This window comes from Heterocephalus glaber, unplaced genomic scaffold, assembly GCF_053883595.1.
Source record: "Heterocephalus glaber isolate CG9 unplaced genomic scaffold, H.glaber_assembly_v1.0 deba00000122, whole genome shotgun sequence".
In the NCBI taxonomy this organism is placed as follows: Eukaryota; Metazoa; Chordata; class Mammalia; order Rodentia; family Bathyergidae; genus Heterocephalus; species Heterocephalus glaber.
Window position 1 is genome coordinate 58118263 of NW_028258138.1, and position 244791 is coordinate 58363053.

At 34.9% G+C, this 244791-nt stretch overlaps 2 protein-coding genes and 3 pseudogenes across 27 annotated transcripts; 1 reads left to right on the forward strand and 4 right to left on the reverse strand.

Moving 5' to 3' along the window:
* Window positions 1–14815: 14815 nt before the first annotated feature.
* Window positions 14816–21477, reverse strand: LOC101710477 (TAF5-like RNA polymerase II p300/CBP-associated factor-associated factor 65 kDa subunit 5L pseudogene; annotated as a pseudogene).
* Window positions 21478–22041: 564 nt separating this feature from the next.
* Window positions 22042–52402, reverse strand: Cip2a (cellular inhibitor of PP2A). 2 transcript variants are annotated; one of them, XM_004835759.4, is made up of 21 exons: window positions 52156–52402; window positions 48447–48594; window positions 46564–46676; window positions 44846–44940; window positions 44228–44324; window positions 42752–42874; window positions 42454–42599; window positions 39708–39783; window positions 38979–39197; window positions 38253–38412; window positions 35858–35999; window positions 34755–34854; window positions 33038–33156; window positions 30301–30496; window positions 29768–29842; window positions 29572–29682; window positions 26545–26741; window positions 25208–25321; window positions 24904–24986; window positions 23247–23386; window positions 22042–22231 (listed from the first exon to the last, which is right to left on the reverse strand). In XM_004835759.4, the coding sequence occupies exons 1-21, from the start codon at window positions 52255–52257 to the stop codon at window positions 22061–22063; spliced, it is 2727 nt and encodes a 908-aa protein (XP_004835816.1). In that variant the 5' UTR covers window positions 52258–52402; the 3' UTR covers window positions 22042–22060. The 2 variants fall into 2 exon arrangements, 1 of the variants encoding a protein (XP_004835816.1); XR_015452696.1 differs by lacking the exon at window positions 22042–22231 and having other exon boundaries at window positions 23299–23386; window positions 25077–25321.
* A 148-nt stretch (window positions 52403–52550) lies between these two features.
* Window positions 52551–151055, forward strand: Dzip3 (DAZ interacting zinc finger protein 3). 25 transcript variants are annotated; one of them, XM_013075452.3, is made up of 33 exons: window positions 52551–52737; window positions 76213–76312; window positions 78831–78900; window positions 81486–81641; window positions 89977–90093; window positions 92901–92981; window positions 94396–94520; window positions 97430–97544; window positions 101256–101375; window positions 102633–102734; window positions 104060–104152; window positions 105086–105138; window positions 109580–109656; window positions 111180–111797; window positions 114463–114495; window positions 115729–115898; window positions 116669–116713; window positions 119429–119454; window positions 121853–122018; window positions 123352–123447; window positions 123602–123729; window positions 128542–128610; window positions 130502–130598; window positions 132097–132200; window positions 133765–133852; window positions 135011–135112; window positions 144546–144671; window positions 145484–145623; window positions 146947–147067; window positions 147954–148094; window positions 148173–148271; window positions 149774–149878; window positions 149961–151055. In XM_013075452.3, exons 2-33 carry the CDS (start codon window positions 76281–76283, stop codon window positions 149967–149969), a joined length of 3624 nt encoding a protein of 1207 aa, XP_012930906.1. In that variant the 5' UTR covers window positions 52551–52737; window positions 76213–76280; the 3' UTR covers window positions 149970–151055. The 25 variants fall into 25 exon arrangements, 24 of the variants coding, with proteins under 24 accessions (XP_012930906.1, XP_021119680.1, XP_021119662.1 ...); XM_021264021.2 differs by having other exon boundaries at window positions 111636–111797; XM_013075453.3 differs by lacking the exon at window positions 52551–52737 and adding an exon at window positions 52761–52949.
* Window positions 151056–172332: 21277 nt separating this feature from the next.
* Window positions 172333–174594, reverse strand: LOC101707259 (putative E3 ubiquitin-protein ligase UBR7 pseudogene; annotated as a pseudogene).
* Window positions 174595–185867: 11273 nt separating this feature from the next.
* On the reverse strand, window positions 185868–186356 carry LOC101706893 (protein AF-9 pseudogene; annotated as a pseudogene).
* Between the last annotated feature and the right edge of the window lie 58435 nt (window positions 186357–244791).

A 244791-nucleotide genomic window follows, 5' to 3' on the forward strand; every position in this document is an offset into this window, starting at 1 on the left:
TGTAAATGTTACTTTAGAAATCTTTATTCTATTTAGGTAGGCTACTTAGCTCTGTGGGACTTTTAAAAGAAGGGCTGTTGTGGGCAGGGGATTTGGCTCAGTGGTGCTACCACCTGCCTTACAAGTGCAAGGTCCTGAGTTCGATCCCTGATACCAAAAAAAAAACAAGGGGGGAGGGCTGTTGTAAGGATTTGTAAGGAATTTACTTGGTATTACTACTCTGCTTTAGCTTTTCAATGACTTGATTTTAAAAGAGAAATTTTATTTATTATTGAAAGTGTCACTCATTGCTAAGCAGAATTCATAATTATGGTGTGTTTAGAGTTATGTTATCCATAATCCTTTATCTTTTAACATGACTAATTAGTGAATCCTTCTATGACCTGCACTTTTTAATGCATTACATGATTGCATTTGAAAGTTCTTTGTTCTTTTCAGAAATATAGCTGCTTTGCTCAGGTCTCCTTGAGCCATATTTATAGTTGGTCCCACAATTCTAGATTTATGTTAAATTTTTAAGGGAATGAAGTATTAGTTTCCCTAGCAGATGAATCATTTTCACTTGTTTACTGTCATCTGGAAATTTTAGGGGGTTTTTTTAAACATTTTTTTTTTAAACATGGGACTTTTTTTTTCCCTATTAAATGAGTACTTTTGGTCAGTCTTTCTGGTGCCTGCAGAGTTAGATTTTTCAGCTCCCAATACTAAAAAGCAAAAGAGATTAGTTACCAGAAGTGTGGTTTCTAATATGGTTAAGCGTTTTCAAGAACCAACAAATTATCTTTTTAATTACAATAGTTATTACTGTTGCACTGCATCATTTAATGCACTGTAGAACAAAATAAGGTTACAGTTAGGATGCAGTTATGATAATTTTAGGCTTTAACTTTCTTGACAGGTTGAGGTTAAACATGTTAAAAGATGAGTTAAGGTTTAAGTGTATGATGTGACAGAATAAATGTTTAAGTGAATGTACCTGTTTTATGTACATCTGTTTTACTTATTCCTTTTTGGTGTTTAGGTTCCCTTGAGATAGGCCATGAGTAGCACAAGACTAGATTTTTTCTTTGAAATACTTTAGCATGGTTTGAGGAAATTGTATGCTAAAGAAGTATGCTGAATATGCAATAGTTCACTTCTGTTGAGTGCTGCATTTAAGAATCTCAATGAGAAGAGTAGTTACAGCTTCATTATTTTTAATGTGTTTGAGAGCTATGAGTCTTTAAATTCTTGTTTTAAATGTTCTTATGTTCCAGCCAAAGTGCAGTGCACTGTGAATCTTGTTTTTTAAAATTTTGTAGGTGCTTCTATGTATAATTTTGATTCATAGGCTGTTAAATGAATTGTTTTTGTACTTAATCATTGTAATCTAAACAATAAGGATGAAGTTTACATGCTTCTACCAAAAAAATTGAAGAAATAGCAGATGGTTTTAGGATTTGATGCCTTCCTGAGACCTGAACATTTGGAGAGGTCTTGGAAAATAGATATTTGGTAGCAAAGGTGAAATTTGATTCAACATGTTAAAAAATTAAGTTCAAGTTTCATGTTAATATATAAATAAAGGATAAAGCCTTCCAATGCTGTCAGGATTTTTGGTCACTGGTTGCTGTTTTGAGCTTTTAATATAATTATCTTTGAATTAAGTATCAGTTAGTAAACACAGATAACAAAGATATGTAACAATTTATGGGGCCGGGGATTTAGCTCAGTGGTTCCGGCACCTGCCTCACAAGCACAAGGTCCCAAGTTCAATCCCTGGTACCAAACAAAAAAAAGAAGATCTCTCCTAACAATTTATGCTACAAGATTGGCTTGCACTTTTTATTTTGAACTCTTTGGTACTTGGTATTGTCAAATAAAGAGAACTCAAATCTAAAAAAAAAAGATAATTAATGTTGTTCTACACAGCTCTACATCTATGCTATGATAAAAACTAAAAGGAATTGAAAGAAACAGAAAGACATACAAACAAAATGGAAAGATATCGCATGTTCCTGGAAGAAATCAATATTGTTAAAAGGTTTGTACTAGCCAGGCTTCATAGTGCATGCCTGTAATCCCAACACTAGAGAGGATATGGCAGGAAGATCATGACCAGCCTTTGTTACATAAAGTGTTCCAGGCTAGCCTGGACTACATAGTGAGATCCTGTCTCAAAAAATCTAGGGGAAAAAATGTCCATACTACCCAAAAGAATCTACAGATCCAGTGTAATCCCTGTGAACAAAACCAATCAAGTTATTAATAAAAATAGAAAAATTCCTAAAATGTGTGTGGAACAAAAACTCCACAAAGCCATCTTTGGAAAAAACAAGGCAGGAAGCATTTCAGCACCTAAATCCAAAGTACAGTGGAAGAACCGACAGGAGACTGTAATTGTAATCTATACATGACAAGGAGTCAATACTAAGAATACATAAGGAACTCCAAAAACTTGATAGCAAAAAAAAAAAAAAAATCCTAATTTAAAAAAACAAACAATAGATTTAAATAGTTCTCAGAAGACGACATATAAATGGCTAGCAGATATATAAAAAAATGTTCAACATTATTAATCAAGGAATGAAAGTTGAAAATGACAATGAGATATCACCACAAAGAATGGAAGAAAAGGTGGAAAACAGAAGGTTCCTTGAAAAGTTAGAAGAGCTACAATATGACTTGACAATCCCAGTGTGAGTTACATATCCAAAAGAAATGTGTAATCAATATGTAGAAAAGACATCTGTCCTTCCATGTTTATTACAGCATGATAACCAAGAAACAGAAACATCCTAAGTGTCCTTAAGTGCCTACTGATTGATGAAAGAAATAATATGCAGAATATACAATGGAATTCCAGGTATCTCTATGGGAGAACATGAATGGAATGAAAGAATATTATGCTAAATCAAATAAGTCAGGCACAGAAAGACACCACATAATCTCATTCATATGTAAAAATGTGAAAAAGTTAATCTTATAGAAGTTGAGAGTAGAATGGTGGTTACCAGAAGCAGGGGAGAGTAAAATGAAGGAAGGGATGAGGAAAGGTGGCATCAATGAACGGGTATTAAACTACAGATATAGATAGAAGTAGTCTGGTGTGCTATTTAGCAGTAGCATGATGATAATGTACTGCATATTTTGAAAGCTAGAAAGATTTTGCATGATTTTGCCATAAAAATGTTTGATAAAGATTACACAATATTGGGCTGGGGATTTAGCTCAGTGGTTCCGCATCCTGCCTCCCAAGTGCAAGGACCTGAGTTCGATCCCCAGTACCAAAAAAAAAAAAAAAGATTACACAATACTACTAGCCTGTGCACTTATTATATAGTGTTTTTGTTATTTTAAAGAGTACTATTTTAAATCTTTTGCTGCAGAACAGAAAGCTATATTTTGCCATCAGTAGGCTCATTACACTCCTTGTCTCCTGATTACATCAAGGGGCCATGTTAAGCAATTGAGGTATATCTAATGTATGTACTTTATGTTCACACAACAAAATCACCTAACAAAGCATTTCTCAATGTATTACATTTGTTAAGCAATGCCTGACTATACTATTAAGGTTCACTGTGTTACAGTTTAAAGATTTTTGACAAGTGGATGTTATATACCCACATTTATAGTATTTCACAGTTTTACTGTCCTAAAAATTCTTTGCTCAACCTTTTCACAACTTCATTGTTTCAACTATTGCTAGTTTTTTTCCCCCCAGAATGTCATATTATTGGGACCACACAGAATCTAGCTTTTTCAGACTGACTTTATTTACTAATACCTATTTATGTTTCTTTCCATGACTTTTCAAGACTCCATAGTATATTTTAGTACTGACAAAAATCCCACCAAATGGATGTAATTGCTTGTCCATTAAATCACACTTACTTTTGTATATTGTTGGATTCAATTTACTAATGTTTTGTTGAGAACTTTTACATGGTTTGAGAGGTACTGGTCTAGAACACTCCTTCCTTGTAATGTCTTTTGTAATGCTGGCCTCATAGTGACAGAAAGAACAATCTGTGTTTTGTAAGAAACTGTACAGAATTTGCAACATATCATATGTGTTTTGGAAGAATTCACCAGTGAAGCTATCTGAGCTTGCTTTATTTTCATTGAAAAAATAATTTCACTGATATATAAAGGTAAAAATTGTGTATCCAAATGGGGCAATATGATGTTCCAATACATTGTATGTTTAAATCTGGTTAAACCTATCTCTCCTCAAATGTTTTATCATTTTTTCATGATGAAAACTTTCAAAATACTTTGTCCTAGCTGTCTAAAATGCACAGTACACTACTACTATAGTCACCTTATCGTGCAAGAGTACATTAGAACTTCTCGCTCCTATGTAACTGTAAATCTAGTACTGATTAACCTCTATCCCTCCACCCCATTTTAGTTTAAAGGTTATTGGTTCAATTCATTTGACATGGGCTTGTTTTCTTTGTGGTAGTTTAGGAAATTGGTCCATTATCAAGTCTTTAGGCACAGAGTTGCTTAGTATATTCCTTTATTCTTTTAGTATTCACAAGATTAGTAAAGATAACCACTTTCATTTAATGAACCTGTGCCCCTTGACTATAATCTTTCAAATGGTTCTCACCATTTAATTTTTTAAAATCCCCTTAGGTGAGCCTTGAAGGCTAGAAGGGACTGGAATTGGATTTGTACCTACCTGCTCCCTCACATGCTGTAAGGCAGTGATTTTTTTTTCCCCTTGGGTTAGTCATTTGTTATGGAGAAAACTTTAGTCTAATTTCAAAAGGGTTACTCTGTCTCAACCCAGGCCAAATATGAGGGTTTACTCTGATGGTCTCTGTGAGAACTTGGTCAAAAAGTGTGAAGGTGGTGAGACAAATATTTTTACTGCTGATTTATTACCAGCCACCAACAATATTTTATTTTCAACATTCTGTTCTGAAGCTTCCTGGGTCCTTTTTGCTTTGATGACAAAGTATTGTGTATTGACATGGGATATGCAAACACTGGCAAATGCCTTTAAATTCTTGGTGATGAGTCTGGATTTCTCCTTATCGACATTCCATGTGGACATTATTGGTCCTCTTAGCTGGCCAGTCAATTTGAGTTCAGGAGAAACGTTTCCATTCTTGGATGACATGGATTTCCTGGGAATACTGCAGGGATCACTGTACTTTTCTACCTCTATGGATCCACAGAAATGCCAGTGGTTTGGATCACCTTCTTACGGATGTCAGTTACCTTAACTCATGATGAATCCCCTGCTAGTATTTCAGTGTGATACCTCACTGTAGGGCATTTTACTATGAGCTGGATGGGTCCAGAAGCAGGACACTAAGCAAAGCAATATTTTCTTGCTGTCACTCTTCCAAACTAACTGGTTGAATCACCTGGTCACTACTATTGCAAGCTGTTGTGGAAGTGAGGCACTGAGACCATGACCCTGGCTGGTTGCCATGGTTGTATATGGTTCTTCCAAAAATGGCTGATTGGAAAGGCCTTCCAGGAGCTTTAAGCTTTCTAGTTAATTTACAAAGCTTGTAGTGATTTGTCCATGTTATTATTAAGTGTTCGTTCCAATGAGTGCTTCTTCAAGTAAGTTGATTTACTCCATACCTGTCTCTACAGTTTTTAGAATGCTAGTTTATCTTGTGACCTTCGGTTAGCCGATAGATCTAAGAAAATCCACTGATGTTTAAGTTTTCCTCTTATAAGAATGAGAGACAAGTCCTTCATGTCAGGTGGGTATCCTTCCTTAATTTTTAAATTTTTATCATAAATTTATATTCTAGTCACTTCTCTTCCCATAACCACAAATAGAAAACCTCACTCAGTTTGTAAAGTGAAGGTGATATACTGCCCAGGGAATGAGACAGATCTTAAAGGACAAAGAGAACTCAATTTGACTAATATTGTATGTAATGATCCCCAAACAAATCTTAGTAATAAAGCCCCAGGAAATATTAGCAGAATAATCAGTTAAATATTCACTTGAACAACCTAGAAAAGAGAAATTAGCTTATAATATCAATAATCCACGTCTCTTAGTTCAAGGATAGCAGCATTTCAAGTGATGATTTTAGTTAATCTAATAATCTGAAGGGTATTTGCATGAAATGATATTCAGACTAAATTGTTCAGAGCAATCTTACTGTTCTCTGAAAGAATTTTTACACAGCCAGCTCCAAGTATGTATTACCAAGTTCTCTCCCTGTTGATCCTATACAATTTTCTAATATTCTTTACTATTATTCAATCTTTCTTTTATATTAAAAGCAGACGTATTTTTCATTATCTCTGTAAACACAAAACATGTAACTCTACTTTGGGATATATGGCAATAAACATTTTTGGACTTTTAAGAGGTTAAAATGACATTTCCAAATTAGAAATACTAACACAGAATAGGAATATGGAAAATTCATATTAAGTTGAAAATAAATGAGACTATTACAAATATGTGGCTTAAGTACTCAAGTTTGTTTTTTTTTTGGTACTGGGGTCAAGTATTTTTTTTAAACTAGTTTTGCTCTTAATGTCTGTAGAACTGCCAAAAAAAAAAAAAAAAAGGTGTTTGTGGGAGGGGGAATATAATGTGATCCAGGTCCTAGACATTGTTATTAAAATTTTGCAAACTTTTCTCAACTATGCTTTTTCTTCATAATCTCTTCCAGGAAATAAAGAAATAACAATATACAACTTCACAGTGAATTTTGTAGGTAATGTACTCATTAGAACAGACAGACATCCAAGGAAAAGCTGACATAAAGTATAAAAAATGCTTCTTTCAAAAACAATAATGCTTTCTTAACACTTCTTAAAGCAGCTACTTAATACAACAACCCAGGCTAGTAGTCAAACAAACTGGTACTCAAGGTGTAGACAAACCATATACAGATTTAACTCCTAACATTAACTTCTCCACCCTCCACAACTCTTGAAAATACCCAGAATCTTTACTGTTTTACTAAGATTGGCCACAGGTGTGATGAAAAGAAACCAAAGTCAATGGATATAACTCTATTTTCTCTTATAAAAGGGAGATTAAGCATTTAAGAAATGACTAAAAGCCACGTAGTTTTCTCTATTTCCTTCTAAAATTTTTATTCCTAATAAGTATATATTACTCTCACTTTATAGAATAATAAATGAGGTTATTTTTCCTAGGTAGAGCCACAAGTCAAATCTAGAGGTGGTTACAAAACCTGTTTTAAAAAGTTATAGCAACATTTATAATAAAAAGTTTAGAATAAGCAAAAAAAAATAATCAAAAGCTACCACTGTTCATTGTTTATTATGTAGGTATGCATACATATATCTTAAAGACATGCAGATATACAAATCATTTGCCTGGTTTATTGCTTTTCCCATTTACCTCACCAGGTATCTCTTTCCATGTATTTAAATATATTTTAAAATATTGATGGCTATATTTTAAACTAATTAACCAACCTTCTTTTATTAAATATATGGATTTTCAAATTTCATGCCACAATGAACAATGTTGTAATGACTATTACTGTACCTAAATCTTAGTGCATATCCTTAAGAAAAATTCCTAGAAGCAAAGCTGCATAACACCACATTTAATATTTAACCATATATCAGTTTTTGAATCGTGGGACATCTGTTCTGTGAACACAATATGAATTTTAAGTATCTGTGTAACACAGGGACCTGGGCTTACTCCTCTCTCAGAATCCTTTCAGCTCTAACATGCTGGTTAAATGTGAGTACTAGACAAACTACTATGTAGTAGATTCATACTAGAGTTTGTGGTAAATTAAAACCCTGTTTAATTAAACATGAAAAGTGTTTTTTTTCCCAAGGGCCAATCATAAGCCTTTTAATTTGAGGTTTGATGAAATGACAAGGCTATTGGATACATTGTGTCATTCTATTTGTTTAGATAAAGCAAAATGAACTATAACTCTTAAAATAGATCATGTAATGGAGTAGACTCATGATCACAACTGAATTGCTGCCAAACGCTCAGGTACTTACTGGAAAATTAGTTTTTAATAGCATAATGAAACTGAAACCCAATCTACTGTATTAACTTTATGTCACTTTTCAAATTTATATAAAAAGCCTTTGTTATGTATCCTAGAATTAAACAATGTTTTTTTGAGAGACCAAGAGAATATAAGTATTGTGTCCTTGGGGATTAGAGAGCTAAAAAAAAGTGTATTTACTTGAGAGGAAAGACACTTCTCTGTACTTAATGACCTCTGCTAAGGGATATTTACAGCTCAATGGGCAAAGAAGCTTGGTATTGAGAACTAGGGAACAACTACTTTACAATGTATAATTAAAGAATCATTTAGATGAACATAAGTATAAATAAAATAGGCTTCACAGACTTTAATGATAGTCAATTAGACACAAAATGCTGAACAGAATAAGAATTATGTAAGATTTCAGTGGCTTGCACATTCAAGAACCTGTGATTTTTGAATTTCACGTTTCCTCTTAACTGATGGACTTCAGAAGCATACACTTCATGTACACCTCAGTCATTTTCTTGTCACTGAGACAAAATACTGGACACTCACAACTTAAAGGAGAGGTTTATTTTGGCTCATACTTCAGTCCATAGTCAGCTGGCTCCAAGGCAGAACTGCATGGCAGAAGAAAAGCTGCTCACATTGTGGAAGCCAGGAAGCAGAGTTGAGGGAGGATCCAAGAAGGAAGATATCTCTTTCCAAGTCACACCTGCAGTGACCCACCTCTTCTGACCAAACCCCACCTAACAGCAAGTCAGCTGTAATGACCCCATAATCTGTGTTCCAAACAGTCAAGGCTTTGAGGGACAATTTAGATCTAAATCATAAAGTATTTATCAGACTCCTAAAAAAAAATCAAATAAAACATCTATTTTATTTTTGAAAAATACAAACTCAAGGCTGAAAATGCATAGTTATTTTAATATTTAGATCTTTAATCCATTTTGATTTTAGTTTAGTGCATGGTGAGAGATACAGGTCTAGTTTTAATCTTTGGCAAGTTGAAGCCCAAGTTTTCCAGCACCATTTATTAAAGAGGCTATCTTTCCTCCAGTGAGGGTGTTTGGCCCCTTTGTTGAAGATGAGATGGCTGAGTGTGTCTGGCGTTGTTTCTGCATCTTCTAATCTGTTCCACTGGTCCTCAGGTCTCTTTCTTTGCCAGTACCATGCTGTTTTTATCACAGTAGCTTTGCAGTATAGTTGCAGGTTGGGGATTGTGATACCCTCTACCATGTCTCTCTTACCTAGAATTGCTTTTGCTATTCTGGGTTTCTTCTTGTTCCAAACGAATTTTTGGATTGTTTTCTCAAGGTCTATGAAGAATGCTGCTGGGATCTCAATTGGAATTGCATTAAATCTATATAGCAGTTTTGGGAGTAAGGCCATTTTCACTATATTAATCCTTCCTACCCAGGAGCAGGGGATGTCTGTCCGTTTTCTGATATCATCTTCAATCTCTCTTTTCAGAGTGCCATAGTTTTCAGAGAAGAGGTCTTTGATTTCTTTCGTTAGGATGATTCCTAGGTATTTCAGTTTTTTGGATGGTATTGAGAAAGGAATTATTTGCCCTATTTCTCTCTCAGTGAGTCTGTTATTGGTGTAGAGGAAAGCTATTGATTTTTGTGTGTTGACCTTGTAACCAGCTACTTGACTGAATTTGGTTATTAAGTCTAGAAGACTTTTGGTGGAGTTCTTGGGGTCTTCTATATACAGTATCATGTCATCTGCAAATAATGACAATTTGACTTCTTCATTTCCTATCTTTATTCCTTTTATTTCTTCCTCTTGTCTAATTGCTGTGGCTAATGTTTCCAGAACTATATTGAACAAGAGTGGTGATAATGGACATCCTTGTCTTGTTCCTGACTTGAGTGTGAAGGATTTCAGTTTTTGACCATTTAGTATGATATTGGTTGTTTGTTTTTCATAGATGGCTTCTATCAGTTTGAGGAAGAGACCATCTATTCCAATTTTTTGTAGGGTTTTTATCATAAATGCATGTTGGATTATGTCAAATGCTTTTTCTGCATCCATGGAGATAATCATATGGTTTTTGTCCTTGGCTCTATTGATATAGTGTATTACATTGATTGATTTGCATATATTGAACCATCCCTACATCCCTGGGATGAATCCCACTTGATCAGGGTGTATGATCTTCTTGATGATCTTCTGCATTCTGTTTGCCATTATCTTATTAAGGATTTTTCCATCTATGTTCATTAGTGAGATTGGCCTATAGTTCTCCTTTTCAGTTGGGTCTTTCTTTGCTTTGGGGATCAAGGTGATGGTTGCTTCCAGGAATGAATTTGGGAGTGTTGCTTCCCTTTCAATTTCATTGAAGAGTTTAAACAATAGTGGCAGTAGTTCCTCTCTAAATGTCTTGTAGAATTCAGCAGTGAAGCCATCAGGGCCTAGGCTTTTCTTAGTTGATAAGTTTTTAATTACATCTTTAATTTCATTGGTTGATATTAGGTTGTTCAGAATTTTTAGGTCTTCTTCATCCAACTTTGGTAATTTATATGTATCTAGGAATCTGTCCATTTCTTCTGTGTTGTTCATCTTATTGGCGTATAGGTTCTGGAAATAGGTATTGATGATCCTCTGGATTTCTGCTGGGTCTATTGTAATTTTACCCTTTTCATTCCTAATTGCATGGATTTGGGCCTTTTCTTTCCTTTTTTGGACAAGGTTGGCTAAAGGTTTGTCAATTTTGTTGATTCTTTCGAAGAACCAACTCTTGGCTTCATTGATTTTTTATATCGTTCTTAGTCTCCATTGCATTGATTTCTCCTCTGATCTTTATAATTTCCTCCCTTGTATGAGCGTTGGAGTTGTCCTGCTCTTCTTTTTCTAGAAGCTTGAGGTTCAGCATCAGGTTGTTTATTTGGGCTCATTCTGTTTTCCTAATATGCGTATTCACTGCTATGAATTTCCCTCGTAAGACTGCATTCATTGTGTCCCATAGATTCTGATATGTTGTATTGTCATTGTCATTTAATTGAAGGAACTGTCTGATTTCTTCTTTAATTTCCTCTCTGACCCATTGGTTATTCAGAAGTGTGTTGTTCAATTTCCACATGTTTATGAAATTTTTTGAGTTTCTTTTGCTATGGATCTCCAATTTCATCACACTAAGGCCTGATAATATACAGGGGATAACTTCAATTCCTTTGCACTTACTTAAACATGTTCTATGTGTGAGTATGTGGTCTATTTCGGAGAATGACCCATGTGCAGCTGAGAAGAATGTGTATTCTGATTTTGTGGGGTGGAACAGTCTGTAAACACCTGTTAAGTTCATTTGTTCAAGAGTTCGATTGAGTTCTAGTATTTCATTACTTATTTTTAGTCTAGTTGATCTATCTATTTGTGATAGTGTGGTGTTGAGGTCCCCTACTACAATTGTATTAGTGCATATATGACTTTTCATGTCCGTTAGTATTTGTTTTATATCATTGGGTGCACTAGTGTTTGGTGCATAGATATTTATCATTGTCATCTCTTCCTCTTGGATTCTTCCCTTTACAAGGATGTAGTGTCCTTTTTCATCTCTCTTAATCAGTGTTGGTTTGAAATGTACTTCATGTGCCAAGAGGATAGCTACTCCTGCTTTGTTTCGGGTTCCTGTCACATGGAGTATTGTTTTCCACCCTTTCACTTTCAGTCTATGAGTTTCCTTTTGAATGAAATGTGTTTCTTGTATGCAGCATATTGTTGGATTTTGCTTCTTGACCCATTCTGCCAGTCTATTTCTTTTGATTGGTGAACTGAGACCATTAACGTTGATGGTTATAACTGAAACGTATTGACTTGTCATTGCCATGACATTTTCTTTTTGTTGGGTTCTCCCCCTTTACATTTAATTTCTTGTCATGCCAGATGGGTTCATTCTGCTTTGCTTCCTGGTGTTGTGATCCTCAATATCTGTTCCTAGGCTATTGTGTAAAATTCTTTGCAGTGCTGGTTTGGTATTCACAAAGTTCCTAAGGTGCTCTTTGTCATGAAAGTATCTTATTTCTCCATCCATTTTGAAAGATAGTTTTGCAGGGTACATCAATCTGGGCTGGAGGCTGTTTTCTTTTAGGGCTTGGAATATGTCACTCCAAGCTCTTCTTGCCTTGATGCTTTGTGTTGAGAAGTCTGCTGTGATTCTGATGGGCTTTCCTTTGTATGTGATTTGTTTCTTTTCTCTAACTGCTTGTAGAACTTTGTTCTTCTGTTGTGTTTCTGGAATCTTATCAATTATATGCCTATGTGTAGATTTTTTTGATCAAGGCTATTTGGAGTCCTATATGCCTCACTTATCTGTATGTCAAGCTCTTTTCCCCTGCTTGGGAAGTTCTCTGCCATTATTTCTGTGAAGAGATTTTTTTATGTCATCTCTACTCTCTCCTGTTTCTTCATTGACTCCAATCAGTCTTATGTTATTCTTTGCATCATCTAGCAGCTGCTGGATTGATTTCTCGTGTTCCCTTATAATTTTGAAGCAATTTTTCTTTTCCTGTTCACTAATTGCAATCTTATCTTCTGTATCTGAAATTCTGTCCTCACATTGGCTCATTCTGCTGTGTAGACTTTCAATGGAGTTTTTCCTGTCCTGGAAATCTATTTGCATCTGTTTCATGGATTCCATTTGTTTCCTATGTTGGGATTCCATCATGTTCCTGAGCTCCTCTCTAGATTTATTAATCATGTCTTGCACTAGGGGCACGATTTCTCCTGTTATCTGAGAAATTACTCCTGTTACCTGAGAAATTATTTCTGATTTCATTATTTTTTTGAGATCCCCTTTTGTTGCCGGTTCAGTGGGTCCAGGTGGTTGAGTATCAGAGTGTTCCATCTCATTTCCCTTTGGGGTTGCTGTAGGTGATCTGGAAGTCTGGTTTTGAGACTTATTTACATGTTTTCTCATTTTGACTGGGGCAGGGGCTGTTAGCGCCTGCATGGATTACCTCCTCTGAGCTGGGTGAGGTGGGACAGGGGCCGGGAGGAGTGGTAGGGATGGTGACCCAAAAGCCCTTTCCTGTGGGCTGGGAGCAGTGGGAGGGATGGTGGCCGGGAAGCCCCTTCCTGTGGACCAGGAGCAGCGGGATGGTGGCTCAGAAGTCCCTACCTCTGGGCTGGGAGCAGCGGGAGGGATGGTGACCGGGAATCCCCTTCCTCCGGGCCAGGAGCAGTGGGACGACGGCTCAGAAGCCCCTACCTCTGGGCCGGGAACAGCAGGACTCAGTACCTTGGTCTGGTGGTCTGGTGTTCTCTGCGTCTTTGTAGTGTGGAACCAGGTGGCTGCCTGTCTGCAGCGGGTGATTCGGTGTATTCCGCATGACTGGGGACCTCGGTAGGGAGTGGGCAGACCTGCCTGTCTGCATAGGGGTGATTCGGCATCTTCCGTGCAACTCAGGACCTCAGTAGGGCGTGCACAGACCTGCCTGTCTGCAGTGGGCTGATTCGGCATGTTGTGTGCAACTCAGGACCTCGGTAGGGCATGCATAGTTATTTTCTTAATATAAGACTTACTGGCAATAACACATTATTTATTTATTTATTTAGCTAGTGGTACTGGGGATGGAAGTTAGGACCTTGGGCTTTCGAGGCAGGCATGGCACCACTGAGCTAAATCCCTGGCTCTAATATTTATTGGTTATTGAGAGAGCCAAGGCAAGTAATGACTCTCAGAAACACATCATTTAAATGAATAATTCTTGAATTAGGGAGTTTGGGAAGGAAAATAACATCCAAAAGATTCAGTGGTTTAAGGGTGTGTGTATATATATGTGTGTGTGTGTGAAAATATATATATATGTATATATGTATTTATATTTAGCACTGTTAAGATAGCTTTTCTTTTTTTTTTTTTTTTGGTTCCCGGAATTGAACTCGGGTCCTTGAGCTTGTACATTATTTTTTTAAACTGTAGAAAGTAAATGTCAAATTCATGGCTTGTAAGAGTGCACCTCCCCCAAGAAACTACACATTATATTAACTGTAAAACTTGTGTTTTAATTTTCCCAATGATATGATAAATGATATAGACTGTTAGTCATAGTATATTAGAACAGTACCAAAATGTTCAATTTTATATCATCAGAAATTAAAAGAAAATAACTGTTTGATAACCATCAGAGTTAATAACAGATAACTGATTCAGGCAAGAATTATGAACAGATGCTTAAACAGCTAAAAGTTGGAAAAGAAACAGGTATTTGCAGTATCTGTTGATGAGTTATTACTTTCAAACAGAAAGTTATGTTACAATGAATACATTATTTTGTATTACTGTATGCAAATAGGTAAATATATTGATGATTTTGAGAGCCAGAGTTTTTACATGTACCTGTTTAAAGAAAAAAATATGATGTTGCTTCATGGTTTAGCTAAGTATATAGATGTGATATATATGTCAACTATAAAATTAATAATGAAGAGAAATGGTCCCATATACTTGTAAGGTTTCTACACCATTCATTCATTTATTTATTTATTTATTTATTTAATTTATTTATACTGGGGATCGTACTCAGGACCTTGTGCTTGTAAGGCAGGTGGAGGCTCCACTGAGCTAAATCCTGAGCCTTCTACACATCATATTAATTATAATATGGTATTATATTAACTCTGATGGTTAAAGAACTTATTTTGTCAAAACACATTAAAAAAAAGGAAGACTTATAAACATCTGCAACTCCCGCATTTTATGTATAAACATAAAAGTAAAAGAACAGGTGAAGAGAAAACATAAAAAAGCAGCTATGCTATAATCAATTGAAATATTTTGAGACAAAGATTACTAAACATGTATAAATATATTTCTTAGTAAGCAGATTTAATAGTTTCAATTTTAATAGATTTAATTTGTTTTTGTTAATAAGGTTTTATTGGAACACAGCCACGAATATTTTCTTAAGCATCTGCAGTGGCTGCTTTTGTGCTATACTTGCAGGACTGAATAGTTATGACAGAGACTTTATGCATCATGAGGCCTAATATAACAGTCCTAACACAAGACATTCTTACATTCTTAAGAGAATTAATCTTTATGGCATAAAGGTAAATAGTTCCCAAAGAACACTAATCTGATAATAGCACCTTAAAACACAGCATTACATCTTTATTATTTTTTGTCTTGGTGTTATTATTTTTGCAGTACTGGAGAATAAACCTGGAGCCTTGTGCATGTCATGAAAGTGCTCTACCACTGAGTTACACCGTCAGTCCCTTTAATTTTTTTTTGGGGGAAAATAGAAATATTTAATCCTTTCCCCATACATTAGAACTTGCTTTATCCTCAGGGCACAGTTCGACATGTGCATGTGCAATCAGGATTCACCTCATGATGCACTCAACGCAGGATAAGAGAGCAGAAATTCTAACCTCTGATTAACAGTCACTCTAAAATCTAACACTAATTCTATATAGTGACTTACTCCAAATTCTTCTTTTTGGGTACTAGGAAACAAATTCAGAGACTTGCGCTTGCCAGGCAGATGCTGTACCGCTGAGCTACATTCTCAGCCCTCCAACAAATTATTCTTTACCATATTTTTTTTTTTTTTTTTTTGGTGGTACTGAGGTTTGAACCAGGGCCTCTCACATGCTAGGCAAATGCACTACCACTAAAGTGCACCCGCTCCTACCATCATCTTTCTTTTCAGAGGAGAGAATTACTGATAGAAGTGCAGCCAAGAAAGAATCTTTCCCACCATAATTGCAAGAGCCCAATCTTCCCAGTCAACCCACCCACTGACTTCCGTAAATATGCCATTTGGTGTGCTCAATGTGCACTCAAGATTTCCCTTTCTCCTGATACACTGTGCTACGAAAATCTGAATTCCCTGAAGCTCAAAATTCCAAGTATCACATGCATACTGAGGCCATACTCTTAAGTGAAATAGGACACACATATGTAAATACCAAATAGTTTCTGTAGTGTGAAAAACTGAAAGTGTAACGAAGGATTAAAATGATTAAAATGAATAACTGATAATTTGAAATAGGAAGAAAAGGTGCAAAGGGGTAGGGGAAGTAGGAGGGGAAGGGGAAAGGAAAGGGAAAGGAAAAATTATGCAAAAAGAAAAAAAATGGAAACAAAGTCTATGTAAATTGGGAAGGGTAGAGGGGGTGAAGGGTGCACAGGTAATGGGGAAAAAATAAGAACCAAGATACACCATGTACAGGTACAAGCACCCAATGATAAATGTAAACGTATTGTATACCTAAAATGTACCAACAAAAGAATTTAAGCAAAAAAATAAAATAAAATTTCCAAGTATCACAGCCAGTGGCAGGAGTCAAACTTGAAGATAAAAGCAGAGATGTTCCCCTCTGCCAGTGCCGCTTTGTAATAATCATCATCATCATAATAACAATAACAAAAAATTCTGGTTCTACCACTCAGGAAAAGATTCCTCCCTTTCCCAGTTCTGTCCCTCCTTCCTTCCTCAAGGGTGGCTGAGGGTGTCTAGGGGTACTGTGGAGGGCATTTGGCAACTCCCCTCAGTAAGCACACTGGGAGGACAAGACACAAATGGGAAGGTGCTTGCACACAGGGTCCCAAGGGTCCTCTGGGAACATGCCACTGACCTCAGAGCATCCTAGTGCTCATCTAGAGTCTAGGCATTACTGAGCCATGCCCCATCCCTGACTGAGTCCCATGACAATGAGGCTGCAATGGGGGGAGGGCTCTTTCACAGTCTGTCAGTAATTTGCTCACCATGTCCATGTCCATGTCCATGCTGCAGCCAGAGGCCTCTCACCACAGCCTAGTCCATTCCAGCCAAGATAAGAATCAATGTTTCAGATTCTTCTGTGTGATCCTGGTCACAGGAAGCAGGTTGCAGGCCATGAACTGCCCGCTTAGTACACTGCTCATCTGCCCAGTGTAGACACCACGAGCTCACCGGAGGAGCCATCTGCAGGTGTGCTACAGCATGTGTTCCAGAAGTCCCAGACGCCCACTGAGTTGTCCATGGAGGCGGAGGCCACTAGGCCACTGTCAGGGCTGAAGTCAAGGCTGGTAAAGCTGTCTGTGTGGCCTCTTAGCTCAGGGTCCTGGAGGCCAGGTCCCACAGTTTTAACTTCTGGCCTTCGCCAGTGGATGCCAAGTACTTCCCGTTGGGAGAGAAAGCCAGAGAAAGCGCAGGGCCACAGTGGCCTATGAAGAGCCTCACTGAGTTTCCCTGCTGGGTGCTCCACAGCCAGACAGTCTTGTGGTCCAGCCCATGGCTAAGTAGAGTTAGGGTGGAATCTGACACAGTCCACATCTGCTGATGTCCTGCATATATCCTCAGTGGGTATGTCTGATCAAAGATCCCAGTACCGGCTGAACATGTCCTCAGAACAAGAGAGTAACCCTGAGCTGTCTGTGAGGAAACTTGTGCTGTACACTGGCCCAGTGTCCCCATAGGATCTTCATTTCCATGCCTGTGCTGTCCTCCACATCCTCCTCTTCCTCCAGAGTATCACAAGCCAAGTGGATATGTGATGTGTCTACAAGGTGGGGCTCTGATTTCAACTTCTTGGACTGCAGACTCCAGAGTTTTATGCAGGAGTTGTCAAACCCAGCAGCAAGCAACTTGCTATGGGGGCAATTTCTGGAGTGTTTAACAGCTGCTTTGTGTTGTAGAAGGCGTAGACGCAGATGATGGTGAGGGAGGGGGGGCACCCTTGATGCGTTTGATGCTTTCGTGGAAGACCTTCAGTGCGGCCTTCTGCTGCAGAACGGGGCTGGGCATATCCGCTGCTCTCACTGCAGGAGCCACCATTGGCATAGAGCTGGTAGTCTTTTCTCTTGGTAGGCTGCGCATCCAGGTGGATATGTAAGGTGAGGACCTTGCACAGGGCAGGACTGGTGTCACTTTGGAGGTAGCGGATCAGGTAGTTGTAGCTGTCTTCCTGGAGATGGACCACGTACTTGTTATCTAGGAATGCATGAAGCTTGAAATTGGACAGGATGTCCTGGATGGTCAGAGTGGTCTGCAGCTGCTCAATAACATCCTTCTGGCTTGCATTCTGCAGGAACATTCCATGAAGTGGCTATAGAAACTTTCCACTGTGCTCTTTGGGCTGCTTTGGTCCAGGGTGAGACGGAGGTAGACAAACTGGGTAGAGGAGAGTATAACTTCATGGCTATACTGGGAAGCAGAATCAGTGAGAAAATTCCGCAGTTGCCCAAACTGTACTTTGTATTGCTGGGGTTCTGCTTGGCAAGGGGCTGCAGACACTATGTTGGCACAACCGGTTTCTGACTGGACTGTGAGATTGGCTGCCATCTCCTCAGCAGTATGAGACAGACACAGGCCTTGCCTCGGGGGGCCATCTGAATCCATGTACTGCTGGCGCTTGAGGTAGCAGGACACTACCATCTGGATGTGCTCGGTGCACACCCGTTTCATGACTGAAGATCCTGGTGGCTCCCGGCTGGGCTGCCACCCTTGGCAGGGCCTCGCTCCACTGCCACTAGCCAGGCCTCTGCACCCCATGCCCTGTCGCGTCCACCAACTGGTCTCCCCATGACTGCCTGATGGAGGGGTGCACCGGCTGGGCCGCAGACGCTGTTGTAGCCAGCTCTTTTAATTTGTGAGACATGGTTTTAGTAAGATGCCCAAGCAGACCTTGAACTTGCAGTCCTCCTGCCTCAGTAACTTAAGTAGCTGCAATTATAGATGTATGCCACTGCTCTCAGTTATTAAAAATTTTAATCAGTCAAATTTTAAAAGAAGTCTCTATTTGTTCAAGTGGTAAGTATAAAAAGCAAAAGGAACTGTGTGAGTATATGCTCTGGAAGATGTTTTTCCATTTAAGTATCTTAATAATGCATTTCCCAAGTTTTGTTTTCTCCATTAAGAAACCATATATGCATAATTTGTATATTAGTATAAGAGTAGCTCAAAGTTGATTTAAATTTTTTTTTACAATGAAAACATATCCATTTTTGTTATTTCAAATCTGAGGAAGTAGAACCAAAAACAAAATAAAAACCTTAAAACAAAAACAACCAATAAACTGTCCAATATACTAAGGTCATTAAGAAAAATAATAGGAACAATAAGAATGGTGCGCAAAAGACAGAAAAGGATGATGACTAAATAATACCACCAAAACTGAAGTATGGTTTTTCTTCTTCAGAGAGAAAAGATTAGAATAAAAATATAAAAATTATTGTATTAAAAAATACTAAAAATATTTTGAGATACAGTATCCCATTTTATTTGCAAAGGATATGTTCCAAGATATTCAGGAATTGCCTGAAACCAAGCGCAGTACCAATTCCTATATATACTATTTTGTTTCCTAGTTATTCATCTATATAATAAGGATTAATTTATAAATGAGGTACAGCAAGAAATTATAATATAAGAAAACAATTATACTGTAATAAGTTTTTAAAATGCAGTCCCTCTCAAAATCTTACAGTACCAAACTCACCCATCTTGTGATGATGGAGATGAAACCTAAAGGAAACACTCTATGGCTTCTCTGTGGACCACCCAATTGCCAGCATTACTACTCTTATACTTTGGGAGCATTAGTAAGTACTATAAAATAAAGAACACTTGAACATAAGCACTATGATCCCTGAGAGTTGATCTGATAACCGGCTACTAAGTGACTAATGAGAAGGTAGCATATATAACACAGACACACTGGATAAAAGAGATGATTCATGTTCCAAGATTGAATGGGATGATGCTACTGAGAACAGTGTGCAATTTAAAACTTATGAATCACTATTTCTGGAATTTTCCACTTAACATTTTCAGGCACTGGTTGACTATGGTAACTGAAATGGTAAAAAGAGGGACTACTACATCACTTATATAGGACTTTAAGAATATGCAAATTGTGCCAAGTGTGTGGCACAAGCCTGTAACTCCAGCTCTCCAATTGTGAATTCAAGGCCATCTTGGACTACATGGTGACACCTTGCCTCAGAAAACCAAAAAGAAGAAAGAAAAAAACCAAAACCAAAGCAAAAAACACAAATAAATAAGTAAATAAATTCTTACAAGAATGGGTTAGATCTGCATTGTACAGTAGGATAAGTACTAAATTAAAATTAATATCAAATGCTCAATAGTTACATATGGTTAATGCCTATGGCAGTGATGACGAACCTATGGCACACATGTTCTTTGTTTTTAAGGCAAAAGATGTTAATGTATGAGTTGTTTTTTCTAAACTAAATCCTCAGTATTCAGGTTTAATTGCAGCGTTGGGACTTTGTGATAAATAAGTGGGGTCTGGGTTGCAGTTTGGGCACTTGTCTCTAAGAGATCTGCCATCTGGTATGATCTGTCTTATGGTATAGGGCAGCTTGGATATAGAACACTGCCATTATCACAGAAAGTTCTATAGGGCCACATTAGACTAGGTTCAATGTCTAGAGATGCTCAAATTGTTAAAATATTCTGATTTTCCCTGGAGTTTTTGGTTCATTCACTCATTTAATGTTGTGTCCTTTTCACTTTATAAAACATTTTGTTCAAAAACCAAAAAAGAAAAAAAAGCCGTGAGTGGTGGTGCATGCCTGTAATCCCACACTTGGGAGGCTGAGGCAGGAGGATAGCCATGAGTTTGGGGCCAGCCCGGACTCAAAAAATAAAATAACAAAAAAGCAAAATTAAAAAAAGAGAGAGAACACGTTTTGTACTTTAATTATAGCTATCCATTTAAAGACTTTTAAAAATATTAAATTTAAAATGCATGAAATTTCAAGAGAAATAGAATGTACTTCTAAAGAAGTAGTAATTTAAAATGTTTTACTTTGTGTAAGACTTTTTAAAAATTCCAGAACTGAAAAAATGTACATAAATATGTAAAACTATTATGGTTTTATATTTCTTAATGGAATTAGCAAAATATATTTAGTTTTAATTTCTAAACATAAGTTCAGATAGACTATGGTTTAAAAACAGAAGTGAAGCTAAATTGACTTAAATCAAACAGAGTAAAGAAAGCAGCAAATAAAATAATGGCTGTAAAAGTATACCAATAAAAATAATTGACATAAAACCTTTTTGGAAGTACATTTAGAATAAATAATTAATTCAAATGTACTTTTGTACCAAATAACTTCCTTGTAGGAAAGAACTATATGAATACTTAATCTATGCTTTAAAATCAAATGGCCCAATTAAAAACTATAAATTAAATGTGTATCATGTTATAATTAACAACAAATACAGTTCTAACTGTATAGTAAGGGTAGAATCCAAATTACCCCTATGTAACAATCCTAAGAAATTTATAATGGGAAGTGATACAGGTAGGACAACAAGCAATGTTTCAAAACCAGAAAGTACAAACTGAAGATACCTTACAAATAATTCTACAACTAGTTTTTTAAAGAGACAATGTAATCTTTTGACAAAATAGCTACCTCCTAATTTTAATACATTCCAATAACTATTCATTTTTTTCAAATGTAGAATCTTTCTTTTAAATTCACTGATATTTTCTTTTATGCTACTTTACAGATAAACTTCTCTAGTAGTATATCATGTCATCTCTACTAACAGTTATCTTTTTAATTTACTGATCTTTAAGATTGTTGTATCAAGAAGGTTTAATATTAAAACTAAATAGTCATGTGCTTTACGCAATGACACTGTGGTCACTGACAGACTACATTTACCTTGGTGGTTCCATAAGATGACAGTACCCAGTAACTAAATTCTTAGTTTCTGTAAATATATTCATTTAATGATGAATTTATAAAAATGTATCCTTGTTGTTTAGCAACTCATGATTGTAATTACAAATGAGAATAAATTATTAGATAAGCAAAAGACACTAGAAGTTTAAACATACAGGTTTCTTAGGAGGGATATTCTAATGCAAGAACCAAAGAACACTTCAAGCAATAGAAGCTAAAAATAGAAAGTAAAACTAAAAAGAATTTCTATTCAAACGACCGAATAAAATATGCATCAAATTAGGATCTTTACTAAATTAATAATTAGATAATCATTTCCACTTGTTTTGGAGTCACAAATTACCTCCCTTAACCACGCCTCTCAAACACATAAATACATAAAAAATATCACTAGATCACAAATTCCAAAATGTCATAATGTTTATATACTAAGATTCACAGTTTCTGGACTTATTTTTCCACCACTTAAACTGTGGATCATTGCTATCATGTGAGAGTGTTTATTCAACTCCTCTTGCTGAAGTTTCACCAAAGACTCTTTTTCTTCCAAACGACCTTCTAATTGGGCCTTCTGAACCTCTAAGGAGGAAGCCTAGGGAATTGGGAATGGGGGATAAAAAATTGAGAAGAAAAATAACTTAGCATGCTTTTTTCTTCATAGATATTTTAGATCCTTTATTTGTGAGACAATCATTTCAAGACCTAAATATGTATCATATTTAAGTTAATTAAATTATATGTTAAGTTTGAGCTAAGTGGTAATTAGGTAATATAATACATTTTGAACCAAACATGTAGTTGAGAATTACTAAAAAGATAACCACGTTGAAGTAGATGCTCTAAAACTATAAATGTAGTAGCACTAAATTTTATACTTTTTCTGATACTCATGCTCTTTAATAACTCAATCTTTTAAGCCCAATCTGTTCTCATCTTTCTGGTACTAAATAGGCCAGCAAGCACAATTCATAGCTATCATCCAACTTATGCAATCATCATAATATAGAAACAAGACTGGACTTAGATTCAGAATATTTATCTACTATTATGCTCAATAGCTGTAATCTCAGACTCCATTTCCTCATTTGTAAGTTATAAGTATTAGAATTCAGGTATTAATATATAACTACATATCTATATTTAGCTACATAAATGCAATATCAAGTACTAGAAAACCCTTTCTGTATTCTTTGAACACTTGAAAGCTCTAAGTACTGGCACACAGTATGTATTTAATAAATGTTTGATGATTTTAAGAAATACATGGTTTTCACATTGTAAGAGAACTCTCAGAAAATAACAGTTGAAATGTGTTGAGATTCTAATATCTTTTAAACAAAATTACTGAAGACACAGAACATTAATTTACCCAAATTCACCTTTTTCACAAAATAATTTTTTTTGGTGGTGGTGGTGGTAGTGAGGACTGAACTAGGGCCTTTGACTGAGGTACATCCCTTCCCATTAAGTTGCTAAACTGCCTAGGTTGGGTTTGAGCTTGCACTCCTCCTGCCTCAGCCTCCCAGAGTGCTAGGATTACAGGTAAGTGCCACTACGCTTGGCTAAAAAATAACATTTCCATTCTAATGAAAAGTGAACAGTCTTACCTTAATGCTCAAATCCTTTCTCATTTGTTCTGTTCTGCTTAATTCTTTTCTAAGGATATGGATGGTTTCTTCCTTATCTTCCCTTTCCTTTTGTAAGACTTTAATCTTTTCTTCTTGTACTTTTGCTTTTTGATGCAAATCTTCAAACAAAAAAACAATCAGCTTAACTCTTAAACTGACATTATCCTGTAAATGTAGTTTATAGCAACTGTATAGTAGAAGAAAGTGAATAAGATTGAAGAAATATCTTCCTAGAAATATAAACTTTATAGAATTTGCTAAATAAAATACAACATGAAACCTCCCTTATGCCAGTATAGTAAAAGCTTGGATTGCAAGTAATTTGATTCTTGAGTGTTCTGCAAGACAAGCAAACACTTCTAATAAATTTTAACTTAAAAAGTAGAGATGTCTTCAATATGAGTAGTAGATGATGCCAAATGTCACATGATCACAATGAACCAATGGTTCTTCCTCCCTCTCTCCCTCTGCAGTACTGTGGGTGATTTCTCCCAGCAGCAAGAGGTTATGGAGATCTTATCAGCAGAGGAGGTAAAAAAGGAGGAGGAATCTTTCACTTCAAAGGAGATTAGGGAGATGTCTAAAATGTGGGAAACAGTGTCAAATTTTGCAGAAAAGCACCACCCAAATGAGACTGCAGCCTTGCAAGCAATGAATCTGTTTAACAACAACGCAATGTCACATTTCTGTGAAATCCTCAAAAAGAGGCAAAAGTGAGTATCATTGGATAGGTTCCTCGTTAAAGTTGCACACAGCAAAAAAATGCCACTGAGCCAACAGATAGCAGTGATTCTACTAGTGATAACGAGAGTCATCCTGTATAATACAATAATGCTCCTCTCTTGTCTCATACCAGCCACAAAGGATTTCAAAGATAAGTGCTGGTTAATTTATTTTTCTTTATATTTTGTATTTCTCATTTATTATTTTGTATTACATTACAGTATTGTTATCCTTTTTAAATGAATTATCTTTGGGTTGTGGAACAAATCATCTGAGTTTCTATTACTTCTTATGGGGAAATTTGCTTTGATATACAAGTGCTTTGGATTACAAGCATATTTCTGGAACAAATTATGTTCTCACACCAAAGCTTTACTGTATTCTACAGGAAATGCCAATTCTCCATGTCTTTCCCCCCATCCCTTCTAAATACAATACATATTAAAGAAGAAAAGGACAACCCTCAGGACATAAGGGGTAGAAGGGAAAAGGAGAGGGAACACTGAAAAAATATACAGGTAGACTTCTCTGTGCTCAAAGGCAAGTGAATTGGACAAAAATGTTTTTGTGGATCATTGTACAGATATGGCATTAAGAAGCTAGTGACTAAATGTTACCTAGCAGTGCCACCTGCTGTTATATTCCTTAAAAGCACTTTATTATAAAAAGGGCATTTCTTATAACCAGGTTTCAAAAAATTATATTGCTTTTCCTACTTGATGAATTAAAGAAAATTGCTTTGTAAAATGTTACAGGAAAAAAGGAAAGTTGTTTAATGTGTGACTTAAGGTTCAAAAAATAACAAGGAAAGTAAAATATAATGGGAAAGTGAAATAAATCATTCAAATTTTGATTTTATTCCAACACAGAATATGTTAAAAATAGATACTGCATTTAGTAAGAAACTACTTACTTGCTAATTTACATTCTCTGTCAGCTAACTGGTTTTGGACTTCTTTTCTCTGTTCTTCTTTCTCTATTAATTGGGCAATAGTTCTGAAAATATAAAAGAAAAATCAATGAACCATATTATTTGTGATTTTTTGTCCCCAATAACTAAGAGAAAAATCATAAAACTGTAATTACCTCTAAAATCTGCCAATATTTTGTACTTAAGTGAGAATTCTAATTCTACCAATAAAAATAATGTTGTGTATAGAAATAGAATCATTTTGTTTTTTAAAAAAATCCAATAATTATAGAACCAGAGATTTTACTTTTCATTTTGTTGCTTGAGTGATTCATTTAACTTTTTCACTGTTTCAATCTGTTTATTCAGAGAATCACATGTGATCTGTAGGTCTTTATTCTTCTTTTCAGTAGCTTCATTTCTGAAAAGACAAGGAAACAAGTTGATTTTTTTTTTTTTGGTACCAGTGATCGAACTCAGGACTTAAATTGCAAGTCAGATGCGGCACCAATGAGCTAAATCCCTGGCCCTAAAGTTGATATCTTGATGGTAGAAAATGTATGACATAAAAAAGTAACAGTATTCTTTTCTTTGGAGCTAGAGTGTTACTATATAGCCCAGGCTGGGCTAGAAGTCAAAATCTTCCTGTCTCAGCCTCCAATATGCTGGAATTATAGGTGAAACAATGCTCTTTAAGAGGGGGGAATGTTATAAACAAGCAAGACATAAGCAGAATTCAATCAATTAAAAGTCAGTAAAGATATGTTTTGGGTGATGTGGTTAAAGTTAATGTGAAATAGAAATATGCAGGACATTAGCTTCATATGTTTCAATAGTTTTAATTTACGAGATGATACTGCATTACATAATCTGCTCTAACTATATACAGCTGTCTTTAAAAAAGTTTAAGATTCTAAATTTCTCCACTTCTTTTACTATTTTAATTTTTATTGTACATGGCCTTTCTTATAATTAGGAGTTTTAAAACTGACCCAAAGATAAAAGCATCTGATAAAGGAGGAAAAAATTACCAAATTTCATTAATAGGCCTAGGAATTGGTATAACTTTTTTGGATGGAAATCTGGAAATATCTATCAAAATTTTAACCCAGCAATTCACTTACAAGAACTTATTCTACAGATGTAATTCATATAAACTACATTTAATGACATTAAGATGAGTTAAACACAAGTTTCTCTATTAGCCTGAATGAAATGAAACTGCCAGTATGCAACTATGTTTGCCCTACAGAAATGAACAATTATATGTTTAACCTAATACTATTTGTGACCACTAAGTTCACCCAACAATTATTATTAGAGTGCCTAAGTATGTATGTATCAAGAACTGTTCTGGGCCACAAAAATTTGTCAGTGATCAAAATAGAGAAACTTTTCCTTGTAGAGATTAAATCTCATAATATGGTATTTCTAAGTCAACTGGAAAGAGTCTCATATTCTGTTTGTAACTTTGGTAAGGAGTTGAAGGAAGCAATACTTTAGTTCACTGTCTAAGTTTTTTGCTAACTTCTTTTATAGTATTATTAGAATGTATGACATATTTATAAAAGAAGTTTAGAGTCACAGGAAAGAAATAGTGTGCTCATTCCTGGTTCTAACCTTACAAAGAAACTTTCAATTTACCTCTGAAGAAGTTCCATGTAGGATTTTGTCAGTATTTCATGCTCTTCAGCCACAGACTCTAATTTCCTATTATGTTGAAAGAGATGCTCAATATCACTCTGGGCTCTCTCTGACTCAAGCTGTTGTGACTTCAGCAACACACCAAGCTCTTCATTTTTTCTTTCAACTTCTCTCAACATACCAGCAAGTGTCCGTGACTTAAAAGAAAACAGCACATAGACTTTTTCATTATCGTTTATATATAGTTATGCATAATATAATAGTTTATTCAACAACAAATCACATATACAATGGTGGTTCCATAAAATTACATTGCCTTTCTATACTGTAACCAGCTTAGCTTATGTAAGTGCTGTTTGCCCAAGAATGTACTTGCTTAACAATACATTTCTCAAAATATGGTCCCAGTGTTAGTAATGCATAAATGTAATATGAACTTATCTAATATCTACTAGGTAAGCATCTACTGGGTTATGGAAAATTCTTTTAGTTATATATTTTCACCTAACTACTACTCATAAATCTAATACAGATACAGTATCTCTTATCCCAAACAGATGGGAGTACAAGTATTTTAGATTTCAGATTCTTCAGGCATTTGGAATATTTGCATATACATAATAAGGTCTCTTGCTGGTGAGACCTTAGTCTAAAGACAAAATTCATTTATGTTTTATATATACCTTATATACATATCATAATATATAATATTTTTAGTTTTTTAGTGTTTTGCGAACAAAAGTTTCATAGTATGGAATTTTCCCCTTTTGGGATCATGTCAATGCTCAAAAAACTTTGGACTTGGTAGTATTTTGGATTTCAAGATTTTGGATTTCAAGATTTTGGATTAGAGATGTTCAACTTGTATTATCACAGATTTTTATTTAATATATTGCTTTGACAATACAGAGACAGACTAATAAAGTGAACAAAATTGTAACATAAAAGTAAATTGACATACTGTAAAAAGGTATAGTCTTTGGGGCTAGCCATTAACATTAAACCACTAAGTATACACACATCAGTTTTCTCATTTCAGGTAAGAATCAAAAATAAGACCTTAACTACGTCACAGCTGCTCAACCTAACACTTATGCCAGAATAACCAGGGAATACCACTGTCATTTAGTAAGTGACATGCAGCATTAGAGAAGCAGAAAAGTAATTATAAAAAGTGGGTTCTTCTATCTCTTTAGTCTTGAAAATATTATTTTTAAATGCCAGATGAAAATCTAAGTCCTACTCTGTTTTTAGCACAGGCTATAAGAGTAATACCAATTACTTAGTGTATTTCATGAGAAACATTTCCAGTATTGTATGTAAAACATTAAATTCTCTAATAAAATACAAGACATATCCAAAACACATAGAATATAAGAATGCTCTATGATAAGTGACAAGAATAAATTATTTTAACAACATTTATTTTCTTTCTTGGAATTTATGCTAGGTTCAGCATACTAGACAAGACAAATTATACCATGTTAAAATAAAAAAGGTTATATTTGTTTATATATATATATATATATATATATACATACACATATACACATACAATTTCTTTATATTTTTAGAATACTTCTATTCTGAAAGATTTTAAAGTTATTTTACTTGCCAATGATTTAATGGTTCTTTCAAAACCCAGACTTTAATATATAATTCATTACAAATAAAATCAAGTTTAGACTTCCATTTATACATGCTATAAATTTCATGTTACTGAAGCGAACTCTCACCCATACGGTAATACATCATGTGTATATTATGTACATAGCACAAACTTACCAAGCACCTACCATAATAAAGGGGATTCAAGGGCCTGGAGGTAAAGAAACAGTCTCTCATATCATAAGTGGAGGTGGAGGTAATATGATTTGCATGTGGTATACGAAATATTATAAAGAGATAGGCACAGGGTAGACACATAGAGGAAAATTAGCCAAATACACAAGTGGCTTCTGGAAAATGGAGGTATTTAAAATTAAATCAGGAGACTGAAAAGTCAGGCAAAGAAAAAGAGGAAAAGATGTCTCAGACATGGAATAGAAAGTGCAAAGACAAGGAAACACAAAGAGTATAGCAAGTTCCAAAAAATACAAAGTAGTCTAATATGGTTGGCTGCAATGAATGTGCACAAATGGTAGATGTGGGTTGAGAAGTAGTTAGAATCTGTGTGCATCACATGGGAATTTTAACTATATTCTGAAAGCAACGGTGGCTATTATGAAGGATATGAAGGACAAGAGGGACGGAAAGAATTAGATTATCACCTCAGTGATCCCTGGGGGAAGGAGGGAGAGTAGAACCAAATACAGAAAACAGTTTGGCAGAAGTGTCAGGGTGGCTGAGAAGAGGGCACTAAAGATAGAAAGACTAATTAGAGGCTCTGCTGATTCATATGAAAACTGAAAAGAACTTGACCTACACCAAACAGTGGTAGGAACAGAGACAGGATAGAAAAGAATAATATCTAGAGGTAGAATCAAGTGGACTTGTTGAGTAATACCAGAGGTGAGCTGTATGATTTCCACATTTCTTATATGGAAAACTTGGAATTACAGTAGAGGGAATACTTAGTAAGTTTTTTAAAAGGTAAGAGTGATTCATCACTATAGGTTATGCTGAGTTTGAAGGACTTGTGTACTAAAACATCGAAAGAGGAGAAATTCAGTGCTTGGTTTTTCTTTTTCAATCTGTGCTTGACATAAAATTGGGAACATTAAAATTTTAGTAATGGTCAAAACCATAAAACATACAAATAAAGGAAAAGGCTTTAAGAGCATAATCCTAGTGACCTCCAACACTGAAGCGTCGACCATTAGTGATACAGAAAAAGAATACCAATTAAGTAGAAAAATGATGTACCAAAATTAAAGACAGGAGTTTCAAAATGGATTGAGTAGATGTGTCAAATGTTCAGGACAATTTAGTTCAATTAGAACAATAAGTCTGTAACTAATATTTTCCTTACTTTTTATTTTATCTATTAAATTTTCTACTCATTAGATGTCTTTCTATTGTACCCACCTCTGTCTCAGCTTGAGTTCTCTGACAGCGATATTGAGCAATCAGTCTATCAGCCTGTGCAAGAGCTAGAGCTTTTGCTTCCAGGAGATCTTGTAACCTGCTTTCTTTGGACTACAAGAAAATATACAATTAATTTTCATAACTCTCAAAACAATCAAAAGCTTATTACATGTACTTAAAATAAAAATGTACTTACAGCTAATGTGGATAGTTTCATCTCATATACATCCATTATGTCAGATATTCTCCCTTCATTAATCTGATCCTTTAGCTAGGTTTTAATGGAGAAAAAAGTCAGTAAATTGTAGCATTTAAATAATGATGAAATTTGCAACTAAATTATTAAAACATAATGATGAGTAACAGAGGAAAAAAACCTGCTACATCAAGTGAGTCACAATATTTTCTTAATCTAGCCAATGCAGCAGAAAACATCTGAGTAAGATTTGGTATACTTAAGATGGAAACTTAAAAAAGTACTTCTGTAACTGAGTGGCTGGGAAGGGGATTAGTAAAAGAAATAACTGTGTTAATATTTCAATCTTATGACTACATTTTTTCCCTTTCTTTCCAAATTTTTCAGAATACTGTTACTTTTTCTACCAAAAGATAAAAGCTCAGTGATGACATCTGCATTTAAGTTCTTTAAATAAATGATATAATCAGTGCCAACATTTGGTTGGTAGGTACTAGACACAATTCTATTTCTAATTGCTATTTATCACTTACCATCACCCCAGACTGAAGTTTCTCTATTAACTCCTCAATGTTCAATCCAGGAACATTATCTTTTGATAGGGGAGGAGTTAAACACTTTACTGTTGTTGAAGAACTGTGATTTAATGATTGCAAAGGCAGTCTACTGGGCATATGTTCTGTTTCCTGTTGTCTATATGCATTGTTTGCTGCTATACTTTCTCCAAGTCTGAATGAAAATCAAAAAAACAAAACAAAACAATAACATAAAAAGAGCAAAATGCAAAGTTAGGAACCCTTATAACGTGTCTTTCTGGGTTTTTTTTGTAATAGAAATCTTCAAATAGTCTTGAAATAATCTTGGAGATCATGATGAAACAGGTTTTCAGGCAGTATCCTGAACTTTTCGGAGGATTACTTTTTCTACTTACAAGTCTTTGTAACAGCAATTTCACTTTTGCTTTGGAGGCACCATGGAACTAGTTTGAGAGTGGCTTATACATAATAAGGACAAAGTTATTGGAAATGATCAGAGCAACCTTCTCAGCATGGGTGAAATCATCTGTCTTTATGTCCTTCAAACTCATCTTCTCATTATGTTCTCAACTCTCTGACTCCCATTCTGCTCTTTCAAAAGCTCAGCTTATTCTTGCCTCAGGACCTTTTGAGCTGTTTGTTTGTTTGTTTTTTCCTGGAATCAGATCTATAGAGAACTAGTTTCTTATCATTGGGTCTTAGTTCAAATCCATCTCTTCAAGAGGTGTTCACTAATGCCATATATGATGCTAATATTAATCATTTCTCCTCTTAGTGAAGAGCACAATATGAAGCTTTAACTTATCTCTTGACTACAGTGAAAATCTAATGACAACATGCATTCAGTCTAATTTTCTGCTACAGACAAAATGCCTAGTAGAGGGCTTACATATAGTCATAGTTGGTTCTTAATAAATTTTTATTAAATGTGCAAATAAAAAACTAGCAAAAAACATACCTATCCACTCATCCAATAAATTCACCTTATTAGACTGCCTAAGATAATGTCAAATAAGAATATTATAATAAGTAAAAATGGATCCTTGTGAAAATTATCTACAACACAGACAGGGAAGGCCAAGATGCAATGAAAATGGTGGGATGGCCTCACATACAGAGGCAGAGGATGAAATGCTCAAGTACAGTCTAGTTGAAGCTTTCCTGCTGAAACTTCTGAGTTCAGAAGAACACAACTGAAATAAACAAGGCACCAAAAAAGGAACACCTTCACTCACAGATGACCACTGCTAACTTGTAATATAAGCCACTTCCTATATGTCTATTTTTTGTTGTTGTTGTTAAAAAAATATTCATTATAAAATAAAGGGAATTTTGATGTGTTCTTTTACGGCTTATATTCCATAGCTCTTTAATTCACAATTTATAACACCTAAATTATTAGTTCTGAAAAATGAGATTAAGACAGTTAATGTATTTTATAAAAATTTTTAAAATATATTTTAGATATATATTTATAGCACAGGATAGCAAACGTCTCTGCTACAACAACGCAATCCTGCTGTTATAGAGTAAAAGCAGCCATAGAGAACACAAATGATGAAAACAACTGGTGTGGTCTTGTTCTAATAAAACTATTTACCAAAACATGTATTTGTCCACTCCCCACTTTTGGACCTCTGGCATACAGGGAATGTTACACCTATTTTACCGATTGTTTCAAATTATCCAAACCATTTTAAATAGAAACTCATCTATGTAATAAGCCATTTAAAATTTTAAAATGTACTAAAGTAGAACCCTACTAGACATTTTAGTAACTGTTTACATAGTGCTCCCCCCAAATTTGAATTTTTTTCAAAATTCGAATTTTGAAACTTTTTCAATTTTTTTTCAAGTGTTTATTGTATTTATCCGGCCACCATTTATGGTATTTCATTTTCTGAAGTAAAGCACAGAAGTTTATTTTAAGATCCTTAGTTACTTTTTCCTCACTGGGACAAAATACTCAACACTCACAACTTAAAGGAGAGGTTTATTTTGATTCAGTTTTTAGTAGTTTCAGTCCATCTTCAGCTGGCTTTAAGGCAGAAACGGCATGGTGGAAGGGCCTGGGCTGGTGAAAGCTGTCTATCCCATGAGAGCCAGGAAAGAGACAGAGAAGGGAGGAGCTAAGGAGGAAGGTGTACTGTTTCAAGTCACATCCCCAGTGAACCACCTCTTCTGAATGGAACTACTTCCTAACAGCACATTTAACTATGGATGAGTATACTACACACCATGATCCTTCTACACACATGAGAATTTGGGGTGACATTTTAGATCTAAATCATAACAGAACTCTTCCCCATCCTAGCTAATTTTTAGTCACGCAGTTTTCATAGCTGTCTCTTTGGCAAATGATCTAGAACAGTGAACAGTTGTGCTTAGACTTTTCACTTAAAACAATCAGGAAAGAAAAGCCCTTTCTATGAAGGAAATAAACTGGTAGGATGTAAACTTATTAAGGGTATCCACAGCACACTACATCAAAAGTGGTAAGAGACAAAAGATAGTGCCTGAGTATCACACTTAATCACTCAGACCTAACTTTTCCGCGAGTAAATATCTACCTTTTTCACCTACAGAAATAAAATTTTATTTTAATCATTTGCAAGATCACTAATACAATGAGATTTCCAACTGACTTATTTACTAATCTATCTATATTGAGGATTACTGAAGAAATATATATAGCAGGGCAGTCACAGATACATTACAACTGACTACTACTCACACCAAAGCAGGAAAATCTGGCAGTGGAGTGGCTTCCAATAATATTCCCAATCCAGACTGTACTTGTTTTCTATTATCTGATGTTAAAGCAAAAGCCAAAGGAGTAACCAAACGTGGATCCTAAACAAATCAGAAACCAGAAAATAAGAGACAGAAAGAAAAATAATATCAGTTCTTTAGAATAAGGGTAGCAAATTCTAAAATGTTCATATCATCTAATGTCTAAATATATCTCTTAAGAGTTTTTCTTGTTAGAGCTACTTACACTGTCATGCAATCAATATGAACATTAGCTTAAAAATTTGGCAAAAGTTTTAAATGTTTTGTGTTTAGGAAAATTATACCTTAAATATTTTGATAAATTGAAAGTATCATTCGCCAATGACTGATGTTTACAATGGCTTTATTTTTCTAATTACTATTAAAAAAAAGGGTTATAATTTCTAAATTAAAGCCACAAAATATAAAATAAAATACAAATTAATTCAAATCAGAAAATTTAATGATTAAAGTTGTATACTTAAAGCCCTTCATGTCAGTAAATATTTTACATTAATACTATAAAACTCAAATATCTATTATGAAAGTCTAAAAATTGACAAAACATTTTGACTCATCTTTAAAATAGTCAATAAAAAATATTATTAACCATTTATAAATAAAATATTAATCACCTTGTAGGTATTCAAGAATAATTCAAGGCCACAGAAGTATAAGAGCAGGTCTTTATCTCTGTAACCCTCTATGGAAACCCTTCCTAACTCCTAAAATCATTATTTCTAGTTTGCCATGAAGAAAACTGAAGTACAGAGAGATGTAATAACTGCTCAAGCCTGTACTGACAAATGGTACAATCATTAAATTCAGTTTCTTTTTGCTATAGATATTAAAATAATATTAAAATAGACATTGTTAAATCCTGCACTAAGCCTCAGAATATGAGATCAAACCAGAATGGAGTCATTTGGCTAAGTGTCCTGTAATCCCTCTGAACTTTGAATTGGTGGCATTTTCCACAAACAAGCAAACAAAAACAGACAGTAGCAACATAAAAAGAAAGTCTGGTCTATTTTAACTTTGTAAGAGAAATAACTGAAACAACTATTCTCCTTTCGCTCCCTGTTTCTGCTTTTCAGTTCTTCTTTTGATAGAGTCAACCTCCTGCTCAAAGAACGCTCATTCTATTTGACAAGAATGAGATGGTGCGCAATATAAATAAAAATCAATTAGATCTTCAAACTAAAACTGTGGTAATTTTGGCTTTTAATAATACCCAGAGCTTTTAACCAGTGTTATCACTGAAATTTTCGAATTACCAATTTTCTGAATACAGTACCTCCTCTAATGCATTATCACTCACAATCAAGTCCGTTCTTCCAAATGTTTCCTATTCCTATTTGATACTACCTATCAACAACAGAAATTAAAATACCACTCTCCTCTGTAGGCCCACAAAAACAAAAGAAACCTATAAGTATGACACAGAAAGGCTGAGAACACATTATTATTAAACACTATGTGCATAAGAATGAGGACTTAGCATTCAGCTTCTATGAAACTATGAAATAATGGTATAATGAGACTATTAAAACTACTGAAGACAATTATAACTTTAAACTGTTTTCTAATGACCAATTCTAAGAGAATGATTTAGATTAAACGTTATTAGAAATCACTTACATGTGAATAAATCCAATATTTAAAAAGCTTAGACTCACCTGAAGGATTTTGTAGAAACTTACTTCCATACCAGGAACCAACTGTTTAAGTTTGTTCATTAAATCAAGAGTTTTCAAAATTACATCAGCAGCAAGTTTGCTTTAAAAATGAGTAACATTTAAATTAGATAACTCAAAAATTTCTTAGAGCTTATTTCTATCCATAATTCTAAAGAAAATAAAAAATATTTTTGCTTTTAAATCTCAAGAAGATAAAGTACTATTTCTGCCGAGAAGTAAAAATATAAGTGATCAACACCACAGAGAACAAAGTGACATTAATAGTATAGGTTTACTCAGTGATTCTTTATCTACTCTCAAATATTAACACGCTTCAACTTTCTGCTTCAAATAATAATGGAATTGACCCATTTAATTCTCAGCTTTAACACTGACATTAACACTAAGGGTAGCCTTTCAGCTTTGTACTTGAAAGGAGCATAAAAAGAAAAGAGATAATACTTATTCTTGAAAAACAATTACTGGAAATTATATCACTTATGGAAATAGGAACAAATCATAGTGTCTAGCACTTAGCAGGTCTTCAATGAATATTCATTAGATGCACTGAGTTCATGAGGGGGAAGGGAATAAATGTCTCATTACCATCCATTTTAAAACTATAAGTCCTCACATAAGAGCTGTCTGTCATTAAGAAACCTCAGCAATCTTAAAAAAAAAACAAAAAAACCCCACCTCAGCAATGGTTCATTTCCTTGAAATAAAACCATCCTCGCTTTTTCATTTAAAAAACTTAAAATTCAGTGAAGATAAATTTTTTTAAAATGTCAATAAAAAAGTCCAAAAAAGAAATGAGGACCCTTAGCTAAATCTCGCATACATATACAGAATACCGAACACACATACCCACAAAACCCTAAGCAATGGACACAAATCATAGATGCCAATAGGTTTTCTAGAAGTATGCAATGTATAATTTGAAGGAACTTTTAAATTTTTAAAAAAATTTCACTATGAAAGTATTTTAATTCTCTGCTATAGCTTGAGTTAAAACCACACATCAAAGGATTCTTAAAGAATCACCACATATTCTGATATTTTCTGCCTTCAACCATTTTGTAGTTTGCATTTGATATACTCACCATAATTCAGAATCTGCTACCTTAGTTCCAAACCCCAGATCAATCTTGCCATACGTAAACTGTTGCTCTATCAAAGTGGTACACTTGGTAGTAGTCAGAATTTTGGCAATGTGCATTTTCAGAGTATCATCTCCGCACAGAGATAAGTTTTGTTAAGAAACAAAGAATTCTCAAAATATTTTATATTTGTATATTTTTTAACATCCAGGATAATATCACATAAATCATCACTGTAATCTGGTATAATTGCTGTTGTATTTGCTCAATGATAGGTAAGACAGTTGGAACTCAGATTGCTAAAGTAACTGAGATGGACACACAATGTTTTTGACTCAAAGGTAAAACAGAAAAAGGATGCTTCTCCATAGAACGTTCATTTTTTTGTTGATAGACATCACAACATTTCAGTAATATTTGTGGAACTAGGAAAGTTATTTTCTCATATTGTGTGCATTGTGTGCCTTGTGAATTATTGTGAATATCTATCACTTACTAAGGTCCAAGTTATGATACCATTCAACTATAGAAGGTTTGACTATACTAATTATAAATATCATTTAAGTCAAGGAGAGTAATCATAAGTCTCTATAGCAGTGATTCTCAACTTTGGCTACACATTAGATTCGCCTGAGTAGATAAATCACAACGAAAAGGATAACACACAAACACCCTCCACTAATCCCAAGTTTTCAAATTACTCCATTTGCATTGGAATCTATAGAAAATTCCTATTTCTATGTTTTTTTAGTTGTTCCCCAGGTGATTTGAATACTAAGCCAAGATTGAGAGTTAATGCTGTAATTTAAAGGAGGAAGAAAATTAAGGAGTGGCAGCTCAGAAAAGAGGTAGAATTTGCTCTAGAGCAGAACAAAGTTGGACATATTCTTGTTTCTGAGATACAGTGAAATCTATCTGGCAAATTTAAGAGATCTAGTTGAGAGGGGACAAGGACTCAGATGACAAATAATAAAATACTTAAAAAATTAGAACTTTAGACTTCCTTTCCTTTCTCTTTCTTCCTTCCTTCCTTTATTTTGACCCAGGGTCTCAACAGGTAGTTCAGGCTGGCCTTGAATTCCTTATATAGCCCAGGCTGGCCTCAAACTTGCAGTGATCCTCTTGCCTCAGCCTCCTGAGTGCTGGGATTACAGGTGTGCACCACCACAACTGCTTTTTTTAGACATTTTAAAAAGTCAGAATTAGTGGTTATCTCAGTACTTGTTGGGAGGCACTAAGAGTACCAACCATAAACAAGTACCAAAGAAATTTTTTTGGCTGGAAAGAATAGCAGGTCACCAGGAAACCACAGTAACAAGTTCTAGCTTATATGTTAAGCAACAAACGACGAGTACTGTGACAAAATTTTTAAATCAAAATGCATCAAGTATCAAATTTGACAAGCTTCAAAGCAGTCACATACCAAGGTATAACTATATTTAGCAAAAGCAAACCCATGGAAATAACTAAGAGACTCAGGATACAAAAGTTAAGTAGAGAATATAATTGAACTTAAAGGGTTTTTTTTTGTAACAAATAAATATGCATTGATACATTGTTCTATTTTACAAGCAACTGTGAAGTTATTTTTATGAAAACATTTATGGAAGCTTTTGTTTTTAAAACAAAAAGTACCACTCTGCTGTAAAGATAAATTTGAATTATTTGTAGGAAAATGAATGTATCTTAAGACCATGTTAAGTGAAATAAATCAGACAGATAAGCTTAAATATCTCATGGTTTCTTTTATATGGGAAAGTCAAAGGATAAATAATTAAAGAGTAAAATAAAAGATAACAAAACAGAGAGAAAGATCTTTCACAAAGGGAAGAGAATGAAGAGATGGAGAGAGGGGGAAGAGAGGGAAAGGGACATAAAAATAATTAAGACGCATTATGTACATGTACTAATTCTCCACGAAAAATATAATTCTTATGTTTGCAAACAAGTACTAAGAAAAATAAAGATTTGGAAGAAAAAAAAAACAGAACCTAAAATTTAAAACTAGGCTACAATCATGACAACTTTATCAGTATTTCCCTACCCGTGGACACACTCCACTGAAAACTGGCAAGATTAATCATCCAAGGGCAGCAATTAGCATCAAAAGCAGAAGTCATAAGTAGTAGGAATCATTATAGAATATACTTCCAAATCTCAAAATGTGATAAAAATGTTCAAATCAAGTTTAAAAAGTATTTCTTAAAATGTACCTAGTTTAAAAGTTTCACACAGGGCAAAAAGTCTGGATAATTTTTTAGAGACTCTTCTTTAAATTCATTTAAATTCTGACTAGATATGGGCATGAGAAGTAGCAAAAATACAAATAGAGACAAAATACAGTAAATCTAATACCTAGAAAAAGTTTAGTTTCCATTTTTATGACAGTAAAGGATATTTAACAAAACTTCAATGGCTTTGACCATCCTTTCACATTTTTTTCTTATTAAGGCCTCATCCAGATTCTGTTCTGTAAACTGAAGCTGATCAAGGATTGTAGGCAGCAGAAGGGTCACAAATTGGTCAGCTGAGGAACAGTTAGAAGTATCTATGGCATCCTGGATTAATTATTAGAAGAGAAATACTTTAAGACAATGAGTGAATATAAAAATAGGCAGAATGTTAAATTGTCCAGACAGCAAAATTTACAAACTAACATTGATTTTCTCTATTTTAAGTGCCTCACACATTGTCTGGCACACTCCACTTCTTTCACTATGGAAGCAATATTATATCTTACCCCACTCAATCACTAATAAACACAGTGAACAACATCTACTGACATGGAGAGACAGAATATTATTATTCCAAGTATGGTCATACAACAGCAAAGCACATAAATCTTGTCAATGTCTTTTCTTATCACACAGAAACAAGTATGTATAAGCCATTCAATGGAAAAAAAAAAAAAAAGCAGGTGTACACATGCACACAAACACACACACACAACTTTGCCAGGAAAAAAATTCAGTAGCTGAACGCCAGGGAATCTAGTGAGACCATTAAGAATACAGGAGTTTTTCTAAAGCATATGAAAAATTACAAGTTTACTATAAATATTTGGAAAAAAATTGTTAATCAACAATCATGAAAGTATAAGTCAATTTGTATATAATTCTCTTACCTCGAATATTTCCTTGAACAACTCTAATGCTAAAACAGAACAGTTTTCTGATCCATCCAAAGGCAGGCTTAACCAACGAAGCAGAGCCACAGTAGGCTCCAGGTACTTAGAACGGCTTCCCAGAACAGTGTTGCCTGATGAGGACTGTTCAAACATCATCTGACTGATCACATGGCGCAGCTGAGTCACTGAACAGAAGGCAAGAAGTAATTCTAAAACCTGTGTGATATAAAGTCTTCATTAAATGTCAGTTTCACTAAACTTTAACATATAAGCATATGAAGCTAAAAATGACATAATTTGTTAAAAAAAATTCTAAAACAAAAATTAAAAATAATTTCTTCACTTTTTTCAAAAGTGAGTTTTCAAGTAATAAAAAATTTATTTATGGTGCTTGCTTCTAATAAGTAGGACGCAAGAACCAAACAGGAAAGGCAACTTCAACTAATGTTATAAATTTATAGTATGTACTTAGACTTTTCTTAAAGACAAACATGGTTTTGTTTTAAAAAATGACAAAAAAGCTTAAAACTGTACAGTTTGTAAATATTCAGAGATTAGTGTACTTAGATTTTTCTGAACACTGTAGTTTTAAAAAGTTTAAAACAAGGGGCCAGGGATTTAGCTCAGTGGTTCCGCCACCTGCCTCGCAAGCGCAAGGTCCTGAGTTCGATCCCTGGTACCAAAAAAAAAAAAAAGTTTAAAACAAGATGTTAGGTTTTTACATACCTTTGAAGAAGAATCCGGATCCTTCCCATTAAGAAGACCTAATACTTGATTAAGACATGAAGAAAAGTGCTCATACCTAGGTTTAAAAGTATACATCAAATGATAATTATGAAATTGATACATTAAAAGGATCAACAAATATTGTATGTATTCATTTGAGCTTCTAATATGGAACACAGTATTTGTGAAGTTTAAAAAAATATATTTGTGAAGTTTAGATGCTCTTTTACATAGTTATGTCCCCATAAATCTGAGGTTGAAAACACTGTAAGTCAAAAAGTAAATACAAACTATACCAAATACCACAGTTTAGCAACATAGCTTACTATAAAGCATGAAGTATTTACTCATGTGATAAAGTGGCTGAGAGCTGCAGCTTATAGCCACTGGCTAGCATTACAAGAGAGTATTACACTATATATCGCTAGCCTAAAGATCTAGCCGAAGATCTAAATTCAATCTGAAGCACAGTTGCTATTGAATATATATAGCTTCTACACTACTGTAAAGTTAAAAAATCATTAAGTTATATGTTGGGGACCATCTCTGCCTAACATCTAGACTGTGTCTTAGTACTAGGATACACATAAATGGGCCCTCTCGTTTACTGAAACACAGTAACTCATGTGGAAATAAATAAATCACTGAAAGTTTCAGTAACTCAAATGCCTTATGTCTTAGAAGATTGTATTCACTTAGTAAAAACTGAAAGGACAAAGGAATATGTCAATATATCATACAGCTACTTATTTAAATAGCACCTAAATTTGCCAAACATTAAATGAGGCTCTGCAAACACGGAAATTAGAGGCAGGCACCATGTTACACAACTCTCAGAGATACTATTGAAATTATGTTGTATATAACTAGTGTATTCTAGATTTGGAGAATGATACTGTCAGAGATCTCATAGTTTAAGGATGAAAGCAGAAAAATAGAAAATGATAATAAAAGATAATGCAAAAAGATAAAAGAAAAGAAACATGGTTGAAGGAAAACTTGAAAGCTGAACGTACAAGGAGGAAAAGGCAGTTGAATGGGGAGCACTGAAGGGATAAAGAAACTGCTGAAGATAGGACAGAATGAGACACTGCATACAATGAAACAGCAAAAAGTGGTACAAAAACAAAGAAATTTCCTCAGGGACATAGACATGATGGTGGTTCAATCAGATGGGATTATATTTTTTTGTGTGTGTGTGTGTAAAACAAAGTATATAGTCTTCTTCTGCATGAAAGACAGCTAGAAGAAAGCAACAAATATTTAAGAGCCACTGTAGGAAACGGGAAAGGAAGCTGGCTAGGAAGTTGACTCAGATTAAACTGTGCTGGTTTATCAAACTTTAATTAGGAACTCAGACTTTGAGATAGATTCAGAATTTAGGTTCTGCTAAATGGTACAGGAAAAAAAAAAATCAGAAGACTTGCCAGATTCTTGGGTTCAAGTCTGGAAAGGGAAAAAATAAACAATGAAACAAAATTACAGAAGTGGTAATTAAGCAATCTCTTTTTCATGCTAAACCAGATCATTTTTCTGTCCTCCCAGAGTTTCTAGAAGAATTTCAAAATTTCAAGTTTTTCAGTTTATGACAAAGCTGTTAAACAAGCACTGTCTGAGCCAAAGTGCACCCATGGGTACTGGAAGATTCTCTGAACAGATAAAGACGGGGCAAGTAAAGTGAAGAAATCTCTGGAAGAAAAAGTACTCTCTCATCTACAGAAGTTTAAGGGAAGAAAAAGTAAATGCTACTGTCAATACTTCTTGGTTTTATAAAATATCAGTTACTCATATATGGTGGTCAATTTTGTCCTAGTCCTTCATTTTTTTTTTTTAATTTTAATTCTATGATTCTTAAAAATCAGAAAGTGTCTTAATATCCTGCTGCTAACTCCCCATTTTCCCTCAATGTCTCACTACAGCGGGAGCACACTAAATATTTTATTTGTAAATGATGAATTAACTTAACTATTTGTAGCAATTTTAATAATTACTTAATTTAGGACCATAGTGAAGTTTAGGCACTGGGAAAATTTAACTTCAGACGCTGAGCTCTTTGAAAAGTTGCTTACCTAATCTCACATGCAACACTGAGATAGTAAAGACATAAATGTTTTTTCCATTTTACTGTATGATACAAAAGAGGCATGTACCAAAGGAAATATTACTTTAAGAAAAATTAAAAAATTTATAGACATAGTGACATGAATGTTCCTATAATAAAGATACTCTTTCAAGCAATCATAATATTTAAGATTTAAAATTGGTTTTAAAACAGTTTAGTCAAGATGTCTATATTGGTTTTTTTTTTTTTTTTGGTGCCAGGGATCGAACTCGGGTCCTTGCGCTTACGCAGCAGGCGGCAAAACCACTGAGCTAAATCCCCGGCCCAAGATGTCTATACTGTTTTGAGACAGGGTTTTACTATGTTGCCCAGGATGGACTGTGTGCCCTGGTTGGCTTAAATTCAAAATCCTTCCACCTCATTCTCCTAAGTAGCCGAGATTCCATGAGTGTCTTACCATACCTACTCAAGATGTCTGTATTTCAGAGATTGACACAATGCTATTGTCAGCTATGAACACACACACATACCCTTTCATACGTCTACATTTCAGTTAAGGAAAGCAAAAGAATGAGAGTAAATAATTTCAATTCAATCTACTGTGAAACTGTAGAATCCTAAGGAAGTTTTATTTATCAAACATACTGGTTTACAAAAAAGTCCTTAAACTAAAGTGAGACATACCTGGTAAGATAATCAGCAATTTTAGGATTCTTAAGGAGATCCATCAGTAAGTCAACTGAATACTTTCGTGTTAGGGTACCATCACCATTTATGAGAATATTAAATATTAGTTGAAAAGTCTGATGAATGTTTCGTGCATGGAATAGCTTGAAAACAAATTAGAAAAGGTGTATTACACGCACAAAAAAATTAAATTGACACTAGCCTAAAATGTGCAAAATAGCCTCGATGTTTAATGATCAGAGACTATAAACTTCAAAATTAACTTTATAAATAGCTGAAATAAGTCATAACTTACCTTTTCTCCCACCTCTTCATTTAAAGTCAAACTGGACAGTATTGAAAGTGCAAACACAACCACAGTTAAGCTACTATGGGCTAGGAAGGCTATAAGAGTTCGATAAAAGCTTTTCACACTACTCTGAGGAAGAAAAAAGTTTAAAAATAAATTAGAATAAAAATTGTAAGTTATAAAACATAAATTTCAGTTTAAAAGCTATGTTACAAAGTGGGAAAACTTATTTAACATCATTACTTATTTAACATCATCACTTTTAATAAATGTGATCTTTAAAAGATAAACAGTCTAAAGAAAAAATTTAAAACAGAGATAAATGTAAAGTCAAAGATTATTTGTTATAAACAAAGAAGAGCTGGAGAAAAAAGACTTGGTAAAGGTGCCCAAATGGGGGTGAAATGAATTTTTAGCTGGTTTTGTCACTTTAGAATAAATAATTCACAGACACTAAATCTAGGTTTCAATTTTAAAGGTTCAAAAGGGAAACATGGAAAAAGGAAAAAGAGCTACCTTAAACACTGCAAGAAAAGCTGTTTAGCATTTAAAAAGGACTGTCATGAAGAACTCTTATTATGGTGAAAGTAAAGAAAATATTTAGCAAATTACAGAATTTGCCATGTGTTATACATTTTGAGGGAGCAGTTAACTTTATGACATTTGCTGATTTTAACTTGGACTATTCAAAGGGTGAGTGAGATAAGTACTTTCATACACAGCTGATAGTATAGATAGGTACCATTTCAGTAAAAAGCAGTTTCTCTATAGGAAATTATAAGCAAATGTTTATTATATTTAAATATTTTCTTAATATGGGCATTTTTTTAAATTCAGAAATTAAAAATACATGCACATACACAAACTTTTCTATAAACCTTTTTAAACACTTCCATGCTCAACATAAGCGCTCCCTCCAAAATGAGCCTCAGAAATAGTATTAAAAATCAAATATATTATTGACTATTGCACAACAGAGGAATTGTCCCAAAGCAATTTAAAAAATAAGTGAATTGTTGATTTAATATATTTCTAAAAGTAGATAAGTTCATTTAGGTGCCTTCATTTATATCAAGTACTAGTAGCTGAGAGTAGGCACTTAATGATTTTCCGGGAAGAGTTACCATTAATATGGAAACACAAGACTAAAGTGGGACTGTCAGTGATATGCCTGCTTTCTACTGACACAGAAGAAATCACCAAGTCTTGAGTTACTCAATGTCACAAATAAAGGGGTGCTATAGGAAAAAAAAAAACTCATAGGGGTCAATACTCTTTAACTTACAGTCTTCCATCTAAGATATATGAAAGTTGGAATGCTTCAAATTATTTGCAGGTCAATTTGACTCTTTACTAGTTTTCATGTATCAGCTGGACGGTTCTAAGTCAAATGCTTTTCAAAGAAAAATACAGGTAAAATTTCTCTTAAGCATAGAATATACCACAAAAAGAAGGCCTCATTGAAAATAATAAACTTCTTACCAAAGTCTTTATATGTGTTTGAACAGAAAGATTTTGCCGACAAAGATTTGCCAATAATCCTAGACAAGGCATTGTTAACTCATTTTCAGAGGACTGACTGTTGTTTTATGTCACATCAGTGTTTTGTTAAAGAAAAAGAAAAAAAGAAAAAAATGGTAAGTTCATTAGTCAAAATGATACAGTAATTTATATATCTAAATTCCTCTTCCTCCAAAAACATTCTAACATGTGAAGATAGTCAAGGTCTGAATAGTATTGATCATTATTTCATATTTTGAAACAAAATTATCCTACTCACCTGCATCATAAAAATTTAGAAATAACTAAGTGAACATGTATTATAGTCTTCAAACCAAGATTAAATATAAACATACAATGTTCACTCTCATTAGTTTTTTCCTGCCAAAACCAGTTTATTTTCTAGATATTACTTATGAAAATTAAAGTTCATTTTCAAAATTTATTCCTAGAATAAATCTCAGAAGAACAAATATGAATTGGTCCTACTCAGTTTAAAAGTCAGAAAAAAAAAATCTAAGAAAAATCTAAAATCTACATGATTTTAGTTTAAAAATAAATCAGTATAGTATTTCATTACATATTTGGTTGCATACTCACATGTGATCTATCAGGAATGTGATTAATTCATCTATATTGGCACCAGAATGGAAAATTTTGACATTATATGTTAACTTCTGCAGAAGTTGAATGCACTGAAAATGAGAATATAATTATGAATACATACAAAAACATGTAAAAATGGAGCATTACAAATATTCCTTTTTTTTATTAGTACGTTTGTAGTACATGATTACATTTACTGTGGGAAATTGGTGTATGTACAGAACACCTTTTACCTTTTCATCCCCTCCCTCTCCCCAGCCCCTCTCTCCTTCCATCTCTTGATCCTCTTCCCATTTGCAAAAGCTGTTTCAATTTTTAAAATTTTTCTTCATCCCCTCCCTTCCCTCCCTCCCCATTCATCTCTTTTCTCCTTCCCATTTGAAAAAAAAAAATCTATTTCCCATCATCTATCTTTTATTCTTTATTTATATTTTGGATTTCTCATATAAAAAAACCAATGTAATATTTAACTTGTGTGTCTGATTTATATGCTGAGCATGTCTCATTTTAGGAGGTAAAGGTTATAAGAACTTTGTCATTTCTCCCCCCTCCCCCTTCAAATACATACAAGAACCTTAGGGTTCATATCTCAATTCACACATTTTCTCAAACAGAACATCTCATTGGTGTGGTTTGTTTGTGGTTTGTCTCTCAATGTTCACTGTGATTAAAGATTTGATCCTCATAGTGGTGTTACTGAGAGATGGTGGATTCTTTTGGAGGTGTGGCTTGGTGGAAGGTCTTTGGGTCATTGGAAACATGAGTATTTCTCATGTGGTATCTTTGATAGTTCTTGTGAAGAGGGTATAAAAGAAGCAAGCCTGGGTTCTCTCTGGTCCTGGTTCAAGATGTGATCATGCTCCCACCATTGCTATCTGCCATGATATGGCTCCAGGTTTAAGGGCCTTTGCAGGAACTGAGCTGATGCAGATGCCATACCCTTAACCCCCTCAAACTGTCACCTAAATAAACCTTTTCTCTTTCTAAAGGAACTGCATCAGGTATTTAGTAAGACAAATGTAAGTTAATCGTTAACCTTATTGACTTATTTGCCTTAAAATTCAATGCAAGTTGAAATATAAACATTGTCCATCAATTAATTTTAAAATACTTTTTTTTTTTTGGTACCAGGGATCAAACTCGGGTCCTTGTGCTTGCACAGCATGCGGCGAAACCACTGAGCTAAATCCCCAGCCCTAAAATACTTTTCTTCACAAGTATCTCTAAAACTGCATGTCAGTTTAATTGGTGACATATTTCTTTCTTTCAACTGATTACATTTTAGATTCAATGAAATATAATGGCTGTAAGAGCTTTGAAACTATGCTAAATACTATAGCCATAACTTTAATTTTTGCAGAATGTTTCCTCACCAGAGACTAGATGCCAATTCTAATTATAATTTTAATATAAAGATCTTACATTTCAAAATGTAGACATCTGTGTTTAAGTCAAGGCAGTTGTAATGTAGATATGTTTTTGTTCAATAATGGTGGCAGATATGGGTAAAATTCTCTTCTCTAGAAACATTTAAATGTAGTACATTTGTGTCCAACTAATTCTCAATATCAAGGACCCTGTCTAATCATGCTGTATATTTTCACATACATTATAAATTAACAGTTTATAATAGATATTAACAATTTTGACTGGAGACTAAAGAAGAAGGAACAGTTGGTAAGTGATAGCATACTATATGGGTCTATATATACCTGCAAAAATACTGAATCACTGTGGCAAGCATTGCTGTGACAAACCACTCCTGCCAGCACACTATTCAGGTTGTATGTATTTTGAATACAGTCTCTGGTTTCATTGTCCACAGCTGTAAGTCAACATAAAATGATACAAAATATATTATTTTCATATATGGTCTTCATGGATGAAGGAAAACAATTTAGACTTTATTCTACATATTCTTGCCATTACAGAAAATAAAGTATGATAGTTATTTTATCAATGCCTTCCAATTCAGAAGTTTAAATGGTTTTACTATGGAAGAGAATATCAAAGAAAAAATTTGCTTTATGTATTTGTAGAAATTTTGCTATTAAAATATTATCACGTCAACTTTCCTTTAAGGTTTAAGTCTAAAATTAATGAACAAATATAACTTAGAAAAATGGGTTATCACTTAAAACTTTTCTAATATATTTAAATGGTGAAAGTGAAGGGCATTTTCATATAAAACACTGGCAGATATTAGAAGTAGAGCCTTTTTGGAAAGCAATTTAGTACATGTAATGGCTACCAAGCTTTAAAAAAATGACTTGGAAATTTTTCAGGGAATCTGTCCAACTGAAATACACCAATACTTGGCAAAAATTCTATAATAATGTTAATTGCTCTATGGAGTCTAACAGCAAAAATCTGAAAAAGAACAAAGTCAGCCAGGCTTGGTGCTGTGCAACTATAATCTCAGCCACTCAGGAAACTGAGGGGGGAAGAGGGCAAGTTTCAGGCCAGCTCACGCAACATAGTGAGATCCTATCAAACAAAAACAAAACAAAACAAAAAATCAAAACAAGAAAAGAGAATACCATTGTCCACCATTTGGATAATATCTGAATCAATTATAGTACTCTGTAATTATAGTACTAGGCAGCTACTAAAAAGACACCGATATAGGAAGAAGCATCTGGTGCTTCTCAACAGCATATGTATTAAAAACAACCAACTAATGATCTAAAATTATTTGATGTAACATAAAAAAAGATCTGGAAAGAAAAAATTATCAAGTATTAAATGAGATTTTATTACCAAAGGCAGAAATGATGTAAAAGGAAGGTGGTAATAAGTAAATGTTTATTCCATTTTACTCTCTATATCTATGCTATCTAATTTGGTAGCTACAATGCTACATGTGACTAAAGTTAAAGATTCAGTTCCTTTAGCTACTACCTATACTTCTAATACTTAAAGGTTCTATGTAGCAAACAGCAACTCTACTGAGCATAGATCTGGAATATTTCTATCACTGAAGAAAGTTCTACTGGACAATGTACACTGTGGATCACTGGAGTTTTTAGGCTACACATATCTTAATTTTATATTCACACACAGAAAACATACCCTAACACCCTAGCCTACAAATAAATGGGGGATGGGGGTATGTAACCATTAAATAAACATTAATTTCAAAACTAAAATAAGGGGAAATAATAGAAAAAGCAACAACAGTATTTTTATCCTTATGTAGTCTATCACAGAAAAATGATTCTTTGATTGGTAGCAATGATTGTGAGCTGTTTTAAGACTGACATGTGTACCTGGGTTTTGTTTTTCAATTCAAAGTAGCCCAGCATTTACCAAAGTGCATTCTTCTCTGTAGAACAGAAAATCTTTGATATGCTTCAGATTTCTTGGTCTAATTTAAGAAATATATATGTATATATATATATATCTGTATACACACATACATGTATTACTTTCCTTCAAGAGATTCACAACACATAGTAACTCTGAAAAGTTTTGCAATGAAGAAATCTTTTGAGTATGAATTGTTCTGCAAGAGATACTATAACTAATTTATACTTTAAAAAAATATTAAATTCATACATTTTCCAAAAACTGAAAAAGAGACTCAATACATTACCCAGTTGAGACAGCAAATTGATAACACTTAAGATCAGTGAAGCACTTATGTTTGGGTCTTCAAGCAGCTCTACAAGGCAACTCAGGCATTTACTTGGTAATATCTGATTTGATGTAAACAGTCGTGTGAGCTTTTGTTCAGAAATTACCTATAAAATGGTAATCAAATAAAAAACTCAGTATTTTCAAAATACCATTGCCATTTTCTTTCACAATTATAAAAAATTCACCCATGCTATCTTTAACCCCTCCCTCACTAGCTAAAGTAATGATTTGGACTTCAGTTTCCTCCAGGAAACTTTCCTTAAGCTATCTATACTACCTAAATTTACAACTACTTTACAGTACATTATGCTTCTGTTTCATGGGTTGACAAACTTTTGACTACCTAGCAATATTTATCGTCCATGCGATACTGAAGATTCCATGCAGTAGACTGAAAATCTGCACCTCACTACCTATATTTATACTTTGTAAATAAAATATAGTTCACTCATTCCACCCACTTTGATAGAAGTAAATGGAAAATGAACCCAAAGGCTAACTATACAACTGCTCCTTTCCAGAGATAAGAGCTGAGCCTCAATATTAAAAGATTATGGAGAAAGTTTTAAAAAAATTAAAGTAGCAAGAGTAGGCATTAAGTTTTTTAATTTTTGTTAATTATATTTTTACTCCTTTCTTATACCTGAGCGACAAAGAGAGAAAATGAGAGTATAAAATTGGGATTAAAAGTCAAAACCAGTTGGCAGAGTATAAATTTTCCACTATATAAATGTATTAAGCATCTTTTTCTATAGACGTAATTAATTTAGAATTAGACTTAAATCTGTCCTAAATAATTCAAAAGATCAGGCACAAGAAGACTTCTTTAGCACCCTTATAATCTTTCTTTTCTGAGACTTATTATCTCACCCATATCACTTTTTCCATCTAGAGCTTTGCTGAAAACTTTCACATTATGTGTTTTTAAAGAGTATGTGCTTTAACGTTACTAAAGTAAAAGCTTTTGTACATAGGGAGGGGAGGGTGCTTGGAATGGATAAAATTATTAAAAACAAACAAGCAGATAGTGGTCTCTTGGAAGGAGGGGAACTACATGGTAGAGGGTAATTATGGGAAGGACACTACTATGTACTAATAATGGCTTATAATAAAAAAAAAAAGCCTGTAAGTTACAATAGCAATAATGATTATTTTAGGGTAGAGAACCTTCTGAATGAACATTTTTCTTTCACCTATTAGTAAATGTACCTTCCAGAAGATTAAGACAGGAGACTAGACCTGAACCACAATAAACAAGTAGCTTGACATGTAATAATTATTCAATATTGTGCAAGGTAAAAATTTACAAATTTGCTCTCTACATTCTCCCTTTACTCATATACAGTGCATGTTTTACTGCAAATTAATTTAACAACTAACACTTACATAGCACTTATTCTGGCCTTGGTATTGATTTAGGTACTATTCTTCATTACCCTATACGGTAGGTGTTATTAGTTTTGTTTTGCAGATGAGTAAGGGGCACAACTGGGATTCACACCCAGCTTTGTTACTGAATCTATGCTTTTAACCACTAGTCACAAGATTAGTGGTGTAAAAAAACCATCAAAAAACAGCCCAGTCAATAAAAAATGCAAACTTCAAGTTTTGCATGAGTCTACAAGGACAAAGTATGGCAGCAGAACTTCAGAAGAATGAATAATCAATCCCCTTTCACATGACACCCATTTCTGCATCCTCACAAGTTGCTCTCACAAGGTCTGCACAAAGACATTCACCATCAAAATACAAGTATTGCTCAACAAAATAGCAAAAATTAAGAACTAAAAACAAGAATTGGTGTGGATTAGTGATGGTAAATTTCATAAGCCATAATTTTTTGGTAAAACACTAATCTTTTGGAAAGTGAATCAGTTTCAATTAAAGCTGAATATGACTTAATGACTCCTCTCCTAGGTATATAAGAGAAATGAATGCATATACACATCAAAAATTATGAAATGTTCATAAATTTGATTAATAACTCCATCCAGAATAGAAATAACCAACTTGTCTATCTATATAAAAATAGAATAATAGACTATATATAAACTGTGGCAAATTGATACGATGGAATTCTATAAAATAGAGAATGAAGTATTGGTACATGTGCAACTAGAATGAATTTCACAGATTATACTGAGTGGAAGCCAGACAAAAAAGTATATGTTAAGTCTCCTTACTCAAACTTTCTGTGAAGGGACAATGAAAAAACCTTCTGGGGCCTGGAAATGTTGTATATCAAGATTCTATACCATGTATACATCTATGTCAAAAAAGCCTTCAAACTCTTTGCTTGAGATTAATGCATTTTATGTGTTGTGCTTATATTCCCAATTACAAAAATAATGTCTTTAGGAGTAGGAACTTCAATCCAGTGTTCTTTGTATCTCAGCATTAATGGTAAAAGTCTTTTCTGAAACCCTTTGAAAGCTTTAGAAATATAGTATTCAAGGGTCAGAGATTTATTCCCAAATTTCTTTGAAGTCTCCTCACAGCAGCACTGAATTTAAAGTCCATAAGAAACTTTTTTCTGTTTCAGATTAGTATTTCTAAAATGGTCTACTCCTAATTCTTAAATAAAGCTGAAGGCCTTGCTTATTTGCAGGGTTCTGGAGTCCCAAATGTTCTATCACACTTAAGCAGCTCAAGGGTTCATTACTATGGCATGTTTGCAGGGTCTTTGTTGGGGCAATGAATGAAAAAAGAAGACAATATTTAGCAAATGGGTACCTAAAGTTTCGAGAAACAGTAATAAACTTAAGAAAACAAGGACACATTTGTTACACTCCATTTCCCCTAAAGGCTGATGCTGCTCTACCGTTCAGTCATCAGAATACTGAATACTGTACAAGTATTCTGCTAATCTTCCGTATATTTGCATTTTATCATACAGTTAATATAACAAATGGAATATATTTTAAAATTCTGTTCAATTTTATGTTAACAAAGGGAAAGGTGCGACAAGGAAAATGACTGAATGTAACTTTTTAAAGTGAGGTTAATGTTATTTTGAATTCCACGAACACATAACAAACGACAGGATATTTAGACTAAAACAGAACAGTCTAGACAAAAACATTAGGAACCAAGAGAAAAAAAGTGTAACTAATTCAGTACTTTAGGATTAAAACTACGTGAGCAATGTATTTTTGGTAAAGAAAAAAAGACTACCAGCAAGGGTGCTGCTGTTAATCCAATGAAAGTTGAACTACCATCTTCCTGTTCAACGCTAGTTCAAATAAAAACAGTAAACAGGTTGAAATTATAAACTACCTAAGTAGGAGCAAAGGTTTTAAGCATGACTCCTCACTACCTCGGTCCTGCAATCACTGTATAATGGAAGGGCTTGGTTTCGAGGGGAAAACAAACAAAAACAAAACAAGAAAGAATCAAAGAGAAAACAAGGCTCCGAGCTTTCTTTACTTATCCAAAACAAAGCCCAACTTTCCCCGCTTCTGTCCCACCCTCCCTTTTGCAGACTCTGGAAACTACCGATTGCTCTCCCTGCAGCCACCGACTAGTCGCCTTCACAAGAAGGGGACAGCTGAGGGGGCGAGGGGCCGTCCTTTCTTTCCCCGGCTGGGGCGCCACTCCTCGGCCACGTCATGAACTGATTGCTGAGGGGAAAGGCCCATTTTGTCCCGAATCCCGAAACCCCTCACCTCCAAGTGCCGCAAAAGCTGAGTGGCGTTCGCCTCTGACTTAACGGCTCTGTACTGACTGATGGTCAAGAGCAAAGATTTCAAGCAGGCAGTGGAGTCCATGGGGACAGGTGCCTACCCCGCCTAGGGACCACCCCCCCAGCCCGCTCCGACCTCCAGCTTTCGCCGCGCTTTTTTTTTGGATTTTTTCAGCCCCGCCCCTTCCACAGCTCCTACAAGTTCCGGTTCCGGCTGCGCTCCGGAAGTTTCTAGACGGCATAGGGGACCGCTCAGGATGACGCGCTGGGTGGGCCAGGGGTCGAGGTTCTCTGTTGGTCCGTGAAGGGAGCTGGGAGCGCCCCTCCTTTCCCCACTATCTGAGAGGCCGCGAGGTTTCAGTTTGAGATCGGTGAAGACGAGAATCTCGCGAGGAACGCGATTGCAGCTTAACTTTTGAAGGGCGGTGGAGGCGCAAAGGGGTCGTCGTTCCTCTGTGGGCTCTCTTTTCGTGACCTCCTTGGCCTTCACGCTGGAGGTCTGGGGTTTTCCTTTGTGCGTCATCCTTTACCAGAGAAATGGGCGCTAACCCCTAGTCTAGACACGGTGAGGACCTCTGGGAGGAGAATCTTCGGGTCCTAGATTTTGCGGCGGCCTGGGTAGGGCCTCTTTGACCTACCCCAGCCCCTTGTGCCCAGGAATGGGTGTTTCTTGACGTAAACCTGTGGTTAATGGGACTCTGCCGCAAGTTAGTCCCGCCCTTTCTGTAGCGGGTCAAACTTACTGGAGAAGGATACCCCAGGGCGACTCCTGGCCAGGTATTACTCTGGAGGGCTTTCTCATTAGTGTCAGCGTTTGTAAGCGAAGGTGTCTGTGTCCAGCATGATTGGTTATTTTATAAATTCAGATGGTACGAAAATGGCACCAGTTGTGTTTCTTGATCAGAGATCATATGCATGTGTATATAATGAAGCGAGTAACTGTGGAGCTTTTTGCTTAATGTATGGTGATGATGAATACAGGTTTAAAAACCAAGTTATAGAAAATTGTAAATAATAGGATGTAAGTCATTTACGTAAGTCATTCAGAAATCATGTTTTGTCAATTCTAGGAACGTTTTTTGCATCGATACTTTTTTAAAGAATGGGTTTATTTTTAAAATTAAAAGCTGAAAATAATTTAGCCAGTTGAAACATGTAAAAATTGGGGGTACCTAATGTATTCGTCTATCGATTGATGCTGTATTAACTATTGGAGATAAAATGAAGTAAGCATTGCAGTTAGGCAAAAAGATTCATTAGTATCCTCGGTAGCAAAGGAACTGTTAATGAGGGAAATATAAACGATAATTTTGGAGCTCACATAAATGAGAGGAACCATCAATGATAGAGAGTGGACCCGGGTTTCTTATAAATCTTGGGACGTTCTTAGTGCTTCAGTCTCATAAAGTAAGATCTAAGAGTAATATCTATCTCATAGCATATTCACTCAGTAAATTGTGAGAAAGTACTTGGCATTGTTGTAGGCACTAGATATTAAATGAAAAATCGTTGGTATAGCACACTGTAGTGGGAAAGCTATAAATTATAAACAAGTAAATAAAATGATATGGAGAAAAAGTTATGCTAAAGTAATGTTAGTGATCAAGAAGGGAAATGAGAACGTCAGGATAGGTCTTCTCATTGAGAGTAATATTTGAAGAAATACTTTCAGGAGTTGAGAAAAATAGTCATCCTCTAAAGGAAAAGGTTTTTAGCGGGAATCGGAAGGACAGAGGCACTGAAAGTGGGAGTATGATAGTATATCAGAAACAGGAATGCAGCCACATGGCTACGAGAGAGAGAGAATATAAAAGAGGCAAAGAAGAGGTGTGGTAGTCCAGGCATATGATTCCAGTGCTCTAGGAAGCTGAGGCAGGAGGATCACAAGTTCAAGCTCAGCCTGGGCGTCTTAATGAGACCCTTTTCAAAATAAAAAGGTCTGGAGAATGTAGCTCGGTATGAAGGCCATGGGCTCAATCCCCAATCCTGCAAAAGAAAAAAAACACTTTTCTAACATAATTGAGCTGTCTCTATTAATTACAGTCATTGATAAGTGAAGTGATAAGTTTGGTAATTAAACTTTTCAGCTATTTTAAATGCAGCATTATCTTTATTTTGAGCACCCAGATCAAAACTGTGAGCTGTAAGTGCCATCTTTCTTTGGAATCTTGCATTTTAATTCAAGCAGTCAGAAATTTTGCATTCCTTCTTTATTTTAATATCAATATCTTTCATAAACATTTTTCACCAAAAATTGATGTATAATATAATGTACCATTTGTAGCTGTCAGAAGCCCTGGCTTCTTTAGTCGGTGATAATGTGTATATCCCAATTTGAGAAACAAAGCCATGCTTACAGTTCCCCTAAAGGGGGAAGAGACATTGAAGAAGAGACCAAGGCCAGATCACTGATGATTTTATTAGTCGAGCTTGAGTACAGTGCTTATCTGTTTTTAAACTGGGGCCTGATTGATCTATTGTGACTAGGTTGGTTACTTTGCCAGGAGGATGAGCTGTGATTTTGAGAGGGATAACACTAGAAGTAGAGGGACTAATTTGCTTTAGTCTGTAAAGGGTAACCAGGAGAATTAAGTAGAGTTTGAAAAGGGATGAAAAATTTTGAGAAAATTTATGAGGTCAAATGAGTAGCCCTTGCTGACTGGATGTAAGGAAAAAAGAGGTAAGTGTGAGTCTAGAAGAGATTCTAAGTTTCTAGTTTGTGTAGTTAAGACAAGATACTGAGGTAATTGATTATATTTTAAGTTCATTGTATTTTATGTTCAATGGAATTTTATATGATTTGTCTTACAGTTTTATACCATTAAGTTTGTTCCTAGACATAATACACTTTTTGTTACATTAAGAAGGCTTCCTTTTTTTTCTAATCAGATTTTGTTGTTACTGTTAAAAAAGACTGACTTTTGGTACATCTGTAATGAGAGTTTTGTTTATTCTCTTAGACTTTCTACCTATGTATCGTCTGCAAATAATTATCTCTTTCAATATTTGCTGTCTTCATTGCATTAGTGTAATCTCTAAATATGGAAAATCATACTAATGTCCAACATCTTTAATAAATTAAGGAGAATGGGCTGGTGTTTTAGCTCAGTGGTGCTGCCGCCTGCCTCGCAAGCACAAGGCCCTGAGTTTGAACCCTAGTACCAAAAAAAAAAAAGAAAATGAGAATGGCAGTATTTAAAAAAAATTTTATTAGTACCTATTTGCAGTACATGATGATTTCTTTCATTATGGGGAATTAATACACATATATATCTTGATTCTTTTGTATTTTAACACTTAGTATTGGCTTCTGATAAATATTCTTTCTCGTGTTTAGAAGATTCCTCTTCAAACACTGCTAAAAAGTATCATATGTTCACATTTTATTTTCCCCTTTAAAATAATGTAATGGAATATGTTGCATTTTTGTTCTTGGGATGGTAATAATGATAGCTTACACTTAGTGAACATTTGCCATCTGCCAAGCACAGTTCTAAGGTCCCTTTGTCTTCTGTTTAATCTTCATAACAACCTTCTGATATAGACAATATTATGATCACCGTTTTATGTATGGTGAAATGAAAAAGGTGAAATGATTTGCCCAGCATCATACAGGGAGTAGTAATAAGCCTTATATTTGCTAGGCTGCAGGTTCTGATTCACCAATATTTTATTCAAGATTTTATACCTATTTTTAAGAATTTTCATTAATTTCTTTATTCTCATATGAAATGTGAGTTATATATTACTTTTGAAAAATGAATTTTGGGTGTTCATATTTTTAATTATATAAAATAATGAGGACCATATAGGAATTACCTGATGTAGTAGGCTGAATGTAACTAGCCTGTAAAATTAATAGCTTATTCAGTGGTAGATCTTTAGCAAATTTGGGGATTCCTAATATTTTTATAGTTCTGATAATTTTTTCTATCTTTAGTTAATTTTGAAAAATTATTTAACATTCCACCTGTTTCTTTAGATTTAAAATTTTATTGATATAAAGTTGCATTTAGTATTCCCTTAGTTCTCTTACTCTCATATTTTTAAGTTCCTTTTTCACTCTAAAGTTGTTTATCTCTTTTTTTCTTAGTTGGGCTGTCTGGGGACTTAGCTTTTCAGGAACCAATTTGCATTTTGTAAATTTTTGTTTTTCATTGATTTCAGAATCACTAATTTTATTTAAGCCTTTATTAATTCCATACATATATGTACATTTTTCTTCATTGTTTTCCCTCTAGTTTTGTAGAATGTGAAAGCTTATTACATTTTCATGCTATATTTTTGTAAAGAATATATATTTTATGTCAGTAATCTTTAAAAGACATTAACGAAAGTGAGAATATGCATTTTGTGTTTAAAAATATGTATAATCCTTTAACCAGTCAGGTAACTTTAAAATGCTGATATTCTTTCATCAAATATTTACTGAGTGTCAAAGAGGTGAGAGTCTTTTGGGGAACCACAGTAGGTGTTATTGAGAGATATATAAATTGGTGTAGGAACACATCTTTAGGATGAAATATTAAATATTCATTTTCTTCTTTTTTCAAGAATTGGCATAAAATCCCTCTTTGTAAATTTTTATTTTTTATTTTTATTTATATTTTTGAGACAGGGTCTTGCTATGTAGTTCAGGCTGGCCTTGAACTCACTATGTAGCCCAGGCTGGCCTTGAACTCATGGCTCTCCTGCTTCAGCCTCTCAAGTGTGGGGATTACAGGTGTGTACCACCATGTCCGGGTGTAAATTTTTATTATGTCTACATAATGGGTATAGATGTGGGTACTTATAATTTGTAGTTCAGAAAAGAGTCTTGAAATAAACAATATTTGCTTAGGATCTTACAATACAATCTTATGGCTGTCTAGCTATTTTATTTCTTGTGGAGAAAACTGAAAAACATACTGTCTTTTAATACTGAATAGTAAAATGAAAAATTTTAATCTGCTGTGATTGGTGCTTAAATCATGTTAAATGAATCAGGGTGCATGAAGACATTAACTATAATTTTACAGACCTGCAGAATTTATAGAATGCTGCATGTTGTAATATGAGAATTAGTCCAGGATTAGAGGGCTAATTGTTCATTCATTCATCCATTCATTTACCATGTGTTTAATGAATACTTGAGTGCAAGATGTATTTTTAGATCCTGAGGGTATAGCAATAAAGCAAATAGACAGAAATCTCTGCAACTACATTTTTATTGGCATACTGGCAATTAATAAGATATATAAGTAAATATGTAAATGTAGTAATCATTGTTACCAAGGGAGATAAAGGGAAGTGGAAATAGGAAATCCCAATGTATTTAGGTGTTGCAATTTTTGGAGAAGAGTGTTAATTGGCTTTTGTTATAGAACAAGATCACCTCAAAAGTCAGTAGTTGAAACCATGAACATTTATTTCTAGCCCGTGGATGTGCTGGATGACTACAGTTAGTTTTATCTAGGCCTTACTCAACTGGCTGGCTGTGTTCAGCCATTTTATGGGGAGGAGCAGATATCTGTATCTTAGTTTAGATTATTTTGAGATGTCTATTAGATGTGTGGGAAATATTGAATAAACTATTGAATTTAGCATTGATAGATAAAGGAACAGTCCAGGTTGGAGAGAAATTTAAAGTCTGAAGATAAATGATGTAAAGTCAGAATAGATTGAGAATACACATCCAAGGTTTGATAGAGTACTTAGAAGTCAGATAGATGTGCAGAAACCAGCAAAGGAGTTTGAGAAATAGCTGCCAGAGAATAAAAATACTGTCTTGACCTTATGGTTCTCTTGACTTTAAATGGAGGTGTGAGCTACCTCTTGACTTCTAAACTTTGACCCTAGCTTACCAAAGAGGGTGTTTTGTTTCATTTCCCTGATTGAACCCATGGGATTGTACATGCTATGTAAGCACTCTATCACTGAGCCACATCCCCAGTACTTTTTAATCTTATTTTGAGACAGGATCTCATTGAATTCCCCATGTTGCACTTGAATTTGCAGTTCTTCTGCTTCAGCCTCCCAAGCAGCTGGGATTACTGGCATGGGCCACTTTGTCCAATTTAGAAGGCAGCCTTAATCTGCACATGGACTTCCTCTTTACTTCTGCATTCAGACGCCTTGAGTTCTATAGAAGGATGAGTGACATCATTCTTTAATGTGTAATGCTTAAGCTATGCCAAATTAGACACTGGGGACACACACAGACACATACATGTAAATTGAAATAATTTCCTGCCTTTATAGAACTCATTTTTTTTTAACATTTTCATATTTTATTGGTACATTTTAGATATACAATATAATGCCATTCATCATTGGAAATTTGCACCTTTACATAATCTCCCTTGGGTCTTATTTTTCCCCCCTCCCCCTGCCCTCCCTTCAACCCCTCCATCCCTCCCTATTTACAAAGACTTTCTTTCCTTTTTTTCATTTTCTCATATTAATTCCATTCCCTTCTTTCCTTTCCCCTACCGTTTCCAATTCCACTTCCCCTTTGCCCCTTTACTTCCTATTTCACACTATCTATTATCCCATTTAGTCCTTATTTACACTTTCAGTTTCTCCAACTAGAGAAACTATTTAATATTTACACGTGTGTCCTATTTATTTCACTGACTATCGCCTCAATGTGCATCCATGTAGCTATGAGTGTCTAATTTTTCAGTTGTTTTTTTTTTCTTTTTTTTTTTCCCCATTAACTTTATTGGTACATTTTAGGTATAAAATACAGTTACATTCATCATTGGGATCTTGTACCATTACATGAGTCTCTTCGTTCTTATTTTTTTTCGCCTTCCCTTGCCCTCCCTTCACCCCCTCCACCCTTCCCTATTTGCAAAGACCTTGTTTGCATTTTTTCCCTCTTCTCATATTTTTTTCTTTCCCTTTTTTCCCTTCCTCTACCCCTCCCAATTCCACTGCTCTTTTAGACCTTTTCTTCCTGTTACACAATATCAGTTATACATTTTTAAAATTACAATATTAAGATCTAGGAGACATTACCACAGATTTTACAGAATTTAAAAGGATATAGAAAGCATATTACAAAAATCCTTTTTGAAATAAATCTGACAACTTCTAAGAAGTAACTTAGAAGACAAATTAATGAAACGAACTCTGGAGGAAATATAAAATTTGAATAGCACCTATTAAAGAAAGTATATTCCTAGCTTGAAAACCTACCTATATGACAACAGCAGGCTCATAAACATTTTAACTGATAAATTATATCAAACAAAGCAGAAAAAAGGAACACTTCTCCCCTCATTTTAGGAACTCAACATTGTGCTAATCCTAAAATTGGATAAAGATAATAGAAGAAAAAAGTATGAACATAGATAGAAATTTGTTTAACAAAACAAACTATTAGAAGTCAGATCTGGCAGTATGTAGAAAGTGGTTTTGTTATAGGGATGGCAGTGTTGGTTCAGCATTCGAAGATCCACCCCCAAAAGTCATCATTTTAACAGAGGAAAGGAGAAAGCCATATGATCCTGTCACTAGTTGCAGAAAAAGTATTGGACCAAATTCTACAGCTGTTCATGGTAAAAGCTATCAGGAGCCTAGAAGTAGAACAGAACCTTCTCAACAGATTAAAGACATGTACTCCATACTTCCAGCGAGAAAGCCTTGTATGAATGGAGAAGATACAATGCTTTCTCCTTAAGGTGGGGAACAAGGGCAGATACACTTACTCTTTATCTGTCCATTAAACTTTGAAACCTAGTCCCCAGCAAAATAGTCTGGCAATAAAATGACACAACTAGGATAGGATTCGTACAGCAGAAGCAAAATCTTTATATGTAGATGAAATGATCATCTACAGAGAAAATACTAAGAAATCTCTAGGAGCCCCTAGAACTTGTATTTGAATTTAGCAGGATTAGAAAACACAATGTGTGTATAAAAATTCAGGTCTGTGTATACTTGCTATAAATGAAGAACTGGATATTGAAATTTAAAAGTTATGTAGGAGTACAGAGGACCCAGAAAAGCCAAAAACAAAAGCAAAAACGGTGTTGGAAGACGTTTAGCATCCAATTTTAAGACTTCTTCTAAAGCTACAGTAATCAAGGCAGTTTTGGTGTAAGGAAAGACATACAGATCATTTGAATAAAATGGAGAATCTAGAAATAGAAGCACACATATATGGTCCACTGAGTTTTGAAAGATTATTTAACATTAGCATTTTATAGAATATAAACTTGAATCAAGAGCTAAGGAAGAGACAGTGTTTTTAGCAAACGGCACTAGAACACCTGGTATCGTATATAAAAAATTAACCTCAACCCTTTTTTTTTCCATACATGAAAATAACTTGAAGGGATCTATGAACCTAAATAAGAAAGCCTAAAAGTATAAAACTTTAAGAAGAAATTATAAGGGAAAATATTTATGAATTCAGGGTAGGCAAGAACTACCTAGGATACAACAAACATGATGTATAAAAGAAAAAAATTGGTAAATGAGATTCCATCAAAATTTAGAACTTTAAATGACATCATTAAAATGAAAAGTAGTCCTTAAACAGCCCATATTTCCAATGCATATAACCTATGAGCAGAATATATAAAGAATTCTTAGAGCTCATTAATAGACAACCCAATTAAAAAGTAGACATAAGAAGATGATAAATAGCCAGTACAGCACGAGGAATGGTGTGCAACTCTAGAATCAGAAAAATACTAATCAGTACAATAACAAGATTGAATTATACACTCATTAGGGAGATGAAGTTCAAAGTTTTAAAAGCCTTGTCATGACTTTTTCTTTTTGTTGGATTCTCCCCCTTTGCGTTTAATTTGTCACGCCCAATGGATTCATTCTGCTGGGTTTCCTGGTATTGTGATCCTCATTGTCTTTTCCTAGGGTATTGTCTAAAATTTTTTGGAGTGCCAGTTTGGTATTCATGAAGTTCCTGAGGTCCTCTTTACCATGAAAGTATCTTATTTCTCCATCCATTTTGAAAGATAGTTTTTCAGGGTTCATCAATCTGGGTTGGAGGCTGTTTTCCTTTAGGGCTTGAAATACATCACTCCAAGCTCTTCTTGTGTTGATAGTTTGTGTTGAGAAGTCTGCTGTGATTGTGATGGGCTTTCCTTTGTATGTGATTTGTTTCTTTTCTCTCACTGCTTGTAGGATTTTGTTCTTCTGTTGGATTTCTGGAATCCTAACTATTATATGCCTATGTGTAGATTGTTTTTGATTAAGGTTAGCTGGAGTCCTATATGCCTCACTTATCTGTATGTCACGTTCTTTTCCCCTCCTTGGGAAGTTTTCTGCCATCACTTCTGTGAACAGTTTTTTTATGTCATCTGCACTGTCTCCTCTTTCTTCATTGACTCCAATCAGTCTTATGTTATTCTTTGCATCATCTAGTAGTTGCTGGATTGATTTCTTGTGTTCCCTTACAATTTTAAAGCAGTTTTTCTTTTCCTCCTCACTAATTGCAATCTTATCTTCTATATGTGAAATTCTATCCTCACATTGGTTCATTCTGCTGTGCAGACTTTTGATGGAGTTTTTAATCTCTTGGAAATCTGTTTGTATCTGTTTTATGGATTCCATTTGTTTCCTATGTTGGGATTCCATCATGTTCCTCAGATCCTCTATTTTTTTTTTATCTGTGTCCTCTCTAGATTTATTAATCATGTCTTGCACCATGAGCAAAATCTTTGCAGTTATCTGAGTAATTATTTCTGATTTCGTTTTTCCCAGATCCTCTTTTCCTCTTTTGTTGCCAGTTCAGAGAGTCCAGGTGGTTGAGTATCAGAGTGTTCCATCTCGTTTCCCTTTGGGGTTGGTGTAGGTGATCTGGAAGTCTGTTTTTGAGGCTTGTTTATGTGTCTTCTCATTTCCACGGTGGGGGTGTGTGTGTGTGCTTCTGGTGTTCTGGTGCCCACGCAGCTCACCTCTGCCCTAGGAGCTTGGAATTGCAGCAGGGGAGCTTCCTTCCAGGTGCTGGGACTGGCTGAGCTTCTCTGCCCTAGGAGCCTGGGATGGTGGTGGGGAGCTTCCTGCCGGGTGCTTGGACTATCTCACCTTCTCTGCCCTAGAAGCCTGGGATGGCAGTGGGGGAACTTCCTTCTGGGTGCTGGGACCATCTCACCTTCTCTGCCCTACAAGCCTGGGATGGCAGCGGGGGAGCTTCCAGGTGCTGGGACTGGCTGAGCTTCTCTGCCCTAGGAGCCTGGGTTGGAGGCGGGGAGCTTCCTTCCAGTTTCCTAATTTCTCAGTTTTATGGCTGAGTAGTACTCCATTTTATTAAAAAACCACATTTTTTCTTTATCCATCCAGTCTCCAGTTAATGGGCATTTGGGGAGTTTCCAAGTTTTAGCTGTTAAAATTGTGCTGCTGTGAACATGGGTGCACATATATCACCGTGGTGTGATTCTTTTAATTCTTTGGGGAAGATACCCAGCTTGGGAATAGCTGGATCAAATGGGACTTCCAGTTCTATTTCTTTGAGGTATCTCCATACTGATTTCAACAGTGGTTGCATCAGTTGACACTCCCACCAGCAGTGGAGCAGTGTTCCTCTTTCCCCACAGCCTCACCAGCTTTTGTTATTGGTTGATTTCATGATAGCAGCCATTCTTTCTGGAGTGAGGTGGAATATCAGCATTGTTTTCATTTGCATCTCTCAAATGACTAGTGATGTTGAGCATTTTTTCATATGTTCACTTGCTATTTCTACTTCTTTGAGAAATGTCTGTTTATTTCAGATGCCCATTTTTGTATTGGGTCTTTAAATTTGGAAGGTCTGATCTTTTCAAGTTCTTTATAGATTCTAGATAGTACACCTTTGTCTGAGGAAAAGCATGTGAAGATTTTTTTCCCACATTGCGGGTTGTCTCTTCACACTGCTGGTGGTTTGTCTTGCAGTGCAGAAGCTTTTTACTAAGAAAAGATCCTACTTGTTGATTGTTTGTGCTAGTTCAAGAGCAACTGGGTTTTGGTGATAAAAATCTTTTCCTACACTGATATCTTTAAGAGTTCTACCTAACCTCTGTTCCAGCTGGTTCAGCATTCTGTTTTAATATTTAGATCTTTAATCCATTTCGATTTTAGTTTAGTGCATGGTGAGAGATGTAGGTCTAGTTTTAATCTTTGGCAAATTGAAACCCAATTTTTCCAACAACGTTTATCACCCAGTGGCATACTAGCCATTGTGATGTCATCACACAATGATTACTCACATGATGGTGATGGTGTAAACAAGTCTACTGGCAGCAAATAAAAGCATAGCACAATTATACACATTATGTAATACTTGATAATAAACAACTGTGTTACTGGTTTGTGTATTGACTAATCAGTTTTTAGCATATGAATACTTACAAAAAGAAAATGAACAATATGCCATGTTATGCCTGTAGCAATTACATACATCCTGTGTTAATGTAGTCACTTTGTTGTTGTCAAGAGCCTATGTCTGATGATTGACCTATGCTATCTAAGTTCATATAAGTACACATATTTTCACATAATGAAATTACCTGAGTATGCATTTGTCAGGTATCCCAGTCATTAGGTGGGGCATGTCTGGATTACTTTCCTGTTTACTTTATAAATTATGAAGTGTTAAACTTAGCTACTCTAAATGATTAGGCAAACTATAAAATTCACTTTCTCACTTTTCAAATAATTTTCCTTTCTGTGCATTTCACTGAATTCATCACTAAGAGTACAAGTTGGGGATAAGTTGTGGAAATGATTTCTTTCTCCTATTTCCACATCTAATTTCATGTCCCACAGTCAAAATACTGCTTTGCCTTTTTTTCTTTTTTGGTGCAGGGGATCTAATTTGTGACCTTGTGCTTGCAGGGCAGGAGGAGGCACCAGGAGCTAAATTCCTGGCCCAGCTTTGCCTTTGTTTTTTTTAACATAAGTAGTACCCATTGTTTCTGAATGTAGTTTTCCAGATAAGATTAAGTAGCATACATTTGAGTACTGTAAAAATCTTTTACTGTAACTACTATTTCTTGAAGACCTGCCTACTCAAGGTTCTTGAGTAATAGAACAAAATCCTTTGTAATGGCTTATTTAAAAATTTCTGGTCTTTCAAAAAATAGAATTGTGAAATGGATAGAAACCTGTTTCCTGGGGTAAATGTGAAGCTGTTTTCTATGACAAAGGTGTCCAGAGTGGATGGATATTGAGGATATGTGAAAATGTTGATTGAGGTATGGAAACAGATATTAAAATTTTACTTCTTTATTATCTCATTTTTTGTTTTAATATAGTAATACTTGCATATAATTAATGAATGATGTCCATATATTTTCAGTGTATTCTCAAATATTTTACTGTTTTAGGAATATGTGATCAGAAAACTTTAGACTCTTTTCCAAAAGTCTTTAACCTTGAGAGATCATTTGGATAGGCACAAATTATTCATTTCAGTACAATATGTGCTTCTAAAGTACTTAATGAATGGAAAAATTTTTTTTTATTAAATTCTTTTATTGGTACATTGTAGGTGTACAACACAATTGCATTTCTCATTGGGAATTGTACCTTTACATAATGCATCTTGTTTCTTATTGTTTCCCCATTCCTAGCCCTCCCTTCACTCCCTCCACCCTTCCCTATTTACAAAGACTTTATTTCCATTTTTTCCATTTATTATCATTTTACCTTTCCCTTCTTTCCTTTCCCCTGCCCCTCCCACTACCCCTACCCCTTTGGATCTTTTCTTCCTATTTTGCATTGTCAATTATTCATTCTAATCATTGGTACATTTTAGGTATAAAATATAATGACATTCATCGTTGGAAATTTGCACCTTTACATAGTCTCTCTTGGATCTTATTTTTCACCCTTGCCCAGCCCTCCCTTCAACCCCTCCATTCCTCCCTATTTACAAAGATTTTGTTCCTGTTTTTCCATTTTCTCATATTAATCCCATTCCTTCTGTCCTTTCCCCTAGCCTTCCCACTTCCTTCCCCTTTGCCCCTTTTCTTCCTATTTCACATTACGTATTATACATTTAGTCCTTATTTACACTTTCAGTTTCTCACACCAGAGAAACTGTTTGGTATTTATACATGTGTGTCCTATTTATTCAACTTAAGAGTATTGCCTCAATGTGCATCCACTTAGCTATAAATGTCTCCAATTTCTCATTTTTTATGGCTGAGTAGTACTCCATTTTATAAAAAAAAACACCACATTTTCTTTATCCAGTCTCCAGTTGATGGGCATTTGGGCTGTTTCCAAGTTTTAGCTATTACAAACTGTGCTGCTATGAACATGGGTGCACATATATCACTGTGGTATGATTCTTTTAATTCTTTGGGGAAGATCCCCAGCAGTGGAATAGCGGAGTCAAATGGGACTTCCAGTCCTAGTTCTTTGAGGTATCTCCATAGTGATTTCCACAGTGGTTGCACCAGTCTACACTCACACCAGCAGTGGAACAGGGTTCCTCTTTCCCCGTAGCCCCGCCAGCATTTGTTATTGGTTGATTTCATGATAGCAGCCATTTTTTCTGGTGTGAGGTGGAATCTCAGCTTTGTTTTCATCTGCATCTCTCAAATGACCAGTGATGTTGAACATTTTTTCCTGTATTTATTTGCTATTTCTACTTCTTTGTGTGAGAAATGTCTGTTCATTTCAGATGCCCATTTTTGGATTGGGTCTTTAAATTTGGGAGGTCTGATCTTTTTAAGTTCTTTATAGATTCGAGATAGTAGGCCTTTGTCTGAGGAAGAGGAGGTGAAGATATTTTCCCACATTGTGGGTTGTCTCTTCACACTGCTGGTGGTTTCTCTTGCTGTGCAGAAGCCTTTTAATAAGAAGAGATCCCACTTGTTGATTGTTTGCGCTAGTTCATGGGCAACTGAGGTTTTGTTCATGAAATCTTTTCCTTGTCTTCAAGGGTTCTACCTAACCTCTGTTCCAACTGGTTCAGAGTTTCTATTTTAATATTTAGATCTTTAATCCATTTTGATTTTAGTTTAGTGCATGGCGAGAGATATAGGTCTAGTTTTAATCTTTGGAAAGTTCAAGCCCAATTTTTCCAGCACCATTTATTAAACAGGCTATCTTTCCTCCAGTGAGGGTGTTTGGCTCCTTTATCGGAGATGAGATGGCTGTGTGTCTGGCATTGTTTCTGCATCTTCTAATCTGTTCCACTGGTCCTCAGGTCTGTGTCTTTGCCAGTACCTTGCTTTTTCTTTATCACAGTAGTTTTGTAGTATAGTTGCAGGTTGGGGATTGTGATACCCCCTGCCAGGTCTCTCTTACCTAGAATTGCTTTTGCTATTCTGGGTCTCTTCTTGTTCCAAATGAATTTTTGGATTGTTTTCTCAAGGTCCATGAAGTATGCTGCTGGGATCTCAATTGGAATTGCATTAAATCTATATAGCAGTTTTGGAAGTATGGCCATTTTCACTATATTAATTCTTCCTACCCAGGAGCAGGGGATGTCTGTCCATTTTCTGATATCATCTTCAATCTCTCTTTTCAGAGTGCCATAGTTTTCAGAGAAGAGGTCTTTGATTTCTTTCGTTAGGTTGACTCCTAGGTATTTCAGTTTTTTGGATGCTATTGTGAAAGGAATTGTTTGCCCTATTCCTCTCTCAGTGAATCTTTAGTTCGTGTAGAGGAAAGCTGTTGATTTTTGTGTGTTGACCTTGTAACCAGCTACTTGACTGAATTTGGTTATTAAGTCTAGAAGACTTTTGGTGGAGTTCTAGGGGTCTTCTATATAGAGTATCATGTCATATTGCAAATAATGACAGTTTGACTTCTTCATTTCCTATCTTTATTCCTTTTCTTTCTTTCTCTTGTCTAATTGCTGTGGCTAATGTTTCCAGAACTATATTGAACAAGAGTGGTGATAGTGGTTATCCTTGTCTTGTTCCTGATTTTAGTGTGATGGATTTCAGTTTTTGACCATTTAGTGTGATGTTGGCTGTTTTTTTTTTCATAGATGGCTTCTATCAGTTTGAGGTAGAGACCATCTATTCCAAGTTTTTGAGGGTTTTTATCATAAATGCATGTTGGATTTGGTAAAATGATTTTTCTGCATCTATGGAGATAATCTTATGGTTTAATGTCCTTGGCTCTATTGATATAGTGTATTACATTGATTGATTTGCATATATTGAACCATCCCTGCATCCCTGGGATGAATCCCACTTGATCAGGGTGTATGATCTTCTTGATGATCTTCTGCATTCTGTTTGCCGTTATCTTATTAAGGATTTTTGCATCTATGTTCATTAGTGAGATTGGCCTATAGTTCTCCTTTTCAGTTGGGTCTTTCTCTGCTTTGGGGATCAAGGTGATGCTTCCAGGAATGAATTTGGGAGTATTGCTTCCCTTTCAATTTCACTGAAGAGTTTAAACAGTAGTGGTAGCAGTTCCTCTCTAAATGTCTTGTAGAATTCAGCAGTGAAGGAAGCCATCAGGACCCGGGTTTTTATTAGATGATAAGTTTTTTATTACGTTTTCAGTTTCATTGGTTGATATTGGGTGGTTTAGAATTTTTAGGTCTTCTTCATTCAACTTTGATAATTCATATGTATCTAGGAATCTGTCCATTTCTTCTGTGTTTTCCATCTTATTGGCGTATAGGTTCTGGAAGTAGGTATTGATGATCCTCTGGATTTCTGCTGGGTCTGTTGTAATTTCACCCTTTTCATTCCTAATTGCATGGATTTGGGCCTTTTCTTTCCTTTTTTTGGACAAGGTTGCCTAAGGGTTTTTCAATTTTGTTGATTCTTTCGAAGAACCAACTCTTGGCTTCATTGATTTTTTGTTTCATTCTCTCAGTCTCCATTGGATTGATTTCTCCTCTGATCTTTATAATTTCCTCTCTTGTATGAGCTCTGGGGTTGTCCTGTTCTTCTTTTTCTAGAAGCTTGAAGTTCAGCATCAGGTTGTTTAATTGGGCTTGTTCTGTTTTCCTAATATGTGTATTCACTGCTCTGAATTTCCCTTGTAAGACTGCTTTCATTGTGTCCCATAGATTCCGATATGTTGTATTGTCATTGTTATTTAATTCAACGAACTATCTTATTTCTTCTTTAATTTCCTCTGTGACCCATTGCTTATTTACAAGTCTGTTGTTCAGTTTCCATGTATTTATGAAATTCTTGCAGTTTCTTTTGCTATGGATCTCCAATTTCATCGCACTATGGTCTGATAATATATAGGGGATAACTTCAATTCCTTTTCACTTACTTAAGCATGTTCTATGTGTGAGTATGTTTTCTAGTTTAGAGAATGACCCATGTGCAGCTGAGAAGAACGTGTATTCTGATTTTTTGGGGTGGAACACTCTGTAAACATCTGTTCAGTTCATTTGTTCAAGAGTTCGATTGAGTTCTAGTATTTCATAACTTATTTTTTTGTCTAGTTGATCTATCCATTTGTGACAGTGCGGTGTTTAGGTCCCCCACTACAATTGTATTAGTGCATATGTGACTTTTCATGTCCATTAATATTTGTTTTATATAATTGGGCACACTAGTGTTTGGTGCATAGATATTTATGATTGCCATCTCTTCCTCTTGGATTCTTCCCTTTAGAAGAATGTTGTGTCCTTTTTCGTCTCTCTTAGTCAGTGTTGGTTTGAAATCTACTTGATCTGCAAAGAGGATAGCTACTCCTGCTTTCTTTTGGGTTCCCGTTGCATGGAGTATTGTTTTCCACCCTTTAACTTTCAGTCTATGAGTTTCCTTTTGAATGAAGTGTGTTTCTTGTATGCACCATATTGTTGGATTTTGCTTCTTGACCCATTCTGCCAGTCTGTTTCTTTTGATTGGTGAATTGAGACCATTAACATTGATGGTTATAACTGAAACGTATTGACTTTTCATTGCCATGGCTTTTTCTTTTTGTTGGGTTCTCCCCCTTTACATTTAATTTCTTGTCATGCCAGATAGGTTCATTCTGCTTTGCTTCCTAGGGTTGTGATCCTCAATGTCTCTTCCTAGGATGTTGTGTAAAATTCTTTGTAGTGCTGGTTTGGTATTCACGAAGTTCCTAAAGTGCTCATTGTCATGAAAGTATCTTATTTCTCCATCAATTTTGAAAGATATTTTTGGAAGGTACATCAATCTGGGTTGGAGCCTGTTTTCTTTTAGGGCTTGGAATATGTCACTCCAAGCTCTTCTTGCCTTGATGGTTTGTGTTGAGAAGTCTGCTGTGATTCTGATGGGCTTTCCTTTGTGTGTGATTTGTTTCTTTTCTCTAACTGCTTGTAGAACTTTGTTCTTCTGTTGTGTTTCTGGAATCTTAACAATTATATGCCTATGTGTAGATTTTTTTTGATCAAGGCTATTTGGAGTCCTGTATGCCTCTCTTATCTGTATGTCAAGCTCTTTTCCCCTGCTTGGGAAGTTTTCTGCCATTATTTCTGTGAAGAGATGTTTTATGTCATCTCCATTCTCTCCTGTTTCTTCATTGACTCCAATCAGTGTTATGTTATTCTTCTTTGCATCATCTAGCAGCTGCTGGATTGATTTCTCATGTTCCCTTATAATTTTGAACCAATTTTTCTTTTCCTGGTCACTAATTGCAATCTTATCTTCTATATCTGAAATTCTGTCCTCACATTGGCTCATTCTGCTGTGTAGACTTTTCAATGGAGTTTTCCTGTCCTGAAAATCTATTTGCATCTGTTTTATGGATTCCATTTGTTTCCTATGTTGGGATTCCATCATGTTCCTCAGTTCCTCTCTAGATTTATTAATCATGTCTTGCACTAGGGGCATGATTTCTCCTGTTATTTGAGAAATTATTTCTGATTTCATTTTTTCCAGATTCCCTTTTGTTGCCAGTTCAGTGGGTCCAGGTGGTTGAGTATCTGTGTTCCATCACAATTCCCTTTGGGGTTGCTATAGGTGATCTGGGAGTCTGGTTTTGAGAGTTATTTATGTGTTTTCTCATTTCGACTGGGGGGAGGGGCTCTTGGCACCTGTACGGATTACCTCCTCAGAGTTGGGAGAGGTGGGACAGGGGCCAGGAGCAGCGGTAGGGATGGTGGCCCAAAAGCCCTTTCCTGTTGGTTGGGAGCAGCGGGAGGGATGGTGGCCTGGAAGCCCCTTCCTGTGGACCAGGAGCAGTGGGATGGTGGCTCAGAAGCCCCTACCTCTGGGCCGGGAGCGGTGGGAGGGATGGTAGCCTGGAAGCCCCTTCCTCTGGGCCTGGAGCGGTGGTATAGAAGGTAGCCCAAAAGCCCTTTCCTCTGTGTTGGGAGCAGCGGGAGGGATGGTGGCTGGGAAGCCCCTTCCTCTGGACCAGGAACAGTGGGACGGCAGCTCAGAAGCCCCTACCTCTGGGCCGGGAGCAGCGGCACACAGTGCCATGGTCTGGTGGTCTGGTGACCTCTGCGTCTTTGTAGTGTGGAAACAGGTGGCTGTACAGAGGAGCAGGGGCGGGGGTCCAGTGGATTGTTGCCAGTGCGCAGGCTGATTTGTTGTGTTCCGTGCGACTTGGTACCTCAATAGGACATGCGCTGACCTGCCTGTCTGCAGCAGGCTGATTTGGCCTGTTCTGCACGACTCAGGACTTCGGTAGGGCCTGGAAAAACTCTTTACCAAAACATATATTCTAATTTATTATGGAATATTGACATATGATTGACTACATTTATACTATTATTTGCTGATCAAGAACATTGTGTAGTTTTGCTTCTCAGTGTGTCTGCATATCACCTATTCCAGCTTATATTTATGCACCAAGGTTAAGTAAAGTCAAATATAGAACTAGAACTAATGAGACATAATGGAAAGAATATACAGTTTTGCAGTTGTTGAAATTTTGGGCATGAATTCCTGCTTCTACTGATTTATTAGCATGAGAAATCTTTAAGTCTCAGGTTTATAACTGTGTGTGTGTTTGGTGTTTGTGTATGTGTGTGTATGTGTGTGTGTGTGTTTGTTTGTGGTTGTAGAAACATACTCAGGGCCTCATGGTAGACCATTGCTCTGGCTAACATTCTCAGGCCCGTTTTGTTATTTTAAAATGGTTTGTAGTAATATTTATCTTTCAGAGTTATATTACAATCAGATGTTTATTCATGTATGTAGGTACTTACCCTAGCGCCTGATACATAGAACCTGGTGAAAATCTTATGTTCAATAAAATCAAAATCAATACACCCTGTTAGTTTTCTGTGAAAGGAAAACTTCATACCCAAAAGCTTAACCTGCCTTCTCACCTTCTTACAAATGTATGCCTTTCTAAGATAACAATTAGCAGCCCATTTTTTTACAAAGTGGAATAAGTTGAAGGTGGACACTGTAGGCTCTGTTGTTGGTAGTAGAAGAGCCAAGTACAAAAAGAAAACAGTTGTCTACTCTATAGCTAATTATCATTTCTGCATGTGTAGTGTTTTAACATTACCTTTTGTCACTATTTTCTAACTATAATGACAATGTAATATTTTAAAATTACTGATTATACCACACTTGGAGAATGTGCCCAAGGGTGGCATATGCTCCTTCCAGTTCTTCCTTACTCATGAATACTTGAAAAGTAATGGTTAGTTTAATATCTGAATGTGCTTCTTTTTTTTTCTTTTTTAAGAATATTCTAAGCTGTGTTAGATTTGGCTGTATAAGTTGAGACATAACAGGCTAAATAGTTCTAAATAGAATAAAAAACTTGCTTCTATACTAATTTTGCTATAGGCAGTTATATTTCCAGTATTGGCAGATTTGTAACATAACAAAGACGCAGTGGGTATACATTTTAAGGCTCTTCCTTTCTGGCTTAAGATGCCAGGTAGTACTAACAATGATATTTGCAAAATGCAAGAGTTCAGATGGACAGTAATCAAAATTTCTGATACCTTTTGGAAAGGTTTTTCGAAGTATCACCATCAATGCTGGAGTTTGCCTCAGCAAACTGTACCTTCTGGGGGCAAATAATGTTTTGTCCACTTTTGTCTAGGTAGGTTTATTTTGTGACCTTAAGTTACACAAATTCAAAAAAATGGAAAATTAGAAAACCAAGTATTTAATATACTTTATTCCTTCTTAACACTACTAATACAAAATAATTGTTCATTTTGTTTTACTTTTGTCTGACCTAAAGACTTAGATGTTTTTTGTCTCCTTGGAGCTTACATATGAGAAGTAAACACTTTCAGAATAGTGGAGCCACAGAACACTCGTGCAACGGAATACATTTGTCCCTCCCTCCCAAATTCATATGTTGAAATTTTAATCCCCAATGTGATGGAACATATCCCCTAGGTAAATTAGGTTATGAGAATGGAGTCCTCATGCATATGAATGTAAAAGAGACCCTAGAGATTTCTCTTGCCCATTTTCCAACAAGTGAGGATACAGCAAGAAGTCTAAAGTCAGCAGTTTGCAACCCAGGAAAAGACCTTTAGCAAACTGACCATGCTGTCATCTTGATGTTGGACTTCCAGCCTGCAGAACTGTGAGAAATAAATTTCTGTTGTTTATAAGACATTGAGTCACTGGTACTTTAATCTCCCCATGACAAAGCGAACTTACCATTCCAAAAACCACCAAGAGTGGCTATTACTATTTGAATAGCAGACATAATCAGATAAATGGTTAAAACTTTGGTTGTAAGGAACTCCTATATGAAAATTTCTTCAATATTCATGCAAAGTATTTTCTTCAAGCCTTGGAGTGACCATAACATCTCACTTATCTGAGAAATTTTTAAAAATTCTTTTGGTGAAATCCAACAGAAGTAATAATTAGCAGTGTCAGAATATGCTTCTTTGCAGTCTCATGCACTTCTGGAGTATGTTTAATTTAGAGTTGATGTAGTAAACCTGTCTTTTTTAAATAGCTATCAAAATCAAGTTGTATGTTCAAAATTGTTTAATGCAGCTAGGCCTGGTGGCACATGGTAGTATGCAGAAGGCAAGGGCCTTTCAAGGCCAGTCTGGGCTACACAGTGAGACCTTGTCTCAAAAAATCCAAAAATAAAAAGGAGGAATGTAGCTCAAATTATCTTCTAGAAATGGGCTTGGAAAAGTTGTACCAATTTTATTTTTGGGTGTGTTTTAAACATGCCGCTAGAGAGCTGGGCTTGGTGGCACAAGCCTGTAATCCCAACAGTCTGGAAGGCTGAGGCAAGAGACTCATATTTGAGTCTAGCCTAGGCATCTTAGCAACTTCGTAAGTCCCTGTTTCAAAATGAAAAAAATAAAAAGCCACTGAGGATATAGCTCAGTGTGAAGGCCCTGGGTTCAATACCCAGTTACCCCCCCCCCCCCAGTGATATTAGAGAAATTGAGTACATAGTTACTGAACCAAAAAAAAAAAAAGTTGTATAGGCTGCAAATGAGAAATGTTAGTCAGTCTTATGTTTGGCAGCCAGGCCATGTATATGTGTTTTATTTATGCCATTGCTTTCTTTCTTTTCTTTTCCTCATCATTTCTTCCTTTGCCTCAGAGCGTTTAGCAATAGTTTTACATATGCTTGTTCTAACAATTTCTGAATTTATAGAGAGGGATCAGAAAGGAAAGCCAGCCTAGCAGAGGACATTGAGTCTATAATCTGTAGTGCTCAATAAAGATCAAATGGGACTACTATTAGAAGAGTTATTCTTGAAATACAGATTTATAATAAATACATACTAAAGATACTCTAGTCTCTTTCATTGGTGTTGTCTCAGTATTTTTTTCTTCTTTTCAGGAAACATCCATAAGATTCATTGATACTTGAACCAAAGCATGTCCAAAAGCTCTTCACATCCCTTGTCTCCTATTTTACGGAGCCATACAATCACTGAGAAGTGGCTGCATATTATTTTTAGATTAAAGGAAATTAAATAGTTATATTAAGATTGTATTAATTTTGAACTTATAGACCTGTATAGGAAATAACTTAGTAAAAATCTTTTGGGAAGCCATTTAGCAGTATGCACCAAGAGGACTAAAATATGCCTTTTGACCTAGGAATTCTACTTCTGAGACTATTATCTTTTTAAAAAAGTTTTATTAATACATATTTACGGTACATAATAATTCTGTGTAGGGAGTTGGTACATGTACATAACACATTGTAATACTTTTTCATTTGTATATTTTCCCCACCCTCCATCTCTTGATCCTCTTCCCATTTGAGAAAGATCTAATTACCTAAAATCTGCTAGCTATATTTTGCTCTTTATGTTTATGTGAGATTTTTCATATGAGAAACCATTTGATATTTAAACCTGTATATCTGATTTATTTCAAGTAACATGATGGTCTCAAGGTAGATCCATTTTCCTATAAATACTTCAAGTTTACCCTTCGTTATGGCAGAGTCGTCCTCCATTGTGTATAAATACCACATTTTCTTCATCCATTTCTCTATTGATGGACATAGAGGTCACTTCCATGATTTATTTTTAATTGTGCTGCTATAAACATGGGTATGGGTACATCAGCCACAATAATAGCATTGGAGCACAAGTGGATATTGACATACCCTAAGAACCAATAATATACCATCCTCAACCACAGAAAAGAGATCTATAATTACAGTATAAACACTAAAACCAAATTTTAATACACATCCAATATCTACTAAATGGAATAACTACCTCTACTAACAATAGAACAGTATTCAACATAATAGTGTAGAGTTAACTATTTAAAGATTCATTAGCCTTTATAGTTATACTAGTAAGGATAGAGGCGGTGGGAAACTGGAGAATGAAAAAAGAAAATTTGAAAAATTAGTCAATGGAAGATGAGAAGGAAGAGAGAAAAGTGAGATAGATGCTGTTGAATAAAGGGAAATTAGTATTAATGGAAAACAGTCATAGAAAAGAATGAAGGTGAAAAAGAAAACAGCAAAATACAGAAAATGAAAGATAAGGGGAAAAAAGTGACAAAATAGGAACCCCCCCACCCCCTCCAAAAAAAAAAGTGAAGGAAAGAGAAAAATAGTAAAAAATAAAGATTGAGTGAAAAAAAGTTCTGGTGTTTTTCAATGAGTGATTTCTTTCCAAGATCTGCAGTCTTGTGATCCAGCAAGTCATGATTTTCTCCACCTAGCTTTATGGTCTGGGTTTGTGTGTTGCCCTCCATGGACCTGAGTCCCTCTTTGTTCACCCAGATGGTGGTAACTGTCCGATATGAGGTGTGTGCTTGCCCACATTGGTAGATGGGAAAAACAGCCCTCTGGTCTCTGCTGGATATAGGCTGCAGAATGGTTGTTCAAATAGACTGTTGGCCTTCATGTTACCACTCACTGGGCCTGATATCTCACTAAAGAGGGCAGACCTCTTGTCCTTCTCAGCCTGAGCTTAAATTTATGGGGTGTATGTCTAATCTGTACCCTTTCTGCAGAGGTCTCCCTATGGCTGTCTCTCACCCAGTCAATTTGGGAGGTTACCATTGGAATGCCTAAAGCTGTTACCCAGGTCCGTACTTTCTGGGTTCGCTGGCCCTCCTGGCTTACCTTCTCTCTAGGTATTGGCCTCGTCTAGGATTCTAGTCCTAGATGAGTCCCATCCACTAGTCCATCCACTCCTCTGGTGCCCCATGCCAAGGGGAAGCAAAATGTAGAGCCAGGTGGGGTTTGGGATGGTCTCAGCCCAGTGTTGGCTTGCTGTCTACCCTGGAGAGCAACAGCTTGCTGCATTGTCCTGTGGTCTGAGTATTTACTGTAAGGAAGTAGTTCTAATAGAGAAAAAGATTATTCATATGTGTTTATCATGGAATTAATTCTAATGGAAAAAAATCTATCTAAATATAAGAAAATGTTCCAGTAAACTCCAATGAGCCAACAGTTGTGTATCCATTAAGAATGTTCATCAGGACAGTAAAATAACATGAAAGATATTTTTGATATATAACATTCAATAATGAAAAGGTAGAGTAGAACATTTTCTATTTAATATAGATACTAGTTGACAAAATATACCTGCCCCTGGAAAAAATAACTACATTAAAATATAGGCAGTGATTATGCTTGAATGGTGAAACAACATTCTTTTATAACAGTTTCTTTTTAAAAAAGTGATTACTATTTTTATAATGAGAAGAAAGCAAGCAAAGCTCGTACCCTCCTGTTAAAAATATTACTTTCCTTACAGCTTTAATTAGCAATAGTAAAAGTTTGCAAGCACTGGAAGAAGACTTTTGTAAAGGAACTTTATACAACATGGATTCTCTACCAGAAGAATTTTTTGTGAGGTAAGGGATGGGTTGACACAAACCAATTGCACATGTTAGACTTGACATTTGACTTCCAGAATACCTTGGGAAGCTCCTGTAAATGAGAGACCTTTATGCTTCAAGATAATTTAACATCTTTAATTAGGCTTGATGTAGACTGGATAAAACCTAATTTCAGAAAAGTTTTCTAGGAATTATACCCTGGGTCAGTGATGGGGAACTTTTTAGTGCTTTCAGTGATAATGAACAGATGGCTGTGGCATGCTTGCCACCACTGTCCTGGGTAAAGAGTAAGAATTGAAAAATGTGCTACATCTTGCTGTATATGGGCCATTCTCCCTGAAATGTTTAAACAAGCACTCATGTGAACTTACTATATATGGGATATTGTTTATAATGCTTTTATAAGTATTCATACAAACTTCATAAAAATTCTGTGATGTGGATACTTTATCCCCACTTTATTGAGTTTAACTTAAGCATAATATAGAAAACCTTAGTGAGTGGTTCATTTGGGCCTAGGCCAGATGGGAGTCTGTCCCCTCCAGCCAGGACAAGTTCAGCTTGCTTGTACATTTCCCATATAATACTATTAGTATTGGAGATCTTCCACCCTTGCGTTGTCTCATAGGAACTAGTATATATGTTTCATATAATAATCAGTATGATCTATTATTTCACAAGCATTTACTGACTGTTGCTTTGGAAATAAAGACAAAATTTGTGCACTTAAGAGTTTATAATGTAATGGGAAAATACCTGTAGTTAAAGTATATAAGAATAATTAGAGATGCTGTGGCTACATATAGAAAAGAACAGTATTTACATGTTCTAGATTGAGTTTTCATAAAGTGATACTTAACCTGGTATTAATGAAAAACATTTTTATGAGTGGAAGCAAGGGGGGTTGAAGGTCATTTGGTTATGAAACCCAGAAAAAGGTAATAATTCTTGGGGAAGACTTTGACTGTCTTGCTAGAGGAGTTAGCTTTATTTTGTGAAAAGATGGAAGTTAGGGTTACACATTGAAATTTGTTATGGAGTCTGGGTACTTGATTGAGAAGCTGTGAAACAGTTTGCAAATCTGAATGTAACAAAAGTTCATAGTTGATTCTAATATACATCTGGTAATGAAAACTACTGCGTTAAGGAGTAAGTCATCATGAAGTGGAATTAGTAAGTAGAGTACACATTTGAGAACGTTTTACACTCAACTTTGAAAGGCTTCAGGAATTATTGCAATATTTTTATTCCTTGATAACACAAGCATTTCCTCAAATTTCTTTTTGAAATGAGGCTTAAATGTGGAGGGAGACAATGGATTAATGGACAATTTGTCTTTACAATGACACTTTAAAGACCACTGAGTCATATTGTAAATTACTATTTTGTTTATAAATCATCTTTCATTGAAACTTTTACTAGGATTCTGAAAATGTGGAAAACATTTAATAGTTATCTGTCCCAGTTTTCCCTGACCAAAATCAGCTAGTGTGTATATATATATATATGTGTGTGTGTGTGTGTGTGTGTATATATATGTGTGTGTGTGTGTATATATATATATATGTGTATATATATATATGTATATGATGGTTAATGATTATCTTCAAATGAATACCTGAATATAAAATGCAATAGGTAATATTTGTAAAGTACAGTTCCAAATAATCAATGTCTTAGTTTTATATGTGTTATTACACAGAATTCTTAGATCACATAAATAAAAATATAATCCTATATTATAGTTACTATATGATGGTACAAAAGAAACTTTATAAATAAAATTCTTATTTTATTATAGCACTCCCCATGTTTACATTTTGAATCAATGTGGAAAGGAAAACCTCTCAATCTATTCCTGATTACCAAAACAGTTAATAAATTCTAAAAGTTCTACTTAAATTTTAAAAACTATTTTGGAAAGCTGGACAATTTTAAGTCTAGGAACTCCAAACATAAAAGTAAAATGATCTATATAAGATAGATCTTTTCTTCACTTTTGATATAGATAAGTAGGTAGATAGATAGATAATAGATAGATCATAAAATATCAACCTTTTCAAGGACTGTCTTTCATTACCTTGATACAATAAGGTTATTTTTCCCCATTATTTTTATCTATTGTGTGTCTGTTAAAGATGCATACTTTTTGTTTGTTTTTGTTTTGTTTTGTTTTTATCAGTTTGCTGTTTTCTCTACCATCATCCAGTAAGTACTTAACATAATATTCTTTTTTTTTTTAACTAAAACAGATAAAGATAAAGCACCTACTCCCATTGATACACACAGGTTACACTTCTGAACTTTCAGGCAAAAATGTAATTGTTAGATTCTTTCTTTGTTTATGACAGAGTCTAGCTCTGCAGTCTAGGTTGGCCTGCAATTGTAGATTCTCTTGCCTTGGCCTCCAAGTGCTGGGATTACAGGTGTGGTAGACCACCACATGTAGCTTTCACTTGTAGATTCTTTCCTACTATCATTTAAAATCTTTGTGAGGAGATGCTCCTTAATAATTTTTTGTTGTTTAAAATAGGGACGCTGCAGTGGAGGAGCAGACTGAAGAGGAAACTGAGAGTGAAGTAGAAAAATCAACCATTGAACCAGTAAGGGAAATTTTTTTGGCTGATGTAATATAGTCAGTTCAGTTATGTTAAAAATGTTTTAATAAAAAAAAATAAATAAAAATGTTTTAATGAGTCCATTTTTCTGTTTTAATAAGTAAAAGCATAATTAAATCTTTCTTGAATGATTGATGCTGTATATGGTTATCATTCTAAATACCATTTCTCTCCGCTACCGTAAGTTAAAATACCATAAGTTAAAATGAAAAAAAAAATAGAATTGATTTACCTGAATCATCTCAAAAATCAATTTTGAGAAATCTTTCATTTTTTCGCCATGCTGGAGATCAATTCCGGCTGAACAAGGGCTCCACCATTGAATAATATTCCCAGTACTCTCACTTGTCTTTTGAAGGGAAGGTTCAAAATGAAACTCCAGACATACACATAGAAAAGAAAACATATACACATACAAACTTTATTTAATAAGAAATTTCACTGAGCTGTTTCTGTAGTAATTTTTAGATTTTTTATAATCTTTACTGTTAGAACAATAAAGAGAATGAAAATAAATAACTGAATTACATATTAGTATAAACTTTCATGCTGTATGCTTAATAGTAGATTAAAATATTTTTGTGAATGGCATATGTCATATTTAATGAAATGTTGATGAACAAGCATGTTTATTATGTTTTTTTTAGTAAAAGTTTTTATCTTTCACATAGTTTTTTTTTCCACAGAGTTTTATATAGTAATTGATGTCCATTTAAAGGTTACACAGGTTTTTCAATAACTTAGGAAAAATAAGGTAACCACATTATTTACCTACATGAGCTTATTGCTGTCAAAATATAACAGAGTAAATATAATATATGTACATATGGCTTTACAGTTGAAGGGAGGCAAGAATCAGGGAGATTAGATACAGAAGAGGCATTTCTAGATACAGAAATAGGAATATAAAAAGCCAGGAAAGTGGATGATCTGAGTTTGGCTGTGATGTTAAATTTATTTTGTAATAATAGATCAAGAACAAAATATTTTGTCAATTAGCGTTATTAATTTAAAATCGAAGCCAAGCACATTGGCACATGCCTGTAATCCCAGCTACTCAGGCAGAAGAATTGCAAGTTCCAGACAGCCTGGACAATTTAATGAGACTCTTGTCAAAATAAAAAAAAAGAAAGAAAAAAAAAAAGGAAGGCTGTGATGTACTTCAGTGATAGAGAACTTGACTAGCATGATTAAGTCCTGAGTTCAATCTGCAGTACTAGGAAAATAAAATTGTATAAGTATAATATGGTATAAATATTTAACAAGCATGAAATTTATGCTATTTCTTGTTGAGATATATTTATCCTGGAATTTTGCTTGTGTGTAAATTTGTTAAGTAGTATCAGATGATTTTCCACTAACTGTAGAAATGACCTTTAGTTTGAAATAAGTACACTACTGATAATACTCATTCTTTATAAAGATTTTTCTGGTTTATGAAATTTGTTAACATTTTGGGAAAATTTCAAATCTACAGAAAAGATGCACAAATAATACAACTATCTATATACTTACCTACTTATATACTTTTCACAAAGATTTAGCAAACTGTTAACATTTTTTAAAATTTTTGGATATAATTTTCATGCATGGAATAATATACAATATAAAGAATAGTTTGCTGGGGATTTAGCTCAGTGACACTGCACCGGCCTTGCAAGCGCAAGGTCCTGAGTTTGGTCCCCAGTGCCAAAAAAAGAAAAAGAAAAAAGAATAGTTGGTAGATTTGATAGAAATGGAAGAATATTAATTTAAGGCCCGAGCTCAGGAGCAGAGAGTAGGCAGTAGTCCTGAATAGGCTTTATTGATACCAAATCACTTTCCTGTGTAATTCTAGATCTGTTGGAGATCTGACAGTCATATTCACCCCACGAGTGGACATTTTTTGTAACTCAAACTATTTATGGGTTCTACAATAAGAAACTATTGTTTCTGATATTTCGAAGTCAACATCAAAGTAATGATATTCCCAAAGTATCTTGTTGGGTTACAACTTGTTGAAGAAAGACTGTCATGTATTTGTTCCAGGCTCTCTACCCATTTGTCTTTCCCACCAGTTCTTCATAATTAATGTTAATGGACAGTCCAGTAGGACTTGACTATATTTTTATCAACTAACCCTTAATGCTGTCCGTATTAAATCTATAAAAATATATGTTTGAATTTGCAAGATTATTATTACTATTGACTCAGGTCTTACTGAATTGAAATGATTCCCTCTATTTTTATTTGTGATTTAACTCATAACTTTTTCCTTTTCAAGTTGCTGTAGGTTTAGTAGCTGAAACATTCACATAATGTAAAAAGCAATCATATATATATATATGTATATATACACATATATACATATATACATATATATGGTTTTCATGTTATGTGGAATAATCAATGTAATGTGCATTTCTTGAGAACAGAGAGAATTTCTCATTCTTGTATTTTGTGGTTCTGTTATAATTACCTATGTACAGTTGGAACTTTGTTGCTTTTTAAATACTTTTTCTATTTTTGTCAGTAGAGGAAATGAGAATATGTATAACACTGTAAATTTTGAATGGATAAATGTCTTATAGGACAAACAGAAAAAGGACATACCTACTGATCTTGTCCCTGGTGACCTACTATTAGAGGTGAAGAAGTTATTAAATGCAATTAATACTCTACCAAAAGGAGTGGTTCCTCATATTAAGAAGTTCTTACAAGAAGATTTTTCTTTCCAGACAATGCAGGTAATATCATATATATATCTTTGGGTTATGCAGTGTAACTAAGGCCTTGAAATCTCCATCTTACTTTTTGTAAAGGGCTTCAGCCATAGACTTTGTTAATGAAGTAGAGTTAGCTGGGGCAAGCCTTTTAACAATTAGTAGGAATGCGGGTTTGTAACTGTAATGAGGGCTGACATTTATTTCTGTTCTATTAATAACACATGATTAGTTACCATGAGTTAAAGAGATTACCTTTTGCTTCCTAATTTGTAAAAAATTGACAAAATTTTTCAAAAATGTACAATAAAAATATCAAACTGTTGGATGTATGAATGAAATAAATATTTTAGAAAATACATAATAGATTTCTGTCTTGGAAATAGTTTTTCTAGATAATAATTTTTTCTAAATTCTAGTATAGGAATGGAGCCATTTCTTACATTATGATGTTATCCAAAGTTAAAGAAATTGATCTCTTTTTCTTGTGGCAATCAATGAAGGAGGGATTAAGATACCATAGAGGTTTTGAAAGGCCACATTTCTTTTTTCTATGAGGTAATACATAATTAATTACTTCCAATGAAATAAATGAATGTGTTACAATTAAATTCAAACCCTGAAACTATCTACAAGACTTTTTTATGTATAGTTGTTACCTTAACTGAAATAATTATCACAGTATAAATGAATCTGTCTTGAATTGATGCAATATTGCTTCCATTTCCTTCTTGTATTTTGGAAATTACCCAGGAATAACAAGAAACAGAAATCAGTAACCTTCATGTATTCAAACTTTAACCAATTAGAAGGTAAAAATAGAGGAAAAATATTTATGATAGCAAAAATGTGAAATACCTAAGAAAACACTTAAGAAATGTACAAGATGTATATACGAGTAGTTCACAGAGTTTGTGTTGAACCACTCACATGAGAATATGGAGAATATGTTAGTAGTAAAGAATCAAAATCTCTTAGGTTGTGTCTGGGAACTTGCATTTTATCAAGTATTCACACTGCTTTTATTCTTAAGTATAGGATCTATATTCCCTACTAAAGCAAATAAAAACTCTCAAAAACTCTCTTCAAGAAAAGGAGATTTAAGTGGAAAATACTCATGTAGAAAGATAAAGCTCTCAGACTTCCATAAAGTAAAATATACAAATATCACATAATTCCAATTTTTAAAAGATTTTTTCTTATTGTTACTAAAGCTAATTCTAAAATTCAAATGAGAAATAAGAAAAACAACCGAGAAAATTAAGTATGAGAAGTATAGAAATAAAAGCTTAGAACTTTCCTGCTTAGATATTAAATCTAGGTTATGTTTCTTCCTCTTGACCCTTCATACAGACAAGTATAAAAAATAGAACACAAAATGCAAATGAAATAGACTCATAAAGAACTTTTATGAATAATATAACAAAAATACGTAATTTTAAAGAGGAAATGGACAAATCAATTTAAATGGTAGACTTTAACATACTTCTCTTGATAATTGAAATAAATACAAAGTTAGTAATATTGTGGCAAACTTGGTCTAATTGAGACACCTATACCATGTACACATAAAGCACTATTTCCAATACTGGCAGAACATATGTTATTTTTATATATATTTTTTTTATTAGTACGTTTGCTATACATAATATTTCATTCATTGTGAAGAGTTACTACATATACATAACACATTTTAATTCTTTTCTTTATTTTGTTACTTTCCTATTCCTCCTCCTACCTCCTGTTGGTGTCCTTTCCTTTTATAAAAGACCTATCTCCCTATTTTCTATTATCTTTTATTTTGCTCTTTATTTATATTTACAATTACTCATACAAAAGAAACTATATAATATTTGAACTTGTGTATCAGATTTATTTCAGTTAGCATTATGAGGTACATCCATCTTTCTCCAAATGAATCAAGTTTATCTTTTATGGCAGAGTAGTACTCCAGTGTGTATAAATGCCACATTTTTGTATCCATAGATCTGTTGATGAATATATGGGTAGCATTCAAGATTTAGCTATCATGAATTGTGCTGCTATAAACATGGGTATGCATACATCATTATAATTTGATGTCTGTAAACCTTGCAGGAATATAGCAAAGAAGAAAAATACCTAACTCAAGTAGAATTTCTGGTTTTAGTTTTCTGAGAAATCTCCATAATGATTTCCAAAGTGATTGTACTAGTTTACATTCCCTGCAACAATGTAGAAGGGTTTGTTTTACTCTATAGCCTTGCCAACATTTGTCATTATTTGATTTCTTGATGATAGTCATTCTTTTTGGAGTAAGGTGGAATATTCAATGTTAATTTGCATTTCTGTAATGGCCAGAGATTTTGAACATTTTTTCATGTATTTATTGGCCATTCATACTTCTAAGAAGTGTCTATTCATTTCAGTTGTCCATTTTTTGATTGGATCTTTCATTTCAGGGATCTAATTTTTTGAGTTCCTTATATACTCCAGATATTAGCATTCTGTTTAAGGAATAGCTGACCAATTTTTTTCCCAGTCTATAGGTTGTCTCCTCACTCTATTGGTTGTTTCCTTTGCTGTACAGAAACTTTTTAATTAGATATGATACCATTTGTTGATTCTTGGTGCTATTTCTTGTGCCATTGGGTTCTTTTCAGAAAATTCTTGTCTATGCCTGTGTCATCAAGAGGTTTACCTATTTTATCTTCCAATAGATTGTTCCAGTTTTAACATATAGATCATTGATCCATTTTGATTTTATGTTAGTAAGTGGTGAGAGATATAGGTCTGTATTCAATCTTCCACATCTGTATAACCAGTTTTCCCAGCATCATTTGTTAAAGAGGCTATCTTTCTGCTAGCGTATGTTTTTGGCCCCTTTGTCAAAGATCAGATAGGTGAATGTCCCTGGAGTTGTTTATGCGTCTTCTGTTCTGTTCCATTCATCTGTGTGTGTGTGTGTGTGTGTGTGTGTGTGTGTATACCAAAACCATGCTGTTTTTATTACTAGTTTTGTAGTACAATTTAAAGTCTGGGATTATAATGGCTCCTCATTTGCTCTTGTTGCCTAGGGTTGCTTTTGGTATTCTGGGTCTCTTCTTGTGCCATATGAATTTTAGAATTTTTTTCTCTCATTCTGTGAGTAATGTTATTGGTATTTTGATTGTGATTACATTATATCTGTATGTCAGTTTTGGAAGTATGGCCATTTTGACAATATTGGTCTGCCTATCCAGGAACAGGGGATGTCTTTCCATTTTCTGATGTCTCTTTGATCTCCTTTTTCAGAGTACTATAGTTTTTGCTGTAGAGGTCTTTCACTTCTTTGCTTAGGTTAATTCCCATGTATTTAATTTTTCTAGGTGCTATTTGGAATGGTATTCTTTTACTAATTTCTTTCTCACTGAGTTAATTAGAGATAAAAAGGAAATATATAAATTGGCTTACACCTCAAAATAAGCCTGCATTCATGTTCTCTCATTGAAAAACACTACCTAGGTGCACAGGAACACTACTGATATTTGTGTGTTCATTTTGTATCCTGCTACGTTGGTAAATTTGGTTCTAAATTCTAAGAATCTTTTGGTAGAATTTTTAAATCTTCTGTTTAGAAGATCATGTGTCTGAATATATGTGTGTGTGTGTGTGTGTGTGTATATATATATATGTATATATATATATATATATATATATATATATATATATATATATATATATATGCCTTTTCTTTTTCTTGCCTGATCTCCTGATTTCTCTGGCTAATGTTTCAAGAATTATATTGAACAGAAGTGATGATAGTGGACATCCTTGTCTTGTTCTTGATATGATGATGGCAGTAGGTTTTTAATAAATGGCTTTTATCATATTGAGATAAGATCCTTCTATACCTAATTTCTTCAGGGTTTTTATTGTGGCTAGATGTTGGATTTTGTGAAAGGATTTTTCTATGTCAATTGAGATGATCATGTGAATTTTGTCCTTTGCTCTCTTTATGTAATGTATTTACATTCATTGATTTTTGTATGTTGAATCATCCTTCTATCCCTGGGATGAAGCCTACTTGATCATGATGTATGATCTTTTTGATGAATTGTTGCTTTCTGCTTGCCAGTATCTTGTTGAGGATTTTTGCAACTATAGTCATTAAAGAGATTGGTTTTTGTTTTTGGAATCATGGTAATCCTACCTCCCAGGAATAACTTTGGGATTATCTCTTTCCATGCAACTTCATTAAAGAGTTTGAGAAGTATTGGCATTAGATTTTCCCTAAAGTTCTTGTGGAATTCAACAGTGAATCCCTGGGAACCTATGTTCTTTTTAGTTGTATTTAAAAAAAATTTATTGGTGCATTTTAGGTATACAAGTATGCTGATATTCATTATTGGGAGTTTGTACCTTTACATAATAAATATTTCTTGGTTCTCATTTTTTCCCCTATTCCCCAGCCCTTCAACCTCTCCACCCCTTCCTATTTACAAAGACTTTGTTTCCACTTTTTCCTTTCTTATATTTATTCCTTTCCCTTCTTTCTGTTCCCCTGCCCCTCTCACTTCCCCTTCTCCTTTGGACCTTTTCTTCCTATTTCATATTATCTATTATATATATTGACCCTTATTTACACTTTCAGTTTCTCACACGAGAGAAACTATTCGGTGTTTACACGTGTGTCCTATTTATTTCACTTAAGAGTATGGCCTCAATGTGCATCCATTTAGCTATAAATGTCTCTAGTTTCTCATTCTTTATAGCTGAGTAGTACTTCATTTTACTTTTAAAAAACCCCACATTTTCTTTATCCAATCTCCAGTTGATGGGCATTTGGTCTGTTTCCAAGCTTTAGCTATTACAAACTGTGCCACTATGAATATGCGTGCACATATATTGCTGTGGTATGACTCTTTTTAATTCTTTTGGGAAGATACCCAGCAGGGGAATAGCTAGGACCTCTAATCCTAGTTTTTTGAGGTATGTCCATGCTGATTTTTACTGTGGTTGCACCAGTCTACACTCCCATGAACAGTGGAGAAGGGTTCTTTTTTCTCCACAGCCCCACCAAAACCATATGATCATCTCAGTAGATGCAAAAAAGTGTTCGACAAAATCCAACACCCATTCATGATAAAAACCCTACAGAAAGTTGGAATAGACCATCTCTATCTCAACCTGATAAAAACCATCTATGAAAAACCAACAGCCAAAATCATACTAAATGGTCAAACACTGAAATATTTTATGATAAAATCAGCAACAAGACAAGGATGTCCACTATCACCACTCCTGTTCAATATAGTTTTGGAAACATTAGCCATGAGAAAGAAATAAAAGGAATACAGATAAGAAATGAAGAAATCAAGTTGATATATTTTTATTACTTCTTCAGTTTTGTTGCCTGTTACTGGATTGTTTAGGGTTTTTATATTTTCTTGATTCAGTTTTGGTAATTCATATGTATGTAGGAATCTATCCATTTCCTCTGAATTCTCCAATTTATTTGATTACAGGCTCTCAAAGTAGTTACTACCATGCCTATCTCCCATGAGGTTGCTCCGCCCCTCGAGTTGGTGGTGTCTTGCATCTACTCATGTAAACTGTCCCTGGGCAGGGCTGGTTTATGCATAGAGAGGGTAACGGCCATGATGCAGCTGAGGCCACAGGTGGCAGCCGTCATACTGACTTCCAGATGGTCTCCTCAAGTGTCTGGTTTGGCCAATGCCCTCCTTGTCCAGAAGCAGGCAGCCTTGTGGCCCCTGAGAAGCTAGCAGAAGGTGCTTCCTCACCAGCCAGGCCCTCATGCTGACCTTGCAAATTCAGCCAATGCTTTGAGCCCAAAATGGGAATGTTGGTTTTGTGTCCAAGGCTTGTTCCAAGTTTGTCAGCAAGGTTTAGAGGACCTCAAGAACAGATGCCATCTGCCTGAATGTTGACATGCCAGTGGGTGTGAATCCTTTTTTCATTTTTCCTTTTCCCTTCCCTTTGGACAGTGTTACAATGAACACTTTAGCATTCTGTTTTTGGTTGATAGTTGAGCAAACTGACATTACAGAAAGTGCCTTAGACACTATAGTACTAAGACAATGTTAAATATATCATTTGCCTCTATAACAATTTAATGTATTAAGTTTTGACTATGCTTCATATCATGTACCTCTTTAGTCAAAGTGGTATCATAAACATTCAGTGACAACAAATCAGTGTTAATGATAAATCCCTGATCCTCTGCAATGTTCTTGAAAACACAAACCTGTTGGGTTAAAAGTTTTAACATCTGTTAGGAAGAATTTGTTACGTGGGTTTGGAATCTCTGATTTCTCTCTGTATGAATTATACTGGCTGTTGACCACCAGACATCTGACCGCAAATATCTTTCCTTATATTCCCATATTTCTAGACAATGATTTTTGTAAGACAATAAATTTATTCATTATAAATAAAAAAGCAGTGTTGATTTTGATTTCATTTTTCATTTCTAATTGCATTGTTTTGGTTCTTCTTTAATATTAGATAGATGTTTGTGTATTTTATTTATTTTTTTAAAGAACTAGCTATTCAATTCATCAATTCTTTATATTTTTTAGTCTCAATTTCATTGATTTCTGCTCTGATCTTAATAATTTTCTTCCTTGTACTAACTTTAGATTTAGATTGTTCTTATTTTTCTAGGACCTTGAAGTGCATCACATCATTTGTTTGGGATTACTCTTTTTCTGATGTGAACATTCACAGCTATAAATGTCCTCTTAGGACTGCTTCCAAGGTTTTCTATAGGTTCTGGTATGTTATACTGGCATTTTTGTTTAATTCTAGGAACTGTCTATAATTTCTTCTATGACCCACTGATTATTCATGAGGATATTGGTTAATTATCGTACATTTGCATAAATCCTGTGGTTTCTTTTCCCTTTGATTTCTAGTTTCATTGAACTTTATACTGATATTATGCATGGGATAAGTTTGATTCTTTTGCATTTCGTAAGCATGCTTTCTGTTCCTATTTTGGAGAATGTCTCACGTGTTGCTGAAAAAACTGTACTCTGTTGTTGGATGCACCACTGTAGATAATTAAGTTTATTTGTTTGAAGGTTTGGTTCAATTCTGGTATTTGTTTGTTAGTGCTTTGTCTGGTTGGTTTGTCTATTTGTGGCAATGGAGTATTGGGGTCTCCCAGTATAATTGTGTTGAAATTTTATCTGATCTTTCATGTCCAGTACTATTTGTTTTATGATGATGGGTGTGCCATTGTTTATTGTACATATGTTTATAATTGTTATTTCTTCCTGTTGAATTTTTCCCTTAACAAATGTCTAGTGATCTTCTTCACCTCTTTTGAGCAGTTTTGGCCTGAAATCCACTTTGTTGGAAATTACAATAACTACTCCTCCATTTTTCTAGATTCTGGTTGCATGGAATATTATTTTTCATCCCTTTGATTTTTAATTTATGATTTTTTTTATTAAATGTTTCTTTTATACAGGATATTATTAGATTTTATTTCTTGGCCCATTTCACACAAATCTCTGTCTTTGGATTGGGGAATTGCAACCATTCACATCAAGAGTTATTACTGAAAGGTATTGACTATTCATGTCATTATTTTCCTGTGCTGTTCCGCCCTCCCCCCTTTTTGCTTAAGCATTTAGCCTGATTGGTTATTCATTCTGTTATACTTTTTTTGTCATTATTGGCTTCATTGTCTTTTTTTTTTGGATATTCTTGAGAATTTTTTCTAATGTAGGTTTCATGGTCATGAATTTCTCTAGGTGTTCATAGAAATGTCTTATTTTTTCATCAATTTTGAAATATAGTTTTGCAGGATATATAAGTCTGAGTTGGAAGTTTTCTTTTCAGGCTTATAACATTTCACTCCAAGATCTCTTGGCCCTTAAAGTCTGTGTTGAGTAGTCTGCTGTAACTCTAACGGATTTACCTTTATTAGTGATTTGTTGTTTTTCAGTGACAGCTTTAAAGATTCTGTCCTTTTTGGACTTTTGGTATTTTGACTGTATTTTTTCATGGGGAGGGTTTTTTTAAATCATGCCTATTTGGATTTCTGTATGTTTCTCTTATCTGTGTGTTTAATTTTCCCCAAATATTTAGAAAGTTTTCCTCTATTATTTTTGTAAATAGGTTTTGTTAATGCCCCTTGTTTGACAGGCTTCAAATGAATGCTTTTCGTGCTTTGAGGAAATAGTTACAAGGAGATTCATCATACTAAAAAATAAACAGAGAACAATGTATCTGGCTGGTGTGGATTTTTAAAAATCATCTTTTTATCTCTTTTCTAAATTTTCTATAATGAGCATGTATTAATTTGTGTAAGTATATGTTAATATTTGTTCTAACTTACAGAATTTTCAACTAAATTGTTTTTCCACAGAGAGAAGTTGCAGCCAGTAGCCAGAATGGAGAGGAAATTGTTCCTGCTTTAACTTTACGTTTTTTGATAACGCAACTGGAAACAGCTCTTAGAAACATTCAAGCTACTAATTATACTGTAGGTGTTTTCTCTTTGAAAGTTTAAAATAATGGACCTGTGTAGCATTTTTCAATGAGAGAACACAAATGCATGCTTATTTTGAGGTGTATGCCAATTTTTGCATTTCCTTTTTATCTCTAAAGAAAGATACATATAAATTTATTGCCTTATAGTTTTTAAATTTTATATGACAGCATGTTTATAATGAGCCTATTCTAGTCCCCTTGCTTACCAGATTTTTTTCTCATAAGAGAAACTTGAATTAATAGAAATGGATTTTTTGACTTAAAATAGAGATTCATGAACTTCAAAAAATAAGCCATGCACAGAAAGACAGATACTGCATAACAGTATCTAAAAGTATTGAATTCCTACAAGTGAAATATAGACTGGTGGTCACAAAGACTGAGGGTAGAGAGAGGGTAAGGAGATGTTAATAAGTAGTGGTGTGAGTATACAACCAGTAACAGTCTTGGCTTCAGAGTCTAGCCTCTGAACTATGACATCATACTGCCTCTGCACATATGGGAATAGTAAAGTGGAAACCAGTTAGATATTACAGGGAGTTTTTAATCTGTAAACTTACTTAGTCCACTGAGAAAAAAACATGCATCTATCCAAACTGGAGTTTGAAGCCAGACTTCTAACTCTATAGTCAGTTGTCTCAGAAATATACACTATTGGTCATAAGAAGTATTCTCCATGAAAGAATACAGTTAGAGAGCCAGGGATTTAGCTCAGTGGCACTGCACAAGGTCCTGAGTTTGATCCTAGTACCCCCTCCAAAGAATACAGTTAGATGAATACAGATAGAAAGCTTATATCCTAAGGATGTTTATCATCCTTATGTATTTGGAAAAATCTTGCTTATGATATTAACCTCAGTGAAAAAAGTCATATGACAAAATATGGTTATAATCTTCAGTTAGTATAGAATTGAAGAGCAAAGAAAGTTAGATTCTCCAGAGAAACAGAATCTCAGAGAAAAAAAATATAAATAATATGATCTAACTTATTATGAGAGATATGCAGATATGATTTATCATGAGGAATTGGGTCATGTGATTATGGAGGTTAAGCCTCATGATCTGGTGTCTGCAAACAGGTAAACCAGAAAAGCTGGTAATATAGTTCCACCCATTATGAAGGCCTAAGAACCTGGGGAAACCCATGACATGAATCCCAGTCTGAGGGCAGAAGATGTGTCCCATCTTGAGCAGGGAGGCAGGCAGCAAAAATAGCAAATTCTTCCTTTGCATTTTGTTGTATTCAGGCCATCAATGAATTGGAAAATGCCCAGCCATGTTCAGGAGGCCAATCAACTATTCAGAGTCCACCAGTTCAAACACTGATATCTCTGAACACACTCTCATAGACACACTCAGAAAAAATGTTTAATCTGGGAACTTTGTGACCAGTTGACTCATAAAAACAACCATCACAAATAGAAAATATTTTTCTCCATAGGCATTTAAAAAATTTTTCATTTTGAGATAATTATAGATTTATAGAAATTGCAGCTGTGTTGTACAAAAGTATAGACGTCTCTGTGTACTCCTCACCCAGTTCTCTTCAATAGTTACATCTTATATGCTATAGTACATTATTAAAACCAAGAAATTGACATTGTTACTATGGATGTTATATCCAGGGCTTCTAAGAGTAGTACCCTAATGGACTTTCAGAGATTTGCTAGAAGGATAGGGCAATCATGACCAAAACATTACAGTAACAAAGACATGTGGCAGATCACAAGGGGAAAATCCAGATGGAATCTCAAAGAATCCATTTGCAGGTTTCCTTATGTTTTCTTGAGTCCTTCAAGAGCAACAGAATAAACTCCCTTAGCTCCCATCCCCAGCAAGAGAAATGTAGCAACATGTGTGATTTTTCTGTCAAAGATGGCACATTAGACACTTGGGTTCCAAATATTTATTAGAGGCGAGCTATTTAGAGTACCTTCTGGCTGCTTTGTGCCAAAATTTCAGATTTCTAATAGAATTTCCCAGGTGTTCAACATAAATTGTGCTGTCTGTACAGTAGCATAGTGAACCAGCTTCATTGGTTAGTTAATAGTGAGAACATCACTGAAATCCAAATTCCCAGATACCTTTGTAGTCACACCAAACTCTTCCTGTCCCTCCTCACCTTTCTTAATCTTTAATCTGTTTTCATCTCTGTAATTTTGCACACCTTATACTTAAGTGAAGAAAATAGCCACACATTTTATTTTATTTTTTTTCCTTTAATTATTTTATTGGTACATTTTAGGTATACAATACATTTACATTCCTCATTGGGAACTTGTACCTTTACATGATGCATCTTGGTTCTTATTTTTTCCCCATTCCCAGCCCTCCCTTCACCTCCTCCACCCTTCCCTAGCCACACATTTTAATTTTTCATTGTAGAAGTGTTAAGCTTTATGTTTATATGGTTGTAACAAAATCCACATGGAAAGAGTAATAGACTATAACAGATCATTACATTTTTAAAGGTAGGTTGTAGATATTTTTCTGTTCATTATTGCCTAAAGTGTTCCTCAGACCTAAAATACTATATAATGAGACAAAGAATTTTTAAAAGGTTTAATGTAACAAAATGTTGATGGCAGTTGCTTTCATTTTCTTTCACCAAATTCCTCATCTTGGATCAAATTATCAAATACATAATATTCTTTACAGTAAATATTAAATGATTGGTAATATAATGATAATTTTTACTATCTTTAATAATTATTAAATGGGCCTAGTATATTTAATTAAGCTTATTATACCAAAAAGTAGCTCATTTTAAATATATCTAACATATTCTTTTTTTTGTAGGCATACCAAATTGATATTGGTTATTACTTAACATTACTGTTTTTATATGGAGTATCACTTACAGAAAGAGGGAAGAAAGAAGTACGTATGCAACTTGTGGTTTTTTTGCCCATTATAAATCTGTACACTTACATTGACTTCATGTTAGCAAATTAAAATGTTGATTTAAAAAAAACTTTTCTAGAACATTGAAACCAGCTATGAACTTTTCTGTCATTATTTATAATGTAATTATGTCAAAGATTATATTGTTAAACTAAGAATACATAGGACGTTCTTGATGTTAGCTTATAGATTCAGTTATTTTAAACCTATCTGTATTCATGTCCTAAGTGCCTATCATTTGCGTAAAATAGAAAATGAGTTAGAAAACAATTTTTTATTTATGTAGTGTATTTTAATTCATTTCTTGGTGTAGATTAATTTCTCTGGTCTTAATCTTAACTTTTTCCAAAATATGAGTAATACCTTATTTTTTTCAAATAAAGTGAGATGCAAATAAAAATCTGGTAAAAAGTTTCTAAAGTTTCTTTCAATTTTAGCATTTTAATTTTTTTTCTGATTTTCTTTGCAGGTAATATTTCTTTACTTTTTCTGTTTCCAAATCTATACTCTTTACTTGGTTTCATAAATTAAGCATGTAATTATGACTTGTTAACTAAATAGAGTTTTAAGCACTGAAACTGAAAACATTTCTATTTTAAATAATTTCATGCAATACAAATTATTATTTAATGTGATGTACTTGAAAATATTTTAAAACAAGGTCATATAGATTTAAATTTTTTTCCAGAGAAACCAATGCCATCATTCCTATTTTATTAATTGTGACTGAAGCAACTTTTACAATTGATACGGATTTTTACCTCTCCTTCCCCCAAAGAGACTGTCTAGAGTAAGAAGCCATTACTTAGCTGCGGTCAGTGGTACACACTTGTAATGCAAGGACTCTGGAAGACTGAGGCAAGAGGAACTTAACTTTAAGCCAAGCCTTGGAAATTTACCAACTTAATGAGACCCCGTCTCCAAATTTAAAAAAGTACTGGGGATGTAGCTCTGTGTGAAGGCCCTGGATTCAATCTCTAATGCCAGATTTTTTTAAAAAGCCACTTGTTTCCTACTTGAAAAATTAAGAAGACTTGTGCTGCAATTAGAAAAAATTACAAAGAATTACAAAGAATTGTGCTCCAATCGTTATCAGGAACCCATCTTTAACAAAAGCCCAAAGTAATATTTGTCTCTTTTATATATAAAATATTACATATTTTTTCACTTTGAATGCTGATATTGTACATTTGTTTATAAATGAATATTTTAGGCACTAAGTAGATTATGTAATCACATAGAGGGATGCTAAGATTAGAGATGTGGAAAATGACTGGATGAATATATCACTCTTAAAGTTGCCCTAATTTCTCCAGTTTGGGAAATAATTTTTTACGTTAAAGAAAGAAATATATTTCACATCAGCCAAACCTGGTTTATGTTATTACAGGATTATACAGAAGCTGAGAATAAATTTCTGGTGATGAAGATGGTGATCCAAGAAAATGAAATTTGTGAAAATTTTATGTCTTTAGTCTATTTTGGACGTGGTTTACTCCGATGTGCTCAAAAGAGGTAAGGATTTCAATTAATAGACAGATCTTAACTGTCAACTTTCAGGATTGTAAAATAAGAATAAAATTTGACAATATACAAAGGATCATGATATTCACGCTCTCAGACTGTTTTAATCTTCATTATCTTTAAAGTACTTGAAAATATTAAATAAGCAGATGTAACAGACCATGGCAATAAGAGGTAGCCTAGCATTGATATTATGAACATAGGCTGTGGATTCTGATTGACCTGGATCCAAATACATTTTCTTCCACTTAGCCTACAAAAATTAATGTTGTTAACCTTTATGTTTTTGATCTCTAAAATGGAACTAATAATAGTGTCCATCTCATAAGGATATTATAGGTGATTAACAGTGACTGGGATACAAAATATGTAGTACTTAATAAATGAATGATGGTTGTGATTTTTAATATTATCACCAGTGTCTTAAAATAGTTTTTTAAAGTAAAAGTTTTCTTATAAAGAGTTGAAAGGGTCTAAATCCTGAGTTTGAAGAATATTGGTTATTTTGTATTTTAAGAAAGTGAAATTGTATAGAAGAACCTATACAGATTATCTACTTACTTCCTAAATGAAGATCCTTAGCCTTTATAGCATCATTCATTCATTTGATTTACTAAACAGCTATCATAGTCCAGAAACTGTGCTAGGTTATGGGGAGTAGTTCTTATCCCCATGTAGCAGACAGTAGATGAAGGATATAGACTTTAATAAAAATAATCATTTATAAAATACTCAATTATGAAATGTGATAAATGCTAAAGATCTATGAGGGAAAATACAGTGAATAACACAAGCCTTTATTAGAGCTCCAGCCTGGTTTTAAGAATCAGAAATCTCCCTCAGAAAATACTGGTTTAGTGAGATTTGTGGGATGAATTAGAGTTTATTTGAGGAAACCCCTGTGAACTATGATTGCTGGGCCAAATCATTCCTAAAAGTGTCACCTGCATGATGGTTTTTGATTCTGTTTTTTTTATCTCCTAACTCTGTGGCATGCCTATTTTTTACTAGGATATGTAAGACTTCCCATTTCCCATTTGCTAGGTCTGATTAGCATGATCCCATCAGTTTAGTGGGCTAATGTTATGCTTTGCAAAATGCAAGATAATGAAAATCTCTTCAGTCTATATTGTGACAGAGTAGGAGAATTAACATCACATGAGACAAGACAAAGAATGTGTACTGCTGTCCTTCCTTCAGATATGCAAACTACGTTTTAGCCTCTTTACTTAAGGCCATTAAGAAGAATTCATTTTCGAGATCATTGACACTAGAAAACCCAGTTGTATGGTAGTATCATTTCTTTCATCTATGGCCTCTGGAGGACAACCCACTACTGAGATTATCAAAGGCGGTGGTGCCCTTCTTTTTCTGTATTTCTTATTGTACTGACAAATGAAGTATCCTGTGAGCCTTCCCAGGAATGCTGTCTACATTGTCTGTCATAGCGATGTCTGTGTTGTTTGTTTGTTCTTTGTGGTCCTGGGGATTGAACCCTGGGCCTCATGCATGCTAGCCCTTTGCTCTTACTACTGAACCACATCTACAGCCCAGTTTCTATGTTCTTATGTAGTAAGTCTATGCTAACATTCTTATCTTTGTGAGTTTTCTGACTCATTTTTACTCTACAAAGAAATGTCCAGCATTTCTACCCCACTTACTATAGGCCAATATTGTATCCAAATTTTTAGGAACCTTTTCTGGAGCCAAGTTTTTAGGAGTATTTTCAGACTGGTTTCATAGGTCCTTGCTAGGAAAGTATACCCTGAATTCTGTAAGTTGTTCCCTGTTAGTATATACTTCACATCCAGCCTTGTCTTTGCCCATTCATTTACACTTTTAATAGTCTCATGCATGTTTCTGCCTGTATGTACTAGTAGATTCTGCAGTTCTTATGGTAAACAATTTTCTTTTTCTGGGCAGGGATTCTGTTTTCCTACTTGAGCCTTTTTTACCTGACCTTAGCCATACTGTTCTGAAGGCAATAACTGGGGAGAGAGGAAGATGAGGAGGAGGAAAGGCAAGGTCTTTTGAGATATGCATCTCTGATGATATTTTTGCATGGTCTCTACTTAATGACAGGCAGCTCTTCTGCAGCAAACAAGAGGTCTTTGCCAGGAACATGGTTTAGGAAGAGTTTAAACACTCTGTGTTTAAACTACTTTCACTTAAATATCCTCATTTTACCTCTATGGGTCTACTCATTACTATCAAAGCCCTGATTATAGCATAGTAGTCCTGTTGAGACTGTACATTTGGTTTCCTTTCAGTTGTTCTACACTTATGACTAAATCCTGGGCTTTTATTCAGCATATGTTGTCCTTATGTCTGGAGGAGGTGAGGATTCTTTAAATGTCACAAAGATGACTTCTAGCTCTTGTACTGACAGTAACAGTCTGAGTCTATAGTAAGTTTGTGGAGGCTATATATTTGCTCTCATTTGTAAATTGCTCCACTTTATGATTACATCTATCCCTTATTTTCAGCACAGTTTATTTTTATGAATATAGAAGATGAGAGTCTCTTTAAATGCTGCCATACAGACCTTCTGGTTTTCATAGTGTGTCCTGAATTAATAGTTGGCTGACATGTGCCTATCATTCTCTTTCTTCAAGGCCTCCAAGACAGTTAACAAAAGTCAACCAACTCTACCATTCCTTTAATTATTATGGCCCCCATACTGTTCAAGCTTGAACTACTACATAATCTATTGCCTCCCCTCCACCTGTATTTCATCCCAATCTACCACAGGTGAGAGTCCTAGTATTTATATTTGTATAGCATGCCAGAGGTTATCACCACTCTACTTTCCACAAAAAAGGGTTACTTTTTACTTCATTAGTAAACTATACAGTACTAGAGTACCCCTCAGACTCACCTTATTTTAAAATGCCTTACAGGTATAATGGAGGACTGCTAGAATTTCATAAAAGCTTACAAGAAATAGGAGATATAAATGATCGTTGGTTTGACATAGATCCTACAGAAGATGAAGATTTACCAACAACTTTTAAAGTAAGAAATATTTCATCTGTGACTAATCAGAATCATCTTTGATAAAGTATTATTTAAACCAACTACATGATATTCTATAGGAAGCACATTCTTTTGTTGTAAATTAGCTTTTCATAGAATGAAACTTGAGCTTTTATTGCCTAGTGTGCAATGTGTGATTCAACAAGTAAAAGTGTGGTAGTCAGCATAACAAGACTGCTATCCATACTAGTCTAGTGACATGGTTAGAGCTAAATGTAATAGTTAAATTTATTTTTTAATTATATTTACCATTATTTTGTTATTAATTTGTAAAGCGGTAAACGCTTTGTTTATAAATTTTGCCCCAAATGCCCATAGACATAAGTAAAATTTATGCATATTTGTTCAGATGGCAAAGCCATCATTAGCCTTTTTTTCTTTTATTTTCTCTTCATCTCTTTTATATTTTATTTTCTTTCCTTTCCTTTTTTTTTTTTCTTTTCTGGTATTGAATCCAGGGCATTTACACTGAGGTACAAACCAGCCTTTTTTAATTTTTTATTTTGAGACACGGTTTTGTTAAGTTGTGCAGGCTGGGGTTGAACTTTCTGTTCTCCTGCCTCAGCCTTTGAAAGTGCTGGGATTATAGACATGTGTCACCAGCCCTGGCTAACATTTTCATTTATGTCTTTCCACACAGACTTACATGTGTAAACACTCATACTTTTTATTTTTCTAAATTGGTTTAATGTTACACATTTGTATTTGTGTCCTGGAATTATATAGTATTTTTAATTACCAGTAATTAGATTATTATAGAACAATGATTTTTATATAGTACTTCATAGAACTGTACTTTAATCCAATTTTTAGAGTTGAACATTTAGTTTATCTTGAACATTGCAGTTTTTTATTCTTATAAAAAGTGATTTTTGGATATTTTTCACATCATTCCATTAAAATAAATTGGAAGAAAAGGTCCAGAGGGGAAGGGGAAATGAGAAGGGTAGGGGAAATGAAAGAAGGGTAAGGAATAAATAGGAGAATAGGAAAAAAGAGAAAGTCTTTGTAAATAGGGAAGGGTGGAGGGGTTGGAAGGGAGGGTAGGGGAATGGGAAAAAAATGAGAACCAAGATATAATCATGTAAATGTACAAATACCCAATGATGAGTGTCATCACATTGTATACCTAAAATGTACCAATAAAATTAATGAATTAAAAAAATTTGAGGGTAGAATTGTGAAGCAAGTATTCACCCACTTGTAAAGTTGCTAATAAATATTTCTATATAGCCTCTCAGATAAAATTGTACCACTTTATATTATTAAGACAATGTGAGATTTCCATTTCCCCATACCCCTCAGTGTTACATATATATATATTTTTTTGGATGTTCTTTATCTTTTGGGTAATTTTTATTCAGTTATGTAGGTCACTTTAATCTATTTAATATGAACATAACTATACTAGGTTTTTCATGGTTAATGTTTGAATGACATATCTTTTTTAAACTTTTACTTAAAAACTTCTGGATCCTTATATTTTAGCTTACTTTAAGACCAAAATTACTCCTCAAGATAAAGGGGGATATAGATCACAAAAATACAAAATTTAATTATTCTGGGCTACGACAACTCAGAATTTGTATAGTTCTCATAATTAAGCCTCAAATTATATGAAAAAATTGAGAAAACTAAAAGAGAAATAAAAAATCTCCAGTTGCAATGGAATATTTTAATATACCTCTTAGTAACAAATAGAGATTATTAGTAATATAGAGATTGTTTTTGGTACTGTCAATATATTCATATGATTTTAAACTTTGACTTACTAAAATAATAATCTTGTATTTTTTTTTTAGGTATTGAACTTCTTTACCTGTTCAAAACAGTCCCTATTTGGTCTTTTTACTCTTATTTCTCTTCTTTTTAAGATATTCTTTTCTATTACTTCAAATCTTTCAATGAATTTTTATTTTGCAAAGTAATATCTGTATGCAGTTTGCCAAAAAACATTTTAATGGACTTAAAAATTAGGTTTCTGTTCTGTTGTCTCTAATTCCCAGAGGAAACTCCTTCTAAGACTTCTAAACATCTTGCTTTGATATTTACATATTTTTCAAAAAATTGAATTGCTATTTTAAATTTTTTTTCACTTTAGGTTTTATCTTGACTTTTCACTTAATACAAACACACCTTTATGTATCTGTGTGTGTGCGGGAACACACACACACACACACACACACTTTCTTCTCATATCTTATCAGTAGTTTTAAATTCTTATCAAATTGACCTCATCCTGCAAGCTCTCTCTACTTTTTTCTTGTGTAGAATTCACAAGTGGCTCAGAATTCAAGTTTTCTTCTTTTTAGGTTTACTCTCTTGTTTTAGTGGTGCAGCTACTCCAGCAGCTTCCCATAAAAGAGTGCTTGCTTGGGATGTAAATTTTTTAGTAAATTTTAAGTGTCAAAATAATTTATCTTTGGCATACTTCATCTATATCTTGCCTGGGCATAGAATTGTAAGTTGAAAATAAGTTTTCATTTCTAAGAGTGTTTTTCTCTTATCTTCTGTCTTCCAATATTTATTATTTTGGAGAAATTTTATCTTACTATGATTTTCAAACTTTTACATGTGATTTGTTTTATATTTTACTTTCTATTTTCATTCTAAGAGTTTTAAAGGAAAATCCTTTGTGCCCCCAGTGTTCACAACTTGTTTTTTATTCTGGTATATTTTCCTGATTTGTGTGCTTACTACTTTCTTCTTTTCTTTTTTAAGTACTTATTATCCCATTTTTTGCATACTGGACTGATTGTCTACTATTATTTTTTTCATATTTTTTATATTTTTATTTTGTCCTGCCTTCTGACAGATTTTCTCAACCTTTTCTGTATGTGGCTGACATTTGTAAAATAATTTATAGAAGATTATTTGTCATATTATATACCTTTAAAATAGTTTTTAAAATCCTATTGAAAATCTAGTAGATTCTTCTAAGAATAAGTGTTGAAAATTTTGTCTAATCACTTATCTTAGACCTGATTATGTGTTTCACTTATATTTAATCAGCATTTTAAATGTGAAATTTATTCCAAGGTATAACTATTGGTATTGGAAGGGGATCAAGAGATGGAGGGAGAGTGGAAGGGGGAAGGAAAGGGGCTGAAAAACAAGAATTAAGATGTACTATGTACATATACCAACTACACAAAAGTAAGATAAACATTATGTACTGTAAACATGTACTAATAAAAATTTTTTTTAAATAAAATTAAAAAGAAAAAATGTATTTCTATACTGTACTTTTGCCTGTTACTGCTGTGAATGACATGTACCACTATAGTAGTTCAACTGTCAACATACTATCCTAGGAGCTGATTCTGATGTGTGTGTGTGTGTGTGTGTGTGTGTGTGTGTGTATTCAAGTAATTCTTGATAGGGACATGCCAAATGTTATGCTATAGATTAAGATAGTGAAGAAAAGTATAGTTTCAAACATATACATCTCTCCTTTCTTTATGTTTGAATCATTCAGTAAGAAATTTAATATTTCTAATTTAGAAATTTTCTATATGTTGGTTATTTTGAGTGAGGGAAATGTGTTCTATTACTGTTTTTAAAAAATGTATAAAAGTTCCTCTAAAAGAATATAGCATGGACATACCACTTGCGTTAAACATTAGAAATGTTATTGTCTTAATTTATCATTATTAATTCATGAAAATTCTTTTTACTTTTAAAATCTAGGATCTCCTCAATAGTTTTATCAAGACAACTGAAAGTAACATAATGAAACAGACCATTTGTAGTTATCTAGATTGTGAGCGATCTTGTGAAGCTGACATTTTAAAGAACACAAATTATAAGGTACTATAATTACCAATTAATTATTTTTTAATGTGATTATAAAATTAAAAGTAATTAATTTAATTATAGTGCTAATGCAATTGGAAAGTTGTTTGACTATCTCCAAGAACATAGATTCAAAAAAGTGTAGTATCTATATTCTGAGTCAATAAAAGAATGAATTGGCTTTGGTAAGGTTTTTGTAACATGTACTTCTGAACTTATAACTATTATATGTCTAATCACAGTGAAAATAATCTAAAAATTTGTTTATAGTTAGAAATATTAGAGGTTGAGAATAGTAGCATTTCACTAAGAAGATACATTGTTACTCCTCAGTATACTGTTATCTAATTGATTATTATCTCTTCTATAGGTCTTTTGTGAAGGGTGGATTAGATCAGTTTTGATTTGAGGAAATCCCATAATTAGAGTACCTTTAATAGATCTCTCTGGATCAGTCAGAATATGATTATGTGAAATCACAAGATTGAATAAGATATGACCATCAGTGCAAATTAGATCCCGCTTTATAAGATAAATGAAGTCTCAGTTGTAAGGTATAATGTGTACAGCAGACAGGAAAGGTGGAGAGAAAGAGACAGCCAAGATCTGTTCATTAGGGTAAAAAAACCTGGTAACTGGGCCTGGTGAAATGCGGTGCTCAGGGCCAGGTATTTTCTGTTTGGTTTAGGTGACCTGGTAATGTGGTCCTGAGCCTTCCTAGGAAAGATACAGGGTTCCAATCAAATAAACAGTAAGTTCCAGAAGAAAGTAGTGGGCATATAGTTTAGAGTTTTATCATCTAAGCAGAATTCCTATTAAAACGATACAGGGCTATTTTTCCCAGGATGTTTACGATAGGAAATACAAAAAAGTTCTATATCCTGACATAACACAGTAGCTCAGGTGCTATTACCAAGGGGGCAAATATGAAGTGTGTGGGTGATGAGGGACAGAGGAAATTCAAAGAATAATGGTGTGGAGTTGGGACTGGAGGAAAAGAGAAAGGTAAAAATGAAGATGAAGAGGAGTAGACCATAATTCCTTTACAAATATCACTGGTTGACTTTCTGCTATTTTGTTGTAAAATCATTGCTTCCTCTTTTTAAACTCATAATTTTTCAGTTTCTAATGTTGTAAAGTTCTTTGGCAATCTTTAAATTTTGAATACTATGCAGAACTCTTCAGTTACAGTTTTAAAAATGATTTGAGGAGACAGTATCTGTATCTACATTGCTATTTCCATTATCAATAGCTTACTTTTTCTCTCCCAAGGGTTTTTTCCAGTTAATGTGCAGTAAAAATTGCTGTATTTATTTCCACAAAATTTGTTGGAAAAAATTCAAGAATTTAAAATATCCTGGTGAAAATGATCAGGTATTATATTTGCTTTTCTTTCTTAAACTTTATTGTAGCATTTCTTTTTTTTTCTTTTGATCCTCTTCCTTTTCATTTCTTTCTAGTCACATTTTCTTTTTCTTTTCCTTTTTGCTCAGTTCTCTCTGATGCTTATCTTCCTACCATATTTATCCATCTTTATTAAACAGCTCTTTGTAGAGGTATTTCACCAGTTGCTTTACTTAATGATTTCTATGAGTCTGTTCTCCTCTCTAAATTTATCCTCAAGGATAGAAGTATTGTTGCATATATTCCTGCAAAGGATTTAGAATTAAAGAATAGCAACACACAAAAAGGATAATTACATGATTTTAAGAATTGTTTTTATTCTAGGGGTGAGAATAAGGAAAAACTTTAGTTTCCATATTTGGATTTGTTCATGTTGTATTAGTTATATACTAAATTTAGCTGTTTCCCATTAAAAGTGAAGTGAAAATCCAAAGCCCAGTTCTATATTAATTAATCTTTAGTGAGCTGATTATGATAAGTTGAATCTATATTACTTTTGGTTCTGTAAGGTTTACGTTGTGCAAACAACAGAATAACCTTATAAAGCAATTGTGATATAGCAGAAAGATCACTGGATATGGAGTTGGTAAATCTGGGCTCAAGTCCAAATTAAGTCACTTACTGATTTTATTACATTTACCTTGTAATTTAACTACTCTGAGTCTAATTTTTTCTATTCTAAAGTGAGGATAAGATAAGCTTCCTTTATAGATTCAGTGTAAGTATAAACAGATAAAACAGGTGAGCTACCATTGCAAACTGTATAAACAATCATATAAGCATTATTATTCATTTTTAAGTGATGTGCAAGTACTTTACAATTTCTTTAATTGTTGTGGCAATGAATGGTGATCATCTTTAGCAGAAAGAAGAAGTAAAAGAAATATAAGTAATTTAACCAAAGGAAATAGCAAAATCAGAACCAGAGAAAGGACTTCTCTTTTCTGGAATCCTTTGTTATTCTCTGGCATCCTCAAATATCCAATCTTCAATATTTTTAAAATATTTGCTTAATTAGTATATCTACTTAAAGTTGCTTTTTGTGTAACAGCAAATATATTTTAAACTGTAATGTAGATTCTTAAAGATTTTGAACTAGAAATGATCAGAGAAGACAGTGAAGTCATATCTATTGATATATTACCTGGACAATCTGAACAGCTAACTCAAATGTTTAGTTGTATCTTTCCATTTACCATGTAGCAACATCTGCTTCTAATTTTATATGGCTTTACTCAGATTTGTACATTAGTGAATTTTCTATTTTTTTATTGTTTTTCTATTAATAACTTTAGAGTTTTAGTGGGAAAACGTGTTTGAAGGAAGGATGCACAGGTGACATGGTAAGGATGCTACAAGGTGATGTACCTGGAATTGTTAAAATTTTGGTGAGTATCTTTTTCTTGCTTTTCTTGTTTTCCTTCACTGAAATGGTATTTTTTACTTTAAACAGATTTGGAAATGATAATAATAAAATCCTAGCCATGTATTCTTTGATGGTGATTAACTCCTCTACTCTTTCTGTTCCTATGAATTATGAAAAGTGGTCTTTAAGAAAAGGATAATTTAAAAATAAAATCACACAGAGAAACAGTTAAATTTGCCCTGAGTATACCAATGAGAAGATTATCATGAGCCAAGGATTATTATTTAGTTCTATGCCACCTAAGTTTAAAAATAATTTGAGACTTTCTGAACCTCTTTTAGTCTATAAATATCTTCCTATGAATATATCTATAGATACAGTAGCTGTTACATAGATAGTATCAAAGGCAGAAATGGTCTTATATATACTACTTTATAATAGTAAAATAATACTATTTTATAATTAATGAGATACTGTGTTGAATTTTCAAATTACAATAAACCCAACTTATAAGTAAAAATGAATTTTACTTTATCTTTATTCAATTTTTATATTTTAAATTTGGCATTTAAATCCCATAGTAAGTAGAACAGCTTTTTAAGGGTACTCTGCTTTGTTATTTATTTATTTTTCTTAAATTCTTTTATTGGTACATTTTAGGTATACAACACAATTACATTTCTCATTGGGACCTTTTACCTTTACGTGATGCATCTTGCCTCCTATTTTTTCCCCATTCCTTGCCCTCCCTTCACCCCCTCCACCCTTCCCTATTTACAAAGACTTTATTAGCTTTGTTATTTTTAAAAGGATTATATATTGCTAACCATTCTGTTTTGGTTTATATTCACTATGGCTTCATTATTATTGTTTGTTTTCAAATGTTAAGACTAAAAATCTAATATTAAAGAATTTTTGAAATTTAATTACTTTAGGGCTTTTTTATCACTTGCAGTTTGAAGTCGTGAGAAAAGATGAATATATAACCATTGAAAATTTAGGAGCAAGGTAAGCTTAAAATAAAATATTACATTATTATTTTATGCACATATATGTATTTTTAGTTGTTCCTTCTGTGTTCTGGCACCTGTTAGAACACTATTAAAATTTTAAGGAATTATTAGATGTATGAAAAAATCATATTGAATTGCCTGCCATTTGTTTCCCTCTCTATTCCCATTAATATAAACAGTTATATTTTAAATCAAAGAACTAAAAAGCATGTGGATATTTTTCTCTTAAGTGTGAAAATTATCCTTTCTTAAAAACAAAACATGTCTTAAAGTTATTCTTTAAGTAGGTTTTTATGAAGACTTTGTCTTATCCTTCAAAGCCCTCTAAGCTTATCTCACAATATGACTCTGTTTCTTAGATGAGAAACTTTATTTCTGAATAATGCACGTGCATGCACAACACACACATACACACACGCACAGATTTTAAGCTAGGAATTCATGGAGGTGTAGAGTGTTACAATTAAAATTAGAAGTTTTGATATAAAAAGTTCTTGTAACTCATTGATTTTCTTTTCTATTTAAAGGATAAATATATATAATTTTCAGTCTACACAAGGACGATGTACTAATAGCTAATTCCTCAGTTTTCCTTTATATGTTAGTGAAATCCAGATCTGTATTTAGCACAGTTTTCTCTATTAAAAATGACCTGTACATCTGTCTGCATCCTAAATAGCCCCACCTTTATTCTTTCACAAATAATTCAGCATGCCCAAAACTGAAGTCTTGATTTTTCTTTCCAACACTTCCTTGTGACTCTTTAATACCTTTTCTGCCTTACCTGCCTCCTTTACTAAACTGAATGAGATTGTCGTTCTTATTTAAAATTCTGAAACAACTTCTTAATATGTCTGTTTGTAGCCTTGCCTTTCTCTCATCTTCCTGTTTACATCGCTGTCAGTAGAACTTTTCTAAAATAAAAATTGAAATATATCACTCTGTGGTTGAAAATCTTTCAGTTTTCTCACTGCTTTTAAAATTGAAATTTCTTACCTTCACTCTTCAGTTATCTTGAAACCCACTGAACTTAGTAGTGTCATCTCATGCTCTTACCATATATACCAAGCTTCTTTTAGTTTTATACTCTCTACCACCTATACTGTGCTTCTTTTTAATTTCTTCACAGCACAGTGTCATCTCATGAAAACTCCAGATTCTTAACTGGAAGTAAAACTGTTTTACTATTACAGGCTTTGCATGGAATACCCTGCTCCTTTGTTTTTACCTAGTTAAAACATTGAAGCCTTACTTCGATAAAAGTAGATGTTTTTATCACGTATTCCTTCTAGTTCTATAAAAACATTTCCTAACTTTATTATACTTTCTTGGGTATTTTTTTCATTTGGCTGTAAACTCCATGAGGACAAGAACTTTATTTTTCATGTAGCATAATTCCTGGCACATAGCTGGTACTCAGTAAATATATAGTAGATGTAGAGATTTTGAATTTCATTATTCTCCAATGTAGTGTATAATTTATTTTTGTTTTAATTGGAAGTTAACTTGGCGGAATGGGAGTTATAACCTCTATTGCCGGGGGTGGGGAGTAACTCCAGCTTCAATCCAGAGCATTTGTCTAGCTAGCTGTTTTTAAATTTATTTCACAGTTGTGTGGTTCAGTGTTTAGTCAGTGTTCAGTCAGAAATGTAGCTCAAAAGAATTTGGGGCTCCCTTTTCTGTCTTTCCCTTCTAGGATTCCCCCATCTCTTCAGTGGCCATACATCTACAGCTTCAATTTTGTGACTTCTTCAGCTAAACAGACCATAGATCTGCATGACATCATTGTTTTTATTGGTGATACTGGCAATTTGTATTTTTTTCTTCCCATTCTTATTAGAGATATATCCATTTTGCTGATCTTGCTAAAGAATCAGTTTTTTATTTCACTGATTTTCTCTAATATTTTTATTACAATTCCATTGATTTCTGCTCTTTGTTATTTGCTTGTTTCTACTTATTTTGCATTTAATTTGCTGAAATGAAAGCTCTTATCATTGATTTGAAATCTGTTCTTAACAAACTGATTTCCCATGAGTTACTTTTTAAATGCATCCCATACATTTTGCTATGTTGAAAATTATTTTTTTATTAAATTCAGAATGTTTTCTGATTTGGTGTATGTGTGTGTGTGTGTGTGTGTGTGTGTGTGTGTACGGGTACACCAAGGGTTACTTGGAACTGTGTTACTGAATTGCCAAATGTTTAGGGATATTTCAGCTGTCTTCTCAGATAATTATTCCTTTAATTCCTGTGATTACAAGATGTATTTTTCTAGTACTACAATCCTTTATAATTTGTCAGAGATTGCCGTATGATCCATAATGTTTCATATTTTGATGAGTGAGCTTTTGAAAAGAATCTATATTTTACTTTTGTATGGAGTGTTCTATATAGTACACAAAGGTAGTTTGTAATTTTGTTTCATTGTTCTATATCATTACTAATTATTTGTTTACTTTTTCTCTCAATTACTGAGAGAGAAATGTTAAAATCTGGTACAGTATCTATATTTTGTCTTTGTCTGTTGTCTGTTTATGTATTTTGAAACTGTTTTACTAGTTGCTATATACATTTAGGATTATCTTTTTCTTAATGATTTTATTGTCAGTAATAATATTGCTCCATCAAGTCTCTCTCTCTTTGATATTGATACAAAAACTGCACCTGACATTTTTTAACCAGCTTATTTTTCTCCAATTTTTATTATTCATTAGTACATGTTTGCAGTAATGATCACATTCCTCATGGGGAGTTGGTACATGTAGATAATACATCTCAATTCCTTTTTCATTCCCTTATGCCCTCCTTTCTCCCCCATTTTTCCATCTTTTGGTTCCATTCCCACTTGCAAAAGATCTGTCTCCCTACTTCCCATCATCTGTCTTTTATTTTGTTCTTTATTTATATTTTACATTTCTTGTTTAAGAGAAACCATGTGATGTTTAAACTCTGATTTATTTCAAAGCATTATCTCAAGATGCACCTATTTCCTACAAATGATTCAAGTTTATTCTTCCTTATGTCAAAATAGTACTCTATTTTATATTTTCTTTATTCACATTTTCTTTATTCAGTTGTCTGAGATTTAGCTCTTAATGAGTTGTGCAGCTATAAACATGGGCATGCATCTATCCCTGTAATATGATGTCTTTAACCCTCTTGGGAAGATACCTGGAATGGGAATTGCTGGATCAAACAGAAAGTTTAGTTTTTAAAAAAATCTCCATACTGATTCCCATAATGGTTGTACTAGTTTACATTCCCACCAACAATGTAGAGGGTTCCTTTTTCCCCCAGCCTTGCCATCATTTGTTACTATTTGATTTCTTGATGATAGTACAAGAAAAAGTGATGATCTTTGCCTTTAAATTGGGGGTTTATTCCATGTGAGTTTTCTATTAATTATTTATACCGTTAGATTTAATTCTCCTTCCTTCTTTTCAACTTTTTCATTTGGTACTTTGTGCTCATTTCTAATTGTAAGCTGTAACAATAGTGCTACAAGGAACATTATTATATATATTCACAGGTTAATTTATATAGAACATTTTTCAGAATGTATTCCTAGAACTAGAATTGTTAATCCATTTATTGCATATTCTCAACTTTACTAGATTTTGCCAAACTGTTTTGCACAATTGTTTTACCAATTTACACTTTCTATCAGCAGTCTAGGAGAATTTCTTTTACATAACTATCCTAGCCAGTGCTTCATATTGTTAGAATTTATATTATTTCCAATGTTGTGGGTGATTGGCAATGTTATAGTGGTGTTAGAGATAAGATCATTTAATAATAACAACAGCCACCACCAAAATTTCTGGCCTCGTTAAGCTTACATCCTAGTGTAGTTATATTTTTATTTTCTTTTGTGTTCTGTATGAGAGTTGATTTCAAAGCCAAGCCACAGTATTTTTTTCATTCATTTAATGGTAAGGTTTACCTAGTCCTAGTCTATTTAATAAATTTTGCTACTTCTTCCCTCTCTGTTTTCTAATTGTTTTTATTGCTATTATACCAGTTTCATTATTTTTTAAAATCATTCAGCATTAAGTTGGTTTTCTTAGAATAATTATTGCCAAAAAATTGTGTTGTAAAGGAGGAGTAAGGAGTTCCAGGTTCCCTATTTGCTTTTTTTTTTTTTCTTTTTTTTTTTTAAATAATACAAATCATTGCTTTTATTGTTGCGGCTGTTGTTGTCCTGCTACCACATTTATTCTTGTAAATAAGTTTGATTCTTTTTGTGTGAAATCTATCAATGTTCCTTAAATCTTTATTCCAGTGAAAATGACAATATGGGATTGTCATTGTTGGTGTTTTTGTATTTATTCTTTCAATTTTCTTCTTTGCTTTTGTTAGCCATGTTTATACTACAAATCTTGACTTATTTGTGGTATTACTTCACTCTAACGTAAGTTTTTTCCCACTTGCAGTTATAAGAAGTTGATGTCTCTGAAAATAGCTGATACTGATATAAGACCGAAGATCAGTTTAAAATTTAATACAAAAGGTATTATTTTATTTCTGTATGACTCCTATTGACAATTATCTTTTATTTGTAAAGTGCCATGCCATTAACAATCATGCTATCACCTAATGTTTGTCATGCACTAAACTTAAATTTACACCATTAAGAAACACTTGACATAGGCACTAGGCTTGATCTTACAGACAGGTATGTGGATCTCATATTACTTTGGCAACCTATGAAGAGGTACTTTAGGTCTGGTGACTACACAGTAAGATTTGCCCCAGCAGAGGTTTCTTTCAGTCCCCTTACTCTTATTGCATTCCCTTTTAATAGAGCAAGCACTGAGCAGCCTAATGTGCAAGAAATAAGCATTTGACACTTGGAGCCAACTGATGTGAACTTAGGTGCCAACTACTTATAAGTGTACCAGGAAGTGCTATATCCTCACTTTGAGACATTGCAGGCCCTTGTTCCCTTGGAAGAATAGTTTGGTGATAGTCCTTGCTAGGGAGAATGGATATCCCTAACGCCCTGATTCTATATTTGGTAAACTGGAGAAAGCTCCTCGAATCATTTTATTTTTAATTTTTTCACCCTCACAATATATATCTAGTGTATTAAGCAAAAATATTGATTGAAAAATCTCTAAAACACGAGATCATGACTACTATCTATTTCTCCTCGGTCTACTTTCCTCCTCTGGAAGTACTTTGATATTGGGGAAAATATCAAATAGTTTTTAATTTCATACCTTATTCCATTTCACTGATGAAATACCTACTTAATCATTAAATTCATCAGATTGGGTAAGGACAGGAAGTTTATTATATCAGTGCTTCTCAAACTCTGAATATATATTGAATCATCTGGCTCTTTTGTTAACATATAGGTGCCAATTCAATGAGTCTGGAGTGGAGCTTGCTATTTCTAACAGTTCCAAAGGGAATGCTGATACCATTGGTCTGTGGACCACTCTTTGAGTAACAAGGCATTAGATCACTTTATTTTTTTTGACATATTGTAGCCACTAGCCATATGTGGCCATTTAGGTGGAAATTAATTTAAATGAAGTAAAATTGAACAAACAGCTCGTCAGACAAGCAACATTTCCAGTACTCAAATGAGTAGTGGACGGTGCAAATATAAAACATTTTTGTCACAGAAAGTTCTCTTGCATAGTGCTGATTAAGATAAAATATGATAAAATAAATAAAGTATAATAAAACAGTGGCAGTTACCATTCTTGACAAATTCTGGCTTAGTACTTTGATGCCATTTGGTGGCCAAAACTCATTTATTTGAACAGAACAGTGGATGATTGAAAGGCTTCTGATGGAGAATAGTTTTTGTGCTACTTTTGCTTGGGAATATACTGTTTTGGTTTAGATATTTTGGCAGCAAGGCAGAAACCAACATGCTTATTGAGCACTACACGTGGCGAAACACTATACTGTGCTTCATTCTTTTAGAATAATTCTTGTCCTACCAGAGCATAGAATGTAATGCGCATAGGAAAAGAGCATTAATGTGGAATATCTTGACTTCTCAAAATTCATTTTCAGATGAAATGCCTATCTTCAAACTTGATTATAATTATTTCTATCATCTGCTTCATATAATTATTATTTCTGGTACTGACATTGTCCGGCAAATATTCGATGAGGCTATGCCACCCCCTCTTTTGAAAAAAGAGCTGCTCATCCACAAGAATGTACTGGAATCCTACTACAACCATCTTTGGACCAATCACCCTTTGGGTGGATCATGGCATCTGCTTTATCCCCCAAACAAAGAGCTACCACAATCCAAACAGTTTGATTTATGCCTCCTATTAGCTCTAATAAAACATTTGAATGTATTCCCTGCACCCAAAAAAGGCTGGAATATGGAACCACCATCTTCTGACCTCTCTAAGTCTGCAGACATTCTGAGACTATGCAATTACAGGGATATCCTCCTTAGTGAGATTTTGATGAATGGGCTCACAGAGTCACAATTCAATTCAATTTGGAAAAAAGTTTCAGATATTCTTCTGCGTCTTGGGATGAAGCAAGAGGATATCGACAAAGTGAAGGAGAATCCCATTGAGAATATTTCCCTTGATTACCATCAGCTATCCATCTACCTAGGCATACCAGTACCAGAAATCATCCAAAGGATGCTATCCTGCTATCAACAAGGTACAAAATAATCTTTATTTCACCCAGTAAACCTTTATTGTCTGTTCTATGCCTGTGCCGTGCACAGTATAGTTGGCAGAGAATTTAGTGAACTCACATTCTTGAGAGGATAGACTTATTAAGAAGGTAAATAGAAATAATAGTGCTAAAGATGTTTCTAGAATACATGGGAAATCCTAGCTTAAAGGAATCTGAAAAATCTTTCTGGAAAATACAATATTTAAGGAATTCTTAATGATAGGTAGAGGTTAGCCAAGTGAGGCAGATGAATAAGGATGCTTCAGAGGGAAACAAAAACAAAGATACATAAACATAAAAATGTCATGATACAGGGAACTAAAAAATTTGACATTAATGAGATTAAAGTAGGAGAGAATTCATGGACAGAATGCATTCAAGAGGACTTCTTTTGTCCTGTTGAGAAATTTGTATTTTTGCAAAAAAGAATTGTTAAAAGATTTTTAAATAGAAGAGTTTTATCACTTCTCCAAAAGTAAGCATGCCTAATGCCATGAAATACAGCTACTCTGTATTTAAGAATGCCTTTATAAATACAATAAGTGTGTGTTTCTTTTTCTTTTTAGCTGAATTTTGATGTTTATTTGGCTTTGTTGTTGCTTGTTTGTTTGGCTCATTGGATTTTTTGAGACAGTATCTTATATGTATATAGTCCAGGCTGACCTGGAACTCAGGGTCCTTCCAGCTTAGCCTCCACAGTGCTGGGTTTGCAGGTATACACCACCACACCTTGCTAGTGTTGATGTTTAATTTAAAATTTTACCACCTAGTTTGTAGATGAATAAAATACCAGATAGCATCCATCTAAGTGTCTGAGTTCAGCAGTGGCCATTCCTAGACGTGTCTATTGATATGTAAAAGACCAGACTTCTATGGAATGCCAAGATTGCTTTCATTTCTCATGGGGAGTAGAGTTCAGGGTCTGTCAGCATCATTGAAACTCTTGCTGTGCTATTCTAGGTAACTGTTTCTGGTCCCGAGTTATTAGTGTAGTGGGTAACACAGGTACTTCTTAAAATAGTAGAATCTTCCCAAGTTTCTAGTAATTATCGCACTGGTCCTGAGTTTCTTCAGAGGTAATTGCCTTGTTTCATTTCCCATCCTTTTACCAAGGTTCTTGGCTACTGTTTTCTAGCTTAATCTTTGAGAGCCTTTTTTGAGTATCAAAAAGATGCTGAGATTGATGATATGAGAAAGTTAGGCAAGAATTTTTGACTCATAAATTGACTTACTAATTGTATTTTTCAAAATACACTTACACTATTAAGATTTTTATATAACAAAAAGTGGTGAAAATAAGGTGTTATTTGAGAAAGGTGTTTGAGCACTGATTCAAGGTTTTTAAGCAACTTTCATTGGGGTAGTCCAAAGAGCTTATTAGTTGAGTCCATAATAGAAGCTTTCTTAGTATTTTTTATCTCTTCCTTCAGTTATTAAAAGTACAGTATTGATATACCTGATTATTAGATTAACATCCATTGCCCTTACTAAACATTTGTGAAGATTATCTTTTCTTCCTTACCATTCAATCTCTAGAGCCTAACATAGCATATCATAGATGCCTAATAAATATTAATGGGCAAGGAAATATGTTTCCTAATTGGCTATTATTTCTTCATTGATTTAGACTAATAAGTAAGAATGCACTGCTTGGTTTAATGTGCTATCTATTTATGAACTACTAATTTTTCTATCTATTATGAACTATTAAGTTTTTTCATTACTAGGAATTGAACTCAGGGGTGCTGTACCATTGAACTACATCTAGAACCATTTTACTTTATTTATTTATTTATTTATTTATTTATTTAGAAACAGGGTCTCACTGAGTTGCCCAGATGTTCTCATGCCTCAGCCAGTGCTGAGAATATAGGCATGAGTCACCATGCCTGCTTTGAGCTATTAAAGTTTTGTCCACTATCTTTTTTTTTTTTTTTTTTTGTACTGGGTATCACACTCAGAACCCTGCGCTTGTGAGGCAGGTGGCAGAACTGCTGAGCTAAATCCCCCGGTCCCTGTCTACTATCTTTAATCATGGACTTGTGTCTTAGTTACTATAATTGTTACTGAGACAAAATACCGGACACCCAAAGTTAAAGGAGGAAAGGTTTGTTTTGGCTCACAGTTTGTAGAAGTTTCAGATCATAGTTGGCTGGCTCCAAGGCAGACTGGCATGGAAGAGGGGCATCACAGAGGAGAAATAGCTCATGCCAGGCAGAAGGCAGCAAGGCAATCAACAAGCCACAAGCAACAATAGCAGCTTCTTTCTGCCCCTTTTATATTGTACCTAGGCTACCTGGTTTAGGGCAGGTGCCAAAGCAATCAGTGGACTAATTTTAATATTCACAAACCTTTGATTTCAGCACAACACACTCTAGATCCAGGCATCTCTGAAATGCCCTCACCATGACTGCATGAGGCTTTTGGGGGACATCTAGACACAAGCCACACAGCTTGTAATCTTTATATTATAATTGAAAGATTGCACTTTGTCTAAACTGCATTGATGAGCAAAATGTGTTACATTTATAGTTAATTATAAAATAAATTGGTGCTGTATAAAAAGATGGCTTTTCTTAAATACAGTCAGACATTTATTGGTTGAATTCGCAATTGTACATCTAAATATTTTCTTTGTATACCATAGGAATTGCTCTACAGTCTATAACAGGAAGTCAACGTAAGTACATTTAAAAACAAAATGCTGAAGTCACTTTGTAACTTGGGATGCCTATGGGATATCTATGAGACAAGCTATATAGTAAATTATACCTATTTGTTAAAAGCTTGGAAAATCTTGTGGTCAAATTTCTACTGTTCTGAATCTACTATGAGTCTACTCAGCCTTGGTCTTTAACTCTTCCTGATCTTTATGTTTCAGATTTATATCTTGAGATAATACTAGTTATAGAGTTAATAGGGTCAATGTCAAGTCTTAAAAACTTAGTACTATTTAGATTCTAAGTGCTAGAATGTCTAATATCTACAGTCTACTTAAGATACCAGTAGGGCAACATAGTATTTAGTACATATTGACCCAGGTTTGCCTACAGATGATGATCTCACTTTTTACTAACAGGACACTTCAGCAAGTAAAAGTGCATACCTGTTTGCTTTATCTGTTCATATGTCCTATTTAGCATATAAAGCTTTATCTGGCTAACAATACATTATACAATATACATTTTTGATACCTAGTTAATTGCTATTTTTTAAAATTTCCAATGATTGATTGATTGATTGAGATGGGATCTCACTATGTTGTCCAGGCTGGCCTTAAACTGGAGGGCTTGAGAGATTCTCTTGCCTCAGCCTCCCTAGTAGATGGGACTACTGGTGTTCACCACCAAATCTAGCTTTTTAAAGGCATATAGGCCTTTTTAAAAAGATAATTTACATTCCACATTTAAAATTATTCTTAAGGAAACAACACCATGAGTTTGTTTGTAGTTAAATGTTGGACCACCCATGGTGAAGTTTTGAGACCAAGTCTCTGAGGCAATATCAAGGAGTACAGTGTCAAAGAATTCATATAATAGGGAGTTGGTGACTTTCTTAAGGAAAAGAGAAAAAAGTTATTTTGGCTTTTCCTGATCTTTGTTTCATATTTATACCCTAAACTAATACTAGTTAGGGTTAATGTCAAGATTCAAAAGCTTATTATTTAGAATCTTTCTAAGTTCTAGAGTAGCTAATACCAAAGTCTATTTAAGGTACCAGAAGGGTAACATAGTATTTTTGTTCATGTTTATTGGTTTCAAGATAGTATATTTAGCTATTATTTGGTCATTGATAAATAGCCATTGCATTTTCATCTAGTAATTGAAAAAAATAAAATGTCAGTTTTATAATTGTAATAAGAGGCTGAAATTTCTTGCATCCAGATTCTGAGTGTCATGTTTTTAATGTTTAGATATTGAAATAGAAGAGCTACAGAATGAGGAAGAAGACCTAAGTCCACCACTTATGGAATACAATATAAATGTGAAATCAAACCGTGAAATACAGTTAGCAGAAATGAATAAAGATGAAGCTTCTATACCCAGTGAATCTTCAACAGAATCTATTAAGGATCTCCAAGAAGTATAAGCTTTCATTAATATTTGAATTTGAAGAACTTATTCTGGGCCTTTAGTTGTTGCATGTACTGCATTTAAAGCATCCCAAATGATCTTAACTAATCCTTATTATAGTATTCCCCCAGAACTTGAATTGGAATAGTTCTGTTTTCACCCATAATCTTTCCTGCCATAACCATTTTTTTGCCAACATATATTGAATACTTACTATGAACCAGGCACTATGTTTAGTTTCTGAGAATATTTCTTCATCCAAAGGGAAGTAGATGTGGGAGGGTAGTAAAAAGAAAATAAAATAAGGAATAGAGGAGAGAGAAAGAAAAAATTGGCACATTTTGATGCCACTTGTATAGAGGTAGAATTTAAATAATCTAGGATGGAATCTCCACATTTCTTACAGATAAGTGGCATCAGTTACTATAAAGTCACTCATTTCTTCTTAGGCTTAATCTTTCATAGACATCAATATGTTGTTCTTTTGAAAGTTCCTTCCTCCTTTGTTACTCATGTACATGTGTATAAGTAAACACCCTTCAGTGTTTTACCTGAGCCTACATATTGAGAGGATTGCTGATCTTTATATGTCTGATTTTTCAAAAGCAGAAAACTAAGATTAAAATTAAAATAAAAATTAAATTTTTTCATAAATCTAGAAAGAAATATGATCCATAGTGCCAGAAGATGAAAGATATCAATAGTTAAGGGAAACATTTTATAAAACAATCCATTATATAGCTTGATTGCATATTAAATGATGTATTTTGTGTCTACTAGGTAAAGAGTAAACCAAAGAAAAAGAAAGTAACAAAGAATAAAAAGGTAAGGGGCTGCATAAATATTATAATAGAAGGATATCTGATTATACACTTGCATTTAATCATATACTCATTGTTAGAACTTGAATTTCTCCAGATAGACACATAGTACAAATGACGGAATAGTTTAAATGAATATATGATTATAGTCTATATGTTATATCTTGAATGGTTTAAACAATATGCAGGTCTCTAAATCCAAATTTGTACACTTGAACATACAAATAAGTAGACTGAATTACTCACTTAGAAATTTCAGTAATTTTTACATACCATTGTAATTTTTAAAATGCCTGCTCATTGTTTTCATAACAGCTTCTTTTTGTCAGATATCTCCTATGTTCAGAAACATTTTTTGAAACCTTAAGAAATGCTGATTTTCTTCATGTCTGAAGGTCTTCCAGCAATGCACTAGTGTAGCAAAAAATGGTACAAATACAAGCTTCTTTCTGCACTTCTTTCTTGGTATTTGCCAGTTGCAAAATGAACAAGTCACTATCAGGAACATAATTTTACAAAAAATTTCTTAGTTGCTTAGAAAAATACAAGGGAAAGTGAGTTTTTTTTTAATCAAGCCTATGGCTAAACATCATGGTATGCAAACTTTATGTTGAAAAAATGTTAATTTTCTAGTCTGAAATATATTTAAATATTATCTCTCATAAGTAAATCAAATTATTATTATATCAAGATTATATGAAATTTAGATATCTCTTATATTATAAACTAAGTGATTGTAGTTTGCCCACTTATAATCTGATGAGATCATGTTATTAGTCATTTGGAAGAGTATACAAATTTTAATCATTCATGAAACAATAAAATTGAACTTGCAAAATACTGATATCAAGAACAAAATAAAGATAATTTATTGTCTAATCTGATAAAATCAATATTATCATTATTTCCTATCATTTATTATAATTTATTTCACTTAAGTTATTTTGAAAATTACATTTTGTGTTTAAAGACACGAGGAATTTTTCTTTTAAACCATTCTTATCTGATAAAAGCGTAATGTAGTTCATTAGTATTAGTGATTTGTTTTATTTTTGCCAAAATATCAGTAAGTCTGAATATACATTAAAGTTGCCAAGTAAACTCATGGGTATCAAATTACAAAGCTAAATTCCAAAGACATATAGTGTGGCTCTTTCTTACCTCCAAAAGATTAAAGTATGGTGATGTTCAAATTCTTAATCTTAGCTCAATGGAATTGTCAAATTGAAATTAAGCAGAGAATAACACAACTAAAAATAAGTGTAAATACCACTAAAAATCCATACCTACTAATATTAAAATTTCTAGGAACTTTCTGTTTCTTTAACATTCTAAGATTTTGTCCATTGTTTTCTCTGTTAATAATTTTTTGTAACGTATCTTCCTAATAATAGTCCTAAAAATATCTATCACGCAATCTGGAAGAATATGAAGAAAAAGTAAAATTTATATAGCAAATAGAAGGGATAGCACAGATAGCTTTTAAATCATATGTAGAGACTATGTATCGACTCTGTATGTTCCCTTTCTTCAGTGAGCTATTTACCATTTATTGAGCTTCTAATATATCCAAATTGTAAGTAACCTATTTGGGGGTTAATTAGATCCTTCCATCTCCCACCCAGGATTAGAGTGGGCAAAAGAATAGAAGGCTCTTGTGATGAAGCCTTAGAAAGAAAGAAACAGAACAGGAAACAAATCCAACCCTTCAATTTGGTTAGCTTCTCAATAAGAGAGAAGTTGCAGAGATGCTTTGAAGAGAGGTTGATATACATTGGCATGAAGTTATCATGGGAAGAGTGAATATCATGGAAAGAGTTTGAGAAATAATCATCTCTATAAGATATGTTCATTATAAGCACCCAAAGCTCTTTTCAACTCAGGTATTCAAGTACACTGGAACCAGTGTAGGAGTTGGTAATTCTAAATCATCAAATCAAACTGGTCCTAAACATTGAACATGTCAGTTACCTGAAACATAAAAATTTCAGTATACTGATAAGAAATAAAAAGGAAGGTTTGTATTTACAGCAATTTTTTTCCCTGTGGAGAAGATCCTGAAGTTTCTTGTAACCAAGAGATGGTAAAAATTAATAGTTTTTAATTTAATGTGTTTTGTCATTGATATTACCTTTATTTGATATATTGCTTCTATAGTTTTACTTTAATGAACATAAAGTTTAGAATTTTAAAGATTTCCTTCCAATTACGATTTTAACACTTCTTTTTTAAAGTGTAAGTTTCTTAATATACCAGTCTGATTTTTCTTTATATGAGAGTTTTTAAGCATTTTTCTAATTAGTGTACGAATAAATGGGAATTACATATACTCTGTTCAAGGCTTACCAGTAGGTACAAACTTAATCCAGTATTCACCTCTGTTATCTGAATCAGAGATTTTCAATTTATATGTCATGACTTAGTAGATTACAAAATCAATTTAGTGGATCACAAATGCCATTTTTAAAAGGAATAGAATAAATGGGAATAAAAAATACCACAGCCACATCATACACAATATGGATACCTTATGGAATCCTTATTTCAGTTTTCTGCTCATAATTAAAGATATGTAACTAAATACACATATAATATCATAATATGAAAAATTTTTCTTTGTGATAAAAGTTTATTAACACTGACCTATAAATATAGACATATCAGTATGTTGTGTTGATATAGTTAACATAGATCATTAATTCTTGATGCTACTTTTCAGACTAAGGATTCAAAAGAAGAAAAAGTGTAAGTATTAGTTTAATTGTTAAGTTTTTAAAATATATATTTTTTGGTACTGGGGATCAAACTCAGGACCTTGCACTTGTGAGGCAGGCGCTGGAACCACTGAGCTAAAGCCCCAGCCCTAAAAATATTTTTAAAGTATCCTTTTCAATAATATAGTCTTCTTTTGGGAAATGTTCTTATTAAGAAAAGATTGTTCTTTATCTTAATAAGTTGCTGCAATTTTATAGAACATTGTAAAAAGTTAAATCATTTCTTTTGCAAGAATAGTCTTTCACTATTTTTTCTATGCAGATACTCAAGATATTTAATGGTCAGTGCTTCCTTTAAGGACTAACTTGAGTTCTGCATAAAACACTTCCAAATATGCTCTACATTATGTTAACCAAATCTTGACTGAAACTTAACTTTAAAGGATAAATCATTGTCATTTCCCAGTAACTCCTTTTACAAAAGAGTTTAGATTTTTTAATCATACTTCTTGACAGTGAATGTTGAACATGTAATAGAAATGTTTTAATGCCAAAAGATCACTGTGAGATACATTGTCCAGCCATATGACTGATGACAGTGTATTAAACAATAGAAAGGGAAGACAGTCTAATGAAGATATCATTCCTACCAAAAGTTAGTTAACTGAGTGTTAGTAACTTCAGAGAATTCTGAGAACATAAATTAGGCTGCCTTTAAAATGACAGCAAGAACATATTTTCTTAAGTTTAAACCTATCATTTGTGGTAGCTCATATACAAAATAGTTCATCGGCCAAGATGTGTTTTCACTTTCTTTGGCAAAAGGTTGAGTCATTGGAGCAGTGGTTTTCCTGCCTTGGGCTATGTCTATATGCCATAAAATAGTAATACTGAAACAGTGTCATTCATTGTTTTGATCATTTTACTTACATTATAGATCCAAATTTTGAAAATGATCAAATCAGCCAGGAAGCTTTGTTTTTAAATTAGAACTTTCAAATATATGCAAAATTAAAGAGAATAGTATATATCTATTATCCCAATTTAATAATTATCACTGCATTACACATTTGTTTTATATTTCTTTGACATTTGTTCTTTAAGTATTTTCAACTCCAAACTTCATTATAATTTATCTTTCCATGGTTCAGTTTACATCTCTTGAAATATGAATATTTTTTATATTGTCCCATTGCTATTATTGTACTTAAAAATTTAAGAATTATTTGGGGGAACTTTTCAAAAGTACAAATTCATCTGTACTTTCACACTTGTATAAGGATGCCTGGAAATATTAACTTTTTTAAAAGCTCCTTAGGTAATTTAGAAAAGTAATTGAGTCTAAGGACCAGTAGTCTACACAAGCAGTTGATTACATTGAACTTTAAAAATTGCTTAGATCATTCTACAATATCTGAATAATAACTCATGACTATTTATACAGTGTTTTATGAATTACTCTACATACATTAGGTGTCAGGGTTTTAGATGTCAATGTCCTAAAAAATAAGTGTATCCTAGAGTTTTTTCACTAGTAAAATTGTTATTTACATCATACTGTAAGTAAAAATATTGTTTCTTGTTACCATTCAGTGAGATTAAAAAAGAAATTTATAGTTACTATACATAGGCCAACTAAGAGGGTATTAGCATGCTTTTAAATTTTAGACATAAGTATGAAAATTATTCAATTGCTATTTTATGTACATTATTTTTAGTGGCATCCAGTTACTATGTTGCCACTATAGTTTTTTAAGTCTTGTTAAAAAAGGAACCTTCATTTTATAATCTACTTTATATGTGCAACTCTATCTAAATTTATATTAGACCAAAGCACTAATTCTGATTAAACTTACCTGTCAAGAATATTGCGTGTTTGTGTGTGTGTGTGTAAATAGTGAGGTAGAAATGCTTGCTAGTATTTCTCAAAATATCGTTTCCCAAAGTAACTGATGTTGATGGTTATAATTTGAAAAGTGAGTTCTTTCTTTTTCTTTTTTTTAAGTTTGTATGTTACTTTTATTAGTTTGTATGTTGTTTGTATGTTAAACAAACTATTTTTACACTGTTATTGCCATATGCCTTTTATCTTGTGCACAATCTGATATAACTGGAAAGCTTGTGCTCAGCTTTAGCCCCTACAGAACCACCATGTTGGGGCCCAGCTTGAAAAGTGAGTTCTTGAAAGCACTGGATGGGCAGTTAAATATGTAGCTCAATCAAATGCTGTCTCAAATTTATTAATATTCCTTGTGAATGCTCAAGACAAAGGCATAGTATGAAAACTGTCCAAAATTTCTTTGACCATGGACCCTTTTAATGCTGAGCATCTTATGAGATCAGTACAATACTAATTTGTAATTTGTAAAACAATAACTTAAATGAAAACCACTGCAGAAAAAATCACATCAATCATGTCACCACTATAGTTCATGTATGAGAGAAAAAGAAGAGCCACTGAAGAAAGAACAAACAAATTCATACCCAGTGAGTAGATTTTTGAAGGATGATGCAAGTGATGTTCAAGAAGACTCTGCAACTGAAGACAAGTTCTATAGCCTGGATGAACTGCATATTCTGGACATGATAGAGCAGGTAAATATGACTGGAGAGCATACAGTCCTACCTTTTTTCTTCAGAAACAGTTGCTACCTTGTTTTTCTGAGTCTTAACAACTTGACTTTTTGAAAAGCCCAGTGGTTTATGCTGTTGTGGGTAGAAAGAAAAAACATGAAGGAAGATATAGAGGGATGAGTGAAAGAAAAAAGAACCCTAGGGATTATAAACATTTCACATTGGCTCTCAGACCATCTTCTAGCTTTAGCTATTGGGAAAAGATGATCACAAATGGATTCTTTGCAAAATGATTTTGAGCACCATAAGAAAGAAAGAGAACTATCATGTCCTACTGGATAAAATGTCATGAGAAAAATAGCTTTGTGAAACAAAGTAATTTTATTTTTTTATTAAATCTGGTTACTTTGAATGTCTATAAAATATTAATAAAACAATAGCAATTTTTTCTGGCTTCTTTTCTGGTATTCACTGCTTGAAATGATGTACCTATATGTGAACAGATATTTGAATACAATTTAAATGCTCAACAGAGCATTTAATTAAACCAAATGAAAGAATCAAATCAAAACTTGTTTAACTGACTCAGAATTCAGTGATAATCTGCTCTGGGTTTAAATATAATGGTATATATTATGTAGAAATGTTCACTCTCTAAGAGTACAGTTAGTACAAATGCTTCCATAGTTGACAGTACAACATTCATATAATTGTAGGATATGTACATTTTGACTGAAATTATGACCACTGATTTGTATTCAGCCAGGAGAACTTTAAGAACTCAAAATTAGAATTAAAATGCCATATATAATTTCAAAGAATGTTTATTTACTTTAAAACTGTTTAGCACCTATGTGGTATCAAGAGCTATGCTAAGACACGGTGCCTGTTTTCACAGTTGTTTACAATCTACTGGAGAAATTGAACAGTAAAGTCAAATATATAGTGCAGTGATCGAGTACATGGGCAATAGAGGCTGCTTAGGTTAGAAATCACACTCCTTCACTTACTGCTCGTGTTACCTCAGGCAAGTAAGTTACTCATTTTATCATCTCAAAATGGGAATAATGAGTGCTACCTCATGCGGTTCTTATGATAAAAGCATTACAAATAAAATAGTTAAAAATAGGAAGCATGCAGATAGTATTACCCATCCTTAGCAGCAGGAGCAAAGTACTTATGGTATTGTTTTGTGGATGCTGTAATTGGGCAAAAGAAGATTTATTGAATTAGAGAAATAATGTTTGAGTGGAGATATAGAGCATTACTAGGAGTTAGCTTTAATCCTAAAGTAACCAAAATATTAGTGTTTTTAAGAGAAAAATAAGACATGTATATTTTATTTGCTTAATAGGGCTCACCTGGCAAGGTAACAACAGACTATGGAGAAACTGAAAAGGAAAGGCTTGCTCATCAACAGCAGCTTTATAAATTGCATTATCAGTGTGAGGTAAGTACTTTTGCTACTAGATGCTAGGGAAGCAAGAAGTATTTCAAATGTTAAATTTAATATTTTCATTTGTGAAGGAACCAAATTTGTTTAGTATTTGTTTTAGTTTCTAGCATGACTTAAGCAAATAACTGAAATATTTTTAATTGATCAGGATTTCAAAAGGCAGTTGAAAACTATGACATTTCGGTGGCAAGAAAATCAAATGCAAATCAAAAAGAAGGAAAAAATAATCGCATCTCTTAACCAACAAGTGACTTTTGGAATCAATAAAGTTTCTAAGTAAGTACAAAACTTTTGAAAAAGGGGCAATTCTGGGTTTGCCTTATCTATTGCGTATAAAAGATAATCTCCCCATAGCCACTAGGTGGCAGTGCGACTGCACAGTAAGAACTCCAAAGCGGTTTTACTTGCTTGAAAACCATCCATATTTTTTGCTTTGCCAACTGGATTGAGAAGTAAGCAACTGCTCACTCTCTATATATCAGGCTTTTTATGCGTTGGCTGAATAAATGTGAAGATAATAAAATTACATGAAAAGGATAGTTAACTTTTAGGTCATGACTCTAATTTGTAAAAATAGAATCAATGCTTGTCTGTTTCTTTATAGAACATAAGTGCATTTCTCAGAGATACCCATGGAATCAGTTGAGTGCTTTTTTTATATTGGTCTGTCAGAGTATTTGTGTTCTAACCTTGAGAGATAGGAAACAAATCAATTAAGGGAGATTCTTCCACTGTTCTCCACTGATCTCTTTTTTCTTACCACTTTCAGTATTAAATGCTGAAGACCAAAAATTCTGACTAAATGAGTGATCTGCTTTATTCCTTTTATGCTAACAACTTCCTCAAACATGTATCATTTGAAATAGAGGATAGTTTTGTAACACATTTTAATAAACAGTGGTATCATATATCCATGAAATTTAGTTTAAAATCCACTACAGTCCCAGAATACTAATCGGAAGAATAGGCAAAAACTAGAGAATGTTGTAGATTAAGGAGTTCAAGATATATCATACAAAATTGGACAAATACTTGACAGCGATTTATGCCTTAAATTTTCTTGCATATATCTCAAACATGAAAAAAGTTTTACAAAAAACTATATGCCATAGTCTTGGCAATATCATTTCAGTTGCAAACACCTTTAGACTTGTTCCTACTGGAGTTAAAGAGATACCCTAGGGTAAGAAGGAAGCGAAGACCTAAGAAAATGAGCAAACTAAGATGGCTGTAGCTATTTATTTCACTTATCTCTATTTCAGGATTCAGAACTTTTCTTTAGCCTGGAAGGTGATAATCAATCCAGAAATATGTCATATACCATTAGAGATCATAAAAGTAATTCTGTCATTGTAGATGAGCTGCCTTTCTCCTTTGCCATCTGAGGCTATCCCTCCTCAACCCTGAGAGCTGACTTATGTATCTGTATGTGCTTAAGGCCTCAAACAGACCATGTTAGGAGATGCACATGTCTTTACACAGGAGCATTCTGTAGTGAACAATCATAAAACATTTATCAAGAGACCTTTGTGACAGAAGAATTATGTAAAGCACATATAAAAGATACCAAGATGTGTGAAATGTTCATTATGAGCTAGAAGAGAATGTACATGTATTTGTCGGGGGTTTTTTGTTACTGTGAGAAAATACCTGAGGAAAACAACTTAAAGGGGAAAGGACTTATTTTGACTCATAGTTTCAGAGCTTTCAGTCTATGGTCAGCTGTCTTCATTACTTTTGGGCCTGTGATAAGATAGAAGCATGGTAGAAGAGTGTGTAGAGTGTAGAGCCAAGAAACAGAGAGAGAGCTTGAGAAAGCTGGAAAAGAAGGGGCTTGGCACAGACAAAGTCCCCAAGGTCGTGACCCCATGATCTAGTCCCTTTTTCCAGGCCCCCGCCTCTTGTTTCCATCATCGTCCACTAATGCCATAAAATTATGATCTCATCAGTAGATATTGATGAAGTTAGGACCCTGATGATCCAGTTACTTCCCAAAAGTCAATCAGGAACCAAGCCTTTGACACCATGAACCTTTTGGAGGACATTTTGGATCCCAGCTGTAACAATAGATTAACATATGAGAATTAGCAGAGGGACTATTAGGTTCACCAAGATATAGTAGCTCCTTGTTCTTACAACTTTAACACTCTAGACATGATACAACAAACTAACACAGGAACACTCTGAAAGGTAGAAGAATGGCCCACTAGTCTTCTTGACATGTAATACCATACCAAGGGCTCAATAATGATTTTTCTCAATGACAGTTTGGACACTGAAACATAGGAAGAAGAAAACATGATGTCTAAAAACACTTGGATTTGAGGAATGAAATGGCAGTAAGTTTCCTTATTGCTTCTCACATATATATCCCAATCAGGATCCTGAAGAAGCCTCTAAACTGGGACTGCCAGTAAGCACAAAGGAAAAATAATCTGAGAAAAGACTGTTCCTTCTTGCCAAAGGATCAGAAAAAGGAAAGTGTAACAACAGAAAACCTTTTTGGCAGTCCCCACCTTACTCTAGCCAAACACCAATAGGCCCCACACCATCCCTAGAAAGTAGTGTGCTCTGATTCACACACCTGACAGAAATAGGAGGCAATAATTCTATTCCCCTGGTGACATATCAGCAGTACCAACATGGCAGCTGATACCGTTGTTGTTGTTGTTGTTGTTATTATTATTTTTATCTTGGTTCAGAGCCTTGAACCCAGGCAGCTGATCTCCCAGTCCCCATCAGGCAGCAGAAAGTAATTCCTGTAATCCCTGTTAGTATAGTCTAGCCGGCAACTGAGCCTCTACCTCTACTCAGCATCATTGAGACTTAACAAGTCAGTGCCAGGCAGGACTAGTCAATTCTAGGCTTCATTCCTACTATCTGCCCCTCATGGAGAGCTAAATCTTTGCCCTGGGACTAATTGGCCTTCTATTTTCCTCTCCCCTTTGCTGATGCCAAAGGAGCAAAACTGGGGGTTTCTGCCTCCAATCTGAAGTAATAAAGTCCTGTGAGTCAATCCTTTGCTTTCTCCTTTTCTACTGTCAGCAGGGCCTAGCAGGGAGTGGATCTTGTACTTTATTTGTAGGCAAAAGGCATTGTGAGTCAGTGCCACACTTTCATGAGAACTTCCACACTTTTCAACTCCATGCATTGTGATTCAGAACTCACTTTTGCTGGGATGTTGTTGATAGGGCCCAGTGTAAAGCTGAACATACGTGCCCACCAGATCCTTACATCATACCTCAGCAGGATTGTCAGTTAAAGATAGGAAAATTAAATACAATGCAGTGTCATCCAAAATATCTAGGCTACAGTACAAAACACTCATCATACCAAGAGCCAAGAAAATCACAATATGAAGAAGACAAATAACAACATTAAAATGATTCAGATCACTTTATCTAAATAAATTATTGTAATGCAACCATCATAAAAATGCTTCAATAAAATTGAATTTGGAAAAAATAAAAACCTATAAATTCTCAAGTTACAATAGATAGTAAGTTATAATAAAGAGTGGAAGTTATAAAACTAGAAAATACAACACTTAAAATTTTAAACTGCTGGGTATAGTCACTAGTAGAGATGACAGGATGAATTTAGGCACAGATGAATAGTATTTATTCAATCTGAAGATCAAAGAGATAACAGGTTGGGGGAAAAAACCTTTGAAAAGACACTCTGAGGGATCTATGGAACAATGACAAAAGAGCTAAAGTTCTTAGAATTCTAGGAGGAGAGCATAGAAAGAGAATGTGCACTGAAAAAGAGTGTTCAAGGGAATGATTAAAAATTGTCCAGGTTTGAGTAAATATATAAACTTACAAATTTAAGAGGCTAATTGAATGCTAACTGGCAAAATCTAAACAAATTGTTACTAATACACATTATAACTAAATTTCTAAAAACTAAAGACAAAGGCAAATCTTGAAAGTAAGAAGAAAGAAAGACAGTAGTCCCCCCCTTACCCAGAAGGATGCATCCCAAGAGCCCCAGTGGCTGACTGAAAGAACAGCTAGTACTTAAACCATATATGTACTGATTTTTCTTTTACATACATACAAATGAAAAAGTTTAATTTATACATTAGGCATAGTAAGATATTAATAGCAATTAATAAAACAGAACACTGCAATATAATTGCTAGCATGATTGCTCTGATATTGTGGGGTCACTATTAGGTAAAATAAGGGCTACTTGAACACAAGCATTGTGGTACAAGAGCAGGTGATCTGTTAGCCGAGTTAGCTTCTAAGTAACTAATGAGTGGGAAGTATACACAGTGTGGATACACTAGACAAAGGGGTGATTTGCCCATGTCCCAACAAGATGGAGCAGGAACCAAAGATTTCATCATGCTGCTCAGAATGGTGTATAACTGTTCAGAATTGTTTATTTCTGGAATTTTCCATTTAATAGTTTTGTATTAACTAAAACTCCTATGTGTCCAACATTCTGAACTTATAAGACTTAATGAGAAATACAATTTTGATATAATTTTCTTCATATTGTTGTAGAATACTTGCCTATCATGTGTGAGGCTCTGAGTTCAATCCACAGTACCAGAAAAAAATTTCTGTTTTAGTTTATAGTTTTAATTAATGTTCTTATTTGCACAGAGCATCACTTTCATATTTAAGGTCTAATTTCTTTCAGACCTCCATTCTTTGATACTTTGCATGACTTGATATAATATCTCTTTAAGGAGCTTAAAGTTCTCAATCCCACAACAGGCTTAGAAAAATCAGGAGATACAGCTCTGTTTTTTAGTAGATAAACTAAAATAGAAAGAGCTGAAGACAGTTTTTTAAGTCATTGAGCTGGGACACATGTTAAGATAACATTTCTCTAGCTTTTCTAATTTATTGAGTTGGCATTTAGTTCCCTTTGGGTAGTCAGTAAATCAGATGTGAAAAATAGGTAAATTTCAAAAGGGACAAGTATAAGAATCAAATTAATCTTTTCAGCCTCATGATTTGTTGTCCAAATTAGAGATAGTTGGTTCCATCCTCAATTACAGATAGAACTGTTCTGTGTCAATGAGAAATAATTTGTAACATTTTATGACTTATTTTCTCATTTACTTAGATTACAACGTCAAGTCCATGCTAAAGATAATGAAATCAAGAACCTTAAAGAACAACTTTCCATGAAAAGGTACAAACTTAGGTTTTTGGGGGGGAAGTGGATATAACCTCTCTGAAATTTTGCATTTCACTGTCTAAGGAAACCATACGATTTATTATCCAAATCAGGTACTTTTAAGTATGATATTGAGAAGTATCAATAGTTACATTGGGGTAATGGGTATCAACTGAAAGTGTCCCAGGCAAATTGAGAGGTATGATCACCTTAGTTCTGGCCCTGAAAATTGCTGAGAAATTAAAACAGCAGAGTTACAGTCCCTCAACAAACTACTGCCAAGGACTGGAATTTGAGAGTTCATGTTTCTTTACCCCAATCAGTACTGCTAGATGTGACTACTCTCTGAAACTGGGTTTTATTCTGATTTACCTATTGTTTGCTCTTGGTGATTTTTTTATAGCAACTTTTTTTGAGATCTAATTCATGTAGCACATCCTGTTAAAGTTCATTATATATCTACAGAGATATGCAGCCCTCAACACTACTTATTTTTAAAACATGTTTTTATCCTCAAAAGAAACTTTGTACTGTTTCTCCTCCAGCTGTGGCAAACACTAATCTACTTTGTATCTTTGTGGATTTGCCTATTCTGGACAGTTCATATAAGTGGAATCATAATATATGGCCCCTTGTGATTAATCTCTTTTGTTTAACATGATTTTCAAATCCGTGTTGTACCATGTATCAGTACTCATTCTTTTTTATGGATAAATAATATTCTATTATTTCGTAAAACACATTTCATCTTTTTATCAGTTTGATAGACATTTGACTTTTTCTGTGCTTTTTTTGTCTATCATGAGTAAAGTTGTCATGAACATTTATTTATACATCTTTTTGTAAATTCTTTCCTATCTTTTGAATATATAACAAAAGTTTTATATTCTTCCATTATATGTGGGTTGTCCTTTCATTTTCTTGATGATGTCATTTAAAACACAAATGTTTTTTGATGTTCAGTTTATTTTTATGCAAATTTTACTCAATATTGAATAGCATAATTCCTCTTATGTTAATATATCTCTATGGGTATTTTATGATTTTTTTTCTCCTTAATAAACTTTGGCCATCATGATATTTGTTATATATTATTGTCAAGCTTCTCATCAGCATTAGTTACCCAAACATCTGTCTGTTTCTAATAATAAAACGTTGAAGATGGCTTTTATGACAGTCCTTATTATAATGTATTTTCAATTCTTTGTTGTTATTAAAGACAAAATTTGGTTTGTATGCTAGAGAATTCTGGGATTTAAGTGTAGGAAGCTGAGAAAGGATACGAAGAGAAAAAAACCTCATTGGCTAATCAGTATCACTTTCCATTATTTCCTGCATAAATGATGTCTATAGCTATTATCATTCTCTCCTTCCCTCTCAAGCTGAGGAATTTTGCTTTTATTCTGAGATTTAAAATGAAAGCACTGACATAACCAATAAAATATTTTAACATTTTGATTTTATGACAAGGATAATGAAAACCTATGTATGTGTTTGCTATTGTTGGGATGCAAAAAAGGCTTACAGAAACTTTATTTTATGTAAAATCTAGTTTAAAAGATAACAGCTAACATTTATTTAGTATTTATGTGCCAAGGAAAAGAGCTTTACATTGTCTGAATGAATGTGCACAACTTTTAAAAAAGATAATAAAACGTTCTTACTTTCACATGTGAGGAAACTGAGGGATAGGGAAGTAACTTGCTGTCTTAGTTTGAGCTGCTGTAACAAAATAGCATGAACTAGGTAGCTTATGAACAACAGAAATGTATTTCCTGGAGGCTGCAAAGTTCAGATCAAGGCACCAGCAAATTTGGTATCTGTTAAGGATCTACTTCTTCATAATAAGATAAAAAAGGTTGCCCTGTTGTAATGTTGCTTACTCTTTAGTTATCATATATTTCAGATCTCAGTGGGAAATGGAGAAGCATGATCTGGAAAGCACAATTAAAACATATTTAAGCAAACTGAATGCAGAAACTAGCAGAGCCTTAACGGCTGAGGTAAAAAATAAAAATTGGGGATGGGGTTAAAGAAGGAAGTTTTAGTTATGTACTACTATTATACTAAAGAATTGGAAAAAAACCTGATGTTTAAATTAACAGAAATAAGACATCTTAGAACAAGCTAAGTAAACATATCCCAGACTCTTGTACTTTTTAAACTTTTATTGTGTATTGTGCATATTGTGTATAAATACTTCAGTGTTTATGATCTTATGTTGTTTTCCTTTGATGACTCCAAGAAATTGGTCATTGCAGGATGTAGAGCAGATGTAGATACCTTGAAAAAATTCTCATGAAGCAAGGTCACTAAGCCAAACTTTCAAAGAATATTTCATTGCTGCTGTAATATCTCCTTTCTCTGCTATTTCCTATATTAGATCTTCCAACAATACATATACATTAAATAACCCAATGTGAAAAATCAATTTAGTTTCCAGGCTGCTAGAAAGTCACCCAGTTTCTTGTAAGTTAGTTTAGAGCACCACACAGGTAGGATCTCTCAAAAGAAGTATGATGTATATGTGTATGTAGTTTATATTTATAGATAATAAACTTGATATACAATAAGATTGATATTTTTGGAGAATCTATGATAATAAAAGCATTATATACCTTCCCACCTGTGTCACTGGTAAGTTTTATTCTCTAGCAGAATAGTTGAATTCCAGAATTCAGTCACCAATGACTGATATCTGAATGAAAAACCCATGGAACTAGTTTTGAAGTACTAGTTTTAACAAAAGAAAAGCCCACAGTACTTTAAAAGCTCCTTTGTATTCTTTGTGTTTTACTGCCTTTGATCAAGTTTCTTTTTGCTTCCATTATTAATTTTAGAGAAGAGGAACTTTCTAACACTTACTTCTGTCCAATAGTATAATTTTTAATGAGTGATTAGTAGTAAAAAAACAGGCTAAATGATTGTACATCAGTAATAATTTGAAAGGATTCCTGATATGGGAGAAATTGATATTAGTCCAGATGATTTCCAAGGCCCATTTAGACTATACTATATCTTTCTATGTGTTCTGAATTTCTGACCTCTTCATCAAGAGAAAAAAATAGATGTTAGAATTTCTTTAGATTATTCTCAAACTTTGCTGCATATTAGTTTAGTAGTTTTTGAAAGCTACCAGTATTAAAATTGTAATGCACAGGCTATGCCCATTCTCAATTAAATTAGAATCTCTAGGACCAAGATATCATTTTGTTACATCTCTGACATGATTCTAGTATGTGTACAAGTTTGAAAAATAATGTTCTAAAATGTTTACTAATCCAGTGACTATTCAATATGAAAATTAGAATTGTATGATTACATTGATTGAAAAGCATTCATAATATATTTTTAATGGTTAGAAGTCCAGGTGTTGTTGAGGCAGACTGAAAAATAACTTAAAATATACTTGACATATAATAACTTAAAATATACTTGGGAAGAAATGTTCACTTACAAGGACACCTTTAACTTTTTTCTCTTTCTCTCAAAAATCTACAGGTGTATTTCTTACAGTGCCGTAGAGACTTTGGATTGCTTCATCTAGAGCAGACTGAAAAAGAATGCCTCAGTCAGCTTTCTAGGGTGACTCACATGGCAGCAAGGTAATGTTTCCCTCCACCTTAATGCATCTCGAATATCACCAAGGTTGAACATATCCTGTGATGTGATTTATATATAGCACAACATAGTCTTTGAGTGAAGAAACTCTTGTTTTTTTATACATCAGAAGTTAGTTTAGTCACTTTGGCGTTTGTACCTTGTTGCTTCTGATGAAGTACTGAGAAGCAGTGAATTTAGTGATAGCTGCTGAAAGACTTTTCCTTTTTTCCACAGTGAAATATATCAAAATTCTTAGGGACATGCATTAGGACCATATATTTACAAACAAAGATGAATTTTTATTGGGATTTTTTTCTAATTGTTTTTCCTTCTAATATTTGATTTAATTATTTTTGGACTATACTGAGTAAAAATCATTATTAATACTTTAAATCGCATGTTAAAGACCGTTTCCAATTATGCTGTGTGCGTAATTTTCAAATATTGGACAAGTGGCATGAAATTTTCCATATATTTGTAATCTGATGGGCTCTATCTTCAAAATTAAACACAAATTAGAATCTCTGGGACCAAAGTACCATTATTTTTTAATGAGTATCATTTTAATGATTATTATTGTTCTTTTAATTCTAAAGAATCAGAACATGATGCTTAGCAAGATTCCCAGCATATATAGATGTACATTCAAGTTAAGGAAATACTGCTGTAAGGGAAGAGTATTTCTTTACTTGTTAGAAGGAGAAATGCAATATTAAGCTTTGTTTTATGAGATGATTGTAAGTGATAATTTGTCCTGGACTTTTAAAATTCTTAAGCTAGGTTATACAGGTATAGCAGGGTTCTAACAGATAGACCTTTTGAAAAGACCTTTTGACCATGTGAAGTCTCCTCTAGAAATGATAGATCCTATAGACTTCAAAGTTGTGCATACTTTAGTTATGTGTTAGACATGGCTTGATGGAGCTACTGTGTTTGTGTAATTTAGGCACTGTACAAAGAATCTCATTTGTCCTCACAAAGGAGGTACTTGTTTCTAGTTTGCTTTCTTGCGGGCAATATCTTCATATAATTCACAAAGGAACCAGATGGATCAACTGTGGCTCTTTTATGTCAGAGTTAATATAAGGATAATCCAAAAACTACTTCCAAGATAGGTCAACACTTTTGAGACTGCCCCTGCATTGGATGCCTAAGGGAATTTTCCTGTTTGGCTTTTTCTACTTCCCTACTACATTGGAGATATTATATATATATGTATTCCATATACATATTCCATACGTAAGTTCCATATATATTCCATACATATATTCATATATAGATATGTGTGTGTATATATTGCCAAGATAGAAAAAAAAGTTGGTATTCTGAAAGCCTAAGTTGTATTTTTTCTTAAAAAAAGAATTCTTATATATTACTAGCTTTTGTTATTGTTTTTATTAATAAGCCCTGCCATGCATTGGCCCCATTTGAGGTTATTTGTTGATGACAGAGGTAATTTTATTGTTTTATTTTATTTACATGTATGCTAGGGATAATGGAAATTTTGGAAACTTTAGTATATTATAAAAAGAAGAGCTTACTTTGTATCTCCTTTTTCTACACTAGCAGCCTAGAATCACTTCAATTAAAGGCTGCAGTAGATAGTTGGAATTCTATTGTGGCGGATGTTAGAAACAAGATTGCAATCCTCAGGGTAAGTCTTGAAGTATACTTAGAGTAAATAGGCTGAATGTTATGGCTAGTATATAATTAAAGAAGACATGTAATGTTAAAAGCAATTAGGAAAACTTAAGGAAGAACATGTTTTATTCATTTCATTTATCAAAGTTTATGCCTCCATAAAATCACTTGCATGTAATTGATGGTAGATAGTATCCTTGACTCACATGTGTGGCCTTTTAGATCCTTTGTCCAGTAAATAATGAACTCAAGTATTGTGCTTTACCAAGCTTTCCTAGAATTTCAAAGTTAACTACACTATGATCAAAGATGTCACATCTAGTCTGAATAATGTGTTTACAGAATTAAAAGGAATATTAATTAGTCCTGTGTTAATATTCAGTCTTAACTTTTTATGTAATTATTCTATAATGCAGAGTAATACTTAATTATTGGTTTAATTGAATCAGATCCATGCTGAAGGTATCTAAAGAGGTAACTCACTGATGATTTATTAACTTGGCTTTAGAATCTTTTATATATAATGTTAATATGTAATTGTAATTATTTTGTGACTTTATAACACTACCTGAAAAAAAGCAATGATGCTCTATTGTGAAGAGCTGCCTGAAAATACCACAGATTTATCCAACATATTCCTTGGTAGTTTTGACTATTTCTTCCCAGTCTCTTTTTTACTCAGTTTTTAGTGATGCTTAAGATTTCTGTTTTGTTTATTTGAATCTTGAAAGAGCTGTCCCTGTTCCTTACCCTTATTTTCTCCCAAGTGTGTATCTTCTGTGGAAAATTTTCTAAATATTTTAATTTATAGCTCTTGTGTGTTGTTGATTAAATAGTATGGTAAAATAAAATGGGCACAGTGCCAAAAATGTTGAAAATACGGTGTTAAGCTTTCAGAATTTTTTGGCAAAATCTCATCCCAAAGAAATTTTGAATTATGTGTCACTATTTCTTATTAATCAACAAACACTTCTAAAAAATACAGATTATTTACATGTGTAGATAGTGGTCTATTGAATTGGTTTAATATGAGAAACTGTTTTTATGTCATTTCTGTCAGCAAGTTGAGTGACACTGTTCTATGTTGTATTATTTTAAACAACATAAAGTATTCCTATGTACTGTTTCTTTAAAGTTGATTGTACTCTAAGATTTTTTTCTCTTCTATCAGACACAGTACAATGAACAAATCAACAAGGTGAAGCAAGGATTTCCCTTGAGTAGCTTGCCTCCAATCCAGCTTCCTCCACCACCGCCCAGTCCTGAGTTACTGGTAAGAAACATGCCAGTTTAGAAAATAGCCATCTTTGTTTTAATAAAATGGTAATGGTTTGAAACACTGAATATACAATGTGTTTCACCTATATTCAAAAGGAAATAGGCATATATTGTGAGTACAAGTGCAGTCATATCTTTACCTGCCAATATAATTAGCAGATGGTAGTCACCAGATGATTCAATTAGTGACTGGATCAACTAAGGCCAATATAGTAGGTTCTGTCCCTGGGTTTTAGTGATGCATTTGATATCTAAAGAGTAGTATTCCTCATTTATTTTCTCAATCCCACCTACATTGTGGAAGATAACTAATGAATACACACAATTCCAGTTTTCCTCATGTTACCACTATGTAACTGAAACAGTGCAGCAATATCCTAGAAGGCATTTCCTGGGGATTTAGTCCCCTCCACCTCCACTTCACCCTTAGACTTTCCTTTCCTTTCCTTTTTCTTTTTTTTAAATTCTAGTCTATTTTCAACAGCAAAGACAGCTTCCATTTATTTCCCTTCTCTAATCTTTGTTAGGTACCAGTGGATTTAATCAGATATACTGGCCTTTGTTCTATACTGTTTATTACCCTTATGGGAAACATAGTATCTTAACTCAGGTAACTTAATACAAGTTTCCAGAATAACTTTTTGAAGGATACCATTAAGTGATAACTTTTATTATCATGACAGATCTAAATGTTGGAAAGGGAAGGTGCAAGATATGTGGAAGCAGATCACTTTTGGTGTTAGCACTCCTGCTTGTAGTAGAACTCTGAAAATGTTATTTCTACTCATGGTTGAGTATAACAAAGAACTTAAAAGTGTGAATTGTGTGGCCTTACACTGTGTAGTTCAAAAGTAGAATCCAGGGCTAAAAGAGTTACATGAGGTTTAGTTTAGAAGAATAGCACTGCCTTTTATGATTTTGGTTGATTCAAATTCTATTAAGCACTGTTTTGTTAATATTGTCTAGTTGTTGAGCATCATCATACCCAGAATATGTTAAGTAGCTGATAGAAAAATCCCAAAGATTGCCTGTTACAGGAAGCAACACATATTTTTGGTAGGATTTCAAAAACCCTATAACTTCTGCCCATATTCAAAATACTGCTGTTCACAGATTATGGTCTACCTTTCCCATGATTCTAAATGTAAAATAGTTCCAGAGACTGAGGTGGTAGGTACAGAATTGTTTTCTTAGAGTTTTCTGGAATCAGACCACAATAATCCTTGGCTAGTAGACATGAGTGATACCCTACAATTCAAAAAGCAGAATCAAACCTTGCCCTCAAGGCCCTTTAGGCCTTTATCACATGAAAAGGGACTTTAACCTATGTGGCTTACCTAAGTTTAGTAAAAGCCAAAAACCCCTTGCATTAGGTTCTGGTGGTGTTTATACCATGGAAATACACTAAAGAGTACTGAGTTTAGGTACTACCTCTGTGAAGAGGTATGCCTGTCTTAGGAAAATTAACCATCCTGAACTTTAGTTTACCATCAATTAATTAGAAAATTGTTGTAGATGGTCTGATCGCTAAAGTCCCATCTGTCTCAGAGGTTCTAGTGTCCTATAGAATGATCACAATACTATAAATGTACAGAGGTCTAACCTGAGAAGTCAGGGATAATGGGACTCCTGTTTCAGTATTTTTACGTGTTTTATTATATCTTGATTCCTGTACTCTGGCTATTTAATTCTCAAAGAAATGTTAGAAAATACTGATTCTCAAAGAGAATAGGACTGTTGACTCAGTACCCACCATTTATTTATTCTTTAAAAGCTTTGTATTATGAAAAATTTAAAACATATAAAGAAACAGTGTACTAAACCTCCACAATCCCAAGAGCCAGGTTCAACATATCAGCATTTTGACCATCTTGTTTTAAGTTATCCCCTCTTCCTTTCCACTGGAATATGTTAAAACAAACCTAAGACATCATAATTTCATCCATTTATGCTTTAGGATATATCTTAAAAGAAGAGAAGCTCTTACTGGACATAGTCATGCACTATTATGTTACCTAAGAAAATTATACCTGAGCCCGCTGCAGACAGGCAGGTCTACAGACACAGTCCCGAGGTCGCCAGTCCCAATGAAAACACCAAATCAGCCCGTGCCCAAGCAGCAATCCACTGGACACCGCCCGTTCTCCTTTGGCCTCTTCTCTGTACAGCCACCTAGTTCCACACTACAAAGATGCAGAGGACACCCCAGACCACCAGACCACTGTACTGGAGCTAATCAAGTTCTCAGGATTTAAAGAATTCCTGCCCAGAGGTAAGGGCTTCTGAGCCACCATCCGACTGCTCCTGGTCCAGAGGAAGGAGCTGCCCGGCCACCATCCATCCCACCACTCCCAGGCCAGAGGAAAGGGCTTTGGGGCTGCCGTCCATCCCAGAGCTCCCGGCCCAGAGGTAGGGACTTCTGAGCCATGGTCCCACTGCTCCTGGTGCAGACAAAGGGGCTTCCGGGCCACCAAACGTACTGCCGCTCCCGGCCCAGAGAGAGGAAGGGGCTTTCGGGCCACCATCCCTACCACCACTCCCGGCACTTGGCCCATCTCTCCTAGCTCAGAGGAGGTGAGCCGTGCAGACGCCAACAGCACCCCCTCTGCCCCCACAGTCTAAATGAGAAAACACGTACATAAGTCTCAAAACCAGACTTCCAGATCACCTACAGCCACCCCAAAGGGAAATGAGATGGAACCCTCTGATACTCAACCACCTGGACCCACTGAACTGCCAACAAAAGGGAATCTGGAAAAAATGAAATCAGAAATAATTTCTCAGATAACAGGAGAAATTGTGCTCCTAGTGAAAGACATGATTAATAAATCTAGAGAGGAGCTCAGGAACATGATAGATTCCCAACATAGGAAACAAATGGAATCCACAAAACAGATGCAAATAGATTTCCAGGAGATGAAAAACTCCATTGAAAGTCTACACAGCAGAATGAGCCAATGTGAGGACAGAATTTCAGATATAGAAGATAAGATTGCAATGAATGACCAGGAAAAGAAAAATTGTTTCAAAATTATAAGGGAACACGAGAAATCAATCCAGCAGCTGCTAGACGATGCAAAGAAGAATAACATAAGACTGACTGGAGTCAATGAAGAAACAGGAGAGAGTGCAGATGACATAAAAAAACTCTTCACAGAAGTAATGGCAGAAAATTTCCCAAGCAGGGGAAAAGAATTTGACATGCAGATAAGTGAGGCATATAGGACTCCAAATAGCCTTGATAAAAAAAAATCTACACATAGACATTTAATTGTTAAGATTCCAGAAACTCAACAGAAGAACAAAGTTCTACAAGCAGTTAGAGGAAGGAAACAAATCACATACAAAGGAAAGTCCATCAGAATCACAGCAGACTTCTCAACACAAACCATCAAGGCAAGAAGAGCTTGGAGTGACATATTCCAAGCCCTAAAAGAAAACAGCCTCCAACCCAGATTGATGTACCCTGCAAAACTATCTTTCAAAATTGATGGAGAAATAAGATACTTTCATGACAAAGAGCACCTTAGGAACTTCATGAATACCAAACCAGCACTCCAAAGAATTTTACACAACATCCTTGGAAGAGACATTGAGGATCACAACCCCAGGAAGCAAAGCAGAATGAACCCATCTGGCACAACAAGAAATTAAATGTAAAGGGGGAGAACCCAACAAAAAGAAAAAGTCATGGCAATGACAAGTCAATACGTTTCAGTTATAACCATCAATGTTAATGGTCTCAATTCACTAATCAAAAGAAATAGACTGGCAGAATGGGTCAAGAAGCAAAATCCAACAATATGCTGCATACAAGAAACACACTTAATTCAAAAGGAAACTCATAAACTGAAAGTTAAAGGGGGGAAAACAATACTCCATGTAACAGGAACCCCCCAAAAAAGCAGGAGTAGCTATCGTCTTTGCAGATCAAGTAGATTTCAAACCAACACTGATTAAGAGAGATGAAGAAGGACACTACATCCTTGTAAAGGGAACAATACAAGGGGAAAAAATGACAGTCATAAATATCTATGCACCAAACATTAGTGCACCCAACTATATAAAACAAATACTAATGGGCATGAAAAGTTATATATGCACTAATACAATTGTAGTGGGGGACCTCAACACCCCACTGTCACAAATAGATAGATCAACTAGACAAAAAATAAGTAATGAAATACTATAACTCAATCGAACTCTTAAACAAATGAACTTAACAGATGTTTACAGAGTGTTCCACCCCACAAAATCAGACTACACATTCTTCTCAGCTGCACATGGGTCATTCTCCAAAATAGACCACATAATCACACATAGAACATGTTTAAGTAAGTGCAAAGGAATTGAAGTTATCCCCTGTATATTATCAGACCATAGTGCAATGAAATTGGAGATCCATAGCAAAAGAAACTGGAAAAATTTCATAAACACATGGAAATTGAACAACACACTTCTGAAAAACAAATGGGTTATAGAGGAAATTAAAGAAGAAATCAGACAGTTCCTTCAATTAAATGACAATGACAATACAACATCTCGGAATCTATGAGACACAATGAAAGCAGTCTTACGAGGGAAATTCATAGCAGTGAATACGCATATTAGGAAAACAGAATGAGCCCAATTAAACAACCTGATGCTGAACCTCAAGCTTCTAGAAAAAGAAGAGCAGGACAAACCCAAAGCTCATACAGGGAGGAAATTATAAAGATCAGAGGAGAAATCGATGCAATTGAGACTAAGAGAACAATACAAAAAATCAATGAAACCAAGAGTTGGTTCTTCGAAAGAATCAAGAAAATTGACAAACCCTTAGCCAACCTTATCAGAAAAAGGAAAGAAAAGGCCAAAATCCATGCAATTAGGAATGAAAAGGGTGAAACTACAACAGACCCAGCAGAAATCCAGAGGATCATCAATACCTACTTCCAGAACCTATACTCCAATAAGATGGACAACACAGGAGAAATGGACAGATTCCTAGATACATATGAATTACCAAAGTTGAACGAAAAAGACCTAAAAATTCTGAACAACCCAATATCAACCAATGAAATTAAAACGTACTTAAAATCTTATCAACTAAGAAAAGCTCAGGTCCTGATGGCTTCACTGCTGAATTCTACAACACATATAGAGAGGAATTGCTGCCACTACTGTTTAAACTCTTCAGTGAAATTGAAAGGGAAGCAATACTCCCAAATTCATTCCTGGAAGCAACCATCACCTTGATCCCCAAAGCAGAGAAAGACCCAACTGAAAAGGAGAACTATAGGCCAATCTCACTAATGAACATAGATGCAAAAATCCTTAATAAGATAATGGCAAATAGAATGCAAAAGATCATCAAGAAGATCATACACCCTGATCAAGTGGGATTCATCCTAGGGATGGAGGGATGGATCAATATATGCAAATCAATCAATGTAATACACTATATCAATAGAGCCAAGGACAAAAACCATATGATTATCTCCATAGATGCAGAAAAAGCATTTGACAAAATCCAACATGCATTTATGATAAAAACCCTACAAAAAATTGGAATAGATGGTCTCTACCTCAAACTGATAGAAGCCATCTATGAAAAACAAACAACCAATATCATACTAAATGGCCAAAAACTGAAATCCTTCACACTCAAATCAGGAACAAGACAAGGATGTCCATTATCACCACTCTTGTTCAATATAGTTCTGGAAACATTAGCCATGGCAATTAGACAAGAGAAAGAAATAAAAGGAATAAAATAGGAAATGAAGAAGTCAAATTGTCATTATTTGCAGATGACATGATACTGTATATAGAAGACCCCAAGAACTCCACCAAAAGCCTTCTAGACGTAATAACCAAATTCAGTCAAGTAGCTGATTACAAGGTCAACACACAAAAATCAATAGCTTTCCTCTACACAAATGACAGACTCACTGAGAGAGAAATAGGGCAAATAATTCCTTTCTCAATACCATCCAAAAATCTGAAATACCTAGGAATCAACCTAATGAAAGAAATCAAAGACCTCTTCTCTGAAAACTATGGCACTCTGAAAAGAGAGATTGAAGATGATATCAGAAAATGGACAGGCATCCCCTGCTCCTGGGTAGGAAGGATTAATATAGTGAAAATGGCCATACTTCCAAAACTGCTATATAGATTTAATGCAATTCCAATTGAGATCCCAGCAGCATACTTCATAGAACTTGAGAAAACAATCCAAAAATTGACTTGGAACAAGAAGAGACCCAGAATAGCAAAAGCAATTCTAGGTAGCAGAGACATGGCAGGGGGTATCACAATGCCCAACTTGCAACTCTACTACAAAGCCACTGTGATAAAAACAGCATGGTATTGGCAAAGAAACAGACCTGAGGACCAGTGGAACAGATTAGAAGATGCAGAAACAACGCCAGACACACTCAGCCATCTCATCTTTGATAAAGGAGCCAAACACCCTCACTGGAGGAAAGATAGCCTCTTTAATAAATGGTGCTGGAAGAACTGGACTTCAACTTGCCAAAGATTAAAACTAGACCTATATCTCTCATCATGCACTAAACTAAAATCAAAATGGATTAAAGATCTAAATATTAAAATAGAAACTCTGAACCAGTTGGAACAGAGGTTCGGTGGAATCCTTGAAGACATCGGTGTAGGAAAAGCTTTTATGAACAAAACCTCAGTTGCCCGTGAACTAGCGCAAACAATCAACAAGTGGGATCTCTTCTTATTCAAAGACTTCTGCACAGCAAGAGAAACCACCAGCAGTGTGAAGAGACAACCCACAATGTGGGAAAAAATCTTCACCTGCTCTTCCTCAGACAAAGGTCTACTATCTCGAATCTATAAAGACCTTTAAAAGATCAGACCTCCCAAATTTAAAGACCCAATCTGAAAATGGGCATCTGAAATGAACAGGCATTTCTCACACAAAGAAGTAGAAATAGCAAATAAATACATGAAAAAATGTTCAACATCACTGGTCATTCGAGAGATGCAAGTGAAAACAATGCTGAGATTCCACTTCACTCAAGTAAGAATGGCTGCTATCATGAAATCAACCAATAACAAATGCTGGTGGGGCTGTGGGGAAAGACGAACCCTGCTCCACTGCGGGTGGGAGTGTAGACTGGTGCAACCAGTGTGGAAATCAGTATGGAGATACCTCAAAGAACTAGGACTGGAAGTCCCATTTGAACCCACTATTCCCCTGCTGGGGATCTTCCCCAAAGAATTAAAAGAATCATACCACAGTGATATATGTGCACCCATGTTCATAGCAGCACAGTTTGTAATAGCTAAAACTTGGAAACAGCCCAAATGCCCATCAACTGGAGACTGGATAAAGAAAATGTGGTGTTTTTTTTTTATAAAATGGAGTACTACTCAGCCATAAAAAATGAGAAATTGGAGACATTTATAGCTAAGTGGATGCACATTGAGGCAATACTCTTAAGTGAAATAAATAGGACACACATGTATAAATACTGAATAGTTTTTCTGGTGTGAGAAACTGAAAGTGTAAATGGGGACTAAAATATATAATAGGTAATGTGAAATAGGAAGACAAGGAGCAAAGGGAAAGGAAGTGGGAGGTGTAGGGGAAAGGAAAGAAGTGTATGGAATTAATATGAGAAAATGGAAAAATTGGAACAAAATCTTTGGAAATAGGGAGGACTGGAGGGGTTGAAGGGAGGGCTGTGCAAAGATGAAAAATAAGAACCAAGAGAGATTATGTAAAGGTGCAAATTTCCAACGATGAATGTCATTATATTGTATACCTAAAATGTAGTAACGATTAGAATGAATAATGAATAATGCAAAATAGGAAGAAAAGGTCTAAAGTGGTAGGGGTAGTGGGAGGGGCAGGAGAAAGGAAAAAAAGTGAAAGGAAAAATGATGAGAAATGGAAAAAATGGAAATAAAGTCTTTGTAAATAGGGAAGGGTGGAGGGCGTGAAGGGAGGGCTAGGAATGGGGAAAAATTAAGAACCAAGATGAATCATGTAAAGGTACAATTCCCAATGAGAAATGTAGTTGTATGCCTGAAATGTACCAATGAAGAATTTAAGAAAATAAAAAAGAAAATTATACGTAATTTTAATATATAGTAGCCATTTTGAATTTATATTTTCTCAGTGCTCTCAAAAATATCTGTATAGCATATAATGTTTGTCCTTTAGTGATGTTAAAGTCAAATGTTAATTCAATCTATTCATTATAAAGCTCTGCATTTTGAGCTACCAGTTTTAGGATTGCTTCTTAGATCTACATTAATGTTGTTATTCTTTTTTTTTTTTTTTTACAACAAATTGCTATTGAACTCCTAGCGTTTGCTTTATTCTGGTGTTAGTCCTTTCACATGGTAAATGCTTAATAAATCTGTCTCCTTTGTCTAGCCAACATCCCTCCCATGACAGCTTATAAGGTCCAGATTTCCACAAACCCCTGGGAAGTACAGTGGTAACCATAAACATATCTACAAGTCACTGTAGGAGACTTTCTACCCCAGGTCCACCCTGCTTTATTTTTCTGTTATTGAAGGTAAAAATAAAATTGATTCCATTAAGTGGTACCTTCAATACATAATAGAGAAAGCAACTTTTTTATAGATAGCTTTGAGATTTTTAATGAAATTTCTGAGTATCAATATTGCCTATCAACGTGGTCACCACTCAATAAGAATCTTAGTCTAGTACTATATTATTACAATTGGTGTAGGGGGTGTTAAAGATTATCTAACCCAACTCACTCATTTTATAGACTAGGAACTTGGCATCCAAGGTTACTTAGCAAGGTAGAGAGAAAGTGAGAATAAAATCCAGTTCTTTTGCTGCTTCTCAGTGCTCTTATTAAAATATCTCACTCCCCTTTGTTTTTTCAGATATTCATATTTTTAATGTTCTGACATAATTGTTAGCTTTCTGTCACTGTGACAAAATACTTGAGATAAATAACTTGAAAGGAGGAAAGATTTTTTTGGTTTATGCTTTTAGAGGTTTCAGTCCATGGTTATTTGACTCTGTCACCTTTGGGTTTATGTCAAGGCAGCCCATCCTGGTAAACAGTATGTGGCGAAGGAAGCTGCTCACCTGATGGTAGCCGGGAAAAGAGAGAAGGGGCCAAGGGTTCCAGTATCCCTTTCAAGGGCATGGCTCCAATGACCTCAGTTCTTTCTACTAGGCACCATCTCCTAAAGGTTCTACCACCTTCCAGTAGCACTACAGGCTTCGGATCAAGCCTTTAGTATATGGGCCTTTGAGGGATATTTAATATCCAAACCATGACACACTGCTTCTAAATCTGGATTTTAAATAGCTGTTTTACCCTTCTATTGCTCTATAAATTTAAATCATTGCCTATATGAATATATAAATGTTTGTGAATTTCTTTTTGTTTTGTTTTTTTTTACCTTTCCTCTTATAGATGCAGCAGTACTTGGGAAGACCAATTGTAAAAGACTCTTTCTTTAGACCAATACTTACTGTTCCTCAAATGCCTGCAATTTGCCCTGCAGTCATCTCTGCAACTGCCCAACCTAGACCTCCCTTAGTAAGATCTTTTCTTGGTGGAATAGATAATAACTAATTCTTTATCACTATTCTGAGCTTTTAAATTAATACTTTCTCTTTATTTTATATGATTATGATCTTGATGGTGATAATGATGATAATTGAATGATAACTGAATATTTTCTGTGGAAAAAGTTAGAAGGCAGAATTACCCTGTAATTGAATCCTTAGGAGAAACCATTTTTTAAAAATTGTCATATAACTTGCGTACCATTTTCTGTATCACTTATGGATATATATTTGAAATTGTTTGATACTAGATAAGTTATAAGTACTATATCTTTCATATCTGAACATTTTTGTGAACATCTCACATATGCAGACAGACATAAATGTCTATTTTTAACTATTAGATTAGATGTACCATAATTTATATACTCATCCCCTTATTTATAAAGTTCAGGTTATATTTTCCACTACTATATAAAATACAGCAATAGACACAAATTATGTATTTCTGTATATGTTTGTAATTACTGTGCAACATGTCATACTTTTAGAGTATGTTAAAATAGTCACAACAGGGCCAGGGATTTAGCTCAGTGGTTCCACAGCTTGCCTCGCAAGTGCAAGGACCCGAGTTCGATCCCAGGTACCAAAAATAAATAGTCACAACAAATTAAAATATTGTTGCATTAGTTAAGAGAATAAGACAACTCTAAAAAAAGAATGAGCATGTCTATATTGCTCCTCTTCATCCTACTCATTTTCTGAGGTATGGAAATATCATGATAGCATAGAATATTGCTTATTAGTTGAAACTGATAGATTATATTTCTTTGTGCCTTCCAGATGACTGGCATAGCCTGGACCATGCCAACGCCTGTAGGAGAGACCGTGCCTCCCAGTGCAGGTCTGGGAACTGATCTTTCCATGATGAATTGGGAGAGGATCACAGACAGGCTAAAAACTGCTTTTCCGCAACAAACCAGGTACCTTACTTTTTAAGTCGTTATTATAAATCATATTAGGCAGGTTCCATTGCAATAATTGCAGCACTGAAACATTTCAGAGAAGCATAACACAGACAAAAAAATATATAAACATTATTATGCCTTGGTAAGGAAAATGGAACTTACCAGGAAGTACTAGTGTTCGATAGAAATGATAAATTTCATCACTAATATTGTTAGTCTTAAATCATGAGAAAATAACTTTTAAAATTTAGGCTTGCCTTTCACTGAAAGTACAAATAGTTATTAATTTATTTGATTTTCAATTTTAATACCACCTACTACAATACTTTAATATCCTATTTCCAAAGTAAATTTTAAGTTGTATGCTACATAAACCTAAAACATCAGGTTTTTGTTTTCTAGTTCCTAAAATCTTATTGAGGTTCTTTATAATTTCTTTCTTGAAGAACACAGTTAAATGCAAGAAATTGTAAATTAACCATGTTTTTCACAGTCTCACTTTGGTAGAAAGATACTTAATTTTACTCCTACACAAATGAAACTTTTTAAAAAATCTCTACTCTTGCATCCAAGGGAATAATTCTAATTTTTACCAGTATTTACATTTGAAAACCAACCCTTTATTATACATACCATTGTTATTAGGATTTGATTATGATTCTATAACTTTCATGGTAATAAAATGAAAATGAAAAAGATCTGTCATACAGTTGTTATGAATAGATAGGCAAAGGCTAATGACATGACACTTCAATTGGTAAGGAAAATATTTCATCCTCTGTCCTATCAAAAATGTAGATGCAAGCTTTGGTTCAGTAGACTTTGGAAATTGAAAAGGAACATATTGATTAAAATAATTGTAGGTGTTAATCATATAATAAAAATTTCTATTAATCTTTGCTTTGTGATTCTATTTAATCTTTGTTTTCTATTAGTTTTACCAAAAACTATTAATACTGGTAAAGAAAAAGCCAATATCAACATAGTTAAAAAGAAATATATTCATCTTGACTTCTGTACAAAAATAAGTATACTTGGTTTTCATATAGTGAGCTCTCAAAATCAAAGTTAAAATCCTGTTTTGGAAAAAAATAAACACTTAGTTTTATCACTCATGAATACATTAAGCATTGTTATTGACCCAATTAAGAATTTTCATTTTAATTTCAGATAAATGCAGATGGACCTATAATTACTTTTTAGATCAAAGGCCTAAAGAGCCTCATCTACTGACATGTTATACACCTGTTATGTGATAGGATTTTTATATCTCCTTTGGGGGGTACATCCTCAAGACAATAGGGAAAATCAACACATCTTTTTTCTGATCTCTTCCAGAAAGGAGCTTACAGATTTCTTACGAAAATTGAAGGAGGCTCATGGGAAGTCTTTATCTGGACTGACATGTGATGAAATTGTTTACAAGATTTCCCAATTTATTGATCCCAAGAAGTGTCAGGTGAAAAACCCAAACAAAAACCTGTATTATCTCTGCTGTTATCTCTCTAATGGTTACCTGGGGTTTTGGGGGGGGGGTACTGGGGATCAAACTCGGGACCTTTAATGGTTACCTGTTTTAATTATCTCTATAACAGGTTAAGAAAATCAGTAACCTCTAATCATATTAGATCATCAATTAAGTGAGTAATTCCACAATTTCAACTTGACAAATGATACAGAAAGTCTTTTTGAAATACCTAGAAGTAAATTGATCCCCCACTTTAGGGCTGAATAGGATAAATTTTGAGTCATTTGTGGGAAAATGGATGCATCTTAAGTCCATAATTCTAAGTGAAATTAATCAGACACAGAAAGTTAAATATTGCATAATTTCTCTTATTATGAGGAGCCTAAAATATAAGTAATTTAAAAAGCAAAATAAAAGAGAGATGATAGGAAAACAGTAGTCTTTGTGAAGATAGGAAATTGAGGAGAGGGGTGGGCAGGGAAGGAAAAGGGAAGTAAACATGATTAAGTCCAACATTTATATATACTGATTCCTCTAAATCAATGTAATTATTACATATTACAAATATATAACAAATAAATAAATAACTGAATACCTTGAAATTTTCTCTAAGTTATTTTGAATGATTTTAAATGACTTTTTTTTCTAATTTTCAATAAGTATTTTAATTAAAAAAAAATACATGGAATTATTTTGTCTTACCTGGCTCTGAAACATATCACCAACATTTTGTTTCAAGCTATCTCATGTATCTAATGCTTAGTTTTTTAATTTTAATTTTTTCCTAATTCTTGCAGCACTTCATTGTGTGCAATTCTATCAGTTCATCCTATTTTAAAATGATTCTGAAAACTATGCATAATGTTTTTATTTTCAGAGTCAAGGAAAATCAGTGCCAAATGGTAGTGTTTCACCTAGCGATTCTTCATCACAGCCCAATGCTGCCCAACCCCCAAAGTCAACCTGGAAGCCCCTCAGTTCACAAGGTTCTGCCACATGGGAAGGAGCCAGTAATGTGGTAAAATTGTTGATTGTGAACACGTTTCAATTTGGGAAGGACAAATAGGCTACATTTAACATATATAATTCTCTGTAGGATGAAGAGGAAGAAGAAGAGCCTTGTGTGATCTGTCATGAGAATCTGTCTCCAGAAAACCTTTCAGTTTTACCTTGTGCTCACAAATTCCACTCTCAGGTATCTCTTCAATTTGTTCTGTTAATATTTTATCATTAACTAGCTAAAGGAGACCTCTTAATACTGCCTTACTTAAAATCATAGACATGTACCATTATCCAATGGCATGCCACAGATTCCACTGTGTATAACTCTGAACTTCACTTTTGGATATCATGCAGAAACATTTAAACATTTTCAAATATATATATATATATATATATATATATATATATATATATATATATGAACCTTGGCTTGCTATAAATTCTATATAGTGCCGTTTATCTTTACCTAGTCATGCCTCCCTATCACTATAGAGCATAAGACTTATCTTAGCAGTCTGTCCAGGCTCCTATATTTTCTTTTGAAGATGCTCAGGCTGGAGTTTTAATGTTAGAAATATGCAAAGCTGGTATACCTTTATTTATTTTTAGCATTTATATGGATTGACTCCTAGTGTTGTTTCTATGTACGTGCCATCGATAATACATTGTATGGCCCAGGTTCTTTGTGGAGAGATGTAATTTGACATAGGAAAAGATAATCTTCCACAAGAAAGAGTTCTCAGGAAAGTGAACAATAACTAACTCATTTTAAGCCATTTTTGTAAGTCATCATTTCAAAGATATGATATGTAGTAAAGAATTATTTATTACATCTGCTTTGATATGAAGACATATACACAAAATATCTAACCCTAAAAGATCTCCAAGAAAGACACTTAGCAACCTGGCTTTCTCATTTGAAGTTTTTAAGGTCTTGACAATTTATAAATGTTTAATAAAACTTTTTTTTAATTCTTTGCCATTGTCCATTGAACAGAAAACACAGGATACACTCAGGTTATTTTTTAGGAGTAGAGTTAGTGGGCCTCATATATAGTCCCTATTCTTAATCTCATTTGACCTGGCTCTCTATTATTTATATATGTTAAGATAATTGGTTTTTGGGAGAGTTACTACTCAAGCAAATGACTTAGCAAATGGTTAGTTCTTAATCAAAGATCACTATCATCTTTACTATAGAAGACAGCTTGAGGAATTTATTTATAATCTTGGGGTTTTAACTTTAGAACACCATAAGCATTTTCTACAGAGTATTGGTAACTTTTGTATGTTGAGTTCTTTTTTTTTTTGGTACTGGGGATCAAATTCGGGTCCTTGTGCTTGCGGGTTAGGCGGTGGAACCACTGAGCTATATCCCTGGCCCCTATATGTTGAGTTCTGAATTTTTGTGGCTTATTAATGAAGGTAATATATAGTAAAATAAACCAGACATAGAATACAGCAAGTTTCCCCAATTTTCTTGTCAGGAAGAGTTGCTATGCCTTCTGAAAACTGGAGTTAGGGGATGAAACCTAATAGAGTAAACTAACTGACGGTTGTTCTGCCATTACCTTCAATATGCTCAGTGCACCATAGAGAAGGTACCATATTGGTTGGTAACCGTGATACATAGAGTGACAACTGCCTCTGTAAGGCTAAATCTGAGCGACTAACATGAATCTTTTTGCCCCTTAGTGCATTAGGCCATGGTTGATGCAACAAGGGACATGCCCAACCTGTAGACTCCATGTTTTGCTACCAGACGAATTCCCTGGTCACACCAGCCAGCAGTTACCCAAGGTCTGATACAAAGCGGGTGACTATGCAAATGAACCTCAGTTTTCAGACTCCAGAATGTACATTTTCCTTTTTCTATGAGCAGGTTGTGTGAGCAGTGTGAACCAGTATGCTCTTCAATATTGTGCTAAACAAGCTAGCTAATTGCATCAAAGTGGCAGCCAAAGAGATCAAGGCAGATCTTCAGGACTTGTGAATTAAACTGAAGGGGTTTAAGAAGATGGAATTTTAATAATTACAATATATTTGTTCTTATCTTAGTGGACTTTTTCTTCTGTGGACATAACTACTATTATATTTCTTATGGTTTTTTTCTTGTTGTTTTTCCTCTGTATTCTACTCATCTTTTCCTTTCAAATATACTGCATCGTAATTTTTAAAAATAAATTTAGGAGAAAAACTGAAATAGTAAAGAAGGAAAATTTCCACAGATTTTAATGTTCTGTTCAAATTTTAAACTAGTTATTAAAATATAATTGAATTACTTAAATTGTATTCCTGTCTTCTCTATTCTTTTCTGTCCTCTAAAATATGTACCCATACAGAGATTATTCATTATTTGATGGTGGAATGCACAGAGCTGGCTTATAACAATGGCTCATGAGGGGTGATTGGTTAAGGAAATTTGCAAACCACTTGTCAAATTATTTGTGGCTTGAAATCTGCCATAGTAGGAGTATTTACATCATATAAATTAGTAAAAGCTATAAGACTTGTATTTCCCTCAAAAGCTGGTTCTTAAACATCTACCACCATACTATAAGACATTTATGTTCCCAGTGTCTTACACATGCAGAATACATATTTCCAGAATCAGAAATCAGGAAGTAGTAAAAATGGGAGGGTGCTTAATATACAAATTATTTGCTCCAGTAAATAAATGAAATTTTATGTTCATTTGTAAACATGTTCTTTGGACCTTAATCAGTTTGCATTTTGGGGAGATTTTTTTTCTGCTTTAAAAGTTTCTAATTTCACTTTCTTCTGGAAAAGGAAAAACTAGTTGTTTCTTGTGATAAAGTTCTTATTAGGCTGAGTTATGTATATAAAGCTTGTCACTGAGAACTTTAATTCTTAGAGGTCAAAAGATTATTTTGGAAACAGTATTGTGTAAGTGCTATAAATGTTGTATTAAAGTAATTCAGAGTTGCCTAGTGAAATAAATGTTTCTTGGTTCATATTTACTGTCTCAGTTTCACTAATTTATGAAAAAAAAATGTTTTCTGACTCAGCAAATGTTTAACCTGTATATTCCCTATATTTTAGTGTAAATGTATTTTAAAGTTACTTTAAATTTCTATTTAAAATGTGTATTTCTGTAATTATTTACTAAAGGTTTTTTTTTTTTTTTCTAAAATGAGAATAGGCTGGACAATATGAAGGAAAATATCCAAAAATATGGTAGTCACCTAATATGTAAAATGCCAAGAATGTATCAGAATTCTAGATTTCAGAACTTATGGGGTCTTTAATATCATCCCTGTGTCTAGCACATTCGGTCATGGTCATGTAGCAGGTTACTTTGTAAAACTTAGTTCATGTTTACAACCCATTTCTTGGTTCATCTTTATAACAGCATTTTCATTCTCACATAGAAAGAATAAATGTTTTTTAATTCAGTGAATATTTCATCTGTGTATTTCATCTTATGGATAACAGAAACTACTTTAAATCTGTATTTCAAATATCTATTTCTGTTTAATTGTGCTTAAATGTTTTTCTTCTGTTTGAGAAAGGAAAGGGAAATGTGAAACAGTGTCAAGAAGAAGTCAGTCATGTGGATATATATAAAATGCTAGTGATGTCTTGGAATCATAGAATGCCAGAGATTATTGGGCCCCTTCATGATCTTCTAATCTGTCCTCTCATTTTACAGGTATTTCTTGCCTTAAGTCATGTGGCTAGTTAGTGGCTATGCCAAGTCCTAGTGTTTGAGGACCCGTATGCTCTGTCACACGCTTCTTTAAAAGTTTATCTGTAAGATGGTATGGGTGCTGATCTGCCATTCTTAGCTCCAAGGAATGGGCTGGACTTAACATAATAACTAGTGATTAGTGAGAATGTAATAGGAGAGTGTTCCTATCTAGTTCTTCGGGGGTTAAAGATAATGGGATTACAATTTAAAAAATTAAGCCGGGCATGGTGGTGCTAACCTGTAATCCCAGCACTCTGGAGGCTGAGGCAGAAGGATCACACAAGTTTGAGATGAGCCTGGGCTACATAGTGAGTTCAAGGCCAATCTGAACTAATAGTGAGAACTTATCTCAAAGAACAACAAAAAAAAGAAAAAAAAGAAAATTAACATAAGGTAAACCCACTGGTTGTTTTGTACTAGGAATGTGGTATTGAGTATATAAAAATGTGTAATAGTGGTAGGATACAGAAAAAAGTTTCACTGACTTTTCCTTTCTATGATATGCTGGGAATGGTTCAAGTTAGTGTCTGTTGTCTTGACATAATTATGCATAGTTCCTTTCACTCTTAATAGTATCCCAGTTTGGATGATGAATTTTTATCTTCTGATCAGTTCAGGAAAAGTAGGCTTTTATTTTATCAGATTCAAATTTAATGAGAATCTTCTGCATTTACATAATGCTCTTAAACACCTTGTCTGTAAGCCTCTCAGGTAAGAGTTCTGAGATTAGAGTAGTATAGGACTGATTCTTAGCCAGATTAAAAATGACAAATGAATACTAATTGGTTGTGATGATATGTGGTTTCTGATTTTCTTGAGTAGGAAATCTTCTGTAACTGGATGTGTAGATTACAAGATGCCTCTCGGCAAAGCTAATGGGCTTTTTTCTTAAGTATATGATCCTGGACCACTATCACAAGTACATGATATGTTTATAAAAATGCATGTTCCAGGAGGCTATCTGGAAATTTGCCTTAGGAACTGGCACCATAGGTGTTCTGATGCACATTAAATTTTAGAAACTAGCCATTCTACCACTCCCAGCACAGAGGAAGGGGCTTCTGGGCCACCATTCCACTACTCCTAGTGCAGAGGAAGGGGCTTCCAGGCCACCATTCCACTGCTCCCAGCACAGAGGAAGGGGCTTCTGGGCCGCCATACCACCACTCCCAGTGCAGAGGAGGTAAGCCGCATGAGCGCCAACAGCACCACCCTCCCCATCAAAATGAGAAGACATGTAAACAAGTCTGAAAACTAGACTTCCAGATCATCTACAGCACCCCCAAAGGGAAATGAGATGGAACACTCTAATGCTTAACTGCCTGGACTCCCTGAAATGGCAACAAAAGAGGATCTGGGAAAAATGAAATCAGAAATAATTTCTCAGATTACAGCAGAGATTGTGCTCCTAGTGCAAGACATGATTAATAAATCTAGAGAGGAGCTGAGGAACATGATGGAATCCCAACATAGGAAACAAATGGAATCCATACAACAGATGCAAACAGATTTCCAGGAGATAAAAAACTCCATTGAAAGTCTAAACAGCAGAATGAGCCAATATGAAGACAGAATTTCAGATATAGAAGATAAGATTGCAATTAGTGACCAGAAAAAGAAAAAATTCTTTAAAATTTAAAGGGACCACAAGAAATCAATCCAGAAGATGCTAGACAATGCAAAGAAGAATAACATAAGACTGATTGGAGTCAATGAAGAAACAGGAGAGAGTGCAGATGACATAAAAAAACTGTTTACACAAGTGAGGGCAGAAAACTTCGCAAGCAGGGAAAAAGAATTTGACATACAGATAAGCGAGGAATATAGGACTCCAAATAGCTTTGATCAAAAAAAATCTACACATAGGAATATAATTGTTAAGAATCCAGAAACCCAACAGAAGAACAAAATTCTACAAGTAGTTAGAGAAAAGAAACAAATCACATACAAAGGAAAGCCCATCAGAATCACAGCAGACTTCTTAGTACAAACCCTCAAGGCAAGAAGAGCTTGGAGTGATGTGTTTAAAGCCCTAAAGGAAAACAAGCTCCAACCCAGACTGATGTATCCTGCAAAACTCTCTTTCAAAATTGATGATGAAATAAGACACTTTCATTACAAAGAGCACCTTAGGAACTTCATGAATACCAAACCAGCACTCCAAAAAATTTTAGACAAAATCCTAGGAAAAGACAATAAGGATCACAACCCCAGGAAGCCCAGAAGAATGAATCCACCGGCCATGACAAGTAATTAAAAGCACAGGAGGAGGATGAAACAAAAAGAAAAAGTCACGACAATGATAAGTCAATATATATCAGTTATAACCATCAATGTTAATGGTCTCAGCTCACCAATCAAAAGAAATAGACTGGCAGAATGGGTCAAGAAGCAACATCCAACAATATGCTGCATAGCAGAAACACACTCAATTCAAAAACACCTCACAGACTGAAAGCTAAAGGGTGGAAAACAATACTCCATGTGATGGGAACTTGAAAAAAAGCAGGAGTAGCTATCCTTTTTGCAGACCAAGTGGATTTCACACCCACACTGATTGAGAGACAAAAAAGGACACTATATCCTTGTAAAGGGAACAATCCAAGAGGAAGAGATGACAATCATAAGTATCTATGCACCAAACACTAGTGCACACAACTATATAAAATGAATACTAATGGACATGAAAAACCATATAAGCACTAATACAATAGTAGTGGGGGACCTCAATACCACATTGTCACAAATAGATACATCAACTAGACAAAAAACAAGCAATGAAATTCTAGAACTCAATCAAACTCTTGAACATATGAACCTAGCAGATGTATACAGAGTGTTCCACCCCACAAAATCAGAATACACATTCTTTTCAGCTCTACATGGGTCATTCTCCAAAATAGACCACATACTCACTCATAGAACATATTTAGGTAAGTGCAAAGGAATTGAAGTTATCCCCTGTATATTACCAGACCATAGTGCAATGAAATTGGAGATCAACAGCAAAAGAAACTGCAAAAACTTCATGAACACATGGAAATTGAACCACACACTTCTGAATAACCAATGGGTCACAGAGGAAATTAAAGAAGAAATCAGGCAGTTCCTACAATTAAATGACAATGACAGTACAACATATGGGAAAATATGGGACACAATGAAAGCAGTCTTACAAGGGAAATTCATAGCAGTGAGTACTCATATTAGGAAAACAGAGCAAGCCCAATTAAACAACCTGATGCCGGACCTCAAGCTTCTAGAAAAAAAAGAGCAGGACAAACCCAAAGCTCATAAGGGAGAAAATTATAAAGATCAGGGCAGAAATCAATGCAATGGAGACTAAGAACACAATACAAAAAGTCAATGAAGCCAAGAGTTGATTCTTCGAAAGAAAAAACAAATTTGACAAAACCTTAGCCAACCTTATCAGAAAAAGGAAATAAAAGGCCCAATTCCATGCAATTAGGAATGAAAAGGGTGAAATTACAACAGACCCCCAGAAATCCAGAGGATCATCAGTACCTTCTTTGACAACCTATATGCCAGTAAGATGGAAAACACAGAAGAAATGGACAGATTCCTAGACATGTATGAATTACCTAAGTTGAATGAAGACCTAAAAATTCTAAACAACCCAAAATCAATCAATGAAATTGAAAATGTAATTAAAAACTTACCACGTAAGAAAACCCTGGGTCCTGATGGCTTCACTGCTGAATTCTACAAAACATTTAGAGAGGAACTACTGCCGGTACTGTTTAAACTCTTCAACAAAATTGAAAGGGAAGCAATACTCCCGAAATCATACCTGGAAGCAAGCATTACCTTGATCCTCAAAGCAGAGAAAGACCCAACTGAAAAAGAGAACTATAGGCCAATCTCACTAATGAACATAGATGTAATAAGATACTGGCAAATTGAATGCACAAGATCATCAAGAAGATCATACATTCTGACCAAGTGGGATTCATCTCAGGGATGGAGGGATGGTTCAACATACACAAATCAAGCAATGCAGTACACTATATCAATAAAGCCAAGGACAAAAACCATATGATCATCTCCATAGATCCAGAAAAAGCATTTGACAAAATCCAACACGCATTTATGATAAAACCCTACAAAAAACTGGAATCAATGGTCTCTACCTCAATCTCATGAAAGCTATCTATGAAAAACCAACAGCCAATATCATACTAAATGGTCAAAAACTGAAATCCTTCACACTAAAATGAAGAACATGACAAGGATGTCCACTATCACCACTCTTGTTCAATATAGTTTTGGAAACAGCCACAGAAATTATACAACAGAAAGAAATAAAAGGAATAAAGATAGAAAATGAAGAAGTCAAATTGTCATTATTTGCAGATGACATGGTAGTCTATATAGAAGTCCCCAAGAACACCACCAAAAGTCTTGTAGCCTTAATAACCAAATTCAGTAGAGTAGCTGGATACAGGGTCAACACACAAAAATCAGTAGCTTTCCTGTATACAAACAACAGACTCACTGAGATAGAAATAGGGCAAACAATTCCTTTCACAATAGCATCCAAGAAACTGAAATACCTAGGAATCAACCTAACAAAAGAAATCAAAAGACCTCTTTTCTGAAAACTATAGCACTCTGAAAAGAGAGATTGAAGATATGATATCAGAAAATGGATAGCCATCCCCTCCTCCTGGGTAGGAAGGATCAACATAGTGAAAATGGCCATATTTCCAAAACTGCTATATAGATTCAATGCAATCCCAATTGAAATTCCAGCAGCATACTTCATGGACCTTGAGAAAACAATCCAAAAATTCATTTGGAACAAGAAGAGACCCAGAATAGCAAAAGCAATTCTAGGTAACAGAGACATGGCAGGGGGTTTCACAACCCCCAACCTGAAACTATACTACAAAGCTGCTGTGATAAAAACAGCATGGTGGGGCTGGGGATTTTGCTCAGTGGTTTCCCCTCCTGCTGCACAAGCGCATGGACCCGAGTTCAATCCTCAGTACCTTAAAAAAAAGGAAAAACACCACACAAAAAAACAGCGTGGTACTGGCTACTGGCGAAGAATCAGACCTGAGGACCAGTGGAACAGATTAGAAGATGCAGAAACAATTCCAGACACACTCAGCCACCTCATCTTCGATAAAGGAGCCAAACACCTTCACTGGAAGAAAAACAGCTTCTTTAATAAATGGTGCTGGAAAAATTAGATTTCAACTCACCAAAGATTAAAACTAGACATATCTCTCACCATGCATTAAACTAAAATTGAAATGGATTGTAGAGCTAAATATTAAAATAGAAATGCTGAATCCACTAGTACAGAGGTTAGGTAGAACTCTTGAAGACATTGCTGTCTGAAAAGATTTTATGAACAAATCCCAGTTGCCCGTGAACTAGCACAATCAACAAGTGTGATCTCTTCTTATTAAAAAGCTTCTGCACTGCAAGAGAAACCACCAACAGTATGAAGAGACAACCCACAACATTGGAAAAATTTTCACCTGGTGTTCCTCAGACAAAAGTGTACTATCTAGAATCTATAAAGTACTTATAAAAATCATTTTAAGACCCAGTCCAAAAGTGGGCATCTGAAATGAACAGACATTTCTCAAAGAAGTAGAAATAGCAAAGAAACATATGAAAAAATGTTCAACATCACTAGTTATTCAAGAGATGCAAATGAAGACAACACTAAGATTCCACCTTACCCCAGAAAGAATGACTGCTATCATGAAATCAACCAATAACAAATGCTGGCAGGGCTGTGGGGAAAGAGAAACACTGCTCCACTCCTGGTGGAAGTCCAGACTGGTGCAACCACTGAGGAAATAAGTATGCAGATACCTCAAAGAACTAGGACTGGAAGTTCCATTTGACCCAGCTATTCCCCTGCTGGGTATCTTCCCCAAAGAATTAAAAGTATCATACCACAGTGATATATGTGCACTTATATTCATGGCAGCACAATTTGTAATAGCTAAATCTTGGAAGCAGCCCAATTGCCCATGAACTGGAGACTGGATAAAGAAAATGTATTTTTTTTTATAAATGGAGTACTACTTAGCCATAAAAGTGAGAAATTAGAGACATTTATAGCTAAATGTTTGCACTCAATTGAAGTAAATAGGAAACCCATGTGTAAATACTGAATAGTTTCTCTAGTGTGAGAAACTGCAAGTGTAAATAAGGACTAAAAGGTATAATAGATATTATGAAATAGGAAGAAATGGGGCAAAGGGGAAGGAGAAGTGGGAGGGGTAGGGGAAAGGAAAGAAGGGAATGGAATTAGCATGAGAAAATGAAAAAATAGAAACAAAGTCTTTGTAAATAAGGAGGGATGGAGGGGTTGAAGGGAGGGGATGGGAATGGGGAAAAAATAAGAACCAAGAGAGATTATGTCAAGGTGCAAATTTCCAATGATGAATGTCATTATATTGTACACGTAAAATGTACCAATAAAATTAATTTTTAACAAAGTTTAGCTTACAGTTGGGGAGGATCAAAGGCATGCAATCTGGATTGGCTCAATTCTGGGAAAGGCAGTGGATGGTGGCACATCATAGTAGGAGTGCGTCTAGGAGTAGAATGGTCATACCTCCAGCCAAAAAGTGGAAAAGGATAGATTGAAGTGCCACAATCTCCTCTGGGGACATGCCCCTAAGGATTTCCCATGAGGCCCCACCTTTTAAAGATCCATAATACTACCCAATATTTTTACACTGGGGACCAAATCTTTATACATGGATCTCTCAGGGCCATTCAGCATCTAAGCCATAGCACCTGACATGAAGAAGAAATACAATAGACATGGTTCTCTTCTTTCTGCTATTGTTTGAAGCACTCACTTTAAGCCACTGACTGTGATACTGCCATCATAAGCTGTGGAGACCCCAGCAGAAGCCTCAGGTATAGATATAGACTGTAAATGAGGTTCTTAGTGACTCTTGGGCTTGACTACACCTTAAAAACACAAGGAGAGACTGGAGGGGGAAAGCACAAAAAACTGATGCGTGGGTTCTATCCCTGGAGATTTTGATTTAATTAATGGCACAGTTGGGCACTGGGATATTTAAAAATTTCCCAAAAGATGTTAATATGGGGCTGGGGCTGTGAAAAACTACTTGAATGCTGCTCAGATTTTAACATCCATTGCATCATGAGGGATCCTGCTGAGATTCAGATTCTGTTCCAGCATGTATGGGCTGAGGTCTGAGATTCTGCATTTCTAATATGCTCTCAGCTGAAGCTGATGTCATTGGTCCTGAGATGGCACCTTTGAATAAAAAAGCTAAGCCACAGAGAGCATCAGAGTCACATAGAGTTATTTTTAAAGCTTAAGATTCCTAAGTCTTTTCCTTGAAATGGGCCCCATGTTCCTGCACTTCTTTATAGACTAGCCAGATGAGTCTGATGTTCTTTTCTTGTACCATGGAGGACACTGTCTCCCCAAAGAGGCTGTGTGACCTCTGTCCTTATGTAACTTTCTCCCAGAAAACTTCATTAGTGAAAGAAGCACATTTTCAATGGGAACATTTTCTGGTATGTAGGTCCCCAGTGCTGATTAGGGACTGCAATCTGCTGTGTGAGTGGAGCACGACGGTTTCATTACCACACAGCTCAGAACCTCGTGTGGAGCAGCCTGTGTGATGAATGGGGTCTTGGGTTCTACTTGAAGCATTATCACATAATATATCAGTTTTATGTCAAATGAAATGATAGTTTTATGGCCTTTCCATCCAATTTGATAGGCCCCTTGTCACAGTCTTTTTTTAATATGGCTAGAGGGTATTTTTTGGTGGTGATGACATAGTGATTTATAAATTCTACTTCATGCATCAGCCACACATATGTAAATCAAACATTTCTTTCTGGGAAAAATTGTAATTGCCATTCTATGAATTAGATGCATATTCAATAAGTATGCATTTGTCCAGACATAAATTTCAATTCATATTTCTATATACCCATAACCAGGCAATTAGCATCATGTGAAGGAAATCATCTCATACAGCAGGATTCTCCTGAGTGGAAGCTTCACACTATTTGAGTTCAGGGCCACCTTGACCTAGAGCAAGTTGGCAGTGAACTGAGATACCAGGGGGTCAGCCTGAAGAGAGAAGAGGGAGGTGTGCTAAACAGAAGCACTGTGAACAGAAGAAGAAAGGAAGTAGTTTTTCAGCTATTATATGACTTCCTATTATTTGCTTTATTTAGTCCTAAAAAGGTCATCCTGTAAGATAAGAATTTTTATTCACACCTTAAAGAAAGAAAACTAAGGCAAAGACTATCTAGGACTTGAACGTAAGTCAGTCTAACTCCAAAGCCCATGCTTTTTGTCCTACTTTAGTGTCATCACAAAATCATCTGCAAGTGAGTATATGTCCCCGAGACACTAGTTTTGCAGACTGCACTACAACTCTCAGCAGTTGTACCCATCAACTGCTTCCTGGGCCCAGCACTGACTCTGTAGAGCAATAGGGTTAGAAGTATTAATGCTATGGCTTGAAAGGCTAAAAAGAAATATTGAATAAAAGCTCTCTTCCACTGAGTGATGGAATGAAAGCATCAAATATTCATTCTTATCTTCTTGAGTGAAATAAAATGAGTAAGTTTTAAAACTTCCTAGAAATTATTCACAACAGGAATAGGATAACTTTAATGGCAATGTTTTTATTTCTCAATTATTTGTAGTGCTTGTTATGGAAAGACTCATAGTAATTAACTTTTGCAAAGCTTTCAACCTTTAACAGTCACTTTCACAAATTTTGTGTGATTCTCGTGGCATTTCTGTCATCTTGGAAGTTTCATTTACCAATTTTTAGATAGGAAATCATGGCTCAGAGACTCAGAAGTTGGGATTCCACCCTCAGAAATGGCACACAGCCAGTAGTAGGAAGATAAGTCTCCCAGTCTCATGTTTGTCATTGCTCAAGAAAATATACTTTAAAAACTACATTTCTGCTTTCCTAAGTTCCCATATCAAAACAAGAAAATATTTACTCCAATAATTTCAGTTGTAAAATATATTCTCAAGACTGAGACTTCCTAGTATAATTTGAGATCCAGGATGTTCTTCTGAACTGAATATTACACATCTTTCTTTTTTCATTTATCCTTTCTGTCTAAAAATAAAATAGATGAACATTCAGTAGGCAGAAGAAAATATATCATGTAAACAGGATACCCCACAGAAAAAAACAGAAATGGAAAAGAAAGAGCATAGGTGTAGATTCTACTGAAGGATGAGGGAAAGCAAAAGGGAGATACAGCATAGAAGATGGCTTTTGAGGTAGGATTCAGAGAATTTCTTGATCCGAGAAATAGTGCTTTTATTCTGAAGTAGTTGGCTGGTGTGAGATGAAAATGTCTCTAACCAGAATATTTCCTGAAAGAAATGAGTTAATACTGTGAAGACAAGGGGAGCAATAATATGAAGCAGCAAAGAAAGGAAATGTTCGAGCAGAGGAGTGATCTACAGTGTAGCAAAAGAAAAACCTTGTGACTTCTCTTGGAAGTGGTACCCACATTTCGAAGGTGCAAGGAACAATCTGGAAACCACTTTGATGACTGGAAACAACTGATCATATGGGAATATAAAGAAGTTGTGTTAGATGCCAAGTTTCCACCTCTCTCTTTCTATTTGCCCAAATGTATAAATAATAATGTTAAATTTAACCCATACATTACATGAATTTTCTAAATTGATCCTTACAACAAATTTATGAGGTAGAATAGTTACCCTCACTTTAAAGATGAGGAAAGAAGCTGAAGTGGGTAAAGATACTTTCCCCAGTGTCTCTTATATTGCTGCAGTTAGGACATGGGCAATGCAGTGTGTCTGCCGTAACCTGAGCACACAGCTATGAAGTTGCAGACAGACCAGAGAAATATTCAGATACTACTTTAAGAATCATTTTTATCACAGGCTGGTAGCCTAGAAAACACCTGTTCAATAAGCAAATCCTCTCTTGATTGGTAAAGCAACAAAGCAAACCTATCCACATCCCATGGCTAGGAGAAGTTGTAAAGCATGGTATTAACGTAGGTATGAATACCTAGCAGACTGACTATGTGAAGAGATTGCCAATAGGAGGAGAGCATGCCTATGGTACATCTAAGCACTGAAAGGCATGCATGCTCATTACTAGGTCGTTACTTCCTTGGGAAGCTTTCACCAATTTTTGGTTTAATCTCCTGGGTATTTGTCTCTGTAACACCTGTCCTCCCCCTTTTAACACTTGCCTGACTTGTACTTTCATGTTTGTGAGCAGAGCTGATGTTGACTTGTTCTCCTGTGGTTCCTATTGGCTAATATAGGCTTGCACACAGCCCCTCAAATGCAATGTCTTGTTAAATTCAAATGGAAAAATAAAGCTATAATATTTTGAATAGTATGAAAAAATTGGCCATTATGTAAAAAAGCAATACATTGGAATACATTATGATCCAATTTAAAAAAAAAAGTGGAGTGGCTCACATGAGGAGTTGAGACAGAGACAGAAAGATCAGGAGATCCCTCCTGCTGCTCCCAGCCCAGAGGAAAGGGCTTTGGGGCCACCTTCTGTCCCACCGCTCCCGGCCCAGAGGAAGGGGCTTCTGGGCCACCATCCCTACTGCCACTCCTGGCCCCTGTCCCACATCTCCCAGCTCAGAGGAGGTGATCCACGCAGGCGCCAACAGCACCCCCATGGCCTCCCAGTCTAAATTAGAAAACACGTAAATAAGTCTCAAAGCCAGATTTCCAGATCACCTACAGCAACCCCAAAGGGAAATGAGATGGAACCCTCTGATACTCAACCACCTGGACCCACTGAACTGCCAACAAAAGGGGATCTGGAAAAAATGAAATCAGAAATAATTTCTCAGATAACAGGAGAAATTGTGCTCCTAGTGCAAAACATGATTAAAAAAATCTAGAGAGGACCTGAGGAACATGATGGAATCCCAAATAGGAAACAAATGGAATCCATAAAACAGATGCAAATAGATTTCCAGGACAGGAAAAACTCCATTGAAAGTCTACACAACAGAATGAGCCAATGTGAGGACAGAATTTCAGATATAGAAGATAAGATTGCAATTAATGACCAGGAAAAGAAAAATTGTTCCAAAATTATAAGGGAACATGAGAAATCAATCCAGCAGCTGCTAGACAATGCAAAGAAGAATAACATAAGACTGATCAGAGTCAATGAAGAAACAGGAGAGAATGCAGATGACATAAAAAAACTCTTCACAGAAGTAATGGCAGAAAATTTCCCAAGCAGGGGGAAAGAATTTGACATGCAGATAAGTGAGGCATATAGGACTCCAAATAGCCTTGATCAAAAAACATCTACACATAGACATTTAATTGTTAAGATTCCAGAAACTCAACAGAAGAACAAAGTTCTACAAGCAGTTAGAGGAAGGAAACAAATCACATACAAAGGAAAGTCCATCAGAATCACAGCAGACTTCTCAACACAAACCATCAAGGCAAGAAGAGCTTGGAGTGACATATTCCAAGCCCTAAAAGAAAACAGCCTCCAGCCCAGATTGATGTACCCTGCAAAACTATCTTTCAAAATGGATGGAGAAATAAGATACTTTCATGACAAAGAGCACCTTAGGAACTTCGTGAATACCAAACCAGCACTCCAAAGAATTTTACACAATATCCTAGGAAGAGATATTGAGGATCACAACCCCAGGAAGCAAAGCAGAATGAACCCATCTGGCATGACAAGAAATTAAATGTAAAGGGGGAGAACCCAACAAAAAGAAAATGTCATGGCAATGACAAGCCAATACGTTTCAGTTATAACCATCAACGTTAATGGTCTCAATTCACCAATCAAAAGAAATAGACTGGCAGAATGGGTCAAGAAGCAAAATCCAACAATATGCTGCATACAAGAAACACACTTCATTCAAAAGGAAACTCATAGACTGAAAGTTAAAGGGGGGAAAACAATACTCCATGTGACGGGAACCCAAAAAAGAGCAGGAGTAGCTATCGTCTTTGCAGATCAAGTAGATTTCAAACCAACACTGATTAAGAGAGATGAAGAAGGACACTACATCCTTGCAAAGGGAACAATCCAAGAGGAAGAAATGACAATCATAAATATCTATGCACCAAACACTAGTGCACCCAACTATATAAAACAAATACTAACAGACATGAAAGGTCATATATGCACTAATACAATTGTAGTGGAGGAAACTCAACACCCCACTGTCACAAATAGTTCAACTAGACAAAAAGTAAGTAATGAAATACTAGAACTCAATCGAACTCTTAAACAAATGAACTTAACAGATGTTTACAGAGTGTTCCACCCCACAAAATCAGAATACACATTCTTCTCAGCTGCACATGGGTCATTCTCCAAAATAGACCACATACTCACTGATAGAACATGTTTAAGTAAGTGCAAAGGAATTGAAGTTATCCCCTCTATATTAACAGATCATAATGCAATGAAATTGGAGATCCATAGCAAAAGAAACTTGAAAAATTTCATAAACACATGGAAATTGAACAGCACACTTCTGAATAACCAATGAGTAACACAGGAAATTAAAGAAGAAATCAGACAGTTCCTTCAATTAAATGAAAATGACAATACAACATATTGGAATCTATGGGACACGAAGAAAGCAGTCTTACGAGGGAAATTCAGAGCAGTGAATACGCATATTAGGAAAACAGAACGAGCCCAATTAAACAACCTGATGCTGAACCTCAAGCTTCTAGAAAAAGAAGAGCAGGACAACCCCAAAGCTCATACAAGGGAGGACATTATAAAGATCAGAGGAGAAATCAATGCAATGGAGGCTAAGAGAACGATACAAAAAAATCAATGAAGCCAAGAGCTGGTTCTTTGAAAGAATCAAGAAAATTGACAAACCCTTAGCCAACCTTATCAGAAAAGGGAAAGAAAAGGCCCAAATCCATGCAATTAGGAATGAAAAGGGTGAAATTACAACAGACCCCCAGAAATCCAGAGGATCATCAATATCTACTTCCAGAACCTATACTCCAATAAGATGGAAAACACAGAAGAAATGCACAGATTCCTAGATACATATGAATTACCAAAGTTGAACAAAGAAGATCTAAAAATTCTAAAGAACCCAATATCAACCAATGAAATTGAAAATGTAATTAAAAACTTATCAAGTAAGAAAAGCCCAGGCCCTGATGGCTTCATTGCTGAATTCTACAAGACATTTAGAAAGGAACTATTGCCACTACTGTTTAAACTCTTCAATGAAATTGAAAGGGAAGCAGTACTCCCAAATTCATTCCTGGAAGCAAGCATCACCTTGATCCCCAAAGCAGAGAAAGACCCAACCAAAAAGCAGAACTATAGGCCAATCTCACTAATGAACATAGATGCAAAAATCCTTAATAAGATACTGGCAAACAGAATGCAGAAGATCATCAAGAAGATCATACACCCTGATCAAGTGGGATTCATCCCAGGGATGCAGGGATGGATGGTTCAGCATACACAAATCAATCAATGTAATACACTCTATCAATAGAGCCAAGGACGTTAAACCATAAGATTATCTCCATAGATGCAGAAAAAGCATTTGACAAAATCCAACATGCATTTATGATAAATCCCTACAAAAAATTGGAATAGATGGTCTCTACCTCAAACTGATAGAAGCCATCTATGAAAAACCAACAGCCAATATCATACTAAATGGTCAAAAACTGAAATCCTTCACACTCAAATCAGGAACAAGACAAGGATGTCCACTATCACCACTTCTGTTCAATATAGTTTTGGAAACATTAGCCACGGCAATTAGACAAGAGAAAGAAATAAAAGGAATAAAGATAGGAAATGAAGAAGTCAAATTGTCATTATTTGCAGATGACATGATACTGTATATAGAAGACCCCAAGAACTCCATCAAATGTCTTCTACACTTAATAACCAAATTCAGTCAAGTAGCTGGCTAAAAGGTCAACACAAAAATCAATAGCTTTCCTCTACACAAGTGACAGACTCACTGAGAGAGAAATAGGGCAAATAATTCCTTTCACAGTAGCATTCAAAACACTGAAATACCTAGGAATCAACCTAATGAAAGAAATCAAAGACCTCTTCTCTGAAAACTATAGCACTCTGAAAAGAGAGATTGAAGATGATATCAGAAAATGGACAGACATCCCCTGCTCCTGGGTAGGAAGGATTAATATAGTGAAAATGGCCATACTTCCAAAACTGCTATACAGATTCAATGCAATTCCAATTGAGATCCCAGCAGCATACTTCATGGACCTTTAGAAAACAATCCAAAAATTCATTTGGAACAAGAAGAGACCCAGATTAGCAAAAGCAATTCTAGGAAACAGAGACATGGCAGAGGGTATCACAATCAGCAACCTGCAACTATACTACAAAGCTACTGTGATAAAAACAGCATGGTACTGACCAACAGACCTGAGGACCAGTGGAACAGATTAGAAGATGCAGAAACAACGCCAGACACACTCAGCCATCTCATCTTTGATAAAGGAGCCAAACACCCTCACTGGAGGAAAGATAGCCTCTTTAATAAATGGTGCTGGAAAAACTGGGCTTCAACTTGCCAAAGATTAAAACTAGACCTATATCTCTCGCCATGCACTAAAGTAAAATTCAAATGGATTCAATATCTAAATATTAAAATAGAAACTCTGAACCAGTTGGAACAGAGTTTAGGTAGAACTCTTGAAGGCATCGGTGTAGGAAAAGATTTTGTGAACAAAACCTCAGTTGCCCATGAACTAGCACAAACAATCAACAAGTGGGATCTCTTCTTATTAAAAAGTGTCTGCACAGCAAGAGAAACCACCAGCAGTGTGAAGAGACAACCCACAATGTGGGAAAATATCTTCACCTGCTTTTTCTCAGACAAAGGTCTAGTATCTAGAATCCATAAAGAAATTAAAGTGATTATACCTCCCAAATTTAAAGACCCAATCCAAAAATGGACATATGAAATGAACAGACATTTCTCACACAAAGAAGTAGAAATAGCAAATAAATACATATAAAGATGTTCAACATCACTGGTCATTCGAGAGATGCAAATGAAAACAACACTGAGATTCCACCTCAGACCAGAAAGAATGGCTGCTATCATGACCTCAACCAATAACAAATGCTGGCGGGGCTGTGGGGAAAGAGGAACCCTGGTCCACTGCTGGTGGGAATGAAGACTGGTGCAACTACTGTGGAAATCAGTATGGAGATACCTCAAAGAACTAGGATTGGAAGTCCCATTTGACCCCGCTATTCCCCTGCTGGGTATCTTCCCCAAAGAATTAAAAGAATCATACCACAGTGATATATGTGCACCCATGTTCATAGCAGCACAGTTTGTAATAGCTAAAACTTGGAAACAGCCCAAATGCCCATCAACTGGGGACTGGATAAAGAAAATGTGTTTTTTTAATAAAATGGAATACTACTCAGCCATAAAAAATGAGAAATTGGAGACATTTATAGCTAAGTGGATGCACATTGAGGTGATACTCTTAAGTGAAGTAAATAGGGCACACATGTATAAATACCAAATAGTTTCTCTGGTGTGAGAAACTGAAAGTAAATAAGGACTAAAATGTATAATAGGTAATGTGAACTAGGAAGAAAAGTGGCAAAGTGGAAGGAAGTGGGAGGGCTAGGGGAAAGGATAGAGGGGAATGGGATTAATATGAGAAAATGGAAAAATAGGAACAAAATCTTTGTAAATAGGGAGGACTGGAGGGGGTTGAAGGGAGGGCTGGGCAAGGGTGAAAAATCATAACCAAGAGACATTATGTAAAGGTGCAATTTTCCATCGGAGTGTCATTATATTGTATACCTAAAATGTACCAATGATTAGAATGAATAATCGATAATGCAAAATAGGAAGAAAAGATCCAAAGGGGTAGGGGTAGGGGGAGGGGCAGGGGAAAGGAAAGCAGGGAAAGGAAAAATGCTGAGAAACGGAAAAAATGGAAATAAAGTCTTTGTAAATAGGGAAGGGTGGAGGGGGTGAAGGGAGGGCTAGGGATTGGGAAAAAATAAGAACCAGGATGCATTATGTAAAGGTACAGTTCCCAATGTGAAATGTAATTGTGTTGAATACCTAAAATGTACCAATAAAAGAATTTTTAAAAAATGTGTACATGAATAACAACACATTGGGAAAATACATTTTAAAATATCATGATGATTTTCTGGAAAGGTGGTATATTTACATGCTTTTATTTCATTTGCTTTTTGAGGGGTATCTCTTGTTCTTCAGAAAATTATTAACATGTTTTACTGAGTAAAAAAAATCAATAATAGATTGTTTTTAGGCTGTATAGAGGACAGAGACTGCTTTAAATGTGATGACTGACTGATAGTTAAGCCGTACTACAGTGCTTATCTCATCCCTGTGATGGGAATCTCAGAGAAAGAAATATAGGCTTCAAGTGTAGGGCAAGATTGGAGAAGGATAGAAAGGAGTTACAGGAAAAAAAGAGCTGAGGAGATCTGGTGGGAGGAACCAAATTATTTGGAGACTTTATCAAGAAGGACAGTCATCCCTTCTTAATAATCCTTAATAGCTACAGGGATGATATTTCAGCTTAATTTGCCTTTAGATTATTGAATGAGGTTAGGTCCAAGCCAGATGAGAGTGTCCCTTGACTATTGGGCTTTTAAAATAACACTAGAGTCAACTTCATATCAAAAGTATATGGTCTACACATTAAATAGAAACCTATCATACCACAGTGATATATGGGCACCATGTCCATAGCGGCACAGTTTGTAATAGCTAAAACTTGGAAACAGCCCAATTGCCCATCAACTGGAGACTGGTTAAAGAAAATGTGGGTTTTCTTTTTTTTTTTTTTATGAAATGGAGTACTACTCAGCCATAAAAAACGAGAAACTAGAGACATTTATAGCTAAATGGATCCACATTGAGGCCATACTCAAGTGAAATAAATAGGACACACATGTGTAAATATCGAATAGTTTCTCTGGTGTATGAAACTGAAAGTGTAAATAAGGATCAAAATATATAATAGATAATGTGAAATAAGAAGAAAAGGTCCAAAGGGGAAGGGAAAGGGGGGGGTAGCGGAAAGGAAAGAAAGGAATAAATATGAGAAAAGGAAAAAATAGAAGCAGTCTTTGTAAATAGGAAGGGGTGGAGGGGTTGAAGGGAGTGGAGGGGAATGGGGAAAAAATAAGAACCAAGATATATCATATAAAGGTACAAATTCCCAATAATGAATGCCAGCATACTGTATACCTAAAATGTACCAAGAAAATTAATGAATGAAAAAAAAGTACATGGTTCACATTAAATAGAAACCATAATTTCTTAACTAACTTTCTTTCTTTCTTTCTTTCTTTCTTTCTTTCTTTCTTTCTTTCTTTCTTTCTTTCTTTTTCTTTCTTTGTTTCAAAGGAAATGAGAATTCTTAACACTTGTATATTTTAGGGGATTTTGCAATGAGGTTGTAAATAAGCAAACAAGAAAAATGGCCATTTGCCTTAATGACCCAGAACTAACTGCTTTCTTCATCTTTTTTCTCATGTTTCTTTACTCAGAAATCACTACCAAAAAGTTGTCTACAGCCAATGTGAAGGTTAAAAAGAAAATATCTAAATGTTACAGAAAAGCATATTATTTGAAAGTTATTGGCAGTAGTCTTAGAATTTTAATTAAGAATGTTAAGGCTGGATATGGTGGCATATGCCTGTTATCCCATCACTCTGGTAGGCTGAGGCAAGAAGACTGCAAGTTCAAGTCCATCCTAGACAACTTAGAGCTGAGTGAGAACCTGTCACAAAAGTGAAGAGGACCACTGGGCATGTAGCTGAGTGCAGAGTCCTTGGGTTCGATTCCCAGTAAAAGAAGGAAAGAAAGAAAAAAAGAAAGAAGGGAAGAAAGAAAGAAAGGAGAGAGAAAGATTGAATTGGGCTAGGTATTTAGCTCAGTGCCACCGTACCTGCCTTGCAAGTGCAAGGTCCTGAGTTCAATCCCCAGCACCAAAAAAAAAAAAAAGAGTGAGTTAAGAAATTATAAGTTTCTATGTAATTTTTGAACCATATATGGCAAGTTCCAGAAAAGCAAGTTTGGCTCTGTTGCCTCTTCTACCCATAGTACCTAACATGTTGAATAGAAACGTGGTAAACCTACATACACTTGCCTGATGGAAGCCAAGTCCATGTCAGCCTCTCTGCTAGAGTTCTTATGCTTTCCAGAGTGAAACCCCTTAGAAGTCTTCTGGATGGCTGCTTTTCAGTATAGCAAAATTTAGGCATATTTCCAGATGTCTTGTTTCAGAATCCTTGTGACCTCATTGACTGTCTAGCATCCTTTATAATCAGAACATCAGGAAATTATTTGTTATATGCTGTTGGTTTATCTTGCTTTTTCAAGGAAATGGTTTTTTTCCGCTGAGGCATTTCTTCAATAGGTGATTTGGAGTGGTTTGGAGCATATTTTCTTTGGTATGAGCTTCACTTGGTGTTTATTTGCTTTTTTTTTTTAAAAAAAATATATTTTTAACATCATTAGGATCTAAAGTATTTCTCCTTAGAAGAACAAGCGATTAAACAACAACATCTCAATACCCTTTGTCAATAACTAGGCAGTTTAATCTACAATAAGAAAAAAATTTATACTTTAATCAAAACTAACACTCAATTTTGATTTTCTTCTAATGCTATAGATAACCCACATTGAAACCACCATAGTATGTTAAATTTGGTTTCCTCTAGGGAAAAAGAGAAATACCATCCCTTTAAAACTGTATAAACCCACTGAAACAAACTATGACCATAGAATTTTCTGTCTGAATTTTACCTCAGAGATTTTCATCAGAATACCTGGAATTGATTTAAGAGTGGTCACTCCTTGTTCAGCAGTCTTCACTATCAATGTTAATTCTGGGATGTCTGCCATGTGCAGGGCTTAAGCAGATAAAATAACACCATTATTCTCCAGCTTTCATGGTCAGCTTTAAGTCCCACATGTGGGGAGCTTAGATTTATGGGTGATGTAATTTAGAATTCTAGGCCCATAAGTTAATGCTTCACAAACGTCTTCTTTATCTCTTCAGGGATGATAAATGGACAGATCGTTGGCACAGCTCCCCATCTCCTTCCTAGGCCTCTTTGCTTGTGATAAAGGCCTTATTGTGCCAGATTCACTGCTGTTTGCAGTAGAAATGTGATTTGGTATAGACAAGAAAGAGGAGATTAATATCAATGATAGAGCAATGTTTTTGAAACGTCAGCTTTACAGAGATAAATAATACCATTGGACCACTTACTAGGTACTGGGCCCTTAATTGATACTTTGGAAGATCATATTAAAATATATTTTAATTACATAGCAATTTAAGCTAATATTTATCTAATACTTTATATATACTCATCCATTATTCCATTTCATTTTAACAGCCCTATGAAGTCTATACTACTATAGTTCCTACCTTACAGATGAGGTGACTGAGGATTCTTCAGGAGGACCTGAGGGCCCCATATTTATTAGAAAGTGTTTCCCAGAGAGACTGAAGGGCTTTAAAGAGATTTCTTATCAACTAAAGGGACTTCCCCTCAAAAACACGGTTTTATACAGCATTCCATGAGTATCTTTAGAAGATCTCAGTCATCAGGAAATGGCTATTCATGTTAGATTTATGCACATAAACTCATTATTGGTGTAACCTATGGCCTTGTTTGGAATCTTCCACAGAGTCTGTCTCTTCCAAAGCACGGCAGTCACTGCCCCCTGCTCATTACAAGTAGCTAAGTCAGTGTCTTTTGTCTTCAGCACAGATTCAAGGGAAAAGACAGTAATTTGTTGGGGTTCTAATAACATTTTCATAATAGAACAATATCAAAATAGATCCATTTTAAATATGGTTATGAATATCCCTGATAATATAAAGAAATCCAGAGGTCTTTGTAAACCACCAAGATTTCACAAGGATGATGGTTGGTCATTTTGTAGGCAGCAGAAAGGGACTAGTGTACTGGCAGACTTTTCCCAGGAAGCCCCGTGAGTGCTAGAGTACTAAAATTCTAATATTTGAGTTCCAGTAAAATTGTGAATGAAAATCTCACTTTTAAAGTAAAATTTATAACAAAAGCTTGCTTCCTCAACCCTGTCTTCAATCTCCTTCTGCCTGCAACAGACATTCCAGTCATAAAACCATCAGTCCTGGCTACTCCAAGTTCCTAGACCTGTGTAAGACATGACCAAACCTAAGACAGTAGGGAGGTGAGAGAGGGCAGACCAGCTTGAGGAGGCTTTGACCAAAGGCACAGGATCATGGGGTGGGGACAGAGAGAGGCTAGGGCTGATAGGAAGCGAGCTTTCTAGGACACCTACAAGGTTCTGGAAGGCAACAGAGTTTTGACAAAAGACACATTCGGAAGTTAAAGAACAAAATCATTTTACAAGAAAGCAATTTTCTTTCCGAAAACCAAATTAAACTTCTTAAAGCTTATGAGTAGAAAACCCTGAATATCTTGGGGCAGGAGAGCTAAATTGTGTAGAATGATCTGTATTTAGCTGAGTTAAAGAGGGACGCTGGCTGCCAGATCAGCATAACCACTGTGGCTACTGTAATGAAGAAGAAAGAAAGGAGCAGAAGGCCAGGAAAGGAGGCCTCTCTGCAGAGGAGGATAGTAAAAGAACCCAGTGTGAAATATTCCTCTTTTAATCCTGGAACAGTGACATTTTCACTGGATTTCCATACTTCACTCTGGCTGTAATAATACTGCATTCCATCTACTCTTCTCTTTTTTGCTATTCTTCAAACTGTTAAAATCCTGTTCTTCAAAGAACTGCTGAATGTTCTTTTCTTAACAACTATGACTTCATCAAAAAAATCTCTTCGAATAGTCTTTAAATTCAGTCTTTCAGTCACTGTATTCAAAAATGAGCTCTACTTGCTGAACTATATTTATGCTGTTGATATTCCTTAAAAGGTCTCTCCTCTCAGTTGCCTGGTCAACCTCGCTTTTATTCTCATAAACTAAACTGGTGTCATATTCATGTCAGGAGCAGGACATTTAGCTCACCACATATTTTCAGTTTTGGTAGGTGTATAACTTGCTGCACTAGTTCAGGGGCCAATAGGTGGCAGTGTCTTCTGCTACAAAATGCTTAGCTTGGAGCTTTTAAAATTTGCAGCCAAAATTGTGATTCTGTGTTGCAGCTTTGATTCCTAATCACTGTCTAGAGATCAGATTCAGTACTAGAGCTGGTACATGGCTCATTATCCTGGTCTGCTTTAACTTCTTGTCAGTATCCTTTCTGTGTTCTGTAACATCTTCTTTTAGGGTACTATCTTGATCTCCATTTTCAGTATAAACAACTTCCTATCACCTATTACATCAACATTCAGCACCAATCCATCATCCTCAGCAGATATTTTGGTCACTGATAATTGTGAGGGATAAGCCCAAAGAAAGAACAACATTTCATACACACCTGACACATAATGTCTTGGAAATCTTTACTCTCAGGGGGAATGGCATTAAGATGTCTTTCATGGAACCAGTCTTCACAGATACACATTTGATCATCTCATCAGGAACCTCATCTTCAGGATCAGGATGAGGTCTCTTGCAATTGCAGTACAATGCAAAAAAAGTTGTATTTATACTTATTACCAGAATTTACCTTTGCTTTGTTTTAAACTTGCTGATTCCACAATCACAAAGAAAAGCTCTATACAAGCTCTTTTTGTGTAGAGCTTGAACAATTTATGACTTCCAAGACGTTCATAACCACAGGCTAAACAGATTCCTCCTGGTTCTTCTCCCTCTGGACTGCATGTATTACAGGCATAGAGTGGTTATCTCTTTACTGAGCCCCATAAGTAGGAGCACTTTCCTGCTACCCAGGATAGCACATGCTTCATTCTCCAGCTCTCAGTCCTCCTCAAGTCCTCACATACATTCGTGGACCAGAAACACCACAGGCTCCAGCTCCAGCTGCAACCCAGTGTACCCCCTCAACCCCAGCCATCCTCAACTTGTATATTACTTTCATAGTTTGTTTTATTGGTTGCTTTGTCTGTGTGTATTTCTTTGTGAGTGTATTTATGTATGAATGTTTTATCAGTCCTCTGATATCAACATTTTACTACTTTCAGTGAGGAGAGAGAAATCTTACTTGTGTTCATTCAGGTCCCTTATCTTCTCTATTATAAAATACAATTGTTGAATCAAATGGTGTTGTAATTTTTTTTTGTTCATTAACCATGTTTTATAAGGAGATTAATCTGTGGTATTTACCAAGTGTTTTTGATTTCTCCATTTTTTTTCTTCCTGATGTTTCAAGATTCCTCCATTTTTAAAATCTCTTTTCTGTTTGAAGAACTTCCTTTAGAAGAGCTGTTGTTCGCAAATTCTTTTAGTGTACTTTATCTGAAAATATCCTCATTTCCTCTTCATTCTAGATGGATAGGTTCTCTAGATATAGAAATTCTATTTGAAAATTCTTTTCATATAGCCCTTGAAAATGTGTCACTTCCTGTTATCTATATGGTTTCAAATGAGAAATCCCTGGTCCTTCAAATTGATGCTTCCCTATATGTGTTACATCATTTTTCCTTGTCTGCTTTCAGTTTTTTTTTTAAATGTTAGTTTTCAGAAATTTAGCTCTGATGTATCTTAGTCATGCATTTCTTTGGATTGTTCCCACTTGGGATTCACTTAGCAAAATAAACTGAAAAGCATACCTCCTCCACAAATTCATATGTTGAAATCCAAACCCTAATAGTGAAATCCTCCATCACCTTAGGAAATACCTAAGTTATTCTGAAAAGAATGTTGATAGAAATATTCATAGTAAATGTCATTTTGATGAGGTCTTAGACCAAGATGAGGAATGTGTTATTGGGAAATGGAGAAAGAACATCCTTAAAAAAAAAAAAGCAAGCAAAGTACTTGATTCAATTATGTTTGTGTCCTAGTGTTTTGTGAAAGGTAGAACTTCTTTCAGGTGATTAAATTAAATAGTTGGCTGAGGCAATATCTAAGCAAAGGGCCAATGAAAATTATTCTCAAATGTTAAGGTTTTGAAATTGCTTGGGATCTGTCACTTTTTTCTTATTTTCCAATTCTCTCTTTTGGAATGAGAATGTTTATCCTATGCCTGTTCCATCATTGTATTTTGGAAGCATCTAACTTTAATTTCACAGATTTACAGCTGGCAGAAAATTTGTCTTACAATGAATTGTACCATATCACCCATATCTGATTTAGGTGATATTTGAACAAATCTTTTGACTTTAGATTTTTGAGTTGAAACTGGAACAAATTAAGGCTATTTTGGAGCTGTTGGGATGAAAGACATGAATATGTTTTGCCTGTGAGAAGGACATGAATGTGTCTTTAGGGATGGAAATGCTTTCATCTTCACAAAACTAAATTTCTTTTCCTTGTTTTGGAGAATCAAAAACTCTCTGACATGAAATATTTGAGCAATAGCAATTGGTCTTCCATGCTTCTGAGTGGTTAAAGAAAATAAGCTGATGATATCTGAACTTCCTAACTTATAATAGACTCAGAAGTAAAGGTTCCATGAAGCATGACCATTGGACTGAAGATCAGAAACACATACAGTGGAAAAGGAGAAGAGCAAGCTTCATAAAAGATCTGAGAACAATAAAAACTAGTATTCCCACACAACTTCTCTCTCCCCAAGGACAACCTTCACAGAGTCTAACCTATTTTTTAATTCTGCCAAGTGCAAGATTTTTGATCTGTGCAACCTTTGTCTAGAAGATGACAATTCTGATGTCTAAATCACACAATTGGAAGAAGAATCTCTCAAACAATGTGAATAATATCTGATTTTTCCATGGCAGAACAGACACATTGGCTTTAGGTAAGACTCTAACTCAGACTTCAGATTTATGAAGGAAATATTTTTCATTTAGTCCAAATTTTCCCTTTCAGAAAAATCCTGATTTTTTTTGAGAGGCATAAAAAAGTTTACTAGGCACAACTCAAAGTACAGATTCTTAGACAATAGAATGTGGGCTTTCAAAAGGCACATTATAGTCTGGAACTGGGGATATTTATGTGTTTTTTGGAGTGGAAATCTGTGAAACTTGTGAATAGATATTAAGTTTGGGTTTGGTTTACAGAAGAAAAGTAGTGGCCCACCCATGGAAATAAAAATAATTGCTCATTTTACAGATGCAAGCATAGCCCATTTTATAGGAGAAAGACGGGGTCCAGTCTATTGTATTTCTAAAAAGATAGTTGATCTAAAATATTTTTCTTAAAAAAATATTCTTTGAAACCTTTAAGTCTGTTTCTCTATTTTAAGGTCAGGTTTCTGCCCTTTGCCTATCAATTAAGTTAATTTATGGACTTGTAGTACCTTTAGGGGAAAATTCTTGATTTTGAAACACTATTTTCTGTTCAGAGATTCAAAGCAGTCAGCTTTTACACTGAAGACTAAGAAATAATTCTATAGTGGGGGAAATGATGGGAAAAGTAGGAACTGATTCAATATGTGGCTAACATCATCTTCATTTCTTTCTTTTTCTTCATTGTTAAGGGAACTTGAGCTTTTGGCCAAGAGACCCAAAAAGGGTAGCTTAGTGAAAGAATCCCTGGGCAGAAGACAGGGCTTGGACAGTCTGTATGGAGGTTGAAATCTTGGAATGGGACATAGATGAAATTAGGGCTTAGGACTAAGAGACATAGAAAGGGTGAACCTCTCATTTTTACATATCCCTGTCAGTTACCTACATCTGCAGAGCTTCCTTGATCTTTTTATCCAGCAAGGGGTCTAAGGAACACTAAGTGTTCTTTAGAATCATCAGTTGGAAAAGTAAGATGAGGATGAGGAGGCAAGATGTAGACTTTATCCTGCAGAAAATTGGGGTCCTGGAGCTGAGAAGAGAAATGGAAAGAAGCTGAGATCTTTGAGCTCTAGTGTGGCTGTGAGAAAAAAGAAAAGATGACATGGATAGTCTCGGGACAGAAACCTCTACAAATTGTATGTCTGCCACTCTGCCTTGGCAGCCAATTATAGACCTAGCCTCTAAAAACTGTGAGCTAAGACTGTCTTTTATAAACAGACTTTGGGTTTCACAGCTCCCAGCCCACAGGTAGGGGCTTCTGGGCCGGTGTTCCACTGCTCCCAGCTCAGAAGTAGGGGTTTCTGGGCTGCCATTTCACCACTCTCAGCCCAGAGGAAGGGGCTTCTGGGCCACCATTCCACTGCTCCCGGCACAGAGGAGGTGAGCCATGCCAGTGCCAACAGCACTCCCCCCATTGAAATTAGAAGACACATAAACAAATCTCAAAACCAGACTTCCAGATCACCTACAGCAACCACAGAGGGAAATGAGATGGAATAGTCTGATACTCAACCACCGGGACTCACTGAACTGGCAGCAAAAGAGGATCTGGAAAAAATGAAATCAGAAATAATCTCTCAGATAACAGGAGAGATTGTGCTCATAGTGGAAGACATGCTTAATAAATCTAGAGAGGAGCTGAGGAACATGATGGAATCCCAACATAGGAAACAAATGGAATCCATAAAAGAGATGCAAACAGATTTCGAGGAGATTAAAAACTCCATTGAAAGTCTACACAGCAGAATGAGCCAATGTGAAGACAGAATTTCAGATATAGAAGATAAGATTGAAATTAGTGACCAGGGAAATAAAAATTGCTTCAAAATTGTAAGGACCATGAGAAATCAATCCAGCAGATGCTAGACGATGCAAAGAAGAATAACATAAGACTGATCAGAGTCAATGAAGAAACAGGAGAGAGTGTAGATGACATTAAAAAAAAAACTGTTCACAGAAGTAATGGCAGAAAACTTCCCAAGCAGGGAAAAGAACTTGACGTACAGATAAGTGAGGTATATAGAACTCCAACTAGTCTTGATCAAAAAAATCTACAGACAGGCATATAATTGTTAAGATTCCAGAAACCCAGCAGAAGAACAAAGTTCTACAAGCAGTTAGAGGAAAGAAACAAATCACATACAAAGGAAAGCCCATCAGAATCACAGCAGTCTTCTCAATGCACACCCTCAAGGCAAGAAGAGTTTGGAGTGATGTATTCTAGCCCTAAAGGAAAACAGCCTCCAACCCAGAATGATGTACCCTGCAAAACTATCTTTCAAAATTGATGAAGAAATAAGATACTTTCATGAAAAACAGCACCTTAGGAACTTCATGAATACCAAACCAGCACTCCAAAAAATTTTGGATAATATTCTAGGAAGAGACAATGAGGATCACAACCTCAGGAAGAACAGCAGAATGAATCCATCAGGTGAGACAAGAAATTAAATGTAAAGGGGGAGAATCCAATAAAAAGAAAAAGTCATGACAAAATAAATCAATATGTATCAGTTATAACGATCAATGTTAATGGTCTCAATTCACCAATCAAAAGAAATAGACTCACAGAATGGGTCAAGAAGCAAAATCCAACAATATGCTGCATACAGGAAATACTTAATTCAAAAAGAAACTTGTAGACTGAAAGTTAAAGGGTAGAAAACAATACTCCATGTGACAGGAACCTGAAAAAAAGCAGGAGTAGCTATCCTCTTTGCAGATCAAGTAGATTTCAAACCAACACTGACTAAGAGAGACAAAGGACACTACATCCTTGCAAAGGGAACAATCCAACAGGAAGAGATGACAACCATAAATATCTATGCATGAAACACTACTGCACCCAACTATATAAAACAAATACTGTAGGGGACAGGGGAAGGGAACGTTACCAGAACCTCTGCAGTTAGTCCTGGTCTCCTTCGAGCCACAGCAGCACACGGCGAATTACAGGAAAGGTAGAAAAATGAGACTGAGAAGAAGCTGAGCTTTGGGTCTGATCAGTGCTGCTCTGGGCAGCAAAGACAAAGCCCCCAGTTTACCACACCTTTTATTCAGTACATCGGGAGAAACAAATGTAACAAATGACTTGCAGACAGTTCAATAGTTCACATTGGGATAAACAAGGTGTAACGGAAGGCTTGCCCAGAGTTCAGTACATCTCCGGCAAACAAGATGTTAATCAGTCCAAGAACAATGAGGAACTGAGCAGATGTTTGTTCTCCCAGGATGTTTCTTGTCCTGGAGAATCACAGCATCACTGGATCACTGAAGTCTCAGTTGTGACTGGAGGCCAAACTGGAGTTATTCTGTAGCTGGGCTGTCGGCAAGAGAACTAGGCTAACCAAATGATTTATCCCTAGAATTATGTAGCATTGCTCCCAACAAAATACTAACGGACATGAAAAGTCATATATGTGTACTAATACAATAGTAGTGGGGGACCTCAATACCCCATTATCACAAATAGATAGATCAACTAGACAAAAAATAAGTAATAAAATACTAGAACTCAATCGAACTCTTGAACAAATGAACTTAACAGATGTTTACAGAATGTTCCACTCCATAAAATCAGAATACCCATTTTTTTCAGCTGCACACAGGTTGTTCTCCAAAATAGACCACATGCTCACTCATAGAACATGTTTACGTAAATGCAAAGGAATTGAAGTTATCCTCTATATTATCAGACCATAGTGCGATGAAATTGGAGATCAACAGCAAAAGAAACCACCAAAATTACATAAAGACATGGAAATTGAACAACATGCTTCTGAATAACCAATGGGTCACAGAGGAAATTAAAGAAGAAATCAGACAGTTCCTTTAATTAAATGACAATGACAATACAACATATTGAAACTATGGGACACAATGAAAGTCTTACAAGGGAAATTCATAGCAGTGAATACACATATTAGGAAAACAGAGCGAGCCCAATTAAACAACCTGATGCTGAAACTCTAGCTTCTAGAAAAAGAAGAGCAGGACAAACCCAAAGCCTATACAAAGGAGGAAATTTTGAAGATCAGAACAGAAATCAATGCAATGGATACTAAGAAAACAATACAGCCTGGGGATTTAGATCAGTGGTTCTGGTTCCTGCCTCTCAAGCACAAGGTCCTGAGTTCTATCCCCAGTACCAAAGGAAAAAAAAAGAGAGAATGATACAAAAGAATCATTGAAGCCAAGAGTTGGTTCTTCAAAAGAATAAAAAAAATAGCAAAACCCTTAGCCAACTTTATCAAAAAAGGAAGGAAAAGGCCTCAAATCCATGCAATTAGGAATAAAAAGGGTGAAATTACAACAGACCCAGCAGAAATCCAGAGAATCATCAATACCTACTTTGAGAACCTATACTCCAATAAGATGGAAAACACAGAAGAAATGGACAGATTCCTAGACACGTATGAATTACCAAAGTGGAATGAAGAAGACATAAAATTTCTAAACAACCCAAAATCAATCAATGAAATTGAAAATGTAATTAAAAACTTATTAACTAAGAAAAGCCCAGGTCCTGATGGCTTCACTGCCAAATTCTACAAGACATTTAAAGAGACAGTACTTCCACTACTGTTTAAACTCTTCAATGAAATTGAAAGGGAAGCAATACTCCCAAATTCATACCTGGAAGCAAGCATCACTTGGTTCCCCAAAGCAGAGAAAGTCCCAACAGAAAAAGCAAACTATAGGTCAATCTCACTAATGAACATAGATGCAAAAATCCTTAATAAGATACTGGCAAATAGAATGCAGAAGATCATCAAGAAGATCATACACCCTGACCAAGTGGAATTTATCTCAGGGATGGAGGGATGGTTCAACATATGCAAATCAATCAATATAATACACTATATCAATACAGCCACGGACAAAAACTGTATGCTCATCTCCATAGATGCAGAAAAAGTATTTGACAAAATCCAACACCCATTTATGATAAAAACCCTACAAAAAATTGGAATAGACGGTCTCTACCTCAAACTGATAAAAGCCTTCTATGAAAAAAAAAACAGCCAACATCATACTAAATGGTCAAAAACTTAAATCCTTCACACTCAAATCAGGAACAAGACAAGGATGTCCACTATCACCACTTCTGTTCAATATAGTTTTGGAAACATTAGCCATGGCAATTAGACAAGAGAAAGAAATAAAAGGAATAAAGATAGGAAATGAAGAAGTCAAATTGTCATTATTTGCAGATGACATGATACTCTACATAGAAGACCCCAAAAACTCCACCAAAAGTCTTCTAGACTTCATAACCAAATTCAGTATAGTATCTGGATATAAGATTAACACACAAAAAAATGAATACCTTTCCTCTACATGAACAACAGACCCACTGAAACAGAAATAGGGCAAACAATTCCTTTTACAATAGCATCCAAAAATCTGAAACACCTAGGAATCAACCTAATGAAAGAAATGAAAGACCTCTCCTCTGAAAAGTATAGCACTCTGAAAAGAGAGACTGAAGATGATATCAGAAAATGGAAAGCCATCCCCTGCTCCTGGCTAGGAAGGACCAATATAGTGAAAATGGCCATACTTCCAAAACTGCTAAATAGATTCAGTACAATCCCAATTGAAATCTCAGCAGCATACTTCATGGACCTTGAGAAAACAATCCAAAAATTCATTTGGAACAAGAGGAGACCCAGAACAGCAAAAGCAATTCTAGGCAACAGAGACATTGCAGAGGTATCACAATCCCCAACTTGAAACTATACTACAAAGCTACAGTGATAAAAACAGCATGGTCCTGGCAAAGAAACAGACCTCAGGACCAGCAGAACAGATTAGAAGATGCAAAAACAACTCCAGACACACTCAATCATCTTACCTTTGATAAAGGAGCCAAACACCCTCACTGAAGGAAAGATAGCCTCTTTAATAAATGGTGCTGGAAAAATTGGGCTTCAACTTGCCAAAGATTAAAACTAGACCTATATCTCTCACCATGCACTAAACTAAAATCAAAATGGATTAAGGATCTAAACATTAAAATAGAAATGCTGCATTGGCTGGAACAGAGGTTAAGTAGAACTCATGAAGACATTGATGTAGGGAAAGATTTTATGAACAAAACCTCAGTTGCCCATGAACTAGCACAAACAATCAACAAGTGGGATCTCTCCTTACTAAAAAGCTTCTGCACAGCAAGAGAAACCACCAGCAGTGTGAAGAGACAACCCACAATGTGGGAAATAATTCTTCTCCTGCTGTTCCTCAGGCAAAGGTCTACTATCTTGAATCTATAAAGAAGTTAAAAAGATGAGACCTTCCAAATTTAAAGATCCAATCTGAAAATAGGCATCTGAAATGAATAGACGTTTCTCAGACAAAGAAGTAGAAATAGCAAATAAACATATGAAAAAATGTTCAGAGTCACTGGTCATTTGAGAGATGCCAATGAAAACAATGCTGAGATTTCACCTCCCTCCAGAAAGAATGGCTGCCCTCATGAAATCAACCAATAACAAATGCTGGCGAGGCTGTGGGGAAAGAGGAACCTTGCTCCACTGCTGGTGGGAGTGTAGACTGGTGCAACCACTGTGGAAATCAGTATGGAAATCTCTCAAAGTACTAGGACTGGAAGTCCCATTTGACTCAGCTATTCCCCTGCTGGGTATCTTCCCCCCAAAATTAAAAGAATCATGCCACAGTGATATAGATGCACCCATGTTAATAGCAGCACAGTTTGTAATAGCTGAAACTTGGAAGTAGCCCAAATGCTCATCAACTGGAGACTGGATAAAGAAAATGGTTTTTCTTTTAAATAAAATTGAGTACTACTCAGCCATAAAAAATGAGAAATGAGAGACATTTATAGCTAAGTGGATGCACATTGAGGCAATACTCTTAAGTGAAATAAACAGGACACACATGTGTTAATAGTGAATATTTTCTCTAGTGTGAGAAACTGAATGTGTAAATAAGGACTAAGTGGTATAATAGATAATGTGAAATAGGAAGAAAAGGGCCAAAGGAGAAGGGGAATTGAGAGGGGTAGGGGAAAGGAAAGAAGGGAATGGAATTAATATGAGAAAATGAAAAAATGAAAACAAAGTCTTTGTGAATAAGGAGGGATGCAGGGTTTGAAGGGAGGGGAGGGGAATGGGGAAAAAATAAGAACCAAGCGAGATTATGTAAAGGTCCAAATATCCAATGATGAATGTCATTATATTGTATTCCTAAATTGAACCAAGAAAATAAAATGTATAAAGAGAGAAGGAAAGAAAGAAAGAAAGAAAGATATATAGTTTCACAACAGTATGTGTAGAGGAATATCAGGGTCAGTACTGCATCTCTTAGAGAAGCAGAGAGTTTCTGCAGAGCAGACTCACCAAGAAGTTTAGAAAAGTTTGCAAGGACTAGCCAGGCAGGGGTGTGTTAATACCCAGCAGTGTTGACCTGTGCTTCCTTAATGTAACACATACACACACTCACACATACACACACATGCACACATACACACACACACAGAGAACACAGTTTCCTTCCTAATTTAACACACACACACACACACACACACACACACTTTTCAAACACATTTTCAAAGTACCGTGCCAGCTGGGGTACGATTCATGATCATGATAAAATTTAATGTGTTCATGATAAGCAACAGCTGCATTGTTTCTGCCAAGGGTACTCCTACTATGTTTCTGTTCCCCATTCTTCTTTGGACAACTTGGTAATGTCAACACCTGCGCCTTTGGTTGCCTGCCATATATTGAAGGTCTCTTGTTTGATCCTTCATCAGGGAATGGTTGCTTTGTGATCTGCTGAGTGAGGCCCCTACGTGACACATGCTGACACAATTTTATTGTCCCTCTGTAACCCCTGCTGTGGAAAAAATAACAGAAAAGCTGATTAATTCTGGCCGAAAATTTTCTAGGAAAGTTTACTATTTGCTTCAGAAGAAGTGTGTACATGATTCTAGGATTCTTTTGGGGCTCCATGGGCTTATTAATAGCCTGATGTTTTCCTTTTTTCTGTCATACTCAACTTTGATCCTGTCACCTCATGGTCACAGGTGGCAAGAATCACATCCTCAGCCCACACTCAGCAGGAGGGAAGGATTGCAGTAAGGCTATTCTTTTTGGAGCCTTTGCCTTTTCATTTTGGAAGAAGAATTTTCTTCCTTAGAAGCCCAAAGACTTTCTTTTGCATTTCATTGTTTAGTTCTGGGTCTTATGATCTCCTTTTCCATTATGTGTTGCTAAGAAAGAAAGTAGGTTTCCACTATCCATCATCAGAGATCTCTCAGTACAGATGTGTTTCAGAACTCAGAAGGTTTCAGGTTTTAGAAAGTCAGGCAGTACAAACTGTGTATTTTATGTTATGGCACCAAGGAGGCTTAGAAAAACATTATGTCATTAAATACATTCATATGTCTTCTGCAAAATGTATTAGTATTAACATGGAATAATGATCATAGAAAGTCTCAGTTACTGGCAAATGAGTTAGCATCAGATTTCAAGCAGCAGCAGGATTTTACAGAGTTCTTGTCTCACGTGAGTTTCAGGAGAAAGGACTGCTAAATTTGAGTTATACAGAGAATGTTGAGCCACCATATGGTTTACTGAGGAGAAAGACATCCATGCTTTTGTTCTGAACAACACACCTCAGAGTAATATTATTTACTTAAATGAAGTTCCCTGGAGGAATAGAAGATATGGAAGAAACATTAAATAACGTTTGAGCATGATCAATTTAATATGCCAATTAGGCATCCAGATGCAGCTGTAGCATAAAGAGTTGAGTATACAAGTTTGAAGTTGAGGAAAAAAGTGAGCATCAGAGATACAAAATTGAGAGAAATCAGTACAAATTAGATCTACTCTAAGGTATTCTTACCTATTAGGAAAATAGGAACTTTTATTTTTAGTGAATCACATATACAAAGTGATGGTCTGGAAAGTGGATGACTAGCAGGAGATAGATGTAGATATATGAACTAAATTGCATCAACTAGTTCATCTGTTGGAAATGGCAAACAAAGAGAACAGGATTCCATGTGAGTGCCTTGGGTTGAAATGAGCCTGGACCACAGGAGCAGTGACTATTACCTCTGGAGAATGCTGCAGTGAGTGACATACCAGCATATTTGAAACTGAAAAGAGATCCCACTTTTTTTGGTACCGGGGATCGAACTCTGGTCCTTGAGCTTGCGCAGCAGGCGGCAAAACCACTGAGCTAAATCCCCGGCCCAAAAAGAGATCACTTTTAACATCCCTATCCTAGAAATAAAATTCTTCTCAGTAGTAATTATACAATGATTAGTAAAGATCACTATTCATGATTCATCATAGTTGGTTTCACCATTGCTTTTATTTATTATTTATTTATTTATTTATTTATTTTTAGAAGTCCTACAGGTTTATTGACTAAGGCTAGACAGCAATTCATATGATCCTATTTGGTGCATTTTCTACCATGGTCCAAGATCATTACATGAAGACAGCCAAGGACTGGGCCCCAACTTTCAGGAGAAAAAGACCACAAAGAAGAAGAAAATCAAGGTGGCTATTTGGTCCCCTCTCCCCCCAGTTGATAATTTGTGTCCTGGACCTGGAAAAACAGAAGGTGGAAAATACACACTGTGACATGCTCAAGGACTTGTAAGAAGTTGGCAGAGAGTGGCATGGTGTAGAGTAAGGTCGGTGGGCGTGGGACGGCGAGGGTGCTGCATTGATAGAGCATCCACAGGACCAAGTATTTTGACATCTGGAGGTGTCATTCCCTCAAAGACTTTAAAATTTCTGTATGCAGTAATAAATAGATCATTTACATAATAAGGCAGTGTGTTGAATATGCATTCGTCCTGTGGAATGAACCACCACAGAGAGAGACACATGATCCCGTACACATTCTCTAAGTGTTCCTGTGTTTTGTCTGCTTTGTTTTCAAGGCTACCCAGGCTAACTCTTCCCAGGATTTCCTTGGAGAGAAGAGTGGTCTGCTGAGGCTGGTTTGCTTACCCTCTCCTTTATCAAGAGATGATGACTGGCTTTGAAGAAAAATAAAGCTGAAAGTTTTTTGATTTTTACTTTTTCCCTTTTGGTTGCATCATTCTGAGTGTTTTCATATAAACAACAAAAAAATCACAACCAAAAATAACCAAACAAACAAACCAAAAACAGTAGTTTTTGATGCATCCAGTTGTATCCTCAGGATGTTCCAGATGTTTCCAGGTAACTCTGTAGTTTAAGGACTGTAGTTTTTTCCAGTGAGCAAAGATCGAAATCAAATGTTGTGTTTGTGATATGAAAGTGTCCAGTTTCTTCTATAAGGTTCACAGTCTGCTGCAGAATGTGTCTTTCCCTTAGCGTCATTAACCTTCTGTGAAGCTCTACTAGCTCATCTAGGTATGCCTTGTCACATTCACCATTCTTTATTTGCTTATCTGATTTGCTTTGCTTTATTGGACTTTTCACTTCAAGAATCTGATTGTTGTTGGTTTTTAATAATGGTGGTGGAGGTTCATGATGTAGGGGTGAAGAAGCAGAACTGCTTTCACTATCACTGCCATCACTCAAGCTAACTCTGTGACTTCAGCTGCCTCCTCTATTTACAGGTCTTCCCATCTCAGAGTCATTGTCATTATCCTCTGCTTCACCTGATTCCTCCTCATTGTCATCAAAATACAAATCTTTCATTATAGACCGTAAGGGACCTTGTTGCCTGGTCTGGGATGGTGCAAAGCTGGAACTGGAGCTGGAGCTGGACCTGGCAGGGCTGGGCTGCTCGGAATCAGATTTAGAGGACATATTTTCCTCCAAATCTGAATCGTTAGGATCCACAATATCATCAAAAGGTGGCAAAGTTGATTTCTTCTTCTCTGATACCTCACTTTAGATTTTGACCCTTCCCATCTTGACATGAGATTTATCTATTATCTGGTTTTTATCAGCAGAACAAGTGAGTATCAGTGGTCGCATGCTAGAAAAACTTTTTTAAAAAGCCTCTGAGCTACTCTTTTCCCTTTTTTTTTTTGGCTGAGAGTTCATCAGAATCTGAAATAGGGGGCCTTTTACTAGGCGCCCTCTTACCTTGCTGTCCACTAGTGATGGTGAGTAAGTTACTATCTGGTTTTGGCTCTTTTGACGTGGGTTTAGGTTCCTTGAAGGCCATTTTAGGAACAATTTTCTCTTCTTTCAGTGGTTTATTTTCTTTGGGTTTCTTAGAGGATTCTTTGGAAGATTTGTTGTGATCCCTCACCATTGCTTTTAAATCCTCTATAGACAACATACCTTGCATCTTGCCAGCAGTCCCACACTGGGTAGTCTCCACTTATGGTAAAAGGACATATTTTGGGATCAGCCACTGTTTCTCTATAAGTTCTATCTCAGCATTTCTGGAAACGATTTTAAAAATCCTATACAAAAAGGTGGAAGAAATGACTTACCTTGCATGTGGGAGCAGAGGTCCTCAATATGGAATGTAGAACTCTAAAGGTGTAGGAAGCAATCCCCTGGGTTATAAAACGTAAATATCAGAACTTCTATTTTTTTTCATTCTTTAACATTTTCTATTTTTGTATATGTTTTATAGCAAACATAACATGTTATTACATTTTACAGTTTATGAAGTAAATGTGAATATTTAGGCTTAATTTTTTAAAGAGACCAAGAAAAAAAATTTTCTAAGTTGTTCTTGGCTAGAGTTAAGGAATTCTCTGATGAGATATTGAAATGCTGATCATTTTTGATACTCAACAAAAATTAATCTTGTTGCTGTTTTAGATATTCCATGACAGATCAAACAGTTACTCGATAATGAGAAGGCAGATGTGTATTCTCATCTAAATGAGAGGGTGGGCCACTTCTGAATAGAGATTAGCCATGGGTTCTCTTGGAGAGAGAGGAAAATGTCCCTTAAAAGTCTTTGTAAATAGGGAGGAGTGGAGGGGTTGAGTGGAGGGCAGGGGAACGTGGAAAAAAATAAGAACCAAGATACATCATGTAAAGATACAAATTTCCAATGATGAGTATCATCATATTGTATACCTAAAATGTACCAATAAAATTAATGAATAAAAAAAGTAATGTTGAAATTTACTCAAGGGTTGTATAGATTGAGACTGCAAAGTTCTGTACCATCAGACAGGTGGAAAATTGGGCCTGTAAAACTTGACGAGTTGATGCTTTTAATTAGCTATGAAACCATAAAGGATCGTTACTTTCCAAGGTTTCCATCAGGTGCAAATCTGTTAAAGAAGAAGATTACATTCCAGTGGCCAAAAAGTGTCCCAGAGTGGCTGAGGAAATTGATTTGCCCAATGCTGTTGCCTTATAGAACTCAGAAAATGTTTAATAAAGTAAGAGTTATGTTCTTAGCAGTATTCATGTAGCTAATTGTGATACTGCTTGGATAATAAATTTCACTGTTATCTGGTGATAAAAGCAGAGATAAGAAATAGAAACATTAGGTGGAGAATGATTAAAAGGACATTGAGGGGAGGATAAGACAGAAGAATATCTAGAGTAGGAAAAATAGAGAAAAGGAACTGAAAAGTGTGGTAGAATCCAGAGGTGCCACAAGCACATGGATTTCCCAGGAAGCCCACTGTGTGGCAGCAGAAGAGATTAAAAGAGCCATGAAGTCTGTGTTAATAGATTCACCCTGTGATCATGCACCACAGCAATCACCCCTGTTCAATGCTCCATTCCCCACCTGTCATTCTGTCTCTCTATGCATGGGCTAAAGAGAAGTAGTGGTGGATTCCAGGGTTCTGACTCAGGAAGAAGATGCATCCGTGTGGAGGTTGATAGGAGCTTCTGTAAGAAAAAACAAACCTTTGAAACTGGCACATGGCCAAGAAAAGGGGATAAAATACAGCAGGCCACTGAAAGTTCTTTTGGTATCTTCACTTCTGCCATACTCCTGTGAGTGGACATTCAGCCATTTGTAAAATCAGTGACTTTTGAAAGAGCTTCCATTTGTCTGTCAGTGAAATGGTCTGGGGAGGAGTGAGTGGTGTTCATCACAACTCAGGCAGTTTAGGAGCCACCTACCTTTGAATTCTTTAAACCTATAAGAAGAGAGCTGAATTAATCAAGGGCAAACTGGGAGGCTATATATATATATTTTATATATACTGATAAAAATAACTTTTATTACTATATATATATGTGAAAATTATTATTGTGCTCCATGATATTTAGGCAAGGCATGGATGGTAAGTACATAAATTATTAATAAATATGTATTTCAGAGTCCAATCAGATTTTTGATTGTTGCTTTTCATGTATTTGTTTACTTATAGTGTCATGTAGATAGTGTTTCCTGATACTACATGCCATCTCATTCTTAACATAATCACTGAATCGATATAAGTGGCAAATCACTTTCCCATGAATCCATGCATAGAAAATGCATTGGAAATATCTGATTTTTTTTTTGGCAGTACTAGAGACTGTACCAAGACCTTGGCACTAAGTTACATGTTTTTTTATTTTAAACTTTGAGACAGTGTCTCACTAGTTGCTAAGTTGCCAGGCTGGGCTTGAATTTGTGATCTTCCTGCCTCAGCCTCTCAGAGTGGTAGGATTACAGGAATGCATCACCATGCCCAGTTTTGATATATTTTTATTTACTCTGCTTTTGAGATTCTTGGAACATGAATTGCTCACTTGGGAAAGGTTTTGTAAAAGGGCCCAAGAGGTCCCAGGAAGAAAGGGATAAAAATTTTAAGACATTCACTTTGAAGTGAGGATTGAGATGTCTTGTTTGAGATCTGCTAACACAAAAGGACACCAAGAACCCTAATGAGGAATAATAAGGAAAGAAGAGGAATTCTGGACTGGACAGCACCAGGGATTAGCTGCCTCTGATAGAGACTAGTTCTGGAAAAGCATGTGACTGCATATGGAATCTCCTTGATATTGGTCATGATTTAGAAGCAAATGGAACTTGGAAAGTTCTAGATTAAGGAGTTCCTGTTAAATTATGTTTTGAAAGAGTCATGTTTGCAAGTCCTCTGCACTTGCTAATGGGATAAGCTTCATACCACATGACTTAAAGTTTAAGAAGTATGAAGTTTTATTGTGGGCACACATAACTGTGGTTAAATACCAGCAGGTATTTCTTTTCTGCCTGATTGTTTATTTTTCAGAGTGTCTGATACTATTTCTAGATTACAGTTGCTTGGAAGCAAGAGTCATTTCTTAATTCTTTTGTATATATCCAGCACCCCCACAGTTTGTGGCACAAAGCAAATGAATGAATATTGACCTAAGAATTTATTTTCTCTTTTTGGTTCTATGCTGCTTCAATCTGACAACATAGACAACAAATCCAACATAGAGTGTCTCATGCTATGGAATTGTATAATGAGGAATTAGGACTTTTGCCATTTTCGTGAGGGACAATCTTTCAGCTTGGGTTGCAAAAGTTCAACCCTAAAACCTCCTGATGTACTAATGAGTCCCCCAATCTTCTTGGTTCTCAGATTATATGTTTTCCTTTTCTGGCCCTACATAGGCATCCAGTCAACATTAGCTCTCCAAGTCTAATCTACATGGTAAAAAACTCAATTTTAATTTTCCACTCCCACCTTTATCTGCCTTTTATCTTCAGGACCTTTCTTTCTTTTCTTTTCTTTTCTCTTTCTTTCTTTCTTTCTTTCTTTCTTTCTTTCTTTCTTTCTTTCTTTCTTTCTTTCTTTCTTTTCCTCCTTCCTTCCTTCTTTGCATGCTTGCTTTCTCTTTTCATTTCATTCTTCTTCCTTGCTTCTTTTAGTTTTTCTCTATTTTTTCCCTTCCCTCTTCACTTACCCCTCTCCTTTCTTCTCCTTCTCCTCTTCCTCCTAACCACTCCTCCTCCTCCTTCTTCCTCTTCTTCTTCTCCTCCCCCTTTCTTTCTTTCCTTCCTGCTCCACCATTCCTGGTCTCTCTACTTAGTGAGCCACTATTGTTGTTGCCACTTTAAAGCACTCACATTTATGTTTATTACTTATTCACATGAAAAAGAGACAAGCTAATAGAGTGACCATTAATATTTTCTCTTCCATTAATATTTTTCCATTAATATTTTTTCTTCTCCATTTTCTCTCTTCCAGAGGGAAAGAAAACACAGATTAAACAATGGAACACAGATGGCTGATGAAAATGAAGAGAATATCAACATCATTGGTAATGATATACAAATTAAAATAAATAAGAATGCCATTTTTCATATCTCAAATTTACCATGGTTAAGGAGATGGGGAAAACTGATTTATTATACTCCCCAGGTGGGAACAAAAAAGGTAACTTTTTTATATGTGGACATTTGACAAAATATCTTAGGGTTTTGAAATATATATATTTTTTTGACTCAGCAATTCTATTTTATGGACTTAAATCTAAAGAAGTAATCAGAGATATGCACAAAGACTTATATTAAATTTATTTCACTATTATTCATACTAGTTATAAGACCAAATAATCAAATTATGACACAAAGTATGAAATATCAGGCAGGTATATTATGAGAAGACGTTTAGGACATATTGTTGGATTATGCACACAACTGTATGTAATTATGATCAGACATAAAAGATATCTAGAGAAATTCTGGGATATATACACTACTATTATTATTTATTATTATTATACACTACTATTGTATTTTTATTAGGTCACTAGTGTTAATAGAGTTCTCTTGGGGTAGTAGGACTAGGGGAAATTTTTATTTCTTTGTTTATAGTTATTACTGCCTTCTATTATTCTGTAGTGAAAATGTTTGATTTTTCTCTTTTTTTTGGTACCAGGGATCCAACTTGGGTCCTTGCGCTTGCAAGGTAGGAGGTGGAACCACTGAGCTAAATCCCCAGCCCTGATTTTTCTTAATGTAAAAGGCATCTGTGTTAGATGACTTCAACCAGTCCTTCAGTTTCTGCACACATGCCCTTTTGACTTTGCTGGTTTTCCCATCAGGAGTTGGATTCTGAATCTAGTCTGAATCCTGGATCTAGTCTGGCCTCGTGACTGCTTTTGACCAATGAATAGGGCTAAATTAGGTTGTACAACTTTTGAGGATAGGCCACTAGAAGCTTTGAAACTTCCATTTATTACTCTGAAGCACTGGTCTGAAATTACCATGTAAGGAGCCCAGTCTAACCCATAGGAAGATGAGAAGCTAAAGTAGAGAAGTCCCCCTTTCCCATCCAGGACCACCTGCCAGGCATCTGAGTGAAAGTCTCATGGATCTTCTAGCCAGGCAATATTCCCTCTGAATCCAGCTGTATGAGAGAATCAGGGGGAGACCAGCAGAGAAGCCATCCCATCAATGGACAGAATTATGAGAAATAATGAACCTTGCCGTTTAAAGTCACTGAGTTTTTGGGTGGATTGTTACATAGAAACAGATCATTAGAACAGCAACATAACTTACTTAAAAAAAAAAAAGAAAATCAGAGGCTGACTATGGTTGTCAGTGTATCTTCCAAGGAATTACTACCTCAAAGGTTTAAAATGGAATGTCTAAATGTTATGAAAAAGCTCATTGGGAATAAAGACTGGTGACAAGAAGTTGCAGCAATCAGCAAGAGACAGCAAATAGTGAGTATGTAACTGTATGTTATACTCTTCATTGAAAAAGTGTGACCTTGCTAAAGTATCTGTACATGCCTCAAAACACAATTTTATCTGGCTCTCACTGGAGTTCTTGGATCCTCTATCCTGTTAGCATTCTGGAAGGGATGACTTGGGGACATTCTCATGCCACTTTCAGGGTTTTCTTGCTCAGTGGGACCTCAGAGGTAGAGAGGCAGGGTCTTCTACTGTTTTTTGTAATATTCTTAAAACTTTATTTCTTCCCCAGAGGAAAAAAAATTCAAAGATTCCTGTTAACTGTCCTCCAAAGTCTCTATGGGGAAATTTCCAAGATTTCTTCACAATGTTCTGTCCCTTAGTGAGGGACATATCATTAGAGAAATGAAAACTTGAAGAGGAAGCTCACGAGCCTGTGTCTCAGGTGTTAACCTGAGTTCAACATCAGGTGTGAAGAGTTACCAGGGCCCTGTAGATAATCTAACTCATTAGTCTAAAGTCAACCAACCTAAGATTTACCTAAAGTGGTCACTGTGGCTTACCTAAGGTCACAAATGAACACTCTTATAGACAAAGCTGGAGTAGGACCTAGTCTCTCTGCTCCATTACATTATATTTTCTGTGATGTCATCTCACTTCTCTGAACCTAAATAAAATCTAAAAGGTGAGATGAGATATTATCTTTGTTAATTTTAGTTGCCTCTCCCATTTCAGTGGGCCACTGGCCAATAATAACTGATGTTGGGTAGATTTACAGCCAAAAATGTTTTATGCAACACTATAAATATAAAAATAAAATACAAAGTGATCTCCCTTTTCTGGATGCATGACTGCTTCTTCACTGGAGAATGAAGGCTGCACAAATTCAGTTTTACAGGTTATATTCTTCTCAGCAAACCTGTTTTCAAAACCAGATGTCTGGTGATGAATGTTGACTCTCTTCTCTCCTACTGTGTAATTGATATTTATTATAAAACTAAGCAGGAACATGCAGGGTTTGGGGAAACAAACTCTGACAACTGTGAGTTTCAACATTCAATTTTTCACAGTTCATCTCCTTCAAGCGCGCTCCTCAAGGGTGTTACACTCACTGACATATTCCCCTGCAATCAGTCTCCATTGTTATTATTCTGTCTCTTTCATGCTGAGCCCTGGCCAAGAGCCCTGAGCTGGGTATAAGGCTTCAGATCTGTGTTATCAAATAGAAAGTCCAAGATCTATTAAGGCCTCTCCCTCTTCCTGCTGCACTTCTTCTTTGGAGTTAACATTTCTGGCAGAGAATTAAGGAACAATTTAAACCACTGGCTCTTACTGAAGTTGTCTGACACCAACCAAGACATTCAGGATGTGACCTCACCATTCCCCGTTGGCAGCAAATTTGGCAAACAGCTCCATGATGACTGAACTTTCCTTAGTCCTGACAGCCTCCAGTTTTTGTTCCTTTGAGTTGTCATTCACTTCACGTTTCTGCCAGCAAAATAATATGATATATTACACAAAATGGCAAGGACCCAGTATATTCTGAGGCTGTCATTCTTTTTGGCTTAGGACCCCACCAACTGCTCTTTGTGGAATCTGGCCTGGAAGTCTGGTGCTAGCATTAGAGGTCTGGACAATATGTGGTTCAATATCTGGGAAAACTGGAGGATGATTATAAACTTTGCTTTTGGAGAGATTTTTTTTTCATTAAGGTCAAGTTCTAAGCATGACACTTAAGTCTGGAGTCAGAACCCAAGAAGTGAAGAGTTGAACAGACCCTGGTACAACATGAATATGAAAGCAAGGCTTGAAACAAAGGATGAAATTCTAATAATACAAAAGTTGTAAATTTTGGCTGAAGAGCCTGCCTGCATGATATTATGAAAAAAGTTAAATTGGTTGTCCATGTTTAACCGTAGGGTCTTTCCCATTCAAATCCAGATTTCTGTGTCCTCTTGAAGCACCTGTAGGTCCTCAACCCAGGCAAGGTAAGACTATCCTATCTAGTGTTCTCTCTCCAACCACTTGTCTTACCCCAAAGGAAAATGCTTGTTCCAGATTAGCATTTTTGGTACTTAATTTCCATGTACTTTTTCATTTTCCTAGAAAGAGTACAGGGACACATACTCTCCTTCCTCTGTTTTTTTTCCCCTAAGAAATGGTTCATTGTTTAAATCAAGGATTGGTTCCTGAAAAACAGGAAAATCTATCTGACATTCTGATACTGCCCCTACCCCTATTATAAAGTTGTTTTGCAAATTCTTTTCTCCACATCATTGTTCTTGGGGGGAAATATCATTTATGATTTGAAGAAACCAAAGTAGATCTTCTAAAAGTTTTTTTTTAAAGAATTCCTTTCTACCTTCTATTATACCTTCATGCTAGCTGTCATACTTTTCAGTATCTGTTAGTTTTTTTCATATTAACTTATCAAAATATTATTGAGTGAAAATTAAGGGGTCAGGTATTGTACAATCAACAAAAACCATAAGTCTATTCTCAAGACATATGAGTGAAAATCTCATGTGAGTGAAAGGAGATTATAATGTAGTGGAAGAGAAAAGCATTCAATATTACACATTTCACAAAAATCCCCACATATTTACCATTTGTTAAGGGATAGGGAGAATTCTCCCCAGGGAATTGACATTGAGGAGACTTAAGATGAATTGAACAGTCTGATGTGATAAGCCAGCACAGAAAGCAACCTTTCACAGAGAAAATTCCAAATGAATACAGCCCAGCTTGGGTGGGAGGGAAAACATTTCACTTAGACATATTTTGACTGGTTAAAACACTACTAGACACAACTCAATTTTTTCAGGCTAAGCCAAAGAGCCTACTTATTTGATGATTCCAAGAGTACTCTGAAAACTATAGAATCTGCCTAAGATTTAATCCAAGAATGGAGAAAGAGGATCCAAAGCCCATGAGGGAAGAAATAAATTACTTAATGATTCTACTGTACCAGATAATATGAATTCACTTAGAGTTAGGAAGTATTTTGTAGATTAAAGTTTTACATTTAGGGCCAGCCTGGTGGCTTATACATGTAATTCTGGCACTTTGAGAGGCTAATGTAGGAGGACATAAGTTCAAGCCTAGCCTGGGCAATTTAGCAACTTAACAAGACCCTGTCTCGAAAAATAGACAACACTTGGGATGTAGTTCAGAGCAGGGGCCCTGTGTTTCATCCCCAATATTGAAAATTATTTTTTTGAGATTTACACTTAGAAGATACTGTCTAGTTCTATCATATGGAGAATGAAATAGAAAGGAACAAGAACACATTCCAGGGGACACTAAGAATGATCAATAATCTTGATAAAAAATGCTGATAATATGGAGGAAGGTAATGGTGTGAGAGTTGGAAAAAAGAACAGACATGTTCAGCATGCCACAGCTCCCAGCCCAGAGGAGGCTTCTGGGTAGGTGTGCCACAGCTCCTAGTGCAGAGGAGGGTTCCAGGTAGGCTGCCACAGCTCCCAGCACAGAGGTGAGACACCCAGCTGCCAGCAGCACCCCACTCCACCCTGGCAGAAATGAGAGGACATGTAAACAAACCTCAGAACCAGACTTCCAGATCACCTACAGCAACCCCAAAGGGAAACGAGATGGAATACTATGATACTCAACCACCTGGAATCCCTGAACTAAGAACCAAAAAGGATCTGGAAAAAGTGAAATCAGAAATAATTTCTCACATAACAGCAGAGATTGCACCCATAATGCAAGGCATGATTAATAAATCTAGAGAGGACACAGGTAAAAATATGGAGCAGCTGAGGAATATGATGGAATGCCAACATAGGAAACAAATGGAATCCATAAAACAGATGTAAACAGATTTCCAGGAGATTAAAAACTCCGTTGAAAGTCTATGCAGCAGACTAAGTCAATGAGAAAACAGAATTTCAGATACAGAAGACAAGATTGCAATTACTGACCAGAAAAAGAAAACTTCTTTAAAATTGTGAAGGACCATGAGAAATCAACCCAGCAGATGGTAGATGATGCAAAGAAGAATAACATAAGGCTGATTGGAGTCAATGAAGAAACAAGAGAGAGTGCAGATGACATTAAAAAAAAAAAAAAAAAAACTGTCCACAGAAGTAATGGCAGAGAACTTCCAAAGCAGGGGAAAAGAACTTGACATACAGATAAGTGAGGCATACAGGACTCCAAATAGCCTTGATCAAAAAAAAAAAAAAATCTACACATAGGCATGTAATTGTTAAGATTCCAGAAACTGAAAAGAAGAACAAAATTCCACAAGCAGTGAGAGAAAAGAAACAAATCACATACAAAGAAAAGCCCATCAGAATCACAGCAGACTTCTTAATGCAAACCCTCAAGGCAAGAAGAGCTTGGAGTGATGTATTTCAAGCCCTAAAGGAAAACAGCCTCCAACCCAGATTGATGTACCCTGCAAAACTATCTTTCAAAATTGATGGAGAAATAAGACACTTTCATTACAAAGAGCACCTTAGGAGCTTCATGAATACCAAACCAGCACTCCAAAAAATTTTAGACAAAATCTTAGGAAAAGACAATGAGAATCAAAACCCCAGGAAGCCCAACAGAATGAATCTACCGGGCATGACAAGAAATTAAAAGCAAAGAGGGAGAATCAAACAAAAAGAAAAATTCATGACAATGATAACTCAATATGTGTCAGTTATAACCATCAACATTAATGGTCTCAACTCACCAATCAAAAGAAATAGACTGGCAGAATGGGTCAAGAAGCAAGATCTAACAATATGCAGCATACAAGAAACACACTTAATTCTAAAAGAAACTCGTAGACTGAAAGTTAAAGGGTGGAAAACAATATTCCATGGGATGGGAACCCCCCCCCAAAAGCAGGAGTAGCTATCTTCTTTGCAGACCAAGTGGATTTCAAACCCACACTGATCGAGAGAGAAAGAAGGACACTATATCCTTGTAAAGGGAATGATCCAAGAGGAAGAGATGACAACCATAAATATCTATGCACGAAACACTAGTGTGCCCAACTATACAAAACAAATACTAACAGACATGAAAAAACCATATATGCAATAATACAATAGTAGTGGGGGATCTCAATACCCCATTGTCATAAATAGATAGATCAACAGGACAAAAAACAAGTAACAAAATACTAGAACTCAATCAAACTCTTGAACAAATGAACTTAACAGATGTTTACACAGTGTTTCACCCCACGACATCAGAATATACATTCTTTTCAGCTGCACATGGGTCGTTCTCCAAATTAGACCACATACTCGCTTATAGAGCATAGTTAGGTAAGTGCAAAGAGATTGAAGTTATCCCCTGTATATTATCAGACCATCGTGTGATGAAATTGGATATCAATAGCAAAAGAAACCACAAAAACTTCATAAACACATGGAAATTGAACACTTCTGAATAACCAATGGGTTGCAGAGGAAATTAAAGAAGAAATAAGACAGTTCCTTCAATTAAAGGACAATTACAATATAACATATCAGAATCTATGGGACACCATGAAAGCAGCCTTAGGAGGGAAATTCATAGCAGTGAATACTCATATTAGAAAAACAGAATGAGCCCAATTAAACAACCTGATGCTGAACCTCAAGCTTCTAGAGAAAGAACAGCAGGACAAACCCAAAGCCCATAGAAAGGAGGAAATTATAAAGATCAGGGCAGAAATCAATGCAATGGAGACTAAGAAAACAATGCAAAAAATCATTGAAGCCAAGAGTTGATTCTTCAAAAGAATAAACAAAATTGACAACCTCTTAGCCAACCTCATCAGAAAAGGAACAAAAAGACCTAAATCCATGCAATTAGGAATGAAAAGGGTGAAATTACAACAGACTCAGCAGAAATCCAGAGGATTATCTATACCTACTTCCAGAACCTATACGCCAATATGATGGAAAACACAGAAGAAATGGACAGATTCCTAGACACATATGAATTACCAAAGTTGAACGAAGAAGACCTAAAAATTCCAAAAGACCCAATATCAATCAATGAAATTAAAAATGTAATTAAAATCTTAGCAACCAAGAAAAGCCTGGGTCTTGATGGCTTCACTGCTGAATTCTACAAGACATTTAGAGAGGAACTGCTGCCACTACTGTTTAAACTCTTGAATGAAATTGAAAGGGAAGCAATACTCCTAAGTTCATTCCTGGAAACAAGCATCACCTTGATCCCCAAAGCAGAGAAAGTACCAACTGAAAAAGAGAACTATAGGCCAATCTCATTAATGAACATAGATGTAAAAATCCTTAATAAGATAATGGCAAACAGAATGCAGAAGATCGTCAAGAAGATCATACACCCTGATCAAGTGGGATTCATCCCAGGGATGCAGGGATGGTTCAATATACGCAAATCAATCAATGTAAAACACTATATCAATAGAGCCAAGGACAAAAACCTATGATCATCTCAATAGATGCAGAAAAAGCATTTGACAAAATTCAACATGCATTTATGATGAAAAACCCTACAAAAAATCAGAATAGACAGTCTCTACCTCAATCTGTTAAAAGCCGTCTATGAAAAACCAACAGCCAATATCACACTAAATGGTCAAAAACTGAAATCCCTCACACTCAAATCAGGAACAAGACAAGGATGTCCACTATCACCACTCCTGTTCAATATAGTTTTGGAAACATTAGCCATGGCAATTAGACAAAAGAAATAAATAAAAGGAATAAAGATAGGAAATGAAGAAGTCAAATTGTCATTATTTAGAAGACCCCAAGAACTCCACCAAAAGTCTTCTAGGCTTAATAACCAAATTCAGTAGAGTAGCTGGATACAAGGTCAACACACAAAAATCAATAGCTTTTCTCTACACAAACAACAGATTCACTGGGACAGAAATAAGGCAAACGATTCCTTTCACAGTAGCATCCAAAAATCTGAAATACCTAGGAATCAACCTAATGAAAGAAATCAAAGACCTCTTCTCTGAAAACTATAGCACTCTGAAAAGAGAGATTGAAGATGATATCAGAAAATGGACAGACATCCCCTGCTCCTGGGTAGGAAGGATCAACATAGTGAAAATGGCCATACTTCCAAAATTGCTATATAGACTCAATGCAATCCCAATTGAAATCCTGGCAGCATACTTCATGGACCTTGACAAAGCAATCCAAAAATTCATTTGGAACAAGAAGCGACCCAGAATAGCAAAAGCAATTCTAGGTAACAGAGACATGGCAGAGGGTATCATAATCAGCAACCTGCAACTATACTACAAAGCTACTGTGATAAAAACAGCTTGATACTGGCAAAGAAACAGACCTGAGGACCAGTGGAACAGATTAGAAGATGCAGAAACAACTCCAGACACACTCAATCATCTCATCTTTGACAAAGGAGCCAAACACCCTCACTGGAGGAAAGATAGCCTCTTTAATGAATGGTGCTGGAGAAATTGGGTTTCAACTTGCCAAAGACTAAAACTAGACCTATATCTCTCACCATACACTAAACTAAAATCTAATGGATTAAAGATCTAAGTATAAAAACAGAAATGCTGAACCGTTTGGAAAAGAAGTTAGGTAGAACTCTTGAAGTCATTGGTGTAGGAAGTGATTTTGTAAACAAAACCTCAGTTGCCCATGAACTAGCACAAACAATCAACAAGTGGGATCTCTTCTTACTAAAAAGCTTCTGCACAGCAAGTGAAACCACCAGCATTGTGAAGAGACAACCCATAATGTGGGAAAACATTTTTAGCAGCGGTCCCTCAGCCAAAGGTCTACTATCTCGAATCTATAAAGAACTTAAAAAAATCAGACCTTCCAAATTTAAAGATCCAACCCAAAAATGGGCATCTGAAATGAACAGACGTTTCTTACACAAAGTAGACATGGCAAATAAACATATGAAAAAATGTTCAACATCACTGGTCATTCAAGAGATGCAAATGAAAACAATGCTGCGATTCCACCTAACTCCAGAAAGAATGGCTGCTATCATGAAATCAACCAATAACAAATGCTGTTGCGGGTGTGGAGAGAAAGGAACCCTTCTTCATTGTTGGGGGGAGTGTCGACTGGTGTAACCACTATGGAAATCAGTGTGGAGACACCTCAAAGAACTAGGACTAGAGGTCCTATTTGACCAAGATATTCCCCTGCTGGGTATCTTCCCCAAAGAATTAAAAGAATCATACCACAGCAATATATGTGCACCCATGTTTATTGCGGCACAGTTTGTAATAGCTAAAACTTGGAAACAGCCCAAGTGCCCATCAACTGGAAACTGGATAAAGAAGATGTGGTTTTTTTTTTTTTAATAAAATGAAGTACTACTCAGCCATAAAGAATGAGAAACTGGAGACTTTTATAGCTAAATGGATGCGTATTGAGGCAATACTCTGAAGTGAAATTAATAGGACACAGATGTGTAAATACCGAATAGTTTTTCCAGTGTGAGAAACTGAAAATTTAAATCAGGACTAAAAGATGTAATAGATAACGTGAAATAGGAAGAAAAGGGGGCAATGGGGAAGTGGGAGGCGTAGGGAAAAGGAAAGCAGGGAATGGAATTAATGAGAAAACGAGAAAAAGGAAACAGTCTTTGTAAATAGGGAGAGATGGAGGGGTTGTAGGGAGGGCAGGGGAATGGAGAAAAAATAAGAACCAAGACAGTATGTAAAGGTGCATATCTCCAATGATGAATGTCATTATATTGTACACCTAAAATGAACCAATAAAAGTATTACACACAAAAAAGCACAGACACTAAAGATGTAAGTATAAGCACATTAAAAACTACTTATGATTTCAGCAATATTGATAATGTTTGTGTTTATTATACCAACATCTTCACACATTTGAACAACAGTGAAACACTTTGTGATAGTTTGGATCCTCTGAACTCCATGGAGCTACCAAGATGGGATTAAACCCACAAGAATTTTTGCCATGGGCCACATTTGAGGAAGGAAATATGGAAAAGGCAGGGAATCTGAGTGAGATATGACACTGTGATGAAGTCTGTGCCAGGGAAGGAAGAGGGAGAGAAGACTGGTGGTAGCATCCTAACACGCTGTGTAGACATCAAGGTGTCATTGAACCAAAGCCAAACAACAAAGGTTGCCTGTTTCCCAAGGCTGGGTCTGCACAATCTCCCCTTCACTCAGCCTGGTGGGCTCCAGGTACCAATAGCATTCTCAGAACAGCAGCTCTGGCTCTTGCTGGATCACACTCCATGTAGGAGGAGGTCTTGTATTTTCAAGGCCATGACACATTTAAATATGTGCTTATTTATTGAGGGTACAGATGGGCCCCAGGGACCTCCTGCAGTGACTCTGCAGTCTCCTAACTTGCAGTAATGTAGAGTTGGGAGGTAGTGAAGCACAGTATGTTGGTTTAACCCATTGTTCTTATACTTGTCTCTTCTGGCTTACTACTTGTCTAATACATTTCTATACATTCTTCTTTCCTATAAATCATCTCATTCTAGCATACTAAATTCACAAAAATACTCTTCTATACATAAAGAAGGCATTTTTTCCTGATTTTCCATTCCATGACATCCTTGGAGTTCTGTACTTGTGTTTTGCTGATGAGTAGTGACATGCTTTTCAACACAGCCATAAATTCCCTGCATTATCCTTAAATCTCAAATAATTTTGATTCTGTTTCAGAAGATGGTGTTACTTCCTACTGTCCTGGCCATGAAATAAGAGGTTGCTTATCTTCTCAGGTCCCTAATTTCCTCATTTTCCAAAGAGTCAAGTAATAGTTTAAGGGCTGTGGTAATGATTAAATGGGCCATGTGGGAAAAATTATGGCAGCTTTGCGTAGCACTTAATAAATAATTATTTTACCTGTTAATAAATAATAATTATCATATCTATTAATAAATTATATTGTTGCCTTATTGTCTCTTTCCAAATCAGATATCAATAAGCCAGGCATTGGTTTTGAATTGGTTTAATTTGAGGATGAAAAAACAAATTCAGGTGGTTAGTTTATTTTATTTATTTATTTATTTTCTCTAGGGGCTTGCAAATTGTTGGGTTTTTTTTTTTTGCTTAAATTCTTTTATTGGTACATTTTAGGTATACAATACATTTACATTTAGCTTTGGGTGCTTGTACCTGTACATGCTGTATCTTGGTTCTTATTTTTTCCCCATTACCTGTGCACCCTTCACCCCTCCACCCTTCCGTATTTACATACTTCATTTCCATTTTTTTTTCTCTTCTCATAATTTTTCCTTTCCATTCTTTCCTTTCCCCATCTCCTCCCACCACCCCACCCCTTTGGACCTTTTCTTATTTCAAAGTATCAATTATTAGTTATTAACCCTTTTAGTCCTTATTTACACTCTCAATTTCTCACACTAGAGAAACTATTCAGTATTTACACATGTGTGTCATACTTATTTCACTTAAGAGCATGGCCTCAATATGCATCCATTTAGCTATCCATATAGCTGACTCTAGTTTCTCGTTCTTTATGGCTGAGTAGTACTCCATTTTATTAAAAAAAAACACATCTTTATCCAGTTTCCAGTTGATAGACACTTGGGCTGTTTCCAAGCTTTAGCTATTACAAACTGTGCCACTATGAACATGGGTGCACATATATCTCTGTGGTATGATTCTTTTAATTCTTTTGGGAAAATACCCAGCAAGGGAATAGCTGGGTCAAATGGGACCTCCAGCTCTAGTTCTTTGAGGTATCTCCATACTGAATTTCACAGTGGTTGCACCAGCCTGCACTCCCACCAACAATGGAGAAGGGTTCCTTTCTCTCCACACCCCTGCCAGCATTTGTTACTTGTTGATTTTTTGATAGCAGCCACTCTTTCTGGGGTGAGGTGGAATCTCAGTGTTGTTTTCATCTGTGTCTCTCAAATGACCAGTGATGTTGAACATTTTTTCATATGTTTATTTGCTGCTTTTACTTCTTTGTCTGACAAATGTCTGTTCATTTCAGATGCCCATTTTTGAATTGGGTCTTTGAATTTGGGGAGTCTGATTTTTTTCAGTTCTTCGTATATTCTGGATAGTAGCCCTTTGAGTTACACCTGCTAAAATTTTTTTCCCACATTGTAGATTGTCTGTTAGCTCTGTTGGTGGTTTCTCTTGCAGTGCAGAAGTTTTTTAATAAGATGAAATCCCAGCTGTTGATTCTTTCTGCTAGTTCCCGTGCTACTGAGGTTTTGTTCATGAAGTCTTTTCCTATGTCAATATCTTCAAGAGTTCTACCTAACTTATCTTCCAGCAAGTTTAGAGTTTCTGTCTTAGTATTTAGATCTTTAGTCCACTTAGATCTTAGTTTAGTGCATGGTGATAGATATGGGTCTAGTTTTAATCTCTGACAGGTTGAAATCCAGTTTTTCCAACACCATTTATTAAATAGGCTATCTTTCCTCCAATGAGGGTGGTTGGCTCCTTTGTCAAAGATGAGGTGGCTGAGTATGTCTGAAGTTGTTTCTGCATCTTCTAATCTATTCCACTGATCCTCAGGTCTGTTTCTTTGCCAGTACCATGCTGTTTTTTATCACAATAGCTTTGTAGTATAGCTTCAAGTTGGGTATTGTGATACCCCCACCCATGTCTGTTGCCCAGAATTGCTTTTGCTGTTCTAGGTCTCTTCTGGTTCCAAATGAATTTTTGGATTGTTTTCTCTAGCTCTGTGAAGTATATTGCTGGAATTTCAATTGGCATTGCATTCAATCTATGTAGTCATTTTGGAAGTATGGCCATTTTCACTATATTGATTCTTCCTACCCAGGAACAAGGGTTGTCTTTCCATTTTCTTATATCCTCCTCGATCTCCTTTTTAGGGTGCTGTAGTTTTCAGCGTAGAGGACTTTTGCTTCCTTAGCAAAACTCCACTGAAAGCATGCAGAGCAGATTAAGAGAATCTGAAGATAGAATATCAGATATAGAAGACAGAATTGAGGTGAAGGACCATGAAAACAGAGATTTCTTAAAAATAGTAACGGTTAGTTTAGTTTAAAAGATGAAGTTTCAAACTGTTATCTCTTCATAGTCTGTCTTTATGTCTAAGAAAGTTAATAAATCACATTCAAGTTCAGGAACAAATAATTATCTCATACTCAAATATATTATTTCCAGAAGTTATTGATAAAGTTCAACAATTTACATTTAGGTAGCAGGAGAGTCTAGATATTTAATTCTCTGTTCTTTTTTCTATTCTTGCATACTGCTTGCTTTGGGTTTTTAAAAAGCAAACTCCCTTCTTCAGTGTTAGAAATAACAGCCATTTAAGCTGATCATTACTTCAGTTTTTCTTCTCCTGTTTTTGTACTACCCTAAAAGTTAGCTTTTCATCGTATATATAAGTTCCATCCCATTACAAGCAGACTTTTCACATTTAGTTGTTTTCTCCTCTACTCTTCTCTCTGGGAGCAGACTGAGAAAATAACCTCGTCAATATTTTCCCTTTTCCTGTATGTCCTTGCTATCCTTTCCTCTTAAGAAGCTTTCTTTCTCCCAATACATTTTTCCTACTCTTAAAAAAAACCCAAAACATTGTGAAACCAATCTCTGAATAGCAGAAATTAAGCTTCAAGGAAACAAAAGTATAAAAGTAGAACACACTTTTATTTTTGGCAACTCTAATGTCAGAAAGGAAGAGGAAAAGTAGATTAAGCTTGTGACAATTTCCTCATCTGTTAGGACACAAGGCAGCATTACATTTTGCTTATGTAAGAAAATCAGCTATGTTTATTCTTTCCTTGTAAGAATTTGCTATGTTGGGTGAGCTTGTGAGAGTGTTCTCTCTTGTGGTTGTTCATGTAGTTGCAGTCACATGTTGGCATGTGAAAGGCCTGGCTAGTCTGTGTTCTCAAGGATGACTCGTTTTGCTGGCTATGGCTGAGAGGTAGGATGCAGCTGTTTACTAGAACACTACATGCTCTTCTTTGTGAGCTTGGCTACCATAATTGTGGTGGCTAAATTCACAAAAGCATTGCAGATGCTCAACTATTCTAAGAGATCCATATGGGAGTCACAAGACTTCTTGTGACCTAACCTCAAAAATGCAACAGTACCACTTCTACCACCTTCTATTTCTCAAAGAAGTCATTAAGGTGAGACCAGATTCAAACAAGGGAAATGATTGAGAATGGCAAGGCCACATTTTGGAAAAGCAAAGGGGATGGCAAATGTTATTCCATCTTTGGAAAATGAATTTGTCATAATCTTCTATTGATTATACCTTTCACTTCCCTCTCATATACAAAATCCTCTTACTTCAAAGTCTCATTATCTCCAAATTCAAATTATCACTCACACCAAGTCCAGCAGTGGCTAAGGTTTTGGGCCTAAGTGCAGTTCTTCAAGGATAATTCCTTGGGACCTGTTATTAAATGTTAAAGAGATATGTCTCTTTAAGGATGGCAGTGGAATACAGAAATGTCATGGAGGCCCGAATGTTTACATCTAGTACTGACCTATGATTGTTTTATCCTTTCTGTGCCTGGCAGATGTAAGGCTGCATTTTTCTCTGTATGCCCTTTGAAGGAGTGCTCAAACTTTCCCTTTTGGTCTCTCCAGCTATAGTTCTTGTTTCTGGCTTGTCCATTGCTGACTCACTTTGCTGGCTTTTCCTTGGCCTCCTACCAATACTTTTGATCAAGAGTTAAAAACAAGGAGTTTCTGGCTTAGTTTAACAACACAGAGCATATTTCACTTATCCTCAGCCTATGCCTATCTACTGTATGGCTTCACCAAAATGATAAGGAAGCTTTGTTTATGAATAAAGAGAAAGTGCAATCAACTGTCTTCCTTCTGGTACCATGGTGAAAGAGTTTTACCCAAGGAACATTTTCTCCCTTGAGAAAGTGTGTGACTCACAGGGCATCTAGGAAATGTTAGTGGCTTTTCCTTGGCTATGGCTCAACTTCACAGGACCTGATATTTCCTAATTCTTGAAGAGGGGGAGGAGTGAATTTGGATTTTGAAACATTATCCAGAAAGAAAATAAATGTCATGTTACTCTTTTGGGTCTGATGTGTGAATATTTACACATTTCCCCTTTTCCTATATCCCTAGTTCTTATTCACTGCAATCAAGTCTTCACTGATTTCTACCATTAAGGCTGTGTTATCAGAAACTGAGCTCATCTTCCATTGTCTTATTTCTTCTCAAAGTCCAGGGAGAAGACTAGGGTGCAGTTACTACAGATTTAATGACTTTACATAATGAAAGTAACTTGAAAAATCAGACGATGTGGAATTTAAAGCAAAAACACTAAACCAGACAAAGACAAGTAATTTATATTCCTAAAATATAATCGAGCAGATAAAATAGCAATGAACATTTAGATACTAACATAGCATTAAAATACATAAAACTAACCATCAAATAGAAATAAAAGGAAAAAAGCAAGAAGAGTAGAAAACAGTCCTATCAGAGGTTGATATTTCAAAAAATAAAATAATAGCAATAATAATTACATAAGGGATTTAAAAAAGTTAAGTCAAATAATTTACCATCCATAAAAATAAAATTTAGATGCCATACTTTCTGATGCTTTTTTGTTTTGTTTCCTTAGTCCAGAGGGTTTTTGTGCTTTCCTGTTGTCTCTATCTGCTCATTTTTGTTTATTGTCAAATAATAATTTCTCAGTGATGCCTTCTTCCAAACAGCAGTTAGCACAATATCTGACATACTGTGTCATAGACTTACTAATTTAATTGTGCTTTGAATTATCTCTGATTTTCTATGCCTGGTTTCTGGTAGACCATAAGTGCAATAGTCATTTTCTTATCTGGGTGTCCCCAGTATTTAGCACATTGGAATGTGAATATGAACACTCAGGGTTGATTTGTTGAAAACAAGAATAGTATGGCAATGAGGGTACACCTCACTTTACTAGTATAAAGCAAGGATAGCAGTAAGAAGGTTATCTGTTAATGCTCATAAACAGAAATGAGATCTATTCTGGGAAAACCACATTTTGCTCAGTGCCTAGTCCACTGATCCAACAGCAGGTCCACCTACATCAAAGTTACTTAATTTCTTTTCAAAATAGCAGCAGTGCCTGGTGCTGTATCATTTCCCATCAAAGGAAATGACATCAGAAAGAAAAATCAAAAGCAATCAAATGGGGGATGAAATGTGTTCAAGATATTTGAAGATTAGGATTGTCTAGGAAAGGTAAATATAGTCCTGACAACAAAGTAAGGTGCTATCCTCCTCTTTACTAAAGCACAGCATCCAGATAAGCCTTCTAGGGTAAGGCTGCTTCTGTCTCACATGCCAGTGTGGTTTGAGGTGTGGCCGCCCACACTCCCATCCCAGGAACTGTGCTGTGGCAGCTGAAAGCAAGCCAGACTCTGTGTGTAGCACAGCTGCCCATGAGCAAACAAAGTGGGTGGCCTGTGGTGCATGTGTTTGGCTTAGATCTTGCCCTTTCAACAGAGCAGTTTGAAGCTGAAGTGTGGGTGGGGAGTGGGCTCCTGAAGACTTGCTAATCTCAGCACCTTGGTTTTGGAATAGTTTCTGAAGTAACCGGTGTCTGTGAGTAGGAGGGGAGGTAGCTCTCTGCTTAAGTTGCTCTATGCTTAAATCAGCCCACAGATGTGGGCACCTCCACGTAGTCTCCCCATCATGCAGTTTTAATCATAGTGGTGACAGAAGGGAATTTTCATGAAAAGTCTTGCCTAGAAACTTATAAAAAAAGAGAAAGATGAACAAGGGAAGCTTGATAGCAAAAGGGAGCTGAATGCATGTTTTAATTCATTGCATGTTTTAATTCACCACCTTTTGACTTCCTGATTCTGTTTCATTATTTTAGATATCTCATAATAAATGGTATCATGCAATATTTGCTCTTCTGTGACTGATGTATACATTTACCACAATATCCTCCAGGTTCATGTGTGCCATCATCTATTACACATTTTCCTTCCTTTTACAGGCTAAGGTTCCACTGTAAATATACCACAATTTCTTCATCTGTTCATCCACTGACAGACACATACACTGTTTCCACATTTTGGTTACTGTGAATAATGCTGCAAAGCACGGGAATGCAGGTATTTCTTTGAAATCCTGATTTCAATTCCTTTAAATATATATTCAGAAGTGAGATTGTTGAGTCATGTGGTAACAATATTTCTAATATTCCATAGTGATTTCACAACTTTTTTTTTTCTTTTTGGTACCAGGGGTCCAACTCAGGACCTTGTGCTTGAAAGGCCAGCGCTGGAACCACTGAGGTAAATCCCCAGCCCTTCTCAACAACTTCTTTTTATCCTACAAACAGGGTACGAGTGTTTTCTTTCTCCATAACCTCACCAACACTCTTTATCTTTTGTTTTTCTGATAATAGCCATCCTAACAGGTGTAAAGCAATATTGAGTGATGGTTTTGGTTAGCATTTCCCTGATGATTAGTGACACCAAGCACATTTTCATACATCTACTGGTCATTTGTATGCCTTTTCTGAAGAAATATCTATTGAAGTCCTTGCCCTTTAAAAATGGGTTATGTGTTTTTGTGCTGCTGATTTGTAAAAGTTCCTTGTAATATTTAAGATCTTAGTCTCTTACAGTCTTAAAATGTATAGGGATTGCAAGTATATTCTCCCACATTGTGGGTTGCCTTTTGTTCTGCTATGTTTCTTGTGATGAACAGAAACTTAATTTGATGTAATTTCATTTGCCTAATTTTGATGTTATTTTGCTTGTGCTTTTTGTATCATATCCAAAAGATCATTGCCAAGACCAATGTCTTTAAGATTTTCATTCATGTTTTCTTTTAGAAGTTTTAAATTTCTAGATCTTATGTTTAAATCTTTAATTCATTTCAAGCTGATTTTTGAGTATAGAGTAAATTTCACATGTGTATATCCAGTGTTTGCAACACTATTTGTTGGCTATCCTTTCCTAATTGTATATTCTGATCACCCTTGTCAAAACTCAGTTGACCACTTTTGCACAGATTGATTATTGGGATCTCTATTCTTTTCCATTGATCAATCTGTCTGTATTTATACCAGTACAGTATTATATTGTTTTCATGACACTAACTCTGAAATATATTTCTGTCAGGAATGAAGGGCCTTAACAGCTTTGTTCTCTCTCAAGATTGCTTTGGCTTTTCAGGATCACTTGTAGCTGATTACATATCAATTTTAGGATTTTTTTTCTATTTCTGTGAAAAGACAATTCAAGAGTTTGTCATCAAGATTTTGATAGAGATGGCATTGAATGTTGGGTAGAGGCCTGAGCCAGAATCATGGAGGCCAGAGGCAGAAGACAGCTAAAGTTGTGGTGGAGAAGAAAGCACAAGCTCCTAGGGCAGAGAAGCTCAGCTTGTCCCAGCACCCAGAAGGAAGCTCCCCGCCTCCATCCCAGGCTCCTAGAGCAGAGAAGCTCAGCCAGACCCAGCACCTGGAAGGAAGCTCCCCCACTGCGATCCCAGGCTCCTAGGGCAGAGAAGATGAGCTGCGTGGGTGCCAGAAGCACCCCTTCCTGTGGAAATGAGAAGACACGTAAACAAGTCTCAAAAACAGACTTCTGGATCACCTACAGCAACCCCAAAGGGAAATGAGATGAAACAATCTGATACTCAACCACCTGGACTCTCTGAACTGGCCACAAAAGAGGATCTGGGAAAAATGAAATCAGAAATAATTACTCAGATAACAGCAAAGATTTTGTTCATGGTGCAAGACATGATTAATAAATCTAGAAAGGACACAGATAAAAAAATAGAGGATCTGAGGAACATGATGGAATCCCAACATAGGAAACAAATGGAATCCATAAAACAGATACAAACAGATTTCCAAGAGATTAAAAACTCCATCAAAAGTCTGCACAGCAGAATGAACCAATGTGAGGATAGAATTTCACATATAGAAGATAAGATTGCAATTAGTGAGGAGGAAAAGAAAAATTGCTTTAAAATTGTAAGGGAACACAAGAAATCAATCCAGCAGCTGCTAGACGATGCAAAGAAGAATAACATAAGAATGATTGGAGTCAATGAAGAAAGAGGAGACAGTGCAGATGACATAAAAAAACTGTTCACAGAAGTGATGGCAGAAAACTTCCCAAAGAGGGGAAAAGAACTTGACATACAGATAAGTGAGGCATATAGGACTCCAGCTAACCTTAATCAAAAACAATCTACACATAGGCATATAATAGTTAGGATTCCAGAAATCCAACAGAAGAACAAAATTCTACAAACAGTGAGAGAAAAGAAACAAATCACATACAAAGGAAAGTCCATCAGAATCACAGCAGACTTCTCAATGCAAACCCTCAAGGCAAGAAGAGCTTGGAGTGATGTATTTCAAGCCCTAAAGGAAAACAGCCTCCAACCCAGATTGATGTACCCTGAAAAACTATCTTTCAAAATTTATGGAGAAATAAGATATTTTCATGATAAAGAGCACCTCAGAAACTTCATGAATATCAAACCAGCACTCCAAAAAATTTTAGACAATACGCTAGGAAAAGACAATGAGGATCACAATACCAGGAAACCCAGCAGAATGAATCCACTGGGCGTGACAAATTAAATGCAAAGGGGGAGAATCCAACAAAAAGAAAAAGTCATGACAAGGCTTTTAAAACTTTGAACTTCATCTCCCTAATGAGTGTATAATTCAATCTTATTATTGTACTGATTAGTATTTTTCTGATTCTAGAGTTGCACACCATTCCTTGTGCTATACTGGCTATTTATCATCTTCTTATGTCTACATTTTAATTGGGTTTTCTATTAATGAGCTCTAAGAATTCTTTATATATTCTGCTCATAGGTTATATGTATTGTAAATATGGTCTGTTTAAGGACTACTTTTCATTTTAATGATGTTATTTAAAGTTCTAAATTTTGATGGAATCTCATTTATCAATTTTTTTCTTTTATACATAATGTCTTTTGTATTCTAGGTAGTTCTTGCCTACCCTGAATTCATAAATATTTTCCCTTATAATTTCTTCTTAAAGTTTTATACTTTTAGGCTTTCTTATTTAGATTCATAGATCCCTTCAAGTTTTTTTCATGTATGGAAGAAAAGGGTTGAGGTTAATTTTTTATATATGGATACCAGGTGTTCTAGTGCCATTTGCTGAAAACACTATCTCTTCCTCGGCTCTTGAATTGAGTTTATATTCTATAAAATGTTAATGTTAAATAATCTTTCAAAACTCAGTGGACCATATATGCGTGGTTCTATTTCTAGATTCTCTGTTTTATTCCAATGATCTATATGTCTTTCCTTACACCAACACTGCCTTGATTATTGTAGCTTTAGAAGAAGTCTTAAAATTAGGTACTAAACGTCTTCCAACACTGTTTTTTTTTTTTTTTTAACTTTTCTGGGTCCTTTGTACTCCTACATAACTTTTAAGTTTCAATATCCAATTCTCCATTTATAGCAAGTATACACAGACCTGAATTTTTATATATACCTTGTGTTTTCTAATCCTGCTAAATTCAAGTACAAGTTCTAGGGGCTCCTGGAGATTTCTTAGTATTTTCGATCATTTCAACTACATATAAAGATTTTGCTTCTGCCATGCCAATCCTATCCTAGTTGTGTCATTTTATTGCCAGACTATTTTGGTTTAGGCCTGTGTTTCAAAGTTTAATGGACAGATAAAGAGGAACCATATCTGCCCTTGTTCCCCACCTTAAAGAGAAAGCATTGTATCTTCTCCATTTATATAAGGCATTCTCGCTGGAAGTATGGAGTACATGTCTTTAATCTGTTGAGAAATTTCTGTTCTACTTCTAGGCTCCTGATAGCTTTTACCATGAACAGCTGTACAATTTAGTCCAATACTTTTTCTCCAACTAGTGACAGGATCATATGGCTTTTTCCTTTCCTCTCTTAAAATGATGACTTTTGGGGATCTATCTTCCAATGCTGAAACAACACTGCCATCCCTATAACAAAACCACTTTCTACATACTGCCAGATCTGACTTCTAAGAGTTAGTTTTGTTAAACAAATTTCTATCTATGTTCATACTTTTTTCTTCTATTATCTTTATCCAATTTTAGGATCAGCACAATGTTGATTTCCTAAAATGAGGGGAGAAGTGTTCCTTCTTTTTTCTGCTTTAATTGTTTGATATAATTTATCAGTTAAAACGTTTATGAGCCTGCTGTTGTCATATAGGTAGGTTTTCAACCTAGGAATATTCTTTCTTTAATAGGTGCTATTCAAATTTTATATTTCCTCCAGAGTTCGTTTCATTAATTTGTCTTCCAAGGTACTTCTTAGAAGCTGTCAAATTTATTTCAATAAAGATTTTTGTAATATGCTTTCTATATCCTTTTAAATTCTGTAAAATCTGTGGTAATGTCTCCTAGATCTTAATATTGTAATTTAAAAAATGTATAACTGATATTGTGTAACAGGAAGAAAAGGTCTAAAAGAGCAGTGGATTTGGGAGGGATTGGGGAAGGGAAAAAAGGGAAAGGAAAAAATATGAGAAGAGGAAAAAATATGGAAACAAGGTCTTTGCAAATAGGGAAGGGTGGAGGGGGTGAAGGGAGGGCAAGGGAAGGGGAAAAAAATAGAACCAAGATACTCAAGTAAAGGTACAAGACCCCAGTGATGAATGTAACTGTATTTTATACCTAAAATGTATCAATAAACTTAATGGGAAAAAAAAAGAGATGGCATTGAATCTGTAGATTACTTTGGACAGTATTGAAATGGTAATCATATTATCTTCTGATCTCTGAGTAAGGGATATGTTTTTATTTATATATGTCTTCTTTAATTTCTTTTATCAATAATTTACAGCTTTCATATGTAAGTCTCCCTGCTTACCTAATTCCTAAATACTTTATTCTTGTTGCTGCAATTATAAATGGGATTAATTTCTCAATTTCCTTTTGGGATAGTTTATTTTTATTCTATAAGAAAGACTGATTTTTCTATGTTGATTTTGTATCCTGCAGCCTTATTGTATTTATTTGTTATGAGGTTAAGGTTTTCTTTTCTTTTCTCTGTCTTTTTTTAGTTTTATTAGTTCATGTTTATAGTACACCCCTTTTTATTTTTCCATCATCAAGATAATTTTATCTGTATAAAAAGATAATTGTAAATTATTCTTTCCAAATTAGATGCCTATTTTCTCTTTCTCTTGCCTAGCTAGGGCTTACAGAATTATACTAATCATAGGTTTTTCATGTAAAGCTTTAGTGTTAAGATAAATTCCTTTCACACCTAGTTTGTTGAGAGAATTTTTTCTGAATGGTGGTGAATTTTGTCGAGGGCCTTTTCTTCATTTATTTAAATGATCATCTGATTTTATCCCTTAATATGTTAATGTAGTGAATCACATTAATTGATTTATATATGTTGAAGCATCTTTGCATTCCCAGGATGTCTTACTGGGTCATAGGGTGAGACTTTTTTAGTTTATATGAATTATACATAATAATGAGTCCATGCTTATAGTGGGGATGGCCTTTTAATATGGTATTAAATTTAGTTTTCTGGTATTTTTGCAGCATTTTTGCATCTATGTTCATCAGAGATATTGGCTTCTAGTTTCATCACTTACAGTGTCTTTGGTTTTCATATCGGGATACTAATGGCCTCATAAAATGAGTTGAAAACAAATCACTCACTTAATATTTGAGCGTTTAAGAAGAATGAATTCAAATTCTTCTTTAAGTGTTTAGTGGAATTCAGCCACGAAGCTATCTGATCTTGGCTTTTCCTTATGGAGAGGTTTCCTAATTTCTTTTTAAATAAAATTGTATGTATTTAAGGTACACAACATGATTTTTTATATTCTTACACATAGTGGAATTGTTACCACAGTCAAGGAAATTCATATATTCATCTCCTCTGTGTGTGGGGGTGGGTGGGTGGTGAGAGCACCTAAAATCTACCCTCAGCAAATTTCAAGTATATAATACAGTATTACTGACTATGGTCATAATATTGTATATTACAGATCCGAACTTACTCCTCTACTTAACCACACCATTGTCTCATTTGACCAACTTCTCTCCCTTCCTTGAACCTTCCTGCTCCTGGTAATCACAGTTCTACTTTCTACTTTTATCTATTTGGTGTTTTAAGATTTCACAAATAATTGAGATCATACAGAATCTCTTTTCTGTGTTTGGCTTATCTCACTTTTCAGAACATCCTCCAGTTTCATGGCCGTTTCTGCAAATGGTAGGTACTCCTTCACTAAGACCAAATAAAATTCCACTGAACTGATGCCACAATTTCTTTATCCATTCACCAGCTGATGGACACTTAGCTTGCTTCCATATCTTGGCTACTGTGAATAATGTTGCAATGAACACAGAAGCACGGATATCTCTCTTTAAGGTATGAATTTCATTTGCTTTGGATATATACTCAGAAGAGAGATTGCTTGGGCATATGGCTATTCTATTTTAAACTTCTGTTTGTTTGTTGTGGTGCTAGCAATAAAATCTAAGGCCTTACACATACAGGCAAGATTCTATCACTGATTTATACTCCAGATTTATTTGTAATTTTTGAAGAAATTTCATACTGTTTTTCATAATTCTGTGCTTGTTTATATTTTCCCCAACAGTATACTGGGGTACATTTTTTTCCACACCCTTGCTAACACTTGTTAATTTTTATGTTTTTGTTAATTGCCATATCTCATTGTGACTTTAATTTGCATTTCTCTGATGCTTAGTAATATTTAATATTTTTAAATATATAGTAATATCTCAATTCACAAATCCTTCTGTTTGTGAACAATTCAGTTCACCATCAGAAGCTTTTGGCAAAAGTTTGCTTCCATTTGTGAACTCCACATAGGTGATGAATAGAACTGCAGCCATGTTCTCCAGAAATGTGGAACGGACTGAGTTCATGAACCAAGGTACTGTGGCACCTGTTGGCTATTTGTATGTCTACTTTGGAGAAATGTCTATTCAAGGTTTGTTGTTGTTATTTAGTTCTTTGAGTTTCTTATGTATTTTGGATATTAGTTTCTTATCTATACATGGTTTACAAGTATTTTCTCTCAATCCATAAATTATCTTTCATTTTGTTGTTTCCTTTGCTATGTAGAAGCTTTTTGGTTTCATATCTTTCCATGTGTTTATTTTTGCTTTTGTTGCCTGGGCTTTTGGCATTATATACAAAATATCTTTACCAACACTAATGTCAAAGAGATTTTCTTTTAAGACTTACAGTTGCAGGTTTTACATGTAGGTCTTTAATCAATCTTGAGTTGAATTTTGTGTGTAGTATAAAATAAAGGTCCGATTTCATTCATTTGAATATGACTATCCAAACTCCAAAATACCATTAATTGAAGAAACTTTCTTTTCCCCAATATGTGTTCTTTGTTCCCTTTTTGAAAACTAGTTGCCTGAATAAGCTTGGGTTTATTTCTGGTCTCTAGCCTACTTCATTGGTCTGTCTATTCTTATGCCAGTACCACATTTTTATGTCAGTTCTATAAATTTCATTAAAAAACTTTGCTATATAATCTGAAATCAGGAAGAATGACATTTCTCATTTTGCTTTTCTTTTGCCACATTGGGTTGGCTACTTGGAGTTCTACACACATTTTGGGATTTTCTTCTGTTTTTTGTGACAAGTGACATTGGGATTTTTATAGGAATTGTGTTGAATCTGTTTATCATTTTAGGTAATATTGATATGTCTCCAATTTTATTTTTTCCAATCCATGAACACAGGATATCTGCCAATTTATTTGTGTTTTCTTTATTTTTTTATCAATATTTTGTGGTATTTGGGATCAAACCCAGGGCCATGGTATCACTAAGCTACATTTCCTGTGCTTTTTATTTTTTATTTTGATACAGGGTTTCATTAAGTTGCCCAGGCAGCACTGAAACTTGTGATTTTCATGTCTCAACCTCCTTCATTATCAGTGTGTGTATGTATGTGTATGTATGTGTGCACATGTGTGTGTGTGAAGTACTCATCATTTTCTACATATAAGAACATGTGTCTTATCAAAAAATACTTTTGTTCCTTCCTTTCTTATTTAGTTGCCTGTCATTTCTTTTTTTGCTGGATTGTCTTGCGAACACTTGGAAAAAAATAATAAATATTTGAACAGAAATAAAATAATGAATAGTAAAACTATAAACAACAACAAAATTGAATTGGATTTTTGACAAAAATGTACAAAATTGGAAAACTCCTACTTGGACTCAGAGAAAAAGATAGAATACTCAGATAAAAAGACAAAAGAGGTGATACTTCAATTGATGTCTAAAAAACAAAAAGTTCATAAGGAACTATTATAAAAAATTTTATGCCAACAACTTGGATAACTTAGAAAGAAGTAGATACATTCCTAGAACCATACAGCCTATCAAGATAGAATCAAGAATAAATAACAGAGTATTTAACAGAGTAATAACAAATAATGGGACTGAACTAGTACCAAAAAACCTTCCAAAAAAGAAAAGTTCAGGACCAGATGGCTTTATGGCTGAATTTATCAAACATACAAAGAAGTAATACCATTCATTCTTTAACACTTCAAAAAATATTAAGGGAAATAATTTTAAACTCATTTTATGAGGCCAGCATCACACTGACATTAAAGCCAGACAAGGACATCATAAGAAATGAGCACTACAAGACAATATTTCTCATGAAAATAGTTGCAAAAGTCTTGAATACAGCACTAGTATATCAATTCCAACAATGCACCAAAAAGATTATACAGCATGACAGAGTGCATTTATCTTTGGAATGCAAAGAATATTTTTAAATACTAATTCAATCTTATTTGTTATTTATCTGTTCAATTTTTCTACTTCTTCATGATTTAGTTTTGGTAGGTTATATGTTTCTAGGAAGTTATTTGCTCTAAATTATCCAGTTTGTTGATACATAAATCTTCATAATATACTCTTACTATTCTTTTTATTTCTGTGGCATCTATTGTAATATCTCCTCTTTCATTTCTGATGTTGTCTTTTCTTTTGTAATCTGGCTAAGGGTTTATCAATTTTTATCTATGTTTCCAAAAACAGGTCTCAGTTTCATTGCTTTTGTATTGCTTTCTTTTATCCATTTCATTTCTACTTTAATCATTATTATTTTCTTGTCTAATTTTGGACTTGGTTGATTCTACTTTTTCTGATTGTTTGAAGTTTTATACTGAATGTGTTGATCTTTTTAAATATAGACATTTTTAGCTAAAATTTCCTTCTTGTTATTGGTTTTGGTGTATCCCATATGTTTTGAAAGGTTATCTTTTCATTGGTTTCGAGATATTTTCTAATTGTTCCCTCCTTTTTTGGCAAAAATGAAAAAGCATTTATTCTAAATAGATGGTCTAGGCATCATCAAAAGTGAAGTATTAAAGCCTTCCACTGTTAGCATATTGCTATTTACTCATCTTTTCAGGTTGGTCAGTGCTTGGTTTATATATTTAGGTGTTGTGGTATTAGGCATATATAAATTTATAATTGATATATTATCATGATAAATTATTCCTTTTATCATTATATAATGACTTCTTTATTTCTTGTTCCTTTTATCATTATGTAATGACCTTCTTTATCTCTTCTGATAATTTTGAACTTATGTTCACTTCTGACACAAGTATATTCACCCTGCTCTTTTTTGGTGACTTTTTGCATGAATCATCACTTTCCATCCTTTCACTTTCAACCTATGTATATCTTTGATTCTAAAGTGAGTCTCTTGCAGATGACATATAGTTGGATCTTGTTTTTAATCTCTTCAGCAAATCAGTGGCTTTTGATTGAAGATTTTAATATAAAGTCATTTAAAGCAACTATCGAGAAGTAAAGACATTGCTATTTTGTTAATTTTTTGTCTGTCTTACAGTTCTTTTGACCTGCTTTTCTTCTCTTGCTATCTTCATTTGTGATTTTTTGGACTTTTTTTGGTAGCGACGTGCTTTGATCCTTTCTCCTGTTTGGTGGATTTATTATAAATGTTTTCTTGGTAGTTACCTGAGGCATACATAAAACTTATAACAGTCTATCTTAACTTGATAACACTTAACTTTACTCACACTAAAAACCCTACAATTTTTCCTCTCCTCTCACATACTTTATGTAATATTTTATATTGTGTATTCATTATCAAATATTAGCATTTATAGTTATTGTCATACATTTCTGTTTTAAAGTTATATTGCACTTAAAAGTGACTTATACAGCACTATCCCATTATTATAGTATTTTGTCTTTGTGTATATATATTTATCTTACAAGTAAGTTTCATTCTTTCATATTCTTTTGTGTTCTGTTTACCATCCTTCCATTTCAATTTCAAGAACTCCCTTTTAACATTTTTCATAAGGCAAGTCTAGCAGTGATTACCTCTCTCAGCCTTTGTTTGTCTGGGAAAGTCTTTATTTTTCCTTAATTTCTGAAAGACAGTTTTTCTGGTAAAGTATTCTTGATGAGCATTGGTTTTTCTCCTCAGTACTTATGAATATATCTCACTACTTCTAGATTACAATATTCCTGATGAGAAAATCTTTGATAGTCTTATGAAATCTCCCTTGTATGTAATAAGTTGCCTTTCTCTTCTGCTTTAAATTATTTGCATTATACTTGGCTTTTGAATATTGGATTATAATATGTTTAATGTAGACTTCTTTTGATTAATCTTGACATCCTGTGAGTTGCCGTTAGTCTGAATGTCCATTTTCCCCCTAGATTTGGGAAGTTTTCAGCCATTATTTATAAAGCAAGCTTTCCTCCCTTTATTTCTTTATTCTATTTTTAGCAATCCTATAATGTATAGATTAGCTTATTTGATGGTTCTCACTAATTCTCTTAGGCTTCTTTCAATCTGTTTTATTCTTTTTTTTATTCCAAAAACTGGAAAATTTAAGATGACCGGCCTCTAAGTTCATTGGTTTTCTCTTGTGCTTAATCATGTCTGCTGCTGACCTCTTCTACTGATTTTTTAAGCTCAGTTTTTCAGTTACAAAATATCTGCTTAGTTTTTCTGTACAATTAACTATCTCTTTGTTATTCTTATTTTGTTCACTAATATTCTTACCTTGTTCACATATCACTTTCTGTACATTGTTTAGTTTTCAATTTGGGTCCTTTCATAATTCCTTGAGCTTATTTAGGATGATTTTTTTGAATTCCTTATTACGCAGTTCACCAGTCTCCATTTCTTTAGGGTAGGTTATTGTAGAATTATTTTCTTCTTTTGATTGTGTATGTTTTCTTGATTTTTCTTTTTTTCTTCTAGTTTTAAATTAGTATTTGTGCATTTAAAGAAGTAGTCCCTCTGTCAGCCTTTACACACTAACTTTGACTGGGAAAGTCCTTCACTATTTTTACCAGATAGAGACTGTGGGGTTTTGCTTCTAGTTTCCTCAGATTTTAAGTCTTTTTTGGTCCAGCAGACTTTAATCTTTTGTACAATCTTATGTCTGATTATGTTAGTTCTGTTAGTTGTTTTCTGTTATTGTTAATGAATATAGAAATTGGACCCTTAAGTTGTTCATTGAAGTGCTGGGTACTTTAAGGGCAAACCATACTTTGTGCCCTACCTCCTAAAGGAAAGGCCTCCAAGCCTCACAGAGCTAGGCTGGTTGAAGTTGCCTCAGGCACAGTCATTTTCATCATGATTATCTGTGAGGCAGAGCAGAAACAGTCCCTTAAGGAGCACTCTGAAAAAGCTGATAACATTGAAGACACATTCTATTCCTCCCAGACCCCTGATGGATTAAGGTTCTTTCCTTTTAAATTTCACAGAGCTGTGCCAGCCAGGAGAACGTGCCAATCCCTTTGGGTGCTTCAGATGTCAGAAAGTGTACCCTCAGAGGTTTCCCTAAAAGGCCAGAAATATTGGACATTCACATACCTTCTCCCCTGAGAAGTGAAATCTCTCTTAGTGCCAAGCTGTTTTAGTTCAGTGGAGGGAACATGCAGGTAACAGGTCTTATACACAGCAGTGTAGCCCATCTCCATTTAGTATACATTTGTGGTATTGCAACTTCTTAATCTGATTCTGGACTTCTCATGAAGGTATTTTGTTACATATGTAGTTGTTAGATCTGTGTTTCTGTGGAGGAATGTCAGCCAAGACTTACTATTCTACCCTTTTGAGGACCAAGAAATGTATGCTTAAAATAAAGTAGACATTTTAAGATCTTGTTTTACTATAATTCTCTTCTCTATACCCTAAACCCAAGGGCCACTTCCTCCAATTTTCCCTCTCCCATGCTCAACCGTTCTTATTCCTTCTACTCTTGGGGTTTCCTCTAAATGGGTACAACCTTAATTTTACTTTAGTTACTTTTTGGACAATGCAGTGATAAAACTCTGTGTTTCTATTATTTCTTCTCACTCATCCATTTTTTTTTTTTTAGAATTGGGACAACCCCAAGAAGTGACCGAAAATGTAAAATCTTTAGAATTTTGGAAAAAGGTGAAAAGTGATAATGCTCATAAACTAGTAATTTTTATTAGTAAAATCATTATTTTTAAATTAAAAAAGAAATCTTTATAAGGCAATACATCATAAAATTCAGAATAAAATAATAAAATAAAATTACTTAATATTTTTAAGCTCAGTTTCAGGATCACAGTGAAAGGTAGACTTCATTAAAAAAAAGAAGAAAATTGGATCAAACATTATAGTAGAGATAAGGCTGGACTCAAACAAAGAGCCAATGTGAGGACAGAATATCAACACAAACCCTCAAGTCAAGAAGAGCCTGAGGTATTTCAAACCCCAAGAGAAAACAACCTCCAACCCAGATTGATGTACATTGCAAAACTATTTTTCAAAATGGATGTCTTTCATGACAAAGAGTTCCTGAGGAACTTCATGAATACTAAACCAGCACTCCAAAAAATTTTAAATAATATCCTAGGAAAAGACACTGAGGGTAACAACCCTATGAAACCCAGAAGGATAAATCCATCAGGCAAGACAAGAAGTTAAAGGAAAAAGGGGATAATCCAACAACAGGAAAAAGTCATGACAAAGATAACTCAATATATATCAGTTATAACCATCAATATTGGTTCAATTCACCAATCAAAAGAAATAGACTGGCTGAATAGGTTAAGAAGCAAGATCCAACACTATGCTGCATACAAGAAACATAATTAATTCAAAAAGAAACTCACAGACTGAAAGTTTAAGGGTGGAAAACAATACACCATGTGAAAGGTACCTCCCCCCCAAAAAAGCAGGAGTAGCTATATTATTTGGAGATCAAATGGATTTCAAACAGAGATTAATTAAGAGAGACAAAGAAGGCCACTACAACCTTGTAAAGGGAACAATCCAAGAGGAAGAGATGACAATCATAAATATATATGCACCAAATATTTGTGCACCCAATTATATAAAACAAATATTAACGGACATAATAGAATAGTAGTGGGGGGCCTTAATAACCCAGTGTCACAGATAGATCAACTAGAAAAAAATAAATACCAAAATACTAGAACTCAACCAAACTCTTGAACAAATGGACTTAACAGATGTTTACAGCGTGTTCCACCCCACAAAATAAGAATACACATTCTTTTCAGCTTCACACAAGTCATTCTCCAAAATAGACCACATACTTGTTCATAGAACATGTTTAAGTAAATGCAAAGGAATTGAAATTATCCCCTGTATATTATCAGATCATAGTGCTATGAAATGAGATCAATAACAAAAGAAACTGCAAGAATTCATAAAGACATGGAAATTGAACAACACATTCCTAAACAAACAGTGGGTCACAGAGGAAATTTAAAAAGAAATCAGATAGTTTCTACAATTAAATGACAATCCCAGTACAACATATCAGAATCTATGGGACAAAATGAAAGCAGTCTTATGAAGGAAATTCATAGTAGTGAATACTCATATTAAGAAAACAGAGTGAGTTCAAAAAACCTAATTCTGAACCTCAAGCTTTTAGAAAAAGAACAGAAGAAACTCAAAGTGCATACAAGGGAAGAAATTATAAAGATTAGAGCAAAAATCAATGCAATGGAGACTAAGAGAAGGATACAAATACCAATAAAGAGTTGTTTATTCCAAAGAATAAACAAAACCCTTAGCCAACCTTATCAAAAAAAGAAAAAAAAAGACTCAAATCCATGCAATTAGGAATGCAAAGGGTGAAATTACAACGGACCCAGCAGAAATCCAGAGGATCATCAATATCTACTTTGAGAACCTATACGCCAATAAAATGGAAAACACATAAGAAATGGACATATTTCTAGATATATATGAATTATCAAAGTTGAATGAAGAAGAACTAAAAATTCTAAACACCCAATATCAATCAACGAAATTGAAAAAGTAATTAAAACCTTACCCAATGAAGAAATGTCTGGGCCCTGATGGCTTCACTGCTGAATTCTACAAGACATTTAGAGAGGAACTACTGCCACTACTAAATTGAAAGGGAAGCAATACCCCCAAATTCATTCCTGGAAGCAAGCATCACCTTGATCCCAAAAGTAGACAAGGACTCAAACAAAAAAGAGAACTATAGGCCAATCTCCATAATGAACATAGTTGCAAAAATCCTTAATAAGATACTGCCAAATAGAATGCAGAAGATCATCAAGATCATACACCTTGACCAACTGGGATTCATCCCAGGGATGCAGGGATGGTTCAACATATGCAAATCAATAAATTTAATGCACTATATTAATAGAGCCAAGGACAAAAACTGTATGATCATCTCAATAGATGCAGAAAAAGCATTAGACAAAATCCAACACCGATTCATGATAAAAACTCAACAAAAAATTGGAATAGAAGGTCTTTATCTCAACCTGATAAAAGTCATCTATGAAAAACCAACAGCAAACATCATACTAAATGGTCAGAAACTGAAATCCTTCACACTCAAATCAGGAACAAGACAAGGATGTCCACTATCAGCACTCCTGTTCAATATGGTTCTGGAAACATTAGCCACAGCAATTAGACAAGAGAAAGCAATAAAAGGAATGAAGATAGGAAATGAAGAAGTTAAATTATCATTATTTGCAGATGACAAAATACTCTTTATAGAAGACTCCAAGATCTCCACCAAAATTCTTCTAGGGTTAGTAACCAAAATCAGTAGAGTAGCTGGATGCAAGGTCAACACAAAAATCAATAACCTTCCTGTACATGAACGACAGACTCACTGAGAGAGGAAATGGAGAAACAACTCCTTTCACAATAGCATCCAAATAATGAAATAAGGAATCAACCTAACAAAAGAAATCAAAGATCTCTATTCTGAAAACAATGGCATTCTGAAAAAAAGAGAACAAAGAGGATATCAGAAAATGAAAAGATATCCCTTGCTCTTGGCTAGGAAGAACCAATATAGTGAAAATGGCCATACTTCCAAAACCGCTATATAGAGTCAATGCAATCCCAATTGAAATTTCAACAGCATATTTCACAGAACTTGGGAAAACAATCCAAAAATTCATTTGGAACAAGAAAAGACCTAGAATAGCAAAAGCAACTCTAGGCAACAAAGACAAGGTAGGGGGTATCACATTCCCCAATTTGAAACTATACTACCAAACTACTGTGATAAAATCAGCATGGTACTGTCAAAGAAACAGACCTGAAGACCAGTGGAGCAGATTTGAAGATGCAACTCCAGACACACTCAGTCACCTCATCTTTGACAAAAGAGCCAAACACCCTCACTGGAGGAAAGATAGCCTCTTTGAAAAAATGCTACTGGAAAACTTGGGTTTCAACTTGTCACACATTAAAACTAGACCTATATCTCTCACCATGCACTAAACTAAAATCAAAATGGAATAAAAATCTAGATATTAAAACAGAAACACTAAACTGGCTGGAAGAGAGGTTAGGTAGAACTCTGAAAGACATTGGCTCAGGAAAAGATTTCATGAACAAAACCTCAGTTGTACATGAACTAGCACAAAGACTCAGCAATTGAGATCTCTTCTTATTAAAAACCTTCTGCACAGCAAGAGAAACCACCAACAGAATGATGATACAACCCATTATTTGGGAAAAAATTTTTACCAGCAGTTCCTCAGACAATGGTCTATTATCTAAAATATATAAAGAACTTGAAAAAATCAAACCTCCCAAATTTAAAGACCCAATTCAAAAATGGACATCTGAAATGAACAGACATTTCTCACACAAAGAAGTAGAACTACCGAATAAACATATGAAAAAATGTTCACCATCACTGGTCATTCGAGACATGCAAATGAAAACAATGCTGAGAATTCCACCTCACTCCAGAAAGAATGGCTGCTATCAAGAAATCAACCATAACAAATGCTGTTGGGGCTGTGGGGGAAAAGGAACATTTCTCCACTGTTGGTGGGAGTGTAGACTGGTGCAACCACTGTGGATATCAGTATGCTATACCTCAAAGAAGTAGAATTAGAGGTCCCATTTGACCCAGGTATTTCCCTACTAGGTATCTTCCCAAAAGATTTAAAAGAATCATACCATAGTGATATATGTGCACCCATGTTCCTAGCAGGACAATTTGTAATAGCTAAAATTTGGAAACAGCTCAATTGCTTGTCAACTGGAGACTGCACAAAGAAAATTTGTTGTTTTTTTAAAATATAAAATGGAGTACAACTCAGTCATAAAGAATGAGAAATTAGAGACATGTATAACTAAATGGATACACACTGAGGAGATACTCAAGTGAAATAAATAGGACAGTCATGTGTAAATACTGAATAGTTTCTTTGTTGTGAGAAACTGAAAGTGTAAATCAGGATCAAAAGGCATAATAGATAATGTGAAAGAGGAAGAAAAGGTTCAAAGGGGAAGAGGAAGTGGCAGGGGTTGGGGAAAGAAAGAAGGGAATGGAATTAATATGAGAAAATGGAAACAAAGTCTTTGTAAAAAGGGAGGTGTGGAGGAGTCAAAGGGAGTACAGAGGAATGGGAAAAAAATAAGAACAAAGATATATTTTTAAAGGTACAAATTTCCAATGATAAATGTCATTATATTGTATACCTAAAATATACCAAATAAAATTAATTTTTAAAAATACCAAATAGTTTCTCTGATGTGAGAAACTGAAAGTGTAAATAAGGATCAAAATATATAATAGATAACCTGAAATAGGAAGGAAAGGTCCAAAGGGGAAGCAGTGTTCAGGTTTTTTGATTTTTATTTTTTTGTTTTTTTGTTTTTGGTGCTGGGGATCGAACTTGGGACCTTGCACTTGTGAGGCAAGTGATGGCACCACTGAGCTAAATCCCTGACCTGAAAGGTCCAAAATGGAAGGGGAAGAGGGAGAGGTAGGGAAAAGGAATAAATATGAGAAAAATGAAAAAATGTTAACAAAGCCTTTGTAAATAAGGAGGTGTGCAGTTGTTGAATGGAGGGCAGGGGAGTATGGAAAAAAAGAAGAACAAAGATATATCATATAAAGGTACACGTTCCCAATGATGAATATCCTCATATTGTATACCTAAAATGTACCAATAAACTTGAATAATATATATATACAAATATATATATACAAATCCAATTTGTGCGCTTGATCTAAATTTGTACACTTAATTAGAAAGTTTGTTTTTCAAAGTCCTCAACATCACAACATAATGATTTTTCTGAGTTTATTTGTAAGCAATAAGATGCATGTTGTCATGTATATATAGAATTTATGTGAGTATGGTTTCTTAACTTTATATCAGTCAAACTTTAAGCAGTTATTCTCTAAGCTCTGAACCAGATACACAGTGCTGTCTTTCTTCCATATTCTTTCATTTTACCCAATTGTTGATGCTTTGAGTACAACAGCATTTTAACTCTTACTAAAGAAGTCATATAAGAAAGTCTTTTCTCTTCTCCTTCTTCATTTTAGGAGATATTTTATTTGTTCAAACATGTGTAAATTTTATTATAAGGAAAGTGAACTATGCATCTATGAACCTGGAAGCAATTTACTATTAGAATGATCCTTTTAAGTTGTGCTCCAAGGTTTCATAAAATAGAAAACAAATTAATTTCTTCCTAATTGTGAAGTTTCTAGTCTTTTTTATTTTCATATCATAAACATAAACTTTTATTATGATGAAATTTCTCTTTCAAACAACACACAGATGGCACAAAAACTTGTAAAAATACTGTAATAGTAACACTTGCATACATGAAAGTCAAACAGAATTTTTTAATAAAAGGAAAGTTCAAATAGGAATATGTGAAATGAGAGATGAATGAATTTTACAAAGAAATGAGAGAAAGATTATTTAGAAATAGCAGCTAAATTATAGTGTCTAAGGGAAATTACATTTAATTGAAAATATAAGAGGCATTGAAGAAAGGAATGAAAACAACTATTAGGGCAAACTGAAAGAAAGAAGTAAAAAATAATCACAGAATCATTACTAATGCAGATAATAGGCAAAAAATCTGATATAGGCATAATCAAAAATTTTGAAGAAAAGTAAAATATGGAAAAATATATAAAAAACTAAAATATAAGAAATATTTTCATAAATTAAAGACAGTCTGCATCTACTTAATGATAATGATCCATTCAGTGAAATTGACCCAGAATAAATAATTCTGACACAATTTGCAATGAAAATATTAGACTGTAAAATATGTAAAGGGAAAACAATACAGGCAAAAAGGTAGGCCACATATAAAAAAGGAAAAAGAAAGAAAGTCAGGTTGACATCAATATTCTCAACATCTGCATATATTTAATACAACAGGGAAGAAACATTTTCAAGAACTAGAGGAAAGGATATATGCATCACAATTTTTAAAATACAGGTTAGCTTCTTTTCAAGAGTCAAGACTTAGAAATAGAAAAGTGTCAAACAGAAGAATTCAGGCATGACAGTACTTATGTGATACCTGAGATATTGATCAGGGGATTAATTTTATTCAAATAAGAGAAAATTAGAGAAATTTTGACAAAGGGATGGGGCAATCAATACATTTCATTGTACATCCAAGGCTAACACAATATGAGGCTAAAAATAGAAAAATAATATGTAAGTACTCTGGAAAAGTCCAACATTGAGTCACAATAACATTGCTAAAGACTGAGAGGAGAAGTGACAATTTCACTGGTTGCTGCAAATAGTATCAAAGATCATCCAAAAGCAATAAACCACAATGACAGAACTGCAAGTTAGGAAAAAGAAGATGATGGACATTATAAAAGGAATTGGTATAAAAGTAAACATGAATGAAAACACTTCCTGAAGCAAAAATTATTTAAAACTAATACTGTCATATAAAGAAATCATAAGTAAATATGATATACTACATGCAGTAAACAGCACAAACATTTCCAGGGAAGAGGTGACATCAAATACATCAGTTTATGTCAATAAATCCAAATTGTTACAATGCCTTGTGAAAAGAAAAATTTATCATATTGCCCTATTGACAGATCCCTGTGCTATATTCAAAATATACACCTAAAACAAAGTGATTAAGGAATTCTGAAAATAAAAAAATAGACAAATTTACATTAAGTTATATGCAAACAATAAGAAAGCAGCATTTAATTTACCTATTATTTACCAGGAAAGGTAATATTCAGCTCCTTAAATTGAAATGAGACAAAGATATATTCCTCAAATGCTGAAGAATGTAATTCATTCAAAAGCTATATTATTCTATTTATGTACCAAATTACATAACCACTTTATGAGACAAAAACAAGAGATCCAAGAATATATCAAAAGACTGTTAAAAAGACTTTAGCATACCTTTCTGAAACTAAAACAGATCATGTGTCAAAAATATAGTTAACGAAACAGGAGGGATAGTCAATGAACTGGACTTTTTATCTATCTATATCTATATATATATATTTACATTCAAACTGTATACTATACTTTTTTCTCAAGCACTCAATAAGGATCATGAAAATTGATTACAGACTAAGTGATATAGAAAAACATGAATTTTGTGGAAGAATAACCCAAATACCATTGTTTTATTACAGTGCAGCTAAAGTAGAAAATTATAACAGCAAAACCATACTCTAGAAATTTTGAAACTCTCTAAGTGAAAAGCAAATTATAAACTGACACTATAGAATTTCTAAAACAAAAATGAAAGTTCTATGTAGCAGAATCTATGGGATATAGTTAAAGCGGATATCAAAAAGTGAGTCTTAAGCTTATGTATTTGTGAAGAAAGAAAGTTAAAAGATCAAAGAAACACAAAATATCACACAAAGAAATAATGAAGTATAAGTTAATACAGTGAAATTTTATAAAATATAGCAAATAATTTAAAATATTGATTCTTTTTAAAACTAGTGAAATAGACCAACTTGACTTATTTTTTAAGGAGGAGAAAATAAAAATACTCAAAGAAATAGGAAACCATTGAACCATTTTAAAAATTAAAAGTATTGCTCAGCACAATTCTGTACACATTTGAAAATCTAGAGCAGATGGATACATTCTTAGGAAAGTGTAATTTTCCAGAATTGACCTTGCTAAAAAGAGAAAGCGTAAACAACATTGTTCTTAGACAAAATAGAGAAATTATCTAAGAACTAGTTGAAAAGTATGCACAAGGATTAACTACTTTCATGGAAAACATGAGTCAACTTTCAAAGATACTCAGATAATTACAATGCTGCATGTTGAAATTGTCAGGGATAGAAAAAACCCACTTTCAAATTCTTTTCATGAAGCAAGTATAATTCTGATAACTATATTTTACACTTGGTAGCATATAGTAAAACTTCAAACAGTTAACATACAAAAATGAAAGCTATATGCTAATATATTTTGAATGAGACAAAAATTGGGAAAATATTAACAAATTGAATCAATATTAATAAGTGGCATATTGTGATCATGTGGAATTTATTCTCGGTTTCAGTTTGTTTGTTTGTTTGTTTGTTTTTTGGTTCTGGGGATCCAACTCAGGACCTTGCGATTGCAAGCCAGGTGGCAGCACCACTGAGCTAAATCCCTGGCCCTGGAATTTATTCTCAGAATACAAAGGTCATCTTAGTATTAGAGAATTTATTAATTTAATTTACCTATTAACAGGTCTAGTGGAAAAATCTTGTGATAATATTCATATATACAGAAAGTTCTTGAAAAAAATTGAACATCTACTCCTGATCAAAAAAATTCAGCAACATAAGAATTGAGGTTACCACTTTCTTAACATAATAAAAAGGTGTATGCTTTGGTACTTAATTATTTTATTTAATAGGCAAACTATAAAAGTTTTCCTCAGAAGACAAGGATAACCAATATTTCCTTAACTGTTTAATAATGTATTAGAGGCTGGTGACTGGCAATGTTGGATTTTTTAATATGGGTAATTATATATGTAATGATTCTATAATTATTTCTTAAATTATATATGTGTATTTTGTATATTCTTTAGAATACATATTTCAAAATAAAATAGTACGTGTGCTGCATAAGGAAGATATATATACACATATATTTAATAGATCTATTTGATGTAATTTTTGTTCATTTGTATGTTTAAGATTTATGGCTCATGGATATAAAATCAGACACTTTCAGTAAAGTAAAAAGTACCATAGATTCAAAACATGCTGCATGATATATAAAATCATTCTATGGCTTTTTTATTGCTAGTGATAAAAATTTAAATCAGCTGGAGTTGATGTATTGTTAAGAAGAAAAAAAAATCATTTTTGAGATTGAAGTATAAAATTTCAATCTGTAAAAAGCAACCATCATTGGTTTTAGCTAGGACATTTAAAGGACCTGGAGGTCATTACTCTCATCCTTATGAAGAAAAGTTGGACAAACTGAAAATTAATACTTTTTCTTAGATGCATCAGAACTGAGTGTACAGGGCAAACCATCACCCTGAAATCTGAAGAGGCAGGCAGATCCAAACAGTCACACCAATATTTGCTTACTGAGGACAGAAACCATGGAAGGAACAAACTGGTAAAAGTATATAAAGGGCAGTTTTGGTGACTCTCTAAAGGCTGACTGTGGACTAATGTGAGAGTAACTCCTGGACCTCAATTTTAGGGAGTACCCCTCACATTTATGGGCTTTACCTCCAAAAAACCCAACAAGTTTTCATGATGACGAGCTGAGATAGAAAAGCATTTCTGTCTCTCACTCCGGCCCCATCTAGACTTTCTGTCTCACCAAATGTGGGAGAGGGAAAACTATACAAGAAAAATCATTTGTGATAATCACAGCCCAAAGACACAAACCCCCTAAAAGGGGAGATTTAATTGAAAGATTAACCCCTCCCATACCACCCTTTCCAACAAACCAACAAGATTCCTGTAAAATACTGTATCAGTGAATAAGCCTTGCAAAACATAAATTATCTTTGAGCTAGAGTACTTAAGAAGGCCAAAGTGAAAATGAGAGACAAAAAATAAGGACACTGGAGGAACTCACTGTTTGTCCTCTATAGTGACACCAAAAATTAAAGAGAGCCCAACTCCTTTAATATAAATCCTCCTTTGGCTTATTGAGCTACATTTCTATTGCCTAACACTCCATAGCTTGCTTTCAACAATGAATAATGAAAGGCAAGAAAGAAGTTTTACAAGAGAAATCATCAAACCAGATTCAGATATGGCATAGATATTGGAATTAACAGACAGAAAGTTTAAAATAATTTTGATTAATATGTTATAAAGGAGCTGTAGTGGAAAAAGTAGACTATATACAAGAGCAAATGAATAATGAAGTAGAGAGATGGAAATTCTAAGGAAAAACCAACAGGAAATTCTAGAAAGATGCTACGGCTAAAGAAAAGACCAGTATGTTTGATGATAAATCTATAGAAAATTCTCAATCTGAAGGTAAAAAGAAGAAAAACAATTAAAAAATGAAACCACATGCTCAAGAACTGTAAGACAATTTCAAATGCTATAATGTATATAACTGGAAAATCAGAAGAAAGAGAAAGAAATAAAATAAGTATTTGAAGTAAAATCACTAAGAACCTTCAAAAGTAACAACAGATGGTATATTTGTATGTTTTCTGTTACTATAATAAAATATCTGAAGCTGACTAACTTATCAAGAAAAGCAGTTTATTTAGCTTGCAGTTTTGGAGACAGAAAATCCATGCAGCATGGTCTAGCTCTTCCACGGGCTCTCTGCTTGCAACACATCATGGTGGGTTGCTTCATTGTGAGACCATACAGAAGAGGGAGAGACCATATGGTGTGACAGGAAGCTAGGGAGAAATTCAAGAATCAGGCTCAGGCTTTGATAGCAATTTGTTCTCATAAGAACTAACCAGTGTCCCACAAGAACCATGCCAATGCCTTCCAAGGACAGGGTTCCCAGTAACCTAAGGATATCCCACTAGGCTCTATCTCTGAAAGGTCTCACCTTCTCAACACTGCCACCCTGGAGACCAAGTTTCTGATAACATGAACCCCTTAGGGCACAAACCACAGCCAAAACATATCAAACATAAATCTTAGAAAACACAAGGCATGACAAAAATATTTTGAAAGGACCCCTAGACACATCATATTTAAGAGTCAATTTCTTATGGAGAACAGACAAATATTCTGTGCAGAGAAATTTCAAATGATAGGCCTAGATACTCCGAGGTTAAGGAGGTGGAGTATAACACCTTGCTTCTCAAGCTGGACTTGCATGATGAATGATGTTATCTCAAATAAAACAATGTGGACAGGGAGAGAGCAAAAATAAATTTTGAGTAGAAAAAATTGGTACAAACTACTTCTAGCCAGGTAACCAAAGTCAGTATCAACACAGTTAAGTTGTATAAATTGTATATATCTCTGACATAATCTGTAGAGAAAGACTCTTGACCTCTGTGATCTTCTTTCCCGACTCATATCATCCCGGTCTAATCACAAGAAATATACTGGACAAATCCTGACTGAGGCACATTTTTCAAAACATTGAAGCATTACTCTTCCAAACCACCCAGATAATCAAAAACAAGGAAAATCTGATAAACTGTCAAAACTGAGAGAGCCAAAGGGGATGGGATTACTAAACAACATGTGAGGTCAAGGATGAGGACTTGGAATAGGAAAAGGCACTTGGACAAAATGGAAAAAATAAATTGAGGGATAAAAATTTTAAAGTATGTAGCAAAATGAAGTTCTTCAGAATGTTTAAAGGCAAAATGTGAGTAAGCCACTTTGTGATTTAGGACTGTCTAGGTTTACCAATTTGATTTAGTGCTAATTCAATTCTGCAACTGAATAAATAGCTCTTCTTGTGCTCATGGAACCCTTTCAAACATTATAGAAAATCACCAGAATGCACAAGAAATATGCGCTTAGAAGCTTACAAAATACAATTTAAAACCTTTATATACAATTTCTACAAAATTTATGCTTTCCTTCAAATTCGGATTTAAAAAATCCCAATAGAATTAATAAATACTTTAGATCTTTGTCATGTGGGGTTTCACTGGGCAGTGTATTTATGTGTTTCATTTATAAACAGTGTTGATGTCAACAACACAATAGCTCAGTTGACATCGAGCTAATAGTTCTATTTTTAAGATTTAAAAAATTTATCTGCATTTCCTTACCTGACTAAAACTAGTTTCTCACTTTTCTTTTGGACATAATCAATTCAATATTCAAATATATGGCAATTCTTGAATGAGCTGTAAAATATCAATATTTATCCTTGGTTACGATTCTCAGAATAATTTATTAGCCTTTTCTTTTTTTACTGGAAAATTTTAAATGCTACAATCTGGCAGCTTTTGGGTATCAAATGAGGACCTGGATTTCTGAGCAAACTGATACCATACACTGTGATCTCTTCTGCCCAGCTTTGCTTTTACTGCGTAACAGGGCAATCTTGAATTCTTTGCATACTCATTGACTGTGAACAGTTTGATATTTCTAATGCAAAGACTTCACCACTTTGCTGATAAGAGAAGGACAATGACAAATAGGAGCAATATGCATAAACACTTGTCAGGTTAATTTAGCAAGTGAAGACTCAGGTATGAAAAAGAAAGTAGGCAAGAGATCTTCTATATAATTTAATCCTCTCCTTGGTAAGAACAGGCTTAAATTCAAAGGGCTCCTACAAATTTACCAAAGTATTTCGGTGAGAAACAAACAAATGCTAACTGTATACATAAACATTTATATGCCTTTTTTCTCCCCCATTTTTTTCTAGGAATGTAGATGCTTAAATATAATCACCTTTAAAAAACTACTGACTCTGCCAAGCTTCCTTGGAAATTCTGCAAGCTAAGACTCAGTGGTGGAAGAGGAGACACAGTTGTGTTACAGATACAATGGTTATTTTCCACAGGAAATACATTTGGAGCTTGTAGGGAAACTGACTTCAAGGTTAATGAGATTACAGTTTGCATCATATCTTGGAATCCATCTTTACCATTTCCAAACAAGGTGGCAATTATTAAGCAGATTTGTCTTGTCATATACTTAGGTCCATCTCTAAATGCTGCCATTGCAAATTTATCTACATATACAAAGATCAGAAAGTTTCAAAAACAGATTTTATTAGCTTGCCAATATAATGTTTAGCAGCATGAAATACCTTATTGTATTAAAAACCATACAAGTGCTTTTATTGGACTCATTGCAGATGAGATCATCAGGAAAATACTTTTTTCAAGTTATATTTGTTATTCAGTTCAACAAATATTTTAGAGACTAGCATGTAAAAGCCTATGAGTTAGGCACTTTGGGTGCTATGAAGACAAATAAGCTAGGATCTAGAAAGCTACAGCTCTTCATATAAGATAATTTATGAATTTATTAAATGGTTTGGAGTGAATAGAGGAATTACCATAGTTCCAAGGCAAGAAAATTGTCTTTGCTCTTTTTCCATCCTTTTTTTCAGCACTGGAGATTGAAAACAGAGCCTTCACAATGAGCTATATCTCCAGCCCTTCTTCAAGTTTTTATTTTGAGACAGGGTCTTGCTAAGTAGCTAAATTGCCCAGGTTGGGCTTAAATTTGTGATTCTCCTGCCTTATCCTCCAAGAGTGATTGAATTACAGGTGTGCACCACCATGCCCTACTCTTTCTTCACTTTTTATCAACCCCCTCTTTTTAGCTCTTTGATGATATTTTATGTAACTCAACAAAAACCAGGTGATATTAATGTCTTAAGCTCTCCACTACTTAGCCATATCAAAGCCCAAAATCACCAGGCTCCAAAAAATCCTTTATCCTACACTATTCCTCCATCAGTAGCTGACCAGGCTCGCAAACACTAGAAGAAACATCAACAACTCCTTCTCTCCTTGTAGGAAATGTCAGTTAAGCCTGTCTGAGCATGCTAAGCATGTCTAAGCATAGCACTTTCCACTGGGATTGGTAAAATAAATGTTGCCTGCTTTACTCCTGAGGTTAGCAGCAACATTCTTACTGAGTCTACAAAGCAGTGGCTATGAGTGATTATGGTGGTCAGTTAGGGGAAATCTCAGACTAGCATCCCTTTGACTTCTGAAATCTCTGAGTCATGTTAAGATAATCCTAGTCCCACTTTTGACCAATGGACAGTCTTGTTAAATCATGCCTTACCCCATGCTTTCCAGAATTGGCAGTCCATAAAAGTTTATTGAATGAATAAACACACAAATAAGGAATAAAACGAGCAACTTTATAAGCTCTTAAGAGCTACAGTTAGGATTATTCTTCCTTCATACAGTCTAGGTTGTTTTGAAGGGAAAGCATTGTATTTCCAATGGAAAATTTATTCTGGAGATTAAGCTAAACTAAGCCATTCAGGAAATTGGCTGCAATGGCTGTTTTAATCAATAAACACTTGGTAAGCATTTACTATGTCAGCCACTTCCCTGGTGTTGGAGAAGCAGTGCTGAAGAAGATAGACAAACATCTGACTTCTTGGAGCTCAGAGTCTTATGGAGAAACGTAGATAATAAACAAAATCTTAAGCAAGAAAATTTCTAATTTAATATGCTATCTAGGAAGCAGTGGGACATGATAGAGTGGAGTGTACCTGAGGAAAAGGGTGCCCCATATAAAATTATAAAGGAAGACATGGGAAGTTCAAAGCCAGAGGTAATATAGAGTTTATCTTGATTACTGAGAGGGAAAGGAAGCTAGTGATGACCTACAGGAGTGGTTGGCCAATTTGTTCTTAAAGATGTGATGGTAAAATTTAGTCTTTTCAGGCCAAGTTACTTTATTGCAACTACTCAACTTTACTACTGTAACACAAAAACACCCATAGATGATATACAAATCAATCAATGTGCCTGTGTTCCAGTAAAATTTTATTTGCAAATGTAGATGATTGGGTAAATTTGACATGCAATTTGTTTACCAAGTCTTTCTCTAGTGTATAAAGCACAAGGACAAATGTTAAGTTTTAGGATTGGAAAAGTGTGTAGGATTCAGACTGTAAGAACATTCTTGTTTGAAACAGGGTCTTACTATGTAGTTTAGGCTAGTCCTGAATGCACTATGTAGCACAGGTTGGCATCAAACTCTCAGAGATCCTCTGCATCAGTCTTCTTTTTTGGGGGAGGGGGTAAAATTTTTTATTTTTAAAGTATTGCAATAGGGCCACAGGTTTGTAACAAGTCTTTGCATAGTTCCTCACAATGCCCCATTAATAGCTAAAGCAAGACAGGTTTTAGAAAATAATGTTTCAAAACTGCATCAGTCTTTTAAGAGGTGGGATTACAGGTGTGTACCACCACATCCAGGTAGGATTCAGACCATATGGAGGCCTAAGGAATAGTAATTGGGTTTTATTATTAGTGCAATGTAAGGACATTGAGAATCCACATTAAGCAAAGTAGTGACAATCTAATTTTATTTTAAAAATACTATTCTGGACATGGTGTGGGAAAAAGATCATGAAATATATCCGTGTAAAAGGAAGCTATTTGTAGTAGTCTGGGCAAGAAATAACATGCTTGGTCTGGAGGGGGCAGTAGAGAGATGGTGGGAAGGAAATGATACTGTGTGTTCTCTGAAGTCAGAGTATGAAGACCAGTGAGAGATAGGCCAAGTAGCAAGATGTAAGTTCCTTTTAAACTAGTAATGATAGTGCTGCTATCAACATATGGAAGATGGAGAACTAATGAATTCTTCGGTTTTTATTTGGCATGTCTGTACAACATCCTATGTTACCTTTCAGAAGAAATGCTGAATAAATAATAACAAGTATAAATGGACCACGTTTTTAAAGGAACACATAAAAGATTGAGACAAGATAATATGCAGTCTGCCATATTAGACTAAATTTGGAAAAGATGCGATACCAAATGCAACTTTGTTAAAGTATCAGTTTGAGTCAAAATAGAAGACCTCCTTCTTCAGTGTAGGAAGTTGAGTACTTCCACTCCATGTTTCTGTTTCTGCACTGTCAATAAGTAAACTGGCATAGCAGTGAAGGAGTACTGATTGCAGATAAAAATAGCTGGAGTGGAGATACAGGATGTTAGCTGTGACCAGCAAACAATGCTGCAAATGTACTGCTATGCATCTTTCTCTGTAGAACTTTGACCACATCCTAAAACACAGCTCAACATGTCAATATTTCTGAGCTAGTTTGCTTTCTTGAGTAACCTATTTTTGGCATAAGAAAACAATAACCACATTTTGGTATTTTTACTTAATTCAACTAAAACTGGATTTTCTTAGAAGCACTGCTGCAGAAAACAATCACAGAAATAGGAAATGAGTTAATAAACTGTATATAACAACACAAGCTAAATAACATTTCCCAATCCATTCCATGTTTGTAGGTGAGGTTCTAAGAGGAGTCTTGTGGACCAATTTACCTAGGAAGCATATATTTGTTTAAATAGGTTTATTTATGGCTGAACATCTTAATGCTAATCATTAGCATCATAATACTAATATTCAATATGAAATGTTAGAAGGAAGCTATTTTGGGGCATTTACAAACTTACTGAAAAATACAGTTTGATAAGCACATACACACAAACACATGCTACATATTAACTATATATTTTAACAAACTCATAGAGTAATCGTCCTGTTTTATGACACTTGGATTATGCTTTATTTCAAGTAACAGAATATCCAATTTTAGCTAGTTAATCAGTTATGGTTTTCCCCCTTTAAAGAGCAAGAAACCCAGAGATAGTTTAATGGTTTTATTTACTAGCTCAGCACTGTCAGAACAAATTCAGAAATTCTCTTAATATTTTCCTCTTCGTTGCAAGAAGGCTACTGTAGCTACAAGTACAAATAGCTGAGTTCAAGAACCAGGAAGAGGGAACCAGGAGTGATAAATGATTCTCACTTTTATCTGCTTTTTTAAATAAGAGAAACAAAGTTCTTTCAGTACCCTTTAACATTTTCTTGCATCTTTTTAACTGGAATCAAGCCACTTGACCATATCCAATTACTAAAATGGAGGAGAGGGCAGAGGACCGCTCTAGAACAACAAAGTAGGATTCTCATAATTGGTTTAGACTCTCGTGATTTTTCACATGAGATGGGCACATCACTGCTTCAAACAATTAGACCACAGGGAGAAGTTGGATCTTAACTAGGCAAATAATTGCATCTCCTGCACTCTGCTACAAGACAAGCTTAGTACACCTCATTTATTTTTTTAAATTGTAACTAAAACGGTAATATACTGCCTAGATCCCCTTTCAGAAGAACAGGAGCCATTACCCAATTGCTGAAAGGATTGCTTGAAGACAGGCCTTGAGCTATCTAGTTGCCTTCGGGCATTTCCTCAACAGAAGAGACTCCCTTAGCAAGGACATGCTCCTTTTCCTGATCACCTGCATTAGTATGGGTGTGGAAAGGCCTGACACCCTCTGTTTTGTCTGCTTCACACCTTTTCCCACTTCTTTTCCCCCTCTTCCATTCCTCTTTGCTGCTGCTCAAGAGTCCAACAATTTTGAAAAATCATCCCATCTTCTGGAGTTGGCTGAAGATTCTGTTGAGACTACCTTGCAGTTTCACTTCTTCCCATGCCTCACCCTGTTTTCTTTTACTTTCACAGTTGTTGATTCCTATGACACTGCTTATCAAACTCCTGTGTGCTGATGCCCATCTCAGAATCTCCTTCCTGGAGAGCCCAACTGGGTACCAAACCTGAACTGGAAGTTAAATGTACCCAAGATATGTTCCCATTGTGAGACCTGAGTGACTCCATTTTAAAATTTTGGCCCCATTTTAGAGTAAAGGTGGCCTGGACATAAATTCTAGTTCCAAGAAAAACCACAAGATGCACTTTGGCCACCTGCCTGTGATAATGTTCAACAGTCCCCTAGCAACTAGCCTAGCGGCAGCTAATCAGTAGCTGCCTCAATGTCCCAGATGCTCTTCTCGATGGCCTGCAACAGCTAATCAGTAGTTACCCCATTACCCCAGTATCCCAGATGTTCTTTTCGATGACTTGAGCAGCCGTTTGCAGTTCAGGGCTCAAGGCCCAACCAATTAGGTTTAAACTTTCAAAACTTGCTAAATGCTAGCCAATTGTGTGATTTGCGTGTGATTTGAAACCCCGCGCCTTGCCTTTTTGAAACCCCGTGCCTTGCTGTAACCTCTATAAAAACCCCTGGTGTTTTAGAGTCAGGGCTCTCAACCCTGACCCGCTGCGTCAGTGTCGGATGAGAGTCCCTGCTCGAGCTTGAATAAACGACCCTCATGTGTTTGCATCGGTGTTGCACAACACCCATCTCTATTTTAGTTTTAAAGTTTATTTGGGATTTTGATATATTTTTAAAATTAAGTGATTAAAGCTAAAGTGCAGTTTTTAAAGTGTGGCATGCCAATGATATTCTGTGTCATTTCAACATTGGCAAGTGTGATGAAAATTTGCCCTTTGTACCAACCGTTCATTTTTCCAACTGAGTAAACATTTGATTTTGTTTCTATTTATGTTTTTAAAAATAGATTTATTTTTCAAAATCAATTACTACTCATTGTAAAATTATCAAAACAAGTAAAAGTTTACTTAACCCTCAACTCATACCTGTTAATGATCATTGAGTGATTCTGTCCAACTTTTAGAAGATAGTTAACAGCTGTTTCTTTGTCCTTTCATTTAGTCTCGGGAAAGCCTTAGGATTTAGCACACATTAAGTCTTATCTGCAATATTAATGAAATGAATTCTGAGGAATTTAAGGCAATTAAGGAATTTAGAAATTTATGGCAGATCTATATGAAAAGAGAATGTGTCCAAGGAACATGTTCATGAGCAACCATCATATACCTCACTGTTGACATTTAGTAATGAATAACTACCATCAATGCTGTGCAGCTGCTTCCAGAAAATCGGGGTCAGTCACATGCACTAAGAGAGCAGTGTAATTGATTAGGAACACAATTATAGGAATGAAGAGCTGATGGTTTCCTGAGTTGAGGTTATTTGCACATTTCTTGTGCAATTTGTGCAATTCCACATTACTTGTTTGCATCATTTCTTAAACTTATGCATGTGCTATAAGCAGCATGGCAGAGACATTACAAGTGGGGATGGGCAGGACAAGACCACTCCTATATCGCTGTTGTGTATGCTGGAGTATTTCCTGTGTGCTTTCTCATTAAACAAATTTGGTGCTGGTTGAATCTTAATGTGTCCTGTGAGTTTGTTATTAAGCTGAATCCCTAGCAACTACAGATGGTGGAGATATACATTTTTATTATCATATAAATCATTCAGGACTAAATGCCCATTGTAAAAGGTCCAAATAATACAGAGTTTCCAATAATACAGAGTTCCAAATAATAAAGTGTCTTCCAGAAATCTCCTTCTTCCTTTATTTTTAATTACTAGTTTAATTTCTTATTTTTACATTTTTATTTTGTCAGCACATGTTTGTAATACGTGATGATTACATTCATCATGGGGAGTTAGTACATGTACAAAACACATCTTAATTCTTTTTATGATCCCTTCTCCTCCCCTCTATCTTCCCTTTCTCCATCACTCGGTCTTCCTACTTGAAAAATAATTTCTTATTTTGTATACATCTATTTCGTTTTCTATTACTACTAAATCAATTTTGTTAATTTGTGTCTTTTTGAAATTTGTTTCACCTAAATATTAACTTTGTAGGTATGAAGTTGTTCATTTTCCTTACACAAATTAAAATCTTATAGTTTGTACTTAGTGCTTATCGATTTTGTTAATCTTTACCAAAAAAGCATTTAGTTCCGTCAGTTTTTTTTTCTATGGTTTTCTCTTTCTATTCCACTGTTTTCTGCTCTGATCTTCATTATTTTATTCTGAGTTTTTATTCTCTCTTATTTGCCAAGGTAAAAGGTAACAATTAGATTTTTCTTCCTTTACTACATAAGCATTTTATGCTGTTTCTCCTAACCATTGTTTTAACTACATCCCATAAATTATGATAATGTTGCATTATAATTTTCATTCAGTTTAAAGTATTTTGCAATTTCCTATGTGATGTCTTCTTTGACCTATCAGTTATTTAGAAGTCTGTCATTTAATTTTGAAATATTTGGAGATTTCCTAAATACATTTCATTGACTTCTAACTTAATTTCATTATGAATTTTTAAAATACTATAATTTGAATCCTTCTAATTGTTTAGCACTTGCTTTGTGGTCTGTTATGAAGTTTGTCCTGAAGGTTTTTCTATGTATGCTTGAAAATAACATGTATTTTGCTTCATCTATGTGGAGTACACTTTAAATATAATGTAGATCCTATAAGTTAACAATGTTGTTCAAAGCTTGTATATTTTTACTGATTTTCTCTTTAAGTCTATTAACTATTGACATAAGAGTTTCTAAATCTCCACTTAGAGCAGTTACAGTTTCCGTTTTTCATTAAATTCTGTTAGTTTTTCCTTCATTTTTGTGATTTAATATTACACACATATGTATTTATAACTGTTACATTTTCTGATATAGTGAACCTTTTATCAATAGGAAATGTTGCCAAGAATCATTCTTTGTCTTGAAGTCTATTTTATCTCATACTAATATAGCCATTCCAACTGTCATAAGCATGTGTATCTTTTTCCACTCTTATTCTTGTTTCTTTTATTTTTTATTTTTTTAGTACACGTGTATAGTACGTAATGTTTACATTCCTTGTGGGCAGTTGGTATATGTAGATAATACATCTTAATTCCCCTTAATTCTTCCCCCTTCCCCCTCTCTCCTCCCTCTATCTCTTGGACCCCTTCCCTTTTGAGAAAGATCGATGTCCCTACTTTCTATTATCTATCTTTTATTTTGCTTTGTATTTATACTTTATCATATAAACTATGTAATATTTAAGCATGTGTGTCTTAGTCTTTTCACTTAACATTATACTCTCAAGGTGCATGCATTTTTCTACAAATTACCCTCACCTATTTGTGCCTGTGAATTTAACATGTATCTTTTTGCCATGGTATATTGTTATGGTTGGTTAGATCTAAAATGTACCCCCAGAAGTCTCATATGTGCAGAGGTGGGGCTTTTACACAGTTATTGGATCATGGGGGTGCTATATTCAACAGTGGATTACCTCGTTGTGAGTTCACAGCTAAGTGTGCTGTTAGGAGTGGGGCCTGGTTGGAGATGTGCCCCTGGTGATGAACCTTTGGAGGCCAAATCCCTCTCTCTGGCCTTATTCTCTCTCAGCTTCCTGCTGCCATGGGTTGAGCAGCTTTCCTCAGCCATGCCCTTTCATCATACTGTCTCATCCTTGGAAGCAGCCCTTGTATAGATTGAATCCTCTGAAACCATGAGCCAAAATAAACCCCTCCTCCTTTAAGTTTTGTGTGTTGGGTATTTTGTCCCAGGGAAAGGAAAGCAACTAATACATTTTTGTAGACAAATTGTAAAAGCTTACTTTTTATCCATCCGACCTCTGCCTTTTGAGTAGTGTTCAACCATTCATATTTAATATAATTACTGATATAGTTTAATTTATATCTGCCATTTTATTTGTTTTCTGTATATCCCATGTCTTTTTTGTTTATTTCTTTGTTACTGGTTTCTTTTGTTTTAAACATGTTTTTTGAATACTATCTTAAATACTCTGTCAATATTTTGTCTACTTCTAAAGATTTTTTAAATTAGTTCTAGGGATTAGAATATTCATCTTTAACTTTCATGGTTCACTTAAAACTAGTACTTAATTTACTCCAGTGAAACAGCAAATTTGTACTAGCAAAATTTTATTTACCTGTTGAGATTTTCCCATTGGTTAATGCATTCCATGTTTCTTTCAGTTCTTTGAACATTTTCCCTTAATCCTTTCAATATATTTATAAAGCTGTATTAAAAGCTTCAATACCTGGGCTCCTCAGAATTAGTATCTACTGACTACTTTTTCTGTTTATTTGTTTTTCCTGAGTATGAGTTGTAACCTTCAATTTCTTTGCATGTGGTCTAATGTGTAAGTGAAAATGAACATTGTAGATAATATATTTTTGCATCTCTGCGTTCTCCCCACCAAGGCTCATTGTTTTGTTATATTTTTTCCTAGTTTTTTGAGATATATCCATACTGATTTCCACAGTGGTTGCACCAGTCTACACTCCCAACAGTGGAAAAGTGTTCCTTTTCCCCTGAAATCCAGCCAGCATTTGTTATTGGTTAATTTCTTGATAGCAGCCATTCTTTCTGGAGTGAAGTGGAATCTCAGCATTGTTTTCATTTGCATCTCTTGAATGATCAGTGATATTGAACATTTTTTCATATGTTTATTTGGTATTTCTACTTCTTTGAGAAATGTCTGTTCATTTCAGATGCCCACTTTCGGATTGGGTCTTTAAATTTGGGAGGTCTGATTTTTTAAAGTTCTTTATATATTCTATATCTCTCACCATCCACCAAACTAAAATTGAAATGGATCAAAGATCTAAATATTAAAACAGAAACACTGAACTGGCTGGAAGAGAGGTTAGGCAGAACTCTTGAAAATATTGGTATATGGGCCGGGGCTTTAGCTCAGTGGTTTCGCCACTTGGTGCGCAAGTGCAAGGACCCAAGTTCGATCCCCGGTACCAAAAGAAAAAAAAAAGAAAATATTGGTATAGGAAAAGATTTCATGAAGAAAACCTCAGTTGCACGTGAACTAGCACAAAGAATCAACAACTGGGATCTCATCTTATTAAAAAGCTTTTGCAGGGGCCAGGGATTTAGCTCAGTGGTTCGACTGCCTCCCTCCCAAGAGCAAGGTCCCAAGTTCAATCCCTGGTACTAAAAGAAAAAAATAAAAGAAAAGAAAAAGCTTCTACACAGCAAGAGAAACCACCAACAGTGCAAGGATACAACTTATAATGTAAGAAAATTTTTTTTACCAGCTGTTCCTCTTTTATCCTTTTGCAGTCACTCATTTCTTCAATCGCTAGCCCCTAGACCTATTGGTGAAATTTCTGTTCTATTTTAATTTCAACCTCTTATATTTTTTCTGATGGTGTAAAATTAAATAAATATTCCTATATATTATTCTTTATCATGAACCCCTGGTACACTTGCTAAGTCTAGCAGATTTGTTTATTTCTAGCCAGTTTTGTTTATTTCTAATCCATGTGCATTGCATTTAGTTCTCTTTTTCTAATTGTTTAAAACTGCAGTACAATGCTGAATTAGTGATGGATGTCCTTGACTTGCATCAATTTTAGGAGGAAAAAATTCAGTATTTCACAATTAAGGATGAGGTAAGTTGAAAGTTTTGTTTTGTTACTGGGATTGAACACAGGGACTTCACATATGCTATACCTCCAGCCTTTTTTACTTTTACTTTTTATTTTGAGGCAAGGTCTTTCTAAATTGGTTAGGCTGGGCCCCAACTTGGAATCCTTCTGCTTAAACCTATTAGAGTGCTGGCTACAGGTGTGCGCCACTGTGCCTAGTTGAATGGAAGGTTTTTGTTAAGTACTTGCAAATGTGTTGAGGAAGTTCTCTTCTCTCCCTGGCTTCCTCATGAGTTTTTTGTTTTGTTTTGTTTTTAGTCAGTAATATGTGTTGCTGTTTGTCAAATCATTTTTCTTCTTCCATTGAAATGATCTCATGGTGTTTATCTTCTGTTAACCTAGTAATTTATGATGATTTGTTTTCTGCCTCCATTGAGATGATCACATGTTTTTTATTGTTCTTCTTCTGTTAACCTAGTAACTTGTGCTGATTGGTTTTAGAATGTTAACCCATCTTTGTATTCCTGGAATAAATTGTTCTTGGTCATGATATATTATTCTTTTAATATACTGCTGGACTAGACTTGTTAAAACTTTGTAAACGAGGTTTTTTTTCTATGTTTATGAGGAACAACTTGTTTGTAGCTTTCTTTTCTTTTAATTATTTTATCTGAATTATTATTAGAATAATACTAACAACATCAACATAGAATACTTACTGAGCACTTCACATATATCACTCTACTAGGTGATTTACACATGTTTTCAAATTTATAAAAATTTGACATAATTTATTTTTTCCAAAATTATTGCAAGAATAATACAAAATATTTTTACATGCCATTAATTTAGATTTCTCAACTGTTTAAAATTGACTATATTGGCTTTACTATTTTCTCTTCTCTTCTCTTTTTTCCTTCTCTTTCCTTCTTCTTCTTCTTCTTGTTCTTCCTCTTCCTCTTCCCCTTGCTCTTCTTCTCTTTCCTCTTCTTCCCCTTCCTCCTCCTCCTCTTCCTACTCCTCCTTCTTACCCCCTCTCCCCTTCCCCCAGCTC

Coding starts and splice junctions, on each gene's coding strand:
- Cip2a (XM_004835759.4), bottom strand. CDS start 52,257: ATGGACTCCACTGCCTGCTTGAAATCTTTGCTCTTGACCATCAGTCAG. Junction 38,413..38,978: donor TGTTCAAGGAAATATTCGAG/GTAAGAGAATTA, acceptor TAATTAATCCAG/GATGCCATAGATACTTCTAA. Junction 33,157..34,754: donor GTTTCTACAAAATCCTTCAG/GTGAGTCTAAGC, acceptor TGATTTGTTTAG/GATCCACGTTTGGTTACTCC.
- Dzip3 (XM_013075452.3), top strand. CDS start 76,281: ATGGATTCTCTACCAGAAGAATTTTTTGTGAG. Junction 105,139..109,579: donor ATTGAAAATTTAGGAGCAAG/GTAAGCTTAAAA, acceptor TCCCACTTGCAG/TTATAAGAAGTTGATGTCTC. Junction 109,657..111,179: donor TTTAAAATTTAATACAAAAG/GTATTATTTTAT, acceptor ATTCATTTTCAG/ATGAAATGCCTATCTTCAAA.